Below are 288,358 nucleotides of genomic sequence, written 5' to 3' on the forward strand. Positions count from 1 at the left end.
TTTAATTTTAATTAATTCTGGCAATCCAAGTTTGACGACATTACAGAGAAGCAGGGTTCTAATTAAAATTATATTTTATTACGCTCTTATTTTACGATTTTCCGATACTAAATGAGCGAAGAAATTATATAATCTATACTATATTATCTATACTAATATTACAAAGCTGAAGAGTTTGTTTGTTTGAACGCGCTAATCTTAGTAACTGCTGGTCCGATTTGAAAAATTGTTTCGGTGTTGGATAGCCCATTTACAGAAAATATTTGCACATGATTTGTATATCGATGCTTTACAGCCAATAAAGGATAAGCGCCACCTATAAAATTGTTCATGAGAGTGGTTTAAAGTGAAAAATATAAAAAAAAAATTCATAAAAAAAATTGTATAGACCCCAAAAAGCTGGAGATGTATACAATATAGCATTGAATTTAGTACTTATTAAATGACGTTTTTATTTTTCCATTATATAGCGCAAAATACAATTTACTGTCGCTTATCCTCAAATGGGTTTTATTTTGTAAACAGGAAAAATGGCATAAGTGTAAATACTTGAATTTTTTGCTTGAGCATAAATGACGTAATTCTAATTTAAATGTTATATACATCGAAGAAAAATGTCACAAGCAAAAGTTTTAGGGAAAAAATATAGGTAAATACTGTGTAAGGAGCTACCGAATAAAAATTAACAGTATGCAAAACTGTATAAAGTTAAATTTTTTAACGGAAATATTTTGCATAAGATACTGAAACTTGCTTTGCCCCAAATTTTGCTTTAGGGATGTAAATAATTAGAAGACATCAATATTTATCAAATCAGTCTTTATTTGACGTATTAATAGCACATAACATAAGCATCACAAAATCAAAAACAAAATAAAAAAGCATCTCCGACGAATGGCTCTTACATAGCCGAGCTCAAATTAACTTAAAAATAACAAAGGTAATTTTTTTTTTATGTCAGAGCAAGCAAAGGAGCAGGTGGGCCACCTGATGTTAAGTGGTCACCACCGCCCATAAACACTTGTAACACAAGGAGTGTTACAGGTGCTTTGCCGGCCTTTAATGTACAAATAAGCTCTTTTCTTGAAGGCCCCAATGTCGTAGTTGTTCGGGAACACCGCAGGTGGCAGATCGTTCCACAGTTTCACCGTACGCGGAAGGAAGTTACGGGTAAAGCGGACAGTGGTGGAGCGCCAACCATCCAGATGGTGCGGATGGAACTGGTTTTTACGGCGTGTGGTCCGGTGGTGGAACTGTGCGGCTGGTATAAGGTGGAACAATTGCTCAGAGCACTCCCCGTAGTAGATTCTGTACAGTATACAGAGAGACGCAACGTCTCTCCGCACTGACAGTGGATCGAGCCTATCGGAAAGCCTACGGTCATCGACAATTCGAGCTGCTCGACGTTGGATGCGGTCAAGTGGAAGGAGTTGATACTGTGGGGCTCCGGCCCAGAGATGAGAACAGTACTCCATATGCGGTCGCACCTGAGCCAGCAGCTGAAGTCGGTGGGCCGGCTTGAAGTACTGTCTCGATCTACTGAGCACACCAAGTTTTTTCGAGGCTAATTTAGCTTTCGCTTTCGACTGCGGAATTGAACGTCACTCGAGATTTCAACTCCGAGGATTCCGATTTTCGGCGATATACTAAGGGGAGTACTCTTAAACCGAGGTTCTACGACAAATGGGGTCTTTTTAGCGGTAAACGCGCAAACCTGTGTCTTTAGGGGATTGAACTCGACAAGATTAAGTTCGCCCCACTCCGAGACTTCTTGGAGAGAAGACCCGACTTCAGACACAAGTTTGTTTCGACTCTCATTGAGGCTTTCCTTTGAGGTGTTTGCACGGCCGGTATAAAGAGCATCCCCCGTACTGTCGTCTGAATGTCGTATATCCGCCACTGAATGGTTGCACCGCGGGATGGTCGGCGGTGTCATTCCCCTGTCATCAAGAGTCGAGTTCCTAGCAAAGAGAGCGCCCAAGAGTTCGGCTTTCTCTTTAGCGGAATGGGCCAGAGAGTCTTCGTCCTTGTGCAAAGGTGGAAAGGATGAACGACAAAAGTTACCTTGGATGGCCTTGGCGAGGGACCAAAACGCCCTTGTTCCCGAAGGAAGTCGCGCTAGTCTATCGCCAAGTGCACCAATATAACTAGATTTTTTAAATAGAATTCAACGTTTTGTAATTTTTATGTATATTTAATTTTGTTCTGTGTAGGTATTTCTCATAGAAAACATTACAAAAATTTAAAAAAAAGAACTGCAACTTTAACAAACAAAGTTTTCTTAACATTAATTAAGATTAATGAAATCAGTCTTCTCATCGCGAAGCCGCTTGGGCTCGTAGGTTTGGGGAAACGATACCGATAACCACCATTCCAAACTGTTTTTAGACAGATAAACGACAAATAGGATGAAAACAAATTAGCATAAACGTATTTTTCATTTCTGCTATTTTATCCTAAGCGTCAAAATTTCTTCTGTTTCGGGAGGGAAAAAAAGTATAAGCGACAAACTATTATTAAATATTTATAGGGACAAATGTAGTATCCGCCATTTAAGTGTTTAAAGACTAACCGGAAAAAAACTGCTAAACACCAAATTAAGTCTCAAAAATGTTGCCTTTCTATATCAAACGACAATTTTGTTTTTTGAAGGCACGAGCGTAAAGTACTAAATGAAATTTAACAAAAAATTACAGCGAAGCAAATTATCTTAAGCGCATATTTTTTTATACTTGCCTTCAGGCAAAATGGTTTAACGTTAAAATATTAAAAATTTACAGGAAGCCCAAAAAGTATAAAGGTTGTTTGTATTGAAATATTTTTGATTAACTACCAAAATGCATTCCACACAAAAAAATCTGTCGTTTATGACGAAGAAATTTGGCCTTAGTCTTTGATTTTACTACCGCCTAACCGACTTAAAGTTTAACCTAGAGATGTGTGAACTAGACCAAACGACGCAGAAAAAAAAGAGCAATTCAGCGGTATATATAAGTCCGTTCTCCAAAAAATGGCGCTTATCCCTTTTTGGCTGTAAGCCATCGATATGCATTGAGTGTAGAAGCTATTTGTGACGATTCGGACTCACAGCTTACGTCAACACGCTATTTATCAAATAGTTGTTTTATTTTTACATCGTCATCCAGCTTACATCAACATAAGGTCAAAGGCTGGTAACAATAAAATATCTTTTATTCAATGCCTTAGATTTCATGTATAGAATTTTACAGCTGCTATAATGTTTTATTTCTGGCAGCTAAACTAGATTTGTACACCGGTTTATGGTAATAAAAAAGGCTAACATAACAGTAACTACCTATTAAAGATAATAAAATGATGTAGGTATATATTTATTATTACTAGCCGCTCCGCGCGGTTTCACCCCCGTGGCTCCTCTCCTGTTGGTCGTAGCGTGATGATGTATAGCATATAGCCTTCCTCGATAAATGAGCTATCTAACACCGAAATAATTTTTCAAATGGGACCAGTAGTTCTCGAGATTAGCGCGTTCAAACAAACAAACAAACTCTTCAGCTTTTTAATATTAGTATAGTATATTGCAATTTTAAATTCAATTTAAAAACTGAATCCGCTAAAAGAAAGCGTTTTATTCAATGATTTTTGAAGCGCAATCAATACCTAATGTATGTTAGGGCTTAAGTGTATCTACTTGTATTTATTTTCATATGTAATAGGTACTACTTATATTTGGCAATTTATAATAATCAATCAGCTCATACCCAAACACAGATCTTCGATAAAATTAAAATTCCTCGACAGGTTAATAAAAAATCTATACATAATCAACGCAAGTAAAAATAATCTTTCTCAGTTTACACAGCTTTCTCTTTACCCAGACCAGTATTATTAAAAGCTATACTTACTCTCATTAAACGTGTAAACCCCAATCAGGTAAAAATAATATTGTTAAAAATGTATAACCAATTTAAATTTACTGTACCAGTAGGTTTTTCTAAGAATAATGGAATTAATAATTTGTTTTCGCTATTTACGATACAGCGAATTCAAAGCAAAAGCCTTATGAAATAACTAGGTTTCCGCCCGCGGCTTCGCCCGCGCAGTCAAAGAAAAACCCGCATAGTTCCCGTTCCCGTGGGATTTCCGGGATTGCGTCATTCCCGGGATAAAAAGTAGCCTATGTCCTTTCTCGGGTATCAAAATATCTCCATACCAAATTTCATGAAAATTGGTTCAGTAGTTTAGGCGTGATTGAGTAACAGACAGACAGACAGAGTTACTTTCGCATTTATAATATTAAAAAATACATTAGTATGGATTATTGATTAGTGAAGTAATTTTTTTTAATTAATCTTACAATTTTAACACATTTTTCAGCTGTAAAAAGGTTCTGAAACGTTCAAATTTACCCTTATAACTCTTATTTCTAAACGAAAAATAAAATAATAATAACGATATACATCAGATAGTAACAATAAAGAGCGTAAGTTATATAGGTATCTACTTTTTCAAACTCCTATAGATAAAGAATATAATATTTTATTTTAGTTTACGTTTTAAAATAATACAAGTAGGGTAGACTGCGTACCGAACCCAGATTGCATACTATAGAGTCAATTTTTTTATGCAATAGGAGGCAACAGAGCACGCGTCACCGTGGTAAGTGCTCCACGTCGACCATTATAATATTATGACGTCGACCATTACATACGACGTGGAGCCCACAGTGCCAGAGACATTGTGAGTATGTTGCCGGCCTTTCAGGTAGGAATATACTCTCTTCTGAAGGTCCCCAGTTCGTAGCCGTTTGGAAAAGCCGCATGAGGGAGATTGTTCCAGATGTCTGTAGTGGAAGAAAGATCTTTTAAAGCGCACAGTTGTAAATTCATAATCTTACTATAAACATAAATATAGATTCGTGAGGATGACGCTTGTTACTTTTCTTTACTAATATTATAAAGAGGAAAGGATTGTAATTATGTATGTTCATGTATGTATGGTTTTCACGCATAAACTACTGGACCGATTTCAAAAATTCACTATTAGAAAGCTGCATCTTCACTGAGCAATAAAGGCTAGGTTTTATCCCGGAAATCTCACGGGAACGGGAACTCAACGGTTTCTTTGAAAACGCGGGCGAGGCCGCAGGTGGAAAGCTAGTCAAAAATTTAAGTTGAACTAAATTTTCATTTGATACGTTAATTTAGCGAGTGATGCCGCGGTCTGACGCTAGCTGTATAATTCTCAATTATTTTAGCAGTCATGTATAAAAGATTTTTTCTTTATATTCGGTTCACATCAACATAACTGCTTAGAAAATTTCATAAAATACCATCAGCATTGTACCAGTATACACAACAATAGACTGTCAATAATGGCCATACAGGCCGTTATATTAAAAATATCCCTGGATATTGTACACGAAGTTGATCTCAAAGTGACACATAGTAAGGCTCTGATTGATTACTGAGTGACGCGGAAAGATATAGGGGCATTGAAATTCATGGATTTTCTATTGAGTACCTTTGGTGTAATGTAAGGTAGTAATTAATGCACATTTGTGTGTAAAAAAGTAATAAACTTTTTGGACTCATAATAAATTAAACTTATTATAATGAACAGATAATTCTGGTTTACAATAATAACTTATGCAATAGAAAATCATTTTTTAACATCGTTTCGTATTGATATTACTGTAAATAATGTACAAAATAATTACTGTACCTAATAGTTGTTACGTGTTTATGAATTGCAGTTCGATATTACACCACAAATAAATATTTTAGAGTCCAGCTTTTGAATTATTTTTCTCTGTTTTCTGTATTTGTATTATTTTTTTTTTAAATCTTTAGCACATCACATAATTTATACGCGAATATAATTTGTGCATGCACCATACAAAGAGTTGCACAATCAAAAATTTTATACGTAGTTTTAAATCATGGCTCCACCATTATGTCTGTATAACATCTGTTGGAATCAATACCGAATGGATCAGATGAATCCAATGTGACCTCTTTCCTTGATGTCAGTGTAATCGATATGTTTTAAGAGATTGATGTTTTTATTTACGAGTATAGTTGTTGCTAGTGTAGCAAATGTGATGTCTTGATTAAATTAATTTTTATTAATAAACACAAAATTGTCTCATTTATTCTTGAATGCCTGTGTAGTACAGTAGTCTATAACGCGAGTGTGTAGAATCAATGCGTCCTGAGTTCGATTCCTGTAGGGACAAACAAAAACAAAAAAGGGCTTGGTCTGTCATGACGCAGAAGGATCATCAATTTGTCCATAAAGAAAATGGATCTGTAATATAGATATATGCATCTGCCCCCATGCCCCATGATGTGTGTGAATTCCTGCCCCCACACAAGAATTCACACACAAGTTTAAAAACTACTTATTTTCTGAAAAAGTTTTTCAAAATGGGTTAATTTTGTTCAAGAATCGAACGAAAATGTTCGAGAATGTTTTTTATTTATTTACGTGTCTACGAACTTATCTATTTTAAACTATAAATTATGGTGTTATACGTCATTAAACCCTCAAAATTAATTTAAAAAATTATAGGCCATTTTAGACCGTATAGTTTTATTGATAAAATTCGCTAAGTCAATTACCTAAACAACTTCCTTATTCTATCATAGCTCGACATTGCACACTATCAACGATGCAACTTCTATTCTAAATATAAAATATAAAAGCATGAATAACTGAAAGCTGAGATAAATAATAAAGAATGTGTAAATGTATCTGAAAATATAATTTAGTTGATCTAGTCTGTTTATTACGTTTGCTTATTGCAATTTAAAACAGTGACCATTTAAATCTATACTTAATATTATAAAGCTGCAGAGTTTGTTTGTTAGAACGCGCTAATCTCAGAAACTAATAGGCCGATTTGAAATATTCTTTCGGTGTCAGAAAGCCCATTTATCGAGGAAGGTTATAGGCTTTTATATCATCACCCTAAGACCAACAGGAGCAGAGCAACGCGGGTGAAACCGCGGAGCGCAGCTAGTTAAGAGATATAGGTAAAAGTTAGGTAGGTACTTACTTTTTTTATAGGTCATTTATCTATTAACAAACATCTCTACTTTTGAGCTACACTAATACTATAAATGTGTAATTTACATTTGATCACCGATTCTCTGAAATTTTTTTTAACTATTCCTAAAAATAAATCATTCAGTCATCTTCATTCCAGGTACGTTTATTACACAAAAATTATATTTGAGAATTTTATCACACCAAGTTATGTAAGAATACCTCGCTAACTGATCTAATAATTCATAACAATTAAACAAACAATCGCTAAAATACATAATTTCACGGGCATTTTATGTAAATCGAGCTTTATTGGCATCGAGAGAGTCGTATCATTTCAAGAGATATCTATTCAGAGTCTATGCCAAGCGTACGTGGTTTGAATGCGGCCTTATCAGGGACAACTTAACTTTACCTCCAGTTCAATACATAACATATCTTAACACAAGTGCATACGGTTGAAAATCTATTGTACTAAAGTTGTGGAACAGAAAATCGTACTCCCGATTTTCAGAACGCGCAGCACACTATCTGTCAAAGTAATAATAATGAGTGTAAGTCAGGGTATTATATTGGACTAAACGTTTTAATAATTTGTACAGGCAATTAGAATGCAATGTATAAACGCTGAAAAAGCATAATGTGTCTCTACTAAGTGAATTTATATCAATATTATAAAGCTGTAGCTTTTACTATGTTTGTTTGCTTGAATGCTCTAATCTCAGGAACTACTGGTCCGATTTATAAACTTGTTTCAATGTTACATAGCACATTTATTGAATATGGCTTTATATCTCATTTATTATCATAATATATTATATCTCATCATGATAAGACCAATAGGAGCAGAGCAATGCGGGTAAATCTGCGAGGCACATCTAGTTTCAAAATTTATATATTGCTGAGTATCTCTTCTTGTAAAATGTCAAGGGCGATTTAACATCGTTAAACACAACGATCACTTAACTTATGCACTTTCTGAGACAAAAAATTTTTTTCACTGACTGTGGTATACATCTATGATAATATATAATAATAGGTCATTGGTATGCATATTGAAATTTTACAATATACACATTTTACACTTTTTTACACTACACTTTTCTCCCGACCGAAGTTTTGAAACTTATTATTTTATTTTTATGAACTAGATAGTTTTAGTAAGTGTAAAGCTATAGACATAATATTCCGTTCTAAGTTTATAAACACACATAAAACATCAGCATTGTACTTATAACGATCTATCTCAGTTCATAAATTAAACGCTATCAAACGAACTAAAAGTAAGCGTTTAATTTTGATAACATAGTGAAGTAGCCTATATCATTCTGCTTAAAATGCATTTTATAACAAACGAAATAAACGTAATTGATTTTAATAATCTAATATCCACGAACAGTGTGTCTGTTTATTCAAACTTCGTATTATCAAAAGCAATTAATTCTCGATAATCATCCGTGACAGAATACCACAAAAACTGATTTTTTGTCAACCCATGTAACTAAACATGCTCATATGAACACATGGTTATGATCGAGACACTCCCAGGGGGTAGGTAATTCGTGGTACATAAACATCACTTTTTCTTTTACACTAAGTTTTGTTTGTATTGTTTGTATTTTGGCAGCACAATAAAGAGTTTAAATAAATAAATATATAAATCATTTTGTTGTGCTCTTATTTGGTCATTTACTTTTTACTAGAAAGGATTGATAAATTGAAAATAAAAGCATTCGTTACCATTATTTAATATTTGTTCGGTTTACAATAACATCAATAATTAATAATAATATATAATGTACTTAAATACTAATCCTGTTTCCTCATCCATGGTAATGGGGCAGATTTTATATGAATTTAATTACGTAATCGATTTAATTCACAAGTAGATGAAGACTTTTTTATTGATTCGGATATCGAACCCAGGTTCTCTTCTAAGCAACAGCGTATACCTACTACCATGCAAAGGTCATATATACCTACGGCTACATCGATTGTATAGGTTATATTATAATACTAGATTTCCGCCTGCGGCTTCGCACGCGTTTGCAAAGGAAAACCCGCATAGTTCCCGTTCCCGTGGGATTTCCGGGATAAAAACTATACTATGTGTTAATTCAAGTTACCCTCTATATGTGTGCTAAATTTCATTGTAATCGGTTCAGTAGTTTTTACGTGAAAGAGTAACAAACATCCATACAAACTTTCGCATTTATAATATTAGTAGGATAATATGATTTTAGAAGGCACGGATACTACCGATACTCTCGTTATCTCACGTCCTTTGAGATTTGATACGTTTGTATGATATTTCGTATTCGATATTTTACTAATAGGCATAATATCAACATTGATTGTATATAAATTTGAAGGAAAATTGTAAAGGTTAAGTTCGAAAATGTTTGTATTCTTATTTATTATTAAATACATATACACTTTATATTATTAGATGAAACTACAAGAATTTAAAACTTACTTGTAGTTTCGTTGATTTTTTAAATCAAACTGTGATCAAAACACATTACTATGTTGACTGGTTCTACAATCCACATACATTACTAATTATTATTGGTTAAAATAATAATATAAGTCATCTGCCTTTTTTGTTCCCATTGGAATACACGTTTCATATTATGAGGGTGTAGAGCTTAATCCGTGGTAAAATGTGGCACTGTAGATAAAATAAAACATTAATGTCTTAGGATATATTTTAATTTAATGCTCTTGACTAATTCTTAAAGTTTTAATTAGGTACATATTTAAAAAAATACACAGACGTCGTTGCTCAATCTAATTATTTATAAGATAAGAAACAATTTAATAATTCAATTATTAAATCATTTATTCTATCTTTATTTATTTATTATTTATTATATCTTTATTTATTATAGAGTACAACTTAGCACATTAAATGCATTTTGATTATAAAAAAAAAAAACGTTTCGGAACATTCACGCTACGACACTTTATCAAGTTAAATTATTATCAGCAGAAATAATAAAAGACATCTTTTATTTTTTTTAAAGCTGTTATTTATAACTTATTGCAATATTGAATAAAGAAAATGTTAGACTAGACACGTGAGTGGCTAGACTAGACTGTAGTTGTTTTGAAAAGTATTATCAATTCATATAATCTATACTTACGTTTATTGTTTACTAGCGGTCCGCCCCGGCTTCGCCCGTGGTACATGTTTACGTTTTCTCTCCATAAGAACCATCCTCGTACTTCAAGGAATATAATAAAAAAAGAATTATCGAAATCGGTTCAGCCGTTCTCGAGTTATGCGCTTACCAACACATTTTGGGATTCATTTTTATATATAAGATTGTTTGCTGATTAGTTCATGAATAAAAAGTAACTAGGTTTGATATATGGTTTGATAGGTAGAGTCTAATCAATATTATATAAAGTTTTAAAGAGATGAAAGGCGTGTTTTCCTAATAATAAAAGGGCCTCTGCGTGTTGGATCCGTGTCCCCACGTAAGCCTTCCAAAGGACCGGGTACCTTCCTTATGATGGTACCCGAGTATTATGGAATGAGATACACATAAATATAGAGTACCTATTAATATTATAGGGATAATATTTATCTGCTCGTGGAGGTAATATTGTCTGCTTCTACTGAACTGATATAGAATATTATTTTATCGTTAATAACCTACATCTTTACCGAATAATAAATACATAACAATTTTTAATCCTACCAGAGCCCTGCCCCCCTAGCCAAGTGGTTTTCTGTTAGCGTAGCGTTCAATAGAATAGACTACGAATGTATGAGATTGACGTAGGCTGTAGATACGTTTATCTACAGCTTACGTCAATCTCATACATTCGTAGTCTATTCTATTGAACGCTACGCTAACAGAAAGCCACTTGACTAGGGGGGCTGGGCCCCACCAATTCTTAATAAATTAATATTTGTCGCAAACAAGTATGTAGTTCATGAAAACTACATTCCTATGTCGTTTTATGTGACGAATAGATAGACAGTCACAAAAATTCTAAATTATTCGCTACAAATCTCAAAATATTTTCCAAATACGAAACCGGAAACAGTATAATATTCCCGCCATAAACGCCTATAACATGTAGGCAAAGTTTTAACGTCGAAGTTTCTCGAAAGTTTAATACATTCCTGATAAGTGCGATTGGTGACGTCACGTATTTCCTACATTTTAAATGTGACGTATCTTAATGTGTGATCTGGGTTCTATTTAAATAGTAACAGGGGTTTCGGAGTATATTTGGTTCAAGTTATTTTTGAATGCATTTGATTTCTTGGCTAACTGAACTCTAAAACTGATACTACCTACTTATCAAAGAAGGAAAAAATCTATATACTAATATTATAAAGCTGAAGAGTTTGTTTGTTTGAACGCGCTAATCTCAGGAACTACTGGTCCGATTGAAAAATTATTTCGTTGTTAGATAGTTCATTTATCGAAGGAGGCTATAGGCTATATTATATCATCACGCTAAGACCAAAAGGAACGGAGCAACGCAGATGAAACCGCGGAGCTCACCTAGTGTATAATATTTAGTAAAAGTTACATAATTCGTCAAAATATTAAGGTTTTACGTGCATATAAAAATAGCTTATTAAGTTGTATGCAGTATACATAATATTGTGTAGGTATATTTTAATTATTATTATACAACATCAAATTATATGAATAATTCTTTTCACAAAAGCTGGCCTGAGTTATTTTTTATCAAGCTTCTGTCTGCTATAAGTTTTAGAGCCGATTTTTCAATGCTTGGATAAAGCTTATTCGTCGAATAATGTATAAAACTACCATTTTAAAAACGTATTCTAATTGCCAGTATTTGACAGTTTACGTGACATTTTAATATTATCGTGTAATACTTTATTGGACGGATAAGCTTTATCCAAGCATTGAAAAATCGGCCCTTAAATTAACAAAACCGTTAATTCAGTATTATTTATTTGTAATGAAATTCAATATCAGTTCTAGAAAAGTTGTGCGCTTACCACAGATCTCTGAACGCTTCCAACTTGTGAAAGTTATCTGTTTAACTTTTAAACGTTATTGATACAAATATTGGAATAGTTCTGTATTGCATTACTATAAAATATATTTAATATGCTAATGCTGAAGTTTACTAAAACCATGGTCTAGTGATAACCGATAAACAACATTTTTATTCCAATGCGAATAATAGTTATAAATATTATGATTCTATAATTTTTAATATTATGATATATCTAACATGATTATTAATCAGGCGCAAGTAATAGATTGTGCATATTTTTATCATTAAATTCAACATATTAATATTACCTCTATAATATACATTTTGCATAATAAAAAAAGACGTGTGGCACTCGGGGACTGCCGCGGTAAAGCTATTGCATGCTATGCCTTCAAGTCACACCTCCGTGCCCGTCGGAGTGGGGAGCGTGAGGTTTTTTCGTTACGGAATTTCTCGATTCGGTCCCCGCGCTCAAGGCCCGCGATAGAAGCTATGCAATAGCTTAAAAATGTAGCATACCTAATGTAACAAACATAGGATACAAAGTCCCTTTCCACTGCCTGTGTGGGTATGCGCAAAAGATTTTGATGCAGTTTTTTTTTAATAGATAGTGATTCTCGTGGAGGTTTAAGTAGTATATAATTTATTATTTAGATTTAAGCGGCGAAGCAGCGGGCGGATAGCTAGTAAAAATATGAGATATAGATAAGAAGTTAGTTAGAGACAGATTATAAATAACAAAACCCCATGTTATTTTTATTAATAAATTGTTAGTTCAACAAAAATACCAACAACGAGAAAATTTTAAACAAAGCGTTAATTGGGTTGTTTTTAGTCCTTCGAGGATAAATTTTATATCCTCTAATTAAACTAGTTTTGGGTTATATTAAGTATTTAAAGTGAATTTAATTAATACTGTCCCTTTGTGAACCGATATAAATACGTAATGAGAGGATGTTACTTTTTGATTAATCTGTAAACAGCGTGTGTACAAAAGCGCATATTAATGTGTGTTTAGCTTTGAGTCTCTAGCGGAATGATTAATAAAACCGGCCAAGTGCGAGTCGGGCTCGCGCACAAAGGGTTCCGTAGCAGCAAATATAATAAATTACAGTTAAATCAACCTATCTCAAAAACTATAAGAGATACTTTGATCAAACCAAAAATCGTTGAAAGAGTTAATTAGCATGCATCACCTCTATTTTTTTTAGAATTTTATACCCCGTAGTTATAAAAATAGAGGGGGGGGGACATACTTTTTACGACTTTGAGAGCTGATATCTCAAAAACCGTTCACTTTAAGAAAAATGTTTTTTAGAAAACTTTATATCATTTTAAAAGACCTTTCCATTGATACCCCACACGGGTATGTACATCGAAAAAAAAAATTTCATCCCTCAGTTACATGTATGGGGGGCCCCACCCCCAATTCTTTTTTTTACTATTTAGTGTCATATTTTTGTAGCGGTTCATACAACACATATTCCCATCAAATTTCATCACTGTAGTACTTATAGTTTCCGAGTAAATCGGCTGTGACAGACGGACAGACGGACAGACGGACAGACGGACATGACGAAACTATAAGGGTTCCGTTTTTGCCATTTTGGCTACGGAACCCTAAAAATAAAGGGCTTAGTGTGTTGCACGAACACAATTCACGTTTCAAAGTACCTAATTACAATATTCTTCTTCTATCTATAATATAATAAAAATAACTGCGTTAAAAACAACCGACTTCAAAAACGGAAAAGTAAGAAATAAAAAAGATTTGATATTATTAATTACTACATATTATTTTTATGTGCTATTTACTAAAAAGGTTTGATGTCGGTGCATGGGCTTAATACTAAGTGCTTAGTGTTTGGCACCGACTTCAAACCTTTTTAGTAAATAGCACATAAAAATAATATGTAGTAATTAATAATATCAAATCTTTTTTATTTCTTACTTTTCCGTTTTTGAAGTCGGTTGTTTTTAACGCAGTTATTTTTATTTAATACTTTTTAGTGTATTTTTCAACACGAATCAAACGAGCCCAAACTCGATAAAGTTGAGTCAATATATTACTGAGTTCCTATGGCCACCTTCCGATTCCATCATCAGATCAGCTCCATGTCATGATAATGTTTCATCGCTATCCAATTTACATTCGTACACAAAATTTCAGCTCAATCGGTTACCGGGAAGTGAATCAAAGTTACTTGCTACATTGAAATTAAGTCATCGAGTACAGACAAAAATGCTCATAAAATAAAAACTACTAGGCCTAGCCGAATAAAATTTTTATGGGACCAATTCGACACCATCCCGCATCGAACAAAAAAAGAATCACGTAAATCGGTTCAGAAACCTCGGAGTAATCGGTGTACATACAAAAAAAAAAAAAAAAAAAAAAAAAATATACCGGCCGAATTGATAACCTCCTCCTTTTTTTTGAAGTCGGTTAAAAATGAATCGCAAAATGTGTTGGTAAGCGCATAACTCGAGAACGGCTGAACCGATTTCGTTAATTCTTTTTTATAATATTACTTGAAGTACGAGGATGGTTCTTTTAGAGAGAAAACGTAAACATGTACCATGGGCGAAGCCGGGGCGTACCACTAGTTTAATACAACATGAGATATAGCAATTATGCCGAATTTGCTCAACTTCTCCTTTGTTAAATAAATAACACATTATATTATGTCTAATGTAGTTTTTGGATATTAATATATCTTAGAAATACGAACTCATTGTGTTCCAAAGCAATCAACTATTGAAAACAAAGGCTCTATTTAAACGCCAGCTATTTCTTATGAGAAAGAGGTTGACCGCAAAACTATTGTTAAGGGCTAAATTGATTGGCTATTATACTTTTACTCATAGAAATATACCATGTAATGTTAGACATTCAAGACATGTTTTATTGTACCTACTTAGGCCTATAATAATAATGAATGAATGAAAATGCTTCATTACTTTGAAAATAAAGACATAAAATACAGAAAAGACTTAAAATAAATCAGCAAAGGGCCCACTTAAGGTAGCGCCTGAGGTATCTCTACCGGGTTAACCTAACAATGAAAGGTCATTATAGTCAAATGAATGACTATAATATTTTCAATTATTATTTAATATAATAGTGTTTAAAACCATGAAAATGCTACATTTTCTGTTGAGCTACCTGATGATAACTACGTTTTACTTCGGTGTTATAAGCTGATTCTAACTTGTCTTACAATGAAGAGAGCCGGGAAGCGAATATACAAAGCCTATAATATACTATTTGAGTCACGATAATAGATGAACTTATGCATATATGTGGGGATGGTGTAAATAAAAAGCCAAATTCGCCCAATCGATTTATTTCCCAGACACCTGCACCGGTTACATATCTCAAAAATACATTTCAACAATCCTCCATTACATCGTACCCCAAAAAAAAAAACACAAACTCAAGTCATAGACAACCAAAAATCTACAGTCTACAGATAACATATTCAAAGATTAAATAATAGAAAAACACAGACTAAAAATAAAACTAGTAATCATGAAATAGGTACATCTTAATATTTTATCCTATTCCCACATATACATATAAACGACAAAAACTCAAAAGGATAAGCTTTTGTCGATATATTTTCAAACATTACATACGAACAAAACCTAGTCGAGAAAAGTATTACCATAATACATTCAATTAATTATACAAGACTAGCTTTTCGCCCGCGTCTTTGCCCGCGTTTTCAGAGGAAAACCCGCATAGTTCCCGTTCCCGTGCGATTTCCGGGATAAAACCTATCATATGTGTTAATCCAAGTTACCCTCTATATGTGTGCTAAATTTCATTATAATCGGTTCAGTAGTTTATGCGTGAAATCTATACATACATACATACAAACCTTTCCTCTTTATAATATTAAGTATAAGTAGATATAGATATTCTATACCTACTTTCTATTTTTTGTGACAAATTATACACATTCATTCGGCAAACCCTCAATATTGATAATAATCGGCATTAACATTTGCACCCTACAAATATCCGCAAATTATCATATTTATGTTATCATGGGGAGTAAAGCCGGGGTGAATAACATAACTTACAATAGCGTTACAAATTCGCATGATTGATCTAGATGGAATGAGTTTAATTGAGGGGTCTTGTGTGACTCATGAGCTTCCAGAAATATGGAATTTTTAGTTATTTACTGTTATTAAATGAAACTGTTAAAAATTACCTTCTTTTATTAAAAAAGCTCACATTAGGTACAACATTTAAAGGAACCCTTCAGCTTATATTTTTTTGGTATCACGTGTATTATAAAATACTAGCGGTCTGCTCTAGCTTTGAACGTGGTAAATATAATATATAATTATTATATAGCATATAGCATGCAGGGATCACGTAGGTATACATCCAAAGATGAAAGAATATTTTAAATCCGTAAAGCTTCTGAATTAGCGCGTTTAAACAAACAAACAAACTCTCTAGATTTTTATTTTAATTATATCTGTGCATTGGAAGGAATGAATAAACATTCATAATGGCTCCATTGAATAGGAGAGTCATTCTGTTTATAAAGTTAAACTACATCTTAATAACTCAATGTCAAGTCATCTTATAACATTATTAAATGACACTTCAATTCCACTTTATTGGCTCTAATTGCTGTCTTTATCAGAAGGTCTCATAACAACTGCATTGTAATCTGTTCACACTTAGCCATGTAACTGGTTTGAGCTGGTTTTAACTGGTTTGAACCGGTTTCAACTGGTTTAAACAAGACGTTTGCACTCAAATAACTGTAACAGGGTTTAAAGTTTGGACTCCCTGTACTGTATTCCTCTGTAAGTTTTGTGTGTAGGCAATTACTTGTTTCACTAAACTAGTCCTTAACAGTATATAGATTTGATCATGTTAATTATTCTGTTCAGCCTCCAATTTTATAGTTGGAGACATAAGGGATCACAAATCAAAATCGCCAGGAAAAGTAGGTATAAAAACTGACAAACCTTGTGTTTTTAATATTTCTTAACGGTAATTTCATTTCCTATAATTTTATCGCCAACCGTTTCTATTGGTACCCCTTTTTGAAAAATTATGAAAATAAAAATAAATAAACAATAGAATGATTTTAAAAATGGCCATTCATTTACTCTATCATGTTCGTTAAACGTTATAAATAAACCCATACGTAAGAATGCTTAGTCTCTACAAAATTGTTTGATACAAAAGGTTATTTAAATGGTTATAAACCGATTAATCTTTATGCTCTTGGCAGCCCTATAGAATACATAAGTAAAATAGCTGTTGTCGTTTCCGCAGCATTATATGCGATGCGGTTGCCAACGTGGAGTCGGCAAATTTAAAATACGGGGATGTTTACAACTCTGGCTCTCTTACTGTATGTAATATGTTACCAGTTTTGGAATTTTACCGGACTGCGGTGTAGCATGCGCGTCATGATTTAACAGTATTTTCTTTAGTATAGATATTATTTGATAAAATTTCTCTGTTCCATTGTGATTTTCGAATAAGTGATAATATTGTTATGATTTTATTTACTGATGTAAGTGTGTGCTTTTTAAAATTTACTATTATAATTAACTTTTGTGATAATATATTTCATGCTGTGGTTGCAGAATCAATGCTATTTATATATCTTCAAATGATACAGCAAAATTATAAGACTATTTATCATAGTATAAGAATTGCGGTTAGGAACATCTACTAGTGATTGACTCAATCACGGCATAGTTAAAATGTCATCTTATTGAGGGCAAAAAAAACAGCTGAACGGATTTTAACTTATTTATATTATGAGAAAAAAGATAGTACCTACTACATTTTATTATGCTGATGTAAGTCTTTAGAAAGAGCTCACCTGAAAGTATCCAATACATAGATTAGTACGAGGAAACACGTTAAATTTCCTAGAAGTTATTCATTCGCTCGAGTTCTGTGGATTTTCTGAGTGCTAATGCGTCCAGATTAAGATATTAAGGAGTCAATCTTATTAATAGATTTCTAAACAAGATGAAAGTTTATTAAACATTCGTACATAATTACAAATTTCGCGCTTATCATATAAAATGATGATAAATCATTTTGATTTTGAATTTGAAGCCAAAAAAACTATTCAAATGTATTGCTCATCACCCGAACCAGAACCTTCAACAAAATTTTCAGTGTCTAAAAAACATTTCATCACGTATTTACGAGTCAAACGTTTGATCAACACAGGCTTGGCGAGTTACCAACAATATGAATCATAGCAGACCATACACATTTGTCAGAGCGCGTCAGAAATGGGAGTGTACAAAAACTGTAGTTACAGAATTGTGTGTATTGTATATAGTAGAATACTAGTAATTTTTTAATATTTATGGTGCCAAGATAACATAAGACAGATACAATAAAAACATGGAGCTGAGGGCGGTCTTATAAGTTCCAAGAGATCTCTTCGAGAAAACCAGCAGGAAGACCTGACTAAAAAATACATTTTTATCTAACTAGAACAGTAAATAAATATACATAAGAAATTGATCTTCATAATCTACAAGTAAATTTTTGTTGTTGCAGGATCTACACAAATCGGAAAATATTTTAGAGCTTATATGTGACATGATTGAATTTTTATGTTTATTTTATTCATACCTGAATAGTGATAAAATGTATTCTTAACTTTTTATCTCTAGAATACAGTCCACCATGTGTTTCCTGTATTTTCCCTCAATCTATACTAATATTATAAAGAGGAAAGGTTTGTAATTATGTATGTATGTATGGTTTTAACGCATACACTACTGGACCGATTTTGATGAAATTTGGCACAGACATTCTTTAGACCCCGAGAAAGAACATAGGCTACCTTTTATCGCGAAATATGTACCACGGGCGAAGCCGGACCGCTAGTCTTCAATATACTGTATCTACAATAAACTTTGTTTCCAACTGATTCAAACGTCTTCAAAAACGTCCCTTTATCTCGTTCAAACTGCCAACCTGTTTCCACTCAACAAACACCGACTTTTAACTCGTCTTTAACTTTTGAAACTTGCTTAATTAACCAGTTTATTCCTTAAACCGCTTAAGGCTTTAATTGTGAAAAGGTTATAATAATTAAGCATGGACATTGTGATCTTAGCTTGTAAGCACGAAACTCGAGAACGGCTTGACCAATTCGGTTAATGTTTTTGTTAAGACACAAGGAAGTTTTTATGGAGAGTAAATATGTAAACATGTAAGCAGAACAATGTCTACCGGGGCCGTTAGTAAACAAATAAAATATATACTAATATTATTGAAAAGTTTGTTTGTTTGTTTGAACGCGCTTATCTCAGGAACTAGGTCCGATTTGAAAATAATTTCGGTATTAGATAGCACATTTATCGAGGAAGAATCCGCGCAGCACAGGGTACAATTTTGACAAACAAAATCACAGCGACGCGACGCCGGATTGAAAAGTTGGTAAAGTGAAAAGGTTTTAATTATTATGGTTATGTTATGGTGATATAGGAACAAAATCTATACAATTCTAGATAATTTTAAAATAAAGGAGTAAAAGAATAGCAAAATAATTAAGCTGTTATTTTATTAATTGATATAATAAAATAATATTTTAGTAATTATTGTTACATCAAAGAGATAAATTTTGTTCTAAAAAATCAACACTTTGAAAATTAATACATCAGAAACGTTACGTTATCCTGTCACATACGCTCTATATCCCGAAAACCTACTAACATTATGCAAGTGTATTAAAAAAGTGAATTTGGAGTTCCAAAAGAGGACACAATGGACTTAAAATCTCACCAAAGATAGTTCAAAGCCGATGTTAATACATTTTGATGAGCTTTTCAAATTTACCTTCGAACTTTGACGTTCTTTAACTAGTGAGAGAATATTACTTTTCGACCTCTTGAATATTTTATAAAGGCGTCCCAAAGGCGGCTTATTGGATGATAACGATGATTACAGTTCGCTTTAAACTGTCAAAGTGTTTTCAAATTACAATTTTTGGTATAAGGATATCCTTGAGGCGGTATGATTAAAGTTTGGGCTTTGCGTTGGGTATAGTTGGATTGGAACATACTATTTTTAATTGAAGGTATTTATACAACTATTATTATGAATGCAAAAAATTATTATAATTAAAAAATTATTATTGGATACGTTTATTAGATACGTTTATCTACAGCTTACGTCAATCTCATACATTCGTAGTCTATTCTATTGAACGCTACGCTAACAGAAAGCCACTTGACTAGGGGGGCTGGGCCCCACCAATTCTTAATAAATTAATATTTGTCGCAAACAAGTATGTAGTTCATGAAAACTACATTCCTATGTCGTTTTATGTGACGAATAGATAGACAGTCACAAAAATTCTAAATTATTCGCTACAAATCTCAAAATATTTTCCAAATACGAAACCGGAAACAGTATAATATTCCCGCCATAAACGCCTATAACATGTAGGCAAAGTTTTAACGTCGAAGTTTCTCGAAAGTTTAATACATTCCTGATAAGTGCGATTGGTGACGTCACGTATTTCCTACATTTTAAATGTGACGTATCTTAATGTGTGATCTGGGTTCTATTTAAATAGTAACAGGGGTTTCGGAGTATATTTGGTTCAAGTTATTTTTGAATGCATTTGATTTCTTGGCTAACTGAACTCTAAAACTGATACTACCTACTTATCAAAGAAGGAAAAAATCTATATACTAATATTATAAAGCTGAAGAGTTTGTTTGTTTGAACGCGCTAATCTCAGGAACTACTGGTCCGATTGAAAAATTATTTCGTTGTTAGATAGTTCATTTATCGAAGGAGGCTATAGGCTATATTATATCATCACGCTAAGACCAAAAGGAACGGAGCAACGCAGATGAAACCGCGGAGCTCACCTAGTGTATAATATTTAGTAAAAGTTACATAATTCGTCAAAATATTAAGGTTTTACGTGCATATAAAAATAGCTTATTAAGTTGTATGCAGTATACATAATATTGTGTAGGTATATTTTAATTATTATTATACAACATCAAATTATATGAATAATTCTTTTCACAAAAGCTGGCCTGAGTTATTTTTTATCAAGCTTCTGTCTGCTATAAGTTTTAGAGCCGATTTTTCAATGCTTGGATAAAGCTTATTCGTCGAATAATGTATAAAACTACCATTTTAAAAACGTATTCTAATTGCCAGTATTTGACAGTTTACGTGACATTTTAATATTATCGTGTAATACTTTATTGGACGGATAAGCTTTATCCAAGCATTGAAAAATCGGCCCTTAAATTAACAAAACCGTTAATTCAGTATTATTTATTTGTAATGAAATTCAATATCAGTTCTAGAAAAGTTGTGCGCTTACCACAGATCTCTGAACGCTTCCAACTTGTGAAAGTTATCTGTTTAACTTTTAAACGTTATTGATACAAATATTGGAATAGTTCTGTATTGCATTACTATAAAATATATTTAATATGCTAATGCTGAAGTTTACTAAAACCATGGTCTAGTGATAACCGATAAACAACATTTTTATTCCAATGCGAATAATAGTTATAAATATTATGATTCTATAATTTTTAATATTATGATATATCTAACATGATTATTAATCAGGCGCAAGTAATAGATTGTGCATATTTTTATCATTAAATTCAACATATTAATATTACCTCTATAATATACATTTTGCATAATAAAAAAAGACGTGTGGCACTCGGGGACTGCCGCGGTAAAGCTATTGCATGCTATGCCTTCAAGTCACACCTCCGTGCCCGTCGGAGTGGGGAGCGTGAGGTTTTTTCGTTACGGAATTTCTCGATTCGGTCCCCGCGCTCAAGGCCCGCGATAGAAGCTATGCAATAGCTTAAAAATGTAGCATACCTAATGTAACAAACATAGGATACAAAGTCCCTTTCCACTGCCTGTGTGGGTATGCGCAAAAGATTTTGATGCAGTTTTTTTTTAATAGATAGTGATTCTCGTGGAGGTTTAAGTAGTATATAATTTATTATTTAGATTTAAGCGGCGAAGCAGCGGGCGGATAGCTAGTAAAAATATGAGATATAGATAAGAAGTTAGTTAGAGACAGATTATAAATAACAAAACCCCATGTTATTTTTATTAATAAATTGTTAGTTCAACAAAAATACCAACAACGAGAAAATTTTAAACAAAGCGTTAATTGGGTTGTTTTTAGTCCTTCGAGGATAAATTTTATATCCTCTAATTAAACTAGTTTTGGGTTATATTAAGTATTTAAAGTGAATTTAATTAATACTGTCCCTTTGTGAACCGATATAAATACGTAATGAGAGGATGTTACTTTTTGATTAATCTGTAAACAGCGTGTGTACAAAAGCGCATATTAATGTGTGTTTAGCTTTGAGTCTCTAGCGGAATGATTAATAAAACCGGCCAAGTGCGAGTCGGGCTCGCGCACAAAGGGTTCCGTAGCAGCAAATATAATAAATTACAGTTAAATCAACCTATCTCAAAAACTATAAGAGATACTTTGATCAAACCAAAAATCGTTGAAAGAGTTAATTAGCATGCATCACCTCTATTTTTTTTAGAATTTTATACCCCGTAGTTATAAAAATAGAGGGGGGGGGACATACTTTTTACGACTTTGAGAGCTGATATCTCAAAAACCGTTCACTTTAAGAAAAATGTTTTTTAGAAAACTTTATATCATTTTAAAAGACCTTTCCATTGATACCCCACACGGGTATGTACATCGAAAAAAAAAATTTCATCCCTCAGTTACATGTATGGGGGGCCCCACCCCCAATTCTTTTTTTTACTATTTAGTGTCATATTTTTGTAGCGGTTCATACAACACATATTCCCATCAAATTTCATCACTGTAGTACTTATAGTTTCCGAGTAAATCGGCTGTGACAGACGGACAGACGGACAGACGGACAGACGGACATGACGAAACTATAAGGGTTCCGTTTTTGCCATTTTGGCTACGGAACCCTAAAAATAAAGGGCTTAGTGTGTTGCACGAACACAATTCACGTTTCAAAGTACCTAATTACAATATTCTTCTTCTATCTATAATATAATAAAAATAACTGCGTTAAAAACAACCGACTTCAAAAACGGAAAAGTAAGAAATAAAAAAGATTTGATATTATTAATTACTACATATTATTTTTATGTGCTATTTACTAAAAAGGTTTGATGTCGGTGCATGGGCTTAATACTAAGTGCTTAGTGTTTGGCACCGACTTCAAACCTTTTTAGTAAATAGCACATAAAAATAATATGTAGTAATTAATAATATCAAATCTTTTTTATTTCTTACTTTTCCGTTTTTGAAGTCGGTTGTTTTTAACGCAGTTATTTTTATTTAATACTTTTTAGTGTATTTTTCAACACGAATCAAACGAGCCCAAACTCGATAAAGTTGAGTCAATATATTACTGAGTTCCTATGGCCACCTTCCGATTCCATCATCAGATCAGCTCCATGTCATGATAATGTTTCATCGCTATCCAATTTACATTCGTACACAAAATTTCAGCTCAATCGGTTACCGGGAAGTGAATCAAAGTTACTTGCTACATTGAAATTAAGTCATCGAGTACAGACAAAAATGCTCATAAAATAAAAACTACTAGGCCTAGCCGAATAAAATTTTTATGGGACCAATTCGACACCATCCCGCATCGAACAAAAAAAGAATCACGTAAATCGGTTCAGAAACCTCGGAGTAATCGGTGTACATACAAAAAAAAAAAAAAAAAAAAAAAAAATATACCGGCCGAATTGATAACCTCCTCCTTTTTTTTGAAGTCGGTTAAAAATGAATCGCAAAATGTGTTGGTAAGCGCATAACTCGAGAACGGCTGAACCGATTTCGTTAATTCTTTTTTATAATATTACTTGAAGTACGAGGATGGTTCTTTTAGAGAGAAAACGTAAACATGTACCATGGGCGAAGCCGGGGCGTACCACTAGTTTAATACAACATGAGATATAGCAATTATGCCGAATTTGCTCAACTTCTCCTTTGTTAAATAAATAACACATTATATTATGTCTAATGTAGTTTTTGGATATTAATATATCTTAGAAATACGAACTCATTGTGTTCCAAAGCAATCAACTATTGAAAACAAAGGCTCTATTTAAACGCCAGCTATTTCTTATGAGAAAGAGGTTGACCGCAAAACTATTGTTAAGGGCTAAATTGATTGGCTATTATACTTTTACTCATAGAAATATACCATGTAATGTTAGACATTCAAGACATGTTTTATTGTACCTACTTAGGCCTATAATAATAATGAATGAATGAAAATGCTTCATTACTTTGAAAATAAAGACATAAAATACAGAAAAGACTTAAAATAAATCAGCAAAGGGCCCACTTAAGGTAGCGCCTGAGGTATCTCTACCGGGTTAACCTAACAATGAAAGGTCATTATAGTCAAATGAATGACTATAATATTTTCAATTATTATTTAATATAATAGTGTTTAAAACCATGAAAATGCTACATTTTCTGTTGAGCTACCTGATGATAACTACGTTTTACTTCGGTGTTATAAGCTGATTCTAACTTGTCTTACAATGAAGAGAGCCGGGAAGCGAATATACAAAGCCTATAATATACTATTTGAGTCACGATAATAGATGAACTTATGCATATATGTGGGGATGGTGTAAATAAAAAGCCAAATTCGCCCAATCGATTTATTTCCCAGACACCTGCACCGGTTACATATCTCAAAAATACATTTCAACAATCCTCCATTACATCGTACCCCAAAAAAAAAAACACAAACTCAAGTCATAGACAACCAAAAATCTACAGTCTACAGATAACATATTCAAAGATTAAATAATAGAAAAACACAGACTAAAAATAAAACTAGTAATCATGAAATAGGTACATCTTAATATTTTATCCTATTCCCACATATACATATAAACGACAAAAACTCAAAAGGATAAGCTTTTGTCGATATATTTTCAAACATTACATACGAACAAAACCTAGTCGAGAAAAGTATTACCATAATACATTCAATTAATTATACAAGACTAGCTTTTCGCCCGCGTCTTTGCCCGCGTTTTCAGAGGAAAACCCGCATAGTTCCCGTTCCCGTGCGATTTCCGGGATAAAACCTATCATATGTGTTAATCCAAGTTACCCTCTATATGTGTGCTAAATTTCATTATAATCGGTTCAGTAGTTTATGCGTGAAATCTATACATACATACATACAAACCTTTCCTCTTTATAATATTAAGTATAAGTAGATATAGATATTCTATACCTACTTTCTATTTTTTGTGACAAATTATACACATTCATTCGGCAAACCCTCAATATTGATAATAATCGGCATTAACATTTGCACCCTACAAATATCCGCAAATTATCATATTTATGTTATCATGGGGAGTAAAGCCGGGGTGAATAACATAACTTACAATAGCGTTACAAATTCGCATGATTGATCTAGATGGAATGAGTTTAATTGAGGGGTCTTGTGTGACTCATGAGCTTCCAGAAATATGGAATTTTTAGTTATTTACTGTTATTAAATGAAACTGTTAAAAATTACCTTCTTTTATTAAAAAAGCTCACATTAGGTACAACATTTAAAGGAACCCTTCAGCTTATATTTTTTTGGTATCACGTGTATTATAAAATACTAGCGGTCTGCTCTAGCTTTGAACGTGGTAAATATAATATATAATTATTATATAGCATATAGCATGCAGGGATCACGTAGGTATACATCCAAAGATGAAAGAATATTTTAAATCCGTAAAGCTTCTGAATTAGCGCGTTTAAACAAACAAACAAACTCTCTAGATTTTTATTTTAATTATATCTGTGCATTGGAAGGAATGAATAAACATTCATAATGGCTCCATTGAATAGGAGAGTCATTCTGTTTATAAAGTTAAACTACATCTTAATAACTCAATGTCAAGTCATCTTATAACATTATTAAATGACACTTCAATTCCACTTTATTGGCTCTAATTGCTGTCTTTATCAGAAGGTCTCATAACAACTGCATTGTAATCTGTTCACACTTAGCCATGTAACTGGTTTGAGCTGGTTTTAACTGGTTTGAACCGGTTTCAACTGGTTTAAACAAGACGTTTGCACTCAAATAACTGTAACAGGGTTTAAAGTTTGGACTCCCTGTACTGTATTCCTCTGTAAGTTTTGTGTGTAGGCAATTACTTGTTTCACTAAACTAGTCCTTAACAGTATATAGATTTGATCATGTTAATTATTCTGTTCAGCCTCCAATTTTATAGTTGGAGACATAAGGGATCACAAATCAAAATCGCCAGGAAAAGTAGGTATAAAAACTGACAAACCTTGTGTTTTTAATATTTCTTAACGGTAATTTCATTTCCTATAATTTTATCGCCAACCGTTTCTATTGGTACCCCTTTTTGAAAAATTATGAAAATAAAAATAAATAAACAATAGAATGATTTTAAAAATGGCCATTCATTTACTCTATCATGTTCGTTAAACGTTATAAATAAACCCATACGTAAGAATGCTTAGTCTCTACAAAATTGTTTGATACAAAAGGTTATTTAAATGGTTATAAACCGATTAATCTTTATGCTCTTGGCAGCCCTATAGAATACATAAGTAAAATAGCTGTTGTCGTTTCCGCAGCATTATATGCGATGCGGTTGCCAACGTGGAGTCGGCAAATTTAAAATACGGGGATGTTTACAACTCTGGCTCTCTTACTGTATGTAATATGTTACCAGTTTTGGAATTTTACCGGACTGCGGTGTAGCATGCGCGTCATGATTTAACAGTATTTTCTTTAGTATAGATATTATTTGATAAAATTTCTCTGTTCCATTGTGATTTTCGAATAAGTGATAATATTGTTATGATTTTATTTACTGATGTAAGTGTGTGCTTTTTAAAATTTACTATTATAATTAACTTTTGTGATAATATATTTCATGCTGTGGTTGCAGAATCAATGCTATTTATATATCTTCAAATGATACAGCAAAATTATAAGACTATTTATCATAGTATAAGAATTGCGGTTAGGAACATCTACTAGTGATTGACTCAATCACGGCATAGTTAAAATGTCATCTTATTGAGGGCAAAAAAAACAGCTGAACGGATTTTAACTTATTTATATTATGAGAAAAAAGATAGTACCTACTACATTTTATTATGCTGATGTAAGTCTTTAGAAAGAGCTCACCTGAAAGTATCCAATACATAGATTAGTACGAGGAAACACGTTAAATTTCCTAGAAGTTATTCATTCGCTCGAGTTCTGTGGATTTTCTGAGTGCTAATGCGTCCAGATTAAGATATTAAGGAGTCAATCTTATTAATAGATTTCTAAACAAGATGAAAGTTTATTAAACATTCGTACATAATTACAAATTTCGCGCTTATCATATAAAATGATGATAAATCATTTTGATTTTGAATTTGAAGCCAAAAAAACTATTCAAATGTATTGCTCATCACCCGAACCAGAACCTTCAACAAAATTTTCAGTGTCTAAAAAACATTTCATCACGTATTTACGAGTCAAACGTTTGATCAACACAGGCTTGGCGAGTTACCAACAATATGAATCATAGCAGACCATACACATTTGTCAGAGCGCGTCAGAAATGGGAGTGTACAAAAACTGTAGTTACAGAATTGTGTGTATTGTATATAGTAGAATACTAGTAATTTTTTAATATTTATGGTGCCAAGATAACATAAGACAGATACAATAAAAACATGGAGCTGAGGGCGGTCTTATAAGTTCCAAGAGATCTCTTCGAGAAAACCAGCAGGAAGACCTGACTAAAAAATACATTTTTATCTAACTAGAACAGTAAATAAATATACATAAGAAATTGATCTTCATAATCTACAAGTAAATTTTTGTTGTTGCAGGATCTACACAAATCGGAAAATATTTTAGAGCTTATATGTGACATGATTGAATTTTTATGTTTATTTTATTCATACCTGAATAGTGATAAAATGTATTCTTAACTTTTTATCTCTAGAATACAGTCCACCATGTGTTTCCTGTATTTTCCCTCAATCTATACTAATATTATAAAGAGGAAAGGTTTGTAATTATGTATGTATGTATGGTTTTAACGCATACACTACTGGACCGATTTTGATGAAATTTGGCACAGACATTCTTTAGACCCCGAGAAAGAACATAGGCTACCTTTTATCGCGAAATATGTACCACGGGCGAAGCCGGACCGCTAGTCTTCAATATACTGTATCTACAATAAACTTTGTTTCCAACTGATTCAAACGTCTTCAAAAACGTCCCTTTATCTCGTTCAAACTGCCAACCTGTTTCCACTCAACAAACACCGACTTTTAACTCGTCTTTAACTTTTGAAACTTGCTTAATTAACCAGTTTATTCCTTAAACCGCTTAAGGCTTTAATTGTGAAAAGGTTATAATAATTAAGCATGGACATTGTGATCTTAGCTTGTAAGCACGAAACTCGAGAACGGCTTGACCAATTCGGTTAATGTTTTTGTTAAGACACAAGGAAGTTTTTATGGAGAGTAAATATGTAAACATGTAAGCAGAACAATGTCTACCGGGGCCGTTAGTAAACAAATAAAATATATACTAATATTATTGAAAAGTTTGTTTGTTTGTTTGAACGCGCTTATCTCAGGAACTAGGTCCGATTTGAAAATAATTTCGGTATTAGATAGCACATTTATCGAGGAAGAATCCGCGCAGCACAGGGTACAATTTTGACAAACAAAATCACAGCGACGCGACGCCGGATTGAAAAGTTGGTAAAGTGAAAAGGTTTTAATTATTATGGTTATGTTATGGTGATATAGGAACAAAATCTATACAATTCTAGATAATTTTAAAATAAAGGAGTAAAAGAATAGCAAAATAATTAAGCTGTTATTTTATTAATTGATATAATAAAATAATATTTTAGTAATTATTGTTACATCAAAGAGATAAATTTTGTTCTAAAAAATCAACACTTTGAAAATTAATACATCAGAAACGTTACGTTATCCTGTCACATACGCTCTATATCCCGAAAACCTACTAACATTATGCAAGTGTATTAAAAAAGTGAATTTGGAGTTCCAAAAGAGGACACAATGGACTTAAAATCTCACCAAAGATAGTTCAAAGCCGATGTTAATACATTTTGATGAGCTTTTCAAATTTACCTTCGAACTTTGACGTTCTTTAACTAGTGAGAGAATATTACTTTTCGACCTCTTGAATATTTTATAAAGGCGTCCCAAAGGCGGCTTATTGGATGATAACGATGATTACAGTTCGCTTTAAACTGTCAAAGTGTTTTCAAATTACAATTTTTGGTATAAGGATATCCTTGAGGCGGTATGATTAAAGTTTGGGCTTTGCGTTGGGTATAGTTGGATTGGAACATACTATTTTTAATTGAAGGTATTTATACAACTATTATTATGAATGCAAAAGTATGTATGTTTATTTGTTTGTTTATTACTCGTTCACGCAATAACTGCGCGACCGATTGTCATGAAATTTAGCACACACATAGTAGTTTATATCCTGAAAACCGCATAGTGCCAGGAACTATGCGAGTTTTCCTTTATGAAAAACTAGTAATATAATAAACGTTCATTATGTTATTTTTAAAATTACATAGAAAACAAGCTTTAAATATTTATCTTTAAAATCCTTTATACAGATACCTCTCTCGATAGATTTTGAAAACATAACTGGAACGGCAAGACTTCGTATCACGGCAACTGGGTCGTCGAGAAAAAAAGCTGCTCTATTAGAGAAAAATCAGTCGTTAGAAAACATTTTCTATGCATATAAAGTAAAAGCAAGATATATTAAATTATCGATGTTAAATTTAAAAAGAAAATAAATAAATATTTCAGGACAATTTTCATACACGGCACGATCTGATCCCATACTAAGCTTTCGCTTGTGTTATGGCAACCAGATGGCTGATAAACATACATAATTATATAATTTAAATAAATACTTATATAGATAAAAAAACATCCAGACACAGAGCAAACATCTATGTTCATCACACAAATATTTGCCCCGGGTGGGAATCGAACCCACAATGTTTATAGATATCATTTGAATCACGTCAGAAGCATAAGAAGCAAAAGCTCTTTATTCGATCTTCTAATCCTTCTTAGGGCTGATTTTTCAATCCTTGGTTAAAACTTATTCATCGAATAACGTATTAAACTACCATTTCAAAAATGTATTGTAATTGTCCGTATGTGACAGTTTACAGGTGACATTTTAATATGTTCGTGTAATACTTTATTGGACGGATAAATTTTAACCAAGGATTGAAAAATTGGCTCTTAGTTTCAAAAATAGTATTTTCTTTCAAATGCTCTTAAAGATTATATAAGTATTGTACACAGATTTATTATATTTTACGTGCATTGACCATAATTCGATGGTAATATAACTTATACCAAAATGACTACAATAGAATCAAACCCACGCTTTCAACTACCACTGCACTGATCAATGTCGATAATTTCAATAGATAGCCATAAAACAAAAATAGTTTTTCTTCCGCGTAAAACTTTTATAAATAGCACCCCACGTACATTGAACCTGTAGTTCAAAGTTCCAAAGGAATAGCGTATTCAGTTCCGATTAAGTACGGGCCGTTGCATCGAGTGATTAATTCCTAAGAACTTAATAAGACCCAACTATCTCGTTTATGCTTCAATAATTTTGTTGCTTCGCTGCGCATTTGCCACAACAAAATTGTGAAGTTAAATGCGTTGATGTTAGCAATTGTGTTCAGTTTTCAGACTTCGTTCTTCAGTATGTGGTTAGCTTTCGTGGGGAGAGGTTGTGCGCTCCGTCCGATCGCCTTTGCAACTGTTACGAAAATATCCGTGGATTTAGTTTTAGTGTAGACGTATGTGTGTGTTTGTGTTTTTGTTGTGATTGTAATTGTATGAGTGTTAAGGATTTTACGAGCAGGTTTGTAGTTTTTTAATCTGTGAATTTATGTATTTTAGTGTGTACAGTATAATAATAAAATAAATAAAATAATATTTGTAAAATATTATACTCCTTTAAAACTTTCATGAACTCTATTATTTGCTAACAAATTAATGATGTAGAGTTTCATATCAATATATTTTAAACTAGCTCTATATTAATTTATAATTAATTTATTTTCAAATAATATTATGTTCACAAAAATGAGTGTTTATTACGTAAATAATACGAATAAAAATATTCATCATTATTTTATAATTACACCAAAATATACGCTCTTTACGCAGCTCGGTAAAACAAAACGAATATTTTTATAATGCTTTCTACAAACTTTAAATAAAATGGATTTCCTTAACAATAGAGTCACATAAAACAAATGAATTTAAGAGCTATATTTAGAGAATAATCGCGAACGACAGGGGAATAAGTTTGCCAAAGCTATAATGAAAATATCAACTGACTTTGACCTTTTCCCAAATTGATAGAGCTTCAGTATAATGAAACCTCATATAAATGATACATTTTATGATTATTATTTTATTATTAAGGTACATTTAAGTATTTTTACAATTCAAATATGATAATATTTAGCTTGTATTATTTATATAGAGTCTAGATGTTTGTTGTTTATAAGCATTGCGATATACTATATTATATAAAATATTAATATTGTTAATATTGTATGTACTAAATCATATTTTAAAGGTATTAAAAAAATTATCATGTCATAATAATAAGTAAGTAATTTTTTTTTATGAAATATCGATTTATGGCTCTACATTCGCACAATTTCTCCTGTTTAATAATGCTACTACTGAAAATATTTATTATGTAAAATAAGTCTTCACCAAATTTTAGCATGGCTAAACATTAACCTAAAATAATATATTGGACTAGCTTCCGCCCGCGACTCCGTCCGCGCGGATGTCGGTCTTCGCGTGGATAGATTATTTCTCCATTTGAGTAACTCTGACAATGACATATTATAAATATCTATTGGACCCAAATACGGCTAGGCCTATAATAATACGCAACGTGTGTTCGCTGTTCTACAGAACAACGTCTATGGATAAAACTGAAAAATTAAGATTAATTTTTTTCTACGTATTTTTCCAGGATAAAAAGTATCCTATTTTACGCCCAGGATAATAAGGTATAATTATACCAAGTTTCATCGAAATCCAACCGTTAGTTTTCACGTGATGCCTTCACATACATACAGACAGACAGACAGACAGAGAGACAAAAAATTTTTTAATCACATATTTGGGTTTGGTGTCGATCCAGTAACACCCCCTGGTATTTATTTTTTCAATATTTTCAATGTACAGAATTGACCCTTCTACAGATTTATTATATGTATAGATAAAGAAAATCAAACGCGGACGCTATCGTGGGCTTAAACTAGTGCAACCCACACAACTAAATGCAGTATGAATCAGAGATATATTTAGTTGAAATATAATTTGGCCAAGTCTCCCAACTCATAAGTGCTGTTTTTGAAATATTATCTCCACATTGTTAAGGAGCTTATTAAATTTAATGAACCAGACTGCTACGATTCCATATTTTGTTCGTATTTGATATATATGTGAACCTGAAATGATATTAAGAAAATGTATTGTGAGTGTAGTATTTTGAGAGAAAAGTCACAATGTTACTTTATAAAGAAATTAATTAAGTATTTTATTATTATACGCAATGATAAGTATACCAAGACAGATTTGGTCCTGGAGGGAACGAGCCCATGTTTACAAGTTTACATCGTAAGTATATCTCGTTGAAACATACATTCTACTATTCTGATTCTCAATATGAAAACAACGATCTATTATGTATCATTTCGATACTTGGAGCTATCTTTAAGTCTATGTATAAAACTTATTGCTTGTGTAGATGTAGGTTATCTATACCTACAACTAATATGAATACGAAATTGTGTCTGAAAGTATAACAATTTTCACGACGAAATCAAACTTTTTATTTGAACGAAATTTCAAAGTAGTCCAGAGTCAAGTACTTCTTTTGTTTTCAAAAACCTAAAGCTAGTTTTCTGTTAATCTGCGGACAAGTACAGCTAGATCTATAAATTAAACTTTTATCTGAACAATAAGGTCACTACGCGAATCGATCGTTAAAAATCATATCCACACCACTATATAAATGTCATGATCATGTTGAACTGATGAAAAACGTTAATTGCTGGCTTTTGTTTTATTGAGTGAAAAGCGATGGAGCCAATAAATTCAACCGCTTTATATATTACCAGCTTCCGCCCACGACTTTGTACGTGAATCCCCGTTTTTCCCCGTTCCCGCAAGAATTTCGGGAAATCCTTTCTTAGGGGACGCCTACGTTATGACATCTACCTGCATGCCAAATTTCAGCCCGATACGTCCAGCGGTTTGGGCTGTGCGTTGATAGATCACTATATCAGTCACCTTTGAGTTTTATATATATAGACTAGTTCCCCGCGGTTTCACCCGCATTTCTCCGCTCCTGTTGATCTTAGCGTGATCATATATAGCCTATAGCCTTCCTCGATAAATGGGCTATCTAACACCGAAATAATTTTTCAAATCGGACCAGTAGTTCCCGAGATTAGCGCGTTCAAACAAACAAACAAATAAACTCTTCAGCTTTATTAGTAGGTAGATGTACCGTTTTATTTTCTATATGCCTGTAAAATTTTATTTACGAAAATAGCTTCAGTCTATGTTTGATCAGCGAGTTGTTAAAATGTTTTATTTGGTTTTTAACCCCTGATGTGATCGAGGGGCGCTCTGGGGCGCTATATATGTAACAAATATACATAAATGGACGTCAGGCGTCTTAGATAGTTAATTAGGTGACAAAAGTTCATTACAGTTGCATTTTCTAGTTGTATAATAACGTCTGACTCTAACGTGGTTTTCTATGTGGTTGCAATTTTCAATTTATATTTTATATCATACTATAAAATTACTGTTTATTATTAAATTTGTGGATATATATTACATGCTAATTTAATTAAAGATATGACTTGATCCTGACCTCATTGGTATTGGTGGATGTATGTATGAATTGTGAATCAGTTTTGTTACGTCAGAGGCTGGGTTTATGCTAAGCTACTAGAAATAATGAGTTTCATCTCTATAATGTGTTTGTGTGTGAACATAATATTAACCTTAAAGAAAAATTCACATTGCGTAGGATAAAAGGATAACAAAGTTAGTGCCATATTTAAAAATCGTTGTTAAAATTCCCTTTTACCTTTAAACAAATTGATACTCCCGCAAGCGCAAATAATTCAAGAAAGCCTTACAAAATAATTAAAAGCCCTCCAGTTCTTAAAATATCAGACGTAAAATAAATTATGATTCTCCATGGCCTACAGTTAGATTCGACAAAACGTGAAAACAAAATGGTGCTAATATTTAGTCAGCTCTCAGAAATACTGAAGCCGAGTCACTGAAAAGTCTACAAAATTGTAACTCAGGTCAAGGTCCATTTCGTGAAATTATCATGTCTGAGATAAAATTATTAGGGCTGACTTATTATGCTCGTATTTTATGGCAGATAATTTTGGGTGAATTTTTGAGTATCATTTTACTATGTTGTTCAATGGGTTCGTTTTTGAACGGATCTGCTTTATGTTGTTTTGAAATAAGCTTTTGGAAAGTGATCTGAAATAAATTAAAGTAGTTACTCTTACATCATCAAATTTTACAAAAGAGAGCTGACTAAATATTAGTTTATAACTAACTAGCTTTCCGCCTGCGGCTTCGCCCGCGTTTTCAAAAAAAAACCCGCTTAGTTCCCGTTCCCGTGGGATTTACGGCATAAAACCTAGCCTATATTACTCGTGGATAATGTAGCTTTCGAATAGCGAAAAAATTTTTAAAATCGGTCCAGTAGTTTATGAGCCTATTCATTACAATCAAACAAACAAACAAAGTTTTCCTCTTTATAATATTAGTGTAGATTTAAGAGTATAATTTTTACTCAAATGCTATCTCTTCCAGGCAACTAGGGCATATATTTTTGTTGTATTTAATGGTTGCCTGGTAGAGTGGTAGAGATAGGTACTTAGCGACAAAGTAGCCTTTTTATATTTATTTATTTGTTGTTTTCCTTTCACGTATATACTTTTAACACAATAAATAAATTTTAATTTATAACACTTAAGACTGACTTTAATTAATTCTTCAATTTATTAAATTTATAAATTTTCATAAGAAAACTTTAAAGAATATAAATAAGTGTTTTCATTTCATTTTACATATTTTATTTGTTCACGATATCTCGGACATGAAATAGAGTGCATTTGTGTTGAATATTTTATTATAATATTTTCTTAAAGTGGCTTTTGTAGAACATTCGCTGATGGAAGCGGATAGCAAACACTTGACCACTTCTGAACTAAAACATCTGGGATCTGCGTTTGTATAGATAGCTGAAAATTCGATCAGTATGCAATTTCTTATCTGATACCTACGTTTTTAGATACTTGTACAAGACATTACCCCTAAAATAAAGATTACGATTGAGATGTTAAAAAGTTGACGTGGGTGGCCAATATTCCATTATATTATACTAGCTTTCCGCCAGTGGCTTCGCCCGCGTTAACAAATTAAAACCCGCATAGTTCCTGTTCGTGGCATTTCCGGGATAAAACCTATCCTATGTGTTAATTCAAGTTACCCTCTATATGTGTGCTAAATTTTATCACAATCGGTTCAGTAGTATTTGCGTGCAAGAGTAATAAACATACAAACATACACATACATCCATCCTCACAAACTTTCGCATTTATTATATTAGTAGGATAGTAGCAAGGATATACAGGGTGTAATCGTTAAGTGTGCATAAGCGAATATTCCGTAACTATTGCATTTGCAGATATCAAAAAACTTTATACTGATATCACACCCCGGACACTCCATACAAAATTATCGTTTTGACAGTCACACTGTAGATACTGCAAATGTGTGTGTTAACGCTTTATGGTTGGCACATTTTTGACTAGCGTAAAAAAAATTCGCGTTTTTCTGTAGAAATAGGATCCGTAAACAGCACAATATCTAACCATTTTCTACGAAAAACGATAATCACAAATCCAAAATAATAAAATTACTTTAAGTCAATTTGATTAATGTTGTCAATCTTCGTTGCGTATCGTCCCTGTAGAAAAATATGGACCATTTTATGTCTGATCGTGCGGGGTGAGGTAAGTGTTTAATTTTGGCGGGAGGTGGAGAGTGTCCGTTCTGTAGCGTTTAGCTACTATTATGTATTCTGTGCTGATATCAAAAGCACTTAACCTAATGATTAAAATGGCCATAATAAATTTAAAAAAATCGTATCTGAGTAAATAAACAAAATGTATGCAAACCATGAACGTTTCAAGGGCAAAAAGTGAAAACGTTATTTCTCATTATATTAGATTTGTGTTTAAATGTATAAAATGAACAAAACAACGAGGTCACGAAATTGGAGCAGACAGCATTTTCAAAGATTCACTACTGATGTTTATTTGGTATATTTTACTCTCTATCATCCATACTAATATTATAAATGCGAAAGTAACTCTGTCTGTCTGTCTGTTACTCAATCACGCCTAAACTACTGAACCAATTTTCATGAAATTTGGTATGGAGATATTTTGATACCCGAGAAAGGACATAGGCTACTTTTTATCCCGGGAAAATGACGCAATCCCGGAAATCCCACGGGAACGGGAACTATGCGAGTTTTTCTATGACTGTGCGGGCGAAGCCGCGGGCGGAAACCTAGTATTGTATAAATGAGCTGTTCTATTATCATATTGAAACAAATAATTATTATACATCGTCTTTATATTTAAGTTTAGAAGGTATTAAATATTATTGTATACTAGCGGTCCGCCCCGGCTTCGCCCGTGGTACATATTTCGCAATAAAAGGTACTATGTTCTTTCTCAGGGTCTAAAGATTGTCTGTGCCAAATTTCATCAAAATCGGTCCAGTAGTTTATGCGTGAAAACCATACATACATACAAACCTTTCCTCTTTATGATATTAGTATAGACGTAGATACTATGTTATTAAGTGAATTTTTAGAGGGAATGTCTGTGTGTTTTAAAATGATTTCTTTTTTAACTTTTCTTATTGATATATTGGCTCTACCCAAGAAATAATTATGAAAAATATATTTGTACAAGATAATTCTCACAAAATATACTTTTTTTTCGTGTGAAAAAAAAAAGTATTTTTTTTTTAATTATCTTTCACAAAATATATATTTTTTTTTGTAAAAAATATACCTACCTACTTGTTTTTCATGTGCATTATAATTGCAATAGATTAAAGTCACTTATACAACATAACAAGCTTTAAAGCTAACCAAATCCTATTTAACAGTATGTTACACAAAGATTATGTACTTACAAGACGTAACATATTATTGTAGCAAATTTCAGAGGTCATTTGTTAGTGGTCTAGCATCGTGGCTACAGTGAGTGATGTTAGGATGTACTGATTAACCATCAGTATCGATTAGTTTTAACCGACTGTGAAAAGGAGGTGCAAATTTAGATGTTTTTGATGGGCTTAAAGCGTGTAAAGTTAAGTGTGTAAGTTTTATATTGTTTTTATATTAATGGTCTTATTTGATAAGGATTTACTCAAAAATAACACAACTGTATTACAAATTATTTAATAATAATATTATGACAATTTACTTACTTTTTGTAACTCGTGAAAAACTAGGTAGAGTCTTCTGTATAACAAATAGATAGTTATAAATATAAATAAATAAATAAATCAAATTTAACTTAAAAACAATCATGAAATCTGTATTAGAATAAATGTTACTTTAATTCTTAAGTTACGAAAAGTCAATACGTTAACTGAATTATAAGAAAAAATGAATTGTTTTAAATATACCCTTCATATTTTGAAATCATAATATTATTTAAAACGATTTCTCGCGAAAAAAATATTACAAAGGCCACGTGTCACCCTAATACTTGAGCGACCCTTTATTATCAAAATAATTATTTATCTTGTGTATTATGTTAATTTAATGGCCTATAGAATAATATTTTGTCTAAAATACATATAAGTATGATTTTCAATAGCACTATAAAAAAATTTGTAGTAAGTACAGCGTGAGTGTTTCTAGTAACTTTATTTAAAATAACTATAACTATTGAAAATTATAGTTAAATTAAAAAAGGTAACACTTGCATTAAATAAATTAAAATTCCATATAATTAACACAAGGATCGACGACAGCAGCTGTTGTACCCCAACTAAACATAATGTAGAAGTTACTTAATTTAATAATCGACTCACATCTAGAGAACCTATATTTATAAATAAAATATTACTAATACCAAAATACTAAAAAAATATATTTTTGTACACAGATTCCGGCAATGGCTTCGTTTACATTTTTAAAGTAGCATATATAATAATATAATAGTACCTTGGCCTATGTAATATATTATGGCTAAAGGCTTAGGGCAGGCTATCTTCGAATTTTGTGCAAAATTTCATACCGATCCTACTATCAGTTTTTGCATAAAAAATTATCAAGCATCAACCCATTTTAAAATTGTTAGAATCGTCAAATTAAAAATAACATAAACGCGGCATTATAACCAAAGCAACATTTAAAAAAATTATAAAAAACATAAAAGTAATCTCAAAGTATCGAAGGACTAACAAGCGATGCCGACTCGGTGGGGTCCGTTTTTTACGCGTTAAAAACCAATAAGGCCCCTCTTTCGGTAATTAAAACCGCACTAAGTGTGAAACATTTGCTAAGAACTTTTTGCGTCTGTTTTTATGTTTGTACAAATCTGTCTTTGATTCTAATTAAAGGGTGAGGGTGTTTAGTCGAGATTTAACTAAGAAAAATATACGAGAATTCTCTTTCTCGTTTTGCTTTGAGCGTTGTTTTTACAGCTTTTATTTCTTGGCTCAATTATTAGATTCTATCAGCTGGCTGTGATGATTTCATCAATTGGTTTAGTAGTATTTGTGTTAAAAAACTTGTTAGTTTTTTTCTTGATAGATTTATAAATGTCTATGCATTTGAATTTTGATTCCAATACTTATGAAAAAGCTCGTTTGTGTCGAGCACACGTGTCACAAGTGAAACTTCTGTGGCAAGATTCAAAGATATCAAAATCGTTTTTTTTCCATGACGTGACGGTATTACCATTTACCATGACACGATCTTAAAATACTCTCAACGCACCTAATGAAGTTTCACTTCAAAACCGTTTTAAGTCATTAATAATTTTTGAATCAATTTCCAAGCCCATAGAAATGTTTTAAAATTAGTGTTATATGCATAGAAAATTACTAAAGCGGATAAAATCGTGGCTTTTAAATAGTAATGAATACAAAGACAATCTGTAGACTGTGACGAAGATATAAAAGGGTCTGATGTATGACGATTTGTTTGTGTATTCGAATATTTCTTGTGACGTCATAGGCAGACGGCGCTAGGATTTGGATATGTATTGACGCAAGTGTTATAGAGAGATTTATAATATTATTTATTGTATATAGTTCAAGATACATCGCCCATTTTTGCAAGTGACTACTATCAAGCTGATTTTCCGTTTGTAGCTTTATTTTGATGAGACACCGAATAATTTCGTGTACGAAACTCTCGATTGTGGTAGCTAACAGAGTCCAGAGATAACAAGGATAAAATTTTTTGATTTGATGGTTCTCAAATATTTATTACGCAATTTGTAGGACAATATGTCTGTTGAATTATATAAACATTAACTAAGTGAAAACAAAAAAATCAGCTTGTTAGTAATCATTTATGATGACCTCGTTATCGATACACTTTGGAAAGGGGGACTCTTTGAACCAACCATAGATTTTGTAGGACAAATATTTTTTCGAATAATTTAGGTAATTATCTTGAGATTGAACAAAAAAAAATTCATTCAGTTAGTAATAAATATTTGAGAACCATGAAATCAAAATTTTTTATCCTTTTTATCTCAGTTAGCTACCACAATCGAGACTTTCGTACACGAAATTATTGGGCGTCTCATCAAAATAAAGCTACAAACGGAAAATCAGCTTGATAGTTATAGTCACTTGCAAAAATGGGCGATGTATCCTGAACTAATATATAAATAGTTTTAGTTATTAAAATAGTAGTAAGTATAGTTTTAGTTCTGTAGTTTCAGTTTATTAGTTATCTTTAATTAATCTGATTGATTTATTTGGGTGTGTGTTTTATTGCGAATTTTCTGTGTCACACTGAATAAATAAAGTTTATTTGTCTTTTGTATATTAAATTTATTTATTCTATTTCATTTTTGTTGTTTATTAGCATATGCAACTACTCTTATGTCTTGTGTTTAATTTCGCCTACCAAAATAAATTATAAAGTTCTTATTTCTTACTCTATTTGTTTTGATTTATAATATTAAAAAAGTCTAACTGAAAATAGTCATTATTCAGAAAACAGTCGTTATTATTACACATAAGTAGTCTGTAAATTGATATAGTAGATATTATTCGACGTATCGATGAATACATTTTTGACTGACTGCAGACAAAACCTTTACAAACAAAGGGTTTCCCTTCCCAGAATTTTCTTTTTTTATAAATTCTAACTAAAACAAACATTTATGATTTAAATTGTTGTTATGCATATAATATCCTAAATTGTATTTATAGATATAAAATGAGTAAAAAATTCTGTATATCTAGATATTAATTATTTATATTTTTCAGTTTTTCATGATATATTTTACAAGTTTAGTTTATTAGAAATCGGTTTATTACACCGGTATAATATCAAATTTAAAAAGCCTCAAAAAGAAATAAATATCAATATTCAGGTCCCATAGTAACATACCATAGTATCATTTCTCGAATCCATACATAATGACTTTTCATTTTAACGGCTAAAGTGTAAATGCCTTCATGTTAGCTCAAAGGATTTTCCTTCCTTGTGTGGCTGGTTTAAAGGAATCTGAAACGGACTTGAATCTCGAATCTTAATGTCGATGTATTCAGAGGGTTTCGCTTTGAAAAAAGCCTGTCCAAAATAAGTGTTTCTTATAGCTAAATGTGTTTTAGCATGGTTTTAACAGTTGAAATATAGTATTTCTAGTGTTTGATTTTACGTGATTATTATAGATTTATAAATTAAATACTTTATCGGATTTTAAACGCGATTTATTCATTATATTATTTTCCCGACGTGACGACGTGACGACGACTGCACTAGTCTTCCCGTGACCACGATCGCTGTAAAGTGTTCGGAACGTCGGGAAAATAATAATATAATGAATAAATCGCGTTTAAAATCCGTTAAATTCTTTAATTCCTAAAGTTGAAATATGTTTGATAGCGTTTCATGTTTGTGTAGCTGAGTTTCATTTACGTTTTTTTTTAAATATGCTTAAAATAATATGGTTTTTGTAGAGTTTTTATATATGAAATCCGATCTGTATATTCAGACAAATATAAAGAAAAAAAAATTTGAATTTGCTAACAATACTTAGAAGTACTACAGAAATACAACTCATAAACAGTACGTTCACCATTCCTTCTACCGACCCACAATGCTCATGTACAATCAATTTTAGGTCAAACCTCGATATCAAAGCAAGCTTCAGTATGGAGTTACATCGACTGTTTCATGTCAAGTGCACGCCACATTAAGACTAAGAGCACAAATCGTTCTTTTTGCTTCGATGAGGTTATAAAATGAGTAAAATCTCGAATATCTTTAAACTTCTTTGAGACGTTTGTATTCTTTTCAATAGGTACTTCGATGAGGTGTGGAAACTTGAATATCTTTGATAAATTCCTTTGGAAGTAATGAATATAACTCGAATATTTGAAAGTAAGTATAAATAAATGACAAGGTATAAGAATTTTGGAGTGTTCTTTCCAAAAATAAATGTGCTTAGAAAACATAATATAGACGCCACTATTTATTTATTTAATATTTTTTGCTCTGAAAGGTGGTCTTACATTCTTATTACATAGTATATAAATCTATATCAAACGACATATAATTATATAATATTGTGTAAAATATGCTTATTTACTAAATGGTATCTATTGTAAATCATATTAAAATGTATTGACTCATGGAAAAGATTCATTAGATATTGTAAAAACAGACATTCATTTTATTTGTTAACTAGCTGTTGCCCGCGACTTCGTCCGCGATTACGTCGTTTTTCGTCATTCGTCGTTTAAAAAAAAATACGTGACACTTTATTTTTGAATGTTCTTAATTATTGTCTCTTATAAAATTTAACTACATTAAAATTGAACACTGATAAGAAAATCTTAAAATCTAAAGACAACATGAATGAATGTGATTTAAATTCTACATTACTTAGTATTTCAAATAATAATCTAAATTAAATGTAGATTAACAGTTTGAGCGCACCATTATAGAATATGTACCTAAGTATTAAATTACGTCAGTATACATAGTAACTTTACTAAAAACACGATGACTTTCTTTCGCGCTCGGTACCACAAACTAAGCATGTTTGTGGTACGTGGCCCGCGTCACTTGACCCCCCGCGAGTTCCCCTCCGTTGCTATGCGAAAATACATTCGTTGCTCTACTGTAGGAAAAATTTTAATACTGTGGCCTGGGCGTTATAACACGTCCAGGGAGTTCCTGAGTGCCGATATCACCATCTTGAGGAAAAGCTTCTAATGTCGATTTAAAACTGCATACATACGAATTAACCTGTTCTAAAATAATTGTGAAATGAGTTCAGTTTTAAATTTGAGAAATATTGATTTCTTGTATTCCACTATTCGTTGTAGTCGAATACAAAATATATTTAAACAAACTTAGGTTGGCCTTCAGGCAAAAGGGATCCTATCAAATGGTAAACTTGACCTTGTATCTTAAAAGTAAGCATGAAAGGACCTTCTGATAATTATTGAGCACCAAAGGATCATTTGAAACGCACTACTATAAGAGCGAATATTGTCTAATAACAGTTTAGATTGCACAGTATGTTCCTCTAAAAGTAGTGATTTCAAAGGTTCCGGTGTATCTTCAAACGAAAGCCGTCTCCTTACTCCACTTTAAAGCATGTAAAGCATGCAAAGAACATACTACGTTAATATCGCCTATACAGAAGATGATCTGTAATAAATTGTGAGGTTATAAGCAAACCCACTTTTATATTTGTCGGACCACACCACCGAATTCGTAGATTGTTTACCTCTAAGTCATCAAGACTATGACGAAATCGTCTGCAGTAAGACGGGCCTCTCGCTATTCGTCCGTTTTCAGAGACTGAATAATTTCAATTCTTAATCTTTCATTAAACAAATATTAATCGTTCTTGTCTCAAATAATTGTAATATTCGCGTCCCTACTCTAGTCATTGCTTATGCTCATGTTCATCTTCAAGAGATCGAATAATATTATGATACACCCTATCATTTGTCAAACGGTCTTCATATTGAGTAAAGTTTCAGATTCTCGAGATAAAATATGACTGTCGTGATCAGTAGTGAGACGTAATTCACTCTCAGTGAGGGTTTCGGTCTAACGGGATAATAGGGGAAACCGGGTTTGTTTGTCTCACGGGTTGGTTGTCACAGCGGTCTTAACACAAAACTGAACTATCGAATAAGTCTGTTGAAAAGCGTGGCAAAAGCGATACAGTGACAACGCTGTCCCCACTTCGCGTCAGACCGCCCCGATCTGCCGTGAGGGCCTTTTTTTTTTAGTGGGGAAATCTTGCATAGATACCCACGGCCTCCGGGGAAGAGGCCGTGGGTTATGTCGGATTCCTACCGACCAAAACCCCACTGTGTTCCGTCGAGCCGCATCAACGACAGGGCCACGGGTATGTGTAGAATTCATCCGTGACTGCCGTGAGGGCCTCACAAGTGTTTATAGTTTTCGCACAGATTTTTAATGATATGAGGACCTAATATGGTCCTCATAACATCACCATCAGAAAAAAAGGAATATTTTTAATTGTGAAAAAATATTAATATGATTAACACTATTTTAACATAAAATATTATAAGTCTGTGAGTGTGTAAAAAAAAGACGGGTTGCACTCCGGGAGTGCCGGCAGAAGTGAAAACTTGATTATTAACGTTCAGCATGTTTGATATTTTGGAATGGTAGGTATCTGTCTTACGCATGGAATATAAGGGCTAAAAAAACTAACATCCGTCTTACGCTTTTTCGATGGTCACGTGTCCTGACGCGAGTTTAAGATTTTATACCCAACGCCGCTAAAAAAGTTTTCACTTCAATAAATCCAGCTTATAACACATCAAACTTATGTTTATAATTAAGTATACGACATGAAAATATATTAATTACCAAGCAATAATAATACAGATAAATACTGAACATAAGTATAATAGTTAGTATTAAGTAGTATTAGTTAAAATATACTTTGACTGTTAGTCAAAGTTTATTTTTACTAACAACATGTAAATGAAGAAGAAATAATAATTACCAACGAACTAACCTTTTCTTTAATACTTAACACGGCACATTTTTCAAATTATCTTGCTCAACTCTGCTCAAAAATTTGAGGATTTTGTTGGAACTTTAATGTGTCAAAACTATGATATATCTAAACTACGATACTACTTGAAATAACTTGCATGCGGAAATGCTCATTACAATTGTGAATCTAAAGAATAACTAACAACATACTATTCAATTTTATTGAGCTGATGAATATCTTTTGCCTGGAAGAGATCACCGTCTCCTAATAAATATACTGTGTTTTCTTATAAAATCTTTACATAATTTATTTTATTTAGTAGTTTAGTTTTTGTTATTTTTATGTAAAAATGAGCTTGAGCAATGAGCTTATACATATTTGGCAAAAGTATACATAAATTTTTTATAATTTCAGGACCGCAACTTAAATGGGGCGCTCGGAAAATATGCCTATGGGTTATTAATAGAGAAATGATACACAACAAAGTTATGTTGGATCCATTTTATTTATAAATAATGAAAATGATATATTTATAAAATATAAAACATATTAGTTATGTAAAATGATTAAAAATAAATAAATGAAGCAACTACGATTCAAAGAAAACATCTTTTTCAGTGTGAAAATGCTCTTAGCAATCCTGGATGATGAACTGTATATCATGTACTCTGATCCCAGTACGGTCGGTACCTCGATAGCCATAACGATAAATATTATAATCAGATAACCGCAAAGTCAAAATAAAAACATTACTTGTACAGTTGTGAGTGCAAAATTTACGTTTCATTTGGCAATAACATTTTTTCGGTACTAAAACGTAGTAGTTTGATATGTGGCTGGCTGCCCCTCCTCTCCTTCCTGAAAAATATCCTCCAAAATTTCCCGAGATACTTCCAATGATTGAACCATTATGATTAACACTATTATTGATATTGATCAATGATTGAACCATTGGACGTTGGACATTAACTTCAGTCAAAAATTAACGAAGCGGATGATTACTAATTTCCACTTAATCCTCGCTGCCACTATCTTTATCATCAAATCATCAATTTTCAAATGGTGTTGTAAAATTGTCAGCAGAAATCGTCTTCCAAAGGCGATATAATTTTATGAGCATTGAATCTGTAAATAAAAAAATCAAAAGTTAACTGTAAATCTATAAAAAAAGCTACTTACAAATAAAATTTTATCAAAAACTACTGTTCCCAATGCACCTCAAAATCTTGTAAAAGTCATATATAAAAGAATTCATCAATTCATCATTTTATTATTTCATTCAAAAAGTGTAATAATATAATACCAACAAAACACATGAATTGCTATCATTATAAAAAAATAAATACCTGTATGTAACAACTTACCTTTAGTGGGAACGCATGACGGTGAAAATTCACAAAACACTAAGATTGCATTTGATATTTTTGGTTTTATGGCATTCAATAGTCAAAAGTCGATTTCTCTGTCCCTATGTCCCTTTGTATGCTTAAATCTTTAAAACTACGCAACGGATTTTGATGCGGTTTTTTAAATAGATAGACTAATTCAAGAGCAAGGTTTTAGTATATAATTTATTAGGTTTTAGACAAAGCGGGCGAAGCCGCGGGCGGTAAGCTAGTAAATTTATAAAACACGAAGATTTTTAAAATTGTAACTAATGAACACAATCAATATTAGATTAATTACTGTAGATAATGGTGTCTAGTTTTACTTAAAATAATAAACATCTACCCTCACTTTAAAAAAATGTAGTATATTTATTATTTACACGAAATATACCTTATAGGGAAGGGAAGATATGGGTTAAAGAGTTAAATAAATAACATGATTATATTTAAATTATTAATTTTCAACAGTGTATTCAGTAGTGTTAACATGTAAATTGATTTGATTTTTACGAAATCTCATAGATGGCGCTTTTACAAAATTAACATTATACAACTTACATTCTTTAAACTATGTTTCTCTTCCCAAGTTACTTAAATGGCATAATTTTTATAGTTTCAATCTAGATATTGTCAAACAACATTTATATATGCGTCATTTAATTATTAATTTCCAATAGTTAATGTGTGTTTGATTTTTATAACACTGGCTATAGATGGCGCTGTTTCAAATTTGTCTTTATACTGCTAAGATTCATTTAACTGTTTCTCTGCCAAAATTACATAAATGACGTAGTTTTTATAGTGTAAAGGTAGATAATAGCATGGCTTACTCAAAAACAACATTTAAACATGAGTCTTTAGATTGTACGCTGTCGTAGTACACGGAATATGTAAGAAAAATAAAGGTTCACAGCTCCTCCCCCGTAGGTGATAGCTTGATAATATGTAGCCTATAGCCTCACCCGACCTGTTAGTAATATTCATGCAAAATTTGAAGTCAATCTATGCAGTACTTTTCGAGATTAGCCCAGACAAACATACAGACAAACAGACAAACAGACAAACAGACAAACAGACAAAAATTCTAAAAACTATGTTTTTGGCTTCTATATCGATTATAGATCACGGCCCAAGTATTCTTTTAAAAAAATATTCAATGTACAGTTTTGACTTTCCTACGATTTTATTATATGTATAGATAATATTTATAATAGACTGGTGCATCAATGAGATGTATGTTAGAATGTCCTACATACCAAACTTAAATGTTATAAACAGATATACCTACTTTAGTATGTACCTATATAATTTCAATTTATTCATAAGATAGCTTTAGCTTAAGATCTAAAGCGTTTTGTGTTAAATATCAAGAAATATTTCAACATCTATTCATTCGTTGAAATTATAGTCTCATTTATTATATTCTGTTATTTTATTTCTTAACTAGCTGCTCCGCGCGGTTTCACCCCGGTAGCTTCACTCCTGTTGACCGTAGCGTGATGTTATATAGCCTATAACCTTCCTCGATAAATAGGCTATCTAACACTGAAAGAATTTTTAAAATCGAACCAGTAGTTCCGGAGATTAGCGCGTTCAAACAAACAAACAAACTCTTCAGCTTTATAATATATTATATTAGTATAGAAATTAAAATACATTTTAACAAACTTTAATCAAACCACCAGACATTGAAATTTAAACATAAGTACCAGACATTAATATCTTAAAGTCTTGCAAACTTACGAACCAAAAACAAGAATCGAATTGAAAAGATTTTACAATAAAAAGTTCAAAAATACTTTTTAATACTTCTTCAAGCTATTCAGAATTTCCAAGGACGTACGGTAATTTCCCAACATAAGATTATATGAAAGATATTTTCGCAAGAAGCCACGTTATTTACCAGTTCACTGAGGGTAAACATTGCGATCTTCGTTGACGTGATGAAAATAAACGTGAAATAAATTTTAATTTAACCTCTTTGAAAACATTAATCTATTAGATACTAGATTTCCACCCGCGGCTTCGCCCGCGTTTGCAAAGGAAAACCCGCATAGTTCCCGTTCCCGTGGGATTTCCGGGATAAAAACTATCCTATGTGTTAATCCAAGTTACCCTCTATATGTGTGCTAAATTTCATTGTAATCGGTTCAGTAGGTTTTACGTGAATAAGTAACAAACATCCATACATCCATACATACAAACTTTCGCATTTATAATATTAGTAGGATGTATATAGGCTATAGGTATACAAAGAAATATTTGCATTAAAAGCAAGGTTTTACAGTCATTTTAGAAATAAGCTAGATTGTAGAGTTTGTTTTTAAAAATATTAGTTAGTGTTTTATAAATCGTTTGGTAAAAAAAAGTATGTACAAACATGTGGGAGTAAATAACTTTTATTAAATCCATACTAATATTATAAATGCGAAAGTAACTCTGTCTGTCTGTCTGTTACTCAATCACGCCTGAACTACTGAACCAATTTTCATGAAATTTGGTATGGAGATATTTTGATGCCTGAGAAAGGACATGGGCTTTTTATCCCGGGAAAATGACGCAATCCCGGAAATCCCACGGGAACGGGAACTATGCGGGTTTTTCTTTGACTGCGCGGGCGAAGCCGCAGGCGGAAACCTAGTATTATATATATTACTAATTTAATTCGTACGCTGTTTCTGTGTTTTGGTATCGATGTGTTATATTTTTTGCAAATTACGTCTTCATTATTTTATTCAAAACCAATCTTATAATCTTTACCTAGTATCAAATATTAAATACTAGCGGTCCACCCCGGCTTCGCTCGTGGTACATATTTCGCAATAAAAAGTAGCCTATGTCCTTTCTCGGGTATCAAAATATCTCTGTACCAAATTTCATGCAAATTGGTTCAGTAGTTTAGGCGTGATTGAGTAACAGACAGACAGACAGACAGACAGAGTTACTTTCGCATTTATAATATTAGTATGGATTTAAAATTTTGATCATAACATTAAAGCTTTATTTTTTATCGCAATCTGTGTTTTGTAATAATTACGTGTTATTTATTTTATTCGCAAATTCTTTTTGCAAATACGAAATTATTCTCTCAGCGTCTGTCTGTTTTAATCTTGTTTCTGCTAGATGTAACTCACTCGTTGAATACTGATCAGTGTCTTAGATTACTTTGCCAACAAAAACTTGACCAAAAGTACTTTGGATAATATAATATAAGTATTGTATTTTAATTAATTAGAAAAAATATTATGATAAACACTACTCTTCTCAAAGTAAATGATTTTAATTTATTAATTTTCATGAGTAATCAATAACTAATCTCTGAATGAAAAAGATAAATATCTAACTTTATCCCAAATTAAGTCGTAAGTCATCGTCTTTGTTTGATCGTGCTGATCTCAGGAACTACGGGACCGATTTCCGACTAGGTATAGGCCATAAAGCATCACGCTTATACCAAGAAGAGCATAGCAATATTTGTAAAACTGCAGGGAATAGCTAAAAAAATATCATACACATATTGCATACAAAATAGGTATATCCCTATTTAAATCCATCGCTACGTAGTCTAGATAAAAAAACATGGCAATAAAAATAAGCTCAATTATCAAGTCGTGTCAGTTTACTCATAATTCCGCCGCTTCGCGCATTTCGATGTGTGTGTGAGCCGTGCACGTGTAGCAGTAAGACTCAATACCTCAAATTGATGCGCGTCAATTTGTAAATACGTCCTTAAGAATGAAGATGTCACTAAAGATACCTGCAGGATTGACAAGATGTCCTTCGGTACATTATCCTAACCTTAATCCTGTGTATAATATATTAGATTTGCCCTTACTGCTCTTATCCGACCCAGAATACGAAATGCTGAACACAATTGGATAACCAAATGCAGATTTAGAAGATCTAATTATTTGATTTTTGAAGAGAATAGTGAGTTTGGTTGGAAAGATCTTTACTTACCTAGTGCAGTTTGTTTATTAATAAGTTTTGTAAACTCTTAACCCGGCGTCATTGAGGTTGGGTCAAAATGACCCGGCTTGTTTATAATTTACAATATCTTTGTAATTACGTGCACGATTGTGCTGTTCTTTGTAGTAGCTGGAACTAATAATGAACATTAAACGTTTTGGAAGTGAAATCCTTTCGACGTCGAGTGTACTGGGAGCTACACGCGTGTATTTTCGAAAAAGGTAAATATGACCCATCCTCACAATTGATGTAACAATTTCGCGCCATGGCTAAGTTATCGATTTTTACTGTTGTGTATGATTTCTTGGTGTCTGCAAACATTTTTTTAGCTTGTTTCTGTGAATTTAATGTTTCTGTTTGTCCAATAGGTACTTATTATAAAATAAGTACTATAAACGGTTAGAATAGAAAATATCACGTATCATGGCGGGTTTAGACTCTTGTCTGACACAAACTTACCTTATTGTGATGATGAAGTAGAAGAAGAGGATAATGTTAGAGTGGGGAGTGTGTTTCAAGCGGATAAAAGCGAAAACCCGAATTCAATACCTTTTACAATAAAACTAAATATGGGGTTGACGTGGCTGATGAACTTTGCGCCTCATATGATGTGATTCGTAACTCCAAAAGGTGGCCCATGACAATTTTTATGCCATGTTGGACACACAGGAATTAATCCTCTTATAATACGTCGCATAAATAAAAACAAATCAAAGGATAATAGACGTAATTTTTTGAAAAACTTAGGTCTTGCTCTGGTCTTAGAACATTTGAAAATTCGCCAGGAATTGATCGATTGCAATGACAAATGGGCAAAAGAATCAAAGAATTTATTGGTGGATCATCAGAGGAGCCACCTGCAATTCCCGCAAAAGATGTTAAGTGTGTCCGGAAATAAAAATAGTAAAACAAAACATTTTTGTCAAGCTTGCCCTAAATTTATTTGTCCTGAACACATCATGGCTTACTGTATTAATTTCATTTACAATGAAGATTCTAAATAGCTTTGTTAAAGTTTTTTTTTCTAATATATTAGACATAAGTTTATAAAAATTCTATTTGTAACCAAAATTACTGGTTATTAGCGTAGTAATGACATGAAAACGTAAGAGGTCTATATTTTGTTCCTATTTTTATGAGTTTATGTCAAAGTTGATTAAAGTGAATAAAACGTTGGTTAATTACTATTTTTATTTTATATTATCAAAACCAGAATACCTATAACCTATAATAATAACACAGAATACTAATTTTCTTAAAAAGTTTAAAAATAACAACTATAAAATATATGGGTAATATTGACCCACCTCAACGTTCGCGTATCTGTTTTCTACCACAATGACGCCGGGTTAATGTTGTGGGAACTAAATAAAACGTTTTATTTTTATTAAGATATTTTTTTTATAAAAATGTACCTAGAATCTAAATTTAAAATGAACATACATATTGACTGATTCATATTCTACTAATTTTTAACAAAAATCTATAGTACTACCTTCCAATTAATTATCAGTTATAATTCAAATACCAATGGGACCCCTTGGAAGCTTTCAAATAAAAAAGGGTGAAAGTGCCTTTCCGATGTTCTATTAAAAAAAATATGAGAAAATGTGATCTTTTTATGATATGAACGTTATATTGTTCCTGACCTTGCAATTGTAATCACGATAAATAGAGAAATGGCAGAGCAATAACAGACATTGTCTTCTCAAGTGATATCTAGTTGACCTCATTACGTATGAAGTACTCCCTAGACAGTAAGTCAAGCATGAGGTGAAGTGAATTGTCATGCTGCATGAGTGACAAAAAAGTCATGCATTCAGTACAGTTGGCATGTGTTCGTATAGTATTTGAAACGCTTTTACATGTCAGCAACCGATGTAAACGTTCAGGCTGCATGTCATGCTTGCGAGACAGGAAATAGAAGGCATTAAGTCACAAGCTTAAGTTTTGCATACATTATTTTAAATTTGAAATTCAAATTCAAAATCAATCAGCTACCAGTATATGCGACCAGTAAATACTTAAGTTTGTGAAATACTATTGAACCGATTACAATAAAATTTCTTATGTAGGTAGCTGAAGACCCGTAGGCTTTTTATCCAGTAAATCCCAACGGGAACTATGCGAGATTTTCTTTGAAAATGCGGGCGAAGCCACATGCGAAAATCTAGTCATAAATTGAACGTTCATGCATGCATGTAAAGCATATCATGCTGCATTACCGTCTGGGTACTATTTAAAACATTATTCTTTGACAAACTCATTCGCTTGTTGTACTAATTGAAAAGCTTTATTTACGATCAAAGGTAATATAAACTTTTAAATAATGGCTTCGTTGCACTCAGTAACAGGAATAAAAATAGCTCTTGAATTTATACAGCGAAATTACTATATTTTTAAAACGGAATTTTTATTGCAAGACTCATAAATAAGTTTTTGTAGGAGTTTTTATAGTGTTTTTCTTAGTGTTGCGAAAATTGCAATTATTTTAGATGTCATAAAAAAGTCGTGTTAGTTTACACAAATTTTAAGTCTCAATACGGTACAAATATTAAAAATGTCTACTAACTACAAACTAGACAAATTAACATACTAATACACGTCCAAATATTATCTATACGCAAAAAAAAAACACAATTCATTCATTGTTTTTACGCTACTCAGATCCTTGTGAGAAAATCGAAATGCCTACGTCATATTTGTCATTTGACAAAACACTGATACAAAAAAGAAATACATTTCCACAATAACAAAGCTCATCACATTTCCTAATGATACAATATCATATGAAAAGAAAAGTCAATTATAGCAATTTATATCGTATCCGAGCCTTCGTTATGTCATAGTATAAAGACAACAGTAAGTTATCTTCGAAGAAAGGTTTGTATGTACGGGGAGCGCTTGGCCGCGCCCACCGTTCATGTACGTATTGACGCACGCACAAAACGTCGTTCGGTTCTTTCTCATGGACTTTTCTCGTGAGGGCCGCAGGTCTTTAAAGCTGGCGATGAAAAATTTGCGAAATAAAATAAAGCAACGCCAGAATTTGTTGCTTTTTGTTGCTTATTAGTTGTTATAATGTCATTGCTGTGAGCCGTCGGTTTTTGTTTATACAATTATTTAAAATATCAATGTGACAAGTGACAACCTTGCGCCTCGCGAGTAGGTACCGTGCGCTCCTAAAAACCGGGAGTTGGCCTACTTTATACTATGGTATCCTTACTTATGAGTTCCATCAATCTTTGCAATCATTTATTATTCTTTATGTCTTTTCCGTATCATTGTAATCTGTTTATTGAATCGTAACGTATGTCTGCCATGACGTAACAAAGGCCATTATTCATTTGATCCGGAAATACGTTATATGTTCGATAAAGATATTAACTTTTTACGCGTGATTTACGATTGTTTGGATGAAAATGTACTTATCAATTACTAATTTACAAGACATGTGCAACAGCCAGTGACTTTTACATTATCTACACAAAATTATAAAGAGGAAAACTTTGTTTGTTTGATTGTAATGAATAGGCTCATAAACTACTGGACTGATTTTAAAAATTCTTTCAGCATTCGGAAGCTACTTTATTCACGAGTAATATAGGCTATATATTATCACGCTAAGACCAACAGGAGCGGAGCCACGTGGGTGAAACCGCGCGGCACAGCTAGTGTTAAATAAAAACTTAGCTTTTAGCCAAATGTAATATATTGTTTTTCGTGAAAATGGCAAGTTACCTGTATATCGCATTAATTATAAGTCGAAATTTATTGGTATACAAAACTTACAACGCGCAATAAATGTTAATTAACAACGCTACACAAAGTATTATGTTAAATAATTTACACAAATCCTATTCCAAGAAGCTATAGGTACCTAGTATTTCGTGTAAAGTTCTAACAAAACCCTATTACATTAAAATTGAGAGGCTGTGTACTCAATCGCGGTACGGTGTACCCCACAACACGCTCACTTTGGCCTAATTAATTAAAATTTAGAAGATTTGCCGCGCTAGACTGTACATAGTATGTTTAAGCGTGTTTATTTTGTTAATTTGTATCAAAATTTAAACGAATTTGTTGCTGGGAAAATCGAGCATAAATTCGTATTGTATTTTACACGTCGTGTTTGTAAATTGGGAAAAGAAAACCGTTGTCTAAATAAACCCAAGTATTGTGACATATCTCAAAGATGTCGTTTCTTGTCTGAAATTTCATAATACATTTCTTTTTTTATAGAACGTCCCATTCGAATAAAAAGAAACAGGGAATATCTTATTTCGTATTAACATCGTATTACACTATACTTATTGCATAATTTACAATTTTAAACGAAGAAAAACAGAGAAATTGTCAAAACGTCACTACGGCTTATCCGAGACGATTTTATTCTCATCAGGATCAAACGTTTTCTACGTTTTCCTTGTTTTAATATTTACACATCATTTTTAAAGTAACGGTAATTTAGCTGAAACAATGCTGAAAAGAAATTACAAAGGTTAAATAATTAATTCATTTAGTTTATCGCCAGTTCAAGACTCATTTTTTGCGTGCGGACTATCCCATCAATAATAATTTTATTTGAAATTGATATTTTTGGTTTTATGGCATTCAAATGCTTTATAAATTTATAATTTTATTTGTCCACCTAAATAGGTGTATTCGTTTAAAATGATGCGAAAACACGCAAAGATAAAATGTTAAACTTTAACTGGAAGAGATTTAATCCCTCTCCTACACGCTGTCAGAATTCCTTACAAACTTATTAATTTACTTTCTACGTTACATATTTTAATATTTAAAGGCAACAAATAAGTGGAAAGGTTTATCATACCAGCAGCAATGTAAGAATATCAGGGTTGTCTCAAAATGAGAATACTCCGTACGTGCAGTGGCGACGCGCGCGTTATTAAACCGAGCTTCGTGGACACGGAATAAAAGTACTGGAAGAGACATGAAAATTCTTTAAAAAAGTTAAATATTTTTTAAACTGCATAATGCTGCGATGAGGATAAAGCTATGTATTATTTATTTATTTATTTAACTCTTTAATAGTTGTACAGATAGGAAACCTTAGAACTACTTACATATAGAACAGAGTACAACTATTTTGGCGGCCTTATCACTTAATAGTGATCTCTTCCAGGCAACCACGGTAAAAGGTAAACAAGCAAAATGATCACTATTGGCGGGACGAGAACAGAAAAAATAATAATTAATAGCAAAAAAACACAAAAAAAAAAAAAATAATAATGTATCCACCTTAAATAATACATGTCTATATACAATATCACATATACTATACATATACATACACAATATATAAATATATATATATATATACCTATATATACATAAATAAAATAAACAGATATACATACCAATTACATATTATATAATATACATAAATAAATATATGTACCTACTTAGAAGGAAACACACTGATATTGAATAAGATAAAATTATTATACGAATACCATCTATATCTAATACAGATACCACGTACATATTGAAACATAATGAAAATATAAAAGAAAAATAAAAAAGTTAAAAAGATATTACTGGTCCGGATCAGAAGCGGAAAGAAAATGTTGTCGCACAAGTTTTTTAAAACCCGAAGGGGTCTGGGCTTGACGAATATTTAATGGCAGAGAGTTCCATAAATTGACTGATATCGCTGCAAAAGACTTGCCATAAAAATTTGTGCGTCGGCTTGGAACACGCAAGATGAGTCTATCCTCAGAGCGAAGTGAGTAGCTTTCACTGTGCAAGAAGGAAAAATTGGACTTGAGGTAGGAGGGTGCGGAGGGGTTAAAAAGGATACGGAACAGTAGTTGCAAATAGTGTAGATCCCGGCGAAGTCGGATAGGGAGCCACTTGAGCCTTTTCCTGAAAGAAGAAACGTGGTCATATTTTCGAAGGCCGAAAATAAATCTAATACAGAAATTTTGGAGACGCTCAAGTTTATCAAGATGCTCGACTGCTAAATCAGGAAAACATGCATCTGCGTAATCAAGTATAGGAAGGAGAAGGGATTGCGCTAGCGTAATTTTGGTAGGAATAGGCAAGAAGTTACGAAGCCGCCGGAGCGTGGCAGAAGCAGCATAGATCCTACGGCTTAATTCCTGAATATGGTGAGACCAGGACAAGGTTTGGTCAAATAACACACCTAAGTTTCTAACTACCGTTTTGTAAGGTATAACAATGTCACCGATTTTGATGTTTGGTAAGATACCCCAGTCAATTTCCGAAATTAGATAAGGACTACCGATGATGATGACATTGCTTTTAGCTGGGTTGAGTTTTAGTCCAAATTCGTTACACCAGCTGGTTATGTTAGCTAATTCGGAATTAGAAAAATGGATAGCCATAGGTAAGTCAGCAAGGGAGGACTGGGTGTAAATCTGTAAGTCGTCAGCATACATATGGTACAGAGACGTCAGCCGGGAACATAAGGAGTTAATGAAGATGGAAAAGAGGAGAGGAGACAAAACGCCGCCCTGAGGCACACCGGCAGAGACCGCACACCAAGATGAGTACTTAGTATCCACCAAGATACGCTGCCTCCGGCCGTGCAGGTAGGAATGGAACCAGTCAATTACGGAAGGAGAAATGTTAAGTACACGCAGCAGACCCAGCAGTACGTCAAAGTCCACAGTTGTGAAAGCGTTGCTGAAATCTAAAAGAGTAAGTACTGTGAGCTGCTTATTGTCCATACCAGCACGAATATCGTCAGTAACCTTGACCAGGGCTGTAGTCGTACTATGACCGGGACGGAATCCGGATTGGAAATCACTAAGGATATTATGTTTGTTCAGGAAAGAGGTAAGTTGCTGATGTATTATACGTTCAAGGACTTTGGATAGGAAAGGTAATATGGAAATTGGACGGAAATCAGAAAAGGAATTTGGGTTGGATTTTTTGGGTAAAGGGATGACTTGAGCATCTTTCCAAACAGTTGGAAATGTACCGGTGGACATGGAGAAGTTCAGAATGTGAGTAAGGGAGGGAATAATGATATCAAGGATGGGAATGATCATAGTACGGCTAACAAGGTCACAGCCAACAGCATTTGATGAGATGGACAATATGTGTTTCTTAACATCCCGTTCGGAGACTTGCTTAAAAAGGAAAGGAGGATAAGCAGGGGTAGGAAAGGTGGAGAGGTTTTTGAGAGTACGGTGTTTCATATTGGGGTCAAGCGAGGAGGATGATGTAAAGTGCATATTGAGCTGGCTTATATCGATAGTATTAGGAAAAGCATTAGACTCTTTACCAATCCCCAAGCTTTTCAGAAATTTCCAATTTGTACCTGAATCACCGCTCTCAAGGGATTTGTGGATATGGCGTCGCTGAGCGTCTCTACACAATACATTGCAACGATTACGTATCCTATTGTACTTTGCCCGCGCTTCATCCGTTTGTGCGGTTTTTAACTTAGACTTGGCACGGTCTCTTTTTAAGGAAAGAGATTTTAATTCCGGAGTAAGCCAAGGTGCCGGTGTGTGCTTCTTTTTGACAGGTCGGAGTGGCGCAAATTTGTCGTATAGATTTAAAACAAATGCGTTGAATAAGGAGACTTTCTCATCTATAGACTGCGCATCGAACACCTCTTCCCATCTAATGTTTTGCGCATCGCAGCGAAGCAAATTCACGTCCATTCCCCCAAAATTACGCAGCAAAATGGTAGACGGTTTAAGTTTCGGAGAATGGAGCTTGTAGGAAAGGTAAATGAGGTCATGAAAGGAAAAAGCATCGGCTGAACACTGACCATGCTTGGATATGAAGTTGGGTAAGGAGACTATCATTAGGTCAAGTAGTGAAGGATTGCAGCCAGGAAAGTAGTGAGTTGGATTTGAGGAAAGGGGATGGAGATTGTGGGAATTCAGGATGGAAAGCAGCTTATTACTACGGCTATCACCTTTAAGCAGACAAGTGTTGAAATCACCCATGAAAATTAAATGCTCATATTGGGGAGAGAGGTAATCTACAAGGGTTTCGAAGGAGGAAAAGTAATCTATGGAGAGAGAAGGACAATAAAAAACACCAAGAAGGATTTTAGCTTGCGGCAAAAGGACTTCAATAAGGAGATGTTCAGTGGAAGAGGCAGGAGGAGGTTGAGAGGAAGAGCAAATTAATTTAAAGGGAATGTGAGAGCGAAGATAGATAGCTACTCCACCACCGCCCTTGCCAACACGATCATTGCGTATAAGGTGAAAGCCGGGGAGAGAATAAGCTGAGGAGGAATGACACGGCTTGAGCCAGGATTCTGATACAAGGATGGCATGGATATTACTTGATATAAACGATGAAAGCATGTCGGGATAATGTGCCGGAATACTTTGCGCATTAATATGGATGGTATTAAAGTTTTTAGGGACTTTGTTGAAAAAGGAGTCAAGGGTAGCATCTAAAGGAGGGGAAATAGCACTGTGAAAACTATCATCACTACTGAGAGATGAATTGGACCAGTGTGAGAAAAGATCATCATTAATATTCAAATTTGTATCGACTGACATTTAAATATAAATAAATAAAATGTGTATATATATATATAAATAATAAATAAGTTATATACTACAATTTATTATAATATATATAAAAATAATAATAATTATTATTATTATAATATAGATTAAAATTTATTATGCAAATATTATTTTATGCAAGTTCACGCTTGGTTACCTTGTACCCACCTTTACAATTTTAACAATTTAGAGCATATATTATATACCGTTAATTAACAAAAGAAAGATAAAGTAAACTCAAAAATTAAATTTTAAACTTAAAAAAAACAAATAACAATGAACAGTACGATTAAAGCAAGGAGTATAGAATATAGTCTATGGTAGTAACAACATAATATATGGCAATGACAAATGACAGACGACATTTGACAGCTGACATAAAGCAACAATTAACAACAACAAGTGACAGTCCAAAGTCCAAACAAAACAATAATATTATAACATTTTGTAAATACCTCATATTTACAGTATTAAAAATAAGTTATGATGAAAGAAATAGATTCGATAGATTCAATAAGAACAACAAGTTAATTGAAATAATTAATGAGGTAGTCATAGGGAAAAGATAATTTAAATACCTCATATTTACAGTATTAAAAATAAGTTATGATGAAAGAAATAGATTCGATAGATTCAATAAGAACAACAAGATAATTGAAATAATTAATGAGGTAGTCATAGGGAAAAGATAATTTGAATAGTGAGAGAAATTGAACATTGAATAAAACCGAACACCAGTAAGGACAATTACTTAGCTCTTGTTGGCCTTCTAGAGCGTGACACACCCCTGATGTGTTTAGAAGGGTCACCAGAGGATGTTGAAGCACTTGGATGAGGCTTGTTACTTTCTGCCGTACTGGTGGGGATGTTCTTGAGATCACCCATACTATCCACACGGTGTCGGACTCCGTCAGCAGCCATAACAAAGATCCTACCATCCCTGGTCCAGCACTTGGGCACTCCAAACTGATTTCTGGCAGCCATGAAGATTTCATGCCGACCCTTGGTTAAGAATTCAGATAGGGTAATACCCGAACCCTTGAACTTTGTTTTGGAGGACCAGATCTTTTGTTTCATTTGAAGTTCCCGAAATTTGATAAGAACAGGTCTTGGTTTGCCTTCCTTTATTGAGCCCATCCGATGGCAGCGGCTGATGTCATTACCAGACAGTTGGGATGCATTTAAGTGTTTGGATATAGCATCAATGGTGACAGAGGTTGAGTTTTCATCCTTGCCTTCGGGTATTCCGTGCACCAAAAGAATTTTACGCCTGTATTTCATCTCCAAGTTGTCGTGCAATTGAGTCAGAGCATCAACTTGAGCCTGCAGACACTGAAGCGAGGTGACAACGAACGCACGGAAAGCAGTGAAATCTGATGCAAGTCTTGATGGAGGACTAGCCAAGGATGAAGTAGTGCTGGTCTTCTGCAGATCGTTTTGGAACTCCATCATACGCTTATTAAATGTCTCAGACAATTGAGCAACAGATTGTTTAATAGACTCCATAGTGACAAATTAGAAGTGAAGTGAAGTTTATATAATATAGTTGAGATTGTATTATTTAAGAGCTCTTTATAAGTAGTTATGAAGGAAAAAGTACAGGTGAGTATTTTAGGGACTTTAAAGCATAGTTTAGTTGAAGTTATTAATATTATTTAAAAATAAATTTGGGAGCAATTTAAAACACGTGTTTATTTATTTTCTGCCTACCGCCGAAAAAGAGAGAGTGTATCAATGAGAGAGACAAAATCTTATTTGTCAACTAGCAAATCGATTATATAAAAACTAGATTTTATCTTGAAAAGTCACAGCTGAAATCTTGCTAATATTTAATAGAGAGATGTTATTTATGTAATTATTAAGGACCGGGCTTCCCATATAATGTACATGAGAGCTTATTTATCACGTTTGATGTTCATTTCATTTTCATTTTCAGTCATTATTTGACATTTTAACTAACACATAGCCTTTAAGCCACGTACGTTATTTTGACCACGTACACAGAGTGATTAAGAGAAACAGGTAATCATCAATTACTTTTCAAACAATTAACAATAGACGACAATCCTATACTAGTATAATTTTATTTATTTATTGACGTGATAACGTCTTTAAAATCGTTTTAGTCGGGTGACATGTTCAGAAACTTGTGTCACACCAAAACCTCATGAGCGCGATCGCAGGTATAACGAGAGAGAGACGGACCAATCTCCCGTCTCATCTCGAGCGCTGCCACTGCATTATGTTATCACGTAAACATCTCGATCGTAAACCTACTTTACAAACAACCAATTTTTTTAGGTACTTCCAGAATCTATAACTCTACGTGCAGTCTTTCATTCAACTGTCTTACCCACATTCTGCTTTGAATATTAGCACTGGGTTTATCTGCATCGTGCGTGGCATGTTTTGATTTATATGCGAGCATTTTATTTTCTTTTAAAGAGAAGAAACGTAAATTACAAATAATGCTTTTGTATTGTTGTTTAATGTGGATTGTACGCACTAATCATAAAAGCGGTTGCATATTAAAATGGGACAGCGGCTAACCGCGCGGTTAGCCACCCCCGCGATTAACCGCTAGTGCGTAAGGGCACTAAAACAACTGAGCTAATAATTCTCCACCTCTGTTGGAAACAGGAACTGTCATAGACTAAAAACTTTTATGTCCATTAGCAGTTCCCATTAAAACATTGGTTTTATAACTGCAAATCCTTAGTTTAGAACTAATTCAACAGCAGCGAACACGAATCACAGTGTAATAAATACAGAGAGCGTACAAAACAAGTTTAAATCCGAGATTTAGTTTGACCCCAACTTTTTCCAATTCCACTGCAGAACGTGACAATTTTTATTACGACAACAGCGTTATTATTGCACTGTAGAATTGAAGCAGCGAATAACTTGAAAAGATTCCATAGTGTAGATTGTATTTTTGTAGCAATCGTCTTGATAATACTGCAAGTTTGTATAATATAACGCCTCGTAGCTTGCACGTGTAATCTAGGAAAATATAACAAGTAGGTAATTGTTTGGTGATCGTGATTCTTTTGATATTTTTGTATCCTGGTCAAAGCTTCGGCTTATTTCTATACAAGGTTGTTGCCGGTGGCCAAGATTGGTTTAATTCATAGATAGCTTATAAATGTATCAAGTAGCATTCACGCAAATTGCTCTAGTTATTTTTGCAGAGTTAGTTTCTCTCTTATTAAGTTTTATAAAAAACACCACCATCTATTATGGGTATATTACATACCTACATGGTAAGTTCATCAGCTTCAACAAAACCTATCTCTTAGATAACATATTATATTACATACACCTGCCCCTTGAAAACCTGAAGAGACCTCCCAGCCTCCTATCTATAAGGCAACGGCTAGGACACTCCAACCACCTCATTTATAATTTTAAGTACAATATTGATCGCAGCTGCTTTGCATATGTAACGAGCCTTGATAGCCAAGTCTTGATAAGTGACAGTGGTTGCCGAGCATAAATTTAGGTATTTGCTCAATTTGCTCCAAATGTAGACGGAAATTCGGAGAAACCAGCGATCATAAATCCTACTAAACATTCTGACTTGGAGCAATGGGGTGTCTAACTATAATGGTCTACATTGCATCAAGATAATAAGAAAGGGAAGTTTTGTATTGTTATGTTTTGGTGTATGTTGATATGAGTGCTTGTCATCTTGTAGTTAGGGTCGATTTTCGGATAGCTTGTTGAAATAGTAGTAGAGTTTCATAAATTCTGGCTTACATAATTTGAAATGAGACAGACTGATTATTTATTTTCAATAGTTTATTGAAAAATCAAACCTCATCAATCCAATGTAAGTTCCAACTTTAAACTTTTTCAAATAATATGTCTAACAGTTGTACAAACATAAAGAAAAAATTATAAGAAATTTTTGTATCATAATAAAATTGACTTATAAATCTAAAAAGTTAAACATCAAATCATACTTAAACTACATCTGAACGTCAAACAATCACAATTAGTTTCCTAGAAAATATCGTACAATAAATTATACCCAAATGTTAGCAAAGATAATACAAAATATTAAACGTAAGATAAAAAGTACCCTTTTCTCAAGAGTGCTTCAAATCCGACATTGACCTCGAAAATAATAAGACGTCATGTGAAAGGTTATATGGGTCCCTCATGGATGTAAGGGTATCTAGTGTTGATTATACTCTATATCCACGTAAAACATATTTTCGCACGATGTTTTGACCTATCATAACATTTTTAGGGGTTTCGCAAACAAAAGCTGACAGGCTTTATTACGAAAGATGGCTGAATATACTTTGTACTTTATGTATGTTAGAAATATTATGTTTTTTATCTTATCATTCAACGTATGCTTTGTTTCAATTTATCATTGAATTAGCCTACCACCCGCGGCTTCGCCCGCGTTTTCAAAGAAAAACCCGCATAGTTCCCGTTCCCGTGGGATTTCCGGGATAAAACCTACCCTATGTGTTAATCCAAGTTACCCTCTATATGGGTGCTAAATAACATTGTAATCGGTTCAGTAGTATTTGCGTGAAAGAGTAACAAACACACTCACACACACACACATCCTCACAAACTTTCGCATTTACAATATTAGTAGGATTTTACTGTATATATAGCAGCTGTGGCTCATAATTATTAATATTCGAATTGTATTTTTAGATTATGTTGTCATTACATGTTATTGCAGAAATAGTTTACAAATCATAATAAAATATAGAACACCGGTGACATTGGACAATTTTAGTGCTTCCCAAAAATTAATAATAAAATCAAATAAATTTTAAAGTTGAATACTGTAATAGGAACGTGCTGGATTACCGATTTAGCAGTAAAAGCACTTGAAATTTCAACAATGTGTCTAGAATTTAATTATTAGTTTTAGGTATTAGGTACTAGAAATATTCGTAACAATGCGAAAATATTTCGTCTACAATATTACACGGGAGGTTTCGTAAATTCGAAGTGAATGAAGACAGAAGACTGATGCTTCTTAACTAATTTTAATTATAATTAACAACATTATAAACAAAATTGTTTACATACTAGGTAGATAGAATACCTAGACATTATTACAAACATAATAATATATAGACTTCGACGCCATTTTGATACTTGATATGCCTACACCAATTACTATAGAAATAAAAACATTTAACACGAGCGTTGAATACCTTGACTCAACAGTCTTGACACTCGAATTTCACGCAACTATAGAGGATAGTGTTAAATATAAGACAATTCTAAAATACATTGAAATACCAGATCTTTATACCATCACAATTGAACAAATTCACTTTTCGATTTATCATTCTTGATACTTTAATTGCACCAACTATTGTAGAATACGATAACAATTAAAACAAAAGCATTTTTTTCGTGTTCCTCGAATAAATAAATAAACACGAGTAGCGTTGAATACCTCGACTCAACAGTCTTGACACTCGAATTTCACGCAACTACAGAGGACAGTGTAAAATCGATAACGCGATTGACCCGCGGATTCTCTCGATTTGTCGAAACTTTCGACGGTATAGTTCTCTTGATATAAAGCAGCAGCGATTTTATTCCCGAATTGTACGCTATCTTTAAATTGTTCCGTGTTTTCGGTTTCGAAGCTTAACATTTTTATTGAATTCGGATTGCGGACTCATATATGAATGAATGAAATGTTCTTTTTTGTTTGCGTATTTTAGCGGATTGACAATTTTGTTGATATTAAGAGTAACATTTAGGGAACACATTGATAACAATTTTGTTTCTTTATTAGGGATAAAATGAAATGCCTACAAGCGAAAGATAGATCCTGATCAGCGAGTAAGTTGTACTGAATTTTTGCCGTGATCGGATTTTCGCAGATGTTGTTATGAGATTTAACTTCTATTTTATGTCATTCTACACTTAATACCACCACCTAAATTGTTAACCAAAGCATTAAAAGACAATCATTCATTACATTTGAAAATTCGCATTCATACACTAAACTCCAACCAATTTGTTCTAGACGTTAAACTCTCAAATTAAAACAAACAAAGAACTCACACTCACACACGAAATCACGACTCCATTTTCCAGAACTTTCGAATCATTACATAATGCGACACGAAGACACTTAAGATAGCAAATATCGGAACCTATCTCAGGCCTGCTATAACACTTTAGATACGAACAAGTTGAAGTTTCTTTGTGTTTTATTGTTCTTGTCTTATTTGATGTAGTACATGTGGAATATTTGGCAGATTCTTTGATTACGTATTCGGTTGCAAAGGAGTTATCATTAACTTCTAATTTAGTTATGTATGGGTTTTAAGAGATTTAATTATTGACTTATAATTTGGATCACTATAGTTCCAGGCTCCAGCTCGGCTTTTTGGTGTCCACATATAAAGCAACGTTATCAGCAGACAAAACTATATCAGGGTTATATTTTAGGTCGATCTTTTGAAATTGAACGGGAGTAGGCGGGCAAAGAGAGCAAATAATATTATGTTCAATAAAGTAAAATTTATTCAAAATTCTTCTCTTAATAACTGAATAATAAACAGTTAAAAATAAACCTTTTATGTTTTTATCGAAATATAAGATTATTTTTTTTTGTATTAAAACATACTTACAGTCCTGTTTATTAGGTATCACACTAAAATATTAATAGAACGCCCTAGGTTCATCCGTGGTAATATAGAGCCTTTTTTGATATTAAGTACGTACCTAGTTCCTTAGATTAACACGTACAAACAAACACTTTATTCTAAGTATAGCATACAGAAGTCTAATGTAACAATGAGGACAATAGCAGCTGTATAAACCTGCAATTCCCCTAATGATATTTCTAGACTTTCCCGAACATAATCTAGAATACTATTCTATACTTTTCCAAGTACTATTGATACATATTCGAGAAAGAACGAGCATCTGCTTCTTCGAAATAAGAAATGTAAGTATTTTAAAATAAATAATGTCATAAATAAGTCCTGTAATATATACACTACTAGCGATCCGCCCCGGCATCGCCCGTGGTACCTACATGTTTACGTTTTTTTTCATAAGAACCATCCTCGTACTTCAAGGAATAGATTCCGCAGCGATGACAGAATTTTGATTAAGGTTGCATTTTTGGTAAGGATCTCTTATTTTTTTCTAAAATGCAATATAGCCTACCTATGCTGCTCAGTGAAGATGCAGCTTTCTAATGGTGAAAGAATGTCTGAAATCGGCTCAGTAGTTTATGCGTGAAAACATAACACATACATAAACATACATGTATGTACATAATAACAAACCTTTCCTCTTTATATTATTAGTTTAGATTAAAATTTAAATACTAGTGTTTCACGCGGCTTCGTTCATATTCATATGTACCTACAGCCACACAAACATTTACAAGAGTTATAATATTGAAATATTAAAGATCTACTATGTAAAGTTGATTATAAATCATTTTTAATTAGCCATAATTAAAAGATATTAAGAAAAATATGGAACACTAAACTAATAAAATAACAATAAATGTTATATTATAGCCCTCATAAATATCGATAATGTAAACAAACACTGAAGTTTATATCTTACCACGATATAAATGATGTTATTTTTTATTTGTTTATTTTATTTTATTTTTTTTATTTGATTTTATTTAGCTATACAGATCGATTTTTTAGAAGTGTTACAAATGTTTCTATGAGCTACTCTAGTATAAGTATTCAGTTACAGATTGATATACAGTAATTATTATTGAATTGTATATATATATATATAATAATATATATCTTATATTTTTAAGGAAGTAATAAAAATGTAATTTTATTAGGAACTCTTTTAAACAACATCAATTTGATTTCCGTCAAAACATTGCAGTTTTTACAGCCTGTGACACTTTACAATATTTCCTAAACTGCGTTTCGAATAGGGTTGTCAACCATTGTATATTAAATGGCAGTAAACATCTAATAAAAAAAATTAAAATGTAAACTATGGGAGTGTTTCATTTTTATGTTATTGCTCATGCTTGTATTTTACGTATTATAAACAAACAACGAATACACTTAATCTATATAAACAAAAATGAAACGCGTTACGCGTTGTCGCGGCATCACGTGTGAACGGCTGAACCGATTTCGATAATTATTTTTTTATTGTATTCCTTGAAGTACGAGGATGGTTCTTATGTAGATAAAACGTAAATATGTATCACGGGCGAAGCTTTGGCGGACCGCTAGTAGTAAATATTTCAACGCGTATTACAACTATGGTTGTTGTTTTCTGAATCAATCAATCAATCAATCATCAATCAGGTGTGTTATGCTTACATAATGATGCCGCACATATGTGGCTTGGTGGTTCATATTTTGTTTTATAGCCTATGAAATTGTTTTATATAGTTTTTTATTATAGCTGGGCTGGTCTATATATAAGTTCAATTTTTTGATACAAAATAATGTGCTATCGATTATAGTACTTACCTATTTATAACATATTTTGAAACTTCACTATGCTGTTTTAAATACTTCAAAAACAAGAGAATTAAACTTACACAAACATTCATTACTAATAAACTCTTGATCTTTTGTACTCTCTAGAATTCGTATCTTCTGTATTATTCCCGACCGCAATATTTTCTGCAATAGGTGACAACCCTATTTGCGGCTAAGACCATATTTTACCAGTCGCGACGCCACAATATAGTTGTATTTGTTCCGGTCAGATCCTTTGTTGCGTTCCACTTTGTCCCAATCCCTTTCAGTGCAAAGCGGAAACGCTCTAATTTGCTGGGAAAGAAAACTGAATAATGTTCGAGCGAAATTAAATTTAAGTTGACAAAAATGCTAACTAACCTTGAATTGACTTGTAGTGTTTTGATTTTGTGCATCGTTAAAAGTATTTTATCAATTACTACGTTTCCGCCCGCGGCTTCGCCCGCGCAGTCGAAGAAAACCCGCATGGTTCCCGTTCCCGTGGGATTTCCGTGATTGCATCGTTTTCCCGGGATAAAAAGTAGCCTATGTCCTTTTTCGGGTATCAAAATATATCTGTACCAAATTTCATGAAAATTGGTTTAATAGATTAGGCGTGATTGAGTAACAGACAGACAGACAGGGTTACTTTCGCATTTATAATATTAGTATGGATTACTACTAATTTACTAAAGCTGATCTTTCAATAGTTAATTATAGCTTCTCAGAGGATTATGGTTATAATTATTGTATCAATTTCATCTGCTGAATATAAGCGCAGCGTTTGCAAATGTTGCATAATATGTAGGGTTAACTCTCTCTCTATTTAGTAGTTCCCTCATAACTGAGGATCGAGACTCCTACCACCAGGGTTGTTAATTAATTGACGCCATCGAGTCCGGTCTATGGCCAGATGTAGCGCCGTATTCATCAGTAGGTCCATGTGTTCCGAAATCTGGTCAGACCACCACACCAGAGGGAAATAGAAAATAGTAAAACTTTTATTAATTTGTCTTTACATTTTTAATACGGATACTTGATAATATCAAAGTATATGGGAACAAAGTTGAGAAATTATAGATTTACTATTAAACTCGTATATGATTTTGATAGTTATGAACGTAGGTACATGAGGATTCATCAACTTTCAAGTAGAATGAGTGGTTTGAGCTTAAATTATAGAACTTATTTTCATTGAAAATTTTCATATTTTGTCATTGAAATAAATGATTTATTTTTTAATTTATTTATGAATCTAATATATAAAAATCAATGCCACTTTTCGTTGTAATTCCATAACTCGAGAACGGCTGAACCGATTTCGATAATTCTTTTTTTATTATATTCCTTGAAGTACGAGGATGGTTCTTATGTAGAGAAAACGTAAACATGTACCACGGGCGAAGCCGGGGCGGACCGCTAGTTTAACATAAATTGACATGCCAAAAACCACATAGATTTGTCCGGCATGCAATGAAATCTATCCACGACAACTTCGATGCACAGTGCGCTCATGTGCTCGCGACATGTTAAAGACAATAAATAATACCACATTATACAGGTTCTTTAAATAATTTTTTTTTAATTTAAATTGAACATTAAAATGAATGATGATTATGACTTAGTTATGTATAAATTCTCTGAAACACTAATTAACAATGCTCACTATATTACGTAGATCCTCAAACGTAGTCGATCAAAATGCCAAACTAAATTTAATACTAAACGCATGTGGAAATTTAGTAAATTATATAAAGCGATTTTGGCCGTTTGTGAAACGGATGAAATGTTGTGAATTTGCGGTCAGTATTCGGGATTAAATTACATTTTGTGAATGAGTGCTGCATTATTTATGACATGTTGGTGTGGATAGGATTTAGTTGCATTGTCACAGGTGTGTGAAGCGATAGCGATGGTTATTGGTAATGTTTTTTGTTTTAAATAAAACGTTGGTAAAAATCCTTGAAATATGAAAAAATCGAAATAATTTATCCGTTTTTAATAGTAGCAATGTTTAGAAAGAAGAAAGAAAGAAAGAAAAGACATTTAATTCAGCACACACATAGAGACTTAAAAATAAAAATAAAACAGAAATTAAATAGAAAAACACAATGAAATTGCGATATAAAACATTAATATTAATTAGGTGTGATTCTGTGTACTGAACAGGGACACCACTCAGGAATTCTGCAGCTTAAGAGCTGCAGCACTGATTTTCAGTGGTTTCAGTTTACGCAAAACCTTTCAAAATATTCTCCTTAAAATTATCTTTGACTTTTGTCTGACTCTTAGGTTACAACTGTATCACAGTATTTATTGTTATGTAGAGTTCAAGACTAAACGCAAGCAATTTTTTACCTCAAGATATATCAAATACTTTTGGATTTAAAATGAGGCACGGATGTGAAGTTCCTTCAGGTTTTATCCATACGTGAATCAACGGTGCTCAGCTGATAGTGACCTAAGAGCTAACGCGCAAGAGCAACTTTTGTCTCCGCAATTATTTTGTCTCTCGCATCACTCTCTATGGGCTAGTAAGAAAGTGCGCACGTAGCGACGCAACTTCCCATAGAATTGAGGGGAGAGACAAAATAGTTGCGGAGACAAAAGTTGCTCTTGCGCGCTAGCTCTTAAAGTAATCGATTTTAATACTTTTTCAAATATTCCGTAAAATAGATTCATACAAAATATATGCGCATATTGGCGGTTGCCACATTCCATATTCGTTTTAAACGGACGTTTGATGAAATTCTACGTACAATTTTGCTTTGTGAGTTGTGACTAGTTTTTTATGAAAATATAATATGCACATTTAGAAGCGTGAATTTTTAAAGCAATAGATATAATTTTAGGGTCATAGGTACTACTGATGGAAACAGTGTGAAAATAAGTCATATTTTCTGTTTTTGCTACCAGGAATATTAATATATAAGATATAAAAGGAAGAAGAGAAGAGAATTAGAAAAGATAATAAGTTTTACGGTTAAAACAAAACTGAAAACAGGATAAAAATTGATACTCTTTAGCGAGCGGTAACGTCATATACAATCAAGCGATGCCTTGTGCTAAAGATAGTTTATCATTTACATAATAAGATTATAATGCAGTAATATTGTATTATAATATTAATACAAGATTATTACTGCATTATTCCTTAAGGTACTAAGTATTACAGATGTATATTAAATGAAGTCCTAAAAGGGTATTTATAATACATAATCTATTCTATGATATATAAAAGAGCTAGATACGTTACCCGCTCTCTATTTTGGCAAGAAAAAACTCAGGTAAGTGCCCGAGTTTCACTTAGTCACGCACCATTCAGCGTCGTGGCTGGACGTTCTTTTTGTATTTTAATCGGCAGTTGTTATTACGAAGTACATGAGTGAGACATGTATTATGTCTCGTGCGTGAGAGTGAAAGAGAGAACAACTGTATTGGTGATAATGCGTTAGTAAGTAGGTATGTATTAATTACGCTGTTTTTTAGTGCAATGATGTTGGCGTATGCCGCGTCTACTAGTATAATAGGTCATTGAATCTATTAGCTTTAATTAACTATACTTATGAATAACAAAACAAAATCGATATTTCAATCTGTCAATTCCCAATAAAAGAATAAATCCCCATCTCGAGCTGTCAGAAAACACCACATGTGCCAACCCTAAAAATATTTTGAGTGTTCATTTAGATTCGACATGGAAAAATCCTCCAACAATTTACCAATTTACACTTTGAAATGGAAAAAAATAGTTTTAACTGAACTAAATTCAATTTATTTATTGCGTTTCACATTCGCGCGTATTCGACAAACATTTGTACGATTTCAGTTCGCAGTGGAAATACTAAATTTGGTAATAAATTTTTGAAAGATTCCAATAATTTGTTGTGTGCATGATTTTGTTAAAATGGCAATCATTTTAATATGCAACATTTCATTTAGGTACAACTGCGAATTAATTTTTCAATATTTTAACATAATTTACCAGTAAAAGCACAATATGAAACTAACAGAATGTCAAAATTTATATCATAAGTCGTAGGTATTATAGTTAAAATTAGTTATCCTTCCGGGAATGGCCCGCGGTGTTTGCGTTTGTAAACATTTTATAGGTGCTTACCTGCAATGCACTTTTCAGACGATAAAAATTCAAGACAACCCTGATATAAAAGTGTGAAAGAGAGAAACCGAATAGGTACATCGTTAAACTATTACATTTTTAAAACACGAAGAACACTAGCAATCATACATATTTGTTTATTTTACCAGTTTCAGTATCGGTTTTTCTCAACAACTTTTAAAGCTTTAACACCTACGGATATATTTTGTCTTTTATTTACATACAGAAATACATAGATATTAGTACATTGCTTGCATTTGCATGTGTTTTGTTACCGACCAAATCCCTTTCTAAAATTTTCTCAAAATTTTCCATCAAAACCATAACACATTTAAAATCCGCAGTTTGGCATAACAACATCATAAAAGCAGTCAAACTCAATAAAGCTTTGTCAAATTCAAATTATTCACGGGACGTTTTACAAGTACCAATAAAAATGGCCTGGAACATTCGATAGCTGCAGTAACTTTTATGATCCCATATATTATGAGAAGTAGTGGAAGAAGCGAGCCAAGATTGTTTGACTATATAAATTCTTAATTTGTAGGAATTTTTACAGGGTTTCCAGTTATATTAAAAGATTAGTGTCAAAATAATATATAATATTATCACAGCAAAATGATAATACAAATATAAAAAGAGCGTGTGTGCACACGTGTCAGAAGTGAAACCTCTTTGGCAAGATTCAAAGACACAAAATCGTGCGTCGCCTTACTCTATGGCGTGACGGTATAATGCGTTCTTGAAATTTTACAAAAGAAGTTTCACTTCAATAGTATCTACCGCCAAAAAAGAAAAAAATCTGTTTATTAGAAGTCAATGAAGAGCTATAAATTGCGTAATAATTTAATTTTTATAGACATTAATTGTTAGGTTATGTTTCATTACATTAATCATAAAAATTGTCAATATCATCAACGATTATAAACAAAAATAACATCATCATCATCATCATCATTACCAGCCCATGTTTGTTCACTGCATAGGCCTCAGTCATGGCACGCTATTGAGCCCAGTCATTTGCTCGTTGTCGCCAGTTTTGCCCAGCAACCCTGCGGATGTCGCACTCCACCTTGTATCAGGGCGTCCTTCGCTACATACATACAAAAATCATAAATTATTTCCCACACTGACATTAACCAAAAAGCTACTGCCTCAAACATGGATCGCTTAATTACATGTAATTATCAACGGGCCATATATCACAGATGCTATAAATGATCTTGGCTGGACCATCAATCACGCTACAATCTTGCCTGTAATTCAGACGTTGTTATTAACTATTATTGATAACTTAACGAGTTACATCAGAAGTGGGATGTTAATTTGATTAAAAAATTGACAAACATAAATTCACATTTATAATATTAGTACAATAAGCAAGAATTTAATTATGAATTTTTTACATAAAAAAAGTTAGTTCCTTTACGCACGGCAGGGGTGCTTTTTAAATTCCCATACATATGACGATACTAAATACATTGACGATAGTTTTGGAGCTCGCGCTTCAGTGCGAATTGGTTGATATTCGATGTGTTCCATTTCATTGATTTTCTTAGATTCAACCGTTTATTAATACTCATTTTTTTAAATCTTTAATTCTTTATAATACTAACTAGTCAAATAATTATTTTATTTGTATAATATTATGATTATATTAATTATTTTAATTGTCTTAATTATTCTAATTGCTAAATATTATGAAACTAAACTGTTTCAAATATTATTATAATTTATTATTATTTTTCATTTGTCAACATTAAGTAAACATTTTCTTTTGTAACTAATTACTATTGAACTATTCTGATGTAATGTATCGGGAAGGCACAGAGCCTGAAACACAGCGAAAGCTATATTGGGACTCTGGGGTCTTTAATATGATGTAAGGAACCTTGTTCAATAAATGTTTTTTATTTTTTTTTATTCCACGTTTCATAGTACGGAAATCCAAAATACATACCTACCTATCTTTATGATCACTATCATACCATGAGCGGCCAATACACGTTCCCACTGCTGGGACACAGGCCTTGAGGGTTCAGCCCATAATCCACCACGCTGGCCAATTACGTGTTGGACATAAAACACAACACAGATATACATATAATTTATTATTTACGCCCTTGATCTATGATAAATTCATAAAAATACGTTTCAGAACTTGAAATACTCCGTATAGAAAAATATTACCGCATAACAGATTCGATTCTATCAGAATTTTACGCTCCTAACTACGCTAATTTTCCTGTTTACAGAAACGATCCTCTCAAATTGATTTATAAAATATATTTCTATTTCTTGGATGTGAAATTCGTTATATTATCGCTCAACTTCTTTTAGGGCCGATTTTTCAATGCTTGGATAAAACTTATTCGTCGAATAATGTATAAAACTACCATTTTAAAAACGTATTCTAATTGCCCGTATTTGACAGTTTACGTGACAATTTAATATTATCGTGTAATACTTTATTGGACGGATAAGTTATTTATACAAGCATTGAAAAATCGGCCCTTAATGAAAAAAATCAAGCCTTGCTCATATTTTTGCAATTAATATTAGCTTAATATATAAGCATAGTTAAGGAAATGAAAACTTTTTATTTGGCTATTAAAATTATTTATTTCTATGAAGAATTTATTTTTAATGAAATAACGAGTATATTTAACAAAAATATCCCACCAAAAACATTTTCATGTAAAATGTTGCCAAGACGAGCCCATATGACTCGCACTGTCAAAAAGTTATCAGATCTCATGTAGAGCCAAGTTTCTAACACTACACGCCCTAACTCTACAAGGCCTAACTTCACAAACTCTACACCTTAGTCAAAATATGTGGCTTGGCCATTTCGCTACATTCACATCGGCGTAAGGTGAAAAATTAATTCACTGTTCATAACTTTTGTGTTACACAATAGTTCTTGTCATATTTTGACTAAGGTGTAGAGTTTGTGAAGTTAGGCCTTGTAGAGTTAGGGCGTGTAGTGTTAGAAACTTGGCTCTACATGAGATCTGATAACTTTTTGACAGTGCGAGTCATATGGGCTCGTCTTGGCAACATTTTACATGAAAATGTTTTTGGTGGGATTTCATTTCTTTTTGTAAGTTGTTTGTAACAAAATTTTATATGTCGATTAAACTTTTAATTTTTTTTTAACAAACATATATATATCTAGGGGAACCAAGTTTTAGATTATTAGATTAGACCTCTAGCGTCATCAAAATTTAATTTAAAATTACAGGTCTCATACAAACTCCCATCCCCTAGATTAAGGGGATGGGGGATGAAAGTTACAAGTTTTATAATTTTTTGTTGTTTGTGTGCTAATACTAGCTTACATACAAAATTTCAGCTTTCTAGGACATTAGGAAATACCATAAGAATTTTGATGATCATCAGTGATTCAGTGACGAAATTAGCGTTTTTTAGATATAAATAAAATCTGAAGTATAAAAGCTAATGTCATTAAAACTTAATATGTTCAATAAGTCCGCTATTGACAATATATCCCGAAAATTTTGTTGATCTAGCATAATCCAAACCCAAGTTATGAGGGTTCAAAAAAACGTCGAAGCGCTTCGAGAAAAGGTAGGTAGTGCCCGTCGCTTGTTCGCTTGGCTCGTCTTGGCGGGGGCACTACCGTGCCCCCAGATTGACCTGTAATAAATATATATTCCAATAAATATAAAGAAACAATGAAACGCTCACGCACAATACACACCAAAAGCTACAATAATATATTTCAGCGAGCCTCAATAGAAACAAAGGCACTGGATCTCTTAATACCAAACGTGCAACCCATACAAATATTATTCTAGACAATTTAATAGGCATCTAATAAATATCGGGAATGTGTATCGAACAAATACCTCCCGCTTTGGTCGGGAAAGAATTTTTATTGTCAATATCAAAAGGAATCTCCGTTGTTTGTGCTTTATTATTTACTAGCTGTGCCCCGCGGTTTTACCCGCATGGCTTCACTCCTATTGGTCGTGGCGTGATGATATATAGCTTAAAACCTTCCTTGATAAATTGAGTATCTAACAGCGAAAGAATTTTTCGAATCGGACACATGGTTCCTGAGTATAGCGCGTTCAAGCAAACAAACAAACTCTTCATCTTGGTAATAATTCTGTGCCTCCAGTGAATAAGGGAATAACTCAAAAACAGCACTTTTCAGGAGAGACAAAAAACTATATATCAACACTAAATCTTTATAACTTCAAATTTTTAAGCTTGTATGGGTAAGATATGATGTTAGACTTTAGTTTTACATATGAACAGATATTGTAACAACCCCATAAATATACTTTTTTCGTGTTTTTTTGTAGTTGTGCCCTTATGAACGAGTACTTCATGGAATAACTCAATGTATTCACATAAGGTTTTTTTTGCTCTTTGCAATATAACCACTTATGCTCTAATGCACTATGTTCATAGTCGCATAACACGACTTAAATTATTGCCAGTTTTGGTTTTATAGAAATGATGCGACTTATTGTGCTTGAAATTTGTGTACTTTATGACTCAATTGAGGCCTTTTAGTGGAACAACCATGCATGTAGTTTGAAAAACGAATAAAATCAACGGATTTTTTATCGTTATTAGATATAATAAAAACAAAACAACATGTAGGTGTTTATGCATTTAACCCTAGAAGTCCAATCTACGTAAATTTAATGTACACCGCGGCGAAATAACTTTGTCTTTTCTATATTTACTATCGAATCGCTTCGAAATCCAGAAACAACTCATTAGCCGTCGAGACCTAGCAGTACATAGTTGGCTCATCCCGGTAAATTCCGCCATTTTGTAGTAAAGAGGATGTTGTACGTCATTTTGACGTATAATTGGGCTTTTCGTAACTTTTACGATTGTTTAAAAAAATATTTTGTGTTGATTTATTTGAATATTTTTTTTTTCCAAGTCACGTTTTACATGATATAGTATTATATACTATATATTGAGTATAAAATAGGATCCAGAAAACTTTAACACTAGGACGAAAAACCTTCAATTTTAGTAAATGACGATTATTGTCCTCCGCTGGATTTGGACTCCAAGCAAGAGGATTGGGTGGCTGAAGATGTTGTCTGGAGAAAAACCGAATATGTCATGGTGGTTATACATTGAGGATACAAGCACTATTAAGAGATAAGAGAAGCTCTAAAACCATATTCCTGTAGGTATGTTCAGTTACCTTACAGGGAAAGTTATAGGTGGTCAGTGGCAATATTTTACGGCATGATATGGAATTTTAACAATTTCTATATCTTATAATATCAAAATAATATAGATAAATAAAGAAAAAACAATGAGCCGCAAAGATTTTATGAAAAAATTAAGCACAGATTTGAAGGTGCCTTGGATGCAAATACGACTTGAAGAGACTCTACGTGACAATATCCAAATTTTTTCAAAATATATGGTACCAGAGTATCCATAATATGTTTACGATAATGCAGGACCAAAATAGTTTCGATATTGCGGATTTTTTTCCTATAAAAAGGCAAATTACAGTGGCTAATACGCTATATGAGAGAGAACACAATATTCATAATTGTCAAGACTGGTTATAATTTTTTTTTTCTATGCGTCTATAATTATAGTATTATTGTAGTTAGATTAAATAAAAAAAAAGATTAAAAACTAGTTATTTTTTTATAAAACTTACCCAAATATAAGAAGAAAATATTATAAGTTTAACATTTTTGTTGGCTTTTTTTAGATGATTCAATTATCGTTCTGTATTTATATAAACAAGGAGTATAATATTAGCACTTAATGTGTTAATTAAAACTGTATTTTTAATATCTATTGCAAAAAATAGTGAATTTCCATAGAAATATTATTAGTATCCCAAGTTAACTGATAAATAAAAAAAGATTGAAAAATATTATTAAGCAAAAAGGAATAGTGTCCGTTGTTTCCGTGCAGTATTCAAATAGACCAATAGTAACACGGCATTAATGCAAAACTGTCTCATGTCGTCACTTGAACCAATGACACTAAGAGTTGTTCCTTTATGCTCATGTTAGAAAAATGACACAACTGCGTTTATACTAAAATAGTGTTAGCACGGATGGAACAAAATGAATTAAGTCTTTATTCAAAAAGTATAACTACACATATGTCTTTGTGTTCGTGGGTTATTTTGACTCGAGACGAATAGTTCCTTTGCGATTGCCTAAAATGATGGATAAGGTAACTTATACCGTTTATCACACCCTACTTATACCGTTTGGGTCATTCGAAAAACTGGGTTAGGATGCAGCTAGAGATATGACCTTTTGATATGTTGTGTATTTTGACGAGCTGAATCCAATGGTGCAATAAAAACCAAAGGGAATAACTCGTCTTACTCCCTTATTCACTGGAGGCACAGAATTAGTACAGACTATAGGAGATAACAAATACATTTTTGCACTAAGTGTTATTTTAATGTACAATCAGGGGCAAGATATCTCTTCTATTTTATGGGTTGGATTAATTGATGTGATTCGGACTAATGCGTCTCTTTATTATGATGCTAAGGAATTGTAGATTTTATTGCAATGGAAATAATTAATTTTATACCTTACACGTGTTTTTCGTGATTTAAGGAAATGTTTTGTTACTTTCTTTCATTGGTGAAATTATTTGAAATGGAAAGGGACAGAACACCGATTGAAATTAAAATTGTTTAACAACTTAAGGGAGCTAAAGTCGTCCCATAAAAATTGTGAATAATGCTGTGACGTATATATATATAGTAATAACGTCGAGTCACGCGTGGTAGGGATAAGAAAAAGATGACGCGTAACGGAAAAATGTCACGCGTAACGAAAAAATGTTACACTAAATTTTTTTTCCAACCCCGATAAAGAAGTTTCACTTCAATAATTTGTAAAAAATAACCTATTATAACTGTTATTATCGTTATAAATACAGAAAATGTTTATAAGTATTGTTTTCATAAAAAGTGCCTTGTTTACACACGTGCCGTGGCTTATAATTTAAAAGTTAAATTTGTTACATGAAACTTCACTCTATTCACTTATGATAAAGTTTAAATTTAGTTTTCAAGTTTTGAGATTAAAGTTTATCGCGACTTGAGCTGATATTTATATGTTTACTGGCGATTTAACTAACTTAGCTTTATGGATAAGCCACATAAATTTTGTATGAAGATAGTAATATTATCTTTCATTTAATATATTAATTTTTTCTGTACTAAGAAATTCGATATCAATAATTATTATCATTCATAAAAATAAAAGTATTATTTGTTATATTTTCACGTCAAAACGGCTAATTTCATTTTGAAGAGTTTTAATAGAGTCATAGATTACGATTTGATCAAGAGCCTACACACAAAATATTAAAACAAAATTTGAAAAAATCACAAGGAAAGGAAAAAAGTGAAAAACTAGACTAGACTATTACATTTATCACACTGAAAAAAGTTCATTAAGTAACAGCTAATTAAGTATCTAAAATTCAATATATTTTGTCACTTTTTTCGGGATCTAATTTGACTCTATCTTTCATTAAAATATACCACGACAACAATATTGTGAGGATATACAATTTTGTGAGGATGTATGTGTGTGTGTGTGTTTGTAACTCTTTCACGCAAATACTACTGAACCGATTACAATGAAATTTAGGACACATATAGAGGGTAATTTGGTTTAACATATAGGATAGTTTTTATTCTGGAAATCCCACGGGAACTATGCGGGTTTTTCTTAGAAAATGCGGGCGAAGCCGCGGGCCGAAAGCTAGTTATTACAGAATATATTTTATGTTCATACTTTTATGATTTTATTCAGCGTAAACAAGGCAATGAAGAGAGACTCGTACAGAGTTTAATGGAGGAACTAAACTTTTCCTATGCCTTTGAATACTCGAGATATCCTTATATTATATTCTTTGTTTATTTTCTTACTTCATTGGCTAGGAAAATATTGAATATATTATTGGGTATGTTTGATACTACATAGTTAAACTAGCTTTCTGCCCGCGGATTCGTCCGCTTTATCTAAAATAGAATAAATTAACTATAACCGAGAATGACTCTACATATAAAAAACTGCATCAAAATCCGTTACATAGTTTTAAAGATAGAAACATGCCTGCATACGGACATACCTTCAGCGAAACTTTTAAAAGTTTATTTAGTTAGTTTAAAATAAAGACAGCAATAAAACCTTTAAAAATGTTTCTATTTTTGCTTACTTTTGTCTAATCTATATTGACTCTACATCTACTTAAAAAGTTTACACGAGTTTTAAATTTCAATATCAAGCAATGAAACAATGAAAGCCAAGTCTTTTCCATAAATACTTCTTCCATAAAATAACACCATTAGTTTATTTTTATTATCCCTTTAACACGCACCCTTAAATCACAAACATTATCAAATAAATGACAATTCCATGTCTCCCCTGATATGGTAAATAGTTCCATCGTTCGGAGTGTTATTTTACGACGATTTCAATCTAAATTGTCCATAAATATATATTGTTATTGGTTAGGGAAGTTTGAGGGTAGACGTATAAACAGGGGCTTAAAGAAAATTCGTAAAGAAAATAGTAGTGTGAATTGATTTTTTGTTGCTGTATTCAATAATGGGTTTTATGATTTAGTATTTACAGTTTAAAATTATATTGCTATTGTTGATTATGAATAAATTTATGATGTACATATAGATAGATATGGACACTTTTGTAGTGATAAAAACTATACATTATATGCTACGCAAAAACTAAAAATCGACTTCGAATCGATAAGTCCGGGGTTCGAGACCAGGCGAGCGCGCAGGGATTAAATTGATTTTTCAATTTATCTGCGCATGTTGTAACATCACCACTGCTCGAACGGTGAAGGAAAACATCGTGAGGAAACCGACATGTCGAAGAATTAAAAAGTTCGACGACATGTGTCATCCGCCAACACGCACTTGGCCAGCGCGGTGGATTATGGCCTGTACCCTCATAGGAGGCCCGTGTCCCAGCAGTGGGAACGTATATGGGCTGATGATGATGATGATGATGATGATGATGATGTACACTTCATGCCAATAGTTAGGTACAGTTTCTTTTGATTTGATAAAAGAATACAAATTATTATTTTTGTTTGTTACTGAGTAAGAGTTACTATGAGAAATCAATTTACTCTTAAAATTTATTAGTAATACCGAATTAAATTCTGGCCAACAATACCCTTGATACAAATAGCACATTGAACTGAATTTTAACCACAATTACTGAATTTCTCGCGCTTACTCTAATTAATTACAAAAATTACAACCCACACACGCAAATTTAGCTCTTAATTCAATTGTATAGCGTATAAAATACGTTGCAAAATTATCACAATCAGGTAGTAATTGTATACAGAGTAACACCCGTTCCATCGTTACTCAATTTTCGCGTACGCAATTATAGGACTAATTTTAATCGTCAGAAAGCTCATTATTACGTGTAATTTAAATAACAGTTAATGTGTACTTGTTCAAATGCGTAATATTTGTAGCTGGCGTTGACTAAGTATATGGTTTTGCGGTACATTCATTAATTTTATGCTTTAGTTTGGTGATTACCTCGTTAGAGCAATTAAGCAATTATATTTAATTAACTTGTTTACTGAAACTTTCGACATGCATGAAGGACTAGCTGTTCCGCGCGGTTTCACTAGCCACTATACCACCCTCACCACCTTCACCACCTTGACTGTTGGCAATCTACAACTGTGCGCTTTAAAAGGTCTTTCTTCCCGCGCACTACAGACATCTGGAACAAACTCCCTCATGCGGCTTTTCCAAACGGCTATGAACTGGGGACCTTCAAGAAAAGAGCATATATTCCTACCTGAAAGTCCGGCAACATACTCACAATGTTTCTGGCACTGTGGGTACATATGGGCGACGTGGAGCACTTACCACCAGGTGACGCGCCTGCTCTGTTGCCTCCTATTGCATAAAAAAAAAAAAATTGCTCCGCTTCTGTTTGTCATAGCGTGATGATATATAGCCTATAGCCTTCATCTATAAATGGGCTATCTAACACCGAACGAATTTTTCAAATCGGACCAGTAGTTCCTGAGATTAGCGGGTTCAAACAAACAAACAAACTCTTCAGCTTTATAATATTAGTATAGATATTATAGATGCCTTTATATTACACTGCCACACTGGTTGGTCTTCTTTTGGCATCTTAAAATGGATTTGATTCATAATATTATGAAGCTTTCACACATTATCTTATTCATTCTATAATCAAAACATTGCAACTAAAAACTAAGCTGATATCTTTTTAATATATCGTCTATATAATATTATTATTGAGTTCTTGAAATAATTGTATTTAAATTTATGATGAATATTTAAATTAAACTTTATTTTGTTAATAGAGTTCCATAATATTTTTATTCATTCATTCATTCATTCATTCATTCAATATGTATACCATCAGGGTTAACATATTTAAATCTAAATCCATATCGCAGTTTACAAAAAAAGCAAGCGAAAAAACTACCTATTTAACTAACCGTCTGTATCAGTCATACAAGATTTAACTCAAAGTTTATCTTTCCAGGTAATTGTCTCATTCTATCGAAGTGCAATGGCGGAAAGTTCTTCGCGATACATAAAGTTTTAAAACCAATGTTTCACTGAATGTGCCCCACTTTAGCCGAACACGCGAGAAGCTGAAAAGGTAAACAAATCTATGGAGATTAATGCAATCGAACCTTAAAATTAATTGAAAGAAAGAAAAACTTAAAAACCTACAATAATAAAAAAAAATTGAAGTTAATAAAAGTACATACATAGGTATGTACCTACGTACTTTTATTAACTGTATGTATGTATTAGGTAATTAAAGATTGAAATGATAAATTAAAGGCTTTGTCCGTGTTTTTGGCCGCAGGTGAAACCGCGAGTCACAGCTAGTAGTTTATTAATAGAAACACCGGGACGAAAAAGAAGAGAATAGATTTTAGCCAAATTTTTGTCAGTGGGTGAAGCCGCGTGCTTAGCTAGTAGTTCCAAATTAGTTCAAGTTACAGATATTTCATTATAGTATATATTCCTTTTCAAGGCAAGGAGTTACAAACCTTCTAGGCATTTTAAATATTTATTCATAATTGGATCCTTAAATTTAATTACATCAAAATGTCCGTCAACCGAACAAGGGTTCTCTTTTGAATAAAGGAATTTATGACCTAGACTGTCTTTATTACTGAGACTTAAGTTAATTTCATTATGGACTAAGTAGATTACGTTTTTAATATATTTATAAAACCAAGAACAATCTTATTATTAAGTGCACTGTGACTATAAAAAAAGTTCAGCTTTTTATATGTTACTAGCTTTCCAAAATACGTACATACTACATAATACCTGCCTCAAGAACTACTCTACCTATTAAAAAAACACATCAACATCCGTTGCTTAGTTTAATAAGATCTAAGTCTTTATTTTATATAAGAGCTAGTGGGTAAGTGATACCCCAAATGAATTTTTGCACAGGCGTGGTCGTTTGTTTCTACAAATGGATTGCCGACTTTAAGAGGTCTGTGTTTGGGATAAAGAATTTGGATTGACAATTAGAATAAAGTAAAAGATTGGGCAGGGTAAGAAAGGATACGAGCAGATACGAGCCTCCGACGCGCTTAATAATACCTACAACTACATATAAGAGCGTATTTGTCCATTAAAGGCCGGCAAAGCACCTGTAACACTCCTTGTGTTACAAGTGTTTATGGGCGGTGGTGACCACTTAACATCAGGTGGCCCACCTGCTCCTTTGCTTGCTCTGACATAAAAAAAAAAAAAAAATTTCGCTTAACACTCACAACCACTACAACTTTCTATGCAAATAGATTGTTGTTATTTGTTGATAAAAACAGAAGCTAGGATTGACTATCGATACAGTCTTAATATATTGACCAGTCATACCATCTGAAATTTGACACAAACAAACCCTAAAAACATTTACGTATTACCTATCATACGTACTAAATAAACCAATATTTAAAATGCTAGATAAAACCAACGGCTCTCTTTATACACAATTATTCTTTACCGCATTTCTATTGACTCAATCAATACGAAGAGAAAATAAATTCAAACAAGATTTTGCTTTTATAAGCCAATTGCCTTTATGAAGTAAAAACTTGTACCTTTTATTTTTATTCTCTAGTCTCTACATTAGCGGAATATTAACCACTGATGCTTTGAAGAAATATCGAAGCGTATTTGTATTTAAAATCAACGAATAAACGGATTAATATCTTCGTTTAGAAATTAACATTGGTCATAAATTTACAATTTAATCCGAGAATTTTATCGATATAGCATTTTTTAGTTATACAGTAAGGACAATATGTAAATTTATAATATATACCTACTTAGTACTTATCATGTTGGTAATAATGTAGAAATAATGTAACTTCATACTGTAGATGCGTAATTTGTAATAATAATAGATGACGTAATAAGTTCATCTCTATTAAACACATTCATAGAATTTCCAAAAACAATATTTGCAATTTATCGCAAACATGGCGCTCGCACGTAATAATCCAATCATACAATTTGAACAGCAAATATGTAGTGACAATTACCCGATATTTAGAAGGTTCAACAAATAGTAGCAAATACACTAAAATCTCGAGAGAATGCTGCATAAGCTCCTGCTAAAATCAGCGTGTGCAACCCACAAGGATCATTGTGTGTCATTTAGGGAACGTTGCGGACACTAAAATAGTTGAAGCATGACCGTCAACAGACTGTGACAAGACTTCCTGCAATTGAATATGAACTTTATTGCGTAAAACTTAAAATTCATTGCTCTGAGCAGCATTGCAACCTTGTTTCCGAAGCTTTTCCAATGTTCAGATGTTTGCAGTTTATTTAAATGAAGTTGTAATTTAGTTTGAACATTTTTATGGCTGTTGTGCTGATTGTAGTGATTGGTAGTTTTTGCTTCTTCATTGTTCGATATTGTGTGAATGGCTTGAATCGGCATAAAATGATCTCTATTAATTGTTTGTTTCAGTTTCTTTGCAAATATATTTGTAGGGAATTGCAATTAGAAAATCAGATACAATTTTATTACTTATATTAAATGAAATACAAAACAAAATAATATCTTATAAAAATCTAATCCATTATGATTTCGCAAAATATAACCCTCTATAATCCCTCCCATTCATACGGAAGTCAAAACACAAACCAATACCATCCATAAACCGGCAAAAATAATAACGTTTTCATGGTTCAAATGAACTGAAACGGCATCAGTTGGAGGCCACATATTCAAAGGTTATGTATCAAAACAAATGAAGTGTATACCCGGGTTTCATCCGGTCCAATATCGGGTCGGACAACGTGCCGGCAATTTGTCCGGATTAAGAATTTACGACGTATCTCGCTAGCTGGATAAAAAGTATAAAGCCAAATTGGCTCCTTTGCTATTTGTGGCAGAACTGCCCGGCTCTGCCAATATTTTATTGAGTTTTGGAAATTGTTTAATGAGTTAACACAACACTTACGAGATTTAATTATGAAACAATTTAAAAGGCAAGGAATTCTCGTAGAAATGACTAGAATAATATTATCAACACATAGCTTAGTTTTATACTAATATTACAAAGCTGAAGAGTTTCATTGTTTGTATGTTCGAAAGCGCTAATCTTGGGAACTCCTAGGCCGATTTGATAGGTAACTTATTTCGGTGTTAGATAGCCCATTTATATAGGAAGGCTATATAATTATAACATCATATCGCTAATACCAACAGAAGTGGAGCACTGCGGGTAAAACCGCGGAGTACAGCAGCTAGTAATAAAGATATTTAATTTGAATTAACTATTTTTGCCAAATTATACTACGTCCCATAGTTTAATATGTAAAACGTTCGCAGTCGTCCTCAAATTAATTATTTGGCCCTCAGATTAGTGATAATCTCCGTCAATTGTAAAACCTTGACATACTTAACTTAAGGAGACTAGTTTATGTAACACCATGCAGAAAGAACTGATTATAAATTAATGCGCCGGACGAGCAATTTGCACAAATCTGGAAGTATGCGGCTCGCTTTGTCTCTGATGTCCCCGGAGATACCAGGAATAGAATGTGACGGACGAATTACACTTGTAATTGGGGATGAATAGGGATTGTTTGAGATAGATGAGAGCACTGTAATTGGAATGAAATGGAAAGACATCGGATGTTACAACAGACGGACGTTAGGAGTAACTTGTAGTTATTTTTTTGGAAGAAAACTGTTACTCCACTTTCGTGACGTTTTAAATCATTTATCTTCTTTTCAGTTTTACGCATAATTTTTGAAGTGAAACTTCTTTGTGCGCATTGAGATTAAAATATAAAGGTCGCATCATGGTAATACCGTCACGTCATGGAGTAAGGCGACGATATTGGTTACTTTGAATCTTGCGACCCGTGTACTCGGCACACACACTTTTTTTTAGTTCATAAGATTTAATTAGAAGTAAGCTGAATTGGGGTCTCTAGTACCTACTGATTCGTATGGTAGGTACAAGTTTCTTCTTGTTACTAACTATAGAAATACAAAATATAATTCTACCAATCAGCTTACAACTTCCTCAAAGGATTCCAATCAAGGAATAAAATAAACTCGAATGCAATACTTCAATCCATAAATGTAATAGTTGAATCGTTACATTTACGAGCACTATCGGGTTTAAAAATGGGTTATCCACAATACATCTGATATATTTTCTATCACGCGTCGTGTTTGCCTTTTCACAGTTCAACGATCAAATCAACTACAAAGCTTAGATCTTTGTGATTTATTATATCCTTCATAACATTTGTTGAAAAGGTTCAGCTTCGAATGCAAATTTTTCTGACTACGCGTGACTGAGTTTTGTTAAGATGTTTGTGGTCTTCTCTTCTGTCTGTTTCTATAAATGTATATGTATTTACTTGCCAATTTTACTAACATTTAAATTGATTATTACATCGCTTGTATTATTTTTGACTGACCGGTTGGCTTGGTTGATAGTGACCCTGCCTTCAAAGCCAGAGGTCGTGGGTTCGATTCCACCCCAGGGCAAATATTTGTGTGATGAACATAGATGTTTGCTCTGTGTGTGTGGGTGTTAATTATCTATTTAAGTATTTATTTAAAATTACATAAATACAATTTTTGTTTGTCAGCCATCTGGTGTCCATAACACAAGCGAAATCTTAGTATGTGATCAGATCGTGCCCTGTGTGAAAATTGTCTTTTAATATCACTATAATAAAATAAATATGTCACTATATTCATATGTATGTTTAAATCTTTAAAACTACGCAACAAATTTTGATGCAGTTTTTTAGTAAATAGTAATAAGGGGTAGTAAAGCTAGTTATAAATAAAAAAAATAATGTTACTGAAAAAATCCAAGAGCATTTCCACATTGAAACGAATACAGAAAATAATATAATTACCTAACTTCTCTTAAATCTGCGTTCACAACATGTGTGGCGGACTTCAAAAAACGCATTACAAACAAACAGCCAAAAAAACGTCTGTAATATTCCTGGAATGTAACACCACCATGATAAATGCCATCTAACAAATTGGGACCAAAAATAGATCCCGGGAGCACGCCGCATATAACGCGCGGTAAACTTTTTGTCCGGATGTAAGCGGTGACTGATCGCATCTGCGTCTATTTATACGCGAGATTTGCACTTAGGTGAAGCTGGATGTAGGGTTCATACTTATTTGAATAGATGTGAAATGCTTTGCGAGTTACCTAACTTGGAACTTTAGAAGTGTTAATTTTGGGCATGGGTTAAGAAAAGGAGTTACATCACAAAGGAAAGTTATAGATTTAGATTGGTTATAAGAGCTTTAAAAATAACCACATCACTACATAGTATAAAAACAAATTCGTTTTCTCTGTCCCTATGTATGCTTAAATATTTAAAACTACTCAACGGATTATGATGCGATTTTTTATAATAGATAGAGTGATTCTCTAGGAAGGTTTTAGTATATAATATTAGGTTTTAGACAAAGCAGACGAAGCCGCGGGCGGAAAGCTAATTAAATGATAAACTACGTAACTAACGCTTGTAAATTTTAATTGGAAAATTGATATAGGTAGTTGAAACAGGGAAGATTACTTTTTGGTCAGTTAAATAAAATTATACTCAAATACTTTTAAAACGTGATCAATACTAAGTAGTACAATATATGAATATATGAATGCCGAAAAATACATGATATGAGAAGCTGCGGGTACACTCGCTAATAAAGATGTAACTATTGTTATCAAGTTAATCCCATTGTGTCTCGATTAAAATTATATACGCTCACAATTTAACTCGCCCCTTGACACTATAAAATTAAGACCCTTTAACGATTATGTCTTCATAATAAAGTTATATCCCGACGAATTAATGTTAGATGTATTTAACAAAAAGATATCAACAATTACTGACAACAATAACACTGTAAAATCAACCGTATTACAATAGTCTAAAGTAGAATATCCCATGTCTGTGGATCAACTAAACCATTTCATATGCATCTAACCATAAAGCGTCACACATTTGAAAAATTATTGACAGTAAAATGCGTTTTACGACGTAACAATAAAAGCTATTATGGCATGCGTGTATTTATAAGATTGTGCTATGTCGCTTGTTCAATTAGGGTTGTCAGTTTTCTTATCATTTCTTAAAATGTATTTTTGTGCTTTTAAAATATAAACTGCTGTGTCTTATGTTGATCAAAAAATAATTATATAATGTGTAATATACTTAGAGAATGTCGAAATATTTCTTTTCAACGTAAGTTAAATAAGTTACTAGCAACGATGTAATTGTCATGAATCTCCACATTCGTAATTAATTATTTCATTCTTTTGTATGAAGTTTCGAGCGGTGCACATACTTCGTTGATTTAATTTTGAAGGGCTTTGTGCATTTCTGTACATTTTCCGATCTTGATTATTTTGTATCGTATTATTTGATATGGGTGATCAAACCAGGGTATTTTCTTCGTTGTTGATCACGTACTATATCAAAATTACTCTCTGTTCATGTTTTAAAGGTTAAAAAATCTACAAGGACCGATTACCATTGAAGCGGCGACGACAACAAAAACAAATCATAAGCTTTTAATTTAAACAGTATGTTTTAGCCTTTTTTGTTACACTTATAAATTAAACAGAAACAAAGTATATAAAATATAGCCTTAAACTTACTACAAAAGGCGGCCTATCGACTTAGAACGATTCCTTCCAAACTGCCGTTAGAGTTTGGACATAGGCTAATGCAATATTGTTGCAAGTGACAACCCTACATACAATTGACACCTGTATCAATTGAGACGAGATGTGGGGTACTGATCGTTCCGATCCATTAGTCCGGTTAATCCGTGTTAGTTAAACCAATATTCGGAGTTCTGTTCTTAGAATTATTCATTGCTGTGTAACGCTGTGTCTTGGTGCTTGTTCCAATCACTTGATCATAGGAAATGTTTTTTATTGGCTAAATAAAACAAAAGCGAACTGCTGCAGGCATAATATTATTAAGTTAAATAAATTATATTCACTCCAAATTAATAAGTTTTGTGGTGGCTCGATAAACAAAATACGTGTTTGTGTTAAATGCATGCTTGCGTGCAGTGTGTACCTACCTAACATTATTGAAGTAAAACTTTTTGGTATCTTTGAATCTTGCCAAAGAAGTTTCACTTCCGACACGTGTGCTCGGCACACACACTCTTTTTTTGTTTTTATTTTTCTACGCATTAAATATATATATTTTCTAGCATATTTTGATTTCATAATATAGTTAATATTCAAGAAAACAAACCGATTTTCTTTGTCAACAACAATACAATATCATATACTTATATATTTAGTTATCTCACCACTTAGTGTAGGCGTATTGAAAGAAAAGAAAAACCGAAACTTTGTAAAACTTACGTTAGCCTTCATTCTTCTTTACGATATTTCTGTAGCAATAAATATTTACTTGTTCCTTTGTTTAATTTGGCTTTTGTATGTTAATTTGTTCTTATTTATAGAAAACAGGATTTCAGCATGATAAATCTACTACTTAGAAAATTGTTAATAATAAACTAATGACTCGATTGTAAAGAAACAAGTTTTTTTTTAATTTATCAAAAGATAACACAATCATTCTTTGAACTTTACATTTGTGGTGTAACTTTAAACTAATATTTTATTTATTTAACAACATGACGAAAAATATCTAATAAACTAAAATAATGTTATGACCATCATAAATCCAGATATACTAGCGTAAATGGATACCTACCTATTATAACCGATGATGCATTTAATAAAACTCAACCTAAATACCAATCTATGCATAGCAAATTTTTGTAAGAATTATCCCGAATGCATAGGAACCTTGCATTCCATACTTTTACATACCTACTTTACCACAATCCGAAACAAGACACTAATAAACTAGCTAATAATAAAATAAACACTAGCTGTTGTAGTTCTGCCTTACTCTTTTCACTTAGGCCGTATGAAAAAAGATGATTTTCAGACCTACATGCACACAATATTTCATGACAAGTCAAGCCGTTTCGGAGGATACTATGGTATGTATGGTTACTAACATTGTGACACGAAAAAATATATACGAAGATTTAAAATACCTAAATCGATTAACAAAGTCAATTTGTTAATAACGGCCAATTGTTATGGCGCAGTTCGCTGCAGTAGAGAGAAACTCGATAATTGCATTTTGCACATTTTCTGCTAGTTACCTAATTCTTAGTATGGCTAGTAAAGTTTTCTATTTTGTTGATGAATTCTGAAATATAATAGAACGCATTGAGTGTTGCTGCATGTATAATTATTATATCTGTCAATTTCTATGAATGAAATAGTCGTCTATAAATATGTATGTGTATCCTTTATCATAGTTATTATTTCACTACTCATTTATGTACCTATTTAATCGTCTATTGTACCAAAGGTTGTCTGGAGGAAATCGCTCTAAGTGATAAGACCGCCAATTGTACTTAGTGTAAGTTATATTTAAGTGTTTTGTATTTCTTCTTTTGTTATCTTTAAGTGCAATAAAGTATTTATAAATAAATAAATAAATAAATATCATCTTTATATGAGTGTTTTTTGAAGCCCCAATGCCAATAATTTATGTTAATTTTTTCAGAAGTAAGAAAACAATAGAATAAAGATGGTAAAACTGCCACTTAGAGTAACTACTATCGCATTGCACAAAAAAAATATTTTATGGATAAGCGATGCCATTGTAATCATTAATTACCTATTATTATAGTGATACTTTTATTAATCGGTACAACGCATCGCAAATCAGATTTACGCAAATATTTGACGCGAAAAATAAACAAATAATAAACATTTTACGCGTACTTAAATCCTTAATACGTCTCCAAAACGAGGATTCACAAAATTTCCCTAATGTCGTTATCTTATGAAGTTTGGAACTCATCAATAATAATAATCCGTACCCCAAAATACGACATCGCGGGGGTCCTTGAAATCTAATTAAATTTTGAGAACGTGACAAAAATATAATCGCTGACGGATGAGTTTAGGGTGATTATATCGACACGTGAACTTTATTCCATCATAATGGGGAATGAGTGACATTTTTATAAATCTATACAAATACTATTCGCCCCGGCTCCGCCCGAGTAGTTGTTTTCGATTTTTTCATATTTATCAGCTGTTATTATTAGTAAGTACCAGAGGAGAAAACAACGAACCAATCTTGAGTTTAATGACGTAATAAGGATACTTTATTTCATTAAATATAGATTAAAAAGCTGAAGAGTTTGTCTCTTCGTCTGTTTAACGTGCTTATCTCATGAAATACCACTGATTCTATATGATGATGATAAAAAATTAAAGAAATTAAAATATGTTCTAAGTCCATTTGTAGAAGAAGGTTAGGTATATAATATAGTACCTACTACTAAAAACAGGCAGAATAGCAATGAAAAATGCGAGCGAAGTCGCAAGGCACATTTAGTATTATAGACCCAATTCCAGCTAGATATTCTGAGAATATTATTGTGCTAGTAAAGAAACCTACGCAGGAGATTTTGTAATTGAAATAAGTAAAAGTAAATCAACAGCCTAATCCAATTGTATAATTTTCCAAGTCCGACTGTACTTAATTTTTTCTAGAATCGTAATATTGTTTTATTTTTAGCTTATTTCTTAGAAGATTTGTAATTTAATAAAATAGTTTACGATATAAAATAATACTCAATAAAAAGAACACTTACTTACATTTTTTACAAACAAATAACAAATACTTGAAACAAAACCTAGTTTTAAAACCTAGATTTAACATAGAGATAGAAAATAAATGAAATATTCCATGTATCTCTTACTAGCTGTTCCACGCAGTTTCACCCCCGTGGCTCCACTCCTGTTGGTCGTAGCGTGATGTTATATAGCTTTCTCGATAAATGGGTTATCTAACACTGAAAGAATTTTTCAAATCGGACCAGTAGCTCCCGAGACTAGCGCGTTCAAACAAATAAACAAACTCTTCAGCTTTATAATATTAGTATACATAAATTTGCTCGAAGAAATAACATTGCTCTTACAATAAAAGTGAGTGGTATTAAAATATCAATATTATTAACTCAAGATATTCTACAAAGCACTTAAGTTTAACAAATAGGTTTTATTTATCTGACATGAAAAGATACATAAGTCGACTTACAACGTACAAGTTTATTTGCTTAAAATTTATAGGTCAAAATGAATATAATATCCTTGAATTTGTGTCAATTTAGGAAAAAACAATCATAATGGTCAGTCTATTTTGACCACTCTGTAGATAAGACTCCCATAACAATTCCTGTATTTTAAACGCAGTAGAATTTAGTATCGGTAGTTGTCGCAGGACGACAATCCGTTTGTTATTACGACAAAACAGATGAAACTGTTTTGTCGTACTATTAGGTATCTATAGTAATATAATAAAGCTGAAGAGTTTGTTTGTTTGTTAGAACGCGCTAATCTCAATCTCTGGTCCGATTTGAAAAAATCTTTCGGTGTTGGATAGCCCATTTACCGAGGAATGCTATAGGCTACAAATCATCATCGCTAAGATCAACAGAAGCGGAGCGCAGCTAGTGATCACTAGAAGAGCAACTACGAAGTCTCATGCCGGTTCTTCTCCGAGGAAACTGCTTTCTGAATGATTGGTAATTGGTTAAACTATGTTATGACGATTCAAAAGTGCTTGTAGACGTGTGGCGACAAACCGTTTGGTTCTACGACATGACTGTTTCATCAAATGTCCTTCGCCTATCGAATCAGTTGAACTGTGAACAAGGTTAGATATTAAAAATTACATTGTAAAACTCGAATCAAACGAAGGCTGTAAAATTTGTATTAATAAAGATTTCTCAAATATTAGCAGCTACGTGATCGAGTGAGGGTTACTGAAAGTGATCTGACATTTCAAGATCCGCTGACGAGAAAAAAGTTATAATTGGAAGACACAATGAACAAGGTCGTGTCGTATTGTATAGAAAAATATTTATTGGGTAGTTAGTACGTTCGTGCTGTGTAATTTGGATTCATATTTGTAGCAAAATTACTTATTTTGTACAAAGTACAAGTACTAGAATAAAATTAAACATTTAGGAATAAATACAGCTACATTTACTCTTACATTTGAATTCATGTTCAATTTTTTGGCGATGTAAAGTTTTGTATTGTGCTGTTAAAGGTTGTCAAACGTACAAACAAATTAATATACTGCTCTAATATCAAGACATAACATAATATTAAATTTCACTCTCTCTGCCTTATTTATATTCGTCACCAAATATTTTCTTACATAAATACACTAATAGACTAATATTACTTTGATGAATACAACCAATTCTGTACTTCTATAGTTGTCTATTTTGCTAATCAATTCGGAAAAAGAAAACTACTGCCATATTTATTTGGGGAAACAGAATATGGTCATTACTCAGTTTATTGTTGGACATAAATTAATATTTTCTATCAGAGATCGGATTTACTATATATACGTTAAAGATATAGAAAATAGATAATTTTGTGCCATTCACATAATAATATGAGTACATAAAATAAAATATCTCAAAATACACTTATTATAATATTAATATGGAGAAAAGAGAAATCATTTTTGATAAAAATGAATGTTTATCAAAAAGAATTTTTCTCTTTATTTCATATCAGTAATTGAAAACTGAAGCTTGCATATACAATAATATTTTCCCAATCCAAATACTTTGACTGTTTTTTGTGATATTAATTATTACCTCTTTGTTTTATGTTCCTTGTACAAAGTAAATGACATATACATACAATAATTATAATATATTACAAATCTGAAGAGTTTGTTTGTTTGCTTGAAGTACTAATCTCAATAACCACGGGTCCGATTTGAAAAATTATTTCTATGTTCGATAGTCCGGTTATCGAAGACGGCTATGCTAATCATCACGGTATAACCAATAGGAGTGGAGTATTGCGGGTAAAACTGCGGGCACAGCTAGTGAAAAATAAATAGAGATTTGATATAACGCATTTTCCCTAAAAATAGGCAAAGTAAACATTATAAATAATATATAGTTCGGCACAAATACGGAGTTATAATTTTTGTTTGAAACAACATTCAAAGAAAAAAACTCCTGGCACTGATCCAGAATGATTCATTTAAAGGAACGACGAATCGCAATTATCTCCTTAAAGTTAGATTTGTTACACGAAACCCCACTTTATCCGGTTATGATAAAGTTCAAATTTAGTTAAGTCGGGAGATTAAAGTTTGCTTATCGCGTCTTAAGCTACTGATATTTATATAACTGACTTTACATGGGTTTCACCGTCTATTAGTTTAATGCGAAAGTTTGTGAAGACAGATCGATGCAGGGATGTTATTTACTCATTTATTACTAACTAATTCTTTTCAATATATTTTGTACACTACAGATGATGAAATATGGCTAAAATAGGTATAGTTCATTTTGAGAATATGGGTATAAAAGCTTCAATTAAGCTTAAGTGTAAAGAAACTATCTTGTAAATAAATAATACTCTAATCTATAGCTTATAATAAAAGCTTTATAGTTTGTTTGTTTGAACGCGCTAATCTCGGGAACTACTGCTCCGATTTGAAAAATTATTTCGGTGTTAGATAGCCCATTTATCGAGGAAGGCTATAGGCTATATATTATCATCACGCTGAGATCAACAGGAGCGGAGCAATGCGGGTGAAACCGCGGGGAAGAGCTAGTTTAAAATCAACCTAAATACTAAAAAAAATCTATTGGAGAAAATCTTCGAAATAAACAAAAAAGAAAAATATGGGTATTATGAATAAACATGAAAAAGAAGAAAATAAATCATAATAATATTTCATAACCCATACTTTATAATCGTCTAAGGACTGCTTGCCTATCGTTATAGTGCAGTCATACATTACAGGCTGCGGCTGAAGTTCCAAAATATATTAAAACTAGATTTCCGCCCGCGGCTTCGCCCGCGTTTGCAAAGGAAAACCCGCATAGTTCCCGTTCCCGTGGGATTTCCGGGATAAAACCTATCCTAATCCAAGTTACCATCTATATGTGTGCTAAATTTCATTGTAATCGGTTCAGTAGTTTTTACGTGAAAGAGTAACAAACATCCATACATCCATACAAACTTTCGCATTTATAATATTAGTAGGATGATCTAAAGGGCATATTGGACTTATATACCCACATGAACCTTCCAAAAACACCAGATAGTTGTTTTTGTATCTAATGTATGAAATGTTGTGTCGCGGTGTTTATTACCAAGCTCCTGCAATATACGGCTTGACTGATTTTTATGAAATTTTGAGTGCAGATCTGTGAATCGACCAACAATATGTTTCACACTCTTTAAAATATTTACCTTTTTTTTTTTTTTATTGGTAATAGGGAAGCGCTTGACCACAATCTCGCCTGATGTTAAGCTGAGATGCGGTCTAAGATGGAACGCGCTTCCCTAGAAGGTACCTGTTCACTCTACGCTTAAAGACCCCCATATTGTACTCGTCGGGGAACACAGACTCAGGAAGCATGTTCCAGTCCCTCGCGGTTCGGATAAAGAATGTAAACCTTTTACGTAAACCTTTTATGTAAACCTTATTCGGATAATGAATGTTACCTGGTCAAATATTAAAAAGATAATACAGAGGCTAGTAATATATTAATGTAAAATATCGATCATTCGAGTTATAATCCTATACATTTGTCCCAGCGTAAATAAATCCACTAATCCTGATACAAATGTGTCGCAGTTTCTTGTAATAGCGCATAAATTATGATAAAACTTAGTAATTTGCTGCTTAATGGGTATTAATAATTCACTGTTTAACATTTGCGTTGTTTGATTTATTAATTACGGTTTAATCCTTTGGTACATTATATATCGTATGTATTAATGATGCATTTACGTATATTATCAACTAGCGATCCGCCCCGGCTTCGCCCGTGGTACATATTTCGCAATAAAAGGTAGCCTATGTTCTTTCTCAGGGTCTAGAGATTGTCTGTGCCAAATTTCATCAAAATCGGTTGAGAGGTTTATGCGTGAAAACCATACTTGCATACATACATAATTACAAACTTTTCCTCTTTATAATATTAGTATAGATAATAATACTTAATATTTAATTTTAACGGAAAAACGCAAAAGATTTAGTTGGTAATATAACGGTGCATTTACATCAAACGAACATAGAGCTAGACCTAGAGCAAGAGCATTCTTTCGTGATCCTTTAGTGTAAACGAAAACTTGTATTCAGTGTTGTTCAGTATTAGAACATTGCATAGAATATTTTCGAACGCACTAAGAACAACGAAAGAATAACTTGATAAATCAGGCATTCGCTCCATTCTAAACGAAGTTACGATTGTTAATTTACTCGTTTAAATATTATTTTATATTGTAAATTTTTTCATATTACTCCATCTCATTGTCTTCTTTCTCCTTCATTTAAATATTAAAACAAAACCCTCTACAAAAAGTCTTATATAATGTGAAATATATTTTTTTTATATAAACCTTTAATATATTAGTTTTAATTACTCTATTATTGTTATAAAATTATAATAATCTTTTCCTTTTTTATGAAAAGAAAAATTTTTGTGTCCCTTATTTTGTTTTAAAGTTAGCAAAATTTAGTGTCCAAATTTTTGCGGACACTTTAAAGCGGGTAAAGTTACAAATTGTTCAGCGTTTACTAAGTTTTTAATTTGTTTTGCGAGCAATTATAACTTTTTTTTTTACCTGAGCACAGATTATTAAAATGCAAATTTGGGATATTTTTCATACTTCGTGAAGATTTGTTGTCATTTAGCATTAAATAAAACAAATTTATAAGAGAAATTGGAAAAAATCAGATGTTTATATAATCTATATTGCCTAGTGTATACTAGCGACTTTGTCTCCATCCTATCCTAGGTATCCTACTAATATTATAAATGCGAAAGTTTGTGAGGATATATGTATGTGTTTGTTACTCTTTCACGCAAATACTGCTGAACTGATTGAAATGATATTTAGCACACATATAGAGGGTAACTTGGATTAACACATAGGGTGGGTTTTATCCCGGAAATCCCACGGGAACGGGAACTATGCGGGTTTTCCTTTGAAAACGCGGGCGAAGCCGTGGGCGGAAAGCTTGTTGAATAATAATTATTATTTAAGGAAGATAATTTTATTAAAAGCAATAGTCCGGCAATATAGTCCTAGATAGCATATTCATATTTATGGCGCCACATTGGTTTTAAAATGGCGGCATTCATGAAAATTATTCTGTAAATATATACGAATAACTGACAACTTATTCTGTCAACTTGTATCTTTGTTTGCTCTGAAGATGATTCAGCTAATTGACGCTATAAGGCTAATGTTACATGAACGTTTGAATTGTTTACATATATTTTATGACAAAATATCTCTATGTAAAGTCGTCTTAATAGTTTCTTTAATTCAATATTGGAATGAGATTTCAAATCTTCATAGATTTTTTCTCAGATCTTAAAATATGTATGATAATATTAAATAATATTATATTTTATGCTTATAAAAAGAGTCTTGTAACGATTTGCCACGGAAAATATGATTTAAAATTGCATCAAAATGTTTTTAAGGACTTAAAATGAATTGAATATTTTATTATAGGTACATGATTAAAATAAATAGTATTAAAGGCCATCTATGCATCGAATCAAGAGCCTGATATGAATTATAATAACACATCCATACATAATTCACACCTAAATCTATTCCATTTAAATAGCTTCGTCTTCATCAAAATAGGCGTAGATGTGCTATGTTACATCTCAACCGCACACCAATTCAGCTAGTTTTGGCCAATCATGTTCCGTGCTCGTATTTACAGCCTTTTGATCGGTAATGGGAGCCGTCAACGATATAAATGAACCCAAGACGCTGTCAGAGTATCCGATGACATGTACCATTTGTTTCTTGTATAATGGGCCCTCTTCATAATCGAGAGCGTTGGCCCAACAAATGATCGTCTATGGTGGCCGTCACTACACCTAAACTGTATAGACGCTCCGAAAATGTTTAGCCGTGGCGACCACACGCTACAGAAGTGTCCGCTACAAAATATATGAAAAAATGTGACAAGTGGCTGTCGCTGGCCCGTTGTGGTAAGTGGCCCGTTTGCGCCGACCCTAAATAAAAATCTACAAAGACGGCGAATTATAGGCCCTCCATCATTGTGATTGCATCTACTGGCCCATCGCTGCCGATTGTGAAAACCCATCAGTATCCGATGACATGTAGCATTTGTTTCTTGTTAACAAAATTGCGTCCCCGTTTGCGAGTGGCGCCAGATCTTTCCGCATTTACATGTAGACTTCGTTATAAACGCTTTGAAGTTATGTTTTTGATGTAATAGGAAATAATACTCTTCTCGATTGTTAATATTAAAGATTTTTGTGTAATCATACTTCTACTACACTACTATTAAGAATGCTGATAGTTCATGTCAAATATTCGTGCCTATAAAAAATAAAATGTAACTAACTTAAAAACAACCTTCTAAAAGGTTTTATCAAGGGTATTTATGACGAATACTGACATAGAAAGTGATACTAGATTACAAATCGTAAAGAAGACCGACTAGCGAAAAAAGAAAGATTTGCACCTCACAAACAGTCATATCACTTCACCCAAATATAAAACCCTACCTAAATATTATTCAACTCAAGATATGCGCAACTGCATCATTTTAATTCACTATTGAAGTCACAAAATCAGACTTCCGCTCGTTACGGGTCACTTGTTTCTATGAATTGCATCTGACACACTTCAATGCTTGCAATACTGTTGAATTAACCATGCTTGAAGACGTATTATGAACGCTATAGTCTTTACTCTGTCTTTGAGCAATTTGTAAGGATAATGAAATCAGGTAACCGAATTGTTGATGTAATTTGCTATTTTAGAACGTCTATTTCGAGAGAATCTTTACCTATATAATTTAGAATATCTTATTTTAAACTAGCTATGCCCCACTGTTTTACCCGCATTGTTCCGCACTTGTTGGTCTTAGCGTGATGTTATTTAGCCTATATCCTTCTTCAATAAATGGGCTATCTAACACCGAAATAATTTTTCAAATCGGACCAGTAGTTCCTAATTAGCGCGTTTGTTGAAAAAACAAACAGAATATAATATCAGTAGAAAATATTTAATAGTATTTCTGTTTTGAATGATGTTCCGAGGACAAATTTTTAATTAATTTTATCTATTTTAATCTTAAAAGTAAGAAAAAATTAAGATCGTAAGTACACATTCCAGTCGTTGACTAAACTAATAGACCAAGTCTTTAATTTAATTCTGTGTCATGAAAAGTTATTTAATGAAGGCCTCTTTACTTCAGTTGAGTCTTGTAATTTTTTGCGCTTTATTTGATAGTACAAGATCCCACCGCAGGATTTATTCGTTCATAGTTTTTTTTTTATGAAACCAACATAATTACCTATTGACTAAGTTGCCAGTCAAAATTTGGCGGCAAGCATGTAGATATAATTAAATTATTTCACTTCGATTTTTTGGAAAAAAATTCCGTTCACTTGTTATTTAAAGTCTAAATCACGGTAAATTACAAAAAGATTCTAAAAAACCACGGTTGCCGTTTTTCATATGACCGCAAGCCCTTCGCAGCCTGGTGCAAACAGGTGTGATTTCAATCCATTTAAACGTTACACGTTCATAACGCACATTTTATGAATCATATAATATATAAAATTAAAGGTATTTTTTTTCTTTTAATTAAAAAATGCTTGCTAGTCGATTTAATATATTCTCCTTATTATAATTAATACACATAAAATTTTTGTTTCATCAAAAAAACTATGAACGAAGTAATCCTGCAGTGGGATCTTAGACTATGATATTTAATATGAATGACACTCTCATTAAATTCTGAGCAGTGAGTGAGTAAATAATTAATATCTAAAACATATAGCTCTAATTGAAAATGATATTTAATTTATACTCAAGGTATTTTTATCGTCTCTATATTTATTTCGCTAATGAGGTATTACAAGATGTAGGCTAGAAAATTCGCGTACCTACGTATGGTCGGTCTAGCCACAATATACAGATACATCGTAGTATATATCTGTCAACTGTGGTCTAGCTATGAACGGTTTTATGAATTTCCATACATATGACAAGCGCGACTGACGTACGCACTGATGGTCGGTGAAGCTCTGCAACCGGCCGTAATGTTATTAATTTGTATTTTACGTTTATGTTCGTTATTAATACGTATTTAAACTGTGAAAATACAAACAATAATGAGTAAAATTTCAAATTCGTATTATTTATAATTGCGTACGTCATTAAGGCGACTTAATCTTGCCAAATAAGTTTCACTTACACATATGCTCAACACACGCTCTTTTCAATTTTCTACAAACCTTTAAACAAAAAAATGTTCAGTCTATTGAAGTTGCCGTTCTTTCCAGATGTACACTGAAGTGATGTGCGAGTGCGTCATGGTGTGATCAAGATGAAGCTGTGGAAGAGCCTCAAGATCTCGATCGGCAAGACGGACGCTAAGGGCTATCCACATGAGCTGCCGCAGTGGAGCGAACAGGGATATGAGCTCGACGGTAGGTTTTCCTTTGCAACTTTGTAAACTTTGTAGGTGGAATGAGCGTGTGTGTTGGAGATGTGATATGGGATAATGGACCTTATGAGCTTAGAATTTAACGACAGGCGCTTATCATTTCAAATACATTATTTCAATCAAGTTTTTAACTAACTAGACCTAGTAGTGTACCAGATAATGTTGTGGCTCAATGTTAAATATTTTCATTGCTACATGTAAATACATGTAGCAATGAATGAATTATTAACGATTAAAGATGGTATAATTAGTTTAAGTAATTATTGTAATGTTCGTATTTGATAGATAGAGCCCGATAGCCAGATATCAATAATTTATGTATCCATCTATACATTTTTACTCTATCATTTTCAAAAACAATATATCATTAATTATTTAAATTGCCCTAAAATCATTTAGTCTGTAATTTCGCGCCAAATTAAAAATTCAATTAACCCACGAAAACCATATTGGAACAATGGAATAATTAAAACATCCAAACCGTTCCATTCATATAATTTACACAGATACGCAAAATAAATTGTCCATTTAAAAATCGCAATGTAATAAAGGAAATCTAATGCAAATGGGAATTCAGCGCTCCAAGACTTGTCTTAATAAATTACAAACAGTTGTAGAAAATGGCTTTAAAATAAAGAGCCGGAGCGAGAGCATAGCGGACATTCTGAGGGTACTTTGCACAAAGGGAGGTGTGGACGTACTCAACGACGTTATTTAGGGGCCCTGGATTTTGTTATGCGTTTTATATTATGTAGTATGTGACTGGCAAACTTATATAAGTGTTTGCAGTAAATGGCTTTAAAATAAAGAGCCGGAGCGAGAGCATAGCGGACATTCTGAGGGTACTTTGCACAAAGGGAGGTGTGGACGTACTCAACGACGTTATTTAGAGGCCCTGGATTTTGGTGTGCTTCATATTATTGTAGTTCTAGAAAATATATTAAATTTTGTTTTAAAGGATGTTTGTGTTTTTTTTTTTTTTTATGCATTTTACAATTTGTCTGCGTAAGTTTTTCATTGAGATTTTATTTAAGTTGTAAGTTAATGACAACTTGTAATACGATAATATAATACTTTATACTCTTTTATTAAACTTATAATTTTGAGGTAACAGTTTTATTACAATACCTTTTACATTATAAGTATAAATGAATAAATATATTTCAACAAGATTTTTATTTTATGTACTTGCATATAAAAGTATGCACAAAACTATGCGTTAAAATGCTATATGTCCATCGAGGCTATTAATTACAATGATATGCTATAATATACCAATATGACGTTACTAATTTATAATTATATAATCTATCTTAGGATACAAAATACAGTTTAAAATTAAGGTTAATTACTTTATAATTAATTTTAGTTCAAGCGTCTATTGGGGCTCCATGTTACATACAATCCGGCACCATGTTAAATTCTCACCCTGAACGGGATGCGCCGCTATTGTTACGTAAAACAAACTTAAATTCGCGTGAATTTTTAAAATTTACATTCGTTTCTGACGTCGTCCATTTCTGAATCCGTCGCTTTCATAGATTCTAGATTTTAGTTCGCTAGGACGTCTGTCTATTTACATTCTCTACATGTCAGATGTCTTGTATGGATGGTATGGATGAATGGAGTGACAGACAAGATTCAACCAAATCTCAATAGGCTAGAACTAGAACTAGATATTTAGAAATAACAACAGATTTTCAACCAATACTAGAGTATTGGTTGAAAATCTGTTGTAATTTTATTTTCAAATGTTACACGCTATTTACTTTTGGCGATCTGAATTCGAAGATATTCTAAAAGTTTGATAAAGTCGTCATATTATACTAATACTTCTTTCGTTATTTTCATGAAAGGCATCTTTAACAATTAATGGTTTTCTATTCAGGGTTTCTAAAATTGATAAACATATGCAACATCAGGGTCATAGCAGCTAGTAACAAGTGATAACTGCGTTAAAAACAACCGACTTCAAACTTGCACTTGCAAAATTTACAAATACCTACAGACAAAAATGCTCATAAAATAAAAACTACTGGGCCTATCCGAATAAAATTTTTATGGGACCAATTCGACACCATCCCGCATCGAACAAAAAAAGAATCACGTAAATCGGTTCAGAAACCTCGGAGTAATCGGTGTACATACATAAAAAAAAAAATATACCGGCCGAATTGATAACCTCCTCCTTTTTTTTGAAGTCGGTTAAAAATATAATTTAATATTTACCACAAAATATCATAAACTTACATTAAACATGTTAGAATTACATTTACAACCGAAGTAAATGTAAAAACAAGTTAAACACGCCTCCGCTGACATATTATATTATTTTATACCAAACCCGCGGGCTTAGCGATGGAAAAAATGGACCATAAAAACATTCTCGCATCGGATTTACGTGCAAAAATACGTATAAATAATACATTTAACGACACTCCGATTTCAGCGAACTTTATCAGTATTATTTGTATTTTATAAGCGTCCTTTGAACTCTCATCTAAATCTAATTGCTGAATCTTATTTTTTATGATTTTATTTGGTACAAATATTATATGAAAATGTTTGACGTCGTAGAGGATAATGAAAGATAAATTAAAGTATAAAATTGAGTTTGAAACCATGTTATTTTAACTCAATATTTTAAAGATACTTGGTGTGGCTTGAAGATGCAATAGCTTTACCGCGGCAGTCCCCGAGTGCCACACGTCTTTGTTTATAAAAATATTACGTTTCTTGACTACTAACGAACCTAATTATTTTTGAAATAAAACCTGAAACTTGTTCAGTGGGCTAGATTTTTATATTGCAGAAAAACAATAACCTACACGCTCAATATTAATTTTATCTTCCATAAGTGAGAAAATCTTGTAATATATAATTTTAAGGGAACGAAATTAACTGCCTTGAAAGGAGAAACCTTTGGGGAATAAGTATTCTCTCCATAAGATAATATATTACGCCATAAAATCCAACCATCCAAATAACGTAGGTACTTTGAACAAATTTGTATCACCTACTTTATACAAAAAAATATTATCTATAATCGATGTTTCCATAAATTTTTGTATGATAAAACATTGTCTACTTTTTCAACATTGCCGCTCTGAATTTTTTTTATTCCCTCCCTTTTTCTCACATGGAATTTCATATTTGCCTCTCTATCATATTTCAGCACTAAAAATGATTACTATTAGGTATCCTTGTAACTTAGCAAATAAAATTCTAATTATTTAAATGGATATTACGTGTAATCAGTCAAAAGCAATTAGTTAAAACACTGAAAATAATTTGCGGAAATTTAATGATACTAATTTCATATTGGCTATCAATTAATCATGTAAAATGGTTGGTTTCATTTTTCATGCAATAATGGTATTAATAAGGGGCTTGTTGTTTTATAAGTCGCCACAACTAGTCTGGGTCACAATTTTTTTGTTTTTAGGGTCAATGTAAATCGCCGAATAACTTTACATAATATAAAGGAATTAGGTATTAATAACTTTAACACTTACGAATAAATTAAGCTGATTGGTTATCCAAAAATCTTCAGGAGCTAGGGTCTTATATACCTTATACGTCGCGGAAGAATTCCAACCAATACCCGCGGCCTCATCATTAAAGCGGCTCGATGGAACACAGTAGGGTTTTAGTCGGTAAGAATCCAACACACCCCACGGCTCCTTCCCGGGGGCCTCTTCCCGGGGGTAGATATCTTTGGAAGATTTCCCCGCTTAAAAAAAAAGGTTCTTATGTTGGACCGTTTTTTCAGGTCAAAGCTCTACGTCGATTTTTGTAGCTATAATACAAATGGGAAGCTGACCTTTTATTAACAACATACTAACAGGCAACAATAATATTTGCCAGATATCGAAATCACATAATTTGAAAATAAACTTAATGTAGTAGTAATAAGTAAAAATAATCAAGATCGACAATGTGGGTACATCGTTTTCTTTTGCTGAAATAAAAGAAATACTTACATGATATAAAATAACATGTATATATTAGCATCAATTGTAATTTACATGAATTTTCAAACATAATTTACCTTTTCAAAGTAAAATAATACCTACAGATAAAATTTCATATATTTTGTTAGCATCAAGAATTGTAAATTACCAAAGCAAAAAGTTAGGTTCGAGACATAAATATAGAACACGAAATTTCATAACGGAAGGCCTATAGCTGTAGGAAACCTCAGCTTGATTGAAAAACGTATCCGACGCCTGTCATGTAGGCAGCGAATAAATTTTTCACCAGCCCTTCGGTTTTAGACAACAAAAATCATAAAAATCTGTGACATTTTTGTGCTAACTTTGTACCGCGGGTTTCTTTGTAATCTGAAAATACATTCTATACATAGAAAAATGAGTGTTGTATGTTGGTCTTTAAAAGAATCCTAAATTGATGATTTGATTGTGATGATCTTCAGTTATGTGTTGTGTGTGCACACGAAGGTTTTTGAGTCAGTACGAACAATCTAAGACTGTGTACGACAAGCAAAGCCGGGGTGCACAGCTAGTATTCTAGATAAATATAATATAGTATTCCACAATCTATTTCCCAAATTCACTATGAACTGATCGAAAAGCAAGAACAAACATTCATAAAAACATTAAGACATTTAATAAAGAAAAATAAAGAAAACGAGCAACGTTACTTGTAATAGGTAATTATGATTATCAACAATTAAAATCTTTCTTACGCTTTCAAAGCAAAAACAAGTAGTCCATATCTGTATATCTGCATTCTGCACCTGTGTGCAGTTCCCAATGTACATGAAAACCAAAGTTGTATTTTTTGCAACTTTGGTTTTGGAAAAAAAATAACTCTTACAATTTATTATTTTAAAGTTTCCTCAGGTTTTCGAATCTACAGCCAAGTACACTTTAAAATGTCCACTCCAGTCTTGTCACTCTATTTTTATATCTATATAAGAGAAAAGAAAAAAAAACTAGCTTTCCGCTCGTGGCAACGCCCGCGTAGTCAAAGAAAATTCCGCATAGTTCCTGTTTCCTTGGAATTTCGGGGATATATCTTATCCCATGTTATTGCTAAGATCTCAAGCTATCTCTGAACCAAATTTCATCCAAATCGGTTTGGAAGTTTTTGCTTGAAAGCGTAACAAACAAACTTATATTCACATTAATTAAAGGTACATATGACTAGCTATCCCTGCAAACGTGGCAACGTTACTCTTATCACTGGAAACAAAATAGATGTTGGCCGATTTTTAGATCTACACAATAGGCATACAAAATTTCACGAGAACCAGCCGCTTCCTAGGAGCTATGGTAACTAGTATAGTGACACAATAATCTATACTAATATTATAAAGCTGAAGAGTTTGTTTGTTTGTTTGTTTGTTTGAACGCACTAATCTCGGGAACTACTGGTCCGATTTGAAAAATTCTTTCGGTATTAGATAGCCCATTAATCGAGGAAGGTTATAGGCTATATTTCATCACGCTACGGGCAACAGGAGTGGAGCCACGGGGGTAACACCGCGCGGAGCAGCTAGTTTTATATATAACTAGCTGCGCTTTGCGGTTTCAACCGCGTAGTTCCGCTTCTGTGGTCTTAGCGTAATATATCTAACCTATAGCCTTCCTCGATAAATTGTCTATCTAACACCGAAAGAATTTTTCAAATCGATCCAGAAGTTTCTGAGATTAGCGCGTTCAAACAAACTCTTCAGCTTTATAATATTAAAGTATAGATATAGAGAAGGAGAGATGTGTATGTTAATGGTGCCTCAAAATGTGTTCAAATTATGCTTCAGGGATTTATGCTTGCGGTCACCCAACTCCTTTAATACTGAGGTTGCACTAAACATATGAAGTAATGATAATGTATAATACTGCTTAGTTTCGTGTGCACTTTAGAGCTGTCTTGTAAGCACGTATACAGGGTGTAATCGTTAAGTGTGCACAGGCGATTATTCCGTAACTATTCATATCAACAAGTGATAACTGCGTTAAAAACAACCGACTTCAAACTTGCACTTGTAACATTTACAAATACAGACAAAAATGCTCATAAAATAAACTGGTACTGGTACTTTCAATATCAGTTTAAAGTTTTTTTTTAACCGACTTCAAAAAAAGGAGGGGGTTATCAATTCGGTCGGTATGTTTTTTTTTATGTATGTATACCGATTACTCCGAGGTTTCTGAACCGATTTACGTGATTCTTTTTTGTTCGATGCGGGATGGTGTCGAATTGGTCCCATAAAAATTTTATTCGGATAGGCCCAGTAGTTTTTATTTTATGAGCATTTTTGTCTGTATTTGTAAATGTTGCAAGTGCAAGTTTGAAGTCGGTTGTTTTTAACGCAGTTATCACTTGTTTATATCTGTAATAGTTACGGAATAATCGCCTGTGCACTCTTAACGATTACACCCGGTATAATGATACTAGATTCACGCCCGATCCCTTTGTCTAAAACCTAATAAATTATATACTATTCTTCCTCGAGCATCATTCTCTCAATTAAAAAAAATGGTATTAAAATACCTACGTTGCGTAGTTTAAAGATTTTAGCATACATAGAGCGGACAGACAGCGACTTTTTATACTATGTAGTGATGAGCTTATGGCACTTCTATAACAGTTGAATCAAAAATTATTCTACACATCCTAATTCATACCTATAACACAGGTCGTAAAGAGGTAAAAAAATATTCATATTGTTAACAAAAATAGATTTAAAATATCTACCTACATAATAGAATGTTTAACTCTTTTCCCTTTATGATACCTACATTATTTTAAATTATATTCAAAGAATAACAAGAAAACTTCCTGACTGAAGTCTCTTAAAGGGTCTTAATGAAATTGATGTAAAGTTCTATTTATAGAAAATAAACAGCGAATTTGATAATAATATCGATTTACAGATACTAAAATGGAGTGGGTGAAAGATAATGTTGTTCAATTTATGTGTAGGCGTTAATTTGCCTTTTGGCGTTCTAAAATTGTTTATTAAATATTGCAGAGGTGTTTTAATTAAAGTGATCTATGTTATATGCTACGCGTGGAAAATGTTTAGAGATATTATTATTACCTATCTGTATTTACGCTTTGAGAATAATTAAGTTTTATTCTCTGTGGCAGTTTTAATTTTTTGTCCTGTCGTTAATATTCTAGTTTAAGAGCTACTAAAATCGACATATTATTATAAGAAAAATTATGCGTTACCTTAACGATATTTAAATTTATACTTATGACGTGATGGTATTGCCATGACGCGACCTTGAAATTTTACCCTCAACGCACCTAAGGGTGATACTATACGAGCGGTTATCCCGCTGCGGGATAAATGCGGGATAAATAATGCGGGCGGTCAAACCGCCGCTGATAACCGGCGCTTTAAACTACACGGGCGGTTTCCCGCTACGTTACACTTACATCATTCGGCGCGGGACCTTGGCGCTCGCTCGTGATGTTCAAATGAACAGAAAACAGCGATAAACCGCGTCCCGTGTAGTTTAATGGTCTGCGGCAGCTTTGGCGAGCGGATTCCCGCGGCGGGAAAACCGCTCATATAATATCACCCTTAAGAAGTTTCACTTTAAAATGTCAGTCGTCTTTAAATTCGAGAACGTTAACTGTCAAGTATTTGCTATACATTGCTCTATTTATTCATGTAAAATCCTTTAAAGCAGTACTAAAATACATTATCTCCTATTTCAAACGCTAAATGCCACAGACTAAATTGTCACTTCAGATTAGGAACTGCATGTCGCGGTCGATTCATGTTGGGTACTGCAATTAAATTAGACTGTGACTCGCCGTCTCGGTTAGCTGAGTTATAGTTTAAAGGGTTTTATTAGCGAGTTGATATATTTTAGGTGACAATATTGTTTTGTTTCTGAAATAGGTAATAACCTGTATCTCAGGCTAGAAGATAGGCTAAGTTTACTACTTGCTAAGTGTATATAACCTAACCTAACAACTAAACATACATTATTTTCAGCCCTATAACATTTAGCGAAAGACGCGGGTTCGAATCCCGTATGATCGAACTTTTTTTTTAATTAAAAATTTTTATTTATGAAGCAATTGTTTGCTATAAAACTATAATATATTCACTTATAATACCACAAGAGCTTCAAAATTATCGGGTATTTTCCGATAGGTTCGTTGCAAACAAATGAAGGAGTCAAGTTTTTAGTCAAGGATAAAGATTTTTCCTGAAAAACTTGACGACTTTATTTGTTTGCAGTGAACCTTGAGGGAAATGCCAGATAATTTTGAAGCTCGTGTGGTATTCGGGAGATTATTTTTCCGTCCCAAATGTCGGCCAATAATTTCACAATTGAATTAAACCTGTCAGTTTGACGTCAACGACCAGAGAAAATTTTCAAAAAATTATCAGTATAATACCATGTAGGTTGTACCACGTGACGTCGAATGGTGCAATTCTATTGGTCGATATTTGGGTCGGAAAAATAATCTATAATATTACGACATAGGTAAGCCCGGTAAGCCGTAAGTAGGTATCAAAATATAACAACAAAATAAGATTTATGCATACCATCCGCCATAAATCTCAGTCCCACCGGAAGGTTATGATTCATAGCTAATTATGTTGGGCTCTTAATGTTCCCTGTTTTAATAACCGACTTACAAAAAAGAGGTACCCAACTCGACTGTACGTTGATTAAGTTAAGAAAAATTGTAACTAATGTTAACCAAGTTAAATTAGAAAATGAATTAAAAAATTAAATTAGAAATATTATTATTGACTAGCTGCTCTCCGCGATTTCACCTGTGTGGCCTCGCTTCTGTTGGTCTTAGCGTGATGATATTATATAGCATAGCCTTCCCCGATAAACGGGCTACCCAACACCGAAAGAATTTTTCGAATCGTACCAGTAGTTCTTAAGATTACCGCGTTCAAACAAACAAAGCTTTCAGCTTTATAATATGTTGTTTAAGATTTGGTTATATTTATTTTAATTTATTTATTTGTTTTATATTTGGCAATTGGCGCTTCTCATGTAGTTAAAGGTACAAAGTATTTCAATTTTCGCATAATTCATAATGAGTGCTTTAATAAAAATCTGTTTCTCCTATAGTACTTAACTTGGATATTTTTAGTTCTTTATTCATTTAAATTGAATTGTTAATGCAATCATAAATATCTATTTCCAAATTGTTTAAGAACTTACCTTGCACAAAATTCTTAATTTTTCCTTTTTGTATAAAAGTGGATTCACGATAGTTTATTATAAAAGGACTAAGGAAGACTGTTATTACGACCATAATATTTGATACGAGGTTCGAGTAATCTAGAAGGAGATTACCGTGAAAACGTTAATTTCAACTTTAACGATCGAAGGACCAAATTACGAGGATAGAATTCATTTCGTTGTATAAGTTCGGAACGTAAATACGAAAGTTTTAAAGTTTATTATGACGTAGTGAGTAAGAAGTTTGTTATTGACGTTATGAAAATACTATTTGTGTATTTGTGTACTTGGTGAAGTTAATATAACAGTTTAATAAAAACTTATATTTTATTTTGGTGGCATAAATCTATACTAATATTATAAAGAGGAAAGGTTTGTACGTATGTATGGTTTTCACCCATAAACTACTGGACCGATTTTGATGAAATTTAGCACAGACAATCTTTAGACCCTGAGAAAGAACATAGGCTACCTTTTTTGCGAAATATGTACCACGGGCGAAGCCGGGGCGGACCGCTAGTATTAAGATATAGATGATGAAATATAAATATTTTATAGAAGCTTTTCACTTTCCCATAGAATTTCCAGGATAAAACCTATTCAATGTGATTTCTAAGGTCTCAAACTTTATCGTGTTAAATTTTATCCAAATCGGTCTAGTGGCTGAGGCATGAAGGAGAAATAGACAGACAAACAGAGATAAAATAGGGATTGATTAAGAAATATCGCCATTCAATACAATATTATCGGTTTTAGCATTGTTTTTCAAAAACATTTTTGAATCCCGATTTTTAAATCCGTTAATATTTTATAGCTTTTTTTTTAAATTTTAACGTTCTTACAATGTAAATAATCGTAAACGACAATAAAGTTACAAACCGCACGAATATCTTGATTCATGTTGAAGCTTTAAATTACTCATGAAATTATATTACATCACTGTTCGTTCCATTTTTATGCAGTTCGAGGCACAATTTACATATGAAACTAGCGGTCCACCCCGGTTTCGCTCGTGGTACATATTCACGTTTTCTCTACATAAGAACCATCCTCGAACTTCAAGGAATATTATAAAAAAAATTAACGAAATCGGTTAAGCCGTTCTCAAGTTATGCGCTTACCAACACATTTTGGGATTCATTTTTATATCATAAATAGAGATTTTTAAACAATATTTCCTTTTTAAATTGTATATTTTTATGTGCGAATTATGTTTCGTGTACAATAAAAGCCGCGTAAATGCAAAATGTTCGCTATATATACTGTGACTGTTTACATTCCATGTGTAAATGGTCCCTTCTGTAAAATACGTTTTTATAATACAGATATCTGTTGAAAAAGTATCTCTATCATGATAATTCGATGCTTGATTCAAAACGTAGTGCTGTATATAATTTATTCGACGATTTCTGACGTAGGTAATTAATCCGAGGCATAAGTTCCTGAAATAAGCGCGTTTAAACAAACCAAATCTAAGCTGACTATACTTAGGCCGGTTGCAGAGCTTCACCGACCATCAGTGCGTACGTCAGTCGCGCTTGTCATATGTATGGAAATTCATAAAACCGTTCATAGCTAGACCGACCATACGCATGTGTATTTAGCCTTACTAATATTATAAATGCGAAAGTGTTCTTGTTTGTCATTATGTGTTGTGTCAAGTCGCAACGCTGTGATGAATGTGAAAGAAAGAAAGCTAGAGATACAGGCAACTGATTTCTGTAGTTAAAAATTTCATTCCCATGGTAAAATCCATTATTGAATCGTAAATGTATAACAAAACATGGCTCTACAATCAAATACACGTCTATGACTATTAATTTTCTTAGCAAGCAAAGCCGCGGCCGCAACCTAGTATTACATATTCTCCTCGTTCAAAGGAAAACAGCATGTATACCATGACATGGGCTACATGACGCTCCGGCCCACTTGACAGGCCAAATGTCTGTCAGGAACAACGATCAAGTTGTCGCTTCTGGTTAGGCTTTGTGCTTAAAACACGGACTGTGAATGGCTTGCGTAAATGCAATGGTAATTGGGATGAATAATGCAATAGTGTGTAATATGGTCTGTTTTATATGCACTAGTTTCTAGTCAATTTGTCTGGTAGATTTTTTTAAAGAACGGTGAGATTCGAGACCGCTTTTTTGGCCTAATTTATAATATTATTATTCTTAAACAAAAAAGAGCATTTCTATGCTATAAAACCAAATATCAAATGCAGCAAGTTTTACGGATTTTACACAATATAGAAATACTAAATATATTTAAAAAAGTATAATTTTAAAATAGGAAAAGAAAATGATGAGGAAAACATGTTTTTCATATTTCACTACTGTTTGAACGTGCCTTAACAATAAAAATTCATTTGTTTTGATAGTAGATAGACGTGTTGAAGACAAACGGGGACTGCCGCGGTGAAGCTTTTGTATAGCATGCCTACAAGCCACACCTCCGAGCCCGTCGGAGTGGAGAGCGTGAGGTTTTTTCGTTACGGAATTTCTCGATTCGGTACCCGCGCTCAAGGCCCGCGATGGAAGCTATGCAATAGCTTAATATTATAATTATTCTTTTCATAGACTACTATTCTATTCACCAATCTGACAAATCTAATTAAGGTAAACTACATTATGCTTTTAAACACAACCTACTAAACAAAAAACTGTCACACTTCCAAAATGTTCTTAAACCATACCTTTTTCTCATGAGCTAGGCATTGTAGCTGCCCCTCACCATAAGTACCACAGGACCCTTTCTTAGGAACGGCCCTTAATTGAAGATCCTTCAACTAGCATTCTATGGGAACAAAACCCTGTAGGCTTCCTGTAAGTATATGTCCTTTGAAATTGCGCTTTTTACGTTGTCTTTTTCTATGAAATAATGAGGACATGGAATTGAATTAATATTCATTCCCAAGATTCTCTAAAACTTACATACAGATGAACTTTATTGGTTAAATACTAGCTTTCCGCCCGCGGTTTCGTCCGCGATCTTAAAGCAAACCCGCATGATTCCCGTTCCCGTGGTTCCCGGGATACAACAAAAATCCTATGTCCTTTCTCGCGTCTCAAGTTATGTTCAGCTGCAGCTCAGTTCAGTGGTTGAGGCGTGAAGAAACACAGACAAACTGACAGACGGACGAACAGACAGAGCTCCTTCGCTTTTATAATATTAGTAAGGATTTACATTCTACTACTTGAAGCATCTATTTTATTAAAAACTAGCGGTCCGCCCCGGCCTCGCTCGTGGTACATGTTTACGTTTTCTCTACATAAGATCCATCCTCGTACCTACTTCAAGAAATATAATAAAAAAGAATTATCGAAATCGGTTCAGCCGTTCTCGAGTTATGCGCTGACCAACACATTTTGCGATTCATTTTTTATATATAAGAAGATTGCATATAATTTAAAACGAACATAATATTATCTTAATAATCGCGCTACGAATATTCTCATGGAATATCGTGACATTATTTACATGATAAAATTATAGGGTATGTGAAATAACATAGCAGTTCAAAGGAGAGGCGTTACATGCGTCTTTTCAAATTATTCGCTTTGAATTCCTGAAGTGTTTGAAATTGTGGTATTTAATATATTGTAATAACAAGACAGTTTGATGTTTCAATTAGAAAAATATTAGTATTTTCTAGGGTTTGATTTTACGCGAGTATTATACATTTAGAAATTAAAGACTTTTTAACGGATTTTAAACGCGATTTATTCATTATATTATTTTCCCGACGTTTCGAACACTTTACAGCGAGCGTGGTCACGGGGAGACTGTCAACGTCCGCGTCGGGAAAATAATATAATGAATAAATCGCGTTTAAAATCCGTTAAAAAGTCTTTAATTTCTAGAAAAATATTATTAAAGTAATTTAGAAGTGTTGTCGCTTACTTCAGTTTAAATATTTGTTTGAGTATGTTAGAGTCGTTAAGAAATAATGTAGCTTCGTCTTGAAATCGTGTTTTAAATTTAGTTGTGGCCCAATTCATTATAATATCTGATAGAATATCTAAAATTAAATAGTTGTTACAGAACATACAAAAACAATAAACTATAATAAGTGATACCAACATTCTCTGTATAACAATTGTATACTTTATTCTATATAATATGTATATTTACGTAATTTCGTACAATTGGTTTTCATCCAAAATATTTGTAAGCTCTTCGCCTCTAGGGTACCTACCTATGCCGTGATACAACTTGAAGGTCAACTTATACTGGTATTTCATATCAAACTTGAACCGAAGCGAATATCGTATATTATTTCTAAAAAGGTATTCCATATCAGTACGTACATAATATGTTACAGTCTTTGATCTTGGATATCGCTGCCTTTCCTAATAATCTGAGGCCGTATTTACAAGAAAGGTTCTGATTTTAAGTGTATGATTTTGAATTAATATCCTAGGATTCGATTCGATTTCAAAAATTCGTTGGAGCTGTGCTTTTCACCGTTCGAGTTCTACTAGCCTATATAATATGTATAAATGTATCTACTACGGGAAAAGCCGGGGCCGACTATTAGTTTTAATGCAAAGCCCACCACATTTTATACTGCCATTTTTAGCTCTGGCAAAATGTCATAGAGTAATATAATATATACGGGTACAAAATGTCCTGCAAGTGTTATATTCAAAGAGTCGTAATGTCATAACAATACAATAAACTACAATACACAAAGATATATAAAGCTCATAATATTCTAAAAACCATTAAAATTGAACCATAATCTCATAAAATTAAGGTGTAAAATAAATTTTCAAACATTTTCCACGTAACTAAGCTTAAAGCGGTAGGAAGCATTCTCAGGGGAATATACTGGTTTTAAAATTCCTTTAAAGGCGTTGTGCTGTCGTATAAATGTAGAATTTTGTGAAGAATTCCTAGATATTTTACTACATTTTGTTGAATATTAATAAAATATATAGAGATAAAGCGACATAAATAAGAATTTGCTTAACATAACTTATTTATATTATGTATTTTTGTTTGATGGTCCATTTAAATAAAAGATAATTCATTAAACCTTTCATAATACAATTTTGGATTCATAAGAAATTCAAAGTAATCCATACTAATATAATAAATGCGAAAGTAACTCTGTCTGTCTGTCTGTTACTCAATCACGCCTAAACTACTGAACCAATTTGCATGAAATTTGGTATATAGATATTTTGATACCCGAGAAAGGACATAGGCTACTTTTTACCCCGGGAAAGAGGATAGGTTTTATCCCGGAAATCCCACGGGAACGGGAACTATGCGGGTTTTTCTTTGCGCGGGCGAAGCTGCGGGTGGAAAGCTAGTCAAATATAAAAAATAAGACCTAACGACAAATCGTTACACGAAACCGTATAATTCAAAACGCGCTATAAATCACTTTAAAAATAATTGTAGAACGCTTTGTCAAAATATCTCCTAAGACCTAAGCGAATCCTTCAAAATAAAAGTACCAACAAATAACTTTCAACCAATGAGCGACAACCCTCACATTTCCGTAATCAATCATCTTCACAATAGAAACAAAGAAATCCACGAAAACTTCCCTCTCAAATTACGAGATAAAAAGTAATTCTTTTAAATAAAATGTACGCTAACGATGTAACTGACATTCAAAACACTATTGTCGGAAAAAAACTTTTTCAATAAATAAAAAAATGCTAAGATTGTAGACAGATTGTTGAGAACAAGTTTTTTATTTGACAAATAGGATTAACTTTATTTTTTCTCATTGTTATAAAAATTTTATACATATTATATTATTATATTAAACCTCATCACCCCGTACTTTAAATCTTTTATTTTCTAAGAAGGTTTCATCAAAATCCTTCTATTGCTATATGATTGAAAAAATACTTGGAAAATAGACACGTAATTTATTTCTTTGTTAATCTAAAATTTTCAAAAGATTTTGAATTCATAATATGAAATTAATATTGAAAAGAAAAGTTCTTGGAATTATTATTGTAAGAACATTCTTATGTAAAAAAAGACGGGCTGCACTCCGGGAGTGCCGGCAGAAGTGAAAACTTGATTATTAACGTTCAGCATGTTTGATATTTTGGAATGGTATCCGTCTTACGCATGGAATATAAGGGCTAAAAAAAAATCTGTCTTACGCTTTTTCGATCAGGCCACGTGTCTTGACGCGAGTTTAAGATTTTATACCCAACGCCGCTAAAGAAGTTTTCACTTCAAAAATATTATCTCAAAAACTTATCGCATCTGCGTAAATAATCTTTGCCAGTTTCAAAGTAATACAGGGTTGGATTTCTACTATGATTATGGTATTTATTTACTCTATAATTATAACAGTATCTATTTATAACGTTATTCGATCGACCGTAGTACGATAGTAGTCTTTCAATATAAATTATTTTGTTATGAAAATTCATGTTTATGTATGAGAATAAACGACTTTATTATATCACTAGCTGTGCCCTGCGGTTTTATCCGCATTGCTCCGCTCCTGTTGGTCTTATTATCATATAGCTTTCGTCGATAAATGGGCTATCTAACACCAAAATAATTTATCAAATCGGACCACTAATTCAAACAAACAAACTAACTCTTCAGATTTAGAATATTAGTATAGATACCTATTAATAATTAGGCGCATAGAAAAATAATCGCATAGGTACAAAATATTAAAACTCTATAAGGTTATTGTTTATACTTGTCGGTTTACAAAATATTGCATTATGATTTATGAGATTGCTTTGAATTTAAATTTAAATGTGAAATATCTACATTTAGATGGCATTTACATGATCCCTCTGACAATGTTATCATTTTGAATAGATTTGATGTTTATTTATTGCTACATTTCAGTAGGTATTATAAATTTTTAATCGTTCAATTAAATTATATTAAGGTTTGTTAAAATAATAATGACTTTTAGGATTACGTAACGTTGTATTTAAAATTAACGAATAATTATTATTCGTTAATTTTATACAAAAAATTGTTTATCCTATCCTACTAATATTATAATCCTATCCTACTTAATATTATAAATGCGAAAGTTTGTGAGGATGTATGTGTATGTTTGTTACTCTTTCACGCAAATACCACGAAACCGATTCCAATGAAATTAAGCACACATATAGAGGGTAACTTGGATTAACACATAGGATAGGTTTTATCCCGGTAATCCCACGGGAACGGGAACTATGCAAGTTTTTCTTTGAAAACACGGGCGAAGCCGCGGGCGGAAATCTAGTATATTATAATTTTAATTAAACTAGATACCTATATTCTTCTAAAATATTTTGTTAAAATATAAGAATCTTAAACAGCTATTTACACTATTTTAATCGAACAAAATCTGAGTTTATTCAACAAACTCAGTGTAACTTATTTAAAAGTTTGTTTATTAATTAACAAGCAAGAAGTCTGATCTTCCTGTAAAGAAAATTATCTATGGAATAGATATTTAGAATTTTCTTTTTCTGATTTAAAACGTGTTCCATTGTATTATTAAGTTCGATTTTTCGAAATCTAATGAACAAAATAAATTTGAAATATTATTAAAAAATGTATAACAATGGCCTATAAAACTATTAACTAAAAAAAACTACGAAGTTTCACTTCGGTTCCACGAATGCGTCACTCGAAATAACGAAATAATTCGAAAATAACTAATATTTTATAAATTTTTATGATGAAATGATATCACTCTATTATATTACAGTATTTATTAAAAAAAAAACTACGCTGCGTTCTACGGATCACCAACGTTCAATACATTAAAACATGAAGAACAAGTTACGTAGATATACTTTAATCTTACTTCAAATATAGTAAGAGAGCTCAGAATCTAGTTATACGTCATCTTATGCTAATGCCTGGTATTAACTCAATAATCTGAGCCTCGGCAGACCATCGGAAATCAATATAGAGGTGATAATGTAATCTAACGTAGTTATACTGACCGACTACTCATTGCCTGGTTTGAATTTGAATTTCAATATTATACAAGCTATATCTACGGCTTCGCCCGCTTTGTCTAAAACTTAACAAATTATGTACCTAATTTACCAAAACATTCTTCATGAAGTACTATCAGTATCTGTTACGAAAAAAATTAAATATAGGTATAGACGAGTTTTATAGTCCACTATTTGATGGTCAAAGTATCCAATAGACAGTAATACATTAAAAATTTTACTCTGATGTAGAAAAGCCTTTATCATTTGCATAAAATAAATACAGTGAAATAACAAAAAATATGTTGTTAGATGCTCTAAGTGAGCACCTCATGTTCGTACTGAAATTGCGCTAAAATAAGTGAGTAATAAGTAACCTCGGACTTCCCTATATTTACCTATAACTATGGTAGTCAAAGTCATCGACAAGTTACAGTATTCCTATATGAACGACCACAGAATGCAACATAGGATCCATTAAGGTTAATATCTGTAAAGCTGTTGTTATTTAAGTATTTAAAAGCAGCACTAAACGTCCGTGTTAACGAGCACTAGACAAAGATTTGTGCTCACTATATTTAGTAAGTGCTTTATGAATCCGTATTCTAAAATCAGGGACTAATACATGTATGTAAATCATTTGTTCAGTATAAATCCTGTTACCTTCATAACGCAAATGGATTATGGTTTCTTAAATAATAATAAATTATTAAGAAACATAATCCCTGGTTTAATTCAGTTATATTTACAAAAGAAAATGTATCGGTGACATAAAAAACGAAATAATGAATGCACTATGGAGCTAATGTATGTCTTCTGTGGATCCTTAAACTTTTTAATAACCGAGCATAATAATTTTGTCGAAAGAAAGCTCTCATTTTCATATTAAAAGATAATCTATTCTAAAATGAAAGACGCTACTGCAATTTCAGTTTGTCTAGTATAACTTACGAACTATTTACTTAAAGATATCAAAATGATAAATAAATAAATAAGGAACGAAACCTGTTTTAAATTATTGTTGAGCAAACAGCTCTTTGGAACCATACACAAATTGTAGCACACATTCAGATAACATTATATTAACACTACCGTTTATATACATCCTTAATCTAGACACGCGGCAGCGTGTCAAGCCGAGTTCAAGCGAAGAGAACTGGCGAGCAGCAGCCGTGTGTATAATTATTTACACGAACCATATCGAGCCATTTTTTTAGTTTTTAGAACCTCACAAAATATAAACAGTATGTGAAACTAGCCTCATCAAATTATGGGGTTCAATAGGTCATTATTTGTTTGCTTTGTGAAAATAATTATATTATTCAAATTAAAAAAGTTATATCCCACCAAAAACATTTTCATGTAAAATGTTGCCAAGACGAGCCCATATGACTCGCACTGTCAAAAAGTTATCAGATCTCATGTAGAGCCAAGCTTCTAACACTACACGCCCTAACTCTACAAGGCCTAACTTCACAAACTCTACACCTTAGTCAAAATATGTGGCTTGGCCATTTCGCTACATTCACATCGGCGTAAGGTGAAAAATTAATATGTGTTATACAATAGTTCTTGTAGTAACGAACGGCCAAGCCACATACATATTTTGACTAAGGTGTAGAGTTTGTGAACTACCGTGCCCCCAGATTTTGGAATAAACATTGTTCTCTAAGGGAAAATAAAACAATTGAGTTTTCAGTCAACCTAAGAACTTAATACATCTTTGTAAATAAATTTCTGGACTGTCTGCAGAACTTGGCACACATTTAGATCTCATTTCTTTTTTTGGCAAATTAAGTCAACGATTGAACTCGGCTCCAAATTTTACATTTATGTTTTTGGTGGGTAATAATCTACCTCTAATCATCAACGACGTTATATACAAACTAGAGATTCCTAACCTTAAATATAATTACTAACATAAACATTTTCTTGCAGTGTTCAAATCACAGACATCGCTATCAACTGATTCGGGACTTTGCACCGAACGTGGCTTACGGAGAACCCACATAGAATTGGTCAAGCCTCCTGGGAAGCGAATCGGTCTTAAGCTGGCAGGTATGTTGTATCCATTACTGAACAATTTTGGATAAAATGTTTGTGTAGTAATAAGTGTATGGGAAACCAATTTCCAATTTTTATACTTGTTTAATATACGTTCAAGTTATAATGTAAGTAAGTGTTTGAATAAAACGGTAAAGGCATAGATAGCATATTATATACGTTGATAAAATAACAGCATTTTTACTTAATTACAGATGAATATTGATATTATTCGTGTGTAAAATACTTCATAATAATATGTGGACAACACAGGAAGTGAAATGAAATTTCTTAAATAAGATTTAATAGTACAAATTCAGAAGATATAAATTAAATTTATATATAACATTTTTTTTAGAAACCAAACCTTTCGGACACTAAACAAAAACTAATGCAACAGCGTTATCTCTATGTAAATTGGATGTTTTACATAGAGTCCTATTACATATTTAATCCGATACCTAACATTTTATCAATAGGTAAGTATGACTTGATTTTTCCCCCACTTACCAGATATATTCTGAACATAAAACCCCTACATTAATATTTCTCTAGAACCGTGTACTATATAGCGTACACGAGGCCCATATATTAACAATAGCATGTGCACAAAGATGGTACGGATACAAACCGATGTTGGTCGTGTGCTATTTTTTCTACCTATTTGTTTTACGGGTAAACGTATTGCAAATGTTCAGTTAAAAATGATTTTTTTTAAGAACTAGTGTAAAATATAGGTTTGAATATTGGCATGAGCTTAATCTATGAAATTAATTGATTCCAATTCGATGAAAAATTATTTAACAAAACGATGGGGATTAATTATAATAATACGTTTTGGTTAAGGGTATAATTTAGGTACCTATCAATTTTTTTGTATCTCCTTAAAGAAGCTAACTAATTAAGGTGAAAGTATTTTTAACTTTTTATAATAGCCGTTTGGATGCATTTTGTTACATGGATAGATTGATTAATTTAGGGCTGATTTTTCAATACTTGGTTAAAACTTATTCATCGAATAACGTATTAGACTACCATTTCAAAAATATATTCTAATTGTCCATATTTGACAGTTTACAGGTGACATTTTAAAATGTTCGTGTAAAACTTTATTGGACGGATAAATTTTAACCAAGGATTGAAAAATCAGCGCTTAGATTGCTTAGTAAGCGATGAAAAGTTGTCCATCAATCAAACAATAATAGTCGCCAAACAAACGCCAAACGAAAAAATCGCCAAAATCAAACGCCAAAACGAATCTTAATACCTTCCATAAAGATATGAAATTGCAAAAACCCATTTTACACAAATCTCAAATTCCTTCCCGGTTTAATCCGGGCCACATTTACATATTTATTGGGTGACGACTACAGACGATGTCTAATCGATAACTTTACACGGGATTAGTCGAATCGACAAGTGAATAGTCGAATTTGTAATGACTAGCGCAATTGACTTGTGGAACATTAGGACTGTTTTCAATCCGTGGCTTAAACTTATCCTTACATTAATATCACACACACTTTGAAATAGGATTGAAAGATCAACTCATGATCAACCCTTAGTTCTATTAAACAAAAAATATTTAATGTTGTAGACTATACTAGAACTTATGAATTTACAAGTGATAACTGCGTTAAAAACAACCGACTTCAAACTTGCACTTGCAAAAATGCTCATAAAATAAAAACTACTGGGCCTATCCGAATAAAATTTTTATGGGACCAATTCGACACCAACCCGCATCGAACAAAAAAAGAATCACGTAAATCGGTTCAGAAACCTCGGAGTAATCGGTGTACATACATAAAAAAAACATACCGGCCGAATTGATAACCTCCTCCTTTTTTTGAAGTCGGTTAAAAACTTTGCTTAAGTCTATTTTATGCTAATGAAACGCTACGACGAGACGGTCATGGCGACGCAGTGCTTAGTTATTCTGACTATTGCACCTGATATTTCCATCAATATTCCTGAAAAAAAAAGTGCAATGGTAAATTATTATAAATGATTAAAGCAAGAATTCAAAAATAGGATGATCACGTGTCCTGTTAGCATAACAAAACCTGTGTAATTAAATTGCATTGTGCGTACATTTATTTATCCAAGTAAATAAATCTAATCGACGCTAAAGTAATATAAATACCGCGCCACAGGAAAAACGAAAGTACAATCGCGCGCATAACTCATAACGTTGAAATAAAATGATAAACTCAGAAGGCGAGGATGGATTTAAAGCGTCAATTAGCCCGACGTCGAGGGAGACTAAATTTGTACACCGGAGGTAATAAAAATAGTTGCGTGCGGTTACCATGGCTGCGTGTGCGATGGATGCGGCTTTTAAAAATTAATATGTGATTTATAAGAATCTGTATTTATATGATTTAATAAATCAGGTGAGTCGGGTAAGAACTTCTAAATTTTTACAAGCTAAAATAGGAAGCCAATTAGTAAGTTGTTTGTAAGTCAGACTGTCTATTACAAAAATTTTTGAAACGGTTTGCTCTTTTTGCATGACAATTTTAGTGGTGAATCGGGTATGTTACAGGCAGTTTTTAACTTTATTAATTTGAGCAGCCATTAACTTCAAAATGATCTCCTATATTTTAGAACTTTAACAGTACCTTCAGTAATTAGAAGAATTCTAATTTGTAACAAGCCATGTATTGAAAATTTTATGTTTTGGTACATTACGATGGCTTACTGATTTAAATATGATGTTAAATTGTTTGCAATCTTCTAAATATGATGTTATATTCATGTCATTTCACTCATAGTCTTAAAAGTACACTACACAGTATTCAAGTAATTTATAATAACGTAGCATAAACATGAAAACCGTACACCAAAAGCGCCGTTATACATTAGAAATGTAGGTGCTAAAACAAACAGAATAAGCCTGCGCCGGTTTAAAATGTATTTCCTCTACTATCGCAGTAAATGAACGTCACATCTAGAAACACTTATTCCAGACAGCGAACATGACGCAGCTGTCGAGATACGCTCCTAGTTGGACTTTTAAACTGAGAGAAAAATACACTGTGTTCGTAAAACGACGGTTTATGAACATTTAAAACAACAGTTTTCTGCATGACTGTACTTTGGATTATACTGTGGTTATGCACCGTTTTAGGTGATTGTTTTTAAACTGTGTGTGATAATTGCTTGTTTTTATTTTTGTTGAATTACTTTATTTGAAAATAAGTTTTATTTTATTTGAAATAAGTTTTATTTTTATTAGGTATTTTAATAATTATTGATTTATTCTTTATTGCTCATAGTATTTTATAATAAAAATTAACCTGAAATTACATTTAAACAATTGGTGCTCTTATCGCTCTCTTATCGCTATCGCTATGTAGAGATTACTTACAGACCACCGGAGACTTTTTTTTTAATCTAATAATCTAGTAATTTTAGAGGTACATGATAACAAAAAAATATATTTCCTTGTTTTAATATTGGCAACGCATTAAAAATAACAAGAGCAATATTATTTTTTTTATAAAATTAAACGTTTTTATTATTAAAGTTTTTCAAATTATTTTTAAATAATGTTAGTATCAACTACCAACACATAATAAACCTAACACAGAAATGTCCAACTAAACTGGAATACCGAAGCTTAACTACGGTGGCATTTATTGTCACTATGTTCTGTTAGTATGCAGCGAAGAGAACTCTAGTGTTTGAAATAGAATGAGAAAAGTAGTTGTTTTTTTTTGTCATTTAACTAGAGAATTTAATGAAACTGGTGGTAAGTTTATGATATGACGGTTCAAAGGTGGTGCTAGAAGAAGTCTAATTGAATTAATAAATGTTTGAGTTGCATTTGAATATTTCGAAAACAAGAAAATTTCAAGCAATAATAATAAAAATTACTTTGAAACTTTAACAGCAAAATTTGTAAATACTTATATGACTAAAACAATACTTAGCGAATCCCGCCTGGTGATATATTTTTGAAGTGAAAACTTCTTTAGCGGCGTTGGGTATAAAATCTTAAACTCGCGTCAGGACACGTGGCCTGATCGAAAAAGCGTAAGACGGATTTTTTTTAGTCCTTATATTCCATGCGTAAGACGGATACCATTCCAAAATATCAAACATGCTGAACGTTAATAATCAAGTTTTCACTTCTGCCGGCACTCCCGGAGTGCAATCCGTCTTTTTTTTAATTATTTCTTATGTATAAAATTTTTATATTCATATAGTTACATACTCATAAAGCAAATTCTCATTCTGGCGTGATCCAATATACCTACCACAGAGTATTTAATAATTTAAATTTTAGAAGAAAGACAATACTAATTTATTCATTTCTCAATTATTTAAGACTAACATTTAATTAAGTTTCTTAATACAAAGCGATCCTTTGTCCTATTCTATTACAGAAACAATTACATTGTTAGCATAATATAAACCTGAATAAGTGGTTTAGATATAATGAAATTTAAATATCCTTGTATTAATTGTACTTACCGTCTTCTAATCCACTAGTTTTCACTTATTTTCGTTATATAGAAAATGTAAAATAATGTGTACCCCTCCTTCGTCGCTGTCGAATCTATATTTATTACAATTTATGAAAATTAGTTCAAGTGTTTCAGCTTAAAAATAAAGCCTTTTCAATATAATATTTAACTCTTATAATCAAAAATCAAAAATATTATTATTTGATTTATTGAAAATATATTAAAAGATCAAAAATCCTCCATTATATTAGTAGTAATATTTCACACAAATTCGGTCAAAGAACCTGAAAACTTAAAGACCCAAAATATAGTTCCCAAACTAGTAAAATCGTCTATTTTTACGTGACAATAATACCACAAAAAAGATCAAAATATTCCAAACCCACCCTCATTAATGAACGTATTTAGAATTAAAGAATCTACCCAAAAGTACTACTAAAATAAAATCTTAAATACAATAATTTAAAGAAGAAAAGCTTAAGAAACACTTTGCAGCATTACTTTAACGTAATTGTGTTCCTGCTATCGTAAAAAGAATCTAAAGCTAAAATAATACAGTGAAAACATAATTAGTACTGAACCTCTTAGTGAGGTAGTTTTTCTGATACTTAGAGCATTTATTTTCTGCTCGTACTGTATCATAAAATAAGAAGCATTTGAGGAAATTTGTTCGCAATATACATATAGTGTTTTTACTTTATACGCGGATAGAACACAGTGAAAATAAGAGAAGAATACAAATTCTTATTTAACAATAATTTTTGAAACTTTTGTAGCTATAAAGTGAAGTCCCGTGTCCCCGTAGGGGTAAGGGGCAGATGCGTACATCTGTTTCACTGATCGATTTTCTTTAGAGACAAGTAGGTGATCAGCGTTCTGTGTCCTACCAGTTCGAGACATTTTTTTTTCTTCGTCTCCATCGGGAATCGAACCCAGTACGGAGTACCCCTCGGTTCTACGATCACGCGTCAACCACTATACCAAGGAGACGGTCAACTATTATAGTAGTGTTAAATAATCTTCCTTGCAAACGTTGTATATTAACTATTCAACCATAATAAACTAATTTACCCATAAAACAGTACCATATCGAGTTTTTAAAACATTAAATCAAATCCTTCGTCTTTACGCTTAGAAGTATATTTACCATTTTATAACAATAATAACCATAAATATACACATGGACCAGCTAAGCCACTTATGACCTAGAGAGATCTACATAATCACCCTCAATCTTAATTCCGACCCAAAACGGGGCAGCGAATCATTGCTGTTATAATAATAATTTCCGCTACCCTATTATACCGCAAAATATAATATAGGTACTCATGTTCTCCCAAAGGTCTCTTAACCCGAACTAATTTCGCATTCGACGGTATTAACATAGTATAACGAGAACAAGTAAGTTATCTTCGAACAAAGGTATGGTTTTCATGGATCATTGACGTCAGGGCCGCGCCATTGCAGAGAGCGGTCGGTGTTTGTTTATACAATTAAGTATTAAAAAAAAATTGGTTGTCTGTAAAGTCGGTTTACTGACGATAGTTGAACTTGACAACGATTGTGCTTCTTTGTCGCTCGTTCCGCGCTCTCGCTCGCACTTCAAGCCTTACGGAACGCCTCAGAGCGAGGTAACGCCGCATAAGACATGTTTTTTCGTGCGTGCAGCTGGCTTTATCGAATTATAAGACGTTGTCATGTCAATAATATTAACGTGACAAGTGACAACCCTGCACCTCGCGAGTTTAGTTACCGTGCGCTTCTAAACGCCGGGACTGGCCTACTTGTCTCTTTATACTATGGTATGAATCCGATCGGATGTACCGCCATTTAAACAGAATGTGATTAACCGCCATCTTGATTTATGAATATTAATATTTAGACGTTTGAGCGACGTCTTGTGTCCCTAGGTGCTTCGAGTCGCGGTATGGTGTGTAGCTTATTGAAATATAATTGCGTTTATGCATAGATAATTTGATGACAGAATTCCACGGTTTAGGGTTGGAAATTGGAATACAATATTAATTAATATTAGAATCGGAATATAGTACAATGAAAATCATGTCATCACTATAATTTACCTATTCACATCATGAAAGTTATGAACATAAGGTCCTAAAGTACCATTTAATTCTGAAGTCATAAATAGTTTAATTCTTTCTATCGATGGGACACTACCATTTTGTGAAATTCGGTTTGTTCATACTTTTTATGAAAGCGAAATAAAAAAGTGCATTAACCTTTTTTTATCTCAAAAATATAAAAAAGCACAACAATACAATGTATGGGGGAATAAAAGTTTTAATTAACACTGCTTTTTTTTAACTTGGACGCATCGAAACGACGGGCGAAAAATTATTTAGATTTAAATCAGATCTTATTACCTTTTTCTAAGTAGCCTAGCTCTATATCCCACTCGCCTATAAGTTTTAAAACAATAAGAGTCGAATTAATATTCGTACACAATAAACTAAGCAATACATTTCAGGGTTCACTACAATATGTTATATTTATTACTAAACGGAGATCGTAAATAATTTTTATTGCACGCATTACATTTTAGTGTCGTTTGTGTACGCCAACTTTATCCGTTTTTCTTATGATATGAAATATGGTAAAGTTTTAGTTTTACTAAAATGATTGCTATGTTACATCTTGGTAAACAAGATTAAGGCGACGATACACAACTTTTTACTAAAAAATCTACTACCTATTAAATTAAATCGTGCATTACCTATATTTTCTTCATAAATGTTCCTTTGTAAAGACATTTATATCCATTGCATGGATCCAATTATTCAGTCTACAATTATTCAGTCTACATTCAGTCAACAATATTTTATTGTTGTTATTTATGTTGAACACATAAATACGAGTGTGCTATCTAACTATTTTATTATTTACTAGCTTTCCGTCCGCGGCTTCGCCCGCGTTTTGAAAGAAAAGCCTCATAGTTCCCGTTCCCGTGGGATTTCCGGGATAAAACCTATCCTATTTGTTAATTCAAGTTACCCTCTATATGTGTGCTTAATTTCATTGTAATCGGTTCAGTAGTATTTGCGTGAAAGAGTAACAACACACACATACACATCCTCACAAACTTTCACATTTATAATATATATTAGTAGGATCTTACTACCTTACCAACATAATATTTCATTTTAAAGGAGATTAAATACTGCCTCCCTTTCAATTAAAACACACATTTTATACCGAATGTTTATCCATCAAGGGACACATCCATTCTACATTCTACAACCCGTTAATTGCCTCACTTAACTCCTCAGCTAATGAACAGTTTGTCTTGAATTTTGTTTTGTTTATAGCGACAATTAAAGTCCCAAATTCGGCAGCATATGTCAATGAAAATTACTGCTAGCGTTTATTTAATTAGTTGATTGCGTCTAGTTAACCGGCTGTTTTCAATTGCGGTATTTTTGAACGCTTGCACGTACTTGAAACCGCACTTTTTAATTAAACGCCGTTGTATTTAGTTCACGTTAATGAATGACATGAATATCGAACACATTTTATCAAACTTTGTGGTTATGTTAACCAACTATTTTGTATCAAATACATAGATGACAAAGGAATTGTGATAATCCTACTAATATTATAAATGGATGGATTGTTATTATTTTATGCAAATACTAATGAACCGATTACAATTAAATTTGGTATGTGTATAGGTATCCAAAATAAGACATAGGCTACTTTTTATTCAGAACAGCCCACAGGAGCGCGAACTATCCGGATTTTTCTTTGAAAACGCAGGCGAAGACGCGGGTGGAAATGTATTAATTTATACGTGTTGTTAATTAATAATTTACGTTTCATCATTGACGGAATAATTGATGATAGATAATTTAATTAAAAAAAACGATAAAGAACTAAATTAAAAAAAATATATAACTATTCATTCTTTCTCTGCATCCATTACCATCTATTTTCACATACACACCTAGCATTCCAAGTGACAAAACAAACAATGCAAAACCAAGTCGAAACTAGAATGTAATACCCAGCAAATACTTACGAACTTTTGAACCAAGTTTGAACACTTAATTAACACATTTCAGGGCACAGCTAAGAAAGACCGTGCACGGGCGGTTCGAGAAAGTACTACTTCTCGAGCGGTCGGTCGTTGGCGCTATAAACCGCGCAGTTGACGACTTGAAGCGACGGCTCGAGCAGTCCGTGTACGGCAGTAAATGAATGTCCATAGTGACACCGTGTGGTCGCGCCTTCAAGCCGTCGGTCTCAACTGCTTGTAGCGGTCCGTGTACGGCCGCCCTAAATGTATTCGTATGTTGAAACAAATACGAGTAAACCCAGTTACAAAGTTTGGCAGACGTGACGAATTCAGATATAGTCAAAGGATTGTTCTCAAGAAACCTTTAGTTCTGTTTGTGAGGTTTCTCGCACTTGGAATTTAATTGAATCCGACCTATTTTGGGCTTAAAACTTTCTTTCGCAAGTTCGTGGGATGACATTAATGGAACGGTATTTTAATAATCTATTATCGACTTTTTAAGTCTATTTTAAACTTTTTACATTTAATTTCCTAAGTTTTCCTATGTCATTTTAACATCCTGACGTCTTTTAATATTTTAGAATTCACTATTTCCTCAATAATAAATAAAGTTATTAATCATTTTAATCTTAATTTCAATTATTTACAATTATGTGGGTCTCCACAAAGCGAGTAGCTCGGTCGACCTGAGGCTGCGTTTCAACAAGCGAGGCATATTATGACACGATACTGTTGCTTTTCTACAAATACCTCGCAACGCATCCTCGCACATATCTGGTGGAAAAGCATCCTAGTGCCAAAACATTAAACGTCTTCCACACTTATCATTCGAATACACGTACGTAATACATGAGGTACCATCCAACCCATAAATAATGTAATTCCAACGACGAAGGATATATCAATAAAAACAAATGCTTACAAATACCACGGCCTAAGATTAATCGTGTGCTGGAAAAATGAAAGAGGCGAGGCACCTTCGCGCGTGTCGTCATTTATTTTGTGGCTCCATTATTATCGGAGTTCCACTGTTTGAAAGGTCGGTGAATACATTTATAAATTACGCGTAATATGTCGCTTTTTGTGGAGATAATTCACTTTTTACTAGTCGTTTTAGTATAATATTGCCTAGAGGGCTGTTACTTTTATACAATACTAGCGGCCCGCCCCGGCTTCGCTACATACATAATTATGAAAAATAGATGTTGGCCGATTCTCAGACTTACCCGATATGCACAGAAAATTTCATGAGAATCGGTCCAGCCGTTTCGGAGGAGTATGACAACGAAAACTGTGACACGAGAATTTTATATATTAGACTAGCTGTGCCCCGCGGTTTCACCCGCATTGCTCCGCTCCTGTTGGTCTTAGCGTGATGATAATATATAGACTACAACCTTCCTTGATAAATGGGATATCCAACACGGAAATAATTTTTCAAATCGGAATTCAGCAATTCCTTAGATTAGCGCGTTCAAACAAACACTTCGGCTTTATAATATTAGTATTTATTTATTTAGTATAGATTATTTCTATACAAATATTAACTTCTGAAAAATCCTTACAAATAGGAAAATAGGACTCCTAATATGTAATCGACGATTAACATTTTATTTTTTATCGCTTATTAATACAGTGAAACCTGGTTAAGTGAGACATCAAGGGACCTGCAATGTCGTTTCACTTATAGAGGTATTCCACTTACCCAGTGTCTCAGATATACAGGTATAAATAAATATCTGTCTCATTTACAGAGGGTTCCATTAATAGAGGTGAGAATACAGGTTCATAAATGGATATTAACTTCAGTTTTTCACCTAATGATAACGATTGTAGCTTTCGTTTTGACATTTTTCAAATAAACATCTGTATGATAGTAAAGCAAAACTAAAACTGAAGGTAATTGAAGCTCAAAATTTGTACTTACGTACTTGGAATTACGTGTGGAATTTGTGGATAGAATAAGAATGAGTAAACAAACAATGTTATCTCAGTTACAGAGGTTTATGCATACAAAATTTACTCGCTGTCTCATTTATAGAGGTAAGTATGAAGATAAATCGAAAGAACAAATCCCAGATATAGAGGTTTACTCGTCCCACTAACAGAGGTAATTCAATGCCAAAGTGTTGGGACCTCAGCATGAGTTCCAGTTATGGAGGTTTCTCACTTATCCAGGTCCCACTTAACCAAGTTTCACTGTATTAGAAAAACTATAAACAAAAACTTACTAACCTTTAGTACTGTGTGTCCGTCCTTTATGTATATTGCTTTTAGCCGAAACACGGACTAATTCAAAATCTCGATTCTTCAGGAAAATTTCCTTTTAGCGGATGAATTTATTATCCACGTCAGTTTTTGGGGGATTACGTTGTAATATGTTGTTTTTCTTTGATGTAAAATGATGAAACGAAATAATTCATATATTTATTTGAATTAAAACAAATAAGCGCAAATAGCGGGAAAATGTTTCTACTCTTTATAATTTTTTTATTTATTATTAATAAAAACGTGTTAATTTTAATCTTCTTTAATGTATTTATTATAATAATATAATGTAAGTGTGAAAAATTCGTATGCAATTGTTTGGCGAATTTTGTGGACTATTTTATTTAAATGATGGTATATGAAGTATTTATTTAAAATTCAAATTCGCCTAGCCTTCCTCGATAAATGGGCTATCTAAATACTAAAGAATTTTTCAAATCGGACCAGTAGTTCCCGAGATTAGCGCGTTCAAACAAACAAACTCTTCAGCTTTATAATATAAATATAGATTGTAATATTTCCATTTCAATAAAATAGAATCGCAAATCTGAATCGAGGCCGAGGCGAGCTTTTCAAGGCTAGACTTATAATATTACTTATATAATATTCATTGGCCTTATAACATACAAACTTAGGTAAATGCTTGAATGCAATAGTTTTACAAAGGGCTTATATTATTATGTTTGTTATTTAAATCATGAAGTTATTTGGAACATAAAATTTATTTATTTCTCTATAACCATTTTACAAACAACTGATCACAAGTAAAATTATAAAAACTCTGTAAAAACACAGATTTTTTCATTTAAATACGACACAAGCCGTGAAACCAAGCGTAAAACGCAACCTTTCATCCTGTGAACTATATCCTGACCTCCGTTCTAAAGGCTTGAATGAATGCCCTCTAGCGACATCAAGAAAGCATGAAGGAGAGATATTATATTGTTTGTTGTTGTGACATTTTATTGAAAGGGTTTGTACTAGGCTAGACTACGTTTTTGACCACAATAGGTACCTATACTTCACGACTTTCCACCTGTTGGAAAGACTGATTCTTAGACAGGTAAGGGATTTATTTCAAAAAATAATTAAAAACGAATTCTGTGGTAATAGGAAGTTTATTGACATATTTATCATTTAACTCCTTTGAAACTATGTAAACAATACAGAAGTTCTTTTTCATATGTAGGTACATTTACTCAATGAATAGATTATTTTTTAAGATTTATTGAATAAAGCTGATACATAGGTATTATATACTGATAGTCGATCACATCTCTATAATATATAATTTATAAATAGCTTGGCATAGACTGTGTTAGACATTTAAGTATTTTCTTGCAAATTCTGAACAGTTTATTTATAACAATTTAATATCTGTGATGAGAAAAATTCGTTGAAGAAAGTAAAATGTGAGGTGAGTTATAAGTAGGTATCTATATAAGAAGTTTCTTAATCTAGAACGGTTATAAATGATAGCAAAAACTTATTCTTACTAAAGATTTCATTGTATAGAAGAGTCTTTTGAAAACTGATATTCATATTTATTTGAAACCTAATTTTATCCCTGATACTCTTGCTTTAAATATAGTAAGATGAGGTATTTTTGTCCTTTTTGTAACATTGCTTCGTTGTTATTATTATTGATTAAGGTTGTACAATACAAATTACCTATAAATAAATAAAACGGGAGAGATGGCTTCATACCATAATGCAACATATTGCTGTCTTTTACTAGCATGATTTTCTTGTTATTTAATCATACAATTATTCATTTTCTTAAAAACTTGTACCTAGTAGTAGATAATAAATATACCTGTTTATGTATTAATGTAAATGTCTTTTACCATTGAATATTCTAGCAAAGAAATATGATAGCAACTAGGAATACATCGAAAAATCCACAACATTTATGCACGAATAGTTACCAAAGAGAGGCTTTTTGGAGCTCCTCAAAGATAAACGTTCCAGTTTTTATCCTTTAGTTGAACGCAACGCAATCTGACGGAACGTGATCAATGCTATTCGAGGCAAAACTATTGGATACTCTGTTGAAGCTCTGCTTTGTGGTGAATGTTTTAGTTACTGACTGAATAATTGTTGTCAAACTATGAGTACTTGAGAGGATAATGTTTTATTCTGTAAAAAGGATATAGGAAAATCTGTATTTAGTTTAATTAAATTCTGAACTTAATCCGGCGTCTTCGAGAGAAGAGTACATACCTTCTAAATAAGCGCGCTCATCTATCTTTTATCTAGCATTTAAATAAATACCCATTTCTGAACTTTTTCTTTTTTATCTTATAGCAAAAAATCCTGGCTTCGTTACTTGGTACAATTAAGTATATAAATAAAATCGATTGTGAAACAGATGTGCAATCGACCCAATACTTCACAAATTAACCCAGCGTTGCTCTATTCAAATTTAAATTAACTGGAGTGGTTTACAAAATAGCATCACAGGCTGTATTTTCAGCCCAATGTATCGAACGCCTCTCTGTGGTCAGGCCAAGACGATTAATCTTGAAACAAAATGGCCGACGACAGTTCCCTTATGCGAAACTCCAACAATGTCTCTTGCTGTCTTTACCTTCACCTTACAAATCGTCGAAATATTAATCTTGGTTCTCTATGAAATATTCGCAAAGGTTTTTGCTGAAAAGGGTTGACAAGTTGTCTCCGAGAATGCAGTGTCATTCTGTGTGTAATCTATCAATTTGTATCTTATCAATGTATGAAAAAGTTAAGAAACTCGTTTGATAGATGTTTGCCCCTTTTTCTGGAGCAGTCTAGCTACTTTATTATTATAGATTTTTTGTTTAACAAAAATAGTTTGCAATAATTCTATCGAGTTTATGATGTCGTGTGTATGTTTGTGTTGTTCATAGAAAATATTGATATATAGATATTACGATCACTATTTATTGAATTAAAAATACTTCAGAGTCTAGAATTATTCTTAAAAAATCGTTCATACAAGCTTAAATAATGCATAATATAAGAAACGATGACATGATAAATGATGTCTTGGAAACAAATTTATCTAAAGTATAACTAAAATGTGAATGAATTGTAATAGACAAGGCAATATTCTTAAGAGCTTCAAGGTGCAAAAGATTCAGTATTATAAGTGTTATCATTTTTATTCATTACAAGCGCAGAAAAATTTGACATAAAAATTTGTTGCCATCCATCAATGCTGTATCCTAATAAATAAATTGTTTTACAAAGTGCTGTAAGTGTTTTGCAGTGTAAATTAATAAGAATATAATATAACAGAATAACATAATAATATTACTATTCCGCCAACACGCACTTGGCCAGCGTGGTGGATTATGGCCTGTACCCTCATAGGAGGCCCCTGTCCCAGCAGTGGGAACGTATATTGGCTGCTGCTGATGATGATGATGATGATGATGTTTCATAGTTGAAACTAATATAAGCTAGCATGTAAGTTTTTCATTAATATAAAAAATCCCACGTTCATAATATTGTTATTAGACATTGAGATATACATATGGAGACGACACCGCCTACATCACTTATGTTCCACTCAACATACGCCATATGGCGTAACTGCACGCTCATTTTTTATTTGCTTTAAAGTGAAACGCATCAAATATACCTTCGTGTGTGTTACGATATTGCACAAATAATACAAATAATACGGAAAAGTGCAAAGGAATAACTTTCATCGGTAAGTACCTAACTAGATAATAATTTTTAAAACTTAGTTATAGAGCAAAAAAATGGCGCACAGATTTTGTTCCTGGTGTCTCCTCCATACGTAGTACTATTATGTCAATGTTATTAGATTGAATATTGAACTGGTATCACTAATTAAAGACGTTCAATATATAAACTCCAACTAAACGTTTACACAGGCAAATGTATATAAACATAGAATTACTCAAACCAACCACAATCCGGTATCTCATAAAAATGCACTCTCAGACCCTATTAATACGTTCACTAAAAGAAGGATAATATGGGCTTTGAGAAAAATATAATCCCTCCTTGAGTACACGCTTACCGATTCCGTTAAAACCTTTTTCAGAAAGTCCGTTTATGCTGTGATAGACCAGTTATGTGAATTTATCTGAGTTTTTGGTATTCAGATTTTAGTGTGCCCTAAGGATAACCTTTTTGATAAATGCTTTTTTTATTTAGTTTATTTTATATTTTGATATCCAATAAAAATACGATAAGATAGATAGCCAGGCATTATATCGAACTTTAAACGGTTTTTTTTTTAATAAATGAATGTATTTTTCTACAACTCTCTATACTCATCTATACTAATATTATAAAGGGGAAAGGTTTGTAATTATGTATGTATGTATGGTTTTCACGCATAAACTACTGGATTGATTACAAAAATTATTTCACCATTAGAAAGCTGCATCTTCACTGAGCAACATAGGCTAGGTTTTATCCAGGAAATCCCACGGGAACGGGAACTAAGCGGGTTTTTCTTTGAAAACGCGGGCGATGCCGCAGGCGGAAAGCTAGTAGTAAATAGTTTGAAAGATGGTCTAATATTAAAACAAAAAAATATGAGCTTAGCATACTTGCAAAAAATACATTTGGTGGTCTCTAAAATAGTTTAAAATAGTTTTTATAGTAGAGCAGGTAATACTTTGCCTTCCGTTTTTATAACTTACAGTACATATACTTTTTGAAAATTAATGAAATAAAACACACTATTTTACAAAGCTAAATGGCTTTATGTTTTTAGAGGCTGTCATTGCAGTTGACTACTTGCGAACACGTTGATGCAAAAAATGTTGGTATAAATGTTTTTACATGAAAGGTTTGAAATAAATTTGTTAATAACTGTGAAGTAATTTGAATCGAAATTATAGTTTTAAGCTTGATAAAACGAAACTAATTTTAATATTTTATTCCATTTTGACTAACTAACCTTCAAGGAATACAAAAGCAACATGAAACTGGGTCATCTTGCCTAAAATTAAAATTATTTAGCTTGAAAAATACAAACTAAATTAGGCCAAAAACTTCAGCGATTATGTAAAACTAATAACTAAATTTTCACTAACATGAAATATACATTTTTAAACTTTTTCATTTTGTACATGAAATTAAAAGCAGTAAATTTAAAATTAGTTCTATCTGCTGGATGATTTAACACAACTTAGGTACTATTGCAAATACCAGCTGAACACATCGCCTATCATATATCAACGTTTGATTGCATCCAATTTAATGATACGTACTGTCCATTCGAACAGATATAACACGAATTTTAACAGTGATTTAAAGCTGATAATTATCGTGAATTGAGTGATTAGAGAGTGGTATTGCGTGGAAAATTTGAGGTTTCACTGTGTTTATGAATATCAACATTTTAATACAATACATGATGATTAATGTTATACATACAAACAATCTTCTAAATTATTATTAGTAACGGGCTGTGTTCCGCAGTTTTACCTGCATTGCTCCGCTTTTATTGGTCTTAGCGTGATGATAACCTATAACCCTTGATAAATGGACAATCTAACAGTGAAGTAATTTCTCAAATCCAACCCGGTTTTATTGAGATTAGCGCCCTTGGTTCCTGAAATTAGCGCGTTCGAGTTAAAATAAAAAAAAAAACTCTTCAACTTGGTAATCTTATATATATAAAAATGAATCGCAAAACGTGTTGGTAAGCGCATAACTCGAGAACGGCTGAACCGATTTCGATAATTCTTTTTTTATTATATTTCTTGAAGTACGAGGATGGAAAACGTAAACATGTACCACGGGCGAAGCCGGGGCGGACCGCTAGTAATAGTATAGATTTAAGAATGTATGTTGTCGCCTCACTTCTGTCTCGCAGTGCCTTTACGTAAATATTACTGATGATGGTGATTGATGCATGACTCTATCAAGGTCTTATTACATCTTGGTATTGACATGTTGGTTTTCTATTTAAATTCAGTTGCACAGACAGTATATTAATACAAGATTTAACTTTAGTTTTATGTATTTCCCACTATCGATTGAGATTTCCTCCAAAAAGTTATACACGTGTCACTACTCACCTTTCCAAACTTAACCTTAAATTTCGTTATTTTGGAACACAAGGACCCGATAGGAGTGAAAATCAGACCCTCATGCTGTACCGATCAATAAGCTTAACGAGAAACCTTGAGTTGAACTCAAGTATTCTTCGGCTCAAGATGAAGAGAGCAGACGTCAGCGTTTCGGTGATGCCACTCCACACTTGATCTGTGTCAAGTTGTCAACCAGGTAGGGTGACCATTTTGGAGACTTTGTGGGAATTTATAAAATAGTTTAAAAGTGTATGAAAAGTGTGCGTTTTGGTGAATAGTGTTTAATTTGTAGACAGTAAAACGTGCGTAGTTGCAATTGGTATGGTTATATTTTATTACATAATTCGAAAGGAAAAACTGATTAATAATTCCTAGCAGTGGGAATGTGTGCGGGCTGACGATGATGATTATGATGATGAAAGTTTTAAATTATTTTGCATTAGCGTGTGTACGTATGAAAGTTTGAAAGTATACCATGAATTCTTTATTACTAGTCATTTTAATGCATTCTAAAACAGCCATTCCTTGTTACTACAAAGCGTCATCTCCCAAACATTAACTATTTAAAACCCCCCAAATAAAACTCATTTAAAAACCGTCCCAGATTATCCGAAACCATATCCACCCACAATTCATTACGTAAGTGTGAATCGAGAGCTTTTGATTAAGTCTCTTTAATACACTTCGACTGCAATGCAGTTTTCTCACAGATTTAACGATATGGCTTCCCTTTACATTCAAACAGACTGCGAAATGAATACCATGGAAATCAATTTAGATAATCGAATTTACAAAGACTGTTTGCTTAGTGAGAAGATTTAAGAAGAAAAAATTGTGTGGAATAACTGCAATACAGTTTCTGTATATTATTATTACTCTATTATTATTTAGGATACACTTCGTTGAATTCTTCTTTAATTTAACAATAATAATTCTTCTTCTTCAGTAAATGGTTTCTAAACAGGGGGCTTATCCAAAAATGTTTTAAGCGGAGCTTACATCAAAAACAAAACCTTTAAATTGCATCTACTCATTGGGTACAAAGTGGGTCATTTCCACTTTTTATCAAACAAATGAAAGCCAACCACAATGAAATTTAAGAAAATTCAAATATTTCAAAGTAAGATCACTCAAATGATGAGGATGTATATTTCAAGCACTTTGGACACTTAGTAATTGTATGCTAAATCCAATACTTCAACCATAAAAAGGGCTCTTTCCTTTGAGGTAAATGTATTTGAAAAACCGACATTGTACTTCTGTTTTCATTATTATATAAAATGATGATATGATTGACACGAACGAGATTTGATAATGATAATATCACGTTTCTTTTTTTCAATTTAAAAACAATTTATCATCTTTTAGGGTGCTTTTCCATCAATAATATGTGAGGATGTAAAGCGAGGATTGTGTCTCAGAGCTTTCATTAAAATATCGGTCCGCCCCGGCTTCGCCCATGGTACATATTTCGCAATAAAAGGTAGCCTATGTCCTTTCTCGGGTATCAAAATATATCCATACCAAATTGATGCAAATTGGTTCAGTAGTTTAGGCGTGATTGAGTAACAGACAGACAGACAGAGTTACTTTCGTCTTTCGCATTTATAATATTAGTATGGATTTTGTATTTACCAAAATATATAATTAGGAAAATTAATTCACTGTATCTATGTGACAAGCTTCTTAAATTTCTCAGGTATAACCTATATTTCTAATTCTACACACTCACAAATTCTCTTAACCAAACATAGTGGCTCTATGAAAAAATCCTTTGTTACATTTGCGAGCCTCGAGAGATTCGTAATTGCAATAATTTCGGAACTAAATACTAATATTGCCTCAATATCTTTAATAAAGCCTTTTCTTTACCAATGGGAATATTCTACCAACAAAATGTTCCTTCTATTTGTGAGAAGAAAATAACAATGTATATAGAAATAATGTGCAGAAATAAATAGCACTAAATAGTTTAATCTTCGTGTGATAGTACTGTGTGGTATTTGGTACATTTTTGTAAATAATAATAAAACAATATTTTTGTATTAAAATAATATTCAAAATTAATTAACGTTTTGAAAATTAGATTATTTAAAAAGCAGTCGAATTGGGCTATTATAACCTATGATATATAAAAGAGCTAGATACGTTACCCGCTCTCTATTTTGGCAAGAAAAAACTCAGGTAAGTGCCCGAGTTTCACTTAGTCACGCACCATTCAGCGTCGTGGCTGGACGTTCTTTTTGTATTTTAATCGGCAGTTGTTATTACGAAGTACATGAGTGAGACATGTATTATGTCTCGTGCGTGAGAGTGAAAGAGAGAACAACTGTATTGGTGATAATGCGTTAGTAAGTAGGTATGTATTAATTATGCTGTTTTTTAGTGCAATGATGTTGGCGTATGCCGCGTCTACTAGTATAATAGGTCATTGATTTTAACCTAGAAAATTACTGACCTTTTATGAAGACATAGATAAATAATATGTATGATATTTGTACGGAGTTTGGCATTTATCTATAAAATTTTCATTACTATTTTCTAATCAATAACACACCAAGAATACCCAGTAGGTACTATTTCATGATCTAGGTAGGCTAGAGTAACGTATATACGCACAACACGTAGGTATATTTTATGTAGGTAAGTACACAAATTCTATGTTTTATTCACTTAGGCAATGGCCATTAAATTTGTATGAAGCTCTAACGTCTAAGTAACTAGAAATGGTAATGTTATAACTAGATAATATTATTTTAGTTACATTGTAATTTCATTTAGTACAGCTTTCTTTAAAAGTAAGTGATAATTTCCACAATACATACTCAATCTCTAGACATTTTAATACATATTATATTTAATAATATTTTCAACCGCTTAATTTAATTTTAATTAATTTTTTTCATTATGAGTACATACCATCGAATCAGGACGCTGCGCCTAGAAGAGATTGTTCTTAACATAATATTATTCAAATTAATTAAATACATAATCTTATATATAAAAATGAATCGCAAAATGTGTTGGTAAGCGCATAACTCGAGAACGGCTGAACCGATTTCGATAATTCTTTTTTTATTATATTCCTTGAAGTACGAGGATGGTTCTTATGTGGAGAAAACGTAAACATGTACCACGGGCGAAGCCGAGGCGGACCGCTAGTTAAGTATAATATTATGTTGTCATTAAATTCCGCCAAAGTATTTAACGGAAATATACAAAAGCTCAGATAAATTCACATTTCTAACACGAAGTTAATTATATTACTTTTAAAACATTTTATTTTTCCTTTTAAACCTGACAAATATAACACTTTGTTTGATCATACATTCTTAAATCAAGTCTATATTCACTATCCGCACAATCGCTATCTCATATCTTGCACTTTACTTTTATGTATTGAAAAATCTTTGTTTAAAAGCCTGCTTTCCAACATTTTAACCCAACATCCAAAATTGAACCTTATTCCGCATACCCAAAGTGGAAATTCGAATGCATCCACAAGTACAATTCGATACACAAGCGCTTTTAAAATGCAATATATCCTTGAAACACACGTCTGAAAATCGTATGATAATAAATCGAAACGAAATTTTAAAGCTCAAATTGAATTCAGATTTATTGCAATCAAAATATAACTGTTTTCGACTTGACAGTACGGCTGTTGACGGGAAAAGTTAATTTATATAGGATCATCTCCAGCCTTTCCTTTAATACGTCATTCAATTCAAAATTAATCTGATTTTGCTGTTTTATTAAGTTACATTCGGCATATCTATGAATACTCGGGTTATTTTCGAAACATAATGTAGAATTTGTTCAATAAATGGAGTCACATGTATTCTCTTAAGAGCTATAATAGCTGATTAATGTTTGTTTGTTGCTATTTATCGATATTTTTGAATTCACTTCAAAAATATATAGGTAGGCAATTCTTTAGGCGCGTTGATAGTAAAATTTCCAAGTCGCGTTATGGCAATACCCTCACGCCATGGAGTAAGGTGACGATTTTGGTATCTTTAACATTTGCCAAAGAAGTTTCACTTCTGACACGTGTGCTCGGCACACACGCTCTTTTTATTATCTATCAAACTATAGCGAACATGCATAGAGTTTCCTATCAATTATAATAAGATTATAGAAGCTTATCATGATAAATAGGTATCTATATTATGATACATACAAAAGAATGTACTTATATCAAACTTTTATAGAGATATTATTTTGTAAGAAATAAATCCATACTATTATACTATAATATTATAAACCAATGCAAAAGTAACTCTGTCTGTCTGTCTGTTACTCAATCACGCCTTAACTACTGAACCAATTTGTATGAAATTTGGTATAGAGATATTTTGATACCCGAGAAAGTACATAGGCTACTTTTTACCTCGGGAAATAGGATAAGTTTTATCCCTGAAATCCCACGGGAACGGAAACTTTTCTTTCAATGCGCGGGCGAAGCTGCGGGTTAGCTAGTTTCTCATATTTAAAACCGCGCTATCCATATATCAAAATATTCCCTAAATGTGACACCAAGATACTCCAGTATGTAAAGTTTCACAACTGTGAGGGATGACTCCAGTTATGATTCGCAAATATTGGAGCGATCATCGATCATGGAAGTATTGGACAACCTTTCAAAGTTTTATGTTTAAATCTATCACAATTCGCTGGATTGATACATATGCAACTATGAGTAATCCAATTTGGATGTTCGGTTAGTGTGTGGAGTTGAGTGATTCAACTTCTCTCTCTTTTTAAATCTATACATATAATAAATCTGTAGAAGGGTCAATTCTGTACATTGAAAATATTGAAAAAATAAGTAGCAGGGGGTGTTACTGGATCGATACCAAACCCAAATATGTGATTAAAAAAGGTTTTGTTTGTCTGTCTGTCTGTCTGTATGTGAGGACATCACGTGAAAACTAACGATTCGATTTCGATGAAACTTGGTATAACCGCGAACACACGTTGCGTATTAGTATAGGCCTAGCCGTATTTGGGTCCAATAGATATTTATAAGATGTCATTGTCAGAGTTAGGTACTCAAAATTGAGAAAATATAAACCATCCACGCGAAGACCGACATCCACGCTGACGGAGTCGCGGGCGGAAGCTTGTTTATACTAATATTATAAATCTGAAGAGTTTGTTTGTTTGAACGCGCTTAAGAACTACTGGGCCGATTTGAAATATTCCTACGGTGTAAAGATAGCCCATTTATCGAGGAAGGTTATAGACTTATAGAGCTATAGGCTATATGTCATCACGCTAAGACCAAGAAGAGCGGAGCAATGCGGTTAGGTTAATTATTGCATTTTGTATTAAAAACAAAGATTTAGACGATGGAAAGCCGAAAATAAAAAGGCGCCATATTTTAAATGGGTTCGAGGAAAAAACCATGCAACAAAAAGCAATAATGCGATAGAAGCTATAAAACATACAACAAACTAAGTATATAATCTTATCTATAACCGAATTATAACGAAAAATCAATCATAACATTACTAAACAAAATTCAAATTACAGTAACATTTTCGCAATTAACGTAATATGGGTGTGTTCGCGGTGATTTTCTAAATAGGATTCATAAAGCTCGGTCATAAATTTAATAAATTAGGCTCGGTTCGCACGAACCTCCCTGATTGGTCATGCAACTCATTAGTCGCTAGTGTACAGACTTCCTGTATTAACTTCAAAGTAGTACTAACTGTTAACTGTATGATAAATATAACGCATATAATGTTATCTTTAGTATGTTGCTATTTAGCACAAAATATTATAGTAATTTTCGAAGATACTAAACTTTTAATAAAGTTAGGTATGTTTATTTTTCAGTTATAATAGATGAACAGATTTCAATGAATATAGAGTAGATAAAGGTAAATTACTTAGTCTATAGCTATACATAATATAATAAATCTGTAGAAGTTCAATTCTGTACATTGACAATATTGAAAAAATAAATACCAGGGGGTGTTACTGTATCGATACCAAACCCAAATATGTGTTTAAAAAATTTTTGTCTGTCTGTCTGTCTGTCTGTATGTATGTTCAGGCATCACGTGAAAACTAACGGTTCGATTTCGATGAAACTTGGTATAAGAACCAGGATACTAAGGTACTAGAACCAGGATAATAAGGTATAATACCTTATTATCCTGGGAGTAAAATAGGATACTTTCTATTCTGAAAAAATACGTAGAAAAAAATTAACCTTAATTTTTCAGTTTTATCCATTGACGTCCATAGACGTTCTGTAGAACCGCGAACACACGTTGCGTATTATTATAGGCCTAGCCGTATTTGGGTCCAATAGATATTTATAAGATATAATTGTCAGAGTTACTCAAAATGGAGAAATAAACCATCCACGCGAAGACCGACATCCGCGCGGACGGAGTCGCGGGCGGAAGCTAGTTATTATAATAAAGTAAATGGTCGAAATAACACGCAAACAAAACCTGGACATAACAACATGTATAATTGATGAAAGCTATCCACATATTTTGAATGTGCTAAACAAATGATATTATATTAAAGTAACAAAAGTTCATAATATAGAAAAAGTAACAAGTAAAATATTTATCCAATACCAAAAAAATTAACCGTCTGTCGTTATCACAAAGTTAATTAATTACTGATTTTATCACACGAAGAAAGAACAATAGAAAAAAAAAGAAAATCCCCGAAATACCCTCTCGACTGTGAGCTCTTAGTAGAATATCGAAAGGCAATATTTTATGCAGAAGCTTTAAAACAATTACAAATAATATTTCAAGTATTAATACATAAAGTATGCCCGACGTCACAATTCAAAAGTTTTCATTCGCACAAATTTTTCTGTTTCATGGGTCCATTTCTTTACAACCAATTAAATAAAACCTTAAATATATATTCCCAAAATAAATATTATAAATGTAAATCAGCTGTAACTAATTATTTAAAATCCCTAGACTACCAACAAACTGAAGATCTTTTAATTACCAAAACCTAATTTTTCTCTTCCAGACTGTATCCTTCTGTACATGACGAACAAAAACACACACGAAAATATCTACGCTCAGACACACACACACACACACACACACACACACGCAGACACACACAAGCACACACAAATACAAACTTACATATTATACACGCGCACAAGTACATGCAAACACACACACAGACACAACATTCACTAACACATTGGTCACGCATATTAGTATTAAGTTTCTATTGTTTTGTTTTTCTGTTCTTATTTTTTTAGTTAGTTATCAGTAGTGTTATCCGCGAGGGGGGCTAGTGATCTGTACTACAGGTCTTTCACAGACCTATTTCAGACACTAGTCCTTCACAACGAACATGCTACATTTAAATACAGTTAGTTTGTAATAGTTTTTAAGCTGTTGTGAAGGCAATAAATGAACTTTTTATTATTATTTATTATTATTATTCTATTTAATTCAGCATAAGCATTAAACCCATACATATATTATATCCTTACCAAATATTATAATATCCTAACAATATTTGTCCAATAAACATTTAACATAATTATCCTCAACAAGTAAATAAGTCGCAAGTGTGTACCGTGCCTAATTAGCAGCTATAAATAAGTCATTCGCGCCACCTTTCCTGTTGTTTGTTTAGGGCTGTTTCAGACGCACGACATAGTTAACGACTTCCTATGTAGAATTGGCGCTTATAATGACCATTGCTTATTAACGTAGAATATATACGTATTTGTACGCGAATCACAGTATAAAACAAAGTCGCTTTCTCTGTCTCTATCTATGTCCCTTTGTATGCTTAAATCTTTAAAACTACGCAACGGATTTTGATGCGGTTTTTTTTTCAAGAGGAAGTTTTTAGTATATAATTTATTAGGTTTTAGACAAAGTGGGCGAAGCCGCAGGCAGTAATCTAGTATTATGATAAACTAAAGGTTATCTTGCAGTAGTAGTAGTAGTAGTAGTAGTAGTAGTAGTAGTAGTAGTAGTAGTAGTTGTAGTGTAGTTATTAACTATTCGTTACCCGTGCCTTAGAGTAGTAAAATCTATTGTACTATGAAAGGGATTTAAATATATTATTAAAGTACTCTATATTTTGTTATAATCAAACTCAAACAATTATTTATTCAATTAGACTCCTTATAAAAGCTCTTTTGAATCGTCATAACATTTTTTATCATTAATTACCACCGATTAACTTAAATATCACTTACCTTTAATATCAGTAGAGTTACGATACTTAAATAAATGCGAAAGTAACTCTGTCTGTCTGTCTGTTACTCAATCACGCCTAAACTAGTGAACCAATTTTCATGAAATTTGGTATGGAGATACTTTGATACCCGAGAAAGGACATAGAAAATGACGCAATCCCGGAAATCCCACGGGAACGAGAACTATGAGGGTTTTACTTTGACTGCGCGGGCGAAGCCGCGGGCGGAAACCTTGTTTGATATAAATCAGTCCATTTAAATTGGTTCAAAATCGAATTTAAGGAGTCTGTTGTATACAATACCTACATACCATACAGGTGAAGCTAATAAACACTGAAGTATCATTAATTATTCATCACAAAATAAAGCTTCAACTAAAATAAAACATATGACGTCCTTTTCACACTTAAACAAACCCCAAGCGAACAATGAAATAATTTAAATTAAATTTCATCTTCCCCGTTGCCAGCTTACTGTCGCCTGGCCCGAGTTTTAATGGGATATGAAAATTAGTGGCCAAAGATGATTATGGGATCCCCGGTATTTTTGACACTTGACGAATTTACGGCATTAGCCAAATCTGTGAGGCTTAGTGGAATTTATAGCCCTTATGTTTTTAGCTACTAGGGATAGATGATTTTGGTCTTTGTTAGGTTCTATTGTAATATGTTAAGTAACATTGTAATTATTATTTTGGTTTGTATATGCATGTGAAGCTAAACCACTCTTACCTATTTCTTATGGCTGCACACGCTAGTGAGTATACCTGTACCACACACCATTTTTTTGGTATTGGATAAATATTTAATTTGTTGTTGTAGTACACACCTAAAAGGTCTACCTGTACAGACATACCGCAGGTAGAAGATTGACCTGCGCAGTTTTTTGAGCCTAACTATGATCAATAATTCTGTGCCTCCAGTGAATAAGGGAATAACTCAAAAACAGCACTTTTCAGGAGAGACAAAAAACTATATATCAACACTAAATCTTTATAACTTCAAATTTTTAAGCTTGTATGGGTAAGATATGATGTTAGATTTTATTTTTACATATGAACAGATATTGTAACAACCCCATAAATATACTTTTTTCGTGTTTTTTTGTAGTTGTGGCCTTATGAACGAATACTTCATGGAATAACTCAATGTATTCACATAATTTTTTTTTTGCTATTTGCAATATAACGACTTATGCCCTAATGCACTATGTTCATAGTCGCATAACACGACTTATATTATTGCCAGTTTTGGTTTTATAGAAATGATGCGACTTATTATGCTTGAAATTTGTGTACTTTATGACTCAATTGAGGCCTTTTAGTGGAACAACCATGCACGTAGTTTGAAAAACGAATAAAATCAACGGATTTTTTATCGTTATTAGATATAATAAAAACAAAACAACATTTAGGTGTTTATGCATTTAACCCTAGAAGTCCAATCTACGTAAATTTAATGTACACCGCGGCGAAATAACTTTGTCTTTTCTATATTTACCATCGAATCGCTTCGAAATCCAGAAACAACTCATTAGCCATCGAGACCTAGCAGTACATAGTTGGCTCATCCCGGTAAATTCCACCATTTTGTAGTAAAGAGGATGTTGTACGTCATTTTGACGTATAATTGAGCTTTTCGTAACTTTTACGATTGTTTAAAAAATTATTTTGTGTTGATTTATTTGAATATTTTTTTTCCAAGTCACGTTTTAAATGATATAGTATTATATAGGTACTATATATTGAGTATAAAATAGGATCCAGAAAACTTTAACACTAGGACGAAAAACCTTCAATTTTAGTAAATGACGATTATTGTCCTTCGCTGGATTTGGACTCCAAGCAAGAGGATTGGGTGGCTGAAGATGTTGTCTGGAGAAAAACCGAATATGTCATGGTGGTTATACATTGAGGATACAAGCACTATTAAGAGATAAGAGAAGCTCGAAAACCATATTCCTGTAGGTATGTTCAGTTACCTTACAGGGAAAGTTATAGGTGGTCAGTGGCAATATTTTACGGCATGATATGGAATTTTAACAATTTCTATATCTTATAATATCAAAATAATATAGATAAATAAAGAAAAAACAATGAGCCGCAAAGATTTTATGAAAAAATTAAGCACAGATTTGAAGGTGCCTTGGATGCAAATACGACTTGAAGAGACTCTACGTGACAATATCCAAATTTTTTCAAAATATATGGTACCAGTATCCATAATATGTTTACGATAATGCAGGACCAAAATAGTTTCGATATTGCGGATTTTTTTCCTATAAAAAGGCAAATTATAGTGGCTAAAACGCTATATGAGAGAGAACACAATATTCATAATTGTCAAGACTGATTATAATTTTTTTTTCTATGCGTCTATAATTATAGTATTATTGTAGTTAGATTAAATAAATAAAAAAAGATTAAAAACTAGTTATTTTTTATAAAACTTACCCAAATATAAGAAGAAAATATAAGTTTAACATTTTTGTTGGCTTTTTTTAGATGATTCAATTATCGTTCTGTATTTATATAAACAAGGAATATAATATTAGCACTTAATGTGTTAATTAAAACTGTATTTTTAATATCTATTGCAAAAAATAGTTAATTTCCATAGAAATATTATTAGTATCCCATGTTATCTGATAAATAAAAAAAGATTGAAAAATATTATTAAGCAAAAAGGAATAGTGTCCGTTGTTTCCGTGCAGTATTCAAATGGACCAATAGTAACACGGCATTAATGCAAAACTGTCTTATGTCGTCACTTGAACCAATGACACTAAGAGTTGTTCCTTTATGCTCATGTTAGAAAAATGACACAACTGCGTTTATACTAAAATAGTGTTAGCACGGATGGAACAAAATGAATTAAGTCTTTATTCAAAAAGTATAAACTTCACATATGTCTTTGTGTTCGTGGGTTATTTTGACTCGAGACGAATAGTTCCTTTGCGATTGCCTAAAATGATGGATAAGGTAACTTATACCGTTTATCACACCCTACTTATACCGTTTGGGTCATTCGAAAAACTGGGTTAGGATGCAGCTAGAGATATGACCTTTTGATATGTTGTGTATTTTGACGAGCTGAATCCAATGGTGCAATAAAAACCAAAGGGAATAACTCGTCTTACTCCCTTATTCACTGGAGGCACAGAATTGATCTGTGCAGGTATATAACTATGGCAGATTGTAGCGTGTATGGCTTACATTACATTTTTAGTAAACATTTCAGTCAACTTTTTGTCTAAAATACCCATTTTCTGTATAAAGAGCAATGGGTTAAATAAAATTGATACTTAAATTTAAGTTTGTTTGTAATCTCGAAGTCTTTTTATTTAAGCTTGCAGATTCATAACTATAAATGAAAATGCTTTTAGCTCTGATCTACCGTAGTGCTAGAAATTCTGTGATTTATTCATGAAAATAATTGAGTGGGGAGCTGGCGAACATATTAAAATTTCATATCGCTCCAAAGCTACACAAATATAAAAATTATATATGAAAAGTCAAGATATGAAAAATGTTATAAGTCGGATAATTATGCGGTGATAGGATTACACAATATTAATTTTTAAAGAATAGAAAAAAATCGATCACTTTACGCAATATTTTTTTTTTCTATACTTTTAAAATGTATATAAAAAAAGCATTTGAATGCCATAAAACTAAAATATATTTACTATAATCTTAAATTAATCAAACTTTTCAGAACATCTTACAAACAACTTCAAAAATATCACAATAACCATTTTCATAGTTCCTCCTACTATATTAACACCCTTTTTATACCTCACTAGCTGGGTTTTGCGGTTTCACCCGCATTGCTCCGCTCCTGTTGGTCTTAGCGTGATGATATATTATATAGCCTATAGACTTCCTCGATGAATGGGCTATCTAACACCAAAATAATTCTTCAAATCGAACCAGTAGTTCCTGAGATTAGCGCGTTCAAACAAACAAACTCTTCAGCTTCATAAAATTATACCTCATAAATCTCTTAAACGTATACGTTTTAAAACAGTAATGTTTCTCAATGTCAAATAAATATTAACACGTGTACCTTTCGATCGTCAGGGGAGTGTACAATTTCGTATGTATAAAATTTCTACCCGAGCGCAACTACTCATAAATTTTAATAACAAAACGTGGTATTCTGTATCAACATTCATAGACGCTAGACTTTAGTACCCCTATGATAATATTGCCTCGTAGAGTCTTTGTTTTTCGTTTAATATGGGGCAAATTTCTGAATATATAAGTAGCTAGTTTTACTCGCTGCAGTGCTCTGCTTCTATTGGTCTTAGCGTGATGATATAATATAGCCTATAGAATTCCTGATACGAATCTATATCTATATCTATACATATAAATAAATCTGTAGAAGGGTCAATTCTGTACATTGAAAATATAGAAAAAATAAATAGCAGGGGGTGTTACTGGATCGATACCAAACCCAAATATGTGATTTAAAAAATTTTTGTCTGTCTGTCTGTCTGTCTGTCTGTATGTGAAGACATCACGTGAAAACTACCGGTTCGATTTCGATGAAACTTTGTATGATTATACCTTATTATCCTGGGCGTAAAATAGGATACTTTTTATCCTGGAAAAATACGTAGAAAAAAAATTATCTTAATTTTTCAGTTTTATTCATAGACGTTCTGTAGAACCGTGAACACAGATGTATTATTATAGGCCTAGCCGTATTTGGGTCCAATAGATAATTATTATTATATAAAAGATGTTTGAAATTGATGATGAAATGATGATGATGAAATTACTCAAAATGGAGAAATAAACCATCCACGCGAAGACCGAAACCGCGCGGACGGAGTCGCGGGCGGAAGCTAGTTAGTAATATAATCAAACAGTCAAAATTAATAAATAACCATAAATTTCACTACGTATGTAATTAATTTATATATTTCGTGACAAAGACGGGAAGTGAATTTTGTAGGAAAAACAAAGTAGAAAATAATAATGAAATCTTGAAAGCTGTATACTAAAACTAAATGCTCTATATTTACCTTAATGCATATTTATAGAAAAAACGTTAAAAGTACCTAATTCATTAAATTATTTTAATAAATAATTATATTTTCCTTACACAAAATATTCTTAGCTTTTGCCTATCCGTAAAATAGGTATGTATTTATTCACCCATTGTCTGTTTAATCTGTTTACTTTCAAAGCGCATTATAATTGTATCTATCTATAAAAACTTTTAACATTTTATCTCAAGATATTAACAAAATAATGCATAATAAATACGCTGGAAAACTGCATTATAATAGCAAAATACGATTTCCCGGTGAACATAAGCGCATAATTTGTGTTTAAATTTCCCTTTAAATTGCGCCACTGTTAATTAAGGCTTTAGTAACATTTGTGCGGTATTTATCATCCCTAAATATTACTGATGTTAGAGCTAGTATTTGTGCCTATGTTTAGTGCAATAGGTATTTTGATACAGTTCGCACTTTTGGTCGATACAGTGCGTTGTTTGAAATTCGAAGTGAACTTTACGTTTTCAACGCTTTATACGTATACTAGCTTTAAAATTAAACCCGCGGCATCGCCCGCGCAGTCTAAGAAAAACCCGCGGGTAAAAAGTAGCCTATGTCCTTTCTCGCGTATCAAAATATCTCTATACCAAATTTCATGCAAATTGGTTTGATTGAGTAACAGACAGACAGACAGAGTTACTTTCGCATTTATAATATTTATAATATATAATATAATAATGAATTTAATTTGTATTAAATTAAAGTAATAAATCTCAAAAATTGTTCAAGTTTATCGATCTAGGTACCTACTATAAGCTCGTGATGCCTTTTTAAGCCTTATAAGGCGGGAATGGATAAATAAGACCCTACATAGAATCTCTATTATTTATGTATGCAGGTGGCGAAAAACAAAAGGAAAGATTAGAAAAGAGTGTACGATTTGCAACTTTATTCTTTTATTAATAACGTACAATTTCCCTTACGTTAGAAAAACGGACGATCTTTGTTATTTCACATAAGCTAAGACAACAACAAAATGACTTACCTATAAAACTTACTATTCTACAAAATAACTATAACCGGCTTTTAAATAATAAGGAACCGAATTCGATGTATTTTTTGACTTTCTGAGATCTGAATCTTTTTGAGATCTAGGTAAGATCTTTCGAGTCTGTAAACCGATTTTGATGATTCTTTTTTCATTTGAAATTTTGTAGAATTAAAAAGTCAAGTTCCGATAGTGTTTTAGTTTTTGATAAAAATAATAATTATTATACACATATTGAATTGAAACTTCTTTATCGGGGTTGGAAAAAAATTTAGTGTAACATTTTTTCGTTACGCGTGACATTTTTCCGTTACGCGCCATCTTTTTCTTATCCCTACCACTCGTGATTCGACGTATTTCTGTAAAGTTGCACATAGTACCAAAATTATTATTTGAAAAATAAGGTCATAAAGAAGTTTCACTTCTTACTTGTATACACTAGTACACGCACACATTTTGTTATTATTATGATCGTACCATACGGTATCCCTGATCTCATATATCCAAATTAAATGAACGTCCCTTTACAAATGTCGGTATTTCAGAGGCTTTGTCGTTGACAGCTGACTAAGGCACCTACAATCTACAGACATATGCGTGTGTATAGTCAACATCTATGTGTGCTATCCTGACATACTCATGTGTGAGTCTATAGTGTTCTATAATAAGTATATAAGGTAAGTTATGAGTTGTTTGTAGGCAGTACTTTATGGAACCATTATTTTTATTATGCTTGAATATACGAGGTTCTTATATATTCCTAAATTAAAGAATTTTAACCGATTTAATACGCGTTTTAATCCTTTTATTCATCCCGTCGTTTCTAAAATTTTACAGCGAGCGTTGTCACGGGGAATGTTTTCAGTCTATTTTATTATTTTTTATAACATAAAATACAATTGAATACTGTAAAGTGAAAGTCACCTCACGATAAAATTCTTGTATTCTTTGAAAGTTCAGTTCTCTGGAATTGTTGAAGCTAGTTTAAAATTCTTTCAAATGCAAAGCAATGAAGCGAATATTAAATTTCTGTCACAAGAAACACTATATTTTTATAGTTGGAAAACTACATAGATTATTTTAGTAGTACATAGGTTTTTGAAGTGAAACTTCTTTATCGGGGTTGGAAAAAAGTTTAGTGTAACATTTTTTCGTTACGCGTGACATTTTTCCGTTACGCGCCATCTTTTTCTTATCCCTACCACGCGTGATTTCTCTAAAGTTGCAAATAGTAAATTATTTTTTGAAAAATAAGGTCATAGAAAAGTTTCACTTCTTACGTGTGTACACTACTAGTACACGAACACATTTTTATAAACAGTTTTTAGTATTATTGTAACTTATATTACCTATATATTTAAAATTTTAATCTATTCATTTTATATTGTAAATTAAATGAGACAACTAGCTTCCAATAACATGAAAATCAGTCTCTCGTAAAAACAAACAAAACTCAGTGAAATACAGCGTCTTTTAAAACAATGGCATAAAAATCGGTGTAAAAAAATATGAATTTTAAAAGACCAGCGTCAAAATCCACATGTCTGGCCATATTTAACGTCGTCCGGCTCCGCGCACTAATTTCATTTGCTTTGTACTGGAAAATTGAAAATCATAGCGTACGTTTTGTTAGATTTATTTGCAAGAATGAGAGTGGTATGTGTTTAACTTTTGTTGAAATGGTCAATTTGGTTTTTGATAAATATGCGAGTGAAATAATAGACTCAAATTTTATCAAAATAATACCTTAACTACATAGTATAAAACAAAGTCGCTTTGTCCCTATGTCCCTTTGTATGCTTAAATCTTTAATACTACGCTACGGATTTTGATGCGGTTTTTTTAATAGATTGAGTGATTCAAGAGGAAGGTTTGAGTATATAATCTATTAGGTTTTCAACAAAGTGTGCGAAGCCGCCGATCTAGTAAGTGATAAAGTGATTTTAAATACTTTAAAATTTAATGCAAATTACTGAAATTTGTCTATGCCGTTCATCTATGTTTTAACTGTTTAGTATCAGAAATACACATTTTCTTTTACATTTTTCTATATTACAACAGCTGTGAAATACAAAATATACCTACTACAATTTTTACATATATCCCAGTATTTAATACTGTTTACTTGCTCATAATTGAGTTTTAAAGCTGATAAATTACTCTAATTGTTGGTTCTAGCCAACGCGAACGTAATAAAGGTTGAACCTTTAAAGTATTTGAGCACATAACACAAACTGCGATTAACATATTTTATGAACAGGACATTAAACATGTGTCCCATAAAGCCAAAACTTTGTTAGTGGAACTTTTCTCATAATTGGAAAGGTTTCGGACACTTGCATTTGTAATTCTAATATCGGGTTCCAAATGGGACAACCACTTTAGTTAATCAAGATTTTTGTTTGGATTTTTCTCTGAAATCTTGTACCTATTGTTAGACATGGGCATTCAGAGCCGAATCTTTTAAAGGCTCATATTTTTGGTTGCGTTCATCACAATTTAGTTTATAAGTTATTAATTTTCTCTTCTTACTTTGTTTCTAATGTTTAGGGCATTTATGGCTTATTATACACTATATTTTACACATCATAATATTATTTATTAATTTAATTGTAGGGACATTACTTAGCGAACTGAAAAAAACGTATGTACCTACCTACTCATTTTTCTTCACTTACGCAAAGAAGGGACACACAAATTATAATATGAAGATAAACGTAAAAACAAAAGCTCTTCTTCAGGTAAAAAAGATTCAACACTTTATGGCATAAATTCCTGCTAAATATGGACAGTATTAATATTACAGATACATCCATACAACAAAGTAAACTTATAAGAACGTTTAAAACTATTACCATTTACGACACTTTCTTTGATCTTGTAAGCGATTAAAATTTACCCTAATGTGACGTTGTCGAAAGCGTCGCGTTAATCAAAATATGAAAACATCAAAGTACTTTGATGTTACGAAAATCATAACATACCTAGTAAGGGGCTGAGAGTTAAGGAGCGAATAATAACGCAGTCTAGACGGTTTCGCTATGTTAGAATATTATAAGCTTAGATTTTTAAATATATTAAATTTTAAACTTGAATTTTGTAACATTTTTAACACATTTTTAGCTTATACTAGCAGCCGCGGCTTCGGCTAGAAATATAACTTTTTATTCGGTAAAAATCAAGCTTTCTTTTAGTATAAAAATGATTCAAATAGAATAGTTTTTGTTACAATATGTAACCATATGCAAAAACAGAAATATTTTATCAGTAAAAAATTAATGTAGAGTCAATCAATACTTTTTACTTTTGATGCATTATTGTTCTTTGTTTACTTCAAATTAACTTTGTATAGAATTAATGTTTCTGCAAGTCAGATAAAGCCGGCTACTCACGTACCTGCCGCTGGGGCAATATTGGAACAATCTTGGTTGGTCGGTGGTAACGGAGCAATTTCAGCTGTTTTCTAAATTGCCCCTGCTTGCCTATACACATCACAATTATTAAGGAGCCAATTAAGAGTTCAATTCGAATTTTAAGTTCCCCTGGGGCAGGTAGGTGAGTTGCCGGTTTAAAAATCATTTTTACAAATCAGCAACATAACTCTTTACGCCTATTTGATAAATTAAAAATTGTTTATTATTTCATACAGTCAATAAATCAATAAATCATGCTACACTGCAGTTAAACAACGATCCCAATAACCCAGTAGGTACGTTTACAACTTACAATTCCAGCTGTAACTAATACCTAGTTTTGCAACTTTGCACAAATTAGCATGTACAAACAATTTGCGCAAATAACTTTTACGACGATAATAATTAATGTTAAATGCGATGCAACTGCTATAAATGATATGAACGCTTTAAGCAGTAACAGATGTTAGTGTTTGGTTTATTTTCTTGTTCGTTAAATGTAATGTAAAAGGGGTTTCAAATATTGTGGTATTTGAAGGTAGGATTAAATTTTGGCATTACTTAAGCTATCGATTACAATAAAAACATTCGATTCAAGATGAGCGTGAAAAAAAAATTAAACCGATTGCTTATATTATCTGGTCATACACTATACAGTCTAATTGATGAATTACTAGATAAGGCTTATCATTTTTAAGTTTATAATATGTGATATCTGACCTGAACTAAACTGTACATATTGTATATATAACCCATAGATATAACCTGTACAATGTACATACGGGATCCCAGCAATAGGAAAAAAAAATTGATGACGTTGGAAGCATTATCACTACATTATTTCTTTCCAGAACATGTAGAGTATTTAAATAACATTAAACAGGCATCATCATATTGTCTCGGAAGAATTCCAACCACAGTGGGGTTTTAGGCCCCGTTTCCAACTGCAAGAAAACTTCCGCGAGAAATGTCCGACAGTCTGTCTGACAGCAACTTGCAAGTCTAATTCCGCGTTTCCACCTGCAAGTAGACGTGCAAGTTGCTGTCAGACAGACTGTCGGACAGTTCTCGCAGAAGTTTACTTGCAGGTGGAAACGGGGCCTTAGTCGGTAAGAATCAGACATAACCCACGGCTCCTTCCCCGAGGGCCGTGGGTATCTTTGGAAGATATCCCCACTTAAAAAAAAATGGCATCATCATAATCGTATTATTGCTAGAATAGAAAGGGTCTAAAGCTCTAATAGCACAAAGTAATATAATAATTAATCTATTGTCACGAAATTTGGCAAACACATCGATATCAACCACATCAGCTGATTGTGGGTAGTGTGGATTGATTTGCGGTTTACTGTTAGTGCATGTAGTAGAATAGATATTACGATATATTGGGACCATATTTGATTTTATTAGCCTACACAAAAGATTTAAATGAAAAATAATATTATCCATACTAGATAATATTATAAAGCTGAAAAGTTTGTTTGTTTGAACGCGCTTATCTCCAGGAACTACTATTCCGATTTGAAAAATTATTTCGGTGTTAGATAGCCCATTCATCGAGGAAGGCTATAAAATGGCTATAAACAGACAAGAAGTTCCAAATACAAATTTTCTCAAATAAGTAGTTATTCTGATAATCATATTTGGAACTATAAATAACAAAAGAGCGTGTGTGCTGAGCGCACGTGTCAGAAGTGAAACTTCTTTGGCAAGATTCAAAGATATGAAAATCGTCAACTTACCAGCTACTCCATGTAGTGACGGTATTGCCATGACGTGACCTTGAAATTTTACAGAAGTTTCACTTCAAAATAGATCCAGTGAATTATTGATACTATTTTATAAAAAGTATTACATTTAATTATTGTTCTTGCGGATAAGCAGGACGGAGGATTTAAAGGAAATTTAATAATTCCTAATAAAGGCCTTTATCTCAGGATATCAAGGGTTGATTGACGATTGTAGCTTATTGTATATTTTCGACCACTGCATTTTGTTGGTCATAAACACATCATAACCCCAAATATAAATAATTCTGTCACACTTACACAAACACTTTTATCAAAGCACCATACCATTTGGAAGTCCTTTGGGTGAAAACTAAACAGCCTTATTACGTTTAAATAAAGTTCATATTCGCATGCACACACTTTTATCAAATCACCATGCTTTTGAAGTCAATCCATTGCGTGAAATTACACAACCTTATTACCTTAACATAAAGTTCATATTCGCTTACTGAATTTTAGATATAGTCCGAGGGCTAGTTCGGCAGTTTGCCAAAATTCGAGTGATTTTGTTTCATCTTAATTCTCGGATAGTGTTTTTGAAGCGCTAAAACGTAATGCAATCTTGATAACGCGTCATATTTCTCTTGATATGGTAATGTTCGCGTCTTCAGCGAGTTATTTATATTAGTAATGAAACTGTGTTTGCTTTGAGATCGTTGTGATAGAAGTTTATTATAATAAGATGCCAAAAGTTATGAAAACTTGTAAACCGAGCTGCATCGTTGTAACGAGAATTGTTAGCACAATGGTTATTGAAGTTTAGAAAAGGGATTGAAATATTTTTCGGTTTTAATAAAAATTTTAGTCTCTATACATTGGTGAAATGAAATTTATAGCCTATACGTCTGGTATGATTTAAAAGTTTATTTTAATATATCCAGTACCTAACAGCTAAGCTCATAAGAATATGAGACTGATTATTTAACTTATATTTTCAAAGGATTTAAAATTCGCTGAAGCTATCTATTATCAAACAGTTTAATTGAATTTTTAACAACAACAATTATTATACTTCATAAAGTATGAGACTTATATAAATATTTACACATAATTTTGTTAATTAGTTTCTACGAAAACCTAATTTCACATACGGTACCTAACATTGTAAATTTCGCTCATTAGTTATGACTTCATAATAACAAATTTTCTAAATTACAAGTTCATTAATTTTAAGCTAATAATAATTATAATATAATGTTTTGAAAAGGGTGTTAAAGGCAATAATATACGCACCTATGATTGGTTTGATTTTTACTGTACGGAACAGATTATTGACTGCATTTGAATAACAAGATTCAAATGCAGTCATTTAAAGTTCAAATGCAGATGTATATTTTTTATAATATTATTTCCAATAAACCTATCCTATAATACAATATCACGTCCAAGTCAAACTAAGCAATATCCATCCATCGAACAATTACAGATTACAAAAAGACGAAATTAGGAACATTCGCGCGCGACATTTGCAATAAAGAACATACCATTACCATCTCAAAAAGTAAAAGTACACTTAAAGTATTATTTTCTTCGAGACGGCGTAATGTCCCCGATTCTTATGGCTATGCCACATTGAACGCGTTCTTAGCGCGTGTCAAAGCGCTAACCTGACCCCGCTCCCGCCCCGCGTTGTGTTTCTACCAAGTTTCTACTGTACTGCTGTCAGCTGTACTACGCGGTAACATAAACTGTCAAACAGAAGGACGTCGCGACGTTCTGACGCGCGCTAAAGCTTTGTTCTGGTGATCATGATGCACAACGCTGCGATATGCGCCCCAACGCAGCGTCACGACGCAGCATTTACCGTCCTTGCGGAAAGGTGGTCAGTTGATTTTGCCGCAGTTACTTACAGTTAGGATGATTACGAACTAATTCGTAGGTATGCGTTCTACCTGATTAAGAAAATAGTGCGTAATTCAATACATCGCGGTGTGAAAGCGCGACGTCGCGTCGGCGTCGGGTTATCGCTTTGATGCGCGCTAAAAACGCGTCCTATGTGACAAAGCCAAGTCCCAGGTCCCAACTCACGTCCCGATGTTATGAGTTGTAAACAATTTTACGGCTCCGCGTCAGCTTTGTGACGCAATCATCATTTTGGAGCCGTAAAAATGTAGCTTATTAGTTACACGGGGGCATTATAAAAACACAGATAAAAATGTCATTCGACCGTCTAGAAACTTCCAGAAAGGTCTTTTTTTAGAACAAAAGTTTAAATTATGTGTGACGTATCTTAAGCTAGACCGCATTTTTGTTTAAAAAGAAATATGAGCAATGCATTTTTAACCGATTTAAAAGAAGGAGGTTGTCCATTCGACCGTTATATTTATTTAACGGTTGAATTAAATGTTTATATCCGAAATCTAATAATAATTAATAAAAAAATTATATTATTTTTTTCATTCATGCACTTAGAAAAACTATAGAGCTTTACTATTTTACGTTATGCATACGCAATTTAGAGTAAAAGTAGGGTAATGCTTTATTTATTTTCTAATCATTTTATTTATTTTCAGGTATGCAGGTTTCAATACATCTCACAACTTGGTTGAGGTAATTATTTTATAAGCAAAATGAACAGTCTCTCCTTAAGAGCTAGCGCGCAAGAGCAACTTTTGTCTCTGCAACTATTTTGTCTCTCCCATCAACTCTATGGGCTAGGAAAGTGCGCGCACGTAGAGATGCAACTTTTTATGGCAATACGATAGCAATGGATATATTTAAAAACTTTGATCTAAATTGCATTGTATTTGTTGGCAAGTTTTTGTAGCATCTAAATTATTTCAAATGTTCTAAATGTGATATAACATCATAGGTTTACAGCAAAAGATATTAATTAAAAGTTTTTGGAGCACATAAAAAGCTTGTTTTTATAAATCTTTAATACAATTAAACGTCCAGTGACAATCTTCTATATATATAAAAATGAATCGCAAAATGTGTTGGTAAGCGCATAACTCGAGAACGGCTGAACCGATTTCGATAATTCTTTTTTTATTATATATCTTGAAGTACGAGGATGGTTCTTATGCAGAGAACACGTAAACATGTAAGTACCACGGGCGAAGCCGGGGCGGACCGCTAGTTAATAAATATGTATAAGTTAGATATAAGTTACATATTATGTAATATTGACATGATTTTAAAAGAGCAACTATGGAGTTTCTTGCCGATTCTTCTCCATAGATACTGCTTTCCGAATCGGTGGTAAATGTTAAAATAATTATGTAATGACGATTCGAAAGTGCTACTAAATAGTAGTCTAATTGAATAAATGAATGTTTGAGTTTGAGTTTGAGTTTAAATAAAAATAACCTTACCACATTCAAATACCAAGCGATTAATATGAAAATTTTCCTTCCCGAAGTAATTTACGTTGTTATCATAAATTAGGAGTCCATTCTGTTTAGGGATCAGATAATTTAAAGTTTTATGGTCGAAATGCTTTGTGGTGCTTTAAACGTTGAGTGTAAAATAAAGGCGTATCCTTTGTAGTGAATAATGCGAGTTAGAAATAGTGGATTTAGTGTTGACAATATTCCAACAATTTGCATCCCTTTGTGAGTGTAATTATGCCACATTATGCTTTTATTGTGTGAATATTAATACTATAATTTGGAGAATGTAATTTGTCACTAATGAGACCTCTGTAGCATATTATACTATGTCTGTAGGCAGTTCTGCTGTATTTTATAAAAAAGCGTATGTGCCGAGCATACGTGTCAGAAGTGAAACTTCTTTGGCAAGATTGAAAGATACCAAATTCGTCACCGTATTCCATGCCGTGATGATATTGCCATGACACGACCTTAAAATTTTACTCTCAACGCGCCTAAAAAAGTTTCACTTCAAAAACTTCCATTCATGGGTAGACATAAAATGACAATAAATACCTATGTTTTATACTAGATAGAGTAATTAAACTTTGTCCTTTCTGATTCCAACTGATTTGAAAATTTCATTGAAATAGCAACCTCTCAATGAAACACTGTATTATTTTATACGTGTTTGTTCCTTTTCTATTTTTAATATGGTAGGATTTTATCATCAAGTTATTTACCAAAATCAAACTGTATTTTCTGAGTTAACCTACTTTAAATAGTTCCCATTTAATACTGAAAGTGGTGAATTAATAACAAATCCAATCCAGAATTAAATACACTAAAATAGACACCGAATGTTATTTAAACAAATAAGCCTGAAATAATCTTACAGATTCTCTTCCAGTTAATCCGTACATTCCAGGAATAGTTCGTATTAGTGGGATATAATTAAATTTCACGAGTACAATAATTTTAATAATACAAAGTACTAATAAAGGAAATGTTGCGGAACGTTAATATTCAAAAGCAGGAATAAAGTGGTAAAAGGATGCGTTTTGGCAGCCTGCCTTGCCACAGAGTAGAGTATTCAGTTAGGTAGCTCTGGCTGAGTGCCCAGTTCACGAACTTCAAAGGCCCCTCTGTGTTTTTTTAACCTGTATAATAAATAGTGCGTAGAAAAAATCTAAGATTGAGTTAATAGGTCTGTCTCGCTGCAAGTTGTGGATATAAATTCTCTTCTAGATATCAAACGAATGATAGATGGCTAGCAATGGGTTTTAAAGGAAAATAATTTTTATAAATAGGTATTCTTCTTAAAAAATATTTTATATTAATTGCACTTAAATATCAATACAATTTATACGTCTTATATCGATATAGTTGACTAGTTAAACACTTGTGGTTCTAAGAAAAGTAAATTTTTGCTTTGTATATTTTATCACACTAAAATCAAAAAATGTGTGCGTGTACTTAGTGTACACACGTAAGAAGTGAAACTTCTTTATGACCTTATTTTTCAAAAAATAATTTACTACATGCAACTTTAACAACAAGTAAAATCACGCGTGGTAGAAAAACGGTTCACATGTGTAGAAAAACGGTTTTCTACTCATGTGGTAGGGATAAGAAAAAGATGGCGCGTAACGGAAAAATGTTACACTAAATTTTTTCCAACCCCGATAAAGAAGTTTCACTTCAATAATTAAAATCTATGTGGTTTTAACGTAAAGTTGAGAAAAACATCAATATATTTTAGCAGCGCGATACGCTTAGCAGATTTTTCAAAGTGGCATTTGTAGCATAACTTTATGTAGGTCAGTTTAATTCAGCTATTACTCAAATGTATTGCAATTCTAGTGGAATATTTTACTCGATGTCATTAGTACAGTAATGTGAAATGTTATATAGTAAATCAGTTTTATATCTCGTTTCGTTTTGTTTAATCGCACATAAATGAATATAGTTTAAACAAAAAAAACTAAAAAAAAACACGCTCATGAAATAATAGCTCCTTGACAGGTGTACAAAGTTTGAATTATATCTGTACGGTAAAAGTTAGTCAAAATTGAGTCAATTGAATTTGATTACATTGAAAGAGACGTCCCATGACTCCTTTTGAGCCATGGCATAGGTTACTAAATAAATATATGGAGCTGATGGAAATTACAATGTATTTTCTATTTGCATATTTCACTGATCGTATTAGCACACGGATAAGTAGTTTTAAACAATTTATGTACTACTTGACTAAGACTTTTTCAATTTTCCATTTGAAATGAAATGAATGTATTTATTGCCTCAATCATTACGGATAAAAAAAATTAAAATCTACCTACTTAACCTAATAACAACATTTTAAATAAACTTGATTGTGAAGTCCCATATCCCCTAGTGGGGTTTGGGGCAGATGCATTATACATCTGTTTCACTGATCGATTTTTTTTAAGGACAAGTAGGTGATCAGCCTTCTGTATCCTACCAGACCGAGACATTTTTACTTTCTTCGTCTCCACCGGGAATCGAACCCAGGACCCCTCGGTGCTACGCTCACGCGTCAACCACTGTACCAAGGAGGCGGTAGATACAAAGATAAATATCATCTTTTTCTGTCCAAATATATAACTTAATGAGCTTCAAAACGAGATTTTCACGGAACACATTCCAGTCACTCGTTTCATCAATCTAAAATATCTATAAAGACGGTCCTTTATATCGTAATTTCCATCTCATATAAAGGCGTTGCTAAAATTGCCTTGAAAATTGCCCAAACTCGAGACAGAAAGATATGTAAATGTAATGAAAGACATCTGAAAAGTAAAGCGTTGTTCAGGCAATTTAAAATCTTTTACGCGTATTATGTATTTTGTGTGTGATTTCGATGATTACCTCTTTTACGCGGTGTCTTAAATTTCGCGCAATTTGCGCAAGGAAAATTTATATTGTCTTGAGTTAGATGCAGAGTATGTAGGCATATCAATCTTTTTTAAAGATGGGTGGCCCGTGTACTGGTTGATTGATTATGTTCTTATCTAAAATGTGTAGGTATAATCGCAGATTACTAAAAAGTTTCTACGTATAACGATGTTTACAACTTAGACGTTTATGCTCATGTAAATATTACGTTAAAATATGTTTAACAGAATCGATTATGTATATAAGGACAGCTGCAGTATGTATATGATGTTGCCTAGTTGTAGAATAATAATAGAATGGAACGCAAAAAAAATCATCACCAGCTTTGTCAAAACACAGGTAGGTAGGTAATTAGTTAAAGTTTTCTAAAACTATTTCATTAACACTACCTGTGTTAAAAAGTCTCATCCCTTTAGTCGGTTATTATTTTTAGATCAGACTTCTTAGTCGCTTTTCAACATTTTATTCCAAATTTTTAATATATCGGTGTTTAATCATTATTCAAGAATAACAGACAGAGTTTATCATTTATAGTACCAATTTATAATAAGTACCTATTGTTTCTATTAGATTGTAGGTAATTATACTTCTTCTGAAATAGCTTTAATAAACCACTTCAGTAATAAGCATTAACCATTATATTAATATCAGCTTTTCAGTAAATTTATATCATGGTATTTTCCACGTATTTTCACTACATAGTATAAAACAAAGTCGTTTTCTCTGTCCCTATGTCCATGTGTATGCTTAAATAATATTTAAAACTACGCAACGGATTTTGATGTCGCTTTTTCAATAGATAGAATGATTCAAGAAGAAAGGTTTTAATATATAATTAATTAATAAGTTGTAGGCCATGCGGGCGAAGCCGCGGGCGACTATAAATTAATAATATATAAAATAATTTCTATTACAATTCTGGAGAAATCAAAGGAAAAAGTTCTTCTTGGAATAAGCTATTCTGTTTTCCTGGAAAATAGTAAAAATATTGAAAGAAATTCTAACAAAATTACCAATAGGCGAAGGAAACCTCAATATTATAATATTTCATAGCCAATTCGCAAACTATTTTAGTTTGGTGTCTTATTTTTCTTCTTACACGTGTTGCTAAAATACCTAATAATAAATGGTAAATTCCGTGAACGTTATAATAATAATATTATTGTACTTAAACTGTGAGCAATAGAAAATTACAATTAACATTAAATAGTACTTTTTCCTTGTTCAATATCATTTCTTTCAACAAAAAAAAACAACATACTTAATTTACCTTCCAACAATTCTTATTTTATTTTCAAGTAATCTCTTTTAATTAAAACTTAAATAAAAGAATTGAAACGTATTTAAAACGTCCAATAAAAATCGAAACCAATAATGTAGTAATTTGACTATGAAATCCTTTCTAATAAGCCCTATTTGCTGTCCCCTGGCCGCAGTCTGACAAAATGCCGGCTTTATTTGTCTTACAAACTGATCCTGTTTCCTTTGGGATTAGAGTAACAAGTGAGTTCTCGAAGCTTCTATATTATATGGTTGTTTCTTTTACTTTCTAGTTTTGCGTGATTTACTTCTGGTGTGTTTAGTTCCAGAAGTTGGAATTCTCTTATGTTATCTGTGACTTACACGTTTAAAACGGGATTTATTGCATGAATAGTTTATTTGTTTGATCGTGCTTATCTCAAGAAATACGGATCTGATTTGAAAAGTATTTTAGTGTTAGATAGTTCATATTCTCTACATAAGAACCATCCTCGTAAGTACGAGGCTTGAAGTCAAGGAATATAATAAAAAAAGAATTATCGAAATCGGTTCAGCCGTTCTCGAGTTATGCGCTTACCAACACATTTTGCGATTCATTTTTATATATTAGATTTACTATATAATAAAAAACATGGAATGTATTACTACAAAAGGTTTATCACCATTTATCCCAAAAATGGCAGATAAATAAACACAATCGCCAAACTTCTAAGCTCATAATCCTGAATGATGATACTTCCGAAACTTTCATACAATACAAACACTATTAGGTAAATCAATACTTAGAAAGTTTTATAATTACTCAAGTTTGTGGGAACTTCCTTATTTTTGGGATATTTCGTATTTATTACTATACTCGTATTTATTGATAACTAGCTTTCCGCCCGCGGCCCCGCCCGCGTTTTCAAAGAAAACCCCCCTAGTTCCTGTTCTCGTGGGATTTCCGGGATAAAACCTATCCTATGTGTTAATCCTAGTTACCCTCCATATGTGTGTTTAATTTCATTGTAATCGGTTCTGTAGTATTTGCGTGAAAGAGTAAAAAACACACACATCCTCACAAACTTTCGCATTTATAATATTAGTGGGATAGGATAGGTCATAGGCAATAGGATATAGGCATAGCAACATATCTTATTATTAAAGTGTAACTAAACTAAATAATTATTATAATTTTATTTGTAACTCGCATGGTGAAAATTTTCTTTAAAACTAACACTAAGAATTCACCATCCTTGTTGAATACACTCTTTGTAAGTGGAATTTGCCATACATTTTAAGATACCATTTCATTCAGTTCTATAAAATAACTCAAATGTGTTGTCATATCACATTTATGCTAGAACATTCCACCGCACACTTAACATGTGTTGCAAAATAATAAATACACAAAAATGTCCGTGTGAAAACGGAACATATCATTAAGCGGTGCATTCTGACACTAAATTCCGATTACTGTACGTTTGAAATGTGTCGAGCTCGTTATTTTTTGAAATCATTTCTAAATGCATGCAAATGTTTGTTATTTATTTATTCTTTGGTTTTATCTCATCAAAGTACACAATATGGTGGTATTATACACACATGCACACACACACACACACACACACAATATCCATCGGCCAAATCGTATATTTTATTTTTATTTTCTTTATCATTGTATTCTTTCGTCATTAGTCACTAAAATTTATTTTGTTAACTTGCCAAATATAATGTTATATGGAATTTGTAAGGGAAGGCACTGCCTTCTGAGATACAGGTAATTACCTAGTTCAGAAGGCAGAGCAATATTGTAATGATTATATTTGAAGTTGCTAATAAATTTTATTTTATTTTATTTATTTATTTATTTATTATAGCTCTAAGCCTTCTCTGCCAGGCAACCTTCAGGCAAAGGAAAAAACATAATATTTTGATTAGGTCTAGCTTGTGATATTTGTAAATGATGGAATAATTATGTAATACTAGCTTTCCACCCGCGGCTTCGCCCGCGTTTTGAAAGAGCCCGTATAGTTCCTGTTACCGTGGGATTTCCGGGATGAAACCTATCCTATGTGTTAATCCAAGTTACCCTCTATATGTGTGCTAAATTTAATTGTAATCGGTTCAGTAGTATTTGCGTGAAATAGTAACAAACACACACACACACACACACACATCCTCACAAACTTTCGCATTTATAATATTAGTAGGAGGATTCCAGGCTTATAATTAAGCTTTCAAAGCATCTATAATTTATTTAAACTATTCGTTGTTGTTGCCCACATGAAATACAAAAAACTTATAGATATAGAAGATACAGCCTTATCACTTATAAGCGATCTCTTCTAAGCAACCTACAGCTGTGTTATAACAACATACATGGGTTGATCCAAAAGTAATGATAATGAACATTAAGCAACTTTATTATTATTAAAATATTTATGCATATCTCTATCTAGAGAAAACTATCTAGTCTTCTTGTCTACTTTCATGTCTTTGATACATATATTTTTCAAACAAAGGTGCTCGATGATAACTCTAATTTCATTTTTCTCCGCTTTTGATGCAATCTCTTCAACAGTTCGTATTCAAATTATTGTAACTCCTTGGAAATGTGGCCTGCTGATTAGATTTTTTTATGCTAACCTAGTGAGTATATGAGCAAGCAAAAAAAACATTTATTTTTTATTTTTATGTGCACATGAAATACCCGATTATCATTACTTTTGGATCAACCTAGAAAAGGAGGATTTAAACAGAAAACTAATAATGATAAGTTCAGTTACATTGGTTCCTTACGTTTGGAGTGATAACAAGAATTTAATTGCTATAATATTATCTCATATTTATTTTATTTCGTGCAAAGCTGAACACTTTTCGGTACTACTACTTATCCCAGCCATACGTAGAACCTAAAACTACGTTCCTAGAAATAGGTGTTTTAATTCAAAATTCTCCACTATCAAGTCACACCGCACTTACCAACCGAGCGCGCTAAATTTCGTGGAGTTCTGAATTTTTAATAGTTTAATATTATCCGAACGAACCATCAGTTTCGTCGAAAACAATGTAAATCAATGTCGGAAGTTTTTGGCGAAGTTGCAACGTTTTGGCTCGGTCCGTACGTCGAGTTATGAAGTCCATCTATATATTGTGGTAAATATGAGAATTTTAAATGTGAAACTAACATACTATAACATAACTAACATACTTATGTTATTTTTTTTTTATTTATTTTTTTTTTATTCTTTATTTTCCAAGGGACTTTGTCGCTTAGCGACCACGTCGTCCCGTATATTCCAATTACAATCAACACTTAAATCTAAAAAAATTAAATACAAACAGTAACCAAACAGTAACATACAGTAAACAAAACAATCAATTTTACTACTTATGTTATGAATGTGAAAGTAGTTGTTCTGTCCTTTTATGTAATTTGGGAATGACTTGATTTGGGGCAACAAGTGTTCTGGGTTTAGTTTGGACTTCTCGACTCACTTTAAGTACTGTTAACTGTGTTCAACTGTTTTACAATTTACACTTCCGTGATAAAACATACCTACATAAACGTAATTAACGTTATATTATTATTATCGTCATGAAGTAAATCGTGCTCTAAATGATGTACTAACAACACTCTTTTGTTATTTGTAAATATGTAAATGCCAGACTGCCACCAATTATTTTCAACATACAAATGTTACAATTAATTAAATGTTTTATAATTATAAATAAATTGACGTTGCTATAAACAGCCTTTTTTGTAATAATTATTATTGAATCCAAAAACAAACAATACTTCCAAAACATCAGATCTTTTGTTTATTGTATGGAATGAAAACTTAATTAATTTTAAACTTTAAAACTTGCTGGGAAGTTATTGTGCTGATTAGATTTTATTTGTAACAGTGAAATTAAAAGCAATTATATTGTAAATCTTTGAGCATTCGTGTATTCGTAACTTTGTGGTGAATGAAGTAAGATAATTTAAAAAAAAATGGAGAGTTGGTTTGTTTCTTTGAACGTGCTAATCTCAAGAACTACTAGTCCGATTTGAAAAATTCTTTCTTTTTTGGATAGTTCATCCATAGTCCACTCATAAACTTAGCGTGATGATATTATATACATCTATTCTAATATTATAAGGCTGAACAGTTTGTTTGTTTGCGCTTATCTCAGGAACTACTGGTTCGATTTGAGAAATTCTTTCAGTGTTAGATAGCCGAGATTTATCGAGGAAGGCTATAGGCATATAATTACGCTAAGACCAACAGGAGCGGAGCGCAGGTGAAACCGCGAAGCGCAGCTAGTCTATGCTAAATAGGATAGGAATATGATATTTTTGCCTTCAACCAAACAAAGTTTTTATTATTATTTAGTACAGATGCAATCGTCCAATATAACTCAGAAATAAAACAGACCTAGACAGTCCAATTGCAAGATGCAAGAGCATCTCAACACGACAGTTTCAGTGCTCGGCACGTACGACCTCAGAATTCAGATCTGACAGGAAATACATAAAGCTGATTTAAACCATCGCAACGCTGCTAGTTTTAATATACAGGGTGATTTCTCAGTGCCAGAGGAGATTTTTGACTTTCTTATTCTGTAGGATGATGAATTTTTATGCCTGGGAACACGAAATATATATATAGGTTGAGATGGTTGTAAAATCATCTCAATAGATGGCGCGGTGTGTCCCTTAAGACACATAAAACTGAAAGGATAGAATAAATTCGATTGCTCAGGCGGGTCACGAGTGGCTGAGTTGGTTAGGCATCCGCCCCGGAATGGCGCGAAGGATGCGGGTTCGAGTCCCGCCTCGTGATCGAATTTTTTCTATTCTTTATAAATTTATACGAAATATATCTTTAAGAAAAGAAAATTGTACTATTTTTAATTTTAATAATGTATTTTAAACTTCTAATGGATGTGGAAATAGAACAAAATATATACTTACTCTGTTTATATATTGTTGATAACCAAAAAATACAAAGGAGAGTTATTTCATGCTGATCAAAACTCACCTTTATTTTGAAAAAATAAATGTAGGTATGCATATTAGAATAAGAATAACGTATAAACTAATGCCTTAACGTTAAACCAAAACACGTGTACTATTGAACCTCAAAAACCTCCATAACGAGCAATATAAGGCCGGCAACACATTCGCGGTGCCCCTGACAACGCGAATGCCAATGGGCGGCGGGCTTCACTTTCCATCAGGTGACCCGCCTGCTCGCTTGCCCGCATAAATATAAAAAAAAAAAAAAAGACAATACATTCTCTAACTGTTAGAGAATGTATTGTCGTTAGAGTCTAACACAAGTCCTCAACTTAACATCAAATATTTCAATGCAAACATATCCAACTGATCCTTGAGCTCATATTACACGAATAAAATACACGAAAATGAGCAATTGACCTTACCCATAAATTCTACTCTCTTAATAACATTAAGATGATAAAGTTCTAAAATATTTTTTCACAGTCTCAGTAAGCTTTGCATAATTTACTGCTCCGCGATGTTACATTTAATATATTATACCTAACGTATAGGCGTGAAATGTTTTTATGACGTCTATATTTCAGATATAGTGCGTAAATTTAAAACCGTTTTTACGAGTTCGCAAACGATTTAACACGAATATCGTGGGTTTTATTATATCCTCGGGTTTGTATGTAATCATTTGTGTTATGCGTTTGTAATACTGTTAGCAGTGGTTTGGAATATAATATAAGGAGTATAAGTGGCATCATAATTACAGATTGGAATATAGATTTTGTTTATAAGTGGGGTAAGAAATGTCTCTTAGTTTTGTTTCCTATACAAAAATCTACAATTTTATTATTATAATTCCGAGTTCAATTTAGTCCTATTACACATTTCCGTGATTCAAAACTACACAGGTGTCTCAATGTTGGTATATTAAGCTCAAAGAAGGTTATAGTTTTGCATACGCCGAGTACGTAAAAAATACTTATAAAATTCCAGACGCAACTCTATGTACCCATAACAAGCAACCCGCCCAGCTTTGCCACCAGCACGTGAGCTTTCTTTAAGATTATGTTTTCATCGACAAAATGCTCACATTAGCAAATCGATATATGCCGGCTGCGCGAAGCCAGAGAAGAAAACATGTATTTTCAGGAAAATTTTTTGACGTAATTTTGTTGTTTAAGTATTTTTCATGATCAGTGTATGCAAGACTACAAGTCCCTTCGCGCTTAGTATACCAATAGTGGGACACCCTGTATAGTATATCAATATCATAACTTGTAATGATATTTTCTCTCAACAAACACATAAAAATATTCCATGTATGTATCAATAATTCAACGAAATGCGTAATACAATTTCGTCGTCATATCAAACAGTTCCATTTCATGAAAATATTTCATAAAACATAATTTTCCTTAAACATGTCAACGTAATATGACACCCTTTCTATTACCCTCAGTCTTACATAAGATATATAATGCTTTTACGAGGCTATAGACTATAGTAGTGTTTTACGAATATGCAAATGTATGGAATTTGGCTTGTCAAAACCATAAATCAGGTAGACATAAGTGTTCAGGCGTGGAACACATGTGCGTTTAAACGCTACGTTTCATTGGGAGCTTATGGCTAAAGATCTTATGGCTAAAGATTGCTGCGCAAAGCTGGCGATACAATAATTTGCCTCGGTCGAAACAAGTGCTCGCTCTGTGTGGACACGGCCTATTAATGTTGTTGGCTTGCTTTTATGACGTGACAACGTCTTATAATTCGATAGCCGGCTGCACGCACGAAAAAACATGACTCATGCGGCGTTACCTCGCGCTCTGAGGCGTTCCGTAAGGCTTGAAGTGCAAGCGAGAGCGCGGAACGAGCGACAAAGAAGCATAATCGGCCGTTGTCACGTTCAACTATCGTCAGTAAACCGACTTTACAGACAACCAATTTTTTCTATCTCATGGATACTTTTTTTGTTGTTTACACATACCTATATCGCAATAATGTTAAGATACTGGGCCTTATTATTGACGGCGGCCTGACATTCAACGACCATGTCGGGAGCGTTTGCAAGAAGGCAATCGCCCGCTACAAACTGTTAGCGAGAGCAGCCAGAGTAAGTTGGGGGCTTAACCCCCAAGTAGTTAAGACCATATATATCGCCGTTATAGAACCGACTATCTTGTATGCATCAGCAGCGTGGGCACCCACAGTGGAAAGGATGGGGGTCCGAAAGAGGCTCAACACCGTGCAACGAGGTTTTGCCTTGAAGATCTGCAGAGCATATCGGACTGTCTCTCTGAACTCTGCGATTCTGTTGGCTGGGATACTCCCTCTTGATCTCAGAATACTCGAAGCTTCGAGGCTTTATGAGATCAAGAAGGGCGTGTCGCACCCGGCGGTGATGAGGGACAGGGAGGTGGAACGAATGGCACCCGCGATTGAGGACCCACATCCGGCAGAGCAGGTAGAGCTGGGGTTCGTCTTGGTAGATGAGGGCACCTATGCCGACGTGGTTGACAGCCACGTCCATAGGATCTATACGGACGGCAGCAAGATTGAGGGTCGAGTCGGAGCCGCCCTTTCTGTATGGGAAGGTGCGATCGAGACAAAGGCCATCAAGCTTGCGTTGTCGCCGTATTGTACCGTCTATCAGGCTGAGCTCCTTGCGCTCAAAAGAGCAGTAGATATAGCCTGCAAGAGTGGAGCGGCAAAGGTCGGTGTCCTCAGCGACTCCAGATCGGCACTCCAGGCGGTCACCCTGAGTTCCCCTCATCCCCTGGCTGTGCAAACACGGGCGGCCCTCCGAAAAGCTGCATTGCAGAGGCGGGAGGTCTCCCTGTTTTGGATCAAGGCGCACGCAGGGCTGAAGGGGAACGAACGGGCAGACGAGTTAGCCAGGGGGGCCGCTCTGGGGTTGAGGAGGAAACCGGATTACGATCTGTGTCCTGTTTCATTCGTCAAGCGTATCTTGAGACAGGATACGATTGGCGAATGGGATAGGAGATACGAAGTAGGAGGAACGGCCGGAGTCACGAAGCTCTTTTTCCCAAGCGCTGCTGCTGCATACAAAGTAGTCGGAAAAATAGACATCACACACCACACCACACAAGTACTGACTGGTCACGGCGGATTCGCCTTCTACTTGAACAGATTCAAGCTGAAGGAGAATCCGTCGTGTCTATGTCAGCCCGGAGTAGAGGAGACGGTTCCTCACCTGTTACTCGAGTGCCCAATTTTTGCAAGCAATAGATATGCTATTGAGCAAAAATAATATATAAGCGAAACAATGGCGTGTGATGTGATTCTGTGATATTAGTATTAGGATAGTTTCAACTTTCGTAGCATTTATTTCATTTACCCAGTATTTTAATATTTTTTGACTTTGTATTTGTAATATTTTTAATTTAGTAATAATTCTATTTTTAATTTATTATGTGGCTGAAAATTGTGTTTTGTAAAAAAAAAAAAAAAAAATGAAAATAATGTCTCTGGACAATATTCCAGAGGTGGCGCGAACACCCTGTGATGGCGGGTGCCTTTTTAAAAAAAAAAAAAAATACCTATATCGCAATCACGAATACTTTGAGCAGTCAACACGTACATGTATAAGCAGCTTAACGCAAAAAAATCTCATATTATTTACTTAGGGATATGCATTGAATTATAAAGAGTAACAGCTTAGGGGAAAACGCGTGAAAAATTCCAGTAACGTTTATAACGGAGAAGGGGTTAACATAATGCGACGTATATAATGTGGAACGATATTTTTTTGTCTTTTTTTCATTTTGCTCTTCGTGTTATGATAATATATTATGGAAAGGGGTTAAAAATGTTTGTGAATAAACACAGTGGTAAATTATTTATGCTTAATAATTGTATTCGTATTTATTTGGTATTTAATTCTACTGTATTTACTTATGAAAACGAAAATACCTGGGCATTTAAATCGGAGTATGGTTAGTTTTAAATTGTATCTTTTACAACATATTAATAGGCATATTATCTTAACAGCTAACCTCAAACCCATTACTACAGAACAATAAAAACAATTACAAAAATAAAATCCATTTAGCTTGCCAAAAGGAAAAGATAAATCATCATTTAATTAGGCAACATACAATCACAAACGCCATGCACTAACTGAATAAATTTGAGCTCTATTCGTTTGCATTAAGGCACAGAATTGAACGATTTCGTCCATCAGATGGTTTTATGAAAGGGCCTGTCGCTGACAAACGTCATAAATTTTTCCCGCCTTTTGAACGGACTCGTGTAAACAACGTCAATTCAGTTTTAACTTGATGTTTTTGTCATATTTTAAAGTGGAAAATTACAATAATTATATAACGTTTGTAGACATACTGTAAAAATTCGTTTTATATTTATTTCAAAATATTTCTCAACCTCTTTTTTGAGCTTTTTGAAATTAATTCAATATTAACTTTTCATTAGAAAATGGTATACCTACATTTTTTAAAGTTATTGATTTGCCTGGATGAAATTGTATTTTGGCGAAAAAATATCTTTATTGCATTACTGGTTTTAGATTTAGTGTTCAGCCTGCCAATAATACTTTCTAAACAGGCGACAAGACACAATTTTCTTGTGTTTGATTTTACCCGAGTATTAATTAGAAATTAAATATTTGCTCGGATTTAGATACGCTCGTATAAGTGTGCGAACGTCCGCGTCGGGAGAATAATATAATGAATAAATCGCGTTTAAAAACCGTTAAAATCTTTTAGGGCGACAAGATGTCAACATAATATACATACATTAATTAGATTTTATTGGATTTCTATACGCTCGCTGCAAAGTGTGCAAAACGGCGGGATAATAATATATGAATAAATCGCGATTAAAATCCGTTAAAATCTTTTTAGGCGACAAGATTTCAACATACCTTATATTATACAGAATTCATAAACATCATCATCTTCGAATATTAAGTTCAATACCGTGAAGCTAAGAGTTAATTAAACTTGTCTGATAGTTCAGTGATTTACAACCTCCAACATTGAGTACGAGTTTCATAATTAATTTTACAAGTTATAGTTTATAATTGAGGTATAATTACTAACCGTAATAACGAACTATGCTAAATATTGTTGGTGAGAGCAGGAATAGGCTGCTCGAACTAACGAACTATTCTGTCCAAAAGTGCAAATTATGTCTTTTTGAACCAGTATATTGTTGTCATAGAGCTCATTGACTTGTACAATTCTACGTATTTTACTTACCATTATTATTTTTAAGTCAAGTTCCATCAAAATCTGTTCAAAATATTAATTTTCATTGAATAACAAAGATACAAACTTTATAAACAAAAGTACATTATTTCTCCTAATTCTAAATTTCCAACAATATTTGATATGTTGGTTACTCAAGCTGTGTTCTATTTCGTAAACAAAACAATTAGTTTATAGTAAAACTATGAATTTAACTCGGAAATTCCTATTAATATTGTTTCTCTATAGTTCAACAATTCTGAAAACATTTTGAAACATTAATTAGACTCTGTAAAACTACGCAGTTAGTGATGCTGATACCTTAATTAATAATTACAGGCATTTAAAGATGATCACTTCACTACATAGTATATAAAATTAACTGCGTTAAAAACAACCGACTTCAAAAACGGAAAAGTAAAAAATAAAAAAGATTTGATATTATTAATTACTACATATTATTTAGATGTGCTATTTATTAAATAGGTTTGATGTCGGTGCACGGGCTTAATACTAAGTGCTTAGTGTTTGGCACCGACTTCAAACCTATTTAATAAATAGCACATCTAAATAATATGTAGTAATTAATAATATCAAATCTTTTTTATTTTTTACTTTTCCGTTTTTGAAGTCGGTTGTTTTTAACGCAGTTAATTTTATTTAATACTTTTTAGTGTAATTTTCAACACGAATCAAACGAGCCCAAACTCGATAAAGTTGAGTCAATATATTACTGAGTTCCTATGGCCACCTTCCGATTCCATCATCAAATCAGCTCTATGTCATGATAATTTTTCATCGCTATCCAATTTACACACTTATACAAAATTTCAGCTCAATCGGTTACCGGGAAGTGAATCAAAGTTACTTGCTACATTCCAATTAAGTCATCGAGTACAGACAAAAATGCTCATAAAATAAAAACTACTGGGCCTAGCCGAATAAAATTTTTATGGGACCAATTCGACACCATCCTGCATCGAACAAAAAAAGAATCACGTAAATCGGTTCAGAAACCTCGGAGTAATCGGTGTACATACATAAAAAAAAAAAAAAAAAAAAATATACCGGCCGAATTGATAACCTCCTCCTTTTTTTTGAAGTCGGTTAAAAACAAAGTCGCTTTCTATGTCCCTATGTCCGTTTGTATGCTTAAATCTTTAAAACTACGCAACGGATTTGGATGCGGTTTTTAATAGATAGAGTGATTCAAGAGGAAGGTTTTAGTATATAATTTATTAGGTTTTAGACAAAGCGGTAAGCTAGTCCAAGATAAAGTAGACCTTTTACTATCGCACACATGTCAAACTATTTCATTTTTCGCTGAACATGCTTTAAAGTACAACATTGTAGTTTGCCATACAAATAGCATGCAAACTTCACAAAGCAACTCTTGACGACTCTCGCGACGCTCAGACAAACTGAAAAAGTTCCACTGACAAAGAACTATTTTTAACCTACAGAACCGGTTATCCACTTAAGTATCAATATACTTCTAGACAGAGGCATTGTTAGGTAAAGTGGAAGCTTATTGCTTGTCCTTTGAAATCTAGGCTGCCTAAGAGGGCCGCTAATTACTGCTACAATACAAAAACAATTAACATGGTCGAGGGCTCGTGCATGTAGGTTACGAGTGCATTCAGGTAAGGGTGTTTTGTTTACTTTTTATCTGTTTACAGAAACGCTTTTGCTGTTATTAATTAGTGCACAGAAAGATACATACGTTTTTGAAGTTTTTCTTTATCGGGGTTGGAAAAAAAATTAGTGTTTTTCGTTACGCGTGACATTTTTCCGTTACGCGCCATCTTTTTCTCATCCCTACCACGCGTGATTCGATGTATTTCTGTAAAGTTGCTTAAATTAAATTATTTTTTGAAAAATAAGGTCATAAAGAAGTTTCACTTCTTACGTGTGTACACTAGTACACGCACACATTTTTTTTTACTCGATAAAGATTAACTAAGCTTATTTTAATGATTCCCATGCTTTTTTACTTGATATGACGCTTTCTTCGTTAGCAAATATGAGTGTTATACTTTGCTGCCTTTTAACAGAACAGCAAATGAACAAATAAACGTTTATAATTCTACTGAAAACTTATAAAATATCATTGGATGGTGGGAATGCTGATAATCACGCCTAAAAGAGACTTCTATTGGCTCAATTGTGAAATAGATTTATTATTTTAAGCTCTACTTTATTTATTAACCGTCAAAACCTTTCAGTCTGTTGCTGACTTGGTTGTGAAACGTTCGATATCTTTGCAGCTAAAGCAATTTTAATATTTTTTTTAAATAAAATAAAATAAAAATATCTTTATTTCACAACCTCAATTACAAAATATACAAAAACGATGGTCCCGTACTAGACTATAGTCTGTATTACGGGTACCGATGACCTTCTAATGTTAGAATACAATGATATTTATTTCAATATTAATAAATAATGATGTTCAAGGTTTAGTTCCTCAAGAAATCATTGTTACATCTAGATTAAAAACAAACACACAAAATAATATCATGTACCTATTTTATGGTATACTAGTCCACCCCGGCTTCACCCGTGGTACATATTTCGCAATAAAAGGTAGCCTATGTCCTTTCTCGGGTATCAAAATATCTCTATACCAAATTTCATGCAAATTGGTTCAGTAGTTAAGGCGTGATTGAGTAACAGACAGACAGACAGAGTTACTTTCGCATTTATAATATTAGTATGGATTAGTACAACTTCACCACGATACACTCAACATACATCACCTATAACTTACTTCATTATATTATAACTAGCAAAATAAAGAGAATTCGTCGCAAAAACACTTCAGCCCGAGTCAATTAAACTTAGTCAAATTCAGAGACCATTAGGAGCGTTTCACTTATAGGCACATAGTTGATACCGCTATAAAGGTATTCATTACTCGTAACACAAGACCTGTAGTCGCGGTTGGTGTAACATTATGCCGGGTTGGCAGGTATCGTACGGGTGGAAACATACGGGAGTTGAATAGTGGCGAGCTGGTAGAGTAGATGAATGATAGAGCGGTGGTAATAATTGGAACCCAGTTAAAGGTAATGGATAAATAAAACTATTTAATGAATATTGTTCCAACAGATTAATTTTTTTTGTTCACACGATATTATTACAAATGTTGTATCTATCACTCTATACAGATATTGGAACTAAAAAGTAATACACTTATTTATTTCAGTAGACTTCTTTTAGAATTTATTATTACTGATAACATGCAATATTATAAACTCTACATTTTTAAAAACATTTCTAATTAACATCTACATAACACCAAACGAAATATTCTGAGTTAGCATCAAATTTTAAACAAGAAACGCGTCTCTCCCGTACACAATACCGCCCCGTATATTCCGCTCTGGACCGTCTCTCAGCTTCAGAGGTCAAATAGCCGGACGTGTGGTAGAGTTTAATTACGTACTTAATGCCGCCCGTATCCGTGGACCATTCCGGTCGTATAGTTTGGGCGTATAGTTTGGTCGTATTTTCAACTACATAGCTTATAGAGATGGCCGTTTCACGGTACAATGGTCTGGCATTTAGATTTTTCCGTAATTAGTATGGCGCCTTAATACCTAATCATTAATTAATTAAAGGAGTGAAATATTAAGCTGTTAACATAACTTTTGCGTAACAAAGAGACACATAAACGTAAAAATATAACAATGTAACTTTTGGCACAAAACCTATAATTGAATATTCATAAAAACACTTCTACGCAAATCTGTTCATTAAAAAAATATATCTTGTAAATAACATATGATTTATGCTCATTATTAAAAAATCAAGATCATTACACAAAAGTCGGTCAAGTTGATTTGTGAAACATGAAATACAATTTAAATAACCAGAGCCCTGCGTGAATCACACAGGAAATAGGCGAAAATAGATTGAGTAGTCTGTAAGTCCAAGCCACAGTTGCCAAGTGGAAGTCTTAACAATATTTTTGTTAATATTCATAAGTTCCCCGATGAGAACAATATGGAGGTCTTCAAGAGGAGAGTGAACATGTACATTCTAGGTAAGCGCGCTCCATCTTAGGCCACATCTCAGCTTACCGATCTGAGATTGTGGCCAAGCGCTCCCCTATTGTACATTTTTTTGTAAGTCTGCACTTTTATCTATTTACAACTGCTTTTATTGTGAGTACAGTACATTTTTATGATGGTCCTTCGAGCCGGATCTTTAAATGACTATGAGTTTAGTGTTAGTGCTTAAAGCGGCGAGATATGAATTACAATACTAGAGAATCTGCGTCTGCTTCTTATATGTATAAATGAGTAACATCTACCTAATTATTATGAATGAGATATCACAATTTTTAAAGACGTGACAAATAAAAAGATGCACCTTAAAGTTTATGTTCAAGTGACATCTTTGATGACATATCAACTTAGTAGACAACTTTCTTGAATTCAAGCGATTATTTCACGCTATTAGGTAATTTAATAGATCTAGATACATTTTATTAAAATATTTATTGTACGGCAAACGTAACATAACTGGAAGTCAGTAGGTTGTACGATGCACATCATTGAAACATTTTACTGACTAATATCAATGTGTGTGACCCAAATAATATGAGTATAGAAACCTTATGTTGGACCGCTACTTTGATGTCGTTAAGTGTATCGTAGATACCATAATGGATTTAAAAGCATAAAATAATTCATAGCAAATACTTATTAGATTCATTTGATTTCAAATACGAAATTGCTTTTAAATTCCATGATGTCCTTTAACAGTATTGTTTTGAACGAAATTAAATTTTTAGCACATCACTTTCCTGTACTATAGAATTAATACTGTTTTATGAAATTGTTACTCATCTGGGCTTCAAATCCCAGTTTCGTGGGTTCATTTTAATCCCAAAGTTAAATACACAACTTCTTTCACTTAGATTTTAAATGTATGTTTTCTATTCAGTGTGATGTCTCTTTTTTATAAATTAATGATCGCCTTATCTCATTTACTCACGTTTTCCGGTACGAATATATACTAAATTGTAACAATAGAAATAATAAATATAGTCCTGGCTACAAAACTTCCTGTCCTTTTTCCTTAATTAGGGATTAAGAGGAATACAGTCACTGTTATAAATGTTTCCTTTTATTTTTATCTCTTAAGTGTGTTGAGATTGCTAATTATTTGTATAAGTATAGTTAGTATAAGTTAGTTAATTCACAAGTTGCTACGTACTGTTTTGTCCATGTTTTCATAAAAAAATCGCAAAAAATACATTTTATATAGAGATTCGCTCATAATACATTGTTGTTATAAAATGAGTTTTAGTAATATTAAATTATATATCTATTCATAAGCGCTACTTAAAGATGTCTAGTTCAATAAATAATTTTAATCCGAGTTTAATCTGGTTTCCAGTGGGTAGGTATTTTCTTGAAATATAATTGAAAATTTGATTTTTAGTGTAGGGCTTTAGTTTGTGTGTGGGCAGGATTGGGTTTGAGAAAGCTTGTAAACTCTAACAAAATATATTTTCTTATAATTATTTAATGATTAGTAATAGCTTTGTAAGATGTATCAAACTATCTAAAAATCTCTCTAATTTTCTCTTTTTTCAGACACTAATATCTATCATCACACTATCTACACTTATTTTTAAATATTTTATTGATAATAATCGTTATAATATGTGAGCTACTAATATACACGGTTAATCAAATTTTAAGACAACAATGTATAAAAAGTTCCAAGAAATCAATTTGCAATATTTATGTGACTAATTGATTGAATTATTGTACCTACCACCCTAATGATCCATCTTAATTCACTACAGGGGCGTTTCTCAACTAGTTACCATAAATTGCATTTTAAAACCGTCAACTCATATTTCTAAATACATTAAACTTGCGAGAATTTCCCACCGTTATTTCAAAACTTCCCCAATCGACGGTCCAGTTAAATTTTATATTAAAAACTTGGACGGAAATGACTTTAACGTTAACAAAGTCTGTTATGTCGAAGTTCATGGAAATAATTTTGAATTAAGTTGACGTTGAGCGTTGGAGTTCATGGAGTGAAGAAAATTACAGATGGTGCAGTGCTTAATCACGAGGACTTCTTCAAAGGTTCAGGTTTTTACAGGAAGAATATTGTGAACTTAGTTTTTAATATTTTTACTCTTATATTATTATTGAAGTGAAATTTCTTTAGTTGCGTAGAGTGTAAAATTTCAAGGTCGCTTCATGGCAATACTGTCACGTCATGTTTTAAGGCGAAAATTTTTGTATCTTGTAATCATACCAAAGAAGTTTCACTTCTGACTCTTTTCTTTATTTAGTTGTATTAGAATGTATTTACAAAATTTATTGTTAGTACCAACTTTCTTACGAACAATTAATTTTTGTAAAGACTTACAGTTGATTAAGTCAATTACAATTAGAATATATTAAATTACAATTAGAATATATTATATTCTAATTGTAATCTGCAGTATTAAATAGGTTTCTATTTACAGCTAGCTCCAGACCAAAAGTAATTTATCAATTTTCGATTCGAATATGAAATTCGTTTACAACTAAATAGTTCTCTATCATAAAGAAACTCTGTATATTACGTTATCTTCATTAGAACAACAAAACGTAAACAATGTCTGTTTCTTTGTACAGCTTATGAGATTTTATTACGTTTCCTTTCGTTAACCCTAGATTACTACCCTTCGTCGATTCGACGACGCGTCACCAAAAAAATCGCTATAACTTTTACGCGTGCGACCGTATGGTTTTCTGACTTCAGCTAATCTCAGCCAACCCGTTGCGCTTGCGATGGACGGTAGTGCTTTGTGCGTGGAAGGTCCACACGCGGTGTTCCAGCAGCCATGGCTCGTCACATCGACGAAGGTTAGTATTAACGTAACTTTTCGTACTATTTAGTTAAGTTAAAATTACGTTATTTTATGTTTTATAATGGTGCCTATTATTTTATTTTTAGATACGATTCATATGTTAGTTTTAGAAGTTGAAAGCGATGAGGAAAATTCATCTGCGAGAGAGCCTGAAGACCACATTGAGGCTGAAGAGGCATGAAACGGAGGGTGATGATGAAGTTTCTACTGTAAATAAAGAGCAATTTCCAGATCAAGATTATGAGGCAAGTAGTAATACATCTCCCCACGTTCTATTGAAGATGAGATACCTAGCACTTCAGCTGACCCTAGCGATTACAAGACCATCGCATACCATTCTTCTTGGGAAAGACAAACACATATTATGGTCATCACAACAGTCAAGGCCACAAAGCAGAAGACCTTCAAAGAACATAGATACATAGCACGTGGACCTGTGTGTGACGCTTTTTTCGAGATATTTTAGATCCTCTTCAATGTTTTTCAGGTATAATTACTGGTGACATTACTGATACTCTTTGGGACTCAATTACATAAATTTTAAACATGCCAGAAATAAATAATGTGAAAGTTATAAATGAGACTGAGCAAAGTAATGCTGCTAATGTGCCTCCATAGCAAACTAAAATAAACATATATGCTATATTATGTCCCTCCGTAAAGCAAAGGTAGACCTAAAAATAGGTGCACTAGGTGCAAAAATCGTTGTGTGGGGAACACAAACTTGATGTGTGTCACAAATGTTTTAGATCCTAAGCTATTATCAAAATTATATTTTTAATTAATTTTCCAGATATTATTTTTGTAAGTAATACTTTATTTCGAGCAATTTAGAGGTATATATTATTTGTACGGAATTTTTCAAAAAAATTAAGAATGTTCATAAAGCGTGTAAACTGTGATCTCATTTTGATGACTGTTTGAATTAAAACTATGTTAAAATAAATATTTTTATATTTTTATATGTAGATTAATACCTTGTCCTAAAAATAAAGACATAACTACAAATATATTTTTTTAATTAAACCCCTAAATCCCCTCCAATAAACAGCGTAGTCGAAACGACGAAGGTTAGTATTAAACGTTGAAAAATAAGGTTAGTGTTCTAGGGTTAAATAAATCTTGTTAAATAAACATGTCTGCGGTGCTCTGTTACCGTCAAGTTAGATGATTATGTGTTCAATGTTTGTTGAAAATGTAAAAAAGAATGTTATTATATTATGTATATTTATTATACATAATATAGAAATAAACCATTTTAATCCATACTATAATATTATAAATGCGAAAGTAACTCTGTCTGTCTGTTACTCAATCATGCCTGAACTCCTGAACCAATCTGCATGTTTGGTATAGAGATATTTTGATACCCGAGAAAGGACATAGGCTACTTTTTACCCCGGGAAATAGATAAGGTTTTATCCCGGAAATTCCACAGGAACGGGAAATATGCGGGTTTTTCTTTGACTGCGCGGGCGAAGCTGCGGGTGGAAAGCTAGTTACCCATAAAAGCAGGATAATACATTTAAATAATTAATGGTTACGTAAGTATATTAATTATAATAATTGATGTTTTTACATACTCTTCTCTCCTTACTCGTTTTTTTTTATATATAAATAGATAATTATATTAATCTTAATATAAATTGAGTACACACATTGCAATAAACTTTTTAAATAATATAATTTATAAACTTAAATTTGACTGCACCACATCAAAAATAATCAAAACTTTACCACTCAAAAACCGGGTGTTTCAGTAAGTATCATATTTACTCAAAATTAGTTACAATAACGTTCACTAGCGTGAGATGAACTTGTAATTAGTAACACTGAACAGTGAACATTGTACAAACTTGTTCCACGGAATGGCGGCCGCGTTTAAAACCAACTTTTAGCATAATAGTGCTTTTATAGTGGTACATACTAACTTGTATATTTTACCTGATAAAACGCACGGCTTTTTACTAACTAATAACTAGGATAAGGGCTTGTTTAGTTGTAATATAAGGGGTTAGAAATGCAATTACGTTAAGAAGGGTTTGGTTTATTTAGGATTACTTTTTTAAAAGGTTATCGATGATAAATTTTATATATACGAAAATGTCTGCCAGGGAATGTTTTTGTTTTCCGTCTAAAGTGATGGATATTGAATACCTACGTATAACTTGATACGGACATAGATTTAAACTTAGAGAATGGCACAGTTTCCATAGCTCAGGCATGTTAATTCGGTAAAAATAAAATTATTAGGAAAAGCTGCCACGCTACATTTGAAGTGTATGTAAACAAAGTTGACGACGAATCGTTTATAATAAACTAGCTTACCGCCCGCGGCTTCGCCGTGACATTACCTAATAAATTATATACTAAAACCTTCCTCTGGAATCACTCTATCTATTAAAAAAAAAAGATTTAAGCATACATATTAAAGCAACTATGTTTTAAACTATGTATTAATTTACATTGAATAGTTAGATATATCACATAGCCACAGATAGCAACGCTATTTTCTCATACATTCATCACTAAATAGTATTAAACAAAGTCGCTTTCTGTCCCTTTGTATGCTTAAATCTTTAAAACTACGCAACGGATTTTTATGCTGTTTTTTTAATAGATAGCGTGATTCAAAGGAAGGTTTTAGTATATAATTTATTAGGTTTTAGACAAAGCCAGCGAGGCCGCGGGCGGTAAGCTAGATGACTTATAAAAGCTAGTACCGCAACAACAGAATACAGACAGATAAATAACAGATTCACCATTCATTTCTCCACCTTACAAAACTACAACCCAAACACTCGTCCCACTATTAAAAAACTCTGAGTATTTATAAAAGCTATATATAACACAAGTCTGACGTTCGTAGACGCGTGCGCACGTATGCAACATGGCCGACGGGATTGTGATGTGAAATGTTCAATTTTAAAGTGAAACAGAGAGATGTGTATTGTTATGGTGTTAAATCGAAGCCTCCTAAAACTCCGAAGCATCGACGTAAGTTATACTGTGTAATAAATAAACATTTGTAAACAAAAGTGTATTTACGGTTGTATGTAATGACATTAACTGCATTACTTTTTTGCAATCTTGATTATATACTAGGATTTTTAATTATTTACTATGCCACTCGAGCTAGCCTAGTATTATATTATCTATGCTTACGTACTAATAATTGTGGAAAATGAAAAGCTCTATGTACATAATATGTAACATAGAGCTCATATAAAATATGTAATGTATATAATTTTATGTACATTATAAATGTACGGTTAATATAAGCGATTGAGGTTACATTATTAGCGAAAAACCTAAAAAAATAAATCCTATAATTATATTGATAATAGCTTAGAACTTATAATAATTCAAGAAAGCTCTACAAAACCATTCTAAATGAAAAATTATAAGAAACTAACGGTCCGCCCCGGCTTTTCCCGTGGTACATATTTCGCAATAAAAGGTAGCCTATGTTCTTTCTCAGGGTCTAAAGATTGACTGTGCCAAATTTAATCAAAATCGGTTGAGAGGTTTAAGCGGGAAAGCGAAACAGACAGACAGAGTTACTTTCGCATTTATAATATTAGTAGGGATACTATTTTCTATGTAGGTAATACTATGTAACAGTAATGTATATTTTTAACTTAATAAGTTGAGCAACAGACACAGATGAAACAAAACGGATATCTCTCTTGGCACAAATATTTTTGTTATTCTTGAACTTATCAACAACCGCTCGTCATGTTTCCGTTCTTTTTATTTTTGTTTTTATGTGTGGAAAGGTAGAGTATATATTTGATGGGTTATTTATTTAAAACAATATTATCTTAGATTACAAAATAAAGTACAGATGGAGCATGACAATCGCCCGTCGCCCTTGTCAAAGAAAATACGAAATCAAAAACAAATACGTCGCTGCACCAGTGCTATAGCGCATATAGTGTCATGCAATACGTCAAAAAGGGTTTGCAATTTTAGTAAAAAAATGCTGTCTTGTGATAATAAAACGCTGTAAAATTTGTTCCCGAAAACAAAAAAAAAGATGAAACATCGTTTCACAGGTTTTCTGTAGATTATTTGGCTGATTTATTTCTTTATACAAATAATAATTTTACAGATATGAAGGAATACAAAACTTCAACGTATGTTGCCAGTATTTTGAAAATGAATTTGCCATTTTTATTGGTAAAACGGTAAAATGGTTAAAGGATCTTCAGGGTAATGCTGTTGGATTTTTCGATCGTGAATGTGATTATTTGTATAGTGCACTAAAGGTTCATGATAATTATTAGATTATTTTAATAAGCATAATACATTATTTTGTTACTTTTATAAAGCTTAAAAACGTCATAGTCGTTTTCGCTAGCGATTTAATTTATGTGAACTCTATGATGGATATGATGAAAATAAAGTGTCCCGTATTCTCGACTAAAAACTACCGCTATTCGTATTCATATATTATGAAAAATAAAAAATAATATAATTATTATAGTTAATACTGAAACTTTTTTTATGTAATTTATTTAATAAAAAATTGAATACAATTTTTTCGTCCATATAATATAACTTTAGTAGGCAGGTACTTTATGTAATAAAAGAATTTAAATAAAAATTAAAACTCGACTTCTCATTTATGTATATAGCCTACGTCACTACCGCCACTAACATAATAATTCAGATCATTGCAATGAAACATTATACATACATCCATAAACTCGAAAAACATAACCCTCTTTTTTGCGTAGTCGGGGAAAAATTTGGGAAATTTTTCAATATCTGGCAACATTACACGCACACAGAAGCACCGTGTACGTACACTGCAGCGGCGAAATGACAGCACACATAGCTTTATTGAAAATGACGATAAATTATTCGGTTTAGTTCGGCAACGCTCCATCTGTCTTTTATTTTGTAATCTAAGAATATTATGTATAAAATTGAGTTGTGTAATTTATTATACAAATTAAGGCATTTTTAATATTATATAAAAGTTTAACCTTGATACGTTTTAAATGGAAACAAAATTAAAAGATGTAGAGTATCTTAATATAGAACTAACACAGTAACTTTACCAAAATTTAACATTAAACATTTACCAATAATCTAGTAACAATAAGAAAGAAAGCTTTTCTACATGCGTGGTTCAAAATGCTCAACACATTGTGGCAACGTCTCACCAAATAAAGGTGATTACACAAAAATATATTGAAATCTCGCCTTTATGTATTAAAGAATGTATTCTACCCCTAAATCATACCCTACCCTCGCGAAAGATCAAAGAAGGTTGGATAAACTCAGCTTAATCAAGTGCTTTGTTGAACTTAGGATTAACTAAACGTATATGCGGGAGTCAGAGCGTTGCCATGGCAACCGTGTGTAATAATGAAGATAATCCTGACAATGCCATATAACTATCCTAGTTACGAATGTACTTTTTATGGAAGAGGACATATAGTAGTGTCATTCGTTGTTTTATACCCAAGTAATTTAAACACAACATAATATGACACAAGCCTAAAAATTACTTCACACTAAACTTAATAACTTTAATCGATTTTTTTGGCGCTAATGAAACTTGTTTAATGTTAAATTTTAAAATAAATTATTTCATTCAACATAGGTTAAGGTTTTACAAATATTTTTATTACAAAAAATATTTACAACTAAGACTGGTCTAGGATCCTCGATGCTCCTTTTTCTATAAAGAGGTATAAAGAATAACCCACTTACTCCATACTAATGAATCATTATTTCATTTTCAACTTACTATTTTATTCATCAAGGTACATTTTCAACCTTTGAATAGATATTCTGTAGGAGACACTAGTGCTCCAATTACCGAGTTACCAAACTTATATTGGGATAAGTCGAAAACTTAGTAATATCCTTCCTTGTTAGAGGTAAGAGCTTGTTAAAAGTATACTTTTTAATGAACTTTTAGAAACCTTTCAGAAAGTTTTGAAATACGTAGGGTTATGTCGTCAATCACATTTAATGTGATTGTCTTTTAAATTAGTTACATAAATGTAGGTTGCTCTACTTATATTTTTAGCAATGGGTTTATTTGTTGTTATTCTGTAGGATATAATAGTTTAAATCTCGATAAATAACATTTATTCTGTATTAGCTGTGCTCTGCGGTTTCACCCACATTGCTGTGCTCTCAGTCAGTAGTAGTCTCTCAGTCTATAGCCTTCCTCGATAAATGGGCTATCTAACACCGAAATAATTTTTCAAATCGGATCAGTAGTTCCTGAGATTAGCGCGTTCAAACAAACAATATAATATCATCACGCTAAGACCAGGAGGAGCACTGTGGGTAAAACCGCGGAGCACAGCTTTTTATTTTACTATGTATCAACATAAATAGTCTTTTAATGTATCATCGCACACCACACCATGACTATAATAGACATTATTTTTCGTCCAGTGATGAGTTTATCAGAATTAGTGTTAAAATAATTATAACACGCATAATGAGGTTAATGTGTATGCCAGGTTGTTTTATGAGTTTACATATTATAATATGATGTAACAATTAGCTGACCCATCAAACTTTGTTCTGCACGGACAGTGGACACCCTTATCACCTAAGAAAAAAGTATAAAAAAGGTTATAACAAAAGTTACACAAAAAATATTAATAAAATCGATTACGTCGTTGAGGAGGAGTTTGGTTTAGAAAAACCTACCTTGTTATGAAAATAAATATCTTGACAAGACTTGCGGTTTAAAGGGCGAGTGGTCTGTAGTGGACAGTCTACACTCTACATTTTACAGTGTGCGTAAGGTCCCTTAATCCTTTAAGTTTTTGTATATTGAATTAAATTCAGAAATATCAGAGAATTATTTGTCTATCTATATAAGTATTTATTTAAAATGATATATTAGTATGTATGTTTATCAGGTTTCCATAACACAAGCGAAAGCTTAGTATGGGATCAGATCATGCCGTGTGTGAAAATTATCCTGAAATGTTTAGGTATAATTCTACCTAGAATTTCAAACTTAAAGAAAAATAAATTTCCTGGAAAAAGGACACATTATAAGGAATACTTATTAATGTGTCGATTACTTAATGAAATTCCGTATAAATGGCAAAATTCTGTTATAAAATGTCACTGTGTGTTGATGTGTATTATAAAAACGATCCTTATTGAGACACAGATTATCTGTTTGTAAGCGTTCTTTATGTCTATAGCCGCGTATCTAAAAATAGGATTTATTTCGGTCCATGTTGTAAGAATATTTACGAACATTATTATTATCATCATCATCATTCCAGACTTTCAAGACGTCCACTGCAGGACATAGGCCTCCCCCAAAGATTTCCATAGCGACCGATCACCAGCAGCCTGACTCCAGCGGCTCCCCGCCACTTTGATCAGGTCGTCTGTCCTTCTCGTTGAAGGCCGTCCCACACTGCGACGTCCAGTACGTGGTCGCCACTGAAGAACCTTATCCTACTTTGTAATTGTTTTTTCGTTTACGTATACCTATTAATTGTCCTATTGATAAAACTTACTACATGCACACTTCCTTCCATAATCCTTGATTAAAACTTATAAGATAACTAGCTTGCCGCGGCTTCGGCTTCGCATTCGGCTTCGCAAGAATAATCCGCATAGTTCCCGTCCCTGTGAGATTTCCGGTGTATAACCTGTAAATGTGTTGATCCAAGTTAACCTCTATATGTGTGCTTAATTTCATTGTAATCGGTTCAATAGTATTTGCGTGAAAGAGTAACACGTACACATATTACATCATGCATACATCCATCCTGACAAACTTTCGCATTTATAATATAAGTAGGACATTATACGAATTTGGTTATTGTATTAACCGACTTCAAAAAAAGGAGGAGGTTATCAATTCGGCTGTATTTTTTTGTATCTTTAGATAATAATTATAATAAATTAATGTCCTATTGATAAAACCTACCACTCATTCATTCATTCAATTGCTCGCTACCTTTCCTAATTATTGATTAAAACTAATAAAATAATTTATGAATGTACTCTCACACCTTCAATATATTATTCACCTTCTATCTGTCTCCTATACTATCTTTGTAAACTTGCGATCCAAACTTCAAAGTAGATTACCTTCAGTGTAACACACAGAAACTTTCAGCTTTTATACGAACTACCTACTTCATTTTATAAAAGGAGAAAGTTCGTGTGATCGTCGCTAGCTATTTCTGTATGAGTTATCTTAACCAAATTTTTGTCTATTTTTATCACAGTTCTCTTATACTTACTATTCTAAAAAAAATAAGTCTGTGTAATAGACACTGCAGTAAATAGTATGCATTCATATACATAACGCTCTTCCCAAACTATTGGCTTATAAACTACGTATCTAAACCAAATCTACTTAATTCTATTTCGTATTTACAGCAATACCTTCTTTAATTCAATCTATATAGCCTTTTCCTTAGACACTACAGTAAATAGCACATAATACATAAAGCAACACATCAATTAATCTCAAAGCCTTAATAAATTGTAACACGGTTCACAGAGCGAGCAGCCTCGCGAGGCATTTTCCGCGCGAGGCGGTTTAGTCCATATTCAGCCGAAAATGGCAGATGTAGGGCGATATACCGGTGGGCTACGTTGGGATTGTTGTTGAAATAAAACTAAAGTCTGCACTTATTAATTTATTGTTTAATCACTCTGATACTGTTACATTTACTTTAATTACTGTTAATTGAACTGTTATAATCCATACTAATATTATAAATGCGAAAGTAACTCTGTCTGTCTGTCTGTTACTCAATCACGCCTTAACTACTGAATCAATTTGCATGAAATTTGGTATAGAGATATTTTGATACCCGAGAAAGGACATAGGCTACTTTTTATCCCGGGAAATAGGATAGGTTTTATCCCGGAAATCCCACGGGAACGGGAACTATGCGGGTTTTTCTTTGACTGCGCGGGCGAAGCCACGGGCGGAAAGCTAGTATAAAATAAATGTCATATTGTAATGTACACGCTTTCCTCCGCCGAGCCACGTTCACACTGTGTGCTTCGCGTGGCTGCTCGCTCTGTGTGCACCCGCCTAATCACATACCTACGTAACCCAGCAACACTAAATAGTCTTAGATATAAATAGAGTATATTTGTAAACATGGTGTTTTATTGGCCACGTGTTCCATCCGCTACGGTGTTTGGACAGACACGTTTTACGTTCTTGATTGTAATTATATCACGCGACTGTGATTTGGATTAAGTAACTGTATTTATAGTAAGATTCAAACTTAATGGCGGCTCGGAACATCGTACGATCGGATGCGCAGAAAATGTTTAAGCTATTGCATAGCTTCTATCGCGGGCCTTGAGCGCGGGGACCGAATCCAGAAATTGCGTAACGAAAATCCTCACGCTCCATACTCCGACGGGCACGGAGGTGTGGCTTGAAGGCATAGCATGCAATAGCTTTACCGCGGCAGTCCCTGAGTGCCACACGTCTTTTTTTACGTAATAGGGGGCCGTTAAAAGACCTGTGCGCACCCGCACTCGCACCTGCACCTAACTTCCGAACCGCCATTAAGTTTGAATCGAACTGTAACTTCCCAAAAAATGGAGATTTTTGGTTAGACGGATAACTATAGGATACTAATAAGCTGTAGTTTCTTCTTTTATTATTGTTATACATTTTTCAAGATGTTGATTTGATTGAATCTATTAGGTAGATAAAAAATAAATACGGTATTTAGTTAGCATTATGAAAAATCGTTAAACATGTTTACTTAGCTATTGTAATAATATAAACAACAAGGCTTCTTCTGTTCTTGATATGTTATGTTTTACCTCTTTGTTTACAAATACAGATATTGTTATTCTTCGCTTTATTTACGAACAAATAGGTCGTAATTCAATTGTATTTGCGTATTTATAAAGTCTCAAACAAAAACTTTATCAAATTACCATAATATTCTTTTAGAAGAACGTTGACACTGTTGAATTACTACATAGTATAAAACAAAGTCGCTTTCTCTGTCCCTATGTCCCTATGTCCCTTTGTATGCTTAAATCTTTCAAACTACGCAACGGATTTTGATACGGTTTTTTTAATAGATAGAGTGATTCAAGAGGAAGGTTTTTAGTATATAATTTATTAGGTTTAAGTCAAAGCGAGCGAAGCCGCGGGCGGTAAGCTAGTATCTGATTAAAAAAAAGCGCATATAAAATTACTATTATAATTCAATTCGAACGTATATGTATCCGCTCTGCGGTATTTTCTCGTACAACTTTTCTAAGAAAAATCGCTCTTCGATAGAAAACACATTATCATATTTATAACCATTTCCAATACCAAGTTAAGGCGGCACATACACAGATATATTTAAAACATTTTGAATAATTTATTAGCCTCGTCTCTTTTACTCTTAAACATATTGAGATAAGCGTGAGTGGGACAAAGCTACAATGATTTTAGATTTGTATTACAGATTTTTGTTTATTCAAATTACTTCTTATTTATTCATATAATATTCGCTTTAGGTTAATTTGGATATTGAACTACTTATTAGTAGTAATACGTTTACGTTTGTTCTTAGCATAATGATAATAGGTATATAGCCTTCCTAGTTAAATGGGCTATCTAACACCAAAATAATTTTTCAAATCGGACAAGTAGTTCTTGAGATTAGCACGTTCAAACAAACAAACAAACTCTTCAGCTTTATAATATTGGTATAGATAGAAGCAGACACTGATCCTATCAATACACCATACCAACGTTATACAAACCTGAATCAAATATAAAACCCTTTAGACATTCCGCAATACAGTGTACAAGCCGCCTAATAACGTCTTTAAATCGAAGCACCATGAAAGAAAACAGGCGTGTCCATTACACATCTGTCAGATGAAATCAGTAAGTACATTTAGACGGACGTAATCAACCTTTGGCTTTAGTTAATCTAGGTCTTACAATTGGATATTTATAGATCGTTAATGGAGTTTTTAAGCCGATTGTAGACTAATTTTTGTATAATAAATTTATCAGCAATATTTCAATCTGCTAACTTTTACAAATTTCATTAATTAATTTTTCGTGTTGATTTCGTTTGAACTCATTTTACGAATCAACTTCTTGAATAAAATCACTTTCAGCAAAAATAATTTCAAATCTATTTTTAATAGTAGGTATCTACTTATTATTAATTATTGAAATCATAGTGGCATAGTATGTATTGTTTAGGACATCCCGAATCAGGTTACCAAAAAAACTCCATCTAACAACAACAACAAAAATCGGCTGCTTTCAAACTCAAACATTTATTTATTCAATTAGACTTCTTCGAGAAGCACTATTGAATCGTCATAACACATCATTTACTACCGATTTAATCAACTTTTACCTCCCATCAAAATACAAAAATCTCGTAATCGACCATAACCAGTTAAAAAAGCCAACATATCAAGTGATATACCATAGCTGTGACTGACGTATCTTGACCCTAATTATGTGTCAGGAAGCATCGACAGTCCCTTGACAAAAGCGTCCATTTCCAACGTGACGCAATTGGCCTGGCATATTTTTAAGTGGCGTTTATTTGTTCAGCGTTATTTTCAACTGATTTTCCCAGAATGTGAGATGTTGGTGGTATACGTAATTTCGTTTCTAGGTTTGTGTTCAAACACATTTTAGATGTGCGAAGTGTTAAATGAATTAAAATATACGTAGGGACGTTATATTTTTTGTAATAAAATATCATATAAATTTAAGTACATCATCTTGCGGGGGGAATTAAATTCCAACATGTTTTTTTGCTTTGGTATTTGTTTTGAATTTGATTATAAAATTAATGTTTATATTTTTCTTTACTATCCCAAGAATAAACATTTCCAAATTCCAGTACATAATCCAATTATGCGTATAAAATTTCCAAACCTCCATTATATACCGAAATCCAATTAAATAAAGCAGCCACACCTCCCGCCTTTACAAACAAGACCGTTCCATTGCATCCAAATGAATATCCACAAAACCCTTTACAAGTGAACGGTGAATAAAACGATGACCACGGAAGCGTAACAGAAAAATTGTGCCAAAAGTCCACTGAAAATCACGAATTCCGTGAATTGGGATGAACCCAAGACCCTTTGACCCGTTACAAACGATCGAAGGCACGTGCTCCGCAACCCTGAATACACTGGAAGATATTTCATATCTCTGCCAACACCTTCAGATTTCAATAAGGATTTACAGGTGAATAATCTAGTCACACATTCACACTTATCGATTGCATGAATCCAGCTCGAAGGACCATTTTCTATATGTAAAGTGCAATGGGAAAGAATTTGTATCGAAAAGTGTTTCGACGTATCGACATAAGAGGCACGAAAAGTGTCGAAAATATTACCTGGAAGCATTCAAAAGTGCAGTAGAGATCTAACTTCAGTGCTACAACTTTAAATGGTCTGACAATTACTTTAAACTACAGCTAAGAGTGATTGTGTATTTAATAGTACTGCTGTTACTAAGTGTAGTAGTAGGAACCGAACATAAAACTCCACTCTTAGTTTTCTACACACGATCAGTATAAATCGTCATATTACCACAAAAAAGGTGTCACACACGCAATGCCCACTGTAACTTCTTATAGATAAAATATTAAGGGATTGGCTATTACGTCACATGTTGAACGAATTTTCTATGTCATTTTCTGCTCCAATGTACGATGATATAGGATGTTTTGCAAAGTCATTGTAAGGGAGTTTCGAAGAGAGCTCTTAACAACTTTTATGATGTGCTTACTCTTAGAATGTCGCTGTTTTATTTCTAAAACGTTTAAGGAAAATGTATACGATAATATAAAAGAAAGGATGCACAAGCTTATCAGTAATATTTTGCATAGACAAAAAAATATGATTTAGTTCTACTCCGCTTATTCATTTATGATAATTTAATTCCATCTGCAGAATATTTACTGCGGCGAAGATATTAAAATTATTTATTTCATCTGAGAAATTCCCTTTTCTGCCAGCAGGTTTCCGTAATCCTAGTGAAAATATTATTATTAGAACGGAGAGAATGAAAGTGCCTTTGACAGCGCAGCACTACTATTTATATTAATAATCAAGTGTACTTCATAATATTATTAAACTCTAATTTTTAAAACCAACATTTCACACACAACGTTTTTCCTTTTTGAAATTAACAAAATAGCGACGGCTGTGGATTTGGAATGTATTTGTCAATACCTACATAGGTTGTGTGCTTAGGCCGGTTGCAGAACTTCACCGACCATCAGTGCGTACGTCAGTCGCGCTTGTCATAAGTAATAATATTTATACTTGTATGATACTTGTACAATAGGTTGATATGAAATTAAAAATGAATTGTGTTATGACTATAACGAAGAATAATTAACGTTAACAAAAACATGAGTTCATTCGGGTAAAAATATAATTGGGTTGAATGCATCGTGAAATCGGATTATTCGTTCCTCACCGGGTCGGCAAATTATATACTCAAGTTGGCGTTGTAAGTAATAGGGCCTATGATAATCAAGGCAATGGCGTATAACCATAGCCACGCTTCACTTCGGTTGGGTTTTTTTGTAGAGAACCTATCATTAGTTATGCGAGCATTCTAATGATGAAATGATTAAAAAAGAGCGTGTGTGCTGTACACGTGTCGGAAGTGAAACTTCTTTCGCAAAATTCAAAGATAACAAAATCGTCGCCTTACTCCATGACGTGACGGTATTGCCATGACGCGACCTTGAAATTTTACTCTAAACGTTAAAAATTTTCCCTTGAAAAATCAATGGAGTACTTTTTGACGAATTAACAAATAAACAAATATAAATATTAAAACAATTCCTTTAATATACGTTTGGCTACATCATTACTCTTTTGTTAATTGGCAAGTAATTAGTGCCACGGCATGTGACATCTGCAATTACTAGGTGATGGATTTGACCTAGGTAGTCTTATAATACATGTCTTAGGGCCGATTTTTCAATCCTTGGTTAAAATCTATCCGTCCAATAAAGTATTACACGAACATTTTAAAATGTCATCTGTAAACTGTCAAATGCGGACAATTGGAATACATTTTTGAAGTGGTAGTTTAATACGTTATTCGATGAATAAGTTTTAACCAAGGATTGGAAAATCAGCCCTTATTGTAGTTGTTGCGGAATGGACAAAAATAAATAAAAAATACCTAATTTATCAGAAACTAAAATTCAAAAATAAAAATTTCCGTAACATTCTGGCCGTTTCTAAAAACTTTTCCCGAAATTTGCCCAAGCATTTTATGTACAAACAAAACTAACAAAATTAAACATATTAAATTTACAATGCAAAATTGTTACATTCCATTTAAATTCCCTAACAATAACACGAAACTGTATCAAATATTAATTGAATTAGCAACTTTAATTACTATAATGTTATTATTCAAATGAACTGAAGTGGAATTAAAAAGAACTAGGTCAAACGGTACCAATTAGGTACATCTGGAAGCGAGTCTAGACTTCAAGATCAGATTATTACTCTCATTTGAGTTACCTTGAGCATAGTCAGGTAATAAGTTAGTTAATTTTATTAAAATTTCAAATAAGTGTTCTAAGTGTTCGGACCTGAATAAAACATTCGCTGAAAATATTTTAAAAGGCAGAGTGATTTTGTTTTACAGAATTAGTGTTCATGGTTTTTATTTATATCTTCTTCACAACTTATAGTTACTTAATAAATACGATGAGTTATTATTCAAATATTTTAGAAAATATATAAAAGCTACTTTTAATTTAAAATAATATTACCAAGAAATAATGTCACTTCTAGACTGACTATAACAGAAAAAGCACTTTCTCAATGAAATGAACTTATACAATCTTAAAATTTTACAAACATGTCATACTAGGTTGATTTGAACAATTATCTGTAGACTTTAATATATTTATTCCAAATACAAAAACCTCAATTTGACGACAATTATGTATTTCAGTTTTTCATTTATTTCTTTAAACTCTGATTCCGTTTTTTGCGCGGTTCCTTCGCAATGTTACAGAAAATTTTATTTCGTGGAACCTAAATTAGATTCATTTGCGACTGCTCCGATAGTAATCAAATGAAGAATCAATTTATTCTGCGAGGGGCGTCCGCGCAAATCAACTGGAGGTAACGTGGAAAATCGTCTTTATGCTTTGTGGTTTTTATTTTTATTTATAAAGTAGAATGTTCTAGAAGGATTGTGTAGGTTACCTGCAAATTTTATTTTTTAGTTGGATAAATAGTCCAATTGGCAACGATTACTGGGAGTGTAGATGGGGTTTGAATTTCGTGAATGCGTTAATCTCAGGAACTACAGATGCGATTTCAAAAAATTATTTCAATATTAGATATTTGAGGAAGACTCATCGTCACGCTAAAACCAATAGGAGTGGAACAAAAGGGTAAAACGGCAGAGTAGGTAACAGCTTTTTTATCTTTTCTTACTTAGACGGGGTTTATCAACCATTTAAGTCAACACAGTTTAAATATAAATTAATACATTGAAATATAAAAGTACTTACGCATAACATTTTCTTTTAACCTCTAGGTGTCCGTCCTCAGGGCTGTAAATACTAAAATATTCAGCTTCTGTATTGAATTTTTACATTTACGAAGTCCATTAGGGTCGCTAAGGCTTACTGTCGAACAAATTTTAATGTACTAGCTGTTGACTTTAATTTGTTTTAGCTGATTTATTTTTCTTTGCGGTTAGGAATATTTGGTTTTTTACATAAGTTTGGTTATTTTAAACATAATATTCTACTTAATGGTATATTTTATTTTGACGTAATATTCAGTTTGAATGACATATTTAAACCTATTAATGCCCGATTTCACCAATAACCCCTAAACAGTCTCCTAAGTAAGGGTTCCTTAGTTTAAGGGACCCTTCAAATCACTACCAAACCTAACGATTTAGGTGACACTTATCTGTCGGTGAAAGCAAATTTTACGTTAGGTATCCCCTAAATTGACTTAGGTGACACTTAAATTTTACGGGTTGTTGGTGAAAACGGGCATAAGTCTATTTTTATAAATTATGTATTATTATTCTTCATGTATTGTGAAAGGTTCAGAATATAAAAATTACATATAAACTTTTTGAAAACCCCCTTCAAAGTTTTTTGCCGTCGTAGTTCCATGCACTATCAGTAAAATTTATAATGAAGGATATAATATAATTTTGTAGTATGATTATGTACATTTCGAATAATTGTGGCTAAAAATTGGTATCAAATTGTTTTAAAAAAAAATGGTTGCCTGTAAAGTCGGTTCACTGACGATAGTCGAACGTGACAATGTCCGATTGTGCTTCTTTGTCGCTCGTTCCGCGCTCTCGCTTGCACTTCAAGCCTCATGGAACGCCTCAGAGCGAGGTAACGCCGCATGAGTCATGTTTTTTCGTGTGTGCAGCCGGCTCTATCGAATTATAAGACGTTGTCACGTCAAAATATGCTTGTAATTTAAGACAATAATACGCAGTACCTAAAATGTATTCTAGTAAATATAGAGGAGAGTGAGAGTGTTCCTTTACCTATAAATAAGAGTTAAGGTTTTGAAATCAATTAAAACAACATAATACGTACAAAGTCAAAAGTAACAGTTCATTATTAACGAACTTGTTACAGGTTTCAGAATTACTATAAGCATTCATTTATGAATGAAAACAAGGGGTCTTTGTCAGAATACAATAAAAGCTGCTTGTTAACAAAGTGCGGTTGAAAAACAGAAGATCTCTGACTGTATTCTTAATTGTTGTTTACGAATAATATTGCTCTCTGTATTGGAAAGTTATAGATATTATGCCATTTATCTGCAAGAGATTGGAAGAAACAACATTAACTGATCGTGATGATATTTATTTAGTAAGCCATGTTGTTTGAATTGTAAAATTTTATAAACATTTACGATATATTTATAACTTTAGTTGAAAAGAAAATGTATATGTTTTTTGTATTGCTCTTTACGCAATATAAAAAATATCTACTACTGCGTTATAATAACGCCATTTAATTTTTTGGACCTCTTACAATACTATATTTTTTCATAAACAAGGTTTAAGATAAACTAATTTGTATAGCTTTCGATAAATTACTGACGTTCGTTAGTTTCCAGTATCAGGCAACTGAAATCATCCCACCGTTTACTATTTTCTTCAACAAACACTGAAGCATCTACTCTTCTTCCAAAAGATAGATAGATAATTATTTATTTCACACAATATACAAAATTAACATAAATCACAGACATGAAACAAAAAAAAAAAGTTTTTACAAACGGTATTATCGCATCGCTCTATCTCATCCAGGCTACCATATTAAAAATGAATTAACAAATACATCTATCCACATCATACTTCACCCACAACTTGTATTTCAACATAATATCCACAAATCAGCTTATTATTATTATTTATTAAATAGAGCTTGTTATTATTATTATTATCCAAAAATCAGGTCAACACGATCGAGAAAACGTTTCAATGAGTAAAAATCAGTTCTTCGTTACGTTATAATTGCTGTTATTGCCTCCGATAAGTTAGCGATGACCCATTTTTTCCATTTTCCAGTGGCTTTATGCATCGTACAAAGACTTTATTTTAATTATGTCGCCACTTGTAATACGTACTTTGTCCTCTTTAATGCATCGTTAATTATAATGAAAGATCGCTGATTCAATTATCTCGTTCTATGCTTTATGGTATTATTGGTTCTCTTGATATGATCAATTGTCGTTCATCATTGTGCATTAGTAGTACCTCGATCCGGCTATATGTAGGCCGTGCTCCTTTTGATATTGGAAAAGTAATTTGTCCCTAAATAAGAACGACTCCACTATACATAGATTGAATATTTAACTCTCTTTGAACGTTATGTCCATAATAATTGGTTGAATTGAATACAATAAAAATACCTAACTACCGACTTCAAAAACGAAAAAGTAGAAAATAAAAAAGATTTGATATTATTTATTACTGTATATTATTTAGATGTGCTATTTACTAAATAGGTTTGATATCGGTGCACGGGCTTATTACTAAGTGCTTAGTGCTTGGCACCGACTATAAAATAGCTAACTACCTACCCAAATAAGTAAAAGTTTTTAACAGCTATACATGAAACAATATTTCTCAGGAAGATGGTTGATCAATGATCACCTTCTTTACTACGTAGTATGTAATGTATATATAATATATATATAGTATCATTCACGAAATCAAAAATACTAAAAAACGTTATCAATAAAAGAAAAGACTCGATTTTTTACCTTTTCATAGTTCTTAAAACATCCACATCCAAATATTGTATCGGAGTAAATATTCACGTTGCTCGCAGTCCATCTCAAATTGCTATTGCATTGTTCAGTTCGGTTCAAACTTTCAAACGGTTTCCATTGTTTACGCTTTTATGGGCTATCCGAAGAGGTATTGTCGACTGGTACAGCTTTACTCACAACTTGAACTGTGTTTTTCGCGATTTGTACGAGAATAAAAAAAGTCCTGTAAGTAGTTATAATTTACATGTTTCTTTGTAAACACTATTTTATCATAATATCTGTTTCTCAATTTATTTTGTAATTACTAACCTATTTAATTTTTGATGAATTTATTTATGTGCTGATATAATTTCGAATTTTGTTTTGGACTTGCTTTATTTGTAATGATTTACCTAGACACATTTTGTTTTTTGTTTTGCTGTTTGTACTTATTTGTTATTGATTTTTTTATAGTTTTAATTGCATGTAAAATTTATTTTTGATTTTATTTAATTTGTCTCTGATTTTTTTCGTGTCGTGTAACTGTAAATGGAAGACACAGGCTCCTGAAAAACAGTTCTTACTATCTTAGGAGCCTGGGTCGCTCTAATTTGTAAAATGTTTTAAGTGAAATAAATTATTTATTTATTTATTTATAATAAGCTTCACCTGTATGCAACCGACCATTAGACTCGATTTCGAACTACTTACTAATAAACAGACACTTTACTTCAAACTTCGTACACTTAGTTTATATAAATTATATTATTTATTTTCATTAAATTTAGCGTTTTTTTAACAATATTAATAAGATTGAAGTTTCTTTCCTTATATTGTCTACTAAGCTTTTGGTAAGAAATCAGACTCTATAAATGGTGAGATTAGACCACATAACGTTCCAAATTACGCTGAATATAATCTATACTAACCCTTAGCTGGTATCGCCTTTTTTGGCAACACTACCGGTATCGTGGGTCAAATTCTACCCATACCAAACAATCTGTTGTAGAACGTAGATTTTTTATTATTTGTATAAAATATGGTTAGATAAGAAATAAAAAAATATTTTTTTACAAAATAACCTTATTTAATTTTAGAATATAAAAAAAAATATCATGTTTTACACACATTTGTAAATAACCTTATTTTTTGGCACTTTTTGGTTAATGTGAACTTAAAACATAAAAAAAAATAGAAATGTTAGAAAAACTTTAACTAAAATATATTTATGGCACTTCTCATATCTTTATTATAACAAAAAAACAAATTACTTCTGAAATCAGCATACAATAAAAAAAATGACAGCCAAAACCAAAATGTCTTCTACCATCAACTATCATCCTCATCTTCTTCACTCTCATCTCTCGTATTTTCGTTCCTCGTATATTTTCTATTATTCTCGTATCTCCTCTTCGTTTTCATCGTCGTCAGAACTTACGCCAAATACACTGTCTTCTAAGCAACTAACAGATTAGGGATTGTCTCGATCGCTGATGATTTCGTCGTCACAAAGTTGGTTTACATTTGGTATTCTTTCATTTTTCAATTCCAAATCATCACTTTAGTCGTTCATCAACTTCTCGATTTGTCTGTCGTTCAAAAAGCCCTCCAATGTAGTACAAATAAACAATAAAACCAAAAAAGTAAGTAATTACACTCAGTGAAAAAAGTTACTTATTTGGTGTCGTGGGTCGAACGTGACCCAGAAAGCTACTTACCTCCGCTCCTAAGATAGTCATAGTTCTGCACATCCACCCCCCGCTGCAGCTAGCGACGCACTGAGAATACTTAGAAGCGCACAGTCGTTGCATAAATATTTAAAGAAATATAACCGAAAATGTTCGCTTCTGGGTCAAATTTGACCCACGATACCTGCTAAGGGTTAATATTATAAAGCTGAAGAGTTTGTGTATTTGTTTGAACGCGCTAATCTCAAGAACTACTGGTCCGGTTTGAAAAATTATTTCGCTGTTAGATAGCTCATTTATCGAGGAAGGCTATAGGCTTCATATAGCTATAATCATAACGCTACGACCAACAGGTGTGGAGCTACGGGGGTGAAACCGCGCGGAGCAGCTAGTATAAAATAAAAATATTATATCAACATTAAGATTTCAATTACATCATCTAATTTTCCTCATAAGGAACCTTTATTAAGAGCAAGTCCACTCAGCATACATTTAAAATTCATGGTTTTATTAAACCAAGAGCATCTTCACCTTATCATATGAATAATTTGGAAATTCATATGGATGAGCAAATTTGCAAGTCGCGGCTTTTTCTAATCATACGAAATGGTATGTAATTTACTTTATCTTTGCTTTTGACTTTAATACAATTTTTATGGTAATAATGGTAATATGTACATTTAATTTGGTACCAGTGCATGCCTACGGGTTCATGTGATATCTTAAAAAATCCTCATTATGTGAAGAACTTCACCAAATAGACTAGGTATCTATATGCTAAATTTCAATAGCGTCTCATGATTACACACACACACACACACACATACACACACACAAGAGAAATTTGTCCATCCATTCTCACAAACATATGAAATCAATAGAATGGCAATTTTAAATATAATTATTATGTCCTTGGATAAGTGGGATCGTCTTCCAAGAGGCCATTTGTTGGTAACTCGATTTGGATTAAATAATGTATTGGCCATAATTGGGATTATCAATCTTGTAAAGCAATTAAATGAATCCAGGTTAATTTAAATATACTCTATATTTATTAAATAATACCAATACCTAATAACAAGGTAAGTAGCAACTGTTACATAATTGTACGAAACTCTACATAGTAGAAAATGTACACTATATTTGTTTAATGTAATATATCTTCGCTCTCAACAAAATCCACCCGAAAACCGAAAGAATTGTAAGAGGAGCTTCTATTTTTAACTCTATTCCAAATTACCCCGCACGGGAAGAGCAGTTTGGTCCGCGTCCAACGCGCGTTTAATGGCGTCGTAATATCAATGATGGCGTGTACGACGAGCGATGTACGGTTATGTCGGCAGTTAGCAGTAACTATCGCTTACCACTTGTAGTAAGCATACTTCTGCATTCACTCCGAACATTTATTCCCATTTTCTGTAAAACATTGAAGCTTTTAAATTTATTTAAGTAAACAACGACTTAATCACGGAATGGAGATTGTGATATTCATATAAAATTCAGGGATTTTTCGTATTTTTAGAACGAGTGTAATAATATTTGTGTGCACGTTCGGATGTTGATATTTTCTCTGTATTTTGTAGGAGTGCAGAAATTTAACGAAAGTTTTCATGTTTTCATTCCTTATTTAGTGTAACTGTGAATTGCGATTGCAACACGTACTTGCTTGGTACTCCACCGGAAAATTATAGTGATGTAGGTACTTCGAATATATCGTGTAGAATTATTGATATACTCGAATGTAAGTAAAGTATTCGAGCATGTTCTTATAGAGGTTTTTTTTAGGTAAGCATCCGCCCCGAATTCGCTCGTGGTACATGTAAAGCACTCATGGATCCAACAGTGAAAATTTTACAACTAGCGTTATACGAAGATACTTAAAATATTAGTACCTATTATATAATATTAGTGCTATTCAGTTTTCCCCATATTCGGTAACAAAAGCAACAGCACACAATAATACGTGAACATAATCATAATTTGATTCTTAAAACGTATGAAAACAAAATTCAAACAAAAACTTCCTACATTTTCTAAAAAAATATCACGAGAATAACTGGAAACGACCTTTCCATCTGCTCTCTCTCTCTCTTGTCGGTCCCTCATGTCTGAGGATCGTGGTCAGCATTAGGGTTGCATCTGGAGCGGATGATTTGCCTCCACCGGTCTCTGTCCATGGCGTCTCTTACGACCGTGTAAAAAGTAGTGGCAGATGAGTTCTTGACTTGGTCTGTCCATCGTGTTGGTGAACGACCAACCATCTGCAAGCAATGTTAAATACACCAGCGAGGCATTAAAAAGTACAATCCAGTAACTTCCTCAAACCGCAAAAAGTGTAAGAATTATCTAACAGGAACTTTGCACAATAGAACAATAGCAGGAAAGTTGTCACTGTAATTATACGCAAAAAATGTGGAATGGGATAATGAACTCTAACTGTAGGGTATTACGTAATTATTTCCCGTAATCGTCTGTTACTTTTGCGCCTTTCCCGTGTAAAATTCGGGCATGAGGCAACTCGACGCAAGTGTTCATTCAGTAACAATTTTGTACATGTAAAAGCTTTGAAAAGTTGCATTTTGGAATGACAACAATATAGAATGGATAGAATACAACGTAAAAACGAAATATTTTTTTATGGATAATTTTAGCATGGATAATTTATTATGTAGGTACCTACTGCTGCGTTGGTCTAGTTCTGTAGTAAGTGTTCGTTGAAGCTCAAAAGGGATCAAATATTGTACCTAAGTCTGACTGAAGCAATTTAAAGAACTTCAAATCATATTTAGATCTGAATCGATTAGATAACATATTGTATGTAATGACGATCGAAAGTGCTACTAAAAGTAGTCTAATTGAATAAATAAATGTTTGAGTTTTGAGTTTTGAACAGAATTTATAATAATAATAGCGCTCCTACCATATGCTATACTACTATATTATATGCTAATTATTCCTTATTTGTTTGTTTCTAGAGATTGTTTGAAAATAATCAATAACCCACAATAGCTAAACATTATATCAATTCCAACCAATCATTCTTAATTTCGACATGTATGTAAATAAAGTGCAGGAATCCTTTGAAAGTGGCATACACGTCTCAATAAGCCTCACAAACAGAGTAGAATTATACAGGCTGAGTATAATCAGCGTAGGAATCGTTTCGTATGTAAATTCAGGAAGGATTTGAATATTTGCACCCACGTTCACTGAAATACGATTAAAACTATCAATCGGTTTTGCACTGAAAGGTTCTAAGTTCTCAGTATTGGTACTAATCGATGTATTTGTATGGTTCGCAATACACTATTACAGAGGGAAATTGAAATACTGAGGTTGTCAATTCTGTGAGGTACTGAGCAAAACTGCATTGATTTACGCACGTGTATTTATTTAGGGAAGATTTGGCAATGGTTTTCAAAGGATTTTCAAACACATTTGGGTTTCCCGTGGGTACCCCACAGACTTTACATTGTATTTTCATTTGAAATATATTCTTTGATATTCCTTCAGTGTCTCTATCTTAAAATGGTTATTTTAACACATGCTAAAACTATCACTAAAAGCGTCAACTTAAAGTAAAAATAAATCGACAGCGCGAAACGTGATCTATCTTTAATTCACAAGATCGCACCGTTGCAAAACTCAAAGGTTGCGTTTACACTGATGAGCGGAAGCGATAAACGCCACAATAGTAAAAACAAAGTCAAACTTTTATAGAAGAATTTATAAAAAAGACCGACGTTTTATTAAAGTGTTTTTAATATTATAATATAACGGGTTAATCGGGCAGGAGCTGAAAAGTGGATGGTTTTTTATAATAAGGAATTTGAAGACTATACGCGTAATTCAAAAGGGTTCGAGTCCCGCCTCGTGATCGATTTTTTTCTATTCTTTATAAATTTATAGGAGTATTTAAGTTAGTTAGATTTTAGTTAGGAAAACATTAATTATAATATCAAAAAGAAATATAAAGATTTTTCAAACTCTCGCGTTAACCACGCCAAGGAAGAAAATCAAGCGTTGATACTATTTCATCGCTTATCGCTAGAGGTTCGTGTGAAAGTTTGACCTTAAAGCGATCCACGCTTACATAAAGACTCAACGATTTTAAGCAGTAACATCAATATCACTGCAGCCATTATACCTTTAATTAAATAACACAATATTTTATTCAACCAAAGCATTCACCTTGTATTATTTTACAAAATTACATACAACTACGTGAAAAAAACACAAAATCGTTATTCGCTTATCGCTGACGTTCATGTGAGAGCTTGCCCTTAAAGCGATCCGCGTTTACATGAAGACTCAACGATTTTAAGTAGAAATATGAATTTATTACGTCATTCTGCAGTTAGTAAAGCGATACGCTTACATCGACTGGCTGCATAGGTTAATAATTATGTAGTCAAAGCATCACAAAATGACGCACTTTCTAAATGGCAAATCTAGCGTTGTTACACAATATCGCTACGCTTATCGCTATGGCTTATGTGAAAGCTTGGCCTTAAAGCGATCCGCGTTTACATGAAGACTCAACGATTTTAAGTAGCTGCATCAGTTTCTATGCACGTGCTTGTTCACTTTGAATAAAATTGAGTAAGACTTAAGTATTATTAATACGGTCTTTCTTTACTAGAGATAATTTATTGGGTTCGTTGTATGCATTGAGAATAGGTGCAAAATGTTCCTCGTCTATAGACATTTCAAAAAGCGTTTAAAAGTTATGTTAGTTTCTTTATTGTATTGTAATTTTCAACTTGTATGCACAAGGAAGTTCTTTTTAAGTTTTTAAAAGTATTATCTTTGTAATTTTGCTAACATAATGATAAAATCACTAAAATAATATATTGCGAATTTGACATTTAATTGTGTATGCATGTGTCTTCACCCTAACATACTACGAAAGGGGTAGAAAATAAAGATAATCAGATTTGTATCAGGTTAAAATAGTAATGTTAACCTGGACGAAGCCTGGGCGAAAAATTGCTTGAAATTGTAGCTTTTCGTTAAAACATTCTATACTAGCTGTGCTCCGCTCCTGTTGGTCTTAGCGTGATGATACACATATTATAGCCTTTCTCAATAAATGGGCTATCTAACACCGAAATAAATTTTCAAAACGGAATATTAGTTCCCAAGATTAGCGCGTTCAAACAAACAAACTCTTCGGCTTTATAATATTACTATAGATTACGATTAATAAGTTGAGACACACCTAATCGCTCTATATTAAACTCTAAAGTCTAAACTATTAAATTAACAAAATTTACACTCGGCCGTTAAACCCAATCTAATTATGCCATAATTATGGCATCCATTTTATTTTTAAAGGAATGAAATCAAATAAGAAAGCCTTTGACGCCGAAAAATCAAAAGCCCTTCACCCACTTATTATATATTAAATAAATAATGAATGAGAAGTGACGAATAATTTCAATGCTTCGTAATTAATATTCCGAGAATATCTTTTTCATTAAAATCGTGCAGGAAATAATTTAAATGCCAGTTGTGAAAAATATAATTCGAATGTATTTTGGTTAATTAACTTCGATATGGTATATTGAATATTATTTCTTTAGCGGTAGCTAGCTTTATATGACATTTACACTTATGAATACTTATTTCTTACATTTAAATTATTTTAAGGGTAGGTAATTCTTTAATCGTGTTCTTAAATAAGTTCATTCATATTTTCTTGTTATTAATGCATGCTAATTAAATGTCTACTCTTTATTCTATATTCCGATACGTAGAGTTAATGCTCGCAAAATACGTGCGAATATAAGAGGTATTAGTTGAACTAAATTTTACTTTAAATTATTCAATTCGAACTGTTTTGAAGTGAAACTTCTTTAGGCGCGTTGAGAGTAAAATTTCAAGGTAGCGGCATGGCATGGCAATATACCGTCATGTCATGGTGGAAGGTGACAATTTTTGTATCTTTGAATCTTGCCAAAGAAGTTTCACTTCTAAGACAATATGTGCTCGGCACACGCTCTTTATTTATTTTTGTTGCGCTACCTTCGAGCTTCGCTTAAGAGGATAATAATTTCTAAAATATTGAAAAACTCGCAATGTATACCATCTACCCACCCAATAGAAGCAGGGGTGAACAGCTAGTTAATATACAGATAGAAGTGATTACTTAATAATATATTCCACGAATCCATTTGACCAGGAACACCCAATGAGTCACGCGTGTCACGCAAAGTGACTCAGCGGTTGAATTTTTAGCGCCATTTTGATTTTGTCGCGTGTTGAAAATCTAATTATAACTTCCTTTGATTTCGAATGCGAGACGAATGTTTTATGACTAATTCTATATTTATCTGACTTTTATTGGGGCTAATTTATTTGGATGCAATTTTGTTCAGTGTAATTTGTTTTTCGTATAATTTGACTGTCAAAAATTTTTAAAGGAAAAATATATTATTATTAATCTATATTATAATAAAAATTAATCGCCAAATGTTGCTTATCCCAAAACTAGAGAACGGCTCTACCAACTCGGCACAATCTTTGTAAAAATTTTTTTGAAGGCACAATTTCCCGTAAAAGCGGCAATTGGGCAAAACAATGTCTACTGGGGCAGCTAGTGTGTTATATTCAGGTTATCGATATGTAATGATACAAAAAAGTAATAAAAAAAAAGTATTCACAAATACGCCACACATACATACCCAACATAAACCCATGTGGTTTGCTTTATTTTTATGCAATAATATTATGACTTGTATTATTATTCTCTTTGTAACTATAACTAGGTATTTGAAAAAACGTATTTTTCAACAACTCCATTTCCCTCTGAAATCAAAACAAATACAAGACATAAGTAAATGAATTAAATTAACTATTAATTCTGAATTCAGGTATTAGTAAGATTATCCTTAAAATCATATTATTATTATACTAGCTTACCGCCCGCGGCTTCGTCCGCTTTGTTTAAAACCTAATAAATCCGTTGCGTAGTTTTAAAGATTTAAGCATACAAAGAGACATAGGAACAGAGAAAGCGACTTTGTTTTATACTATGTAGTGAAGAAGTTTTCTTGGCTGCATATACAAAGCAATCCAACATCCCAATACAGTTAGTCCTTACCTCGTATAGTATATTCCAATTGGCATAACTACCTTCACATGCTACCTTCACATATTATAATATTATGCAAAAGCCCCTTAGAAGCGAATGCTAATTGTCAGACTTGGCAACTAAATTGATATAACAGGGAACAATATTCACTATAGGATTGTTCCAGTATATCCATCTATCGAAATAAAACTATAAAACCGCGTTGTAACGTAAAGGCAGGACAAACACTTTACACTTTGCACAAACTTTACACATACACTTTACACAACACTTTCGTTTTTGTAATATTGTGAAAGAGTAAAACGTAAGATAAAATAAGATAGGCAACGATATTCTGTACGATTTTAACGATAATTCTATATATATGACACACTTTTCTACAATGTTAAATGACGTATACTTTTTATGTATTCAGATAATAAGTGAAACATATTATGAAGTGCAAAATAAAAAATTATTTAAGTGAAATTTCAAGGTCGCGTCATGGCAATACCGCCACGTCATGAACTAAGGCGACGATCTTTTAATCTTGCTAAAGAAGTTTCACTTCTGACACATATGCTCAATACACATGCTCTTTTTTCCAATTAGCGGGATCATTGGTAGGTAGTTAGGATCTAAATTTCTACTTTGTCCCCTCCAAAGCGTTAAATTTACAAGATTGCGTCCCCAATGAGACAGTCTACAAATAAATCGATTACAAAACTTTACAATGTTCCAGAATAAAATAACAGATGTCTCCTTTTTAATGTTCATTCTTTCAGTTTATTGCTTACTGCATTCGGCGTATAAAAGTGTCGTTGTAACCTTAAATTTTCACCGTAAAAGTTTACGTGACATAGGAAAGCATTGAACACAATCGCGCACTTTGAAACAAACGTTTTAGTGACATTTTCATGATATAACTTCTATAAACTCTGTTTAGACTTTATTAACAAGTTCTAAATCGATGCTGTCAAACTTTTAAACACGACTAAATGATTATACGAATCTTTATCTCTAATAATTAATTATTAAGTAGTATTAAGATATTCATTAAAACACAATATTGTATGAAACATTATTATATTAATTATTTTTAACATATAACATTTTTATCATGAAAATTTTAAAAGAGAGCACACGGGAGGCACCAACTTTCAATTACAAAAAAAGATCATCAAAATCGCTTCACCCAGTCCAAAGTTCTAAGGTACACAAAATACAGTCGAATTGAGATACTTTTTCAAGGATAAAATACAAATTCATAACACTTTTCATTTAAAATTTAAAATGAATAGAGTGCATTATACAACTGAATCATACCTACCCATATATTAATGATTGATTCATGTTCAGTACTAATTACATTTGCATGTTATCTATTACTAGCTATCCGCCCTCGGATTCACCCGCTTTGTCTAAAACCTAATAAATTATATACTAAAACCTCCATATTGTTCCACTCTACCTATTAAAAACAACTGCATCAAAATCTGTTTTGTATGTTATAGAAAGTGACTTTGTTTTATACTATGTTGTGATGTAGCACTTTTCAGCCGCAGCTTTACCCGCCTAGTCAAAGGAAAACTGATTTTCGGGATAAAAACTATACAAGTTACCCTCTATGTGTGTGCCTTTTCATTGCAATATCATAAAAATCGGTTCAGCAGTTTTTCATCGTGGGTTTTGTGTTGGATTATAAAGGATTAACAAACAAACATACAGACTTTCTCATATCAGTATAGTATTTATATGAGAAATGCTAATTTGTAACTTGGCTGTATACGATATAGGTTTGAAAACGGTCACATCGACCCCGATACAGTTCCGATATTTCGTGTATACAGATCTTATCGATAATTGGCCTACTGAATTTTAAATATATTTACCCTCTTGAAAATGTAAGCAATTCGAATGTAATCTAGCGGATTATAAGGTCTTTTGTTTACAAGATAGAGTTGCCAAGCATTTTACGAATCCATCTGTCTTCAAGATCTATAAACGTTACCACGTTTTCCTTTAATGAGTTATTTACATAGAATATCACGATATCCATAGACTTTCATATTTACTTCAACATAAATAGATAATCTTGCATTAAGGGACCTCTAACTCTCAATAAACGAAATCATATAAAACATAAATCTTCCAAAAAGTTGTAAAAATGAAAACATGTTTTTGACAAGTAATTTTATTACTATAACTAGCGGTCCGCCCCGGCTTCGCCTGTGGTACATATTCACGTTTTCTCTACATAAGAACCTTCCTCGTACTTCAAGGAATATAATAAAAAAAGAATTAAAGAAATCGGTTCAGCTGTTCTAAAGTTATGCGCTTACCAACACATTTTGGGATTCATTTTTATATTATAGAAGATTTCGAATTTAAGTACTATAATTTCGAATTAATTCCAACGTAACCACGACGAAAACATTCTTAATACTTGTATAGATTGATGAAACGAAATCTCTATAGTTATGCTAACGTCCTGTATCACCTGTGAGGAAACCAGGTTTTATAATCCAAAACCACGCCAACAAAAGAAGAGTTTATAAACACTTATACATTACTAGCTTACCGCCCGCGGCTTCGCCCGCTTTGTCTAAAACCTGATAAATTATATACTAAAACCTTCCTCTTGAATCACTCTATCTATTAAAAAAAACGTATCAAAATCCGTTACGTAGTTTTAAAGATTTAAGCATACAAAGGGACATAGGGACAGAGAAAGCGACTTTGTTTTATACTATGTAGTGATATGCAAAATTTGATCCAATTTAAAGTTGACATCATGTTTTTCATTAAAAAAGGCTTTTAAACTTGTCGGTGACAGTTTTATCCGCAATTCATATACAATTTTTCAGCTTTTAAAATTCAATTAACAATACTTTAATGGGCTTAATGGAAGCCACAAACGTTTTTAGAATATTTTTAAACTTTCAATCGGAAAAGTATTTGATTGTGTTCATTTAAATGAGCTTAATCAAAGGGATGACGCAAATCTATTATTGTTTATTGTTTAACTTTGATGTAACTTGCATTTAATTTAATGACATAACCCACTTTTATTAAATAAAGTTTTAATTTTATTATTTTGAACTATTTAACAGAGAAATGTTAAAATATCGAGATTCTGGAAATAGGAAAAGTAATTTCAGAATAAATTAATATTGTTCTTGCAATATAAATAAAATTCGTATTTTAACAAAATATAATTATTTCTTTAAAAATTGTACAAAAATTTTACCTTAATAATTGTATTTTATTACGTTTACACGTGTGTCAATTTTGATGTGGTCCTTACTTTGAGGTAAAAAATAATATTGACTTGCAAAATTTACCTTATCTAATAATATTACAAAACCAAAAAATCACGTCCAATTAATTTATCTTGAGAATGCCTGTTATAAATGAAAAACCTTACAAATAATTAACGCCTCAAGATGGATGTACATTTGTTACTTTTCCACGGAAAACTACTGGACGGATTTTGATGAAACTTTACAGTATTAATGTGCTATAAGTCATAGGTTAACAAACTGAAGACATGCTTGATTTTGCCGCGGGTTTGCCCGCGGATTAGAGAGGAAGAAAGAAGGAAGAAATAAATTTACTGTGATTTAAAACATAATGATAAACTACACATAAATCAGTAAAAAATACTTATTAGTTACTCTTGTTCCAGGTCGTTCCGAACCAGGGGTAATACCATCCATAGTGGGCTTCACCAAAGACTCCGTGGCCCACGAGTCAGACCGCTTGGCACCAGGTGACAGGATCTGTAGCGTCAATGGCATCTCCACAGCACGGCTCACCAATGATGAAGTATTGCGCTTATTGGATAACGTGGAAGAGAGGGCGTCGCTGGAAGTGGAGTACTATATGCCTAACTATGGTAAGATACCTTTTCTTAAGTATAGAAATGCTTGACCACGATCTAGCCTGCTAGTAAGCGAAAATGTAGCCTAAGAATTAAGTTAGGGCGCGCTTTTAGAACTCATATATGAAATGGGAAGTTTGATTGTTCTGCATAGGCAGCATTTGACAAATAAGAATCAATTTTCTCAAAGGTTATCATCAGATTTTCATGCGCTGTAGAACTGAGCAATTTTAATCCTTAAACAATATATTATTAAGTATGAGCATACGCAGATAGCAACAATTGTAGTATTACAATATTTTTTCCCTATTAACCTATAAAAATTGTAGCTGTATCGGTATTTAACAAATAGGTACATGTCTCTTAGTATCTTAAAAAATTTAAATTACAATGTACACATAAAGGTTTTGATCATAGAACCGTACAAAAACTGACTTCACCCAACTTCCCAACAAATTGATGTTAATTATTCCGTAAACGCGGCCTGTGTTTAACGTTTTGTTTTTGTTGAGCCCCCGAAAGCTTCCTTTTACTGTTGGCCAAAAAATATTTATTCTCGGTTAAGTATTCTCGTAAAGCGAGGAATTTTAGGAAATGTTTGGTGCAGGCGTGCTCCTGTTGTATTTTTAACAATGGATATGATGTTAATGTAGTTATATGAACAGATATACAAACAATAGATATATTTTGGTAGAAGATTAAGTAGGTTAACGAAAATATAGCTCTATTTATAGATCTCAAATCAAGAGAAGTATCCTGAAATGTTTAATGAATTAATGCAAAAAGAAATACAAATTTTTTATTCGTATTTTTCTTTGTTTAGTTATTGTGATTGTCAGTTGTAATGTATGTTATTTTTGTGAATAAATGTTTGTCTATGTCTATTTCAATATTTTAGGTATACAATATACAAACACATTAATTCACATACAACCTTTATTAATTAAAAATCGTTGCAGCATGCCTTGTGAACGTTATCGTTTTCTAAACAAAGCTGTTAATATTTATAATGTAATACTTTTTTTTAACATTAAGTCAACATTACATTTTAACATTTTAAATTTATTTAATTTTTATTTATTATCTTAAAATATATAAATCTCGTGTCACAATGTTTGTCCTCAATGGACTCATAAACCACCCGATTATTATAAAATTGGCACACCATATGCAGTTCGATCCAACTTGAGAGATAGGATAGTTTAAATCTCAAATCGTTTTAGAGAAAGCGGGCGAAGCCACGGGCAGTAAGCTAGTTATATATAATATATTTTTATCCTAACATGAAACTTCCTTACAGCATCCCAAAACTCCCTGTACATAACAACGAAGCTAGCGGAAGTTCCTGTAGAGAAGATAAACGGTTCCCTTGGCATCACTATACGAGGTGGTCACCCAGAGAACTCTGCTCCCAGCGCTGATCTGGTTCTGAACAGCCGGTCACTGGATGCTCAACCTCTGGTAGTGACCCATGTTAGACCGGGAGGAGCTGCGTATAACACATCTAGAATAAAACCTGGGGATCGTCTGTTGAAAGTTGATCATGTAAGTTGAAGCCACAAAGGTAGAGTAAGTTGGAAATTATTTAGTAGATTTAGGATAAGCGATATATTGTGATAAACATAAATGTTAACACTTCTAATGCAATGCTATATTCGATGATTAATTATTATTTATATGGCAATAGAAGCTTAAAAACTACAATAAACTTTGAATATTGTAAATCTGCTATGCGCGCTGTATAAATAGGCAATAGACAGGGTAACAGATGTTTGTATTATTATATAAAAGTTATATATTATTAGATTTTTGAATAAGATGATTTCTATAACACAAAATTTCTATAAATATTGTATGGCTTAGCAAAATTATCTATCTCTACATTCATTCAATCACTACCTTCACTAGTTACTTAATCTTCGAGTCTCTAGTGTTGATAATAATTTTATTATCATTTCCTTTTTCCACAGATATCACTCACAAACAAAACGCTCTCCGAAGTACATCAGATCCTACAGAACTGCCCCCAAGTAACCAGCCTGACCATCGAATACGACGTGTCCATCATGGAATCCGTGAAGCTGGCCACCGGACCCTTGCTCATTGAGATCGAGAGACCCTGTAATGAGGACCTGGGTTTATTTCTGAGTAATCAAAGATATTCTGATGACGTATACAGTTCGGGGTCGGATACGTATCAGCGTGTAGGGAGTTCCAATGCTATTTATATTGATAGCATTCTACCGGCTAGCATTAGTGACAGGTGAGGGGATTGTGTATCATTTGCGTTAATGAACATGCGTTGATTTTCATAACTCAGCAGTTTATATACGTTTATAGTTATTGCGTAGTCTTCCACGTTATGATTAACATGTATTTTTTGAATTTTGTCAAGGAATATTAAGAAAGATAAAGACATTTTGTAAAATTAGGCATGTAAAATGTATTTTTATTGAGTTTGAATATTCGTTGATTCAAAAAGGCATAAATTACTTTTGCGTTTCTATTTAAATTATATTAATTATGTCTTCATACTCCACCCGTGGTAGATGTGGTGCTCTTCATCCTGGTGATCAGCTGCTAGCTTTCGACGACCACGTGATCGAAGGCAGCAACTACACAGCTGAAGAAGTAATGTGCTATTTGGAAAACAGCGAGCCTGGTTACACGAGGCTGCATATCGCTCCACGGCATATACTGGCGCATGGAGGCAGGTTTCCTAGAGGTAGGAGTTTTATACTTATAATTTTTATGCAGAGGTAGATTGATTTATATTATCTGTTGTATGATTGGTGGTTTAAAGGTCCTGTGAAATTTACTTTAAGTAAGTGTTATAATATTGTGCCTAATTATCACCTTAATATGTGTGCTGCTTAGGTTTTACTAGGTTTCCGCCCGCGGCTTCGCCCACGCAGTCAAAGAAAAACCCGCATAGTTCCCATTCCCGTGGGATTTCCGGGATTGCGTCATTTTCCCGGGATAAAAAGTAGCCTATGTCCTTTCTCGGGTATCTAAATATCTCCATGCCAAATTTCATGAAAATTGGTTCAGTAGTTTAGGCGTGATTGAGTGACAGACAGACAGTAGACCGGGAGATACTGACAAATGACTCGAAATTTTGTGTCAGTATCTCCCGGAGAGTTAATTTCGCATTTATAATATTAAAAGTATGGATGTAAATGTCAGTATCGAAACCTATTTATGACACGAACAATATCTATATTATATCAGTGAAATAAAATTATATATCCATCGATCCTATATAAATAGTGAATTAATCAAATAAGTAACGATCTATAATTACCGGTTTACTGTTTGAACAGAGTTCTCGCTCCTTTATCGCGTAATTTATGTATGGTACATGAGTTCAAATAAACCAAACTACAGATTCTAAACTATTGACAGCGGGATGAAACATGGAAACTTGGGTTCAATATTGTTCAAGAAGTGTGTATAACTTCCTTATTATAAGGCGGACCACACAGAGCGAGCAGCCTCGCGAAGCAATATTTACGCAAAACAGCTCGATCTCGATCGGACGTGCTTCGGCTGAGGAAATAGAGGCTCGTGATAAAATTACATGAAATCAACAATATAATAGGCAGCCCATGAATTTTAATTCTGTGTATTCGCTATAACAATGTGTATTATAGGGACAAAGATATTGAGTTTCTTGCCGATACTTCACGGTAGAAGCGAACATCCGGATCGGTGATAGTTTTAAAAATGCCTATCCAAAGACACTCGTAAAAGTTTAATGAATAAAAAAGAAGTTATTGTGCTTTTGAGTTTCACGTGTTTCCTCGACCGAGCCACGTCCACACTGACCGAGGTGTTTGCAGCAATGGCTTCGCGAGGATGCTCGCTCTGTATAGACCCCGCTTAAATGGTTTCAATAAATAGTCAACAACTAACTAATAAGTTTGGTAGTAACGTTTAATAGTACAATAAATGTACCTCGATATTTAAGCTTGTAAATAGAAAACCTTCATTAGCTGAGATTTGCGGGCAAGTAGGTGATTACCCTGCCTGGTAGTCGTTGTTTTTTATTATCCGAGATTAACCACTATAGAGACGGTTCCATTAACCTATATGGAGGTGATAGATAAAAGCCTAAAAGCTTAGGCGGTTCTATGGTCAGGGCTTTAACTGTCGTATCAGAGGTATTGAAGTTACTTCTTTGAAAAATATTGTGTTATGTAATCAGGAAGGAAAATATGTTTGAGTTACACAAGTTTGAGTATTACATACTTACGTATTTATAATAAGGAATGTGTTATTGGTACTTACCAACTTCATTTAAATAATAATTTAGGGGACTAATAAAAGTTTATTACTCCCCTAAATTCTACAAACTTTAGCATATTTTGAATTACAGTAGAAAAATATTGATAAATTTATTTCTGTATTTATTTTCCGCAACTGAAGCGGAAAAGCTCAAATATAAAAATACATTTTATGATGGATTCAAACGAATCTGTTTTGAACAGTTACCAATGTTTTATATTTTACAGAAAACTCAATATCCGGTACTTTGAACCCCAAGAAACATCGCCAGCGGTTTCGACAGAGTTCCATGCCAAAACTGGGTATCCCTGATGATTATGGTAAGATTTACTATGTATCTACTATGATTTTTTGTATATTAATGTATTTACCTACATAACAATTATTGTAGGAACTTATATGTAGCGGCTTTATATATTTTGGATAGCAAAATAAAACAACTGAGTGGCAACCTCTTTATATTGCATTCAATTACAAACTAAACTAACATAATGCCAATATATATTAATCTTACATGATACATGATCCAATAAGTAAACTGTAATGTGCTGACGGCACATTTTACATGAAGATTTTTTTTTGTATAAGGGCTGATTTTTCAATCCTTGGTTAAAACTTATTCATCTAATAACGTATTAAACTACCATTTCAAAATTTATTGTAATTGCCCGTATTTGACAGTTTATAGGTGACATTTTAATATGTTCGTGTAATATACTTTATTGGACGGATAAATTTTAACCAAGGATTGAAAAATCGGCTCTAACTAGAATTATTATTAGTGTGGGTTCCACAATTTATATCGCAGTATAGACTTTTACGTATTCTAGAATGTTTTACCTAAATATATTAAACAGTAAATACGTAACGTAGTTTGTCCCTCAACGTATCTCAATAAATGTTATATTTAATTTTTATATAATATATAATGTAAGACATTTTTTTTCCTTATAGAGATTTATAGATGACACTTAACCATAATGGCCATTGATGTCTGCGTTAAAAGAAAGTTAATAATTAATAACTTTTTCGCAAACACACACCAGCTTAGAACTTTATTATTAAATATGTGTTTTATTACCAAGGCACAAAACACAGTATTATAAATCACAACAAAAAGACGCTTAAACAAAAACCAGGAAAGGCTGGAATAATTTAGAAAATTTATTGCCAAGAATAACAATTTCGGCAGCGTTTTGCAAAAACTCGCTAGCTCAAACAATATTTTGTCTGTCCAAAACAACCGTTAGAATCCACACAGTGTTTGTTTAGGCCTGTAATCTTGTTAATTCTGTACTTTATAGATGTATTATTGTATAACTCCAGTCGTTTATCTTTATTAATTTAATATACTGAAAGCAACATCACGGAAAAAATCAACAAACTTCTCCGTACGAGATGATAAATTTCATTGGAATAACAAAATTGTTTATAACGTATGTTTTTGTACCTGGTATTTATTCGTAGAATAGAGGCTTAGGTATACTTTGTTTTATTAAAAACAATGCATTTTTTTATTTTACTGTAATATTTTTATTTATTGATAGATTTTAAAACAATGAATGTACTAATGTAAGCTAAGAGAATTTATTATACACTGGAGATTCACTCAAGACTACTTGAAATTCCTTCTGTGTAAGAATTTAAACATTATACTTCCTAGAAAGTTTATAACGCGTTAGTATTTCTATTAGGGATGTAACGATACCGATACCGATACCGATATATCGGCCGATATAATCGGAAAGCCGATGTATCGGTATCGCCGATAATAAAACAACCGATACCGATATCAAACAATTCAAAAAACCGCGCCCAATGAACGATGCGGGAGGCCGCCCGCGCGTGCGCACTTTGTTTTCTGAAAATACTCTACCAATAGTAAACTTTTATTAGGTACTGATTGTATGTGTATTACTTAAAGCTGACTTTGTAAAATAATAATACTAAAATAAATGGTGTTGTTGTTTTTTGATTTGGCGTTTTTATTTAAAAGAATACGATTAACAGTTGAGTCTCTGTTAAATGTTGGTAACTTTTTATGCATAATTCTCTATTTTTTTTTCCAAGCCATCGATATCGGTATCGGTATCGGTATCGCCGATACATTACTACAAATATCGGTATCGGTATCGTATCGGCAAAATCATGTATCGTTACATCCCTAATTTCTATATTATTATATTATATAATATATTATACTATGTAATATTCAATTAATTTTGTTCAAGTAAAATCTGAATAAAAATTAACTCTATCATATTTTAAATGAACTGCAACACATGTTACAATAATTATTTTAATGCCGGTTTATTTGAGAAAAAAAAATAGAACATATTATCTTCTAGGTATATTAACAGCGAATCAATCTAAAATAATAATATATATTCCATCCAACAGATAATCAACAGAACTACATGAACATGGGTATATGCCGAACGGAGTCCCTGAACATACAATTAGAAGTGCCTCCAGGGCAGAACAGCGGCTTGGTAGTACATGAGGAAAACGCGAGTCTGATTTTATCACATATTGCACCGCAATCACCGGCTTATAGGTAAGCAAACTGAACTAATAAACTTACTTATGGTAAATATTTCATAGGAGATAATATTTTCAAAGTACTTATGTTTATTCTTCAAGGAAATATAGTACAAGTTACTTGTTAAGGTTAATGATCAGGTTAATGAACTAAATGTTATATTATATTATATAAACAAGTATTTATCCATAGACTTGATTTAGGCAGGCGGCGATTAGCCTATGTCTTATTCTGGGTCTTCAGCTACGTACATACCAAATTTCATTGTAATCGGTTCATTAGTTTTTACATGAAATAATAACAATTAACAAACATCCAACCATCCATCCTCACAAACTTTCGCATTTGTAATATTAGTACGATAAAGAAAAAGTCTCGTCTTTTGATTGTGAATACCAATCACCTTCTGTAACAGATGTCAATGGCCGGATTAACAAGTATTGAATACAAATTTTCCAATAATAATTCGAATCCAAACTATTCGTAGACTAATTAAGTTTCTACAACAACAGAGGCGAATGACCTTCCAGAATCTTTATTAGCCAATAACATTGCATTAAAAGGCAATGATACAAAATTTTATTTTTATTATCATGCGGCCATCTACTATATCTTATTTTATAATAAAAATAGTGCATTACACAAAACTTACGAGGTATTCATATTAAGTTTGGTGTTAAAAGACGCCACTTCCCATACTAAATCTGTAGTTTCTTTTCACCAGATCTGGCTGCTTGCAAATCAGAGACCGAGTCATGTCCATAAATGGCCATGAGAACCTCACCATAGACGTTGCTAATGAAATACTCCAGAGGAGGAATGACTCGCACAATCCTAAGTACCTCACCCTGAATGTTGAGTTCAGTATGCCCAATACTATAGAAGCTTCTAGCGGTGTTTTCAATGTTAAACTGGCGAAGACCACCGCTAGTTTAGGAGTTACTATTACTGGTAAGTTTATTTTAGCTATAGTACATGAAAATGGTGAAAATTACATTAAAGCTAATAGAAGCAATGAAATGAAAAAAGATGTTTTTAAATGATTTGAAAATAATAGAGATTATGAATTTAATTGCTATTTAAATGACATTTCTACATAGTATGAAACTTCGTTCTTAGTTCTTAAGGACTATAAAAATACGTTAAAGAGACGAGAATCTAAAACAGTTTCTTATCAAAGCATTTGAATACTGTACAGCTAAAAATTAAATATATTTGTTCTTAAACAATTTAGAAACATTACTAATAAATCTATCAGTACCTACACAAATAACTTTAAAATTTTCATGGAATAAAAAAATCGTTTCAGTTTTTATATCGGGTAATAATCTATTAGAATCTTTAAAGTATTCTTAGAAATTCATTGATCAGTCGTCGTCCCACTAGACAGGAAATGATAACGTTTGTGTTGATGTGTTAGTCATTTAGTGGATAGGAATAGTATGCTAAAGATAAATTCATTTACAAAAACTATCTAATATATAAAAATCAATGCCACTTTTCGTTGTAATTCCATAACTCGAGAACGGCTGAACCGATTTCGATAATTCTTTTTTTATTATATTCCTTGAAGTACGAGGATGGTTCTTATGTAGAGAAAACGTTAATATGTACGGGCGAAGCCGGGGCGGACCGCTAGTTACTTATAATATTAATGGCAGAATGATAAGAATGACCACAATGCAAAAAAGCGGGACATTTATTAAACGCTTTTTCTTTGAATTTATAGGATGTAAACAAAAGTTACTAAGTAACGAAGAACCTATGGTGATATCAGATATCAAGCCAGGGTCCGTAGCACACCGGAGCGGAGCACTTGCAGCTGGGGACCAGTTATTAGCAATCAACGGACAACCTCTTCATAATTTGTCACTGGTAATAACTTTGTTCAATTCACAAACAAACAGTACATTTTGTCTATGAAAAGAAATTGTATATCGAAATCCCGATCACAAATATTTTATTTTAATATAGTAGATTATTGACATCATCAGCAGTATTTAGTGTTTAACCACAATTTCCAGGACACAGCGTTCAACATCCTCCAAAACTCTCCAGAAGATATAATAACTTTGAAAATTCGTAAACGTGATTTGACAGAAGATTGGTCGAACATACATAAACACAACGCTAAACTAGCGCTTCAAAGTTTTAGTAGTGTAGAAACAAAAGCTGTTATTCATAGTGAAGAAGATTCTGGCCATACAAATAGTCCCAATAATTGTGGGAAAGATAATGGAAGACATGTTGAAACAGCTGTGTTTATGGCAGAGATTATAAGGCAAGAGGCTAATGGTCCTCTGGGGTTGACGATTGCTGGTAGCGAGGATGTAACTCAACCTATTTTGTTAAGTGGACTAATTGAAGGTGTGTAAAAAGTATATTTTGTTGAAAATAATAAATTTAATTATGTGTATATTCAAATTTATTGTTATCTTCATTTTAAAGATTTCTTGAAATATATCGGTAACAGTTTACAACATTAATTCAACTAATTGAATATTATTACATCTCTCCAAGTTGACCTTGTTATTTTTATTTCTTGTATATGATAAAGATGTTATCGAATTGTTTATCAAAACTTAAAACTTTTTCTAAATATTTTAGGTGGTCTAGCAGAAAAATGTGGTAAATTGGCAATTGGTGATGAATTATTAAGTATAAACGGTGAAAGCGTCCTCAACAAGCCATTATCAGAAGCAATTAAACTTCTACAGCAAAGTGGACAACGAATACAGTTGCAACTGTGCAGAAAAGTTACTGGAGGTAAGTTATTCTAGGAAATTAAGGTCTTTGTTATTATGTAAGATTTATACTAGTAGTACTTAAACTCCTACCATACATTTTGATAAAGACGTAATGAAATAAATGGCAAATTATTGCGCGAATATTTTTCCCAAACACATCAATTGAGAATTTGTTCAATGTACATTGTACACTTAAAAATATGACAGTTAATAAATGTTTAGGAGCCGTTATAGACTGCGGCGAATCCAGCGTTAGGGACTCCAGCCATTCCACATCCAGTCCAGGGCTTTCCAATGATAGTGCCGTGGAATCCTGGGACCAAAACACCCCTGTTCGCACTAGCGCTGCTTGTGGTATGATCTACTTGGATATTTAATACAACCGATTAAGATTTGATGACTGAATTGGATGTAATGTAAATACATTCCAAAATATTTGATAAAATATAAGTTAAATAATTGCATCCTACTATTTACAAATATAAAATTTAAAGCTTCAAATTCACAGTTCATTCAAAATTACTCAGCTGAGAAAACGGCGTTAAATATCCCCAAATTTATCCCGAACGTTTCAACACATAATGTAAATAACGTCCATCAATCGACCTTTGTTTATTGTATAGAGACTATTTCATAAATTTTTCATTCACAATTTGCAGGCAATTCTGAAGTAATCGAATACGCCGTTCCAGACAAGACTCGAATAATAGATAAGCAACCGTACTCCCCGACAGACGAAGACAAACTTATGGCTTCCAATTTTAATACATTTATCCAAGATCTGCCTTTACCGAATTATTCGCTTAATAATTCACTTAAGACTTTTCATTACGAGAACACTTGTATTATACCAGAGAATACGATGAAGAAACAGAACACAAGAGAAGATGATGTACAGCAAATCGAAATATTGACGAGTAATATGAAAGATTGCCAGTTACATAACATGGAAAGGTCGTCGTGTAAATGTGATTACGTACAAATGGGACCCTACAGTATGGTTACGAAAGGAAGGCGACCGAATTGGGATTCTGATTACCTCAATAATGGGATATATACTGTGACAACGCCGCAGAAATCACCTATGAAAAATGTGGCCGGTTCGAGTTTTCAATTTTCAAGCCCGATATATGAAAATGATGTGCCAGGTGAGTTTCGATAATATTATGAATATGAAGACTTAATAGTGCAATTTTCATTTGGATAAATATTCGATTAATTAGGGAACATTATTTTAAAAACTGAATGATTTTTTGATAAAAAATTAACTAAGTAATTATAATATTTAATAGCGTGTCCTACTCTAAATATAACCGCGACCCTTACCTTATTTTATTCAATAGCAAATAAGATTTGAAATTGGCCATTTTCCTTTGATTATTTTGTAGTAGATGCTCGACTGTTCGGCTAATTGAAAGTTGTTGAAAATATTGAAAGTTAAAAATTTTTCTTCGTAATTCGATAGCTACGAAGAAAAATTATTTACTGAAAAATTAGTACCAGAAGTATTTTCTATGTATACTATACTTGAAATGAATATTAAACGTTTTTATTTAATAGTTAGGTTTGATTTTTTTTTTATTCTTAGTTATGCTTATTCGTCAAATATCGTATTTAACAACTATTTTCAAAATGTGTTATATGCCCGTCCTTGTATGTTTTACAGATAATGCCTATTTTTATATGTTTTCAGTTGAAAAGTTCTTAACAATAATTGAAAAACCGTACATTTAATTTTAATTTATTTACAGGTCTATATAGCAGTGAAACACTATCCCCAGCACGTGGATCTGTCCACCACGTGATTCTATATAAAGACGCAATTTATGACGACTATGGGTTTTCTGTGTCTGACGGATTATATGAGAGGGGTGTATACATCAATAGGATAAGGAAGGGTGGGCCAGCTGATATTGTGGGGATGTTGAGGCCGTATGATAGGATTCTTCAGGTGAGCGATTACATTATATATTATAGAAGTACCTACTTATATTCAGATAGCTATATACGTGATTTATAAAACTTATCTATAGTGTAATTATTGTTACTGATACTTTACGTACGAATTGTTATGACTCACAGATCGCATTTGATCGCATCTCTTATGATAGAGAAGCTATCAAATGCGATCGATGCGATGCGATGCGATTAATAACTCTGGTAATAATTTATATTATGTGTCACCTTGCTTGGATGAATTATTATTTGTATAAAGAAGAATTTTAGGGAAATAGTATGATAACTTATGTTTGAATGATCAAGCGCGGGCGAAAAGCTGGCATCTCTTACTTATCTCTCATATTGTTAAAAACATCTGTACTAATATTATAAGCTGTTTGTTTGTTTGAACGCGCTAATCTCAGGAACTACTGGACCGATTTGCAAAATTCTTTCGGTGTTAGATAGCCCATTCATCGAGGATATCATCACGGTACCTAAGACCAACAAGAGCGGAGCCTCGGGGGTGAAACCGCGGAGCGCAGCTAGTTAGCATCCTGAAAGTCTCAAACAAACAAAACCAAGAAGCTATAAAATCACTAATTAGTTTTAGTAGAACGAAAAAACTTCATTAGTAAATCAATCAAATTAGAATTCGGGTCAAGTGTTAAAAACTTTATATTTGCTCGTTTAATTGAGTAGAGGCGATATTTCAAATGTTTGAAATTAAAATTATAATGTGTATAATATATTTTCATTTTTAATTCAGAATTACGGTCGGTATTGTATTGATATTAAACTGTGTAAAATAAAATAAAAATCGTGTTACTTTTCAATTCTGAAACAAGCATCAAAAGAGTTCACTGTTAATGCGTGTTGTTCAGATGCATTTAGTATTTTACAGAAATTTTAATTTTATACATAATTATATTTCTCACTAGCTTCCGCCCGCGACTCCGTCCGCGCGGATGTCGGTCTTCGCGTGGATGGTTTATTTCTCCATTTTGAGTAACTCTGACAATGACATCTTATAAATATCTATTGGACCCAAATACGGCTAGGCCTATAATAATAAGCAACATGTGTTCGCGGTTCTACGGAACAACGTCTATGGATAAAACTGAAAAATTAAGATTATTTTTTTTCTACGTATTTTTCCACGATAAAAAGTATCCTATTTTACGCCCAGGATAATAAGGTATAATTATACCAAGTTTCAGCGAAATCGAACCGTTAGTTTTCACGTGATGCCTTCACATACAGACAGACAGACAGACAGACAGACAGACAGACAGACAGACAGACAAAAATTTTTTTAATCACATATTTGGGTTTGGTATCGATCCAGTAACACCCCCTGGTATTTATTTTTTCAATATTTTCAATGTACAGAATTGACCATTCTACAGATTTATTATATGTATAGATATATATCTCGTAGACGGTCTGATGTACAATAAACATTTTGATTAGATTTAAAGCTCTCTTTTTATATATTTTAAACAGAGTAAAAGTACATGAAATTATAAGCGTTTTTATGTATTTTTTTATCATATAACAGGTGAATGGTACCCGGACTGTCGACTACGACTGCTGCCTTACCGTGCCTTTGATCGCATCAGCTGGTGACCGGCTCGAAATAGTCGTACAAAGGCTAGCCACTTCTAGGGTAAGAATCGTCAGTAAATCTATGACATAAATATGCATGTAACATATTTATTATGCATACATTTGTTTCGTAGATGTATGTATCTTTAGAGACTAGACTAGTTATTTTCTTCACCGGGAATTTAACCCAGGATTAGTCATTCTAAGCTCACGCGTTAACGATTGTGCTAAGTTGTCAGTCAATTTAGTATAACCAAAATATCAATCAAATTATATTGAAAACTTATAATTTTATCATTTTAACGATTCGTCTATAATCCAAGATACTGAAAAGCTGTTACAGTCACTTGTATAAAAGTTATCTTTTAATTTTTCATAGTTAATCATTTTATTGTATTTTATGTGATCTTTCAATTATTTGGTAATATTAAAACGTATTTGTTCTATTAATAATAATTAAGATATATTATATAATGAAGTTTATTTATGAAAATATATCATTAAAAGTGTATCAATACACCATATTTTACACACGTTTTAAATTAAGCAAAAGTTTTCATAATTAAAAAGGAAATATTATGATTGCTCGTCGACAAATATTGATTGATTTAAACGAAGCATCATTATCGGTAAAAATATGGATTTAAATTACTTTCAATTTATCCATGATATAATCACGCATTTAATTATTATTTGTATGTTGTTCAGTATCACATTAATGTTTGTTTATACTTTAGTACTACCCTATGTTGTTTATTAAGCTATTTAATAGCTTCTATCGCGGGCCTTGAGCGCGGGGACCGAATCGAGAAATTCCGTAACGAAAAACCTTACGCTCCCCCACTCCGACGGGCGGAGGCCGGAGGTGTTGGCTTGAAGGTGTGGAGGAAGGAAGGTGGAATTCCTCCATCGAAAAAGAGAGAATTCACGACTAGTCTACTCGACTAGCCGGCCGTTAAGGCCCGGATGATGTCGGAAAGTTGTATATATAGCTCTGTAACGAAAAAATTTCGATTGCGCGATTCAGAGCGAGGTGTCGCTACAAAGGCATAACATGCAATAGCTTTACCGCGGCAGTCCCCGAGTGCCACACGTCGTTTTTATAGTATAAATTTTGTTAATACACTGTTTTTCTTTACAAATAAATGGATTTAAAAAAATAAAACTATGTTGTAATAATTTATTAAATATTAATATGTAAGTAATTGATATAAGAGAAAATATCTACTGCTCTTTAAAAATAATATGTCTTCTCAAACCTTTATTTTCCTAATTTTCATTTATTCAATCACAAGCCTTATTTCAGAACCTTATCACAATCATGAATTAATCATCATAATATTTTACACATTTTTCAATACGTATATTGGATAACTTTTTGTTAAAATATTACACAAAAATATTTTCAAAGCTAACTTCAATTACGAAAAAATAATTGTTAAAATTCGCGCGAAATTTCATATCTTGTTTGCGCACCTAATATTCTAAATTCAAAAATTGTTTTCGGCCATTACTGAGATGGAATAAAAAATAAAAAAGGTTTTTGTTTTCAATGTAGTAAAGAAAATTGAATTCGCAAATTGGTTTTCCTAACTCATGCGATGTATGCTCAATAAAAAATAGGACAAATATTAATATAAGCTTAAGCTTACAGATTCTCAAAGAAACATTTATACGGATCAATGGTTAACCAATTTCTTTTAACCCATATAATATTTTCGTTTGTAGCCATCGGCTTTCTTTATTATTCAAATGTGAAACAAATCGGGCAAAAGTAAATGGGAAATATATTAAATGTTTAAAGCAACCCAGTTATTCATTTTCTAAAGATGAAAGCTTTCAGGAAGCTTTTTAACATGAAATATTTAATATTTATTTTTGCATATAAATTGTGTTCGTATGAGATTATTTTAAATACCATTGAAGATGTTCCTTTTGACTTACACAACTAGAAAAATTAAAGAGAATTAGGAAATTATTGGAAAACCATTGAGATAATATTACTACTTATGGAGGAGTGTCTCCTAACGAACAAAATCTGTGCACCATTTTTTTGCTCTAAGTTTTAAAAATTATTATCTAGTTAGGTACTTACCGATGAAAGTTATTCCTTTGCACTTTTCCGTATTATTTGTATTATTTGTACAATATCGTAACACACACGAATGCATATTTCATACGTTTCACTTTAAAACAAATAAAAAATGAGCGTGCAGTTACGCCATATGGCGTATGTTGAGTGGAACATAAGTGATGTCGGCGGTGTCGTCACCATGTGGAAAACAAAATATTTTCGTATTTTGTTTTACCTACCTACTAAAAATGTACCTACTGAAAATAAGCAAATAACTTTGCAATTTTGATCAGGAAATCGGAAAGATTTATCAAACCCAAGAAAAATCGGAAGGTCACATATTTATGACTGCCAAAGAGGGATTTATGACTACTGTTTCAATTGTGACTGTGAATAATAGAGTAGTCACATTTTTCAGGAATCTGCTTTTTATATCCGTACATGGCGTGAATAGGTTGACAAGTCGAAAATGCATACTTTACAGGGCAGCCTTTTGAAGTTTACTTTTTTATTGGTAAATCCATTTTTTTTGTATTTTTGTTTTTTTTCATTGCATTATATTTTATAAGAAACGACGTTTCAGATTATTACATAAAATTTAATTATTTTGATTTTTATCATAACAAAAACAGACATATCAAGTCGTTCACTGACGACTTGTAAATGTATTCACCGTCGCAAAAATCGGTTGTATCGCGCTTTCTTCGGAAATATCTCATTTCCTATGGGTTTTTTGCTATTCGTATTTATTATCAATATTGTAGAATAGAAAATTCTCTACAAATTTTGTTTGAAAAATTTTTTTATACGGTGAACCGTTTTTGAGATAGAGGGCGGAGAGCGCGCGGTCACAGCATCATTTCAGGTCAACCGGTGCCTCCGGTCGAAAATGCAATTTTCTGCAACTGCAAGAGTGGTTGTGGTTCGCGATGCGGATGCAGGAAAGCGGGCTTGCAATGCTCTTTAGCTTGTGGCCAATGTAATGGGCAAGCTTGTCTCAATGCTCTACCATATCAGAGCGACATTAACGAAGATGGAACCTTTGACTCCGAAATCATGGAAGAACTTGAGGCAAATGTCGTTGAAGACGATAATGAAGACCAGTTTGAAATTTACCAGCAGCCAGAAGATGACGATGAAGAGGAAGAAGATAATTAAAATTATAAATTGTAGTTTTTGTACCCTTTATTCCATTTTTTACTTTCAATAAAAATAAATGATATTTCTTAATAAAAAGATTAATTCGTAATTTGTTTTTTTTTTCATCATGTAAGAAGTTATTAATATTAATTAGGTTAAAATTCAAATACCCTGTATTGTACCGGGAAAGTCGTACAGAATATTGAAGGACGTTATTATTCAGGTCATTTCTGATCGAATTGGTCCCATTTTAATCCCATCCAAATTTTGACTCGTCTTGGCTTACTTAACTGTTATTTTGTCAATGTTTGGCCTATTTAATAGCAAGTGTTATACCTTTTTGAATAGCTAAAAAAACGTAAAAGTTTATAAAATTACTTGCAGGATAAGTGCCATACATTTTTTTTTTTTATAAAAGTACTTCAAAATTATAAACAATTAGTGGAAATCCTTTAATTTCAACTGTTGTCGAGCAGTTTTATGAAGCTGTTAGTAAAAGGTTCAGTTTTTGTTCGTCATTTTTATTAATTGGCATGTCTTATAATTGAAAACATAAATAAACCGGGCCCTAGTAGCTCCAATCCAAAAAAAAGTGATAGAAAAGCCAAAAGAAAAAGATTTTTATGATATGTCTTTAAAATTCAATATCTCCATAACGGTTAGGTTTCGGATACCATATTATGGGACCAATTCGATCAGAAATGACCTCCTTCAATATTCTGTACGACTTTCCCGGTAACCCTGTATAAATTCCTATATTTTCATTAACAATTCTGCAATTAGGTACATGGGCAGGTAAGTGTTAAATAAATTAATACTGAATAAAAAGTGGATAAGTTAGGAAAAACATGATAAAATATAATATAATAGTTAAGAAAAATTGACAAATATTTATAATCATTGATAGTTCCGGTTGATCTGAAATGATGCTGTGACCGCGCGCTCTCCGCCCTTTAACTCGAAAACGGTTCATCGTATAAAAAAAATTTTCAAACAAAATTTGTAGAGAATTTTCTATTCTACAATATTGAAAATAAATACAAATAGCAAAAAAAACCCATAGGAAACGAGATATTTGATATTTCCAAAAAAACGATTTTTGTGACCTTGAAATTTAATACACACTTACACCCTACCATATGTAGGTTTTGAGACAACTTTTAGGGTGTTAATATCTCGAATTCTGAGGTGAACTTCCTAAAATGACTGCACTAATAGGTTTACTTGTCAGATAATATATCGCTCTATTGATGCGGTAATAAGTTGACAACTCGATTTGTACTACTGAACACGCAAATATAGGTAGCGTGATTAATTAAATATCTCGAGTTATTTTGTTAGTTTCATTAAATAAATGGCAGGCTTAACTTTACATATTCAGTTATTCAATTATTCATCAAATAAATTTTTGATATCTTCAGATGTCATATTATTACTCATTAGTAGAGAGTTGTTCAAAAATTCACAAGTTGGGTGTGTGCGTTAAAAGCGGACCTGTCGACTTAGTCATTTATTCACCATACTAGCTGTTGCCCGCGACTTCGTTCGCGATTAGGTCGTTTTTCGTCATTCGTCGTTTAAAAAAAATACGTGACACTTTATTTTAAAATTTTCTTAATTATTGTCTCTTATAAAATTTAAAATTGAACACTCTGATAAGAAAATCTTAAAATCTGAAGAAAACATGAATGTGGTTTAAATTCTACATTACTTAGTATCAAATAATAATCTAAATTAAATGTAGATTAACAGTTTGAGCACACCATTATAGAATATGTACCTAAGTATTAAATTACGTTAGTTTACATAGTAACTTTACTAAAAACACGATGACTATCTTTCGCGCTCGATACCACAAACTAAGCATGTTTGTGGTACGTGGCCCGCGTCACTTGACCCCCCGCGAGTTCCCCTCCGTTGCTATGCGAAAATACATTCGTCGCCCTACTGTAGGAAAAATTGTAATACTGTGGCCTGGGCGTTATAACACGTCCAGGGAGTTCCTGAGTGCCGATATCACCATCTTGAGGAAAAGCTTCTAATGTCGATTTAAAACTGCATACATACGAATTAACCTGTTCTAAAATTGTGAAATGAGTTCAGTTTTAAATTTGAGAAATATTGATTTCTTGTATTCCACTATTCGTTGTAGTCGAATACAAAATATATTTAAACAAACTTAGCTTGGCCTTCAGGCAAAAGGGATCCTATCAAATGGTAAACTTGACCTTGTATCTTAAAAGTAAGCATGAACGGATCTTCTGATAATTAATTAATTATTGAGCACCAAAGGATCATTTGAAACGCACTACTATAAGAGCGAATATTGTCTAATAACAGTTTACATTGCACCACAGAATACATAATAGTAGCTAAACGCTAATTGCACAGTATGTTCCTCTAGTAGTGATTTTGTGAAAGGTTCCGGTGTATCTTCAAACGAAAGCCCACTCGCCTTACTACACTTTAAAGCATTACAAAAAGAACATACTACGTTAATATCGCCTATACAGAAAATGATCTGTAATCAGACCGGGTTTGGTTGTCTCACGGGTTGGATGTCACAGCGGTCTTAATACAAAACTGAACTAACGAATAAGTTTTTTTTTTTTTTTTTTTTTGTGTGGTGTTTCTCAATGTTAGCCAGAAGGGCTTCTACATTTTAACGCGGACGCGGGGGTGAACTGAAGGTTCACCCTGGTAGCGACATGCACAAGGGCGTCCCCCCTTGACGGGGACCACGAACCTCGGCTTGAGCTGTCGCTTGAGTGGAGGAGGCCAGAAGGGCCCTAATCGGACGGGAACGAATAAGTCTGTTGACCAGCGTGGCTAGAGCGATACAGTGACAACGCTGTCCCCACTTCGCGTCAGACCGCCCCGATCTGCCGTGAGGGCCTCACACGTGTTTATTGTTTTCGCACAGATTTTTTATGATATTATGAGGACCGAATATGCTCCTCATAACATCACTTTTTGTGAACGAAACGACAGCGCGGTTTAATTCAATGCCAACACCATCAGAAAAAAGGATTATTTTTAATTGTGAAAAAATGTATTATGATTTACACTACATATTAACACTCTTTTAACATTTAACATAAAATATAAGTCTGTGAGTGTGTTAAAATAAATCCAGCTAATTACATATTAAACTTATGTTTATAATTTGGTATACGACATGAAAATATATTAATTGTCAAGCAATAATAATACAGATAAATACTGAACATGAGTATAATAGATATTAAGTAGTATTAGTTAAAATATACTTTGACTACTTTGACTGTTAGTTAAAGTTTATTTTTACTAACAACATGTAAATGAAGAAGAAATAATAATTACCAACGAACTAACCTTTTCTATAATACTTAACACGGCACATTTTTCAAATTATCTTGCTCAACTCTACTAAAAAATTTGAGGGTTTTGTTGGAACTTTAATATGTAAAAACTATGATATATCTAAACTACGATACAACTTGCATGCGGAAATGCTCATTACAATTGTGAATCTAAAGAATAACTAACAACATACTGTTCAATTTTATTGAGCTGATGAATATCTTTTGCCTGGAACTTGGAAGAAATCACCGTCGCCTAACAAATATAATGTGTTTTCTTATAAAACCGTTACATAATTTATTTTATCTACTTAAATAATGAAAATGATATATTTATAAAATATAAAACATATTATGTAAAATGATTAAAAATAAATAAATGAAGCAACTACGATTCAAAGAAAACAACTTTTTCAGTGTGAAAATGCTCTAAGCAATCCTGGATGATGAACTGTATATCATGTACCTACTCTGATCCCAGTACGGTCGGTACGTCGATAGCCATAACGATAAATATTATAATCAGATAACCGCAAAGTCAAAATAAATACATTACTTGTAAAGTTGTGAGTGCAAAATTTACGTTTCATTTGGCAATAAAAATTTTTTCGGTGCTAAAACGTAGTAGTTTGATATTATGTGGTTGGCTGCCCCTCCTCTCCTTCCTGAAAAATATCCTCCAAAATTTCCCGAGATACTTCCAATGATTGAACCATTGGACGTTGGACATTAACTTCAGTCAAAAATTGACGAAGCGGATGATTACTAATTTCCACTTAATCCTCGCTGCTACTGTCTTTATCATCAAATCATCAATTTTCAAGTGGTGTAGTAAAAATATCAGCAGAAATCGTCTTCCAAAGGCGATATAATTTTATTAGCATTGAATCTGTAAATAAAAAAATCAAAAGTTAACTGTAAATCTATAAAAAAAGCTACTTACAAATAAAATTTTTTCAAAAACTTCTGTTCCCAATGCACCTCAAAATAAAAAAAGAATCATTCATTTCATTTCATTTCATTTCAATAAATACCTGTAAGTAACAACTTACCTTTTGTGGGAACGCATGATGGTGAAAATTCACAAAACACGAAGATTGCATTTGATATTTTTGGTTTTATGGCATTCAATTGCTTTATAAATATCACTACATAGTATGAAAAAAGTCGCTTTCTGTGTCCCTATGTCCCTTTGTATGCTTAAATCTCTAAAACTTCGCAACAGATTTTGATGCGGTTTTTTTAATAGATAGACTGATTCAAGAGGAAGGTTTTAGTACATAATTTATTAGGTTTTAGACAAAGCGTACGAAGCCGCGGGCGGTAAGCTAGTAAATTTATAAAACACGAAGATTTTTAAAATTGTAACTAATGAACACAACAATATATTAGTATACTCTTTGGAACACAATCATTAGATTAACTGTAGATAATGGTGTCTATTTTTACTTAAAATAATAAACATCTACCCTCACTTTAAAAAATGTAGTTTATTATTTACACGAAATATATCTTATAGGGAACGGAAGATATGGGTTAAAGAGTTAAATAAATAAATAACATAATTATATTTAAATTATTAATTTTTAACATTGTGTTCAGTAGTGTTAACATGTAAATTGATTTGATTTTTACGAAATCTCATAGATGGCGCTGTTACAAAATTAACATTATACAACTTACATTCTTTAAGCTATGTTTCTCTTCCCAAGTTACTTAAATGGCATAATTTTTATAGTGTCAATATAGATATTGTCAAACAACATTTATATATGCGTCATTTGATTATTATTAATTTCCAATAGTTAACGTGTAAATTGATTTGATTTTTATAACATTTAATAGATGGCGCTGTTTCTAATTTGTCTTTATACTACTAAATTCATTAAACTGTTTCTCTGCCCAAATTACGTAAATGACATAGTTTTTATTTTGTAACGCTAGATAATAGCATGGCTTACTCGAAACCAACATTTAAACATGAGTCTTTAGATTGTACGCTGTCGTAATACACGGAATACGTAAGAAAAATAAAGGTTCACAACTCCTCCCCCGTAGGTGATAGCTTGATAATATGTAGCCTATAGCCTCACCCGACCTGTTAGTAATATTCATGCAAAATTTGAAGTCAATCTATGCAGTACTTTTCGAGATTAGCTCGGACAAACATACAGACAAACAGACAAACAGACAAACAGACAAACAGACAAACAGACAAAAATTCTAAAAACTATGTTTTTGGCTTCTATATCGATTATAGATCACGGCCCAGGTATTCTTTTAAAAAAATATTCAATGTACAGTTTTGACTTTCCTACGATTTTATTATATGTATAGACAAAATTTGAAGTCAATCTATGCAGTACTTTTCGAGATTAGCTCGGACAAACATACAGACAAACAGACAAACAGACAAACAGACAAACAGACAAACAGACAAAAATTCTAAAAACTATGTTTTTGGCTTCTATATCGATTATAGATCACGGCCCAGGTATTCTTTTAAAAAAATATTCAATGTACAGTTTTGACTTTCCTACGATTTTATTATATGTATAGATAAAGCAAGTGATCCAGATGCCAATTTTCAATTAAAAAATAATTCATACAAGTCGAGTTATCAACCTATTCACGCCTTGTACGGATATGTAGGTAGTTTATTTTTTATAAGTCAAGTTGTCATGGTAACTACTGATTATTTTAATTATTTTTAATGTATGTGTGAATGAACGTTTTTCAAGAACGACCTTTCACCAACTTTATCTATACTAATATTATAAAGCTGAAGAGTTTGTTTGTTTGAACGCGCTAATCTCAGGAACTACTGGTCCGATTTGTAAAAATTTAATGTATTTTAGGTGGCCCATTTATTGAGGAAGGGAAGCTATAATAATAATCATCATGCTAAGACCGACAGCAATGCGGATGAAACCGCGGGGAACAGCTAGTAATAAAATAAAATTATTAGCTACATTATTAATATTTGAATTTCTTTTCAGGACCTCAAAAACATCCGCATAGAAGACAATTCCAGCCCCAGTGAAAGTAGTATAGTGACAAAAACTATTTAGGGTATAACCCGACTATAAGTATTGACACTCAAATGTGCTAACTATGAAGTGATTGTATGCATATTTTATTTGTGCGTATTATAGTTGTAAAAAGTGTAGGTGCTCAAAGTAATTTTATCAGCTATGTATATTGTGCAGTGAGCTTATGTGGTGATTATTATGATAAGGTGTGAATTTTTACATTTTGACTTTCAAGCCTAATAAGTGTGTGTTTTGATTAGTTTAGGTACCTAAAGGAGATAGAGAAATATATCACAGAATATTCATTTGAAAGTAACTAACGAAGTAATTTAGATATGTAAATTCTAAGTGTTCCTTATGATTCCACGAGTGTTAAATATAGGTTATAATAATTGTAATAATTGAATGTTTATTTTAAGATGTATTTCCATAGTGCCTGTAAAGATTTTTTAGTACTGGCGCCATGTCCAGATTTGTGAATCTATCAAAAATGTTTTTTTTTGTCGATAGGGAAGCGCTTGACCACAATCTCGTCTGATGTTAAGCTGTGATGTGGTCTAAGATGGAACGCGCTTCCCTAGACCTTCTTTGATGACCTTTTTAGATAACTCATCAAAAATATCAAGCATAGACAAATATATTATATCAACAACAGTTGGGTTATAACCCTTACAAGCACATAAAAATTTGTAACACATGAATAATGCATACGTTATACTTATAGCTGTCACGCACACAAGGATACCAGTTGGATTTTTGCCATGGTAATTGCAACTCTATGGGACTCAATCATAGAGTTGAATATTAACTCTAATGTCACACACACAAGGATAAACCCAGTTGGCCTATTTTTGTTAAGGCAATTGCAACTGTATATAGTCGATCAAAGAGTTGAATATTAACTGTACTGTCACGCACACAAGGACTATTCATATGTTTATATGACTATTCATTTAGCCTGTTTTTGTTATGGCAATTGCAACTCTATATAGTCGAAGAAAGAGTTGAATATTAGGTAACTGTACCTAGATCTGCTTGTAAATCAGATGTATCTTATTTGCGCAATACAATACAGTTTATACTTGTTATCATTTATTCAGCAACAAAATCTCATTGTGACAATGCATTTTGTAAATTAACTTGCTCAGATATCGTCGACTGCATTTCGGTTTGGCTTTCATCCAACCAGCTATCTGTACTACTAAAATCTTCCGAAAATATAGCATTTTAAATTGTGTTGCGCTATATTTCAAAATAGATTCTGGCAACTATTGTGAATCATGCCAAATGTCTGTTACATTTATTATTTTTGTGACTTTTACCATATTCCGTAAGTGCTGATTTACAGTAGGTCAGTAGACAAGTCAGTCGCGGCACCGAAATTCGGCGCCGCGACTGACTTTAACTGTTTACTTAGACTTCAAGCCTCTGTACTGACTTCAAATCTGTTTACACAGGGTTTTTTTTCGGGTCAGCACTGATTTGCTTCGAATTTGTATCAGTTACTGACCCTGTGTAAATCAGCACTAATAGGATAAATATTAGATAATGATGTAAAATATATAAATTTTCAAATGTACAGGTTTTCCACTTTAACCTACTAGATTGTAAACACTAGCGGCCTTACCACAAAACTTAGGTCTACGGATATTTGTCACGAATATGCGTTTATTATTTAGTATTAGCATTTGTTAGGCAAAGTAATTGTAAATTAATTAAAATATAAGCTTATCGCGTTTCTAATTTCTATAAATTTCCACTAATTTGTCTCTTATACCCCGCGCTGATAAAGAATCGAAATACAAAATTCATGTCGTGCGAACGAGATAGAATGCTAAGCATTACTTATGTTAGAGCGAGACAACTGCCAAGGGCTGCAATTTATTAGTATTTTTATTGGCGCGGGTAGTTCGTAATAATAACGATTTTGTAGTAAAGCCGTAAGTTGTAAACTAGTATACGTACTTAAATTGTACTTAAGTACTTTATTAAATCATAATGTATTTAATATGAAATTTGTATGAAAATGGTTGATCGTTGTTGTCTGATAAAATTAATGATTGTTTTAGTATGTATGTAATATAAATATATTAACACACTATATATTATGTATAAATAATATTGAAATTAGTTATATTGTTGTTGATTCAGACTGATAGTGTTTTTTATAGACATTGGCTTTTCCACTACCCGGCAGAAGGTACAGATACTAAAATTGTATTAATTTCATTTATATAATATATTTCTTATATTTATTTATGCTTCAAGTTAGAAAAGAGACCAAAATGTAATTAATATGAACCGATATGGATAAATTTTAATACATAAACAGATGAAGTCCTCTATTTGCCGCACGACTACGTTTAATAAATGAAAAAGAAGACGAGGTTGGGTAGCTTCAATTGTTCAATAACCTTATTATATTATTTAGTTTATTAAATAAATATTTCAAAGGTTAAATCATTTTATTCATATAAACAATACATCTGCGACGTACGTAATATGTTTTTAGATAGGAGATCTTTCTCAAAGGTTGATGATGGTAAAAAAAAAATCAGTATACCTACCTATAGGCTATAACCCTTACAGCATTGGTTTAATTTTATCTAAGCAAATAACCTGTATCAATTTTAAAAATATTGTACATAAAAAAATGTTTTTCAGCACTCATTCATATTTTTTTTGCCTTTAACCTTTACACTGGGTCCATTACCGTGTAGTGGAAAGGCATCCATTTGATAGAACCTAAAAATAGCTCTGACCCTTTGATGAAATAGATCTTTTATTCTTTTGAACTTATGCCCTTTATTTTTATGCATACATGATTCGGATACGAATAAAAAAAAACAAAGCACTCAAGTACATTTTTAATTTAACTCTTTATTATCATCATTATTCGCTGTTTACGTTCCTATATTAGATACCAAAGAATTATGAACTATACCAAATATTTTTGTTTAAAATTAAACCAAAGTCTTTTTATCAGTTTTAACTATTACAAAAACTTTTATATGCTTTACCATGTTAGGTACTTTAATACTCTTTTTAATACAAGTTCGTACCGCGACTTCGCTTGCATCATATTATGCTTTTAAAGTTAAACCATGGGAATGTAATGAATTTGTGAAGTGTGACTTTCACTTATACAATTTACTGCGATGAAATTGAACGAAAATATTAAGCATGAAGTATTAAAGTGTAAACTTATATTTTTTACAATAATTATATTTTATCTAATTTATTCATACGCACAAAGTTAATCATAAGTATTATTATATATAATCAAAATATATTATTCAATATTAATTCCACCCTTTGTCATAAAACTAGATTTATTGAAAATATAGTCGAAGTTTACGATGCATGATACAATTTTTATGGCAAGTGTGAAACTACCATTATTCATCCAATATTTGCAATATTTTAAAGTGGAACAATCCCGAGGGATTCTGTGTAATTTTTAAAACAATATTGTATTTAAAATGAAACATAATATAATGATATTTGATTTAAAAGAAACCTTTTGTAAAAATGACTCATCAATTTTCTTTTTGTTAGCTTTCAAATTTGTTTTCTTTTTTTTTTTCGTTTTTGCAAACTTTCAAATATTGTTAAATTACATAAATTAATACCTAATTTGTCTTTCTTTAATTATTGTGGTTAAGAAATAATTATCAATCACAAGCCACGAGCTTATTCTTTAAAAATATGTTTGAAGTGAAACTTCTTTATCGGGGTTGGAAAAAAATTTAGTGTAACATTTTTTCGTTACGCGTGACATTTTTCCGTTACGCGCCATCTTTTTCTTATCCCTACCACGCGGGATTCGACGTATTTCTGTAAAGTTGCATATTATAGTACTTAAATTATTTTTTGAAAAATAAGGTCATAAAGAAGTTTCACTTAGTTACACACACATTTTTTTTATCCATCAGTCGCAATGGGCTTGCCGAATGGATTTCGTAGAATTTTTATGAAATAAAACACATGTTGTTTGCTGCATTTCAGCAATGTATTAAAAACCCAGTACATTTACAAAATAAAAGCAACGGATAAAAAATTGTTTTATCTATGGGGTTTGATGACGTCATAGATCAATCGCCAAACCAACGATGATACCAAAGAAATATGGTCACCATAAAAAAATCACTCAGGAAAATGTCCTCCTTTTCAATATTTTTTTCCTTTATTATACTTAAAAATATTATAAAACAGGACTAAATTAAAAGAATACTAGAATATGCTAGACGGTTTTACTCATTTAAAATATAAATATTAAAATCATTAACTATTGTTTTACATTTAAGGATATAACCTAAAATAATATAATCATGTATGTCGTATGAAGGTTATTGTAGATAACAATTTTTACTTTTTATTTTTGTACCCGTAATTTAAGTATAATTTATATTAATTGTCAATTAATGTTTATCTAATTGAATATAGAGAAGAGCCTAGCTACTGACTTAATAAAATGATAATATGTGTGATTAAAGTTTGTTGTTTCTTTTCTTTTCCCTGTGCCATAGTCAATACATACATGTATAATATATAACTATGGTCTATACTATACACTAGCCAGCCATAACGGTAATTAATTTTCTATACTGTGAAGTAACTCCATAGAATGCTTTAGCGGGATCACGGGTGACTGAATTGGTCAGGCGTCCGCCCCGGATTGGCGTGAAGGACGCGGGTTCGAATCCCGCCTCGTGATCGATTTTATTATATTCTTTATAAATTTAAATTTCATCATATTTGATATCAGCCCATAAATCCATAATTTATAGTATTCTCACTTTGTACCTGAGTGGAAATATTAAGTTGTATACAGAATAGAGATTTGTTAAGTCCATTCAATTTCAACTATTTCTGAATTTGTGAATCTCCGCACGTAAAAATCTGCATATTATATTTAAAAATTATATTTAAAAATAATATATAGATAAAGAATTGCTTATTACATTTCATTTCATTTTTTTTGATAAATAAATAATTTTATTATTTAAAATTCAACACTAATACAAGCAATATTCGCCCACTTCCTCTACCGTATATCCCAATATCATTACAAAATATTGTAGTCGTTTAACAAAATTCAATTCTCAAATATTCTGCAGCATTTATCAATTGAATATTATTTGAAAACGGCAACACTACGTCTGGTTATTTCAATTCGGGTCGGACCCCTTGGGAGAGGTCTGCACAATAATCTATAAAGCTTATTTCCTTTTACATTTGTAATAGATAGGTGAATATTGCAAATATAATCTTAGGCTAAAGGTATTTGAGGCACCTTTTGAGTCTTCCCTCTTTTGGAACAAGAAATGGCTCAGTAAAGCATTAATTTCAAAAGTTTATCAGTAAGATACTTTTGTAAGAGTTTAAATTTTATTCAGGTAGTTGTTATATTTGGTCGCAGAAGAATTCTAATCAATACCCGCGACCCCATCATTAAAGCGGCTCGACGGAACACAGTGGGGTTTTAGTCGGTAAGAATCCGACATAACCCACGGCTCCTTCCCCGGGGGCCGTGGGTATCTTTGGAAGATTTCCCCACTATAAAAAAAGGTAGTTATTATATTTACTTATAGAGACCGTTTCATTATAGTTTATATTTTACTATAACACGAATTATTTAATACGTAAGAAATATGAAAATAAAAGGACATTTACATGTTACATGTGTTCAACGTTTACTTTCATTCCTTTAAACTTTAAAGCTTCAAGCTCACCTATTCCTTAATCTAATAGACTTCTTCAAGCACTCTCAAATCATAAAACTTTAAAGATACAGCAACAAAATAGCCATACAAAGACAAATCACTGTACGAGAAAGCCAATGCTAGTAGTAGGAAGTCAGGTGATCTTATTAGTGCAAGGATACGAAGCGCATACTAGTTGAGATTAATTTAGTACAGCTACGTGACTATAATCCGGGATCTATTTGTCAGGTAGGTATTCTAAAGTTTGGGTATCTAGGTGACTTCGTTACTGTTAGTAGGAGGAACGTAGCAATACTAGCTGTTACCTTTTCTTATATCTCTGGTCTTTTTAGCCTAGTAATTATGTCCAAAAAAATATGAATTCTATATCTATATTCTATAAGCTTGTTTTTTGTTTGTTCAGTAACATGAAAAAAAATAGTTGCGGAACCAAGGCAAAATAAAATTTTCGATCGTAGAGCATTCGTTTATAGTCGTCGTAACGAATGCTCTACGATCGCCACGTCTTAAAGTTGAACACAAAAGAAGTGAAAACATTTATTTCAGTAAAAATAATTTAATGTGTGACTGGTGCCTAAAATATTTAACTGAATTGAATCGCACTGTTAATGAAGTAATAAAAAAAGGTTCCAAATTATTATTTTCTTACGTTATCTTTTTGCTATTAAATACATTATATTACATTATGAACTTTTGCTACTTCCACGATATAAATTGTACTACAACATTAAATCATTAAATAAAAGCCAAGCCAAGTCATTAATATACTTACAAATGTTACCATGGTTACCTAGAGGTAAGGAAGTGTGCCCTGTAAACAGACCTCCCTGACATCCCCGGAGGTAACTAATTACTGATTAAATTGGTAACAATATCTCCGCTATGTTACGAGAAAATGACAATGCTTAATTGAAGTTTCAAGGATCTTACAACACTGGTTATACGCAATTTTTAATTAATCGAGATTAATACTACGACTTGAAATGGAATTTGAATATTGTTGACTGTTGTACATTATTATTATAAAGAATTAGTCTATGTTGATGTGATATTTAATAATTACTGTCACAATTTTAGAAATACTATTTTTTAACGCCGAGCTCGACACTGCTAGAAAGTTCTGGATATTCTTAAAACTTTCTCAAGTAGAAGAACTTAATAAGTTACGATAATCTTAAATTATTTTAATGTGGTCATTATTTAACTCAATTGAAATGCAAATTTGTGGAAAATAATATGAGTTAACCACATTACAAAATTGTAGGTTTTATGACAAGATTTAAGCAGAGTTTACCTTCCGTTTCTAATAGTTTAAGAAATACAATCATCTTTCTACTATTTCTTGCATCCATTAACCAATCCAACCACAAAAGAGTTGCTAGGACTGACTACGCTTGATTTACGACCACATAATGTACAGTGAAGAAAGGAAACATAACAGAATAAATCAAAGACAAAGCATGATACATGGCTTGTCTCTGGATTCGGGACACGTGCGCCAGCTTAATAGTTGCCATTCGGCTTATCTAGGACAAGTTCTTCAAATACGTGACAATTTCGATACAATTCGATTAGACTTGCAATGAATATACGAAGACATACCTAGTTAAGCTAAATTTAGTCTCGAGTTTTGTCACGAAAGGAAAGCTATGTATCTACCGTTTAATTTCAAATGTAGCAATAGTAATTTACTATTAAACTTTAAGTAATTTCAAATGTAGGAGTAGTAATTTACTATTAAACTTAACTCTAATGTTCGATATCGGCTTATAGCCCAGTTCAGAACGCTTGAGATAAATGCATAGGTATAATAAATGTGTTTATTTGCAAATAATATTTGTATTTGCTTGGGCGGATTGTCACATGTCGATTTTGCTATGAATTAAAAATCACAGTTGTCAATCAATTTTATATATTCTTCTTAGAAATCTCATACCAAATAGGTGTTTTCTAGGTATAAAGGAGGGACTAGGCATCCTTGTTATAAAGTTTTTAACCTGTGTTAGAGCGGTCTCAATACACACATCACTTTTGTTAGGAAAAGTGATCTGTTTATATAGGTATGTCCTAGAAAAACTATTGCTTTTACGATAAAATATGAAAAGGGCAAAACCCTCTCTAAGAAACATTTATATTAACCAAACCCGTAGGTACTATAGAAAAAAAAACATAGATATTTTAACATTGAACAGAATATCATGACGCATAACATTTATGTTGACAAAGAAGTAAACAGCGAATATGTTTTCCTTATCCTTTAACGTATTGTTGCTTATTTGCCTCCATAGTCGATAAAATAATATTAAACTATGAAACACTTGAGTAGGGGTATAAATGTGGTAAAATTCCCGAATATTTTCAGTGAGGCTGTTGAGAGTAAAAGGTAAAGTCAAGGTTGCATCATGGCCATACCGTCACGTCATGGAATAAGGCGATGATTTTGGTATCTTTGAATCTTGACAAAGAAGTTTCACTTCTGACTCGTACCCCCGGCACATACCTACGCTCTTTGTTTCATATGTATTACGAAACTTTCCTGACTTCTTGTAGATTTAGTGTCTGTTAATTTTCCGTAGCTTGTTAATATCTATTTATAATAGTTGTATATTATGAAACAAATATTGAGTTATCACAAAAAACTGAACTAATAATAGTGATACCACATCTATTCTTCATAGATTAATGTACTCGTACGTGGGTTAAAGTTCATGTGAAATGATTCTCTCTTAGAAATTTGCATAAGTTTACCGAGAGATAATATTATTATGTTCTGTTACGTAAAATCTATTGCAAACTTTATCTTAATAGGATTTTTATACTCTCAGGTAATTTATGTCTATAGATAATAATCAATACATAGTATAAAACAAAGTGACTTTCTCTGTTCCTATGTCCCTATGCCCTATCTTTAAAAGTAAGGATTTTGATTCGGTTTTTTTTTAATAGATAGAGTGATTCAAGAGGAAGGTAGTGGTCTAGTATATAATTTATTAGGTTTAAGACAAAGCAGACGAAGCCGCGGGCGGAAAGCTAGTATAATAATAATATCATGTTCCATGTTTAACAAATAAATATAAATGACTAGTTGGTCGCCCCCATTCCACTTGGATGACATAATTTTTGGAAGTTCTTCAAGGTTTCAATGAAGAACGCTGTCTCGAAAGTTTTTTCTTCGGTTTAATTTGAGGTAGTTAGAAGCTGGTATTCATAATTAAATTATTTGTTTATGTTTGTGTAGTGTGTTTTCGCAAAATGAATGTTTAATTTATTTTTATTTTCGTCCTATCTCGCTTTTCCAAAGTCACCATCACTATTAGACATTTTTATTTAATAGTATATCTACTTACTTTTAATTAATAGTATACCGAATACTTAATTATTACTGACATTTTTGTGGAGTCAATAAGTTCTCAAGCGATAGTAGAAAGCCCACTCCAACATCCTACAGCACTAAAAATGACTTTTAATTCTAGATCCACCCACTGTCACTGAATATTCCTAAACAAGTTCCAAAGTTTTCTCATAAAGCGACACGTGTAAACGATCCATTTTCAATATAAAGAGAACTAGCTGGCAACTCGTTATAGTCACCGAGTACTGTGGTAAAGTTTTTGCAACCACACTCCTGAATCTTTCGCGCTTTGAATCTATCGTGGTAATTTTTCACGTATCGATAGGTAGTAATGCTGTTGCAATAAAACAGGTATTTTACTTATTAATACTTCGTTTTATTATTCACTTTCTTATAATAGCGTAGAGTGCAGCGTCGAGCCGGTAAGCAAGAGAGAACGCTGCCACGGAGGATACGTCTAGATGTCAAAAACGACGTGTGGCACTCGGGGACTGCCGCGGAAAGCTATTGCATGCTATGCCTTCAAGCCACACCTCCGCCCGTCGGAGTGGGGAGCGTGAGGTCTTTCGTTACGGAATTTCTCGATTCGGTCCCCGCGCTCAAGGCCCGCTATAGAAGCTATGCAATAGCTTAAAAATGACATCTAAGCTAAGAAAAACTCGCAAAGTTCCCGTTCCCGTGGGATTTCCGTGATAAAACCTATCCTATGTGTCAATCCAAGTTACCCTCTATATGTGTGCCAAATTTCATTGTAATCGGTTCAGTAGTATTTGCGTGAAAGAGTAACAAACTCTTTATCAACTCTATCTCAGACAATTTATCTTCTCCCTACCACATGTATGCAGACGATTTGCAGATTTATACTCACGCTTCACTTCCCCTACTTCCAGAAGCTATTGAACAGACTAACACCAATCTGGCCAATATCAATCAGTGGTCTAAAAACTTCGGTCTGTTGGTTAACCCCGTTAAAACACAAACGATTATAATTGGGAGCTCTAAATTGACAGCTAAGATCGACTGGAACGCCTTACCGAGTATTAGTCTGGATGGAACCTTGATTCCCTTTAGTACCTCTGTCAAGAACCTTGGTATTTACTTTGATAGTAACATGAATTGGAAGGTCCAGCTGGAAATGGTCCGTAAGAAGTTGTTCGGAGCTGCAGGCTCGATACGCAGACTACGCAATTTCTTGCCTATCCCCACTAGGATCTCGCTTGCAGAGACCCTTCTCTTCCCTATCCTTGATTACGCCGACTCCTGCTATCCCGATTTAACCGAGTTACAGCTCGATTCTCTAGATCGCCTCCAAAATCTCTGTATTCGATTTGTATTTGGTCTCCGCAAATACGATCATGTTTCCAAATTCCGTAATAAACTCAAATGGCTCCCTATCCGCTTCCGTCGGTACGCTCACATGCTGCATTTATTGTACGGTGTTTTATTTGATCCTAAGACTCTTTCCTATCTTAAAGAAAATTTTAAATATCTGAACGAACATGGTGACACTCTCCGTTCCTCTAATCTTCTAACTTTAAGCATTCCTCCTCACCGGACTAACTTCTTCCACTCCTCCTTTACTATCACTGCCATTAATCTCTGGAATTCGTTACCCGAAGAGATAAGACGTGCTGAATCGATTTTCATTTTCAAAAATAAAGTTAAAACACATTATTTAACACTTTCTCAAGCTCGCTGTTAGTTTTGCTACTTACGTGCTCATATGTATACGTATGTATGTACATTGTATTTATGTGTGTATTTATTATAATTATGTATGTATATATTATTATGTATTTATTTTATTTATCCACGATATCTGTTTACATATATGTATTTATTAGTATATATAAATGTTTATTAATATATGTATAAGCCATGAGGAATGTTTATATTTGTAGTACAAATTATTATAATAAAGTCTTTAATTTTTAATTTATTATGCACCACTGTCCACCATACTCAGCATTTGTCCTAGTCGATTGGGTTGCCTGGCAGAGATCGCTGTCAGCGATAAGGCCGCCCTCTGTACATTGTTAATTAAGTTATTATGTGTTTTAATTTGTCCTATATGGTGTAGAATAAAGAATTTTTCATTCATTCATTCATTCAAATTCGCATTTATTATAACACATACATTCATACACAATATTTGCCCTTTAAAAACTCTGCCGTCCTTTAACTAAAAAGCCGTTAACCCTCAAATGGTCAATTTTCAGTTTTAAATGTAGGGTGACAAAGTTCAAAATTCTCTATCTTTCTGTCTAAGAATCATTTCTCTAGCATTAATAGTTATAGAGATAAGAAAATATTGTGAGCCGTTAAGTAACACAATTTTCGGCGATTCCATAACTTGAAAGTGTCTAACCAACACTACTTCGCTAAATTTCCTTTAAAGTACCTTAACCGCCACATTTCATAATTATTTTTTAACTTTTTACTTGACTAAAAGTACGTCATCAGATTATACTTGACTATAGGGACGCAAACTGACTATAACTGCTTTGTGATATGCTTTCATATAACGATTCCAATGGAAATCCTTACCTTATTTGCAGTTACTCGCCCTTAACGCTTTTTTAGTTAAGTAACTTTATTTAGGAAAAATTCTAATTACATTTTTTTGCTTGGTTACAAAGCAGTTAACCCTCATTTTTTAGCTAAAAGGCAGTTATCCGATTCTGGTGATGCATCAGTTTCGGGGATGAGTGTGATGCTGTAATTGTGTCGCCCCCAAGCAGAGTACCGATTGCTTTTGATTTTTTTTTACAAGACGTATAGTGTCTGATCAGGTTTACTAAGTTTAATACAATCTAGCAGCTAAATTACGGAAAATATAACAAGTCAAAGTTACGAAAATTTGGTAGGTACTGCATGTTACGACAGTGCGAACTTTCAATCGTACTTCTCTGTTTAGACTCTGATTAGTCTCTGTAACCGAGAAAGAGGACATAGACAGTCTGTACTATTTATTAATGATGTCATTTACCCCTTGGGTGGAATTAGTAATCGACTGTCAAGCCATGTACTTGAGATGGTGATAGAAAAATTATTATGAGTACACTACCTTTGACCCCCTGGCGGGGAGTCCATTTTCCCACTATTTCTATTTTTTCTTTTCTTTATATTAGACTATTAAGATTTGTATTTTTGTAACATGGTAGCAAATAAAAAGTTTTCTATTTCTACCTCCTGCTATTTTCCATAATATATTCTGGTATATTATATTTTCTGAATGTGGATGAAAGAGTCTTCTAATCATTTGAGAAGCAACATTATTTATTAAGAGAATCCCACATATAAGAGCTTGAAGCCCTTTTGAAACCAGGATGTTTTTTTTTTCAAAACCCTCGTGCACAAGTCTTAACTTTTTTTCAGAAAACGATTTATGTTTACATTGTTTGTTGTCCTATTTGTACTCACATATCCTTGACTCGTATGATGGCTTCGCAGAAGAGTATTTATAAAATAACGTTATAATTGCAATTTTAGAAGATTTATCTCAATCTTAACCACGAAATGATCCTCTGTAATGAAATAAACGTGAACATGACGTAAAAAAAAGGTTAATTTTATCAAAAACTTAAAAGAGTCATTTAGTAAAAGAGTTTAAAATACTTGTTACTCACAGACAGACGCGAAAACCATTAATTTAGATAGTGTTTAAATCCTTAATACTTAAATCTAAAAGCTTTTAATCCTTTTCCTTTCCATTGGTGACCTAGGGGATGTAATTCCGGAGAGCAAAGCCTCAGACAGCAGCAAATTTTTAACATAAGTAAGATTAAAATTTAGTACAACTATATAGAATCGTAGTACAAAAGCATCCAAAAGCCCTTAACCGCTGATTATAAAGTTTTTGAAATTTAAATTAAAGCCAAAGTCATAGTTTAAAAGCAGTTATAGTAGCTTAACGACGTTTTAGGTAAGCATTTTATTTATAAATTAAATAAAATCGCAAAATGAAAATAAAAATACTAAATTACTTAGCTAAAAAGTCGCTATGGTATGTCAACGGCCGTCTTGTCCAGTAAAAAGTTAAAATTTTCAGATTATATGCTGAGCTAAACGAGAAAAAGTGAATTTAAAAATAAATTATAACAGTGTCTGGTTAGAAACTATTATTTATATATAATATAATTAAATGTCGATCGATGTATCTCACAATAATTATTCTAAGTGTCATAATTTTTAAGAAATAACGATTTCCGTGTTTTTTGCCATTTACTCGAAACTCACTTCGGTGGCTTAACGGCTTTCTAGTTAAAGGACGGCAGAACTGTATTTACTAACATTCCAAGACAGACATTTGCTAAAGCCCATACCTACGAGTATATACATTAATATAACTTGGCGTTTACCTCATTCTAATCCCTCCAACGATGAAGCTCTGAAACTCAAACAAGAGTGGTGTACTTATGTTTATTACGTCTATAAATTTCGCTATTTACGACATATATTACTCTGTCAGGGATTAAACTGTAAATAGCTGTTATTTATCCAGCTACCGACGTATAATTTATATAATTAAGCCTTGCTATGGGAACTGTAACGATACTTGTAATAGTTTATAAGTTTATGACTCCCTAAGTACGATGATAATAATATAGTACTGCTAAAAATCGATAAGTTAAAAAAAACCTTATACAAAGGTTGATTCTATTGAGCCCTCTTAAGAATAGGCAGCGTTGGGTGACTAGAAGCAATCATGATAGCGTAGAGGTCTCATGTCTATGATCGGTCATCATTGTAGATGTTTATTTATAATCGCCGTAATGACGACAAACATCGATGATCATTAATTGTTGGGCCAACGTTCTCGATTGTGAAGAGGGCCCTAAGTAGATATTCCATTGAGAATGTTTAAATCAATTTCGAAATCTATTTAAAAGTTATTACTCTAAAAAATTACTTACATACAATGTAGTAATATCTGTGAAACTGACGTTATTTTATCCATACTAATAATATTATAAATGCGAAAGTAACTCTATGTCTGTCCGTCTGTTACTCAATCACGCCTAAACTACTGAACCAATTTTCATGAAATTTGGACTAAAATATACAAAACTAGATATTTTGATACCCGAGAAATAACATAGGTTACTTATTATCCCGGAAAAATGAGGCAATCCCGGAAATCAAACCGGGAACGGGAACTATGCGGGTTTTTCTTTGACTGCGCGGGCGAAGCCGCGGGCGGAAACCTAGTGAATAATACAGGATACAAAATAGTTTTAAAATATTTAATTTATAATTTATCTTACACGATGCTAAGTTCCGACCCTAAAAATAATATTAAACGAATGGACGTTACATTTAACAAATATTACTAACTTCATACGGAATCCTCGAATTTAAATGAGTTATTATAATTATTCACGAACTTTACTTTCGGTCTGAATAATATTACCGTGAAATATTACTTTTTCTACCGAAAACAGTTTGCGGAACTGCTCGGAAAAGTGACTGCTATTTAAAAATCTTCAGCAAATATTGCGTAACTTTAAAAGATTTGAATTTTGTGTAATTTTTTTTTTTCAGGAATAGAAATATATTTTATTAAAAAAATTGATAAAATTTTTATCTTGAGATTTTCGAAATAAAAGGCCCTCTAAAGCAAAACTATAGAACTAAAATATACAAAACTAGATTAAATAAATTTACATGAACCACACGGACACACGACCACAGGCAACACCTTATATCAAATAGCTTTTAGGGTTCCGAAGCACAGAAGGAAAAAAACCAAATCCTTAGAGGATCACTTTGCAAGAGGATCCCTTTTTCTCTGAAACGCGCCGAGGTATTAAGCTGAAATTCATATCAAATACTACGGTCTATTCTCAAGAATATTGAAATGTACAAAGCACAGATAGACGCAAAATTGCGAAAAGCATAACTTTTAAGTTAGTAATAAAAACTATGTTTGTGCGGAACCCTCTGTACGCGAGTTCGATTCGCACTTGGCCGTTTCTAATTTATTTCAATTGTACTTTTTAGGGTACCAATAGCAACAGTTCAATACAATATTGATAAATAGAAGTAAAAGTTTTTTTTTTTTCAAGACAAAACACGTGTATCAAGTAATTGTGCTAATAAATATTTGTAAGTTAACCTTGTTATATATATATATTATTGATTAAATGTATGAAATACGATCTGTGTTTTATTTTCCCCTTTATTTATTTATTTAAATACTTTATTGTACTGCCAACAAAAAAATTACAAAAAGAAAACTTATGCTAAAAGAAGACAAAGCACAGATGGCGGTCTTATTACTTATAAGTGAATTCTTCCAGGCAACTTACATTAAATACTTTAAAATTTAAATTAAATAAAATATATTATATTATTATATTTTTGTTTTATTTATGTCTTGACATACCTACATAAGTCTATCGCTACAAAAAACACATTAAAAACAAATCAAATTTTAATCTTTATAAAAATTATTTCACACTGGTGAAGTGCACATACAACTTTCTTAAAAGACTGAGCAAGATTCACGTCATTTCAGCATCTAACAAGGAGTTGGACATTGAACAATTTTAAATTGCCTTTAGAAAGGCAGCTACACAATACGACATTACATCATTATAATATAACAAAATTATACAAATAATTATACATCAAATCAATTTTTATATAGGTACATACAAATAGAAGTTCAAATTTGATCAGCTATTTTCTTAATAGGTACTTACTATAATATTCTTAGAAAAAAGTATCATGGCATATTATTATGAACATATTATTATCATTGCATTTATTAAATATAATAACCACTTTTATATTAGATATATGTTGTTGAAATGATATATTTCTACCATTTATTTATTTTTACATCTTACTTTATTTATAGAATTCGTGTAACTGTACATCGTATCGTGTATAAAAAGCCTAAGCCCGTCTCCATAGCGACAGATCTAATCTTCGCTTTGTCATCAAACGCCGCTTAACTCGAAAGTTTGTGGCGATTGCCAGTAAGTTGTTTGCAATCTCGCAACTTTTCGAAACAGTTGCTGGGTTTGCGATATTCTTTATTGGTATTGTTTTCAGTTACATAGTGTTATATTATAGTAAATAGTAGGTATACACTATACAGCGTTAATTTATTTACTTATCTAGAAGAATCTTTTAATATTATACTAGAAGTGCCGCAAGGTTTCATCCGCGGACAAAACCACGGGCAACATCAAGTATTTCAATAGATAATGTGTTTTTCTGATCTATAAAGAATTTCTGATGTACCTATATTTCTGTAAAGTTTCATCGAAATCCGCCCAGTACTTTTATTCTAAACAAAGGGCTATAACAAACATACAACAGACATCCATTCATACTCACAAACTTTCGCGATTGTATAATGATACAATCCTAGTAAAACCTAGTAATGACTAGGACTAGGATAAAACCCAGAGCTGACTGACTAACTGATCTATCAACGCACAGCCCAAACTACTAAACCGATCGGGCTGAAATTTGGCATCCAGATAGCCACTGCAATGTAGGCAAGCAGGCACCATCTAGTTTTATAATATCATGTACATAGAAATTTTATATTTTAACAATGCCCCATATTATAAGTGAAATAAGGAAAACCACAATATAATAGTAAACAACCTTTTGTTGTGTAAAAATTGTTAAAACCATCACTAAAAAGTATAAAACAAAAACGATTTCTCTGTTCCTATAGCCTATGTAGAAGTATGCTTAAACCTTTAAAACTACACAACGGATTTTGATGCGGTTTTTTTAATAGATAGAGTGATTATCGAGGAAGGTTATATACGTTTCTACTTCTTCATTCCTTTTTTTTATAAGGGTTAGACAAAGCGGGTGAAGCCGCGGGTGGAAAGCTAGTCTTTTATAAAATAACATTTAGTCCCATTTAATATGTACGTTCAACAATAAATAAATAATGTTCACTCAATTTAATCAATTATTAACAGTGAATTACATCGAAATTGATCAAATTGGTTCTGAATGGACAATTATGCACGGATTGACGTTTTTGTGATGTTCATGTTGATGGATACAATTAACTTCATAAAAATAGAGCATATTTTACTCGCTTTTAAAGTAATATATTTAGTTTCTGCCACAATTTTTTTACTTACTTAATTTTTTTGACTTAAATCAAAAAGGGTTCAATTGCTCGTTCAAGACTGAAAAAATGATTTTTAATTTGCAATCGCTGAAGATGTGTCCCAGTAGCGAAAATAAACGATGATGTTCTTAAACAAAAAAATCTAATTTAATCGACTATCAAATCTTTACATTACATTTCAGTACCTAATAGAGGTAGGAACTGAAAAGTTTTGAACCCTATTAACTCCACCATAAGAGCTAGGGCGCAAGAGCTACTTTTGTCTCCGCAACTATTTTGTCTCTCCCATCAACTCTATGGGCTAGTAAGAAAGTGCGTGCATGTAGCGACGCATATCTCCATAGAGTTGATGGGAGAGACAAAATAGTTGCGGAGACAAAAGTTGCTCTTGCGCGCTAGCTCTTAGTCAATTAAACAACCAATCATGTCAAAATGCTCATTACAACGAACACAGAGCATACATACATTAATTGAGTTGATTTCACATAAAATGCTCAGTAAATTTCATTGAGTACAAAATTAATAATCGAAGTGATGGCAGACATTAATATCGAGTCGGAGTTAATTTTTTCAATTCTTAATTGTTTCACACTTGGATATTAATATTGTTTTATTTTAAACTTGTAAGAAATCAAGCGAGTTATTTTTTAAACAAACATAGGTACATTGCTTATCTGTTATCTATCCTAAGTTTTTGGATATAATTATGTAGCTCTAATACCTACACTCTGTTACCTCACCGTTTACTAAAATAACCAACAAAATAAGCAATAAATAACTATTTTGTATGTATGTATGAACTGCATGCTTAGATTAAACAATATTATGGATATAAGTTCCTATTACATGTGCATTATATTTTCCTTCCTCCTCTAAGACCAACATACAACAAATTATATTATGATGTAAGAAGGCAAACACTTAAACTTTCTTCTTCAGCCTCAATTCAATGTCTTAATAGTCATAACAACCATTTACAGGAAATATACAATGTATCTAATAGATATGAAACTGTAATCAATATTATAAGCACACACAATCATAACTCAGTACTCACACATCATAAATACGCACATACATATTATGTACATACATAACTCATATCCCTGGAACAATAGATTGCCGGATAGTTACAGAAGAGACAACACATTATTAATAATATGCAACCACTCAAACACAGATATGAAAGCGTGGTAACTTCTCGAAGTTACCCGCTATAATAGGATTGACTTCGACTTATAAATGACTAGTATTTCAACCGCGGCTTCACTTACGTACCTAATAAAGAAATTCTCATGGAAATGAAATTTTACATATTATAGCCAAAATAGCCCAAGCCTCCAAGAGCAGTAAGTCTGAATAAACCGTCATAAGATCACCCTTGCAGCGTAAGCAGAAAACGTATAAACAGTTTTGCATTTATCATGCTAGTAAGGAAGTAAGGATACGTGTGATATAAAAAGAGTGTACACCATACATTTATCTTCCTAAATACCTGAGTAATCTGTTGCGACATCAATCTTGCAAAATAAACCAGGCACGCATTAAATAACCATTACTGGGGTCATGTAATAACTGAATTAAATACGAAGGAATCATCTTACAGATTACATGAGGAAAATCCCTTAAAGGCATGGCCTCTTGGTATTTGGCCATTAGTTTTGATCATCTTATCCTTTGATATCTACTTACAACAAAATATAAAAACGACGTGTGGCATTGGGGACTGCCGCGGTAAAGCTATTGCATGCTATGCCTTCAAGCCACACATCCGCCCGTCGGAGTGGGGAGCGTGAGGTTTTTTCGTTACGGAATTTCTCGTTTTGGTCCCCGCGCTCAAGGCCCGTGATAGAAGCTATGCAATAGCTTAATAATATACAATGTAAATAGGATGTTGGAGATGTTACGGAGCTTTTGGCAAGTTTATTAGAGATGGCATCCAAATATCATTACTTTAAGATTCAAAATTAAACTATCTTTAATCATTACATGATCGGTATGTTTTTTATTATTGACTAGCTCACCGCCCGCGATTTCGCCCGCTTTGTCTAAAACCAAATAAATTTTATATTTAAACCTTCCTCTTGAATCACTCTATCTATATAAAAAACCGCATCAAAATCCGTTGCGTAGTTTTAAAGATAGATGCATGCAAAGGGACATAGGGACAGAGAAAGCGATTTTGTTTTATATTATGTCGTGATATATTATTTTCTACTGTATAAAATAGAGAGCAAAAACACAAAACCCTGCAATCCAAATAAACAGGAATTGGTTAAAAGTCAATCAAATGTATAGATATATATCAAGGCTTGGGCAGATCAATTAGGACTGACACTGATTGCGTACCGAACCTACCTGCTCCCGACAATATATCAACTGTTTAGAAACAATACAGTTAATATATTGAATGTTATTCATGGTACTAATGCGTTTGTGTTATAGAAAAAAAATATATCGGCCGAATTGATAACCTCCTCCTTTTTTTGAAGTCGGTTAATAAAGCTGCAGAACTGGAGACATTGTATTTCCACGTTTCATGCTAATACATGGCTCAAGAAAAGTTTTACTGGGAGAAGAAATTTGGAAAGAATATTAAAACTCATTTTGGCTGAATCCAATTGGTCCAAATATATTGATTTATTTACAAGATAATTTTAAAAATGCCAATATCGTAAAAAATGCCCCCATCCTAGCTGATTAAATCTCTCTATCGGGGAAATATTAATAAACATGCGTAAAGGTATAAGTGCACTCTCAGCATGTCCAATGGACCGTAATGGCGTAATACAAGAGAGATTGACGACTGCTCTTTATAGTAGGGGAATGACACATCTTAATGACCTTCCAGGCATCAAATCTAAAACATCCCTTTTTATTCGAACGCTAGCTGTACCCCACGGTTTTACCTGTATTAAGTATTCGGCTTCTTTTGGTCTTAACGTGATGATAATAATATTATAATCGTCTATAATCTTCCTGGATATTTATACAGGAAGCCCATTTGGGATATCTAACACTGAAAAGATTTTTACAATTCGGACCCTTACTAAGATTAGCGTGATCAACCGACCAAACAAACTCTTTGACTTCAATATTAGTATAGATTAGACTTCCTCCCGCGACTTCAGCCATGTTTTCAAAGAAAACCCCGCATAGTTCCCGTTCCTGTGGGGTTTCCGGGATAAAAAGTAGCCTATGTCTCATTCTGGGTCTTCAGCTACCTACATATCAAATGCCAGTGTAATTGGTTCAGTGGTTTTAACGTGAAGGAATAACAAATGTCCGATCAGTAGGATACCAACTAACAACTCCTACTAACAACGACATCCATCACAATTACACAGTAGTCGACTTAGACATCAGTCCCAAAACACAGCACGGAATCCTCAAATAATTGAAGCACATGTCCAATTCGAAGCGTTTAATTGTCCATTGTTCACTAATTCGTGTCTCTAGGGAACCAGCGGTCATTAGAACTGGCAAACTTATTATTTTAAACTTTAAATTGAACCTTACTGCCTTGTGAAAGGGGGTATAATGGAATATCAGTAATTTGGTTTAATTGCAGCTCTAGTGCAATGTGGAATCATATTGGCTAGGTGACGAGGTAAGTTATTAGTAAGCGGTAATTTATCAAGAGACTTTACTGGTTGTGTTACGTTGATTTGGCTTTATGTTCAGCTTTATTTAAGGATCAATCACTACATAGTATAAAACAAAGTCGCTTCCTCTGTCCCTATGTCCCTATGTATGCTTAAATATTAAAACTAAGCAACGGATTTTGATGCGGTTTTTTTAATAGATAGAGTGATTCAAGAGGAAGGTTTTAGTATATAATTTATTTGGTTTACATAAAGCGGGCGAAGCCGCGGGCGGAAAGCTAGTTAATCAATAAATCAGTAGCATTTAGGTCTTAAGATGCACACAAAGTACATTTCAACATAAATGCGATCTCTTCAACATAAATAGTAGGAAATCAAGAAATTATTAACTTTATTGTGTTTCTACAGTTTCTATAAAAAACAATTTATAAAATTCTATTTTTTTTTGTAAGTACATATAAAAATGCATTATTTTATAATATCTAGGCAACTGGTGCGTCAGATAGTTTTATACGGAATCCTGAAAAAATGGGTGCATTTTGTGAAAAACTATGAGCTTACAAAGCAATTGTTGTTAATTGAAAAAACTCTACTATCTATTTGATGTCCAGCGAAAATCACAAAAAAATCCTACCGAAGCTGGGTAATCGATTTTTTTTAGGCGCGGGTATTTGGGTTTATCAAACTTACAGTATAAGAATACTAGCTTTCCGCCCGCGGCTTCGCCCGCGTTTGCAAAGGAAAACCCGCATAGTTCCCGTTCCCGAGGGATTTCCGGGATAAAAACTATCCTATGTGTTAATCCAAGTTACCCTCTATATGTGTGCTAAATTTTATTGTAATCGGTTCAGTAGTTTTTACGTGAAAGAGTAACAAACATCCATACATCCATACAAACTTTCGCCTTTATAATATTATATATTAAGATATAACAAAAATACGACTATAATATTATGGGATGAGATTTTTTTTGTGTTGTAAATTAAATTATAATTACATGCGCTTTATGTATTTTAATAAAAGGTGTGCGGCAAGTGGCAACAGTAGTATCACAGACTAATAATAATATACGGTAGTATGAATAAGAATGCAATTATCGTTAAGATTCGAATAATTATGTTAAAAGATGGAAGTTTTTATTTCAAATAATGTTTTTAGATTTCTGAAAACGCCGAAAACCATTTTAGCCGTACTCTTCGAAAACATCTGCAATTTATTTATTTATATCCACTCTTAGAGCATTAAACCAACTTAATGCTCTAAGTATCCACTCTCCATAAATCATATGCCAAGTTACAAGATGATAGAAAATATTTATAACAGCTGATTGTCTTGTTATTTAGATTTCTATGGCTGATTATTATTATCAAAATAAATCGAAGATTAACATATTTTGTACTCATTCAAATCTACCTAATATATAAATAAATAAATGAATAAAATCTTTATTGGAACGTTGTAGTTTATACAATTAATAATTATTATTATAATTGGAGAAACTAAAGTCTGTGTTACTTAAAAACTGTGTGACAGGCTTTCGAATCTCTGACAATTTGGGAAATATATAGAAATATGATGCTCTACATCATCACAATATGCACATGTTAGAAAAATACAATAAAAGCGACACATGCATTAATTATACATACATAAATAAATACACAGAAGTTGGTTTCAAAGAAAAAAACAACACTTGAACGAGGAAAAAACAATGCAGTTTTATTCAGACCGTTAAAACCGTTCACATAATATTATTTATTTACAAGCAATTATGGTTACGGCACAATCGAGAAAATTTACACGGTGAAAGAAGTGTCGCATCGTATGGCCAGGAAATGCAATGTTTTTGAGAGAAACAAACACACAAATTAACATATTATTAAAAACGGTTATATAGATTTTAGAATTAAAATTTCAATTGATAAGTGAATCGATTATATTATACATTTATGACTTGATACAATAATAATAATTGTAATTTCATATAACGCTAAAAGTCTGAAATTAATCTATGGTCAATAGTTGATACAAGGCAACTAGAAACACATTATATTTCATAACAACGAGACACCAAATCATATGAATTTCCCGTGAAGAGAGGTCGAAACCACATACTCTAAAATCACGCTAAAATCAGATTCACCAACCATTGCACCACCTGAACATAAATTTAGTTTATATTTATTTACTTACATACTAGCTTTCCGCCGGCGGCTCCGCCCGCGGTTTCAAAGAAAAACTCGCATAGTTCCCGTTCCCGTGGAATTTCCGGGATAAAACCTATTCTATATTACTCGTGGATAATGTAGCTTTCGAATGGTGAAAGATTTTTTAAAATCGGTCCAGTAGTTTATGAGCCTATTCATTACAATCAAACAAACAAACAAACAAAGTTTTCCTCTTTATAATATTAGTGTAGATGAGATATATAATCCTCAGGTGTACAAAAATCGACAACCCTTTACACATAACTATAAAATTCCATTACCAACACATAAGGTAAACCAATGGGAACAATTGAAAAACTCCCAGAATACGGCAAGTTGGAACACGTTGTCGACTAAAAGTTATATTGCTTGAACGATCGCCAAGTTACTCTCCACTCTCCAGGTGAACGCTTTGTTTTAAACTTTCAACATTTATTTACATACTTAAATTCGAGAAAGGTGTTCTAGTACTTAAATCATAATATGTGGAAATAAAAGTATTCTAGTGCGAGTTAAGAATGTTGAGTGCTGTTAGAAAAACCAGTAGAACTATGAACAAAACTTGATGAAATTTTGCATATTTTGCATATTTAGTTTTTTGCCTTTTTAGTTTTAATAAAAGAAAATTGGTACGAGCAAATTGGAAGCATCCGTTCTCACAAAACAAAACATTCTAAATTTAGATAATTTCATGACGATTTGAGATACTTTTCCCTTGATCTCTGAACATTAACCTGAATAATTTATTACGGATCATCTTAATCATATTTTTTCACATAGAATATTTTTTTTATTAAATTACCTCCTACCTTCATACATAAAACTAAGTCTCCCATCATCATCCCTCCAAAATAAATCCCACCTTACCATTACACTTGAAACTTCGCGAATTCAAAGGCCCTACCCCATAACCGCACTTAAAGCATTTATCGTGAGACCCAGCGCCAGTAATGAGAACATTACCTATCATTACCGCCGCTGCCAGCATATTAGCATAATCAGGCGATATCATCTTATTTTAAGAACGTTATATAATACGTGCTTTCAACTATGTTATGTACATTGATATAGTTAATTTTGCAATTGCTCCTGGCGTTAGATGCCTTGAAATGTAAGCTGAATTATATTTATGACGGGTAAGGTAATGCAAAATAAGTCAAGTGTTATATTTATAATGATCTCTATTCAAAATGCAAATATTGTTGTTCGATGTGCTGATAGACTGGACTGAATAATGTATGCAATCCTAAAATTAAGCTATTCTGACGTAGTTCTATGAGAGTCACGTCAAATTTTGATTAAGTCGATCAAAACAAATTGAGTAATGTAATAAGCGCGGTTTCTATCACATGTATGATCATTAGATTTTACCACAGCACAATGTATGCTATACAAGAACTAGGCTACTCATCTTGGAGTGATACTCTACGAAAATGGGATCAAATAATTGAGCGATGTGATAAAACCGTTTTCTATTAAATTTATCCAAAAATTTACCTACTGTTCCTGGATCACCAAAACAATCGAAACTAGCCTTAGATTTTAAGCCGATTAGATCAAATTGAGCAATATAATAAGCAGGGTTTCTACCACATTTAGAATCATTAGATATTAACACAACGCAATGTAAGCTATGCTAAAATTTACCTACATTTCCTGGAACACTAAGAGAATCGAATTACCCCGCATTCATACTGCAGACATGTCCCATGAGGGCAGTTTACTGATTTATGCGCCTCTGGCCACTTCCATATTTCCGATTTCACACGTGGCTCCTGACTTGAATGCATCTTTTGAATTCTATTATTATTTAAATCCATGTTTGTCATGTTTGTCTGTTTTATTTCTGACATTGAAGATAAGTTGTAATTTAACGTTTTCACGAGCGTTATCAATTAGTGTTATAATCCATACTAATATTATAAATGCGAAAGTAACTCTGTCTGTCTGTCTGTTACTCAATCACGCCTAAACTATTGAACCAATTTTCATGAAATTTGTTATTGAGATATTTTGATACTCGAGAAAGGACATAGGCTACTTTTTATCCCTTGAAAATAATGCAATCCCGGAAATCCCACGGGAACGGGAACTATGCGAGTTTTTCTTTGACTGCGCGGGCGAAGCCGCGGGCGGAAACCTAGTTTAGTATAAATGCAAAATATAACTTGTTATACTGGATTTAATTTAAGAAAGTATATACTTAATATTTTCATTCTTGAAGATGTATTATTTAAGAATTGAACAGTTTGAACTGTTTATTGTTTAATTCTTAAATAATATTGAGTATTGACTATTCTGTGAAACTTCACCTCTGTTTCAATTATAATGTACTACATAAACTAATAAAACGATGAATACTTTATTCATCGTTTATTTGCTATATTCATAAAATACGATTAAGTATAATCAATATTATCTGTCTGGGTTCTTTAAAAGCTTTGTATTATAACGTCTATTTTGGTTCTGCATATTCGAAAGCGAATCTATTATTTCTACATATAAAAGGGTTTGCTCTCGAAAAAATACGATCCTAAATATAACGTGGCCTTTGTATGAGCAGTTGAGCACAATACACATCGTTCTGTGTTCTTATATACATTAGCTGTGATATTTCATTTTCTATAACAACGTATAATGTTACATAAATATTTGCAAATTGATACGCTATTTATTCTTTCTTTGATTCAATTTGTAGTTGTCTTATTTGTTTTACATGAAAAATAGCAGAATTATTACCTACTCTAAAGATCTCAGAGCAATACGTACATATCAAAAAAACAGAAGCATTCGACAATTTAATGGTATAACCACAGACTAATAATAATATACTACGTATACAAGTATAACCATTAAATTGTCGAAAAATAAAATTTTTAAAGCTGAGATGATAATCTAAACAGGTTTTACTAATTTAACATAATCTTTAAATCTTGCATATAGAACTGCCTTGTGTTGCAGGAAACAAATAAAGAAGTACTTACACTATACAGCTAATAAGACCAATTGTTCAAAACAAATAGCAATTGAGCTTTGCAAAGTCTTCGGCCGTTGCAATTATCGATCCTTCGAGAACTAAAACCTAACTTAGTTAGATGCAAATCCCCACATAAATTGGTGAGGCGTCGACGGATTCGGAGCATTAATTTGTGGTAAATCGCGTGGAAAATGGAAATTTTGTGCAGCCTCCGGCATCGAGGAAACATACTTTACTTTGCGATCCAGAAAGCCCCGGACCAATTTATTATTTCCAATTTACACCCTAACATGTAACGTATAAGGTTGTTTTTAAACTTGCGCCCATTAAGTGCGATTGTAACAATATTTTTGCGATATTTGGTGACGGACGTGATGAGAATATTCAATACATTTATAATGAGCAAAATATTTTATACAATATTATTATATTAACTGGCTGCTTGCGAATTATGGCACGAAATAACTCGCACTTAAATTGACTTCCAAAAAGCTAATTAGGTATAGTTATAGAGTCCAAAGCCAATTTATATCATATTTTCAATATTTCAAAATATTTGTCGTTTGAAAATAGGTTAAAGACACGTGCCAATTCACGTAATAACAGAACGAAAAAATCTAAAAAGTACCTCCAAAACTTTAAACAAATTAACAAGTCTTTATAAAATTAATTGAATAATTTTAATTAATTGATTCATTTTTTGTGTGATTCTTGGCTCACAAATAAAAAACGAAGCAAGCTGCACATTTATCAAGATTTTGTTCAACGAATAGAACTGAAAATTTAATTTACCGAAAAATTCAGTCTAGCAAGTTTCTATCAGGACTTATCCCATGATTCTCCAATTACCTCGCAATTAAAATTCAGCCCGGTGGAATTATTTGGACTCCAAAAGCTGCGTAAAAGCGGGCGAAAAAAACGCGGCGTTTATTTTTAATTTAATTGGAAACCGTCATGTCGAAGAATCAGAAGTTCGACGTCGTTCGTTCAGAGCAGTGGAAACATAAAGGGCTGATGATGACTATTAATGAATTAATTAATTACTAGCGACCTGCTCCAAATTTGCACCGGAAAATTACACATTTTAAAAATATATAAATCTTCCTCTTGAATCACTCCATCTATAAAAAACGCATTAAAATCCAATGCGTAGTTTTTTCAATCTAGCATACATAATGACATACAGACACGGGAACATGGCTTTATTTCATAAAATGAAGTGATGAACAAAGCATCTCTATCTTCTGTTTAATATAAGCGTGAAGCTAAGCCTTCATGAAACTGCCTTCATTGTTCATAGCTTACTAGCTTCGGTATCGTAGATGACACGTAACGAGGTATGAAACATGGTTATCTTTCGCACTATCAGTAAGAAAATTCTGATACAGTTTCCTATCAGGATTACATTATCAGTAATCTAGTAGGAACAACGCAACAGCAACTATTGAATTGAAGTTAGATATAAGGGTCTCAGCACACATATGGGATCGGAAAGGGATCGTAACCGTATCGCCTCGAGCCGTTCAGAATGGTTTGTATTAAACTCCCTACTGCAACGCACACTAATCGGAATAGTAACGTAATCGCCTCCCCTCGGAACAGGCTCCGAACTTGCAATTCCAGCGCTAACGGCTCATCGTCCCCGCGCTTACGTCTCTTCGTCCCCGCGCTTACGTCTCTCCGTCCCCGCGCTTACGTCTCTGCCTGCTACGACTTGCCGTACTTTGCAGTTTGCCGTTTTTAGGCGTAACGCCGGTGTCGCCTAGCCGTAGCCGAGTTGACGTACAGGCGCTGCTGATACGCTTTCGTCACGTGCATACGGTAGGTTGACGCCTGGTTGACAGCGAGGCGAAAGGCGTTACGGTTACGATCCCTTTCCGATCCCATATGTGTGCTGAGACCTTTAGTAGGTATTTTATATAAGGAATTTGGTACACGAAGACCGTTTGCTCATAGCTAAAAAGATAAATATACAAGATTATGATGGTGATGATTAAATAGACAAGTAATAAAAATATTAATTACAATACCTAACTGACATAACAGTTTTGAATTTTTCCAAATGATAATGAAAAAAATGGCATACATAATTTAAATTGCAGTGGAGTTTTAGACATTATAATTAAAAATATATTTCTACACGTAGCGTTTTTTCCGCTCGATGTGTCCTAGCCTTAGAAGAGGGGATCTCCCGTGAATTAAACCTTAATCCCAGCAAATGAGCAACGCCTGGACAATTCTCGCACACCTTATAGGATTTTGTGATTATTTTTCCTCTTATTGGTGAATGAAAATGGGTAGAATTAATTCTATATCCTTTAAGCAATTTGAAAACAAATTAAGGCCGCGACAAACTGTTTTACGATTCGTTTCAATTGCTTTTTATGTCGTACAAATGTTTGAATTACAGGATTTTTACAAAAAGCTTTGTTGTTGTTTTGTTTACAAAATTACGTTTTTACTTATTATTGTCACTTTAGAAAATGTATGAATTTTCAGTTTAAAATAAATGAATTTATACATAGAATTTAAACTTTAAAAAGAGTAGAATAATAAAATTTTAATCTCACCACAAAAGAGTGAAGCCTTTAAAAAGTTTTAAGGCCCATTTGATTGGATCAAATGCTTAGTAAAGTCTGTGAAAGGTTATAAAATTCAGTATTGGATTAAGAAAATACCTTATAAATGGATCACTAAAGTTTTTATTTTCGTTGAAAGGTCGTGAAACACACTATTAGTTACAAATTGACTGAATTTCTATATAATTTTACTTGCAATATTAGAATATTTGCTTTTCGATATGTGTTACATAGAATTTTTTTTAATAACATTGCTATCCATACTAATATTATAAATAAACGTCTAGCGAAAGTAACTCTGTCTGTCTGTCTGTTACTCAATCACGCCTTAACTACTGAACCAATTTGCATGAAATTTGGTATAGAGATATTTTGATACCCGAGAAAGGACATAGGATAGGTTTTATCCCGGAAATCCTACGGGAACGGGTTATTATTTGAAAACGCGGGCGAAGCCGCGGGCGGAAAGCTAGTATAATATAAATACCACATTATTAGTACTTAATGAGTAGAGCAATATCAGATCATTTTATTTTACTTGTATACTGTAAAGTACCTACAACCGAACTAAATAAGTGTTGTTTACTAGATCATCCAATTAAACAATAATTTAATCCAATATATACAGGGTGTCCCAGAAGTCGACGTCAAGCTGAAATTTTCTGAAAGGTAATGCCACACCAGTTATCAGAAAAATTGAAAAAAAAATTTAAGTCATGTATTTTTAAAGTTATGGATTTTTTTATTTTATTCCAGAAAATGTCTGTCTGTCTCACTCACACTTTATGGAATGTCTCTCTCCATCTTATTTAAACCATGCTGTAGTTATTAGGAACGCTTTAGGTACACTAGAATCGTTTTTTGTAATTTCAAAGAAATTGTTAAAAACAGACTTTGTTTAACAAAAATATTTTTTATGGCTGATCTAAGATATAATGGAATAAGTGTTATACCTCGTTAGAATCCTTATGAAATGCGCTAACCTTTAAAGCTACTTGCCAAACTGGAGTAGTACATTTTTTTTTCAGGACGATCAGTTGCAGTAGTGCGAAAAATTAATTTTGAAATCTTGGTACGATATAAAATGACATTTTCCTACAAGTTGGAGTGATCGGCACAGGGTTTAGGATCACAGGTTACATAAAGCACTATTCGGGATGACGTAAGAGAAAAAAAATTGGCAAAAAGTAAATATTTGTAGCAACAGGAATGAAAAAACTGTCACATGGTGTACATTTTCTGGAATAAAATAAAAAAATCCATAACTTCAAAAATACATGACTTAATTTTTTTTTTTTCAATTTTTCTGATAACTGGTGTGGCAATACCTTTCAGAAAATTTCAGCTTGACGTCGACTTCTGGGACACCCTGTATAATAAGCTGGTTTTTATGTTAAAACATTCTCAAACTCAAACATTTATTTATTCAATTAGACTTCTTCTAGAAGCACTTTTGAAACGTCATTACATTTTTTAACAATTACCACCGATTCAGCAAGCAGTATCTACGGTGAAGAACCGGCAAGAAACTCCGTTGCTCTTTTAAATCATGTCAGTTTTACAATTTAATTTTACAAAATAACTATTATAATCATATAAATAATATGCCAAAGAATTCTGATTTACCAACTTTGGCTGTTATAAAATTGGATTTCTCTAAAAATAAATTATTTTAGAATCAAAACAAAAATTGAAAGGAGTATTGCCTCTCAAAGAGCTTTAAATTTTCCATTACATCTTTCCTCATGTAATATAAAAACAAATGCAAGAATCAAAGAAAATTCTACTCCAAATCCGTCTCATTAAGAGCCCTTGAGACTTCCTTCGTTTTCGTTTTTAAGAGCCCTTAATTAGACTTAAATGTATAATTACGTGATTTTCTTGTTACTGACGCAATAAGGTGAAAAAGTTAATTATTCTTTGTTGGTGCAATTTCAAGATGTTTGAATGTACCTATTTGTAATTTGTTGCCCTTTTTCGTTGATGGTTTCGCAGGTGTTATTTTTTTATACAAGTTGTTGAATTTTTGTATGTTAGTTGAATTTTATATAAATGCCCTCAATGTCCTCAACAAGATTGCTAGAAGTTGTTATTCTACGAAACTGAACTGGCTAGATTTTGAATTTTCAAGTAAAATTGTTTTTCACAATCCGCCCTGAGACTTTTTCAGAGAATTCTTTCAATTGATTCTATATATTTAGTTCAGAAATTAATTGTAACAGAGACTCACGAAATAGTAAGAAAATGCACGAAATATAGCTTTTTCATATTGAAACTTTACAAACTTTTGAACCAATATGTAGTCGTTCAAGCATTTTTAAGCAAATAATACAAACATAATTATTAATAAATAGCTGAGCCCTGCAGTTTTACCCACTTTGCTCCGCTCCTATTGGTTCTAGCCTGATATAATATAGCCTCAATAAATGGAATATCTAACAGGAAAACAATTTATTAGCCTATAGCCTTCCTCAATAAATGAACTATCTAACAATAAAACAATTGTTCAAATCGGACCTGTAGTTCCTAAGAGCGCATTCAACCAAACATTTAACTCTTCAGCTTTTAAATAATTAGTATTTATTACCTGTACGTCATAATAGTTGGCGGTGTCTTGTCGTATTTTCTCCTAATGAAAAATAGGTATTAATTTCTTTAATTTATATCTCCATTTATGCCTAACAATACAAGTTTTTCTATTCATTGTTCATTCTAACAAGAGGGCTTAAAGCACTGGACGAAAACTCGATTTTCAGTGAGAAAATAAAAGGTCCGAAACCAATCACATCCATTTTTGGAGCAGCGTCGTTCAACGCCCAAGGGATTTATTCGACCCCTTGCAAATTTATTATTATCTGAGAACAAATAAATATTTGCAAAGTTTTAGTTTGAGGATACAAATCTTTGTAATTTATGCTTTTTGGTGTGGTCTTTATTGCTCTATATGTATTTTATTAAGGGTATTGTGTGTGTATAAATACATAAATTTTTATGAAGATTTATCGTTTGTTATATAAATTACCAGCTTACCGCCCGCGGCTTCGCCCGCTTTGACTTAAACCTAATAAATTATATACTAAAACCTCCTTTCCTCTTGAATCACTCTATCTATTAAAAAACCGCATCAAAATCCGTTGCATAGTTTGAAAGATTGCATACAAAGAGACATAGGGACAGGGAAAGTGACTTTGTTTTATACTATGTAGGGATAAGTATAATAAGAAACTTAAGCTTATGAGAGATAGATATCGTAGAGAAATATACACCCCTTTCGATATTTGAATTTATATTGTCCACTAAAATAACGTAGGCAGTAATAGAATTACTTAGATCAAAATATAAGTAAATAAAATAAGTTTTCTTACTCGAAATCCCTCTTCATATTAACCGCGTCCTATAACATTCCTAGGCAGATAACTAAATGTCTTGAATAGCCTATTATTATCTAAATCCTACTAATATTGTAAATGCGAAAGTTTGTGAGGATGTGTGTGTGTTTGTTACTCTTTCACGCAAATACTACTGGACCGATTACAATGAAATTTAGCACACATATAGAGGGTAACTTGGATTAACACATAGGTTTTATCCCGGAAATCTCACGGGAACGGGAACTATGCGGGTTTTTCTTCGAAAACGCGGGCGACTCCGGGTGGAAAGCTAGTTCGTAATAAAACCAAAACGAAACCTACAAAACATCTTCCAATTATCCAAGATTAAAATTTAAAGGTTTTTTCATCCATCTTTGAAATTACATTTAAAACATTAGTGTAAGATTGGAGTAGCTATACAGATAAATAATTAAGGATATTTCATGTTCTATTGAACAAAATCTGTTTTTTACGGGAGTTAATTTCCTATTGTATCGTAGAGTTGCGCTTTTTAATCACCTTAATTCTTTTTTTTTTTCAAACTCTACAATATTTACATGACTGAATAAATATTATTAAACATTTTAATTACATTGTGTTCTTTTAAAAAACGTAAGTCAATCTCATCCACTAATATGAGAAGAAGCGTTAAAAGTTAAAACATAGTCTAAATTAATAAACTACACAATAGTATAACAAAACTAAACAACGTTTTGCAATAACGTATTCCTACCGTAACAAATATATTTATTTACGGTTGAAAAACCCTGAAATAATTTAGAGCAATCAAAATAGGAAACGCAAATATCAGACGAAAAAGTTAGCCTTTTATTTACTAACAATAAACGAATCGGCGTGTAGAATAAAAATTTCGCTCCGTATGTTTTATTGGTCTTCAATTCAAAAGAGAAATGTTAACCCAAAAGGGGATTCCTGTTTAATTTAATGAAAAGGTATTAATAAAGTGGTTCGCGCTGAATGTTTTCTTTTAGTCGCTAAAGATTGATGAAAGATTATTGTATCTAAAATAATATTATGTTTTACAGTATTGAGATTGGGATTTGATGTGGTTGTATTATGGGTTGTATTGATGAATAATAAAATCGATTGCATACTATATTGTCTCATAAGTACGTATGCAATCTTAATATATATAAATCTCGTGTCACAATGTTTGTCCTCAATGGACTCCTAAACCACTTAACCGATTATAACAAAATTCGCACACCATGTGCAGTTCGATCCAACTTGAGAGATAGGATAGTTTAAATCTCAAATCGTTTTAGAGAAAGCGGGCGAAGCCGCGGGCGGTAAGCTAGTAGGTTTTATAATTGTCTATTATAGTTCCTGTCTGTCTACATACGAATTCTAATTGATTTTATGGGCATTTTTACTGTGTTTTGTTAGCGTAATAATTTAGAACGGATGAGTGTGATCTATACATATAATCAAAATGAATGATTTCACTTTGAGATATATTTCTAGTAATTCATAAAATAATTCAAACAGTTATTTTGTTAAAAATTTAACTTCTAAGAAATTAACGAAATTTCTCACCGAATAGCAACTTTCTTTAAGATTCTCTATTTCCACATTGTAGCTCTCAATAAAGTTATAATTTTTTTTTTTCAAAACGACTACAAAAGCAGGAAATTTCTAGAATTCTCTTAAGTTTGCTATCATTTACTTTTAAACTTGTAATTGAAGACAGTATAATTGACCTGGAGTATTTCGAAATAACTTATTAAATCCATACTAATATTATAAATGCGAAAGTAACTTTGTCTGTCTGTCTGTTACTCAATCACGCCTAAACTACTGAACCAATTTTCATGAAATTTGGTAAGGAGATATTTTGATGCCCGAGAAAGGTTATAGGCTACTTTTTATCCCAGGAAAATGACGCAATCCCGGAAATCCCACAGGAACGGGAACTATGCGGGTTTTTCTTTGACTGCGTGGGCGAAGCCGCGGGCGGAAACCTAGTACTCTATAAAAGATCGAATATACTGCAAATTTGTATATTTAATTCAGAATAAATCTTTTAATACCTACGCACTCCGAATGTAACAAATGCACAAGAATTATACATATAAATGAATTATTTCCTAATCTATGCCATGCTAAACTTTTATAAGCGTTTTTTTTTCGAAAAAAAAAATCAAATTCAATAATTTGATTTTTTTTCGAAAAAATTCGCTGTCGAGACGGGATTCGAACCCAAGTCTTCCGCCAATTCTTCCTACTTCTGAAGGGAAGGAAAAAAAAATTAAAATTCCGTGTTTTCTCACTCATCAGCTACACAACAATCTTTAATCTGAAGTTAAAAAAAACCCATTAAATCACGCTCCATCCCATTAACTATCATAGAATTCTTTTAACAGCCTAAAGGGAATCTAAAGCTGTACAATTCTCAGTAATTACTCCTTAATCCTACGCCCTAAACGTTTATGTTCAACCACGAGCGTAATTGAATGGCCAAAATCGCGAACGAAGAATAAATTCGGTGCCTATAAAGATTCAACGAAAACCTCATTGTTCGATTTTGTGGAATATGGGCGGATGTTACACCGTACTGTAACATGTACTACGAACGTAGCATGGTGTTGTAAGTTCGCATTTATTGTGCAATATGATTTTCGTATGTCAAATATCCTGACCATTCTACGAAATATTTTTACTAATGGGTGGATTTAGTTATATTTGTTACTTTTAAAAACCACTGAACGGAAGATATATTGATATCGCACATGGATTTATCCGCGGACGTAACCGCGCGGCACTGCTAGTTAACTATACAGATATTCAGAAATTAAAGACCGTACCGAATTTTCTACCGTATGTTTGCAAGTATCTCTCAAGAAACCTGCCTTCTTTTCTCTGCTTCGGAAGCTTATTATATCGAATGTGTATATTGATTAAATTAGTATAGCATAATCTATCACCAATCATAAAAAAATGAAACTTTTAATCTACTTCAATGATAAAATCGTATTTTTACATTTTACTTTACTACTTACAAACACTCATACAAAGAAGGGAATACAAAAATATTTACTTGAATACACAACGGTGTAACACACGGCCGTTAAAACATTAAATGAGATCGGTGTTAACGTAATGGAGGATCTGCCAGACATAATTGATTCAGAATTAATTTCGGCCACTAATAAAATGCGTTAATCGCAGTCCTGAACTCAGACATTCTTTGAGATATTTATTGCAAACATTAAAGGGTGCTAGTATAAGAAATGGAATTTTTTTTATTTAAAATTATAATATGTATTTTATATTATATGGTTTAAAATTATTCAATTCTACGAAAAGGATAATAACTGGATAAATACTTGATGGTACATTTATTTAAATTCTGTACTTTTTGTATGTATTTTACGTCGAAGAGATCACACATCATATTTTCTTATACGCACAGATAACTACATAATAACACAGATAATAAACATGTTGAATTTTATATTTTGGTTTTATGGTTGTATAAAAAACATTCGAATATGTTTTTTTATATTAATAAATAGTTTCCAAAAAAAGATTTGTCTGTACATCCTTATGTAATCGAATTTTTACTTAACTACGACATTAATTCTTAAGGCACAAATTCAAATCCAGTACAATATTATTTAATAAAGACCAAAACTGTATGCAGATGACGCAAGGTCCAAAGTCCATCTCATTTCCTTAGTGAAATTAATTCAGGACTTTTAAACAGTTGGTTAAACTTATTTATGGCTGGAGGTCTATTATTAAGGCCCCGGTCGGACGGGGATTCATTTCGTTCCCGGGGTACGCTATCTTTGAATAGGCCGTGTTCGTGAGTCTAAAAACCGCTTGTGCCACGGATTTAGTTATGCTGAATCGGTCTAAAGAGTTTGAAGTTATATTGTAATTAAAATAATTGTAAGAAAATAGAGGTAGAGAAGTAGAAGATCGTACAGAAAATAAAGTACGATAAAAAATTATTTATACTTACATGTTGAATTTCACACAAAAATGGAAGTCTTGGAACACAAACCTTGTAAACCATGAGGTGTATCAAATAAATAAATAAAGTTTTTCATATTCAAAAAAGTAAATATACAACTACAAACTCGATACACGTAGAACCTGCTTGTTTGATTTTCACAAAAAAAAATATAATCTAAAAGACGTGTGGCACTCGGGGACTGCCGCGGTAAAGCTATTGCATGGCATGCCTTCAAGCCACACCTCCGTGCCCGTCGGAGTGGGGAGGGTGAGGTTTTTTTCGTTACGGAATTTCTCGATTCGGTCCCCGCGCTCAAGGCCCGCGATAGAAGCTATGCAATAGCTTAATAAAACATTGACTTAAATAAAATTTTAATAGAAAAAGGAACAAAATATCCAGTGCTCTATATCTTTGGTCACAACGTTTTTATCTTGACTTTAAGTGATAAGTATTTATTGCCCCTTGGACTTTTAGTAGGGATTTTAATTCTGAATTATGCTCGAGAAAGGAAACTGTTTTCTTGAACATTTTTAGTAACTAGATTTACTTGAGACGAAGAATGGAAAATATTATATAGTTAATGGAGAGCGCATTTACTTGGAATTTTATAACATGTGACTTTAAAATAGCTGGTTTTATTGGCTAAGTGTATTTTGCTTTACTTCTCCGTCTGTAATTGTATACAGAAAAGCCAAAGCGCATCGTATTATTATTTATGTTTCTTTGTTGTAAAGTTTGCGAATAATGAATTTATGATGTGAAACTTCTTTAGGCGCGTTGAGAGTAAACTTTCAATGTCCCGTCATGGCAATACTTACCCTGTCATGAAGTAAGGCGACGATTTTGGTATCTTTAAATCTTGCCAAAGAAGTTTCACTTCTGACACGCGTTCTCGGCACACACGCTAATTTTTTTATCCAACATACGCAATTCTAATTGAAACGTTAAAGCGTCTGTTTTTGAACAACATTTACAAGAATTTAATGATATTGAATATCATTGAAATTTCGTCTGTTTCTATTCTTAAAATCGATAAAAAATACCTTAGAACTTCCTTTGTTTTTGGAAGCCTGTAGAACTTTACAACAACAATACAGTAAGGACAGCTGTTTAACAATTTTTAGTTCGTTCTACATCCCGTAATGGTCCTAAAGCCATGGATGCACTGTCGATTATGCCCGACCGCGTGCACGGTAATGAAGTGGCGGAGATAGTGCAGACTCGTCCTTTTGTGGAACTGGGTTTCCGTCACAATGTACGTTTTTGTCGTTTATTACGTGTACGTGTGTATAAACTTGTATTGTTTTAAGCTATTTTATCAACGCGTAAACTTGTGGATTGACGTCGGGTGAATAAAATCAAGTAACATGCGGGTTTCAAAATATGGGTAAGGTAACCTTGTAGTATAGCGTATTTAAAACTATAAATAAAATTCAATGATGAGATGTAAAATTGAATGAAACACATTATATAGGTACTATATGCGTACAATTTAAAAATTCATTTAAAAATATTTCAGCTAAGCTGGAGGCCCGCTTAAACCAGTCCGAGCAGGAACATCTACTCAATGATGTAGAAGTGACAGGTGTAGTTGAGTCCAACAATGAAAACCTCATACATGTCGTGATTACACTTGCACAAAAAATCGGGGTTAATTTGAGTGAATGCGACATAGTATCTGCTCAACGCGTCGGTCTGCGTCGTAAACAAAACAATATCCAAGATTCTAATATCACTATTAAACCACGCGCGATTATCGTCCGCTTATCTAGACGGCATCTGCGAGACGAGCTTCTACGCGCGGCGCGCGTGCGACGCGGCGCGGACACAGCCGGCACTGGGATAGGCACAACAACAAACCGGTTTTATATAAATGAACATCTTACTCGTACGAATCGCAACCTATTCTATTTAGCACGACAAAAGGGACATGATTGGCGTTTTATATGGACACGAGCTGGTCGAATATATGCTAGAAAAGAACCTAACTCAAAGGTTTTTTATATACAATCAGTTGAGGATATAGATAGTGTTTTTGGCAGAGATTAATTTGTTAATAATCATAAATTCTCCAAATCTGGCCTATAATCGAAAGTTTAAACTTTTTTTTTATATACATTACTAATTTTTTTATTATTAACTTTAACTGCAGAAGCTATATTAGAATATTTTTGTGCTATCTACTGTTGTATGTTTTATATAGAATTCTACTTGTTTTAAGCTTTAAAATGGCGTTCTTTATTATTTTTTTAAGAGTATATTATAACAGTCATAATAATGAGCACATTTCTGTACGTTATGTGCAAGTTGTATTAGTTGTGTTTGTCTTATTTTTTCTCACTTGTTTGTATCATGACGTGTTGGGCGGTAGGCGTTTCAGGATATTATACCTTCACAGATATTATTATTATTTACTATTATTATTCAAAAATAATTTATATTACTGTTATTTATCTATATATACATTTATTTTATTAATATTGTTTATATTTTATAGTACCTCCAATAAATTCTCAAAATTATTATTCTTTTTAAAAGATTTATATTTTAATTATTATATTAAATCATTACTATACATTATTTATTGTACATTATTTTATTATTTTATCAAAAACCTTCGCTCTTAAAAACAAACTTAAAATTGGTTTACTAAATCCTGGATCCCTTGGTACTCGGCACGACGAGTTTCTGGTCGCAATGGATCGTCACGCTGTAGACCTGTTGGCAATAAACGAGACATGGCTCCGGGAGGGAGAAAGCGGCCGTGCGCCTCGTGTGCCTGGGTATAGTCTTCGGCATGTACCACGACCGTCGAGTATGGGTGCCCGCGGTGGGGGCGTAGGATATTACATTAGGAATGGTATCAATGTACGTAAATTGTCTCATCCTAATAATTATTTGGTTGAACAGATGTGGGTCAAGCTAGTGGTTCGTGGAAAAACTATCGTTATAGGCACGGCATATCGACCACCCTGGATGGTGTTGGACTTATTTTTATCTGCCTTGCTGGAATCCGTAGGTTCATTCATATGGTGTGATAATATTATACTTGTCGGGGATTTCAATGTTAATTTTCTAGACATAGGTCACATTAATTACAAAAAATTGAATGATTTCTTAACTGCCACCAACTTAAAGCAAATAATCTCCAAGCCAACTCATTTTACTAAAACGAGTGAGACCTTACTTGATTTGATATGTACCAATGCCGCCGTTTTAGATACTGACATAGACCATATCAAAGATTTAAGTGGCCATGCATTTGTTTCATGCACTTTTAACCTCAAGATCGACAAGCCAAAACCAAAGTGGATTTCATCAAGGCCAATTAAAGATATTAATTTCGTAGATTTCAATAAAACCCTGACATCCATTGACTGGGAGTCCATTTCTAGTTTAAATAATGTAAACGACAAAGTGACCGCTCTAACTGCATCTATTTTACATGTTTATGACCTACATGCACCTAAAAAGACTTTTTGTATAAAATATAAATATCCTCCTTGGTTGACGTACAATATAAAATTGATGATGAGACGCCGTGATGAGGCACAAGCTACTTTTCGACAATCCAAGCAGCCTTGTCATAAAGCTTTTTACACTGACTTAAAAAAATATGTAAGCTCCGCTATTTTTCGTGAAAAAACAGTATATTATGACACTTTTGTTAATGCAAATATTAAAAATCCACAAGTATTATGGAAACACATAAAGGCTCAGGTTAATGTTAAACAAAAGTCAGACTTTATCCTCCCACCGCATCTCAGCGACCCAAACAAATTAAATGTCCATTTTCTTGACATACCTGGACACAATCATGTACTTACACAAACACTTGCGCACTATCAACTCCACCGACATAGTAACGCTACGTTTGATCTAAAACCGGTATCTCAAGATTCTATAGTAAAGGTTTTACAAGAGTTAAAATCACAAGCTATCGGCGTCGATGACATATCACTAGATATGTACCAACTAACATCCACGATGACATTAACGGTGCTGACTGATATCGTTAACAGTTCCATATCATCTAGTACCTTTCCGGAATTATGGCAGCATGCAATTGTTAAACCTTTACCCAAAAAAGAGAACCCGTTAGTTTATAAAGACCTCCGTCCGATTAGCATTTTGCCCTGTATGTCCAAGGTGCTTGAGAAAGTTGTTCATAAACAATTGATGGCATATCTTGAAGACAATAACATACTGCCTGATTTGCAATCGGGTTTTCGTAAGCACCGAAGTACTGCCACAGCACTGACTGACGTGTTGGACAATATTTTGAACGCGCATGACGGCGGCAGGGGGACGTTGTTGGTATTGTTAGATTATTCACGTGCTTTCGATACTATCAACGTTCCGTTGCTCTTGTCTAAGCTTTCTTTTTATGGTTTCAGTTCGCAAACGGTAGCATGGTTCAACAGCTATCTTAGTGGTAAACGGTGCCAAACAGTAGCGGTGAATAAAGAGGATGGGTCTGTTTCTTTTTCAGAATGTACAGCCGTTACGAGGGGTGTACCGCAGGGGTCTATACTTGGGCCGTTATTATTTATCCTATACAGTGCCGATATTTTTAGCTGTATACATCACTGTCAGTATCATGCTTATGCTGACGATATACAATTGTACATCTCTTTCGATCCTTCAGAGACATTAGCGTCCACCGCAAAATTGAACAGCGATCTAGATCGTATATCAACCTGGTCTCGTGAGAACTCACTGGTACTTAATAAGGAAAAAACGAAATACATGATTTTAGGTACTCCTAATATTGTCCGTAGGATTGAGTGCGAGAATCCGATCGTCACCGTCGAAAATAGTTCAATAGAACGCGTCAACGAGGCTCGAAATTTAGGAGTAGTTTTTGATGAAAATCTTCGGTTCGAAAAGCACGTAAATACAACCATTGCAAATTGTTTTTATCGCCTCAAGCTGCTGTATCGTATTCGGCAACACCTGAACGTCGATGTACGAATCCGACTATGTGAGAGTTTGGTACTCTCTAAGTTTAACTATGCTGACGTCATGTACGGGCCCAGGTTACTATGCCGTAGTAAGAACGCGATACAGCGCGTTCAGAATGCTTGTGCGCGTTTCTGTTGGGACGTTCCCCCACGGTCCCATATTACTCCGTACCTGTTAAAGGCTGGATGCTTAAAAATGGAAAGTCGTAGGCGGTTACACCTCGCGTCTCTACTTTTTGGAGTTGTAATGACAAAGGCGCCAAAATATCTCTATGACAAGCTAGCATGGATGGGAGAGGGCAGCGTTTATACTACCCGTTCCTCATTTTGCAAATTAGCTATGCCAAGGAATGTCACAGCTGCTTTCAGGGGAAGTTTTAAATACTCCGCAACTAAGTGTTGGAACAATCTTCCACCACCAATATTAAACTCCAGCTCATTGAACTCTTTCAAACAAAAATATAAAAAATATCTATTGCAGGAGTTTAATTTCCAACCTTAGTTGTGTGATGGGTTTAACTTTCATTAGGTTCCAAAATATTTTATATTGTGTAGGTATATTATCAAGCTGTCTATCACTATATTATGTATTTGTTATTATGACTTAAATTTAAACATTTATCTATTTATATGTCATGTTAAATTTATCTTAACTGTGTATTTTCTCCTTTTGCCCTATTTAATTCATATTATTTTATAATATTATATTTATGAACGTACTGCCGCTCTAATCGCCAAAAGACGGGCCACTGAAAATCAGTGTTGCAACTACGTTGCAATTTATGCTGAGTGGCTACCGTTTTTGGCTCCACTTCTTATATTAGCTTCATATTGTATTTTAATTTTATGTACTGTGTTTGAATTATATTGTCATTGTACTGTATTCTAATTGTATTGTGTGTTAATTGTGTTACTTCAACTGTGTGGAGTCAAATAAATTATCTTTATCTTTATCTTTTATCTTTATCTAAATTATTATTAACGAAACATAAGTACAATATTTTCCTCTCAATCTTTCTTTATCCAACACTTGATAACAACTCATATAACAGCTACATTTGCACAGATACCTGAACATATACATCTGCATAAACCTATAAAAATACCTACAAACGAATATCAAAACAGCAAAATTATCACTCCTCCGAACTGAAAGCCAGTGAATAGTACAGAGAAATAACTGACAATACAATTCCCAAAACCAACCGTGATCCGATACGCGTTTATTAGTGATTTCCCTGAGGCTGTTGAACATTATAAACATCCCGGTTTAACGTCCTTGTGTCTAGATAGACGGAATAAAAAAAAAAGAAGTACGTATGTGTGTTGGGTAAAATGGCAGAAAAGTTTTGTCAAATTATTGTTTAAAACAAAACACTAAGACGGTGATATAAGAAATATCACACATGGTACAGATGATGGAAGTATTGGCACGGCTATCTAGCGATAACATGCAACGCTTGTGTTATATATTCCGACAATATGTTCCGACTTCCGACGCTCTGAGACGAAATAAATTATGAATCCATAAACTGTAAGGCCCCTTTAACACACACCTTACGGAATACAGTGGCGGGTTATCCATAGTATTTTATCTATACTATAATATGATAAAGCTGAAGAGTTTGTTTATTTGAACGCGCTAATCTCGGGAACTACGGGTCCGATTTGAAAAATTCTTCCGGTGTTAGATAACCTATTAATCGAGGAAGTCTGTAGGCTATATATTATCATCTCGCTAAGATCAACAGGACCAGAGCACAGCTAGTTTTCAATATAAGAGTAGGCAAACGAGCATATCGATAGCCTGATTATACCCGATTCCATAGCCCATAGATATATATCATATTTGAAGATGTGGTGCCGACTTTTTAAAGTGGAGGAAGGCTCTCTTTTTAAATGCTTTCTAGTAGCAAAAGAAGCAATTCCTACAGGGGCCCCGCATATTAAAATTAAAAAAATGTGTGCGTGTACTAACTAGTGTACACACGTAAGAAGTGAAACTTCTTTATGACCTTATTTTTCAAAAAATAATTTACTACATATTATATGCAACTTTACAGAAATAATCACGCGACCTCATCAAATTTTGAACTCATTGAAAATACCCTTAAAACTTATTTTTTTACCGTAAATTGGTACGAAAAGGGTGCGAATAAACAACGGAGTCCCAGTGTTTTATATTGTCCAGGTTTTAACGCCTAGGCATAAATAACAGCAATTAAATCTCACTTCTTGGACAATTTAAGACTACAAAATAATAGCAGCGTCTTTAAAAAGAGTTGCGTGCATTTTTATAACGATGTTTTTATAATTACTGTGAATTTTCTTTTTGTAATGCAACGTTTTAATTGCGTACGTTTAGAATATTTGTATGGATTATAATAATATGTTACAATCTGTATTATTGTAGAGTAAAGATTTTAAGCAGTATATTATTGAATGGAAACTGTACTTTTCTTTATCTGAACTGCGAGGGACTGGAACATGCTTCCTGAATCTGTGTTCCCCGACGAGTACAATATGGGGGTCTTCAAGCGTAGAGTGAACAGGTACCTTCTAGGGAAGCGCGTACCATCTTAGACCACATCTCACCTTAACATCAGGCAAGATTGTGGTCAAGCGCTTCCCTATTCCCAATAAAAAAAAATGTGTTTCTATATGTTTAGTAATCGGGCCAGTAGTTGTACTGAAATTTTTTATTCGAACATAAACAGTTGTAAACTTGTAATATTATAGAGACCTAGCCAATTTTAAAACTGAGTATAATTTTTGTTTCGACTGAAAGCTGTTTATTACTATTTCAAACTCAAACTCAAACTCAAACATTCATTTATTCAATTAGACTACTATTTAGTAGCACTTTCGAATCGTCATTACATAATTATTTTAACATTTACTTATTTTCCTTGAATAACTACTTTATTGGATATTGGATAAAACATTTTTTGGATATTAGTTTTGGAAATACTGTGGTAATTTAATACCGTTTAATAACCAAGTTAGGACATCATCTATGGAAATGGGAAATGATTTTCATTTGATTCGAACCTAAACCCTCTATATCAGATTCCTTAACCACTACACCTATCGATTCATGAAGCTTCACAAATATAACATTCGAAGTCTCCCGCATGATAATTACTCATTCAATGAGCCATGTTTGTTTTGTCTGTTTGTTCGGGCAGAGCCATCGACTCATTATATGCAAATTTAAACATTTACATTACATGTTTTGATGGTAATTGTTTTTGATGTTGTTTTTTTTTTTAATTTTTATCTAGATAAGTAATAAACGATAATGTAATAATACTCGTTTCTGGTTGAAGAAGAAGAATAATTATAGATCTGTTCAAAGATCAGTGTTTAGTTAAAAAAGCGTGTGTGCCGAGCACACGTTTCAGACGTAAAACTTCTTTCGCAAGATAAAAGATACCAAAATCGTCGCCTTACTCCATGACGTGACGGTATTGCCATGACGCGACTTTGTAATTTTACCCTCAACGCGCCTAGAAGAAGTTTCACTCAAAAAAAACAGTAGTTTATTATTTTTATGAAATTTTTAACCACCATAATATAGGTACTTTTATTTTCAACTAGCGGTCCGCCCCAGCTTCACCCGTGGTACCTACATATGAAAAATAGATGTTGGCCGATTCTCAGACTTACCCGATAAGCACAGAAAATTTCATGAGAATCGGTCCAGCCGTTTCAGAGGAGTATGGCAACAAAAACTGTGACACGACAATTTTATATACTAAGATGGACTTTTCTAACAACGGAGATATTGACGGACGAAAAGACTATCTTTTAAACTGTATCAATTATCTGTGTCTATGTGTTAGGTCCTTAACAATTCAAATAAAGTAGCGTAAGTATAATATTTATACTGTCACAGTAACACAAATAAACATCTTCAAAGTAAAAAAGTACATATTAACACTAATACCACTCACACAGTCACACCACCTTAAAAAGCTAAAGTTACACGTCCTGGTAGTTCGAAATACAACCTTATGCCATTGTAATAAGGTTCCTGTAAAATGCAAGAAAGGAGTTGTTTCGTTAATCACAGTTTCAGCATTCGGAGCACGTTGCCTCTCGACAGTAGAGTTAAGGTCCAGAATCACTAGGTGACTTGTTAACTTTGTAAAAAAAAATTATCCTACTGATATTATAAATGCGAAAATCTGTATGTTTGTTTGTTTGATTCTATTTCGTGCAAAAACTGCTGCACCGATTTTGACATCCAGAGGGTAACTTGGATTAACACATACCTAGTATGGGATATATAGTGTGGGAGCGGGCGAAGCTGCTATCGAAAAGTTATAAACATAATAATTTATTATTATCCAATATTATTTAAATTTTAAAATCGACGTGCTAACTAATATTTACTATATTTCTATTAAATTTACGTACGACGGCCACAAAACATTATTAAAAATTTTATCAGTAGGATTTTTAAATTACTGATGGCTTGATACGGTTGTTTTTTTAAAATCTTATAAAGATATCAGTAATTGGTAATTAATTGACATCATTGATATTATGATAGCATTATATTATGTTTTTCATTGTTATTGTCAAGTACATACAATCTATATTATCAATCAATCAGCTAACAACATACTGCTGAATTCAACGTTTTAAAAGATTAAAAATAGATACTATTAGATTATACACAAACTCGCGTTTGCGTTACCATGACGTCGCCTTCGCCCTAGGTTCTCTAAATTGAAGCTTCAACCAATATTATTCCTGCAGGCCGGGATATAACGACAAACGTGGGTTCGAATTCCGCCTTGTAATCATTTATTTTCTGTTCTTTAAAAAATTCTTAATACTCTTGTTCAACAAAGAATAAAATGAATTTTTTCTCGTCTCACCACGTTCGTCGAACAATAGAATTCTCTCTAGACCCTAATGAAAACGCACCTTAACGAACGGAAGCAAAAAGTAGAGGTCACGACTACACCTAATGACCAGTCTTACTGAGGGAGTTGCTCATTTTATTTCCCTGGATGTGTCTCGTAATACAGTTGTTATGATCCGTTAAGATTTTAGCTCCATAGGTATTAAGTGCTTACCATGAATATAACCGTACTTAGTTTTCCTGCTGTTTTACGTATTATCCTTTGCATTTCACCCTGAAAATAAACAGAAAATATCCTTGGTATAAAGAGTTGTTTTTACTTGAAAATACTTTTTCTATTCTTTATAAATTTATACTGAAAATACTAGTTTTAAAAATAAAGAAAAATACGTGCGCCTATGACTCACATGTGAAAAATACGTAAAACAAAAAAAATGTAATAAAGATTAAAATTATATTATGCTATAATCAGGCCACTCTTTTATAGATCACTGATTTTCGGTGAAGATATTATACAATCTAAGACACTGCTGGCTTTTTGCAAAAAATATAGAGCAATTTATATAAAAATCGTGGGTCGTTTATGACTGATTTCACGATTTCTTTACTATGAGGAAATATGTATATATAGGGCATAAAATACGGTCACTATTAATTTGACTCTGAAGGTCAAAGAGACATTTCTCTCAAAATTTATGAAAGTGTTTCCTTGGATGAAAATAATATGCGAGAATAAAGTTTCGTTAACTACATACGTTTTTAACGTATTGAAGTTGAAATCCTATATTTTGTGTACTTGAATAAAACAACTTTTTATATATTTTATATGAATAATTAAGAAGTCTTTAAACAAAATCTGAGAAATAATTCTTATAATTTAAGCTCTTGTGTCCTTAATACCTAAATAATTATCAAGCTTCTCTCTCCACTAAACATTATCAATATGTGTTCGGTAAATAAATAATAAGCTGAAAAAACAAATTATAATCTTTATATAAGTTGTTCCCAGTATATTGTAACAGAAAGGTCCGTAAGCCGTTCAAAGGGTCGAATTTTCTATGACCCTGGGGTCATAGAAAATTCGACCCTTTGAATGGATGCGGATTGAAAAGTTGACCTTTTACTAAGTATTAAAATCGATAACTCCCAAGTGGAGTATCATATAAAAAGTGTTTTTACAAAAAGGCTAATTAACATTATTACATTGTACGTATAAAATTTATTATTCAATTAAACGAAGAGCCCCGTAGACTAAGCCCGTAGGTAAGAAATTAAATAGTAACTCATAAACTACTGAAAGAATTGGACATAATTTCAAAAAAGTTCCGGCCCATACTATTTTAGGTTCTATCTTATTTATTTTACTTATTCCAAAACAGTCATAATAATACTTTCTAAATTCCTTATATCCATAACTAGCTTACCGCCAGCGGCTTCGCCCGCTTTGTCTAAAACCTAATAAATTATATACTAAAACCTTTCTCTTGAATCACTCTATCTATTAAAAAACCGCATAATATCCGTTGCGTAGTTTTAAAGATTTAAGCATACAAAGGGACATAGGGACAGAGAAAGCGACTTTGTTTTATACTATGTAGTGATAGTAAAGAAGTTATTAATTTCCACCTTATTTCATAAAACCATTTTTACGTATTTAACAAGGAACCATCATTCTGAAGTAGGTACGTATCGGATTGCATCTAATATTTAAGGAATAACGTATTGAAGTGAGATAAATTGCTTTATGCATATTTTATATAAGTTATTGGCGCATTGAATCAGATTTATACAAGCAGGTATAAAGCAAATATATTACCTTATATTTTATTCTGATGTACAATTTAACTCTTCACAATACAATTGCATTTGGTACGTACCAATTTCGTTTTATTTATCGACGTTATAGCAGATTTAGAAAGAACGTGATGACACACATAAAACTGTTTACTGTAATATAAAATTTAAATAAAGTACCTAAACAAAGTAAAAAAGTTAGTTAACCGTGCTACAGGTACTCTACATAGAGTTATAAATATAAAATCTATTGTTAATCCAGGTTTAGTAGTTTTTGCGTGAAGGACTAACAAACGATCATATTATGTACAAACTTTCACATTTATAATATAAGTAAGATGTTTATATATTTAAAAAAAATAGGATTCGATACATCAAGTAAGTACCTAAATCGGTTTCGATACGTATAAGGAATTTTAATATAACTCTCATCTGAAGTATTTTTAAACACAGCTCTTCTAAAAAGTGACTACAAACTGAAAATTTATAGTCGTTCACTATGCAACTTATTTGCATGTTAAATTTCATGAAAAGCTCCAACGATTAATTTTATTCCGTAAAGTGTTTCTATGAAAATGTGATAAGTAAATGATTGATGAAGTTTATATATCTAACGAATATTACACGTATTTTCTTTATAATTATTATAAATATCTCACATTCATAGAATTCGTATAATCTTATGTGACAAATTTTGGACACCTGCAGATGGTCTTTTAGGTTTTTTATTCAAAAACTGTTTGAAGGCATTTGACCGCGATCTTACTCGGTTTCACTCTTTTCCTAAATAAATCCAAATTGTACTCATTCGGGAATACAGTAGGAGGAAGGGAATTTCACTCCTTGGCAGTTCCAGAAGTGTTTTGATAACGCTTGGTGCGCACTCAAGTATGAAGAGGCTTAAATTTTTAAGAGAATCTTTTTATTACTTTTATAGCAAGTGGTAACAATATTATACTTGGTTTACTAAACTTGTTAATTACCAATATCTTAAGTACGTTCTACATTTACCTAGTGAGTTTTTATTTGATTTTTAGCATTTTATTTTATTAACAATAGCGCCATCTCTACCTTGATAGCGTTATTAATCAAACAACAGCGAAACTTGAATTGTCATAACTGAATTAGTGTTGCTATTTGTCACTAGATGGTACCTTTTCAAAAACAAAACATTATTCTCTTATTATTTCTACAAAATTAGGCAAACACGAGAATTTACAATAAATTTATTGTAGATTGCTTTAGATAACTGTAAGCTGTATCCCATTGTAGTAGTAATTGTACACATTTTGTTTCGATCTGCTCGTGAAATTGATGTGGCGCCTATGGACCCGGCTAGATCGTGGCCTGTTATGTGTATTTAATTTAAATAAATAAATAAAATATTTTTTCAGTGATACATGTGTTTATAATATGACTATTTACCGTATGTAATAAAACCAAGTTTTTACCATTCTATAGCAGTATATTAAATACTAGCTGCTTCACGCGGTTTCACCCCCATGAATCCACTCCTGTTGGTCATAGCGTGACAATATATAGCCTATAACCTTCCTCGATAAATGGGCTATCTAACACCGAAATAATTTTTCAAATCGGACCAGTAGTTCCCGAGATTAGCGCGTTCAAACAAACAACCTCTTCAGCTTTATAATACTAGTATAGATTACGTATAAAATACTTACATGTTTCATTGCAGAAGCAATTTGATAGCCAATGCCCGTACCTATATAACGGAATAAGAACTAAACAACTGAGAATTTTCTAACGTACCTAAGTTTAGTAAGTAAGTACCTATATTATTTATTTAAATAAATAAATAAATAATTATTATTTATTTAAATAAATAAATAATAAATAAATTATTCCTAAGTGGCACGATTATCACCAGTTCGAACCTGGGGATACATAAATATCCTCAAAAACAGAAAGCATTTATCCATTATATTCCCAGGCAGCTTGCAAAGTTTTTTGCGACTACATTGCTTGTTTAGCCCGTACCAATGAACCGTAAAAACCTCCCATCTATATTTCGCCCAAATGAAGAATATCATAGTAAAAATATTCACAACGTACATATTTAAGGGCTTATCAAATTTAAAAGACTAGAACCCAGAGTTGTGAAGCCATTTGATAACAATTATTTTATTAAATAAAAATAACTGCGTTAAAAACAACCGACTTCAAACTTGCACTTGCAACATTTACAAATACAGACAAAAATGCTCATAAAATAAAAACTACTGGGCCTATCCGAATAAAATTTTTATGGGACCAATTCGACACCATCCCGCATTGAACAAAAAAAGAATCACGTAAATCGGTTCAGAAACCTCGGAGTAATCGGTGTACATACATAAAAAAAAAAACATACCGGCCGAATTGATAACCTCTTCCTTTTTTTTGAAGTCGGTTTAAAAATAATCACATATTACATGTAGATAGTATTATGATGAGATAATAATATTATGCTGCGGATTAAACGCAATATCACCAATGTAAATGCCAATCTTCGAGTTAATAAAATGCAATACGCAACTTATTATCAAAATAAATTATTTTTAATAATTATTATCAATTGATTCCCTTTAGTACTTTGTAAATTATCTAAATACATAATGATGTAAGTATTATATCTTATTTGCTCAAGTTTCTTCGTGATTTGAAATTTTATTGACGCAATAAAAGGAGAGTTACTGACGTGTTGTGTGTATATTGTTTGTCGGAGTTCAAAAAAACATTAGGTATTGATTTAATTAAGTTTAATAATATGATGCAAAAACTTATCTTCGTACGAAATCTACATGACTATGCATAATTAATATGACTTACTTGACTTAAGGTCCTATGGCCCCTATGTGGGGCAGAGGGCGTCCACAGTGCGCCGCCATCGCGTTCGGTCTTGGGCTACGCTCTTCAGCTCCGGCCACGTCAAACCAATCGCCCTAGCCTCCGCTGCCACGGAACGACGCCAGGATTGTCTTGGACGGCCACGCTTTCTTTTTCCTTGCGGAGTCCACTCCAGGGCTTGCCTGGGTATATGTAAGGTGTCCCTTCTAAGAGTGTGGCCAATCCATGTCCATTTACGGCGTAAGATTTGGAGGAAAATCGGTGTCTCGTGGCAGCGTTCCAATAGTTGGTCATTGGAGATCTTTTCAGGCCAGTAAATTCTTAGAATTTGTCGGAGGCAGCGGTTGACAAAGACCTGAATTTTCTGCGAGATATCTTTGGTGACTCTCCACGTTTCACTCCCATATAAGAGGACACTCTTAACGTTGGAGCGAAATATTTTTAATTTCACTCCACGTGTTAGCACTTCCGACTTCCATATGGGTCGTAGCTGCGCGAAGGTTGCCCTAGCTTTGGCGATTCTCGAAGCGATGTCCTCTTCGGTACCTCCAGTATTGGACACAACACTGCCAAGATACGTGAATTGCTGGACACGCTTTATTTGCTCTGGTCCCAGCGTCAGCGGTTGCTGATTTGTTCTCTCGATAATTCGATAATTAATATGACCTGTAATTAAATTGTATGCAATTTGAGAATAATACTGTAACCAAACGTGTGTTTGGTATTATTAAACACATAAGAAGACGTCACTTAGAAATAAGCCCATGCTTATCAATATCAAGACAATATCTAGTATAACATCTACGATGGATACAGCAGTGGGATCGTATATGAGCTGATGCTGTGGACTGATGATGATGAGTAAAGTATGTAATTTGGCACATTGATTATCTGGACTAGCATTTTAGTTCCTGTTCTTTGGTATAACATGTAAAGTCGCGGGAGCAAGCTAGTAAGCAAATTAATCGTAAAATCAATCAATATGACAAGACAATTTGAATGCAGGAAGAGGAAGGAAAAATGGATGTGCCACCGAATTGGACAATATTAAAATTTGTTATCAATTAATTATTAAAGATAACTCAAAATAATCTCTATCACTTTGTTTATATATCGTGTACTGTTTGTTAAAGTATGAATTATTAAAATGTTGCGCGTATTCGCACTGTCTTTGTGCATTTTGACAGCGCACGCGCGGCGCTCAGCAAATGCTGATCTTTTAGAGGATTTGCTGAGAACCACCGATCTAGCTGAGAGATATTCTAGTAATATTATAGAAGACGCGTTTCTTGATGCGGTAAGTGTTTATTGTATACAAGTTGCTTGTCCCGTATCCTCTCGAGTTTTTTTTAAGTGAAAATGGGATCGACATTTTCGCCATAAAACGCTACTTAACAAATAATTTTTGCAGAAATATTATAATGATCAATTTCTTCTATGCCTTTCTCTTTGTTTTCATTTTGTTAGATGATAAAATTAACTTAAATCCGGTAGCAAGAAAGGCTTATGTGTATGGTAATGGAGTATTAGTATAAAAATAGATGACAGGGATTATTTATTTTATAAAATATCTTTCAAGTTCATGAAATAGTGAAATAAGTATCGTTTTCTATCGTGTAACGTTTAGGCTTTTCAGGCAAAATCTCTTCTTGTTCTTATCAAATGCGAGTGCTTAAAGCATGGTAGTGTAAGTTTTGAAGTGAAACTTCTTTAGGCGAGCTGAGAGTATAATATAAAGGTCGCGTCATGGTAATATCGTCACGTCATGAAGTAAAGCGACGATTTTTATTTCTTTGAATCTTGCCAAAGAAGTTACACTTGTGACACGTGTGCTCGGCACTCACGCTTTTTATCAATGTTTTTTTAAGCTATTGCATAGCTTCTATCGCGGGCCTTCAGCGCGGGGACCGAATCGAGAAATTCCGTAACGAAAAACCTCACGCTCCCCACTCCGACGGGCGGAGGTGTGGCTTGAAGGCATAGCATGCAATAGCTTTACCGCGGCAGTCCCCGAGTGCCACTCGTCGTTTTTTTTTCTTTTAAATGTTTAGAAATTTACTTCATTCCTAGTTTTGAAATATTTGCGATGCTCATCAAAAACTACTGAATTTTGACACAATAATATTTTTGCAAGTAATCGCAAGTAATCACAAAAATCGATATATGAATGGAAAACAACATCCTTATCATACATCTTTACGAATATTATACTTGAATAACAAGTATGAAAGATAGTTTAATCTCGTTAATTATAATAAAATCAACATTATCTTATCTCAATAGCGGATGCCCGTGAAATTATTCACGCATTTCATCTTTACTTATTGGCCATTTTTATTAAATTACAATTGGGTAAATAATTAAAGAAATATTTCGGTTTTAACTTTTTATTGACATTTTCCGACGAAGGCAAATTTTCTAAAAAAATTATACGGACCGTACCAATGTGATCTCGTTTGAAAAAAAAACAAAGTATTGGACAAAGTAAAATGTCGATTAAGTTTTAAAATACCGATTTATTAGTTGATTGGAAGTTTTGGAACTAACACTATCTTGGATCAATAATTAGCAATCCTAAATCTAAGAAGTATCCTTAACTTTTTAATTTAAATTTCATACAGAGCTGACGATACTAACAGTCATTTATTTATGAGTACCCTGAAAATTATGATAATTTAACCTCATTCCTTCTTCTTCCAAAACAGAATGGTCTTGCAAAGAAGTACGGCTACCCATTCGAAGAGCATCAGGTAGTCACAGAAGATGGGTATATCCTGGGCTTACACCGAATCCCACATGGTCGAGATCAGAACAATGTGCCTGGACCCCGTCCTGCAGTTCTAGTCATGCATGGACTGTTTTCATCATCAGCTGACTTCATTATATTGGGACCTGGGATTGCTATGGGTGAGATTTTGTTTATCTTATAAATAAACAATTCTAGCTGATTATGACTTTGGATGGATATTGATAAATATTTCTATTGACTTTTATAAAGTATCTCCCTCCAACTCAAAGTAGATTTATTTACAAAATTAAAGTTCAATCTAGAGGTATCACGTTCTATTCTACACTAGCATCTACATACAAAGCTTGTATTTCGCAATCAGAATTCAGAATGTATTTTTCATCGTCAATATTATTCATTTTAAAACCTACTTTTATTCCAGCATACATTTTTGCTGAAGCTGGTTACGATGTATGGCTAGGCAATGCTCGCGGAACCTACTACTCCCGTAAACACGTCTCCATCAACCCCAACGACAAACGAGGCATTTATTGGGACTTCTCTTGGGATGAAATCGGAAACAGAGACTTACCAGCCATGATCGATTACATTCTGCATGCTACGGGAAACCCTGGTGTCCATTATATCGGGATGTCACAGGGTACTACTACCTTCTTTACCATGGGCTCACTTCGACCAGAGTATAATTCCAAGATTATATCGATGCATGCGCTGGCACCAGTCGCTTATCTAGCTCATAATAAGCAAAAATTATTCCACGTTTTGGCAAAGCATGGAAATACTTTGGAGGTTAGTTGATCGTTTTAAAATGTAGATAATAATGTCGTTACATTTAATCGCGGAACAAGAAGTTGTTTGCAAAGGACTATTATATCAGTCTAACACATTATCAGATTTATGATAAAATATATTGAAATTTAAGAGTGTACAAGAGTGTGAGTGCCCTTACGCACTAGCGGTTAACCGCGGGGGCGGCTAACCGCGCGGTCCCATTTTATTATGCAACCGCTTTTATGATTAGTGCGTACAATCATAAGCGGTTGCATATTAAAATTGGGAAAGCGGCTAACCGCGCGGTTAGCCGCCCCCGCGGTGAACCGCTAGTGCGTAAGGGCACTAAGTGTACATATTATTTAAGGTCATTAACTTATTATTATTCTTGTGATATAAAAAAAAAACCAATTTTGGAAATTATAATATGTATAATTCTATGATGTCTGGTATATTCATTAATATTTTTATTTATATAGTT

General features: G+C 32.7%; 2 protein-coding genes across 3 annotated transcripts in view; both read left to right on the forward strand.

The window, feature by feature from the left end:
• Nucleotides 1–30,900: 30,900 nt before the first annotated feature.
• On the forward strand, nt 30,901–235,295 carry LOC123692208 (glutamate receptor-interacting protein 1). Of its 2 annotated transcripts, XM_045636910.1 has the most exons (18): nt 30,901–31,044; nt 100,064–100,210; nt 119,309–119,428; nt 211,058–211,267; nt 212,553–212,797; nt 213,223–213,515; nt 213,802–213,977; nt 215,767–215,859; nt 217,940–218,096; nt 218,806–219,032; nt 219,811–219,956; nt 220,106–220,448; nt 220,689–220,847; nt 221,051–221,182; nt 221,488–221,976; nt 222,580–222,779; nt 224,328–224,435; nt 233,929–235,295. In XM_045636910.1, the coding sequence occupies exons 2-18, from the start codon at nt 100,108–100,110 to the stop codon at nt 233,998–234,000; spliced, it is 3,273 nt and encodes a 1,090-aa protein (XP_045492866.1). In that variant the 5' UTR covers nt 30,901–31,044; nt 100,064–100,107; the 3' UTR covers nt 234,001–235,295. The 2 variants fall into 2 exon arrangements, with proteins under 2 accessions (XP_045492866.1, XP_045492867.1); XM_045636911.1 differs by lacking the exons at nt 30,901–31,044; nt 100,064–100,210; nt 119,309–119,428 and adding an exon at nt 183,201–183,330.
• A 50,209-nt stretch (nt 235,296–285,504) lies between these two features.
• LOC123692715 (lipase 3-like) overlaps nt 285,505–288,358 on the forward strand; it is a 3,950-nt gene continuing 1,096 nt past the window's right edge. Inside the window, exons 1-4 of the mRNA XM_045637487.1 lie at nt 285,505–285,654; nt 286,641–286,709; nt 287,063–287,264; nt 287,528–287,895. Coding sequence (XP_045493443.1) covers nt 285,505–285,654; nt 286,641–286,709; nt 287,063–287,264; nt 287,528–287,895 — 789 coding nt within the window. The remainder of the gene's footprint in view (nt 285,655–286,640; nt 286,710–287,062; nt 287,265–287,527; nt 287,896–288,358) is intronic.

The sequence above is a fragment of the Colias croceus genome, chromosome 6, assembly GCF_905220415.1.
Source record: "Colias croceus chromosome 6, ilColCroc2.1".
NCBI classification, from domain to species: domain Eukaryota; kingdom Metazoa; phylum Arthropoda; class Insecta; order Lepidoptera; family Pieridae; genus Colias; species Colias croceus.

What these genes read in the sequence shown, in the direction of transcription:
- LOC123692208 (XM_045636910.1), top strand. Translation starts at nt 100,108, where the DNA reads ATGAAGCTGTGGAAGAGCCTCAAGATCTCGATCGGCAAGACGGACGCT. An exon ending in ACAGGGATATGAGCTCGACG is followed by an intron (nt 100,211 to 119,308) that starts GTAGGTTTTCCT and finishes ATTTTCTTGCAG; the next exon opens with TGTTCAAATCACAGACATCG. An exon ending in CCGGCTAGCATTAGTGACAG is followed by an intron (nt 213,516 to 213,801) that starts GTGAGGGGATTG and finishes CACCCGTGGTAG; the next exon opens with ATGTGGTGCTCTTCATCCTG.